Source organism: Heloderma suspectum, chromosome 5 (genome assembly GCF_057233095.1).
Source record: "Heloderma suspectum isolate Gila_16-S chromosome 5, 16-S_ref, whole genome shotgun sequence".
Taxonomy (NCBI): Eukaryota; Metazoa; Chordata; class Lepidosauria; order Squamata; family Helodermatidae; genus Heloderma; species Heloderma suspectum.
The window spans coordinates 226,788,525-227,076,882 of record NC_139462.1 but is presented as its reverse complement, the minus strand read 5'-3'; the positions used below and the strand labels follow the sequence as shown (position 1 = coordinate 227,076,882).

Sequence of the window (288,358 nt, the reverse complement as noted above, 5' to 3'; positions counted from 1 at the left end):
GTGTGGCCATCTGGAAAACCCCAGAGAGCCTTGCATGTTAGGACAGTGCTATAATCATCCCAGTGTTGCTGATGATGGTGTGTGTGTGTGGCGTGGCGTGGTGTGGCGTAGCATGGCGTGGCAGTCACTGAGGCTGGAAGATAAGTAGACTGCTAAATCCACCTAGCATATTCTGATGAGATATTTGAGCCAGGGTCTTCCTGGCTCACAGCTCAATTTCCTGCTCTGGAAGGTAAGTGGCCATGTTAAAACTTGGGAGTGTCTTCCTGCCGCGTCCCTGGGGGTGTTTCCGGATGCAGGGCTCCTAGCACTACCCATCAGAAGGCAGGGTGCAGTTCAGGGCTGGCCCAAGACATTTTTCCCCCCGGCACGAAGAATAAAATGGCATCCCACGTACAGAAATCAACCCGAGTGGTAGTTGAACCTTACTTCAACGGTGGCGACGGGACAGCATCCTCCAGCACACCTGAGGACAGCAAGCTAGCTTAGGGGGTGCAGAACAGGCTGGGTAGAACCCACAGCTCTGTCCTCCAACACCTGACTGCTGCGCCCCGCTGCATCTGCCACCTGAGGCAGCTGCCTCACTCTGCCTAATGGTAGAGCCGGCCCTGGTGCAGCTATTCTCTTTCCCTCCTTAATTCGTGTGTGTGTGTGTGTGTGTGTGTGTGTGTGGTAAGAAAAAAAAATGGAAGAGGGGGGGAAACAGAGGAGGGTTGCAAAAGGAAGATGGCCTCATCTGGACTGCCCATCCCTGGTTAAATTCCATGTTTACACCAGGGCAGCTGCAGGATCAAAGCCTCATCTAGGCGCACATGATATTTTGTTGTGGTCAACTTGTGCCCCCCCCCCAAGATGCTTTAGCCTACCACTCCCATGATCCTTCACCCTTTGGATATGCTGCCTTGGGTTGACGGCCACCAGTTGCCCACCCCTGACTTGGCCACATGCCAACGGCCTGGGATGCAATTGGATTATATTTTCTCAATAAGAGTTAATACTTCAGAGGCATTTTCTTCATGGTTCATTTACCCATATGTTTGGCTCTGACACCAGAATCCTGCCTGTGTGTCTGGGCCAAATTAGATGTTAACACAGCAGATGCTTGTGATCTGGAGAAAACAAACAAACAAATCATGAAAAACAGCCCTGGGAGACTAAGGGTTTGAATGGAGGAAGGAGATAAGAACATACGAAGAACCCTGCTGGATCAGACCCAGGGTCCATCTAGTCCAGCATTCCATTCACACAGTGGCCAACCAGCTGTCAACCAGGAACCCACAAGCAGGACACAAGTGCAACAGCACCCTCCCACCCATGTCCCCCAGCAACTGGTGTACATAGGCATACCGCCTCTGATAATGGAGATAGCACATAGTCCTCAAGCCTAGTGGCCATTGATAACCTTTTCCTCCAGGAATTTGTCCAACCCCCTTTTAAAGCCATCCAACTTGGTGGCCATCACTACATCTTGTGGTAGCAAACTCCATCGTTTAACTATGCGCTGCTGAAGAAGCCCTTCTTTTCATCTGTCCTGAATCTCCCTCCAATCAGCTTCATAGGATGCCCCCATTGCGTTCTAGTATTTTGAGAGAGGAAGAAACATGTCTCCCTGTCCACATTCTCCACACCATGCCTAATTTTGTAGGCCTCTATCCTGTCCCCCCTTATCCTCCTTTTTTTCCAAGCGAAACAAGCCCAGCTGTGGTAACCTTGCCTCACAGGGGAGATGCTCCAGCCCCTTGATCATTTCAGTTGCCCTTTTCTGCGCTTAACCCTTTCTCCTATGGCTGTGCATTTCCTCAGAAACAGCCCCTGCCTTCAACTGCTTTTCCGCCTGCAAGTGTAAAGCAGCCGGAAGACTATTGTGAGCAGACAGTGGCCGGAGGGGAAGGGTTAAGCGTCCTTCTCCTCATGCTATCCCTTGGCTCCGCCTGGCAGGCTTTGCAGCCGTTTTTCATTAAAATGATCAATAATGATGACGAAGAGGAGGAGGAGGAGGAGGCTTGTTCCAAGCATCTTCCATATCACGTCTTGCTTGGTCATGGCAGAGTAGAGCAGACTTGACAGCTTGAATGTTGGCTCACAGGAGCTGTGAGTGTGGACTGGTTTGGGTTGGAAATGGAAGGTAACTGATGTGGCTGCAGCTATGGCTCTTTGGGGACCACGGGGGAGGTTTCGCGGTTGGGCTGCCTGCTTTTAGGAGGCTGGTTGCTTCCACTGCAATTCAGCAGCCGCTTTCTGATTCTCCCCTGCCAGTCCTCTCAGCCCCAATTACCGTTACCTGGCAAAGACAGGCCTGCTGAGGTACTGTAGTTTTGCCCAAGGTGCAAAAAAAAAAATGACCACAACAAACGCTGTGAGTACATATTTTACAAAATGATCTTGACTGTATCCGAGAATGGGCCTTTGAACTGTCAGCACTGAAATGACCAGGGCCTTCCTGAGGGATGACCCATGACGGGAGAAAGAGAGTGGCATGTGGCCCTATGCATTCCTCTGCACCGCTCCGCAGGTTTTGCTACCATCAATCAGCAGAAGCTGGTGTCCCTGATTTTGGTGGGTCTCTGAATCCATTCTGAGTTTCAGTCAGAACCAGCCAGAACCCTAAAGGAGCTATCCAAGGTGTTGATCCCCTTTTCAGGAATTTATTTATTTATTTATTAGATTTATTAGCCGCCCATCTGGCCAGCTACCTGGCCACTCTAGGTGGTGTACAATACTAATAACAACAGGAAATGCAACGAATTTACATAATCAACTGAACAAAACAACATAGCAAAACAACACTGCTCTAAAAAACCCTAACCCACCCCAAATGCCTGCCTGAACAGCCAGGTTTTTAAAGCCCAGTGGAAGCTCATCAAAGATTGGGATAGGATTCATCACCTTAGATAGCTCCTTTAGAGTTCTGGCTGGTTCTGACTGAAACCCAGAATGGATTCAGAGCTCCACTGCAGTCAGAGCCACCAGCCTTCACTGCCATTGACCATAGTATCTGTCTGGTTTGACCCTTTCAGTGGTAGTTGGGGCCATGGTGGTTTTGTGGCCCCACTCATAGCTGGGGGCCCATTTCAGAAAGTAGTACTGCTTCGCCCCATGGCATCTATGTTATGGTGTCCCACAGTTTATGGCTTGGATCCAGAGTTAGGTATGTGCAACTGGGATGGTAGAAGCAGACTTCCCCACCCTCTCCTCCCCACAGCATCCCATACAGACCCCTGAAAATACTACACAGAGGATTGGGAAGTCTTGCTGAATGGGGTGAGCTGTGGTGTGTGGGGGCAGAGGCACCTCTTGTGAGTGGAGCCCTTCTGTCAATGGGCTTTTCTGCAGGAGGCATTTATCATGCACTCGTCATTTGCGGTTGTTCATGGGTTCTTTAGATGACATTATGACCCTCAGGTTTTGCTTCTGTGTCTAATGAGCACTTTCAGAGAGGTTTTTTTTTTTTTTTTTTTTTAACAGTAGGAAAAATGCAGCATTTAATTGTGAAAGCAAAAGAAATGGCTTTTTTCACTTGTGTATTTGTGCTATTCCACTATACCACAGTGTCACCTAAAGGTTATGTAGCAGAAAAGCAGGAAAGGAACTGCTCTTCATGTATTACTCGGATCTCAAATCTGTGACGAAACCAAAATAGATACAGTAGATTAACAGCCAATTAACAGCCTCGTGTAAGAAAAGCTCCTTGGATCCAACCCCATGATTCTGGTCCTTGAATGATTGTCTGAGTGAATGTCCCCATTTTAGAAATAGCTGTTCACCACTTTATTAAGAGCATAGTGCACAACTTTGCCATGTGGACACCACACCCCTGGTTAAAGGTCCCCTTAGACCCATGTTGGTTGTTATGCTTGTCTGTGTGAATGATCTTTCAGACACCACGCAAAGCCGTTTCTCTTCTACCGGGCTTTTTAATACATTGTCTCTTACGATGCTGTAGCTTTGGGGCTTTTGCATTGATAGGTTGCATTTTATTCAGTTGTTTTTGTAAGCTTGTCCTGGAAGCACTGCTGTAGTGTGTTATATAAAATGTATAAACAAACAAACATTAACAGGCCTTGTGGTGACATGTCTCCAGCCCTCCCCAACCCCTCCAACTGAACCCCGAAAACTGGGAAATGATGTCCTTTATTTGATGGAAATGCATCTCTCATGACAGATGTCTGCAGATATTTGGGGGTTAACCTGCCCCCCCCCATCTGCTCCCATGTATCTTCCTCTCATTACATTATTTCCCTCGATAAATTCTTTCTTCTTGTTCAGCCTTTTCCCTTTTATCTCTTTGAAAGATGTAAGAAACGGATTGTTCAAAGCCTCCTCTAAATGCTGAACTAAAGGCAAGGTCTACAAAGCAAAATGTCTCTTTCTTCCCTGCAGAGACCTCTAAGAACTCCTGTTGGGAGGGGGAGGAGGGGGAGAGCTATAGACTAGGGAAGGTTATTCCAGAATAAATTTGTTAGTCTTTAAGGTGCTACAAGACTCTTTGTAGATACAATAGACCAACGCAGCTACCCTCTGGAAACCAAAGAATGCTTATATTTGCTAAAAATTCATGGTCTGTATTACTGAAACCCAAGATTTTAGCAAAAAGCAGAAAACTGGCAAACCAACTGAATTAGTCTTGCACCTTAAACCAAGTATTTTGGCTTCTAAGGCATAAACTACATGCTACATAAAATACGTAGCATATAATCCTAATTTTCTTTATTTTTTTAATATTCAAGTAGGTGTGCAGGACTCCAATCCAGATCACGACCTGCATGTGTGGGTTTGGGAAGTTTAAATCTTCCCACCCAGCTGCTCCCCCATTAAATTTGTCCCCCACCCCCATTACATGGAGGCAAAAAAACAGGGGGGAGGGACATCATTGCGACTTCAATGGCACAAATTGAAATTTTTTGAGGGCCAATTGTGGGGGGAGGAATTAAAGAGAAAAAGTGGCTGGGTGGGAAGGTTTAAATCTCCTCTACCTGTGTACTGTCATCTCAATCTGGATTAGGGCCCCATGGGTTTACTAAAGTTTGAAAAGTGGTGAGGATCCGTTGTACACTACATATTTAACTTTGCATGTTGTTTAGCCCTGTGTGTGACTTCCGTTCAACATCTGGAGATCAGTTTGAGTTCCCTAGGAAAATTGGAAATGGTAATTAAAAATACTGCCTCTAAGGATGTACAGAGTGCCTTCTTCTCCCTAACTATTTTCAAGGGTGGGGGGGTCACTGCATTAGTCTGTTACAGCGACAAAATAGACAAGGAAAAGAAGACAGAGAAAAAGAATCTTGTGGAATTTCATCTTGAGTTGACAGGGTTATATATACATGTATGTGTGTGTGTATGTGGTGGTGGGGAATCAAAGAGGTCAGAGCGAAATGAAATGCAGAAAATACAGACAGTGATAATTATGTTTAAGCATAGATGTCTGTAAAATAATGACAGTGACTATTTACAAAGTAGCGTTGCTCATGATAAACATCCTGGCATTGCTAAATTAGTGAACTATCTGCTGGGGAAACAGCTCCTGTAGATCTGGGGTGATCAACTTCACTGCCAGCTGCTACAGAGTGACGGACTGGGAGCTGGGAGATCCGGGTTCTAGTCCCCACTTGGCCATGGAAGCTCACTGGGTGACTTTGGGCCAGTCACAGCCTTTCAGCCCAACCTACCTCACAGGGTTGTTGTTGTGAGGATAAAACAGAGAGGAGGAGGATAATGTAAGCCGCCTTGGGTTCCTTGCAAGAGGAAAAAAGGCGGGATATAAATGCAATACAATACATACATACATACATACATACACACATCTCACTGCATTCGCTGCATTCACCTTTTAAATTATCCTTTCATTTCCCCTCTCTCTGTTGGCTTCTCCCCATCAAATTTCTAAATGCGTTGGGGCAGAGAACATCTCCTTTTCAGGGACCAATGCTGCACTATAGAGCACCATCTTTGTGACAGTTTTGTATAAATAATAATTATCTTTCTAAACTAGCTAGTTCCTAACATACTGTTTGTCAAAATGACCAAAATCCCACCAATCTCAGACATCACATCAAGAAACAGAACCTGAGGGTGAGGATTTTCAGGCAGGGTCTGACTTCATTCTTAATGTCTCCCCATTGAATGCTATAGGCCCAACAAGCAAATGAACTACATCCTGGAGCACATTTGCAAAGGAGTACTTCACACCAGCCCCTTCATGGATCACTGCCTTGTTGTGGCGAAGGGGCTTGCGTAACTCAGTGAAGCCATAAGCTATGCCGTGCAGGGCCACCCAAGACGGACAGGTCATGGTGGAGAGTTCTGACAAAGTGTGGTCCACTGGAGAAGGAAATGGCAACCCACTCCAGTATTCTTGCCAAGAAAACCCCATGGAACGTATCACAAGGCTAAAAGATATGACGCCGGAAGATGAGCCCCTCAGGTCGGAAGGTGTCCAGTATGCTACTGGGGAAGAGCAGAGGGTATTTCCAAGTAGCGCCAGAAAGAGTGAAGCGGCTGGGCCAAACCCGAAAGGACACTCAGCTGTGGATGTGTCTGGTGGTGAAAAGAAAATCCGATGCTGTAAAGAACAATATTGTTTAGGAACCTGGAATGTCAGATCAATGAATCAAGGTAAGCTGGAGGTGGTCAAACATGAGATGGCAAGATTGAACATCGACATCTTGGGAATCAGCGAACTCAAATGGACAGGCATGGGCGAATTTAATTCAGGTGACCATCATATCTACTATTGTGGGCAAGAATCCCTTAGAAGAAATGGAGTAGCACTCATAGTCAACAAAAGGGTGGGAAAAGCAGTACTGGGGTACAATCTTAAAAATGATAGAATGATCTCAGTACGAATCCAAGGCAAACCATTCAACATCACAGTAATTCAAGTCTATGCCCCAACCACTGAGGCCAAAGAAGCTGAGGTTGATCGGTTCTATGAAGACCTACAACACCTTCTAGAACTAACACCAAAAAAAGATGTCCTCTTCATCATAGGGGATTGGAATGCTAAAGTAGGAAGTCAAGAAATCACTGGGATAACAGGCAGGCATGGCCTTGGTGTACAAAATTAAGCAGGACAAAAGCTAATAGAGTTTTGCCAAGAGAACATGCTGATCATAGCAAACACTCTTTTCCAACAGCACAAGAGGCGACTCTACACATGGACGTCACCAGATGGTCAATATCGAAATCAGATTGATTATGTCCTTTGCAGCCAAAGATGGAGAAGCTCCATACAGTCAGTCAAAACAAGACCTGGAGCTGACTGTGGCTCAGATCATGAGCTGCTTCTTGCAAAATTTCGGCTTAAATTGAAGAACGTCGGGAAAACCACTAAACCGTTCAGGTATGACCTAAATCATATCCCTGATGAATATACAGTGGAGGTGAGGAATAGATTTCAGGGATTAGACCTGATAGACAGAGTGCCTGAGGAACTATGGACGGAGGTCCGTAACATTGTTCAGGAGGCAGCAACGAAATCCATCCCAAAGAAAAAGAAATGCAAGAAAGCAAAGTGGCTGTCTGATGAGGCTTTACAAGTAGCTCACGAAAGAAGGGAAGCGAAAAGCAAGGGAGAAAGGGGAAGATATACCCAACTGAATGCAGAGTTCCAGAGAATAGCAAGGAGAGACAAGAAGGCCTTCTTAAATGAACAATGCAAAGAAATCAAGGAAAACAACAGAATGGGAAAGACTAGAGATCTCTTCAAGAAAATTGGAGATCTCAAGGGAACGTTTTGTGCAAAGACGGGCATGATAAAGGACAAAGAAGGCAGGGACCTAACAGAAGCAGATGAGATTAAGAAGAGGTGGCAAGAATACACAGAAGAACTATACAGGAAAGATCTGAATGTCCCTGATAGCCATGATAGTGCGGTCACTGAACTTGAGCCAGACATCCTAGAGAGTGAAGTCAAGTGGGCCTTAGGAAGCATTAGTAACAACAAAGCTAGCGGAGATGACAGTATTCCAGCCGAGCTATTTAAAATCCTAAAAGATGATGCTGTTAAAGTGCTGCATTCAATATGCCAACAAATCTGGAACACTCAACAGTGGCCACAAGACTGGAAAAGGTCAGTTTACATTCCAATTCCAAAGAAGGGCAACACCAAAGAGTGTTCAAACTACCGCACAATTGCGCTCATTTCACATGCCAGCAAGGTGATGCTCAAAATCCTACAAGCTAGGCTTCAGCAGTATGCGAACCGAGAACTACCGGAAGTACAAGCTGGGTTTCGAAGAGGCAGAGGAACTAGAGATCAAATCGCCAACATTCGCTGCATCATGGAGAAAGCAAGAGAATTCCAGAAAAACGTCTATTTCTGCTTCATTGACTATGCTAAAGCCTTTGATTGTGTGGATCACAACAAACTCTGGCAAATTCTTAAAGTGATGGGAGTACCAGACCACCTTACCTGTCTCCTGAGAAACCTGTACGAGGGTCAAGAAGCAACAGTAAGAACCAGACATGGAACAACCGACTGGTTCAAAATTGGGAAAGGAGTACGACAAGGCTGCATATTGTCACCCTGCTTATTTAACTTATATGCAGAGTACATCATGAGAAATGCCGGGTTGGATGAATCAGAGGTCGGAATTAAGATTGCTGGGAGAATTATCAATAACCTCCGATATGCAGACGATACCACCCTAATGGCAGAAAGCGAAGAGGATCTAAAGAGCCTCTTGTTGAGGGTGAAAGAGGAGAGTTTAAAAGCTGGTTTGAAACTCAACATTAAAAAAACTAAGATCATGGCATCTGGCCCCATCACTTCCTGGCATATAGAAGGGGAAGAAATGGAAGCAGTGACAGATTTTACTTTCTTGGGCTCCAAGATCACCGCAGACGGTGACTGTAGCCATGAAATTAAAAGTCCCCTGGACTGCAAGGAGGTCAAATCAGTCCATCCTAAAGGAAATCAACCCTGAGTGCTCATTGGAAGGACAGATACTGAAGCTGAAGCTCCAATATTTTGGCCACCTAATGCGAAGAGAAAACTCCCTGGAAAAGACCCTGATGCTGGGAAAGACTGAAGGCCAAAGGAGAAGGGGACGGCAGAGGATGAGATGGCTAGATAGCATTACGGATGCAATGAATATGAACTTGAGCACGCTCCGGGAGAGAGCGCAGGACAGGAAGGCCTGGCGTGCTATGGTCCATGGGGTCACGAAGAGTCGGACACGACTGAACGACTGAACAACAACAACAACAATGGTTTTCCCAGTAGTAATGTATGGCTGTGAGAGCTGGACTATAAGGAAGGCTGAGCGCCGAAGAATCGATGCTTTCGAACTGTGGTGCTGGAGAAGACTCTTACGAGTCCCCTGGACTGCAAGGAGGTCAAATCAGTCCATCCTAAAGGAAATCAACCCTGAGTGCTCATTGGAAGGACAGATACTGAAGCTGAAGCTCCAATATTTTGGCCACCTAATGCGAAGAGAAAACTCCCTGGAAAAGACCCTGATGCTGGGAAAGACTGAAGGCCAAAGGAGAAGGGGACGGCAGAGGATGAGATGGCTAGATAGCATCACGGATGCAATGAATATGAACTTGAGCACGCTCCGGGAGAGAGCGCAGGACAGGAAGGCCTGGCGTGCTATGGTCCATGGGGTCACGAAGAGTCGGACACGACTGAACGACTGAACAACAACTTCACACCAGACACTGGGTTCACCACTGGCAGCTCCCTTCCCTTTTCTGTTTCCCTCCTCCCATAGGAATGAATGGACAGCCACTATATGTCAGAAAGTCAAGTAACGCACTCAGAGACAGCCCGGGGGTGGGAATGCACTCCTTGACTTTCTGATATGCTAGTGAACAACTGCCATTCACTCCTATGGGAAAACCTTGTAAGGGGACCCTCAGACAGTCTCCAGGAGGGCGTGGTGGTGGGGAGAACAATGTATATTATACATTGGCACCAATGGGAGCTTTTTAAAAACCTGCTGGGGCTGAGGGAGGGATGCCATGTGTTGAATGGGGAGATCTTGTGGGCCAGAGGTTTCCCAACTCTGATGTATAAGAAGATAAGAGCAGCCCTGCTAGATCAGGCCAAGAGTCCGTCTTGTGCAACTCAGCATCCTGTTTCCAGTGCAGGACAGCCAGATGCTTCCTGGGAACTTACAAGCAGGGTGTGGATGCTACCAAGTTCTCTAATGAGAAATTCCAGAGGGTGTGTGTGTGTGTGTGTGTGAGTGTGGGAACTGTCCCACATGTTACTATTTTTTGCCATCACACCGAGTTTCATGATGACAGAGGTACTTCCCCAATGACTGTCATATGCCCCCCCGAGCCCCCCTCCCCCACCGAGTGATGTGATGCCATTACACTGTGTCACTCAGAGGGGTGTTCTGGTGGCTGGTAGCCAACGGCCAGTCAGAGGAGCGCTGTTGCTGGGTGCAACATGTTTCACCGCCATTTTACCCCCTCCCTAAAACAAAAAAACCCGGGAGCCTTTGAAATGCCCACACCCCGTTTCATGGCCTGAAGTGGGATGGCAGAGTTGAGCGAAGGTAATTTTAGCTCAGCCCCAATCCAACATCATAAGAAGATCAGAGCCATTCTGGACCAGACCAAAGGCCACCTAGTCCAACGTTCTGTTCCCACGGAGGCCAACCGGAGTCCCCAATGGGAAGTCCACAAGTAAGACATGAATGCATAGCTGGCTGGGGCTTGCTGGGAATTGTAGGATCTCTTTCTGTCTAAACATACATAAGATTGCGCCCTCATTGGGATCCCTTTTAGATGGCCATATGGTTTACTTCACACTTCTAGCCTTTCTCTTCCTCCGCCTCCAGCCGCTATTCCATGCTTTCCAACTGCTTCTACATACCTGACATGTTACAACAACAACACTTTGTCTACCCTGATTTAAAAACAAACACTCTGAGGACGTGAAGCTGTGCAATGCAAAATCACTTAAATCATAGAATCATCATGACTGCAGGAATAAAATGGAGCTTGCTTCTGCACATGCCACTTTCTGGGTGGTCCTTCCCCCTACCCCCAGGCTGTGGGGGGCCCTGGACTTTGGCCCCCAAGGTCCAGTCCTAGCTTCACCATGGACCACTGATAGCCTTCTCTGAATTTCTCTAATCCTCTTTCAAAGCCTGCAATCACTACATCTTGTAGTGGCATAATTTGGGCATACACCAAAATTATGCCTGGTGTGGAGAATGTGGATAGGGAGACATTTCTCTCCCTCTCTCAGAATACTAGAACCCAACAGGGTCATCCCATGAAGCTGATTGGTGGGGGATTCAGGACAGATGAAAGGAAGGGCTTCTTCACACAGCGCATAGTCAAACTATGGAATTCGCTTCCACAAGACGTAGCGATGGCCACCAATTTGGATTGCTTTAAAGGGGGACTGGACAAATTCTTGGAGGAGAAGGCTACCAGTGGCTACTAGTCTTGATGGCTATATGTTCCCTCCAGTGCCAGAGGCAGTATGGCTATGTACACCAGTCACTGGAAGCTGGTGGCTCTGATTTCAGTGAGGCTGTGAATTTGCTCTGGGTTTCAGTCAGAACCAGTCAGAACTCTAAAGGAGCTATCCAAGGAGCTGAAGCTCCTTTAGAATTCTGACCGACACCAAGAGTGGATTCACAGGGGTACTGAAATCAGAAGCCACCAGCCTCCACTGACACCTGTTGCTGGGGATCATGGGCGGGAAGGTGCTGCTGCACTCATGTCCTACTTGTGGGTTTCCCATGGACAGCTGGTTGGCCACTGTGTGAACAGAATGCTGGACTAGATGGACCCTTGGACTGATCCAGCAGGGCTCTTCCTATGTTCTTGTTGCAATCTTACCTCTGCTGTCCACCCCCCTCCCCCTCCCAGCAACTGTCTTCAGAGGAATGTTGCAGTTGGATCTTAGGTTGGATTTTGCTATTGTGACTAATGTGTTCCGCTAAAACTACCCTCCATATATCTGGCCACAGAGTACACAGACACTACAACTGCAACTCTTTCTCCCACTGCCCCCCCCCCCTCCACTGTCAAAATGACAGACATCTTGTTAGCAATTAATAATCAGGGTATAGTCTCTTAGATCAGATAATGCATTTGCTTCCAGACAAGCTGAAGTGCTTTTGTCTTTTCAGAAATTAATTGCAGCAATCCAGTCTTTGAATGTAACAATGACAGCTATTGCTAACTTCAGAGTAAATCGCTCACAGCAACGATTGGTTACTGAAGACTGGTAAAGGCGATCTGGCAGAACACCAGATATGCAGCAGTATGAACTTTATGATGCTTTATTATGTATAACAGGGTCAGCACACCGTGCTTTATTCTAATGTCTTCTGCCCCTCTGGCTTGTGGGCCTAATTTGGCCCCTGGGTGGGGCCAGCCCTACCATGAGGTAGATTGAGGGATTTTCTGCTTCATGTGCTCATGAGGGATTTTCTGCTTCATGTGCTAATGGGATTTTCTGCTTCATGTGCCCAAGTGCCGTGACTGGCTTTGCATCCTATGCACCTTGGCTTCGGTGGATGGGGGATGCCATTTGCTGAAAAATGCAATCTGGCCCATGAGCCCCTTTGGTTCATTAGGCGTTTAGATCTGCAACAACAACAACAAATTTAGAAAAAGAAGACCTTGGCATTTATCTAATATCACTTATTTGATATTAGAACCCAATTTTGCCCAAGATATCAAAATTAAGAATTTTTTAAGGTATCAGAAAAGTGGTATATTGATGCATTGTAATTTTAATTTAAGCATCTCATTTCACCAGTCCATACACACATAGGATGGCAGCTATGGAACGGTCCACATTTTACAATAGCGCTGTGCTTGAAAATTTCTCTCACATTTTTTCTTCCATTCTCATTCAAACTGATAGCAAAGAAATGGCCTTCGAAAAGAAATTCAGTGATGAAGAATTTTTTTGAGAAATTCTCATGGGTTGGGTTTAGGTTTCTTTTGCTTATATTACTTAGGAAGTGGACGAAGAGTATTATGGGTATCCTATTTTTCATTATACAATTGTCTTCCTGGCAGCCTGTAGCCTCCTTGGCTTCCCACACTTCAATTAAAGTCCAGGGGAAAACATCACTGGGAAATTCCTCCCTCAGGGCTTTCTTTCAGATCAGGAAGTGCAGGCAGCCTGGGAGGCTGCAGAGCAATGGAGAGACGTGTAACAGGAAGTCAACGAACACACAGCACTCTCGGCAGCCTCACATGGATTTGATAAGCTCAAGAACACCGCAAAAATAAATTATGAAACATCATGAGAATGAAGCAGAACAATGGAAGCCTCTTTCATGGGGGAAGAACATGTTCAGGAAACTGGAGGATAGATTTAGGTACAGCACTAGCTCCACCTCTTCCCTGGAGCTACACACAACACTGCCCCCCTCACACCTACATTGTGGAGGGTGTAAAATGGGGGGGGAGGCTGTCAATCCCTTTGATGGTGTTGCCACTTCCAGTGGCAGCACCCTCCACCCCAAACCCTTACGAAACAAGAAAAAGAAAGAAGCTGTGCCACAAACCCAGCCACTGGTGAGCCCTACCTGTGAGAAATAGTTGAGAGTTTCTCCTCCTCCTGGAGAAATTTGGTGAAATTGTCCCTGCAATTTCTCTGCCAGAAAATAGGGTGGAGAATTCCAAGAGGCCATTGGTGCACAGCTCTATTTCAAAATGTCTTACAGCCTGGTCTTAGGCTACATTACTGCTCTTCCAGGGGCTCTATGGAGATGGTTGGGACACCATCATGAGGGTCCGGTGTCACACTGGTGTCAGAGAAGGTTGTGCTGTCAGAACCACATCCCAGGCAGCACTCCAAATTGCCGCTGCCCTCTTGGCTGTGGAAAGAATCGCGTTTCCCATGCAGCCATATATCGCCGTTTGAGTGCTGGGAGGTGGGGTGGTGGTGATGGAAACGGATGCCTCTGAAACAGAAATGCTTCTGCCCAGGGCCGGCGTCAAGAGTAGGCATGGTTGGGCACCTGCGAGGACCCACACCGCAGCAGGGGCCCACTGACAAGGGCCCCCTGAACTTGCTCCTCCTCTTCACCGCTGCGACCTTCTTGCTCACCTGCCTCTTGCTCGGGCCCAGACAACGGTGGTGCTGAGGAGGAGGAGTTGCCATGGCCTACTTGTTTACCGGCTATCAAGTGGTGGCAATGATGAGCAAGGGGAGGGGGAGCAAGAGCGACCATGGTGGTGAGAAGGCAGCCTCACTGAGGGAGGGCGCCCACTGAGCGCGTCTTGCCCAAGGGCCCCCCAAAACCTGGAGCCCGCACTGCTTCAGCCACTTCTGCCAGTGTTGGTCCCAAGCTGCCAAAGAGAAGTTCTGGCAGGATAGGGATTGACCGTGGCTACAGCAGAAATTCTGGAGCGGAAGTGGACTCAGCTACAAGGCCAAGCAGGGTACAAGCGTTTGGGGGGGGGGAGGGAGGGAGGAAGGGTACACTTTACCTATTGGTCCCAGAGGCCCCTGAGGGAAAAACAGAGGCTAAGTTGTAGATCATGCTGCGGAGGCTTATGCACGCTTATTTCCCTATGCTTGTATGCAGTGTGCAGGTCATGCAAGAACGTCTGAGACAGAGGGTCAAATTAATTACATGTGACGTTGATTGCATAGCATGTAGCTGAGGAGCTGTTTGCCTGTTAACTCTAGAGTGCGTGCACATGGCCCTGGTTTGGATCAGGACCACCATGCACTGGGAGGGAAGGATTAGAGTATCAGTGCAAAGCAGGCAGCCAGAAACAGGCAGAGCTGAAACAAAGGAATTTAAAAGATGCTAAAGGACCCAAACATTGCAGAGACAGAGAAACGGCCATGGAGGGGAAGGAGCCTCATGTCATGTTACAGCTTTGTAGAAGGCCCACTGTAGCAAAGTGCCTGCAGAACTAGGCAAGCAGTTCGAGCAGGCGATGAAAGCTAGGCATAAAAACACATGAAGAGCCCTGCTGGAACAGACCAAGGTCCATCTAGTCCAGCATTCTGTTCACACAGTGGCCAACCAGCTGCCTGTGGGGAACCCACAAGCAGGATATGAGTGCAACAGCACCCTCCCACCCATGTTCCCCAGGAACTGGTGTACATAGGCATACTGTCTCTGGTATAACCACCAGGACTAGTAGCCATTGATAGCTTTCTCCTCCAGGAATTTGTCCAATCCCCCTTTAAAGCTGTCCAAATTGGTGGCCATCACCACATCCTGTGGTAGTGAGTTCCATAGCTCGACTCTGCGCTGTATGAAGAATTCCTTCCTTTGATCTGTCCTGAATCTGCCACCAATCAGTTCCATGGGATGAGCCCCTTGGGTTCTAGTATTTTGAGAGAAGGAGGAAAATGACTCCCTCTCCACTTTCATGACACCATGTATAATTTTGTACGCTTCTATCGTGTCTCCCCTTACTCCCCTTTTCTCTGAGCTAAACAGCCCCAAAAGTTGTAACCTGTCCTCCCAATGGAGTTGCTCCAGCCCCTTGATCATTTGAGTTGCCCTTTTCTGCACCTTTCCCATTCCGTTCTAGGCAGATCAAGAAGCCCAAGGTCAGGAATAACCAAGGCAAGGTGGTGTATGAAGGAGAAGCACAGCCAGGATTTAGGAGCCAGATTGTCTATGTGGGATGCAGAGAAACAGGGAACACAGATCAGGAGCTGGGAAAGATCCAAACCTGACCTAGAAGTACTCACAGCCATGCCACATCAGGAAGATCCAGTGGGAAGCCTTGGGAAGGACAGCACGAGGAGAGCAAAACGGCCCCATCCTGCAGCTGCCAGGGGCTTGCCTCAAAGCAGGGGTTGGGAACTTCAGGCCATGGGCCAAATCCAGACCTTCTCCGGTCCCAATTGGGCCCCCAGTTGGCCATGCTCCCTTCCCTGGCCCCACCCCCTTTCACCCGACCACTAACTGTTTGGTGGTCTCCTGCCTTTTATGCCCCCCGCCTTTCTAAAAAGTTGAAATGCCTTTGCTAAGGCTGAGCACTTGGCGGTTAGAGCTTTAAGCTACAGTATGCTGGTTGTCATGCCGGGAGACTCCTCCTCAGACAAAGAGCTGGGGGACCAGGAACCAGCCATCACCAGCGAGACTCAGGATCTGCCAGGAGCCCAGGAGGAGCCCAGGCCCTCAGGGGTGGCTACCACGAGGGCATCACTTGTGGAGGACAGAGTCTGCCTCAGAGGTGGAGGCTAGGGATGGCGCTGGAGTCCAAAAAGGGAGTGGAGTCTGATGGACTCCCCCCATCCAGCCATCTGGATCCGGCTTGCCGAGCTGTGGGGCGCTGACGGACCCAGCTGCCAAGCGCCCTGGAGCTCGGCGAGCGGCTGGGAGTGCCATGGCACCCCAGTGCTCTTGCCCTGGCCTCCTTGAGAGAAAGTGCTGGGGCTGGCCACACCAGGACCCATCCCGCCTCCACTGGCTGTTAAGGAAGCTCATGGCAGCTGGCGTGGGGAGGAAGGGCCTTGGCGGCACCCCAGCGCTCTCGCCCTGGCATCCTCTAGAGAAGGCCAGGGTGAGAGTGCTGGGGCTGGCCACGCCGGGCCCCATCCTTCCTCCACCGGCTGTGAAGGGCTTCCTTAACAGCTGGTGTGGGGCAGAAGGAGGCCTGCATGAGGGTGCTGGGGGCTGGCTGCGCTGAGGACTTGGCAGTCAAGCCCTTGAGTGCATAAAGCACAAGGGCTTGGCTGCCAGAGTCCTCGGCACAGAGAGGAGCAGCAGCTCCTGTGGCTTGATGGCTGGGGTGAGCAGGGAGGCACGCTGAGCGGGTCTGGGCCATGTGAGCTGGTGGGGGGCAGCTCGTTGAGCCCCCCCCGCCCCAGAGAGAGATGGATCAGTCCATCCCTAGCGGAGGCAGAGAAACCCCAAGCCCTCGGGAGAGATGTGGCCTGTAAAGACAGGAGCTAGACTGAGCCAGAGGCCTCCTTGTGAGTAAAGTTGTACTCACATGTAGGAGGCTTGCTCACAGGGAGCACCTTTTCGACTAACAGCTCATAGCTGAGGCTGAGGTGTGGCTCTGTAGTGGAAATGCAGAAGACTAGAGCTAGTTGTTGTTGTTCAGTCGTTCAGTCGTGTCCGACTCTTCGTGACCCCATGGACCACAGCACGCCAGGCCTTCCTGTCCTGCGCTCTCTCCCGGAGCGTGCTCAAGTTCATATTCATTACATCCGTGATGCTATCTAGCCATCTCATCCTCTGCCGTCCCCTTCTCCTTTTGCCTTCAGTCTTTCCCAGCATCAGGGTCTTTTCCAGGGAGTTTTCTCTTCGCATTAGGTGGCCAAAATATTGGAGCTTCAGCTTCATTATCTGTCCTTCCAATGAGCACTCAGGGTTGATTTCCTTTAGGATGGACTGATTTGACCTCCTTGCAGTCCAGGGCACTCGTAAGAGTCTTCTCCAGCACCACAGTTCGAAAGCATCAATTCTTCGGCGCTCAGCCTTCCTTATAGTCCAGCTCTCACAGCCATACATTACTACTGGGAAAACCATAGCTTTGATTAGACGGACCTTTGTCGGCAAGGTGATGTCTCTGCTTCTTACTATGCTGTCTAGGTTTGCCATAGCTTTCCTCCCAAGGAGCAAGCGTCTTTTAATTTCATGGCTACAGTCACCGTCTGCAGTGATCTTGGAGCCCAAGAAAGTAAAATCTGTCACTGCTTCCATTTCTTCCCCTTCTATATGCCAGGAAGTGATAGGGCCAGACGCCATGATCTTAGTTTTTTTAATGTTGAGTTTCAAACCAGCTTTTGCACTCTCCTCTTTCACCCTCAACAAGAGGCTCTTGAGATCCTCTTCGCTTTCTGCCATTAGGGTGGTATCGTCTGCATATCGGAGGTTGTTGATAATTCTCCCGGCAATCTTAATTCCGACCTCTGATTCATCCAGAACTAGAGCTAGTGGTGGGTCACAATTGTTCTCTTGCCCATGTCTAGAATCCCTCTGGGCCTATTTGTTGAACGGATCAGGATGGGGTGTGTGGGAGCTATGCTGGTTTCCAGGGCTAAGGCTGTTGATGCTGTGCTCAAGGCTGGTTGATCAGGCCTTTGGCAAGATCTCAAGGCCAGCCGAGAGCAGAGATATGGGCTATTGTCTGGCCTGGCAGCCTGCCAGTGTTTTGGGCCCCCCTGCAGAATGTATGAAGTCATGAGACCATGTCCAGAAAGGGAGATAGTATATGATTCCCCGGGACCCTCCCAGTTCAGAGCGTCTCCATTGGCTGTGTCAGCAGGTACCACGGGCCAGGCCTTTGGAGCTGTTCGTCACCGCTCTTATCTGATTTGCTGATCTTAAGATAAGAGCACGGGGTTCCTACTGACTGAAGGAACATTATGCTTTGAATGTATTGTCTTGCTTTTTCTTGCTTTATTGGCCTATTTTTGCTAATTAAACCTCTTCCTTCACCCACTGGTGTGTTTATTGCCTCTGAATATCCAAGACGAACCACTGCCTATTGATAAAGCAGTTGGCAAAGCAGGCTCTGACAGCCTCTGCATAAAAACAGCAGCGTAAGGCTGAGAGAGTGGCTAGAAACAACGTTGACCAGACATTCCTGAATCCAGCTTCCCTTGCCTTGACTCCAGACCGCTTCCTTGACTGATTTCTGGTGTGAGGACTTCTGGACTGAACTCTGACTACCTTTCCTCGTACTCCTTGGTTGCTTTGTTGCCTTGGGACCCTGTTGCCTGTTACCTGGACTGGACTCTGACCCTCCTCCTGCCTGCCCCTTGTCTGTTGTGTTGCCTTGGGACCTTGTTGCCTGATCCCTGTTTGTGCTGCTCATCTTGGAACTCTTGGACCCTTGAACCTGCAACTGCTAGGCTCAGGCTCTGGAAAGGTGACACCGGTATGTTTTTGTGATTTTGGCCCCACTCCTTTTGCTATTGGCCCTGTTCACCACTGGAATGAGGCTCCCAAGACTTGAAATGGCATTTGGCTCTCAGGCTGAAAGAAGTTCCCCACCCCTCCCTCAAGGGTTCTCAGCCCCAGTGCCCATCCCAGAAGGCTCTCGAACTCTAATATTAACGTTCCTCTCAACAATCTGTATCTGAACAGCATACTGAGCTTTTTCAGGACTATCTTGCAAAGGTTATCATTTGGCAGGGACGTGCTTAGAATTGCTCATCTGGAAAAGCTTTGGGGCACTCTGGGACTTGTCTGTGGAACTGGGTCAAGCATTTCTCACGTGCTTAAACCACCAGAGCTTTGAGACTCTGCCTTGTTGGGAGCCCCCCCCCCCGGGAGGGGGAGGGATGGCAGTTCAGATCATTAATAGAGCAGAATGTTGGCGAATGATCTTGGGAGCAGCCATGAATTTAAGCCAATCTACTGGCTTGGCGTCTCTGAACTCTCCTTTTTGATGAAAAACGTTTTTTGATGAAAAACGAAGGGGGATCTTTAAGACAGATGGCGATTGCAGAGAAACATTGCCCAATGCAGGAGAGAAATTAAATGGAAGTTCCAAGGGGCTCTTTAAAGAGCTTAATTAGCCAAGGCATCAGCTGAGCGTGACCCAACTTGTGATCCGCGGAGTCCGCATAGATCATTATAAGAATGGAACTGCACTGTAATGGGCTTAACTGCCTGGTTTCCCTAAGAGGAGGGAGAAATTATTCCCTGAAGGGGCCACAGAGATCTTGCCTGGAAGCAATGGAGGCTGGTGACTCTGATGACAGTGGGGCAGTAAATCCTCTCCAGGTTTCACTCAGAACCAGTCAGAATTCTAAAAGAGCTATGCAAGGTGCTTCCATGCCTTAGATAGCTCCTTGAGAGTTCTGACTGGTTCTGACTGAAACCCGGAGTGGATTCACTGCTCCACAGACATTGGAGCCACCAACCTCCACTGGTTGGAAGGGAGAATGTCAAAATCCCAAGCTGCAAAGCATGGCGTACAGTGGTTTTCTGATTTGACGGCTGTGCTATGAATCCTTCATATAACACAGTCCCACTTCCATGCTCACTGCAAAACATGCATGCAAACTTCAACTGGTGTAGAACATGTGAGAAACATATTCCTCCAATATTAAAAAGATAGCGGTACCACCCCCCATCACATTAATGGATGCAAACTATTGGAAAAGAAATGAGACTCCTCATTTACGGGAATGGTGTATCAAACTTTGGGATCCTGCACAACTGTATAAAATTGCTTTCTGTATATCTTTGAGGCAAGGAAAATTGAATGTTAATATGTTTAAAAAGGAACAGGGATCTTTTAGAGGTTTTCATTTTAAATTCTAAGGAGTATTATAGTTGTTAATCCTTTCCCTGCATTTAGGATTTCTGTTTTTGTTTTGAGTGTGGGTGTGTTCTGTTTGTTCATTTTTTAAAACTTTTAAATAAAAGTCAGTTCATATAAAGTTCCCCTGCTCTCTTTGCCTTCCTTAATATTATAAATATTTTAAATGACAATTTATGATTATCTTATATAATCTATAATAATAAAAGTGTGTGTGTGTGTGTGTGTGTGTATTTGTGTATCTGTTTGTTAGAGCAATAGCTCCAAGACCATGAAACCTAGACAACTGAAACTTGGCATACTTACTAAGGGAGTCTTAGGGGTAGGTACCTCAGGGTGATTTGGTTTTTTAAATGCATCAATTCATTTTAATGGACTAGTAGCATTGATAGCCTTCTCCTCCAGGACTGTATCTAACCCCCTTTTAAAGTCATCCAAATTGGTGGCCATTACTATTTCCTGTGGAAGTGAATTCCATAGCTTGACTATGCGCTGTGTGAAGAAGCCCTTCCTTTCTTCTGTCCTGAATCTCCCACCAATCAGCTCCATGGGATGACCTCACTGGGATCTAGAATTATGAGAGAGGGAGAAAAATGCCCCCCTCTCCACTTCCTCCACACCGTGCATAATTCTGTACAGCTCTATCATGTCTTCCAATTCACGGCTGTGGAATGAGCTCCCTAGAGAGGTTCGCCTGGCACCTACATTGTATTCCTTCTGGCATCAGGTGAAGACCTTTTTATTCTCCCAGGCATTTTCACATTTTAGCTTTCTAGACTCTTAGCTTTGCTGTTTTAAATCTGTATTTTAAATCTCTGCATTGCTGCTAGGCTTTATTCTGGCTTTATTCTGGTTGTATTGTTATATTGTGGTTTTAATGTTTTTATATTTGGTTTTTATATTTTATATTGCTTTACTGTGCGCTTTTTGGTTTTAATTTTTGTGAACCGCCCAGGGAACTTCGGCTATTGGGCGGTATAGAAATGGAATGAATGAATGAATAAATATTCTAAACAATCTAAAGTGCCACCTCCTCACCCTATGAAATGCCCTTCCAACGGAGATCAGGGACACACATACATCACTTTGTTGAAAGCATTTGCTGAAGACATTTCCTTTCAGGCTGGCATTTCATGACTAATGAGTAAATTCCAGCCACTGTTTTACTGATCTATCTGTTTCTACTGTAACATTTGTATTTTATGTTTTAATTTATTATACACCACTCTGAACTTTCTCAGTGTGGAGTGCTGTATAGATCCTGTAACAAATCAGTACATTTAACTACCTTACTCCTGAATCACTATTCGGTACCTGGCCCTGGGTGGTAGACTTTGGGAACCCAGTTAACCCCCCCCCCTTGCCAGCCCCAAATTAGAACTTGCAAGCCTGAAGTCTGCCCTTGCCTGCCATTGAGAGCTAGCTTTTCTGTACGATACTCTAGTTCTGGTATTGCTGCAGAACATGATGGGACTTGGTTGCTCAACAATGTGACCCTCAGTTCCCAATGGTCCAGGATTAACAACATGATGGCAAGGTTCCTGCCCCACTCCTCCTACGACTTCATCCGTCTTCCGATGACATTTTAAACACTAAAGCTTTTCAGGTTTTGAAAAATCTATTAGAAGCCTGTTTTTTGGCCTAGAATGATGCATTCCGCATTCTTCTATCCTATTTTAAAAAGCTTGTTGGACGTCTTTAGAAACAGCTGAGAATTCTAAACTCCACCCAGGCATGACTGAATAGCAGGAGACATATTTCCTGTGTGCATTTTTTCAAGGATTAAAAAAAAATCATCTATAATCATCTCCATAAAAATTCCAAACCTGAGGCCCACACAGCCTGGCATCCACCAACCTCCGCCTCCAACTGCATTAGAAACTAGCAAGAAATGTTGCTGCTAGCTCTTGACAATAAATGAAGGTGGTACATTCTTTAATGTGTGTGGGAGGACGACAATGAACTAGGCGAGCGAAAGTTGGGTTCAGGAGTTCGCACAAGCTGTGCAACACACTTGAGTGACTCAGCCAGGCTGTTTAGAAAGCAAACAAAAATTAAATAAATAAGTGCCAGAGAATAGAAAGCCCAGGACCATTAATCTCATTAATCACAAGGCTGTTGAAGCAACCAAGTATCTTATGTTATCAACTTGGGGTTCTTGGGAAAAATGGGTTTAAAGTTATGCTCCGTTCCTGCAGTTCCTTCAATAAAGCATTGTTTACATGATAAATTAGCCAAATATAAAAACCCCGTAGTTGGCTCCTAGGTCTATATAATATGATGAAAGAATGAATTTGAAAGAATAAAACTGAATAAAACTGCCAATATCACACTGCCCTTATACAAATCTGTGGTGCGACCACACTCAGGCCTGGTCACCACACCTAAAAAAGGATATTGTAGAGCTGGAAAAAGTGCAGAAAAGGGCAACTGCAATGATCAAGGGTCTGTAGCATCTCCCCTATGAGGGAAGGTTACAGCAGCTGGGATTGTTTAGCTTGGAAAAAAGGAGGGTCAGGGGAGGCATGAGAGAGGTCTACAAAATTATGCCTGGTGTAGAGAATGTGGATAGGGAGACATTTCTCTCCCTCTCTCAAAATACTAGAACCCAAAGGGGTCATCCCATGAAGCTGATTGATGGGAGATTCAGGACAGATGAAAGGAAGGGCTTCTTCACGCAGCGCGTAGTTAAATGATGGAATTCGCTACCACAGGATGTAGTGATGGCCACCAAGTTGGATGGCTTTAAAAGGGGATTAGATCAATTCCTGGAGAAGGCTATTAATGGCTACTTATCCTGATGGCTATATGCTAGGGCTGTGCATGGACCCCTGATCTGACTGGAAGGCTGCTCCAGGGTTCCCGAGGTGGGCCTCGGCTTGGGCTGATTCGCGCCCCCCCCAAGTCGCTTCGGCCTATGAAGCCAAAGTAGGATTCGGATATCTGAATCCCACTTCAGCCCCCCCAACATGCTGCCCACCCCCCAGCTCCTTACCTGGCCCCCTGTTCCATGGGGGCCCCCCGCCACCACTGGGGGAACTGCTGCTGGTGCCTCTGGGGGAGCCACTGCTGTCACCAGCACCTAGGCCCTCCGGATGCATGCCAGCAGCTGTCTTCTTGTTCCAGGGGATGGGGGGAGCCATTTTTGAAATGGTGACTCCCTGTATTTCTGGAAATACAGGGAGTTGCCATTTTAAAAATGGCTCCCCCACTCCAGAACAACAGGACGGCTGCCAACACATGTCCAGAGGACCCAGGTAAGGAGCTGGGGGCTGGGCAGCAGCAGTGGCGGCAGTGTGGCAGCTGGGCTTCCGGATTGTGCTAAAGCACACCGAAGCGCTTCGGAGTGACCCGCTTCGCTTCAGGCTGCTTCAACGTGGAGCTCACGCTTCAGGTTGAAGCGGTGCACAGCCCTACTATATGCTACTTCCAGGATCAGAGGCAACATGCCTATGAACCCCAGTTGCTGGGGAACATGGGCGGGAGGGTGCTTGCCCTACTTGTGGGTTTCCCAGAAGCAGCTGGTTGGCCACTGTGTGAGCAGAATGCTGGACTAGATGGACCCTTGGTCTGATCCAGATGGCTCTTCTTAGGTTCTTATGTTGTTATGAAAGATGGCCATGCAGGAGAGGTGAGAGAAGCTGAACCCTCTTCCTCCCCACACTTCTTTTCCTAAACTCCCCCCGCCCCCCTCCCGAGCCTGGCCCATCTACCAGATGTGAACATTGCTGTAGTGGAGGCAGGGCTCACAGGGACACAACAACCCTTTTTTCATTATCAGGGATGCTGACATCATCTGCCCCCCAGCCCCAGACTTCCCTGTTCCCTCTGAGCTTAGGTGCAATCCTCCCAGGCAAATGAATTTCCCTAGCAACAATACATTGTTCCCTGTTGTAATGCAAAATATGTTTGGATGGCTTGGTTTTGAACCTGCAAATTAAGACCCAAAGAGCTGCTCCTAGCAGATGAAAACTCCTAGAACTGGTTTTTATTGGTATGGATTAATACAGTTGCCTGCAATTTCAGACTCTCTTTGGGGGTGTGCCTATGGGTGCTCGCGTGTAAAAATGTACCACTACACCCTTGGACGTGAGCCAAGAAGACTGTGAGTGGCTAATGCTGGAGGAGAGGGAGGGTTCACCACCTCATGCATATGTAACACTTTTCTTCAGGTCTCTAAAGGGACTCACAGCAAAGGCCTTGTACAGGGACAATTTAATATATATAATTTTAATTTCCTAATTAAAAACAATAATAATGCACAGGTAATAATTTTACATGCATAACAATACACGTATTACCAAAACAATAAAAAAGAGCACAGCCCTCCCAAAGTTCTTTCAGCTTGAGTCCACCACAAAAATCTGAATAAAACTTCTCTCTGCTTGATTTTTCTGCAGGTCGAACAGTCTCTGCTCAGTTCACTCCAGCTCCCCAGCAATCTTCTCAAAATGGACCAGGATCCAGCAACACAGGAACAACTTGTTAAACAGCCCTGACTCAAGGGACTTACAGAGAAGAGAGAAAAAGCAAGCTTCTTCCACACTGCATTTTGCTAACTGCCTATAATGGTGGCCACTCCCTATCTCACTCCTTTACTGAGCATGTGCAGGAATATTCCCACTCAGAATTCTTAAAGAAAAATATACCAGTGATTTACACATACACCCCTTTTGATGTTAAGCAAAGGCCCTCTACTCCATCCCACTTAAAAAAATTATCCCAGGCATGTTAAGAACTCTTTTTAGGTCTTTGCACTGTTTTACTTTCCCCTTCATGGATCACTGCCTTGTTGTGGCGAAGGGGCTTGCGTAACTCAGTGAAGCCATAAGCTATGCTGTGCAGGGCCACCCAAGATGGACAGGTCATGGTGGAGAGTTCTGACAAAATGTGGTCCACTGGAGAAGGAAATGGCAACCCACTCCAGTATTCTTGCCAAGAAAACCCCATGGAACATATCACAAGGCTAAAAGATATGACGCTGGAAGATGAGCCCCTCAGGTCAGAAGGTGTCCAATATACTACTGGGGAAGAGCAGAGGGTATTTCCAAGTAGTGCCAGAAAGAGTGAAGTGGCTGGGCCAAAGCTGAAAGGACACTCAGCTGTGGATGTGTCTGGTGGTGAAAAGAAAATCCGATGCTGTAAAGAACAATATTGTTTAGGAACCTGGAATGTAAGATCAATGAATCAAGGTAAGCTGGAGGTAGTCAAACATGAGATGGCAAGATTGAACATCGACATCTTGGGAATCAGCAAACTAAAATGGACAAGCATGGGCAAATTTAATTCAGCTGACCATCATATCTACTATTGTGGGCAAGAATCCCTTAGAAGAAATGGAGTAGCACTCATAGTCAACAAAAGGGTGGGAAAAGCAGTACTGGGGTACAATCTCAAAAACGACAGAATTATCTCAGTACGAATCCAAGGCAAACCATTCAACATCACAGTAATTCAAGTCTATGCCCCAACCACTGAGGCCGAAGAAGCTGAGGTTGATCGGTTCTATGAAGACCTACAACACCTTCTAGAACTAACACCAAAAAAAGATGTCCTCTTCATCATAGGGGATTGGAATGCTAAAGTAGGAAGTCAAGAAATCACCGGGATAACAGGCAAGCATGGCCTTGGTGTACAAAATGAAGCAGGACAAAGGCTAATAGAGTTTTGCCAAGAGAACACGCTGATCATAACAAACACCCTTTTCCAACAGCACAAGAGACGACTCTACACATGGACATCACCAGATGGTCAATATCAAAATCAGATTGATTATGTCCTTTGCAGCCAAAGATGGAGAAGCTCTATACAGTCAGTAAAAACAAGACCTGGAGCTGACTGTGGCTCAGATCATGAGCTGCTTCTTGCAAAATTTCGGCTTAAATTGAAGAACGTAGAGAAAACCACTAAACCGTTCAGGTATAACCTAAATCATATCCCTGATGAATATACAGTGGAGGTGAGGAATAGATTTCAGGGATTAGACCTGATAGACAGAGTGCCTGAGGAACTATGGAAGGAGGTCCGTAACATTGTTCAGGAGGCAGCAACGCAATCCATCCCAAAGAATAAGAAATGCAAGAAAGCCAAGTGGCTGTCTGATGAGGCTTTACAAGTAGCTGAGGAAAGAAGGGAAGCGAAAAGCAAGGGAGAAAGGGGAAGATATATACAACTGAATGCAGAGTTCCAGAGAATAGCAAGGAGAGACAAGAAGGCCTTCTTAAATTAACAATGCAAGGAAATCGAGGAAAACAATAGAATGGGAAAGACTAGAGATCTTTTCAAGAAAATTGGAGATCTCAAGGGAACGTTTTGTGCAAAGATGGGCATGATCAAGGACAAAGAAGGCAGGGACCTAACAGAAGCAGAAGAGATTAAGGAGAGGTGGAAAAAATACACAGAAGGAAAGATCTGAATGTCCCTGATAGCCATGATAATGCGGTCACTGAACTTGAGCCGGACATCCTAGAGAGTGAAGTCAAGTGGGCCTTAGGAAGCATTACTAACAACAAGGCTAGCGGAGATGACAGTATTCCAGCTGAGCTATTTAAAATCCTAAAAGATGATGCTGTTAAAGTGCTGCATTCAATATGCCAACAAATTTGGAACACTCAGCAGTGGCCACAAGACTGGAAGAGGTCAGTTTACATTCCAATTCCAAAGAAGGGCAATGCCAAAGAGTGTTCAAACTACCATACAATTGCGCTCATTTCACATGCCAGCAAGGTGATGCTCAAAATCCTACAAACTAGGCTTCAGCAGTATGTGAACCGAGAACTACCGGAAGTACAAGCTGGGTTTCGAAGAGGCAGAGGAACTAGAGATCAAATCGCCAACATTCGCTGGATCATGGAGAAAGCAAGAGAATTCCAGAAAAATGTCTATTTCTGCTTCATTGACTTCGCTAAAGCCTTTGATTGTGTGGATCACAACAAACTGTGGCAAATTCTTAAAGAGATGGGAGTACCAGACCACCTTACCTGTCTCCTGAGAAACCTGTATGAGGGTCAAGAAGCAACAGTAAGAACCAGAGATGGAACAACCGATTGGTTCAAAACTGGGAAGGTAGAACAACAAGGCTGCATATTGTCGCCCTGCTTATTTAACTTATATGCAGAGTACATCATGAGAAACGCCGGGTTGGATGAATCACAGGTCGGAATTAAGATTGCCGGGAGAATTATCAACAACTTCAGATACACAGACGATACCACCCTAATGGCAGAAAGCGAAGAGGATCTAAAGAGCCTTTTGTTGAGGGTGAAAGTGCAAAAGCTGGTTTGAAACTCAACATTAAAAAAACTCAGATCATGGCATCTGGCCCCATCACTTCCTGGCATATAGAAATGGAAGAAATGGAAGCAGTGACAGACTTTATTTTCTTGGGCTCCAAGATCACCGCAGACGTTGACTGTAGCCATGAAATTAAAAGATGCTTGCTTCTTGGGAGGAAAGCTATGGCATACCTAGACAGCATAGTAAGAAGCAGAGACATCACCTTGCCAACAAAGGTCCGCATAATCAAAGCTATGGTTTTCCCAGTAGTAACATATGGCTGTGAGAGCTGGACTATAAGGAAGGTTGAGTGCCGAAGAATTGATGCTTTCGAACTGTGCTGCTGGGGAAGACTCTTATGAGTCCCCTGGACTGCAAGGAGGTCAAATCAGTCAATCCTACAGGAAATCAACCCTGAGTGCTCATTGGAAGGACAGATACTGAAGCTGAAGGTCAAATATTTTGGCCACCTAATGCGAAGAGAAAACTCCCTGGAAAAGACCCTGATGCTGGGAAAGATTGAAGGCAAAAGGAGAAGGGGACGGCAGAGGATGAGATGGCTAGATAGCATCACTGATGCAATGAATATGGACTTGAGCACACTCCGGGAGGGAGCGGAGGACAGGAAGGCCTGGCGTGCTATGGTCCATGGGGTCACGAAGAGTCGGACACAACTTAACGACTGAACAACAACAACTGTTTTACTTTGCTGCATTGTTTCACATTGGTTTTATGTGCTGCACTGTTTTTACCCTTTGCTGCTGTTTTTGTCTTGGTTTTTATTATGTGCTGTTTTTAATCATTGTTTATTGTGCAGCACCCAGAGAATTCCAGTTATTGTGTGGTCTAAAAAAGCCAATTAATCAATATATGAGTAGGTCAGATACATGATTAAAGAACTGCACGTACGATGATCTCAACTCAGGCTTTCCATCTCTTGCACTGAAATTGTCAGTACCATAATCCCTAACAGCGGTGGGCGGGGGGTGGGATTCACGGCCTGTTGTTCTGTTTGCATGAACCTTGGCTTGCAAAGCTCCCAGCAGACAACAAGAATCTAAAATGATGAAAGTGGCATGCCAAATCACTCCAATCAGCGCTGTGGCTTTTAGGCCTCTTTCTAAGGCAACTGACAAATGAAAAGCAGCAGGGGAGGTTGGCCAGGGAAAACAAAGAAGCGAGCAATTTTGGCAACCTCGTTCAATTTGAAACCGTCTAGAGGGTCATTCAGGAAAGATCCCGGTGCTAGGAGGCAGAGGTTTAGAAGGACAGCAAGTTGAGGGCAGTAGAGATCAGCTGTTCTCTCCTGCCCTAAAGGTGGGAAATATTTCCATCATCAACACAGCTGATGTTTTTTAGAACCTTAGGGGGGCAAAGACAACCCCAGAGACCACTTACTTGTCCTTATTTGAAGTCAGAATAAAATTGCACTCTGTGTGAATCTGGGCTGCAGCCACTGGGAGCAAAAGTAGTGGAGTTTCTAATTAATGCGATGCTAGCTTCCACAGATAAGATCTTTCTTTAGTCAGACTTGCTCACAGGAGGCCGTTTGTCCAAAGGCCGGGAGCTATTCAGTGCAGAAAAGGTTGGCGCCTCTGCCATAGATTATAACCCCTAACAGTCTGTCAAGACCAACAGCCGGTTTCCCACCATGAGGCCTGGGCGTCATGTCCCAGGCATCCACTTGGAATGGTGTGTGATCTGCCACTTCCTTGGCCGTGTTGCTCAAGGCCATGCTCAGTCCCTGTTAACTGGGAAACAGATAACAGCTGGCTCTGGTGGGAAGATCCTACCCCTTCTGGACAAAGGTGGCCCCTTTGTGGGCTGAGCTGGTGATTGGGTAAGGGTTGCTGAGGCTGGGCCTTAAAAGGAGGTCGAAGTGTGGTGTCTCCCTTCATCATGGTGGTTTTGGACCTGCCGTTGGCTGGATGCTGTCCTAGGAGGCCTGTACTTAGGTATGTGAAAGGATAGGCTAGCGAATTTTGCTTGGGGGTGCAGTATAAAGGCTCTCTGTGTATGCTTTGGTTATCTTTGCATATTTTCAGCTTTGTAATCCTCTGTACAACCTACCACCTCTAACTGTCCCCTTCCCTCTATCCCTTTCCCTATAATAGTTATCCAGCTCCACGTTGGTGTGATCCTTTCTGTTCAACCTCAGTGCTAAATTCAGTGCCTCTTGGCAAGAGAAGGCAGTTACTGGGTGTTTTGGAGGGCTTGAGGCCAGGCTTGGCCTGTCCTACCTTGCAGGGATGTTGGAGCTAGCTCCGGCACTCCTTCACACAGTCCAAAGCGGTTTACTCAGAAGGAACTACCACAATGCCCTCTCACTGGTAGTACCTGGAGCCTTCCCTCTGAAAGCAGCCTCAGGATTAGCCCCAACCTGGCGGACCCCCAGCCCTCCTGTGCAGAAAGGGCTATAAAAAGCTTCCTGCTGGGGCTGAGACCTGAGTCACAAGGGCTTCCTAGCTTGGCCCATCAGTTCTGACTCCTTGGCTCAGCTCTGACAGCTGCCTACCGTTCAACCTTGGGAACACACAGTTACAAGAGTTCCCTAGGTCTACGGCAAGGGGGCTGAACCCCATTCTTGGAGAAGCTCTCGGAGGCTGTGTTCCAGTGGTGGGTGGGGCCAAAGGTGAAGGGGGCAGGGCCAAGACAAAAGGGGCAGGGTCAAAATTCCAGAAACATCCACATATTTGAGCTTAAAGCCCTTACTGCCAGCAACTAAGCCTCAGGAGAGGCATTTCAACCTTTAGAATGGGGGAAAAGGGCAATGCAAAAACAGGGAAACCACCAAACAGTGGAGGCTGGTGGCTCTGATGGCAATGGGGCGGTGAATCCGCTCCAGCTTTCAGACAGAACTCTGAAGGAGCTCTCCAAGGTGCTTTTGCACCTTGGATAGCTCCTTTAGAGTTCTGACTGAAACCGGGAGTGAATTCACTGCACAGCCACCAAAATGATCGGTGGCTGGGGAAAGTCTACGGAACACTCTCAGACCTGGCGAAATGGCATTCACAGCACCTCGAACACAAATGCTGTTTGAGGGAGGCGATTCCCTCCTGTAGCTGCTAGTCATCGTGAAGCAACATCCTCACATGTGTGAACCAGCTGGGAGGCATAACTACTTTGCAGAGCGGTGGAATCCAGCATTGGTCCTGAGCCAGGAGGCATGCATTTCCCGCTGCTGGCCGCGCCAGCTCGGATGGATGATGGATCTCTCTGTTTAGACGGCTGCTCCTGCAATCTCTTGTTTTATTTATGCGAAGATTCCTCTCGCTAGCATCCTGGCCTACATTTCTTGGAAGGTTTACATCTGGCTGCTGGGGGGCAGGTGTAGAAGCACAGATAAGGCTTGGCCCGGTTGTATTTTGCCTCCCTGGCCGTGGTCTGGGCTTCGTCACCTTTGGTTATAGAATGGATGGAAGACTTGGAATGAGCGGTGGCCATAACTGAAGGAGGAGAGATGCTCATTGCAGCTTTGCTCCAGCATCTGCCCTCACTGCCACCTTTTAACATGCTGCACTTTTTAGCTCATTAACAAGACAGGGTACCCTAGCGCTTGAAAACAACTCAAAATTCTACCCTAAGGAAAGGTGAAATTCCACAGCTGGGTGCTTCTGAGTTTTGGAAATTCTTCCTACAACATTATAATCAAAGCTATTTATTTTGTATAATTTACAGGGCAATCTCATGAACACTTACTTGGCTGTAAACCAAGGAAATGAGTTAAATGGGGCTTAATCCTGAGTAAGTGTGTATAGGACTGCAGTCTTGAGGCTAAAAAAACAAAGTCTTCACAAAACACTGTGGGGTGATAATACAGATATCACTGCAGTGGTGAGCTGATTAACATATGTAGTGTGATAAAAACAACACACTTTTGTCCTTATTCAGGCCACAGGAAATAGAGTTGAATCTCTTCATGAATTGTCCTGCCTGTGATTTCCTGGTCAACAGTTGGTTGGCCACAGTCTGAACAGAATGCTGGACTAGATGGACCCTTGGTCTGATCCAGCAGGGCTCATCATGTGTTCTTACATCAGCAAAGCATTATGGCTGCAGTCCCATATACACTTACTTGGGAGTCAGCCCCGTTGAACACAGTTAGCAGTACGGCCAAGTAACTGGATAAGATTTCATGACACATCTCTTTTTCTGATAACGGTGAGGGCCAAGGACCTCAGGGCACTGAAGCCCCCAACTCCTGACCACTGGATATGATACTCACAATCTCAGGTAGTATCAGCAACAACTTGCCACTCCTTTCTAAAGGCCCTGGGGACAGCACTCATTCTAGAACGGCAACTTTCGCATCTTACTGTGAACATTTGTGTAAGGTATCCCCAAAAGGCCAAACAAAAGAGGGCAGGGAAAAACAGAAAATAGAAACCGTCTCGGGTCAGTGGGGATGGTTGGCTCACATAAGATTCAGAAAGATCGTGCAGGTCTGGCTTGCTGGATCAGGCCCTGCAAGTTGCTTTTGCCTGCGATGACCCACAAAACTTGAAGGTAGGCCTCTAGCGCCAGTGTAACCCACTGGTATATTTTTCTTTAAGAATTCTGAATGGGAATATTTCTGCCCATGCTCAGTCAAGGAGTGTGATAGGGAGTGGCCACCCTTTCAGGCAGTTTCCAAAATGCAGCATGAGTGTGAAAGAAGTTTGCTTTCTCCTCCCTGTAAGTCCCAGAACCTTTGAGACAGGTTAGCAGGGAGGTTTCCTCTTGAATTTTTTAAAGAGTTGTGATTTCCCCCCCCCCCCAAACCTTATGGGTTCCTTGTTTGTTTATGTTCTTTTATATTGCATAAAGGGCTGTTTACATTATTCCTGTGTTGCTGGATCCTGATCCATATTGAGAAGATTGTTGCGGAGCTGGAGTGAAGGGAGAAGAGGCTGTTTTGCTTCTTTGGCCAGCAGGAAAAAAAAAATCAAGCTTCAGAGATAAATTTTATTTATATTTTTGTTGTGAACTCAAGCCGAAAAAAAAGAGACAGAACTTTGGGAGGGCTGTGCTCTGTTCTATTGTTTTGTTGGGTTATGCATGTGAAACTATTACATGTGCTTTATTATTGTTTAATTAAGATATTAAAATATTGTTCATTGTTCCTGCACAAAGCCTTTGCTGTGAGCCCCTTTAGAGACCTTGACGAAAAAGTGTTACACCAGTGTCAAGGGTAGGCACAGTTGGGCACCTGCCAAGGGCCCACGGCCCAACAGGGGCCCGCTGACAAGAGCTCCCTGGACTTGCTCCTCCTCTTCCCCATGGCAACCTGCTTCTTCACCTGCCTCTCGCTCGGGCCCAGACGACAGTGGAGGTAAGAAGGAGGAGGAGTAGCAGATGCCATGGTCAACTTGCTCCCTGCCTATCAAGCAAGAAAGTGGCAGCAGTGAGGAGGAAGAACAGCAGCTGGTGACAAGGGAAGTGAGAAGGTAAAGTCACTGAGGGAGGGGGCCAGTGAGGGTGTCTTGCCCAAGGGCCCGCAAAAGCCAGGAGCAGCACTGCAGGCCTCTCTCTCTTCGTGTGTGTTCTACAAACACCTAGGCCATGTTTCCACGAAAACGGAAGGAGAAGCTAATGGAGGAGTACTGGATTTTTTTTTAAAGGAATCAGCTTTGCTGTGAGCGGAGCTCCTCAAGCAGATTCTCGGCAGCAGTAAAAAATGCTTCACAGAACATACTTCCTGGTGGGGGTTGAACGTCATCTGACTGCCAGGGGCTGCTTAGCCAATAAGAGAGGCTTCCCCCTCCCCCCTTTCTCCTTTCCCCCCAAAGTCCAGATGCACCTGCATTTCAGGAGCAAGCCTCATAGACCACAATGGGAGTTACTTCTGTGTAGACACACATATGCTTGTGCTGGGAAAGGGCAGGGGGAGAACACAAAGACAGAAACCAGCCCCCAGTTTAACCTGCGGGACGTCATTGACCACAATGGGAGTTACTTCTGAGGAGACAGTAATGGGTTTGTTGTGGGAAAGACAGCAGTAAACACAAAGACAGAAACCAGCCCCCACTGTAACCCGCAGGATCGCTAGAAAGAAGCTGTGAAGTACTTACTTCCTAAGGCAATTCATCAGAGCCTCAAGATCGCGCTTAATCGCGCTTCAGAACTGGGCTTTAAAATGTGCCATTTCAACTGAGGGGGAATCTCTGTAATTTGTGATGTGGGCATTCAAAGGCAAGTCTCATTCAGCACAATGGGAGTTACTGAGGAGGCGCTAATGGGTTTGTTGCGGGGAAGAGACAGAAACCAGCCCCCATTTTAATGCACAGGATCTCTCTAAGGAAGCTGAAGTCTTCACTTCCTTAAGGCAATGAATTGGAGCCTCGAGATCACGCTTAAATGCACTTAAGGAATTGGGCTCTAAAATGTGCCATGTCAGTTGAAGGGCTTCTCTGTAAGTTCTGTGGGCATTCAGAGGGCAAGCCTCATTCAGCACAATGGGAGGAAACTAGGGATGGCAGAGAATTCCACCACGGATCTCGTGAGGCCGAATGCCAGTGCATTTGGCCCCCCGAAATCTGTGGCGGAACGGCCTGCCCCCCCCGCCCCCCCGCGGATCCCCATCGGACGAGACTTACCTGGGGTGGATCTTCCGGGCGGCGGCGGCCGCTCCGTTGGCAGCGGCCGTTCCGTCAGCAGCGGCTGCGGTGGCTGGTCTTCCGACCGGCTGCCACCGCCGCCGCCGCCATTTGCAGTCTTGTCTTTTTTTTTTTTTTACAAGATGTGATAGGCTATGTAAAGACTTACGTAGCCTATCACGTTTGGTTTAAAAACACACACAAACGCGTACACAAATGGCGGCGGCTACGGCCACCGCCATTTGCGTTCCTTACTTTTGGCCGTCTTAGTCTACGTAAATATTTACGTAGACTAAGACGGTGAAAATAAGGGGAACACAAATAGCATAGCGGACACTATTTGCGTTCCCCCTTATTTTCGCTGTCTTAGTCTACGTAAATATTTATGTAGACTAAGACGGCCAAAAATAAGGAACGCAAATGGCGGTGGCTGTAGCTGCCGCCATTTGCGTATGCGCGTTTTTTTTTTTTAAGCCAGACGTGATAGGCTACGTAACTCTTTACGTAGCCTATCACGGCTGACTACAGGGATGCAAACGGCGGCGGCTACGGCCGCCGCCATTTGCGTCCCTGCTAGCCAGCGGCTGGATGTCCAGCTGCTGGCGGAGCCAGCCGGCGGCTCTGCGGAATCCCCGCGCAGCAGAGCTGGCTGGCGAGGATTCCGAAGGGAGGGACGGAGCACCTCCCCCCCCCAGCGGAACCTGGCGGAGCCAAGTAAGGGGGATTTCGTACATCCCTAGAGGAAACACCCCTTGGCTGGGGTCAAGGTGAAAGGCACACCCCTATGCAGGGCTGGCAGACCCGAGCTAAATGTGGGCATTGGGGCACACAGCAACTATACCAGGGAGAACCTGACCTGAGGAAAAGAATCAGACTTCAAGCAGTCTCTGGAAATCTGGGTTTTCCCTGATAAGCTCCAGGGTGGCTGCTGGATGGCCATGACGTCACGTATCCCTAATGACCGCCACACGCAGCCGGCTCGGAGTAAATCGCTGGTGGAAACACCCCCCTAGCCACAATGCAGGTAAATGTTCGCTCTTCAGGCCAAAGCTAAAGAAAGCTGTCCTGACTGACACAAATTACTCCCCTCCCCAATCCATTTGTTTGCACTTTTTTATGGCACTTCTGCTGCCAAAGGCTCTCTTTAAATTCTTGCAAATCCTCAGGTTTTAGGTGGGTCGCTGTTTGCAATGCAACACAGCCAATCTCTTCTTATTTAGGAAACAAAGGACCGTGCTGGAAAAACAAGGCACTGTCCAACTTTGAATTTACAGGAGTTTCTCCCTTTGGTTCTGAAGGCTGGTGGGAAAGTATTGCTTGCAGATTAGAGGTGTTTCATCACACCTTGCTAGGATTGCAGAATTCTGACCGCTGCTCTCGGATAGTGTTGCAAGTTCTGGCACCTCAGGCTGTGTACCTCTGAGCATGTGCAGAGTGTTTCCTTCCCTTTTTCCAAAAGGAAATTGTCCCCCCCCCCCCGCTCCTGTAATAGAACATATGCTTCTGAGCTGGTGCTGTGTGACTTTTCACTCCCTTAAAAAAAAATAAAAAATGGCCGCAGGTTCCCCTGAGATGCCGTCTGAGAAACTCTCCTGGGCACAACCACAAAATGGTTGCCATGAGAGGCATAGCAAAGGACAAGTAACCTGCCCCAATGACTCTGCCTCTGCAACACAACTCTACAAGTCCTTTGAACACACAGTTATCAGGAACAACAAAAACATATTTCACAGCAATCCCAGCTGCCAGTAAGAAAATGTGTTTATTTTAAAAGTGGCTGGTTAGAAAGGGGTCCGTGGAACCCACATTACTTACTTCCATGAGATATATAATGTAAGTGATGTAACTGAACATCACAGCTATTGTTATTGGCTCATGTATGCACATCCATCATAACCAACCCTCTATGCTTTCCCACCTTGGCATTTGATCTTTCTGCTTTACCTGTTCATTTTTGCCTTCACCCACACTTCCAAAATGGTATTCTTGGGCAATTATTATTGCAGATGGAACTGCCCGAGAGCTGAGCTTGCTGCATCAAAGCAAAGCGGAGCAGCTCAGCTCCAAAAAAAAGCATTCACGTGCCTGTCTTGCATTGGGGGGCAGTTGTGGCTGTGAAGCCTTGTCAGGAGTGGCGAGTGTGTCAACCTGGGATGAGAAGAAGAAAGCAAAAGCTGGAGATGTGTATGTGTGTGTGCATGCATGTGTAAGAGAGGTTTGGTTACAGCAGTATCCTAAGTATGTTTACTCAGAATCAAGTCCATTGAGTTCAATGGGGCTTAGCCTTGTGAAACTGGGAATAGGATCATGACCATTGCTTGCCTTGCACTTGGAGTGAAAAGGAGAAGCATTCACAGCTTTCCCCTATTATTCTCCATTTGCTCCACCATTAGGAGCTGGCACCACCTTGCGAAACGCAGCTGGAGCAAATAACAAATGGTGGTGTGTGTCTGTGCACATGCCCAAGGATTGCCAAAGCCTGCTGAACACCAGAGGGAGAAGGGATAGGACAGGGCAGTTGCTTCTCCTTCTCCCTAAGAGTGTAAGGCCAGCAAACATGAAGAGAAAGGCCATGATCCTGTACATGGTTTCATGGGAGTAAGCCCCACTGAACTCAGTGGTACTTACTTCTGAGCAAACATGCAGAAGATCAGGCTGTAAGCCTCTCGCACAGCACAGGAATTTCCCAACCAAAACATTGGATGCCTGTTTTGCCAAGAGGCGAAGGTTCTTTTTAGGATTCAGAAGCAACACACAGGTGGAACGAAGTTTAAGGAGTTTATTAAAGAGCAAGCAAAATGATAACATATGATACCAGTGCAGAGCAAGATAGCTTCCTTCTTTCTGTTGCTGGGAGCTCCAGATAAATGGCAACGGAGAGACCCCGGGTGAATGGCTGACGTGCAGCACCTGCACACAGATTCCGGTCTGCGCCAAAGCTCAGCCTGGGTGTCAACACCTTGGGGACTTACGCACCTAAGATCTCCTTTGGCTACATGCAGTTTGGGACAGCACCCTATCACCTGTTGTGGTGGTCTGATTTTTAGCTCTCATGATTCCTGTACCACCCAAAAGATAAGCTAGAGACAAGTGGACATCAGCCAGCATAATAAATGCAGAGATCCTCCCGTATTCCAAGGTTGTGTCTTTCTAAGCAAGAGGCTAAGCTTGAAAGACAAAAAAGTCAGGCCAAGAGGCTTGACAACCCGTAAGGGGGCCTTGTTCTTAAGGCCGTTCAGGAGATTCAGGCATGGAAGGAACAGTTTGTGCCATGTCACCCTAACTCCTCGAGAGACAATCGTCTTCCGGTGGATTTTCCTCTACAATGCCTGCCTCCACTACTTCTGGACTTTGCTTCCCTTTGTCCGTTTCTTGCTTGCTTCCGTCTTCTTTTTGCGTGTAATAAAATTGAGAGGAGTGTCTGCGATAGATTGCTTTATTATTTTAATGTGGAAATTATGGGTTGAAATGAAGCAGCTCTGCTCCTTTCGAAGATAATTAAAAATACACCGTAGAGACCACGCTTTCAATTAGAGGCACTGAATCTCTTTCAGCCCCAGGGCCAAATTCAGTTTTGGAGAAGCTCTCAGGGGCTGCATTCCGATGGTGGGTGGGGCGGAAGGCCAAGTGGGCAAGGCCCCAAATACCAGAGTATTTTAGCTTAATGCTCTTGCTTTCAGCAACAACGCCTTTGGAGAGGCATTGGGTTCTTTTAGAATGGGGAATAAACTGCACAAAAGCCAGGTGTTTTGCCGAGAAGCAAAGGTTCTTTTTAGGATTCAGAAGCAAAACACACACAGAGATAGAAGTTTAAGGAGCTTATTAAAGAGCAGGCAAAATGATAACGCATGATACCAGCGGAGAGCAAGATAGCTTTCTTCTCCTTTCTGTTGTTGGGAGTTCCAGATAAACGGCAGTGGAGTGATGCTCTGGAGGGACTTATATATCCCAAGTCTCCCGTATCGACGTGCTGTCTTTCACAGCTCCCTAATCAATCACACCTGATGAATCGAACTCCTCATGATGTTTAGGCACACCAAAAATGCAGAACAGGTACAAAAGTTGACCAGTGTGCAAACAGAGCATGTCTGGTCACCCCTCTATTATAAGTAAGCTCCTAGTGGAAGGTCAGCAGTACCTTGGCATAGCATGCTTGTGCCTGAGTAGTGAAATCCTCTCACTCTACAAACAATTCAATGATAAATTAAACCCTGCCCATTTAAGCCCAGAGTTAAGGCTCTCTCACGTTTCTTCAAGCTCCACAAAGCCAGGAAATGGGAAGCTAAGGCTGATGCCTTAATTGATGTGCCCTGTGATCAGTGACGATGTTAGGCGATCTCAGAAATTGTGCTTGCTTACACTATGTGCACCCACACGGGAAAAGGGAAAAAACCCTAGCCACCCACACTTTTCCTTGGTCAGCAAAGATGCTGGCTGGCTGGGGATTGCTGGGAGTTGTAGGACTTTTTTCCTGTTGAAACACACATAGGATTGCGCCCTTACTGCATTGCTAGAGGAATCCTCCTATGAATTGAGCCAGGCCAGTTTGTTGCTTACATCAGTAGCTGGTAGGATGGATTACACTTGAGAGTTGAAGGGTAGATGCTTCGTAAGGCAATACAGGACCAGGGCAACATGGGGCATCTTTGCTGACCAAGATAAAAGTGTGGGTAGCTATGTTTTTTCCCTTTTACTCAAATGTAAGCTCATGGGACCTCATAGGGATCAGGACTCTAAGGTGGCCACTAGGTGGCAATTCCTCTTTGCCCTATGTCTGCAATTTACATTGCATCCCTTTTTGGCAATGTAAATTGGAGGCATGGGTGTGTGTGTGTGATCCAGATTGGGACCACAGCGGGGTAGTGGTGGTGACAAAGGATAAAAGTCTCCCTACCCACCCACCCCCTGCTAGGATGCCAATCTGCGTAGTAACATGTAGTCTCACCTTGTGAGGTCACATAACTAAAGCAAGAGGCCTTGCACACAGAAACCTTCTGTTATTCTGAAAACCCTGGAGTAGTGGCAGCATTCTAGCTTCAGCATGAAACTGAGCATGCCCAGCATAACTTTCCCGCAGTTGCCGCCTTAGGCTTTCCTAGGGCAGAAAAACCTTAAGAACTTTTGAATCGCCATTCAGATCTTTAGCAAACCAATGAAAGGCACACCTCCTCGACGATCCTGAATTCATTTATTTAAAACATTTGTATCCCACCCTATGTCATTACGATCACATGTATGAATGGCATACATCAGTTGTTTTTGCCAACATGTGGAAGAGATATGTGATATGATGAGCTACAGCTTGGGAGTAAAAACAACGAATGTGTCCATTTTCAGCACTTTGTAACTTGCTGTACTGGTGGCCATTTGTATGGGATTGGTTTGAAAAGTTGCACAATTGTAGACCTTATCAGGCAGATCAAGAATGAAGTGATTAGCTCAACAGGTGTCATTTTTATAAGCAGTAAAATTTTTAGGCTTATAATGGCAGAACCTTTTTGTGTGCGATTCAGCCTAACTAAAGGGGCAATCCTGTGCCCCTTTAACAGAATGGACTCTGCAGCTGTGCGGACAGCTTTTATATCTAGTACTATAGCCCCGCCCACCAGGAAATAGCTCTGACTTCCCTGGGTCCTAGCTTCCACCCTTTCTTGACTCTTCCGAATCATGGAGCCGATTAGCTATGGCACAATCATAATTCTGGTTGCCCCATTCTCATTTCATGTGGTGCTTTTTCATGGATAAAGCAAAGCTCCTCCCCTAAGCTCTCTCTCCAAAGTTGCGATGAGAGAGCACCGCAACTTATTTCATATTCAAGAGGGTAAGCAGAGCGAAAGTCTGAATTGCCTTTTGGTCCATTCTCTTGAATAAGCTTGACATTTGCAACTGCCAATAGATTTGCTTTGGAGCGGCCCTGTGGGGAGGTCAGAGTGTTTCCTTCATGCTAAATCGGTCGGCAGAAGCAGTGAAACGGATAACAGATTGCAGACAAAAGCAGATCCATTCTCAATCACGAAGATGCAGTTGAGTGACCAGAATTATATGCCGCAAATTTCAGGGATTGAAAACAGAAAGCAAATGGAAAGGCATGTTCCAAACCCATTAAGAGGAACAACTGTGAGGAATTGAGAACAATGCAATCCGATGTTCAGCTAGCTTTTGGAACATATGGTATTTTAATTCCGAGATGGCTGAAATAGTGGATGCTGGCCAAACTTCAACCAAGTCCTAGGTTGGCATATGCACTTCTATATGTGTGTGATTTTTTCCCACCTCAAGTCTTGGTGATACATCAGAGAGCACTCCCAGCCATCTTCCAAGCAACTTATTAGGGGAGGGCTACTTTTAGAAGCTGGTGGTGAAGCCCCATCATATTTATGGGGTTCGTCGTGTGGCTCTTTTGACCAGGGCCATTTGCTGCCAGAAGGAAAGGTCATAGAGAAGGTAGATCTGCAGGGCTCTCTGGCAAGAACTATGATACAGGAACTGTGACGTTACTGCTGAAAATGGCATCTCCCCCTCCACCCCCATGTCAAGTTCTCCCTCACTTCCCTGGAACAGGATCACCCCGTGTCATGACATCACAAGGTTGTAGTTCCCCCATTTCTGCTCCACATTGTTGGAGCTGGCAGAGAACCGTCACATGGAGATGACCTCAGGACACTGGAAAAATCTGAACTACAGAGAGGGAGGAACTCCACACAGGGTTGCCATTTTGGACCACAACCCCACGTTCTTTGTGACATGTAGTTCTACCCTGTATGCGTGGTGTGTATGTGTGTGTATATAGACACCCAGAATGACACAAAATGGTTGCTCATGGGCAACTAGCGCCGGTCCCAGGCAGTTGGGTCCCCGAAGCTGAAAATTCAGATGCCCCCGGCATGAACTTAAATTGCTATCCAGTGGGAAATGCTCCTGCGTATGTCTTGCTGAAATGAAGGAGAGTGGCTCAAGTGTGCGCATCCTCTTGCAGAAATTCCTGCCTGTTTCCACCTTCCATGAGCTGCTCCTCTCCCCTCATGGAAGGTGGCTTTGCTCAATTTTGGGGGGATTCTCCCTTCCTCCTGCACCACAACATGCCCCATTCAGCAGGGTACCCTGACCCTCTGTGTAGCATTTCTGGGGAGCTGGAAGGGCTGCCATGGGGGTGGGGTGGCGAGAGGGCTGACTGTCCTACACTCAAAGAAGTAGCTTGTGCCACATCCTCCTCTGCTACACACTGGCAGGAATAACAGTCATGGGTCATGACACTAGAAGACCTATGATAGACTCAGCCCTTTGCCCATGGCAAAGCCACCTCTGTTTACTGCACAGACCGGTTCTACCTTAAGAACATAAGGAGAGCCATGCTGGATCAGACATTCTGTTCACACAGGGGCCAACCAGCTGTTGACCAGGCACCCACAAGCAGGGCACAAGCGCAACAGCACCCTCCTGCCCATGTTCCCCAGCAATTGGTGTGCATAGGCTCACTGCCTCTGGTACTGGAGGTAGCACATGGCCATCAGGGCAAGTAGCCATTGATAGCCTTTTCCTCCAGGAATTTGTCCAACCTCCTTTTAAAGCCATCCAAATTGCTTGCTATGTTCTCCCCAGAATTACAGAAGTGTTCTTGCACAGCTCTTGTTCATTTCTGGGGTATGGGTGGGGGCATACAGAAGACCTCCCCAGTGGTTGGAGCCTGATCACTTTTTTTCGGGATTGAGCCAAGGTGCAATGGGATCCAGAGAAGCGTATCTCTTGTCACCGCTGTGCAGCAGACTTTTTCTGTTGCCATCAACAATGTGCCAGTTGATTAGCAACCGCAGCAGATTAACCAACGTGGTTCCTTTGGCTGCCACCTGCATTTCTGTGGATAACACTCTTCACCTTTCCAGGCATTATTGACGCTAATGCCTTGGAAACCAGGCTCTGGATATAAATCTTAGTCAAGCAAAAACATTATAGAGAGGCCTACAGATGCAAGGTAAAAGGTCAGGCTTAGAGGCTGGGAGTTTTTTGTTGGGAGGAGGTATCCCCAAGAGTAGTAGTTTCATTTCCCCGGTTAAGTTTCAGTTTCCCAGTTAAGTGTCATTTCTTCAGGTTTGAAAGATGTACTTTCGGTTTTGAGGGAGGAGGTTAGAAAAAGAGAGAGTCAGAAAGATCAGAGCAGTAAGAGCAGAGTTGGGGAGACCAGCGTCTGAAGAGGGAGCAGGAAGAAGCAGCCTAGAAAAGTCTAAGTACAGCTAGGATAAAGGAACTTGTGTTTTGCAAGTTTTATTTTCTTTTAATGCCTTTTGTATCACTTAGCTCTATTGTGTAAATACCTTTAGTTGTGATTTGCTTTAATTTACCAGTAAACTGTTGTGGTTAAACCTGTGTCTGGAGTGTCAATCACCCCATGCCTACAGCCCAAGCACCACGTTATTGGAAAGGGGAAGGTAAAAGAAGGAAGGTGGGACTCTTATGGAGCAATCCTATGTGGATTGGTGGCCGCCTCCGAACTCAGAGGTGACTGCCTATCCAATGCACAGCAGGAGGAGCGCAGAGATCGTCTCCTCCATGTCCGGCCGCCCTGCATTCGCAGCTAGACGGCTGATTTTGGCTGTCTAGCTGCGGGACATCAGAGCGTGGGGTGGGGATCATAGAATCATAGAATAGTAGGGCTGGAAGGGGCCTACAAGGCCATCGAGTCCAACCCCCTGCCCAATGCAGGAATCCCAGTCAGAGGATCCCTGACAAATGGCTGTCCAGCCTCGTCTTGAAGGCCTCCAGTGTGGGAGAGCCCACCACCTCCCCAGGTAATTGGTTCCATTGTCGTATTGCTCTTACAGTCAGGAAGTTTTTCCTGATGTTCAGCCGGAATCTGGCTTCCTGTAACTTGAGCCCATTATTCCGTGTCCTGCACTCTGGGATGATCAAGAAGAGATCCTGGCCTTCTTCTCTGTGACAACCATTCAAGTACTTGAAGAGTGCTATCATATCTCCCCTCAGTCTTCTCTTCTCAAGGCTAACATGCCCAGTTCTTTCAGTCTCTCTTCATAGGGCTTTGTTTCCAGTCCCCTGATCATCTTTGTTGCCCTCCTCTGAACCCTCTCCAGTTTGTCTGCATCCTTCTTAAAGTGTGGTGCCCAGAACTGGACACAGTACTCCAGATGAGGCCTAACCAGTGCTGAGTAGAGGGGAACTAGTACTTCCCGGGATTTGGAAGCAATGCTTCTATGAATGCAGCCCAAAATAGCATTTGCCTTTTTTGCAGCCACATCACATTGTTGGCTCATATTCAGCTTGTGATCCACAACAATTCCAAGATCCTTCTCGCTTGTAGTGTGGTTGAGCCACGTATCCCCCATCTTGTAACTGTGCATTTGGTTTCTTTTTCCTAGGTGCAGAACTTGGCATTTATCCCTATTAAATGTCATTCTGTTGTTTTCTGCCCAGCGCTCCAGTCTATCCAGATCACTTTGAATTTTGTTTCTGTCTTCCAAAGTATTAGCTATCCCTCCCAATTTTGTGTCATCTGCAAATTTGATCAGCATTCCCTGCACCTCCTCCTCCAAGTCATTAATAAAAATGTTGAAGAGCACTGGGCCCAGGACTGAGCCCTGCGGTACCCCACTCGTTACCTCTCCCCAGTTTGAGAAGGTCCCATTGAGAAGCACTCTTTGAGTCCGATTCTGTAGCCAACTGTGGATCCACCGGATCGTTGTTTCATCTAGCCCACTTCGAGCTAGTTTGCTCATCAGGATATCATGGGGCACTTTGTCGAAAGCTTTGCTGAAGTCGAGGTATATGATGTCTACAGCATTCCCACGGTCTACAAGGGAGGTTACTTGATCAAAAAATGAGATCAGATTTGTCTGGCAGGACTTGTTTTTGACAAATCCATGTTGGCTTCGAGTAATCACGGCATTGTTGTCAAGGTGCTTCCAGATGGATTGCTTTATGATCTGCTCCAGAATTTTCCCAGGGATTGATGTCAGACTGACTGGTCTGTAGTTCCCAGGTTCCTCCTTTTTACCCTTTTTGAAGATAGGGACAACGTTAGCCCTCCTCCAGTCATCTGGCACTTCCCCCGTCCTCCATGATTTCTCAAAGAGAATAGACAGCGGTTCTGAGAGTTCTTCTGCCAGTTCCTTTATGACTCTAGGATGCAGTTCATCTGGCCCTGGAGATTTGAACTCATTCAAAGTAATGAGGTGTTCCTTGACCATATGCCTGTCGATCTCAAGCTGCAATCCTGCCCCTTCAGCCTGTACTTCGCCTTTGCCAGGGGGGTCATAGAGGCCGGATGACGCACAGGAAGTGTTGTACTGGCACTTACATGCTCCCCTCCCCTCCCCTGATGCCAACCCCTTTTGCCCCACTCTGTGCTGCTCTGACGAGCCTGGAGCCTGGGGGCAATCTGTCCTGCCTATGAGGTGGCAGGGGAGGTGGCGGGGAGGCGGTTCCCCGGGAACCGACCTTGGAGTAAGGGCTATGAGTTCGGTTCCCGGAAAATGACCAATCTTATGGCCATCCAGCTGCTGACTAGTGGTCATAGGGTTGTGCCCTTAAGGAGGCAAGAGCTCCTTAAGGAGTTGCCCAGGGGGTCCAGGTCAAGGGTGGAACCCTGACAAAAATACCATTTGATGGTTGCACTTTGGTGACTTTGCCCTCGTCTGTTCACTCTCAATCTGCAACATTTCCCCATTTTTGCACCAAATGAAAACGGTAAGTTCTTTAGGAAGAGACCTTGCAGCTAGGTGGTGGCCAGTGGCCAGCACATACTTTTGGTTGGATCCAGATTTACACTGAATCAACTGCACTGATGGAAGTGGAATCAGGAGAACTTGCTGAATGGGGTGAGCTGTGGTGTGGAGGGACAGGGATCCCCCCAAATTGGACAGAGGGTCCTTCTGCAAGTGGAGGCCTTCCTCTCGAGAAAGGCAGATCTTGAATCCAACCCTTTGTATATAAATGCTTCACAGTATGAGTAGCCCAGTTCAGGGGAGACTCTGGTTCCCATTTTCTGAAAAGTTAAGAGTTTATACACAGCACCTTTCCATACCGGTTTATTATTTGCTTTCAGCAATGGTAACCACAAAAGCAAGATTCCGCCCACCCCCGACTCCACCCCACCATTTTGAAATAATAATAAAAAATCCTTCTGAGATGAACCAATGAAAAGGTAAGGAGATAATATTTACAGTTCTGGCTGAATAAATAATACAGGGTCAAAGGTCATTAGAAACAAGGTAGGTTCCATGTCTACAGTGGCTGAGAGGGCCCACGAAAAGGAGGTTGCAAGAATCTTCACATTGACAAATGGTTATCCGTGGAAAGAGGGCACCTCATGGAATATTCTGTCAGTGCTGCTTTCAAAACAGCAGTCCAAGAAGTTTCTGGAATATTTACAAAGAGGGTAGAGTGGAGAGTGTTGGCAGTTCAAGCGAAGGCAATCAAAGGCAGGACGAACTTCAGAATAAGTTGCAGGGTTTCTTCTCTCTCCATCTGAACCATGTGGAAAACAGGCTCTCAAAAGAACAGTGGTTGTGTCTCATAAAAAATGGACAAGTCTTATTGGTTCAGAATTGTTGTTGTGTCCATGACTGGAGATAGCAACAACGGGGACGTGCGCAAAACAACAACGAACCCACCAGACATGGCTGGTGGCATTTGGGTTTGTGTCAATGAATCCTCGGCACCCGATAATGCATCTAAAACTTTTCCAACTAACTTTTTTCAGACTGGGAGTGGAAGTGGGAACTCCCCAGCCCAAGCTGCTCAGAGCCCAGAGGTCCCCTGGGAATGTAGTCAGCCAGACCCCACGGCTTAAGCAGGAAAGTCCAACCCCCACTCCCCCAGTTAGGAGCATCCTGCTCCTCCAGGATGAGCAACCTGGGAAACCACTTTTTCCCCATGCAACAGATGCCCCCCACGCTGGGAACTGGAAGAAATCTCGTTCCTCAGTGGCCACTGGGTGCCCAATGGAGCTGGTTCCAAAGCAAACTGCTTTTCACTTGTGGGGGCAGCAGCGGGGTGGGAGGCAGCTGCAGTTCAGTGGCAGCACACACACTTTACATGCAGACCAAAACCCATCCCGGAGGTGTCAGGACTGATTCTGAGCGCAGGGAGATAGTTAGCAGCTCAGTTCAGAAGAGGAGCAGCCAGAACTGGGGGAGGCATTTTCACACGCCAGTTCAGGTATGGGTAGGCGTGCTTCTCAGGTTACCAACTCCCAGATGGCCAGGCACGAAGCTTCCCCCTCACCCCGCTCTGTGAGAAGCAGCGAGCCGGAGAGGAGGGGCTTGAGGACTGTGACCTACGAGACGCGAGGTGGCGACGCAGAGCTAAGGGGGAAGCATCAGGGGCGGAGCTCAGAGGGTCGACCCGGTTAGCAATGTGTGAGAGGCTACGCAGGGAAGCATCACGCGAGGGGCGGGACCTCCCTCCCTAAGTTAGCCTAGCCAGAAAGCCTCCCTTTCAAACTGCGGGCAACTTTCGGTGATCCCATTTGAATCCCCTGGAGGCATTCCTTTGTAGCCAGAGTCTTCAAGGATTTGCATCTGTAATGAACCTGTGAATAATGAATTAAAGGCGTGAGACTGAAGCCTCTCTATTTGTGTGTGTGGGAGTGCTGAAGGATAGAGGGGGCCAAGGGATTTGTGACAGGAGGTCTCAGCAGTTAAAAATGCCTCAGGTAGCAGAGCTGAGAGAGCCTCTAGCGGAGTCCCTAGAGAGTCATCAGAGCAGACCACGCTGAGGTTGATACACCAAAGGTTTCTTGTTGTGATGCTTTAGAAGCCAATCTTTGGGGAGTGCCTTTTGGGGGCACTATTAAAGCTTCAGAGGTCAACAGAGAGATCCCACATTGGCTCTGGGGTTGAGATGACTTTCTGGGTTCTGAAGTTCACTCGGAGAGAAAGGTAGCTTATTCAGGGGCGACCGACACAGGGGACATCCCACCCTATCGACGATCCCTTCCGCGCCCTTTCCAACTCTGTCTCTTGGCAGATGGGGTCACAGCAACTCCTCCTTTTTCCACGGGCTCCTTTTGGGTTTATGTAAAGAATGCTGGCTCTGCCGACATCTACAGCCCACCCTGGCAAACACCGGCTCCCTCTTATTCGTCACGTGCAGCAATTGTGTTACATTCACGAGTGTCTCCAGCACCTACAGTTCAAGAGCTGGGAAGAGCAGAAGAAAAAATCCGTCCAGATGTACCCCTCCTCATGCAGAGCATCTCGGTTCCAGTATTCCAGTATTATGCCCTGGCTTGGTTGATAAAGGAGTGGCGCTTTTCTCCCTTAAAAAACAAACACTTTTCATCTCTCATCCGGAGCCGTGGCTGGCCCCGTCTTCCGTGCCTTCCCTCCCACCCGTCTGTCCTTCGGCCGGCTGCTTCTGGGCCTCAAACCAGAGACAAGTCGGCCTGGAAGCTGGAGCATCGGCGGGTCTTTGGGCTGCACTTGGTCAGCAGGGAGATCTGTGTGCTGAAGTTGGTGCCGTTGCTGCCCAACGATGGGTGGTGATACTTCATGTCGGAGCCCAGGAACCTCTCCATGTGCCTCCTGCGCCACTTCCGCTTCAGCTCACCCTGAACCTATGGAGGGGGAAAAAGGGAGCAGCTTCATTCGGGCCGAAGAAGCATCCTGCCTGCCTGCCTGGGTTCCACCATTGACCTGGACCCCCTGAGCAACCCCTTAAGGATCTCTTGCCCCCTTAAGAGTCCCGCCTTCCTCCTTCTAAACCTCCCCTTCCCAACAACGTGGGTTTTAGGCTGTAGGCATGGGGTGACCGACACCCGAGACATGGGGTTTGACCACAACAGTTGACTGGCAAATTAAAGCAAGGACATCACAACTAAAAGTATTTACACAATAGAGCTGAGTGATACAAAAGGCATTAAAAGAAAATAAAAGTTGCAAAATGCAAGTTCCTTTACTCTAGCTGTCCTTAGACTTTTCTAGGCTGCTTCTTTCTGCTCACTCTTCAGACTCTGCTCTCACCTCAGGCTCTGGCTGTCTCTGCTCTTACTGGCTCTCTCGCTCTCTTTATATATCCCCCTCCCTCAAAACCAAAAGTACTGCTTCAAACTTGCAGAAATGAAACTTAACTGTGGAAATGAAACTGAAACTTAATTGGGGAAATGAAACTGCTCTTCTCAGGGATACCTCCTCCAACAAAAAACCTGAGGCCTCTAAGCCTGTCCTTTTGTCCCTTTGCCTCTGTAGGCCTCAAATCTTCACACAATCATTTATTTTTATCCCATGCCTCACCCCAAAAGGTTTTTGGAGCAGCTTGCATGCAATCAGTTAAAAAAGTCAGTCCCTGCCCATGGGCTTCCCATCTAAAAAGACACCACAAACAAGGCTAAAGGGATGGGGAGGGAAGAGGAAAAAAAAGTAAGCCTTTCAGCAGGGCTGGTGGAATAGCTCTGCTCTCCCTCTCATCTCCCTCAGTACAACCTGCTGGTGACTGTTGAGGGAGGAGGAGCCTTCACGGGGGAGGTCTTTCAGGAGGGGTGGTGGAATGGCCCTGCTTCCCCTCTTTGTTTTTATGGCAGCGCTTCATGGAACTGTCCTAGCTATATTCTCCAGCCATATCATTTAACAGATCTCTAAGCACGCATCCCAAATGTGCACTTTTCCCCATTAGCTAAAGTGTGAAAATGTGTTTTTTTTTTTGGGGGGGGGAATGCACATTTGTGCAAGTCCACACTTGCACAAGTGCACATTTTCAAATTTGAACACAAGCTCAGGAAATTGTGAACATTTCTTAAGAATTATATCCCTGCTCACATTCAGGGTTGCAAACAGGACTTGTTTGTATGATTTGCAAACAGGAACAAAATCCCTGTAAATCCCTACATGCAACTCAGAATTGTGTGGAGGGTGAGAATGGGGCTATGTCAACTGGTCCTGCCCTGGTACCCCCCCACACACATTAGGGGGCTGTCTGTACAGGGAAGCCTGCTTTATAGACATAGGCTCCCCCATGATGCGGAAACCCAGATAATCAGGGTTCTACATCACCAAGGGATTCTACACACATACAGCAGACCCCTCTCTACAGAGGTTCCCTCCAAAGCATGGACAGTGGGAGGTCAAACAGGTGCAGCGTGGCTCTCTCCCCACCACATGATCCTTAATCTCATGAGTAACTTTAAGAACTGGTGCCTGAGCTTGCTTGTGTCCTCTTCCCTCCTCCTCATTTGTTCCTTTTGTGTCGTGTCTTTTAGACTGTAACCCTGAAGCCAGGAATGGTCTTTTTTTGAATCTGTGTATACAGTGCTTAGTACATTTTAAGTGCTTTATAAATGAATAATAGTCATTGTCATCTCATTTGGTCTCTGTTCCTTGTTTTGTAGAACACAGAAATGAAAATGTCTTAAAATTAATCACATATCAAAACATAGCAATAATTATAAAAAGGCATTGGCAGTTTGAAGACCAGTTGGAGCTTACATCAATGGCTCACTTGGGGCATCACTTTGACATTATGAGTTGTTGACCTTAGTCTGATTTTGCATGTTCAGTTTCATAAGTCTTTATTTTTTGTTGTTACACCATGGGTGTGGCACATTTTGTGTTACGAATTTAAAAAGCAGTGTTAACTACATCTAATCAACAAATGAGGGCGCAATCCCATGAGGAGAGTCAGCTACCTCCGAATTTGGAGGCGACCGCCTATCCAATGCAGGGATAGTTGTCTAGCTGGAGTGGTACAGGGCTGGGGGCGGGGGGTGGGGCTGGACGGCACTTAGGAAGCTTTGTAAAGAGGCTTCCGCCATCCCGTCCCCTCCCTGCCCCCAGGAACGCCCCCTCCCCCCCACTCCGCGGTGCTTTTATGAGTGAGGAGCCAGGGTCGACCTGCGCCGCCTACGAGGAGGTGGGGGCGAGGGTGGGGAGATGGTTCTCCGGGAACCGAACAATCCTATGGCCATCTAGCCGCTGTCTAGAAGCCATAGCGCAATCCTATGCATGTTTAGACCGACAAAAGTTATGCTGGCTGGGGAATGCTGGGAGTTGTAGGCCTTTTGTTGGACTAAACATGCGTAGGATTGCACCCTTAGTTGATTAGATGATTAATCAATGAAACGTTCTTGAACTGGTTGGCTCCCCAGATAAATGCCCACAAGAAAGGATGCTCTTGGCCTTACCTCTCCATTGAGGAAGCAGTACAAGACGGCCACTACAAAGCCCTAGAAGACAGGGGAGGTGGTGGGAGAGACATGAACAGACAAGGAGATTTTTATTTCACGGCCTTCATTTAAGGGAAACATATTTACATGTGTAGTCCTCCAACCCACCCCCACATCCAAAAGGCTAGAGAAAAGTAAAACTATGGTACAGGTATGTCACATTCCAGTAGGATATTCCACGCAAACAAATTCTTCCCAGAAAAGAAAAAAAGCCGAAATTCCACATCAAGAATGAAGGAAAAGCAGCTGCTTGATATAGGCAGAAAGCAGCCTCCTCCCCTAGCCAGAGCCCCCCCAAATGTTTTGGACTTCATCTCCATCAGCCCCAGCTAGCAGGGCTACAATACACTGGTATATTGGCTCCACCCCTTTTGCTTTTGGCCCCGCCCACCACTGGAACGTGGCCCCTGAGAGCTTCTCCGAAATGGAATTTGACCCTCACTGCTGAACAACTCCCAGTATTAGAGTGCCTTTTGCCAGCTTCAGCTGGTTTGCCAGCTACGGCCTCTCCTGGACAGGGAACGCTTGGCCACGGTGGTACAGGCATTAGTAACCTCAAGCAACACACTCTATGTGGGGCTGCCCCTGAGGCTGGTCCGGAAGCTGGAGCTAGTGCAGAATGCAGCAGCTTAGTTGTTGCCGGGAGCTGCCCCTTTTCAGCATGTGACTCCTTTGCTGAAGGAACTGCACTGGCTGCCTATTCGCTACCAGGCCAGGCTGAAGGTTTTAGTACTCATGTACAAAGCCCTAAACAACTCGGGACCAGGATACCTGAGAGAGCGCCTTCTCCCTTACCAACCTGCCCGGTCACTGAGGACATCAGAGGGCTTGCTGCCGGTGGTTCCACATGGACCTATGGCCCAGCTGGAGTCCACTAGGAAAAGAGCCTTCAGCGTGGTGGCTCCTTTCCTGTGGAACTCCCTGCCTTTGGAGGTCAGGCAGGCGCCAACGTTATGTTCCTTTCGGCGCCTCCTGAAGACAGTGTTATTTTGAGAGTCTTTCCCTGAGTGACCAGCCGTGGTTTATAAAATTCAGAATCTGTTCTTTTAAAATGTTTGAATTGTTTTAATTATGGGGTTTTATCATTTTATCTTACTGCTCCGAAATCTTTGATGAGAGTGGTATATAAATATTGTAAATAAATACATATTGTAAATAAATTATTAGGAAATTTTTCCTAGGGCTTTTCTACATGAGGCTTTTAACCTGCCACATTACTGAGGCTTCTGCTTCTGGATTCATTGTGGGATTAATATCGGCTCCTTTACACGTGTTTTTTCCCCAAGGTTTTTCCTTCTTTGTCTTTCTATATGTTCCATCACATAAGCACTAGTGGGTGCTGTGGTATAGTGGAATTGCACAAATACACCAGAGTTTCATGTCGCCATTCGGGATATACCAGACTTTCCTTGTTAGAAAAAAAAATGCTATAATGGTTGCAAAGCAAAGGAGAGGCCATGGAGGATGAAGGCATCATGTAAAGCCCCCTCATACTACTGTGAGCATGGAACCATGAGCGCACAATAAATACCTTGTGTAGGCATTTATTGCCTTGCTCCTAATGTTAAGCCGAAATCCACTTCCCTGCCATTTCCACCTGTTGGTTCTAGTTGTGCCCTCTGAAGCAACAGAGAACAAGTTTTCTCCACCTTCTTCATGGCACCCTTTCCGATATTGGAAGACCGCTATCATGTCTCTCCTTAATCCTCTCTTCTCTAGGCTAAACATACCCAGCTCTTTCAACTGTTTCTCATAGGGCTTAATTTCCAGACTCCCTCACCATCCTGGTCGCTCTTCTCTGGACAAACTGCCTGGAGTGGATCTATGCCACAAATTGTAGCCTGGCTCAGCGAACCTCTGACTCCCCGGTCCCCGCACCTGCTAGCAGTGTGGCATTCACACCGTCTGTGAGTGGCTTACCTGAAAGGATCCCAAGACCAGTTCAAAGACGAGCTTCACTTCCAGCACCTCCTTCTTTGCTGTGTCAGGGAAGAAGGCAAACATGGCATAATGGATGCCAAAGAGAGGGATCAGGAGCAGGGTAGATTTTGCGAGTCTCCTGAGTGGAACGAGGACAAAAAGGGAGTGGAGAGAGAGCGCAAGAGCAAACACGGAGACAGACCTGCAGTCCTAGAGCTAATCTTCACATGCAGTAAGGGACCATCTGTCTCGCCACAAACCTGCCAGAGTATCAAGATCTGCAGGAGAGGCCCTTTTGAGGCCACCATGACCCGTAGAGCATGCGTCACAGGGCTTTCTCCTGGGTTGCCGCCACACTGCAGACCACGCTCCTTTGAGAACTATGAGAGGCCCCCCTCCGTTGGCCTTTAGAAACGGTGTCAAGGCACATATTGTCCAAATGTCCTTTTAGAATGGTCGCTTTTAATGTTTTACTGTTTCTGCTGTTCTTGCTTTTATTATCGCAGGGTTTTATTGTTTCAAATGGTTGTGTAATGCCTTGGCAGCTTTTGAGCAGATAAGGTGGTCTATGCATGTTAATAAACTGCTATGCAGGCGATCCAATGCACATGAGACAGCACTCCAAAACAACACAACTGACCATCACTAGCACATTCAGTTTATCAATTTGCAGTTTTAAAATTTTAAAATTTAGGAAGCAATCCTGTGGGGATAGGCGGCTGCCTCCGAACCCGGAGGGTGGGGCAGCCGGACAATGCATAGGAAGCGTCGTCCTGGCCCTTCCAAGGTTCCCGCCCCTCCCTGCCCCCGGGAACGCCCCCTTTCCTCCCGCTCCATGCTGCTGTTATGAGCGTGGAGACTGGGACGATCCATGTCGCCTACAAGGCAGCGGGGAGGGGGCGGGGAGGCGGTTTTCTGGGAACCGACCTTGCAGCATGGACTCCAAGGTCGGTTCCCCAAAACCAAATAATCCTATGGCCATCCAGCCGCTGTCTAGTGGCCCTTACAGATTTAAAACTTTCTGAATATATATAATGAATAGATATTAAAATGTGAAATGTTTTGGCATAAAACACCAGCTTCAGTGACAAAAGCTGGTGTTTTATGCCAAAATGTTTCACATTTTAAAATCTCTCTCTCTCTCTCTCTCTCTCTCTCTGTGTGTGTGTGTGTGTGTATGTATAATCTACACATTTAAAATTTGAAAATGTATACATTTATAAACTGGATGCGCTACTGGTGGTAATTTGTTTTGTTTTGGAGTACATGTTAATAACAAATAAAGAAATAGTAGAACATTACAATTTACTATGTTTGTTTTTTATTTATTTATTAATCTATCTATCTATCTATCTATCTATCTATCTATTTATTTTAAGGGTATAATCCTATGCATGTTTAGACAGAAAAAAGTCCTACAACTCCCAGCATTCCCCAGCCAGCCATGCTGTCTAAACATGCACCCTAAATTATTTTGAGGCCAACTTTTAGGATAGAACCATCTCAGGGCAGTGGGCAGGAGAAAAACAATACGACCCAATGCCAAACCAGTGCAATGGAGAAGCAATGAATATTCAGTCCAATACTATTAAACACAGGTAACACCAATAATACATTCAACCCATGGAGTATGGACAGGTCAGCGTAAAGAAGTGGTTCTTCAGAGCTTTCCTGAAGACCTTGAAAGAAGAGACCTGATGAACCCACAGTGGAAGGTGATTGCAGAACACAGAAGCACAGGAAGCTGCCTTATACTTAGTAGAACCAAAGGATCGTGCAGTTTTTCCTGGACTGCACCTTCAACTGCAGGTGAGACAATGGCATATTTCAATGCAAAAAACACCTAACACATAGAAAACAAACATGCCAGGGAGAAGGCAAGCACAATGGCTACTAGTCCTGATGGCTATGTGCTACCTCCAGTACCAGAGGCAGTATGCCTATGTACCCTAGTTGCTGGGGAACATGGGCAGGAGACTGCTATTGCACTCGTGTCCTGCTTGTGGGTTCCTGGCCGACAGCTGGTTGGCCACTGTGCGAACGGGACGCTGGACTAGATAGACCCTTGGTCTGATCCAGCAGGGCTCCCCTTTTGTTCTTAACCCTTCACCCTACTACTATACTACCTAGGGATGCTGGAGAAATTCGAGATGGATTAAAATGAGCTCAGATTTTTAAGGATCTGACTGGCTGAATCCACTGTGGACCAGCCCCCTGAGACTATGTGGAGTCCAAGGACTTTCGGATCTTTCTTTTTTACTTTCCCAAAATTTACACAAATTTATTCATAGGAAAATACACATGTTTCTGCAGAGACTGGTAAATATATATGGGGGAAAGTTGAATGGAATGGGAGACAATACGCTAAATATGATGTACTAACATAAATTACGGAAATTGTTGCAAACCCTCTTATGGAATTATTTGCGTATTTTTCTGCATAACAAAAATAATAATAATTCAAATCTGTCAGTGAGTGGATGCCAGAATGAATGACACCACACAATCCACGAAACACATGTGTGACGGATTTCACAAAATCCAGACATCCCTACTACTAACACACCCTACTACTACACTACTAACACACCAACTAACACACCAGGGAGAAGGCAAGCTCATAACTCTTCACCCTACTACTTTTCTATGTGTATGTCAGGATGGTTCCCCCTTCCCTGGCCACCCCAGTGAAGGATAGGTTGCTTTACTCCAGTGTGAGTGCACACAGCTCCGATTCAGATAGGGACTACAGTGCTCCGGGAGGTTGGGTATTAAACCTCCTCCTCACCAGATTTCATCCAGAAATTCTCCCTCCCCCCCACACCCCCATTTTTTTTTTTTTTAAAGAAAAACGTCTCTATTGAACCCATGGAGGCTTTTTTCTTCTTTTTTTAACCCCACCCCATGAGGAGGTGGTGGAATTTCTGGACAAAAATGGGTGGGGGGAAGGTTTAACCCCCCCCCGAGCACTGTGTTCCCAATCTGAATCAGGGCCATGTGTGCTTACACTGGAGTAAATAAACTTATCTCACATAGATGCGTGATTAGAAGGACATTTTTGTTTCTACTCATGTTTAGTTTAGCAGTCTTCCCCAACCTGGTGTTTTGGACTTTAACTCCCATCAGCCTCAGCCAGCATGGGCAGTGGTCAGGAATGCTGGGAATTGCAGTCCAACACAAGCAGAGGGGAACCCCAACCACTACACCACCCTATCCTTTGCCATTATAAAAGCGCTTCACAGCACTGTCAAAGCGAAACACATTAAAATAGAGAGTCAGTGGCGATTGCTTCCAAATTTAGGTTCTCTCCTAATGCCTAGCACTTGTGAATGAGTCATATTAGGACACCTGGCCTTCTGGCTCTGGAGGAAAATGGAACTGGTAAGGAGCGGGCATTTTGTGTCAAGATAACAGCTAATGATTTCTCCGATAAACAATGCTAGGGGAGAGAAGTTACAAGAAAGAGAAGCTGAGATGGAAAGAGATAAGGGTTCAAAATGATTCCCAAACCTCCGTCACTGAAATAAATCCTAAAGCTAGCAGGGGCAGGAAGAATTAAAAGAAGGAGGAGGAGGAGGAGGCAGAGAGCATAGTAAACAAGCCTGGAAAAAGCCTCCTTGGTTCAAACATTACTGATCTTTGAACATGGAAAGAAGCTTCGGTGATGGAAGCCCGCCATCAACAAAGCGGCCTCAGCCGGCTCCATCTTCTCCAGTACCAGCTTGGTGTTGAGTGGAGCCTTCTCATGGTACTTGGCCAGCTATAGAGAGTATTTGAGAGGGGCGAGCTGTAAGCTACTTGGGGCAGGGGCCTGACATTTTTGTGTGCTTATATTGCATCAGAAAGCAGCGTATCTATTCATGGTGCTGTAAAAATAACTTACGAACGAACTGAAGAGAGGTTATGCTGAAGAGGTGGGAGTCACAAAAGAATGGCAGCCGTGCGTTAAGCTCCCTGTCCGTTGATCTAGTAAAGGTGTCCCCAACCAGTCGTGTCTGACTCTAGGGTGTGGTGCTCATCTCCATTTCTAAGCCGAAGAGCCAGCGCTGTCCGAAGACGCTTCTGTGGTCATGTGGCTGGCATGACTGAACACCGAGGTGCACGGAACGCTGCTACCTTTCCCGCCGAGGCGGTACCTATTTATCTATTTGCAATTTCTTGCTTTCGAACTGCTAGGTTGGCAGAAGCTGGGACTGAAGACGGGAGCTCACTCCGTCACGCAGCACTCAGGACTCGAACTGCTGTCCTGCTGACCTTCCGGTCTGCAATTCAGCGTCTTAACCACTAAGCCACTGCAGCCCCTTTGATCTAGTAAAACTTACACCTAAAATTAATCTTCGGCTTTGCCGATCTGCAGACTGTTATGTTTCTCTGCATTTCTGCGCTCTGCCAATTCAGGAGACAGTGACCGGGATCACACAATCAACTTGAACCATGGTTGCTTAAATAAGTCACTGTGGTTTGTGGGTGCCCATGGGCGCCCATTCTGTAACTCCCCCCCATACGTTATCACGTCATATGAACCCGGAGAGGGTGGGTTGTTGTTAACAAACCCTCCACAACCCTAAAGCAGGTAACCATGCCACCCACCCACCCTTGCTGGGTTCACACGACACGACAACCTACGAGGGGTGGGCGGGTTACGGAATTGGCAAACCACAGTGGTTTACTTATTTAAGCCACGGTCAGCCAGTGTGTTTTGCCCAAGGCAAGATGCAGATCAAAGTTACTTTGCGTGTTTGGAAATTGAGATTGGCTATTGCTACTTCTTTCTCCCAAAATGCATTGCTAGGTGTAATCTGATACCTGCAGCAGCTGCCACTGATGCATTCATGCAGCCTGCAAATCTCTGTTTTGAGAGTGGGTTTATCTAAACTGCAGACCTCGTTGCCACCACATCTGGCCAAATTTTGGGACTTTTCTGTTTCCTTCCCCACCCCCTGCTTTTCGTACCATCTAGTCCAGGGAGGGTGTGCATGTGGGTCAAACGTCTTTCAGACCAAGGGCCAAATTCAATTTCGAAGAAGCTCTGGGGGGGCCCCAAAATTACCAAAAATACCAGCATGTTTTAGCTTAAAGCTTTTATTGCCAGTAACTAAGCCTCACGAGAGGCATTTTAACCTTTTAGAATGGGAATAAACTGCGCAAAAGCTGGGAAGCCACCAAACAATTGATGGTTGGGGAAAAGGGTTGGGACAGAAAAATGGGGTGTGGATTTCTAGGGAACCTCAGGGCTCCTGGATTGGGACCTCAGGCAGGCCAGATTTGGCCCCTGGGCCTGAGCTTCCCCACCCCTGATCTAGCCTGAGGAAGAGTTCTGTGGCGCTCCAAAGCTTGTGCCTTTTTTGTGGAATTTTAGTTGGCTCCATCAGCCAACAGTGGATTTTGGATTATTTTTCTCCTGGACCAGCATGGCCCACTTTGTGTTTGTGTTGCTTTGTGTTGTCACTTCACCATGTTGTGTGTTCTGCCATTCGCAGCCAAGGGGCCTGAGTTCTCCTCTGTAAAAAAACGCCCTGTCCGGTTATCTCGGCAAAATCAGGAATATGCATTTGCAGGGGTCAGGCCTCCTTCTGCCCTGGCTGACTGCCTCTTTTGCTGCCTCATTCATGGTTCCGTGGGTCGTCAGCTGTGGGCTTTGCATCCCTCTCTTTCCACCCGTCCCGCTTCAGTTGTCCACTTTAAACAGAAGTGGCCCAAGGTGTTTTGCTAATGAATATTTAAATACTGGTCTATAATTAGACTCACAGATTCCCTGATGAGGTCCCAGGAGGGGGGCTCTACTTACCATCCCAGAAAGCTGCATTTGTCTCCATTACGACATTGCCCAGGCTGGGGACGTCTTTGCATATGCTGATTTAATCAAAGCTCTGCACAGCGGTGAGATTTTGAACTGGAGACAAGAGGCCATTGCCTTCCTCGACCTGCTGCCCTCCAGATGTGTTGGGCTACAGCTCCCATAATCCCCAGCCAGCACGACCACTGACAGTGCTGGGTGGAAATGTTGCGAGATGTAGTTTAACACAGATCCAGAGGGTGGCAGGTTGGCAAAGGCTGGTGGGGCAGGATGGAAGAGAAACGCAGAGGGGCTGTTGTGTCCGCAAGGAGGTTTGAGTTCAAATCCACCTTCAGCCAAGAAGTAACCTTGGTCCAGCCACCTTCTCTCAAGGTCACCTCCCTCACACAGTGGGTTGTGAGAATAAAATGTGCAAGGAGGGGCACCCCATATATGCAGTCCTGAGCTCCTGGGAGGAAGGTTGGGAAAGGATGAATAATACCTTCACGGCAAGTCACTTGCAGAGGGTGATTTACAAGGGCTTGTTTCCTAAGATAGGGATGTTCAAAGAAGGAAAGTACCTTGTTTCCTCCTGGCTGACTTGCACTGGTTGCCTATATGCTTCCGAGATTGATTCAAGCTGCTGGTTTTCACTTATAAAGCCCTACACGGCTCAGGACTACAATACCTGGCGAAGCGCCTCTCCCGACATGAACCTACCCATACTCTATGCTCAGCATCTAAGGTCCTCCTCTGGATGCCTCTTCTGAGGGAGGTTCGGAAGACAGGAATGAGGAAGAGGGCCTTCTCAGTGGTGGCCTCCAAACTGTGGCATGATCTCCCTGACGAGGCCCGCCTGATGCCAACATTGTGATCTTTTTGGCACCAGGTTAAGTCCTATCTCTTCTCTCCGGCATTTAGCAGCATATGATGAGCTTTTAGGCGGTCCCGGATCTGTCCTTACTGCTGACTGTTCAAAGTTCTTTTTAGATACATGTTGTCTTCGTGTACATTGTCCGTGTGTTTTATGTAAATGGTTTTTAAACTCTAGACTGTATTTTAATGTTTTTAATCTTTTTAACTGCTCAGAGAGCTTTGGCTAAGGGGTGGGATAGAAATGCTAACGCTAATGCTAATGCTAACAATAATAATAATGCCCCACTGCAGGCCCTGAAAAGCTTCTTTGCAGGGCCAGGGGGCTCTTGAACAATGTGGGATGGATTGTAGCAGGCTGCAGCTGTGCCTTGGTGCCTTTTTAAAAAAAGCAAAAAGCAAAGCAGCTTTGAGCGGAGGGCATTTAGAGCAGAGACGTGGTGGGGAGGAAAGGGGTGTTTACAAGTTTAAACATGCATTTAAGATGTTTGGGGGAGGCCCTTTCCATCCGAGGCATGTTTGGTGGGGGCGCGCCCTCTTTGTTGTCATTCTGCCACCAGGCAAAGACATTTTTATTCAGGTGTATGAACTGGTCTCTGGCCGAAGAGGGTTTTTAACTGGTTGGTGTCATTTCTTTCTTTCATCGTTGCATTTTTCAATGTGTTTTTAATTTATTTGTTTCTTATGCTATGTGCTAATTCAAATGTTGTGTTTGGGGAGAAAGATGGGCTAGAAATTAAATACATCATTTGAAAAGTGCGGGGTTGTTTTTTTGGGGGGGATGTGGAGAGGCAAAATGGCACACCGGTAGAGGGTTAAATAAATACATAATTTGAAACGTGTGGGGTTGTTTTGGGGGGAGAAGGGGATGTGGAGGGGCAAAATGGCACACCGGTAGAGGGTTAAATAAATATGTAATTTGAAACGTGTGGGGTTGTTTTGTGGGGGGCGATGTGGAGGGGCAAAATGGCACACCGGTAGAGGGTTAAATAAATACATAATTTGAAACCTGTGGGGTTGTTTTTTTGGGGGGTGGGGGATGTGGAGGGGCAAAATGGCACACTGGTAGAGGGTGAAATAAATACATAATTTGAAACGTGTGGGGTTGTTTTTGGGGGGGAGGGGGATGTGGAGGGGCAAAATGGCACACTGGTAGAGGGTGAAATAAATACATAATTTGAAACATGTGGGGTTGTTTGGGGGGGCGGGAGGGGGATGTGGAGGGGCAAAATGGCACACTGGTATAGGGTTAACCACACCTTCTCTCCCTCTGTGTCTTCTCCTCTTGAAATTCCCTCCTCCAGAAGCGGCTCACAAAAGTGTTTGGAGGATGGCCGCAGTGACATGACATGAGCCTCAGCAGAAATGAAGCACTTGCTGATCCGACAGGAAGCGCCTTTGGGGAGCGCCCACCTGCTCGTCGCTATGCTCAGGGGCAAGACTCTTGAGCGACACAATGGCAGCTTGACAGGCAAACGTTTGATTAGTGTGGTCGTCTCCTGAAGGCCCTCTTTTCAAGAGGGGCTAATGAATTCCAAGAGCTCTTTGCTCTGACATTCGCAGTTGTGATGGATCAAGATCAGCCTGACATTTCTGACAAAGCTGTTCCCCCCGCTCCCCGCTGCAAATTTCTGAACTGGATCACCTTCATTTCGCCTTCTCAGAAATCTGTTAGGGGTGTAAATGACTTCGGCTGTAGGTAGCATCCTTTGCCTGGGCAGTCAACAAAAACCAGGGGATTGTTGGTGACAGCCGATTACCATAAGGACATCAGAACAGCCTTGCTGCATTAGATCAGTGATCCGCCCAGCCCAGCATACAACCTCCAACAGTGGGCAGCCAGATGCTTCTGGGAAGTTATGCTCAGCTAGACAAGGGAAGGCCTGGAAAACCCTCAGAAAAATGAGGAAAAAATTGAAAAATAAACACACACATTTTCCCCCAGGGATTTCAGGGGAAAAAATGTTTCCCCCCTCATTTTTCATTTCCCCCTCAAGCCTTTACATCTCTTACCGCCCTCGTCCACTGTTAGCCCCCCCCCACAACTAATATGTAAAGCAAGGGTGGGCTATTTGTGGCCACCACATGTTTCAGCCTACAACTCCCATCAGCCCTAGCCAGCAGAGCCAATGGTGAGGGCTCATGGGAGTTGTAGGCCAAACCATCTGGAGCAGCAAAAGTTATGCTCCCTTGATGCAGAGATGTACTGCCCTGGTTACACTGAGCTACAATGGCTAAACAGCATTGATAGCCTTATGCTCCCCTAATCTGTCTAAAGCCATCTAAGCTAGTGGGCATCACTGCATCTTGTGAGTTCCATAAATCCAGGATGGAACTGCAAGGCTCTGTTTGCATCTCCCTTTCTAAACAACACCTTTAACGTCTGTGGCCAGAACAAAACAACACGCTGCGTTAAATGTGGAGCGTGTATCTGATCCCAACTTCTTTTTTTACTTTAGTGTAAGTGTGTGGGGCTCCGATCTGGATTGGGACCACCATATGCAGGTGGAACATAGGGGCATAGGAAACTGCCTTATACAGAGTCAGCCCATCGGCCCATCTAGCCCGGTATTGTCAACACTGACTGGCAGCAGCTCTCCAGAGTTTCATGCAGGACTATTTCCTCACCTTACCTGGAGAAGCTGGGGATCGAACCTTGGACCTTCTGCATGCAAAGCAGGGGCTCTGTCACACAGAGCTATGGGTTGCATCTTCCCACCCAGCTGCTTTCCCCCTAAATTCCGCCCCCCCCGGAGGGGCTAAATACCCCCACCCCTCAATTGGTGCCGATGCATTGTTTTTCTTCGGCCCCTGGGGGCGGGGAGGGAGGGGGAAGCAGTTGGGTGGGAAGGTTTAAGCCCCTCTCCATGTGTGGTGGTCCCAATCTGGATCAGGGCCCCACACTAAAGTTTTAAAAAGTTAGGACCAGCTACACACTACACATTTAACATAGTGTGTAGTTTCGTCCTAAGACAGCTACTCCCCTATGTCTGGTCCCACCTGCTTCAAGTGCTTTTTCATAACCAATCTTGGCTCAGCTTCCCATCTATGGATTCAACTCATTCCTCAAATGGAGCCCCCTGGCCTGGCTTTCTTACCTGGGAGGATCTTGCAACAGCGCCTACTTGGTCCTCTGGAGGCCCTGGTCCTGCAGGGTGATGTACTGCTCTTTCAAGGCAGGACAATTTGCTTACATTATTTTATGTCTCCTGTGATGTTCCAGAGGTGATCCCCAAAGCAACCCACGTTTACAGCTAAAGATGAAACCCAGCCTCAAACACAGAAACATCTACTGTGAGCTACAGGTTAAAAATCAGATTTACCAATACTGGCTTGTTTCATTTCGCCCAACGTCTGGAGAGTGAAGTTTCTGTACCAGGATCCGGATTATGCAAATGAAGAGAATGAAATTTATCTGTGGAGGAGAGAAAGCAGGGGGGGAAAGGGTGGTTTAAATTTCCTTTCAGCCAAGGAGAGCCCATAAATGTGACCAAACCACACAGGGATAAATTCTGGTCCTGAGGCAGGCATCTATATCATCCTGCCAAGTGGCGAGGAAGATTTACCACACGTCAGGGGCACATCTGTGAGAAAATGTGTGGTAAAGCAGTCGTGTGTATGAGCTCATAACGTGATCCATTCAGAAGGATTCCATGCCCAGTGCAGCCGTTTTCTGGGTCACCGTAATTAAAAAAAAAGACAACAGAGAAAAGACACACAGCTTGGCGAGTGACAAGGTAAAGCATGACAGGACGGCAGCCATCTTGGACCTGACATCAGCCTGCTTGGGACTTTGCGTTATAACATCCCAAGAATGATGATGTCAAACCCACAGAGCACAGCTATGCACAACGTTGACACCTGGATAGGTAAAGAGTCTTTTTGGTTAGTCAAGAGGGACAGAAGTCGGAGGAGACAGTGAGGTGAGGTTTACCTCGGGACAGCATCATGGCCTAATGTTAGTGCCCCAACCCAATATATCGTGAGGAGACCAGTTTGTGAGTGGCTTTGCAGTCCACAGCCTTGGAGAAGGCCGGAGGGGTGCACATGCCACAGAGTCATCTTGTCTACATTGTTTTCCTAGTCCTTCAAAGAAACTTCATTTTGAAAGCCTCAAAATATTTCTGATTGGCAAAGGCCTTTTTCCACCCTAGACAGAAGATGCAAACGTTCTGACAATTCCACCATCTTGCAGCACTTTGACGAGAATGTGAAGCACAGCGTGTCTTGAGTCAAATCTCACTTCGGGGGGCTTGATGAGCAGGGTGGAAAGGATCCTGAAGGCTGGTGGCTCCGATTTCGGTGGGGCTGTGAATCCATTCTGGGTTTCAGTCAGAACCAGCCAGAACTCTAAAGGAGATATTCAAGGTGAACTCTATCCCCAAAATATGGTCAGCACCTTGGATATCTCCTTTAGAGTTCTGGCTGGTTCTGACTGAAACCCACAATGGATTCACAGCCCCATCGAAATCAGAGCCATCAGTCTCCACTGCTTCCTAATATTATAGCACAAAACCAGCAATTCCGAGCCTAATTCTGCAAGGCAGGAATAGCACACTTCTACCTCTTTGGTGGTACCCAAGGGAAGAGAGTGAAGTGCTCATTGGAAGGACAGATACTGAAGCTGAAGCTCAAATATTTTGGCCACCTAATGCGAAGAGAAAACTCTCTGGAAAAGACCCTGATGCTGGGAAAGACTGAAGGCAAAAGGAGAAGGGGACGGCAGAGGATGAGATGGCTAGATAGCATCACCGATGCAATGAATATGAACTTGAGCACGCTCCGGGAGAGAGCGCAGGACAGGAAGGCCTGGCGTGCTATGGTCCATGGGGTCACGAAGAGTCGGACACGACTGAACGACTGAACAACAAATGGAAGAGAGTCACATATGTCTCACCTTCTCATAACTTTTACCTGCTGTTCTCGGAAGGAGAGAGGGCTCCCATAAATAGGATAAGAAAAATACTGATTTTGCTTCTGCTTAAAAGCAAAGCCGAAAGCAAGTCATACCTTAACTATTCACCTACCTTATCTTTCAGCTGTGTTTTTTAGGTGAGAAGGGAGAAACACTACCAAGAGGAAACAAAGATGATCTTTGGATGAATGCACAGCAATCGTGCATTTTTTAAAATCCCTATTTAAGAATGTAATCTTAGCATGGCCAGGGATAAGCCAAGTGAGTGGGAGGTGAAATGCTGTGATAGTGACAGTGAAATCGTGTGATATAGAAATGGGGAGCTGTGCTTTAGATAGAGAAGAGTTTGGACAGGGCTTGTGAAAGGATAGATAGCAAGGAGAGAGATAGTGGCTCGGATTTGTGTGTATAGGATTAAAGTGGTAATTAAAGTGGTAATTAAGTGTGTGCGTGTGTGTGTGTGTGGGGGGAGAGGATACACACACACACACACACACACACACACAAGCTTTTAAAGTGACTTAGGGTGCAATCCTATGGGGACTGGCGGCCACCTCCGAACTTGGAGGCAACCGCCTATCCAATGCAGGGCAGGAGAAGCACGGAGGGGATCGTCCCCTCTGTGCTTCAGCCCCCCTGCATATGTGGCTAGACAGCCGATTTTGGCTGTCTAGCTACAGGAAGGCGGAGTGGGGGACGCAGCTGCTGGACGACACACAGGATGTGTTGTACTGGCATTTCTGCCTTCGACGCCCCGGAACACCCTGTTTTCGCCACTCCGCAGTCCTCTTGAGCATGGAGCGCAGGGCTGTTCCGAGCTGCTTGTGAGGCATCACGGAAGAGGGGGAAGGTCAGTTCTCAGAGAACCGACGTATCCTATGGCCGTCTAGCCGCTGACTAGCGGCCATAGGATTGCTCCCTTATTTACTGTTGAACACCTTAATGCTGCAAGTAATAAATATTCCTATGTTTCATCCATGTAACCATATTTGCGGGGGAGGATGTCTTCCACCTGGTCATCCATGGGCCAGACGATACTCCACCTGATGCCATCCTGTCCCTGGCCAAAGCGCTCCAGCCAGCATTTTGGTCGGGGCCATTTCACCCGCACTGCATCCTCCCCAATGGGGAGAGGCACGGTGTGGGCAAATCCGCTCTTCTGCCTCAGCTGGGACGCAGCTGCACTGCTACGCCCGTGCTAAATCCTCTCCAGAGGGGGAAGGTGCAGTGTGGGCAAAGCTGCCCTGACTGAGGCGGCGGCTGGGGGAGCACTCCAGCCACCGCCTTGGCCAGGATCCAGCTTTGGCGCGCAAGGGCTTTCCCTGGTTGTCGAAAGCCGACATGCACTGAAGTTATCCTGACTGAGGCAGGGGAGGGAGGAGCGATTCTCCAAGCCACACCTCAGTTGGGGCAACTTCCCCTGCCGCCCCTGATTGGGGGCGGGGGGACACAACAGGCGAAAGCACTTAGCGCTGTGCTTGCTCTCCTGATTGGGAGAGCGAGGGGTGCACTGCGTAAGGGGAATCCCCCATTACCTCCAACCCAGGGGGTGGGGTTTGGGGTTGGGAGAACCCCCACAGAAGGAGCTGTAGCCTTTGTGGGCCAGATGGGGAACCTCCCTGGGCCAGATTGGGCCTGCAGGCTGGAAGTTCCACACCCCTGATTTTTGCTTTAGGAAAGCCACCCCATGCCGACATATTTAAGTCAACCGTACCTTTGACACTGAGGAGACTAACCACTGTGCTTGGCATTGCTCCAGATAATGACACCCACATGGGTCACAACGTAGGAGGTGTGGACCTAATAGCTGAAAATGGGTTCTAGTGCGCTTTACCATAGGTTGCCAGAGAAGTTATCTACTGGGCTGTCAGAACATGCATGGGTGTTTCGATTAGTGCTGTGCTGAAAATTTCTCCCACATTGTTTTCGAGCATTGCCATTCGATTTGATAGAAGAGAAATGGCTTTTGAAAAGCAATTCAACGGTGCAGAAATTTCGGAGAAATTCTCAAGGGTTGGGTTTGGGCTTCTGGGGCTTATTTTGTTTAGGAGGTGGCCGAGGAGTGAGCACATTGTACGATCATCTCTCTGGGAGCCTGCACCCTCCTCAGCTTCCTACACTTCAGTTAAAGCCCAACGGAAGGCAACATGGGGCAATTCCGCCCACAGGGCTTTTTCAGATCAGGACATACAGGCAGCCTGGGAGGCCGGCTGTGATTAAGTGAGCACAAAAACACCACAAAAATAAACTATAAAACATCCTGAATGAGGCAGAACAATGGAAGCCTCTTTCGTGCAGGGAGAAAACTTTCAGGAGACTGGAGGGCAGATTTTGGCAGAGCACGAACTCCACCTCATCCCTGGAGCCGGACACAAAACTGCCCCCACCTGCATTGTGGTGGATGCAAACTGGGGGCCAGCCTGCCAAGACAGAGGATGCTGTTGCAGCACGAAGACCCTCAACACCCTTAGAAAAAAAAGGAAGAAGCTGTGTTACAAGCCCTGCCGATGGGAAGCCCTACCTGGGAGAACGTGTTGAGACTTTCTCCTCCTCCTGGAGAAATTTGGTGAAATTGTCTCCCGAATTTCTCTGCCCACAAGTAAGGTGGAGAATTTCAAGAGGCCATTTGCGGACAGCTCTGATTTCGACAGCTCACAGGGAAGTTGTGAAAACTGAGATGAAGGGACACATCTGGATCATAAGATGTCAGGCATGTATGAGACTTGTGAAGGATGTGAATTAGGATGGATATAGTAATCCCACTTCCGTTCTTGGTAAGCAAGCATCCAGATGCCCAGCACACTCCTTTCTAAATTCCATTAACAAAATAGTGGATGTTATTTCTGGTTTTCGGCACAGGACCCAGAAGCCACAGCAATGCACAGAAAATTAGCAAAGGATGGCTTTTATAGCTGCTGAAAAGCACAGAAGGTTAGCTAAGGAAGGCTTTTATAACTGGCGAAAAATGCAGATACGTTACCAATATAGAAACCAATATGGGAGTCTTGATGATCCACCAGTAGGGAGATTCGATTAAATCCCAGCAACTGTAAAGAAATAATCCTAGATGAAGAGCTTCATCTGACATACAGGAAGGTGGCAATACTGAGGAAGGTTATAATTTACTTTAAATCCAGAACATCTAAAAATGGGACTCCCCCCACATCTTGCAGAGGACTTTCAGGTACGCTGAGTTCACAGGGAGAAACAGTAGTTGTATACCTATATAAAACTGTTGCCTTTTACCTAGTCATACCGCAAGTCCATCTAGCTCAGTACTCTTTATACCATGGGTGGGGAACCTATTCTGGCCTGAGGTCTGAATTCTATTTCAGAGACGCTCCGAGCCTTATTCCAGTGGCAGGTGGGGCCATGGGCAAAAATGGAGGGAGTGAAAAAATCCACCCACCCCCTATGCAAAATTCCATTGTTACCAATTTATTGTAGGAAGCATGTCTACTCAAAAGTAAGCATGAGCAGCATTTCGATTCACAAATAAGCAGGACATGCCTCCTCTGCCCCGCAGGGGAAAATTGGTATCTCTGATGAGCAGCTGATTGGAGAGCAGTGCTTTCCCCTGCTAAGCACTGAGAAAGGCAGCTGATCGGAGAGAAGAGCTTTTCTCTCCATGGCAGAGCAGGTGGGGCCAGGGGAAGAAGCTGCCGGGCTGGATGGAGAAGCCCTTCAGGCCTTATCAGGCCCGTAGCCAGAGGTTCCTCATCCCTGGTTTATACTACCTGGAAGCTGCTCTCCAGGGTTTCAAGACAGTGGTCTTTCCCAGACCTACCTGGAGAACTTAGGAACTGATCCTGTTTTATCACTGACCTATGGACCTTCCTGAGTAGTGGTGGGCAAGCTATCACTCCAGGGTGCTTTTTCACTATTACTGATCTTCTCCTTGAGGAACTCCAGAGAAGCCTCTGAGGACTGAAAACCAGTGATGTAATAGTAGTAGTAATAGGAGTGCCTGAAAAGGGTAAGCACTGTCCAATTTTGCTCACTTACCCCACATCATCGTAGTGGATCCTAGTGAGGGTCCAGGCGGAGATAAACAGTGCCGGTGCACCTACCAACAGAAGATTGGACTTTGATCAGATTTTAAAACTGTATACCCCAAGAAATGTGCTCAAAGCAGATCAGAAGGTACAGAAGGAGAAACCACAACATGCTGAAGTGGATTAGCATCACTCTCACATACAGAAACAAAACACTAAGCAGACCCATCCATAGTGGTTGCTACAACATTTCACAAAATTCTAATTTTGATGTAAACGTGCCAGTGCACCTGCAAATACAAGATTAGATTTCCTCGAGCCAATTTCTGAACTGCGATTCCAGGAGGCCAAGATTCTAAAATATTCCTGTTCCCGTAAAACCATGATGCTCAAGGAGATTGCATACCCCAGCCAATCAGGATGTACCACCAGAAGTACTTCTTCTCCGAAAAGAAGGAGATGACTAGAAGTGTGTGAAGGTACAAGCCTTCAACTAGGAGCCAAAAGAAGTTGGCCATGATGCAGTACTGAAAGAAGACCATGGCCGCCTTGCAGCCCACCTGAAAGACAAAATGGGAACGACGCTTTACTGAGAGGTTGAGACAGAAATGTTTGTTCAGTATTTATTTTATAGTATTTCTGTGCCATTCTAGGCATCATAGATCTATTAAAAATGGTTAAAATACAATGGGTTGCATCCGATGTTAGCCCTACATAGAAATGAATGGAACTTAAGTTCGACTAATAGTCGACACAACCCCCCAAAACAATAACAAGTACATAGTAAAGATAAAAACATATAGCAAGGATCATATCAATTTTCTAGGAAGTTTCTTGAATACCTCTGAAGATCAAATTAAAAGAGAGTTAAAACCTCAGCATCTGCATGACTTGAAAAAAATCTGATCAATAAAATAATGTCACTGAAATAATAACAACAGTGAAGAAACCGGAGGATGATCTGATCCTGGTTTGATATCCTGGTTTGTTGGTAGCCGTTCAGTTCCCCAGCTGGACATTGATTTATTTCATTTCTGTACTGCCCAAGAGCCAAAGCGCTCTGGGCAGTTCACAAAAAGTAAAACCACAAAGTGCAGCATAAAACAATATAAAATATGAAAGCTTAAAAGCACAATATAACAGTACAACCAGAATAAAACCTAGCAGCAATGCAGAGATTTAAAATGCAGATTTAAAACACCAAAGCTAAAAGACTAGAAAGCTAAAATGCTAAAATACTGGGAGAGTAAAAAGGTAAAAAGAAGGAGAACAATGTAGGCGCCAGTCAAACCTCTCTAGGGAGCTCATTCCACAGCCGGGGTGCCACCGCAGAAAAGGCCATGACATGACAGAAAACTGTGGTTTAAGGAACCAGGAAATCTTGACGCAAGGATAAGATGGAAGGGAGGAGTGAGGAGGAAATGCAGAGGCACATGGGTTACTCAATCCAATAAACCAAGTGTGGGGAACCTCTCTCAGCCTGTGGACCGAATTCCATTTCAGAGAAGCTCTCAGGGGCTGCATTACAGTGGTGGGCGGGGCTAAAGGCAAAAGGGGGTGGGACCAAACATACCAAAAATACCAGCATATTGTAGCTTAAAGCTTTTAATGCTAGTAGCTGAGCCTTAGTAGAGGCATTTCAACCATTTAGAATGGAGGGAAAACTGCACAGAAGCTGGGAAACCACCAAACGATCGATGGGCAGAGGAAAGTGGGTGGGGCCAGGAAAAGGGGTGTGGCCCATCCAGGGAACCCCAGAGGGCTTTATTAGGGCCTCTGGAGGGCCTGATAAGGCCCCCTGGCCTGAGGTTCCCCATCCCTGCAACAATCCATGATTGATCAGACTGGGAATGTTATATCTGAACCAGGCTGATGAATGAAATAGGTCAATGCCAAAAACTAGCCTTGGAAAAGACTGGGCATGGAAAGTCAGGATAATTCCAGTGGAGGCTGGTGGCTTTGATGCCAGTACGGTGGTGAATCCACTCCAGGTTTCAGCCAGAACCCTAAAGGTTCAGCACCTTGGATAGCTCCTTTAGAGTTCTGACTGGTTCTGACTGCAACCCAGAGCGGATTCACCACCCCACTGGCATCAATGCCACCAGCCTCCACTGTTGGGAATTCACATGGGGCTTCTTCTCATGGAACTTTTATCCTGCTATTGAGTTTGCTCACTCATGGAAGTTTGCGGGCCCTTTAGATGATGCCACTAGCCTCCAGCGCGTCTCCTGCATTAAATGACCCTTATTCCATCGTTAAAAAGACTGGAGATAATGAGCTATTAAATTACCCTGCTTGTGTTCTGCTTGAGTTCCCTCCGTGGAAAAGGAAAAGCTGCAAGAAGAGGAGCGAGATCAATGAAAGATATGGAAGACTCAGATAAGGGAGAGAAGGAGGGGGAAAGGGGAGCGGGGGGAAGGAAGCCCATGTAAAGGGAGTCTGTTGTGATCCTGCATTTAAAATGGAAGCAGAAAGCCCCCTTTTCAATTCTGGATTTTATGCTGGTGTAGAGAGACTCATGGTCTCATTGTGGAGATCAGCGCTAGGAGTAGTTCTCAGAGCGGTTCCCATTTTAGTTGCAGTAAACAGCCCGTCAAAGAATAACACGTTGATTGTGTCATACGCTTTTATGGGCTGGGACCCAATCGCTCAGATGTGTGCCTGAAGTGTTATTCTCAGTTTGCAGCTTACACACACGCATGCAGAAAAGGAATGGTAAACAGTGGGGCCAAAAGGCCATGCTATGTACGAAGCAGTTGCGGGTCTGCGGAGCCCAAATGTATGCAAGAAAAGAACAGAGAGAAGGAACCATTCCTAATAAAGCCGTAGTCTTAATTCTTTCTGTTGTGGTCGACAGACCAGAGATAAAAGCAGTCAGAGATGTTTGCAAAAGAAAACAGATCAGCATAACCAACATTAACTCAAACACAGAACTACACAAAAGAAGCTACGCTAAAGGAGCACCTACTGGCTGGAGGACCCAGCTTCCAACATCAAATAGGTATTTGCTTCCAAGTTCTCATTGCTAGTGAGAAGAATTTGCTCACAACCAATGTTACTGATGGAATTGGATCGGACAACAGATACTTGACATCAAATTGGGCTGATCTGTCTGGTAAAGTGGCCAATAAAGGGGCAAGCATTTGTTCCCTAGATTCAGTGTGGAAATTGCAAAACAAGATCTTATCCCACGGATTCCACCTCCACGGACAAATCCTCATTGTCAGGGGTTCACCATCATATCTTCCCCAAACCATCAGGGGTCCGCAATTTGGGTGGGCAGGCATGCTTAGCATTTTGAGAGTGTCATGGGCACTCTCACAAAATGGCTGCCTGAGGGCTCGCCCATTCATATAATGGCTGCTATGGTGGGCATGACCAGTCACAGAACTGTCAGTGACAGGCTGAAGGACACCCAGTGTGTGCTTCATGGCTGAGTGGGGACTAGAACCCGGATCGCCAAGTCCCAGTCCAACACTCTAACCACTACACCACACTGACGCTTTGATAATAGCAATACTTGGTGATAAGATTATCTTTCTGTCTAATTTAACACCTGTCACGCAGAAAAAAATGTAGTTAAATTAATGAGGGCGCAGAATTAAATTTGGCTTGGCTTGGAAATAGGTCCCTTTTACTCGGAGCCAATCCAAAATAAGACCGGGGGCGGGGGGAGATCTTGGCCATCACTACTCTTGTCCCATGGTCACCTTTGATGAAAAAGTGTTTTATAACAATGAGAAAGAAAGAGACAGTCACTTATCTCTTGCTAAAGTCAAGGCCTATTTGTGGGACGCACATGGTACAAGCAGAATCTTGCTGCAAGGGACTTGAAAGATTTGGGGCCCAGACGCATAAGACACAAATCTGCATAAAATCTGCATATGTTTATGCAAATTTTAGCAATGGAAAATGCTTTTTTCCCTAAACTTAGTTGCCATGCAGGGAGAATTTTTCTTCTTTTGAGTGGGGGAGGGCGGTGTTGGCAGCATGTGAGGAGGGGAGAGTTAACCCTTCCTTCCCCAGTTGCATTCCCCCTTGAAAATTGCCCCATGCAGGGCAATTAAGCTGAGAGAAAAAACTTCCGTCAGCACCAATGGACACCCAGGGTTTGGGGGAACCAATCTGGGCCCCCGGGAAATATACTTTGGGCCAGGACTCCTTGGGGCCTGGCCTAGCAAGGCCCCTGCTGCAAGGCAGATACATGGCTACTGGCAATGGAGGTAGATTTGGAAGGGAAAGGAGGCCAGGAACTCAGCCGGAGATCCACTCCAGAATCCATCTGCCACTCCATCTTCTGTCTTTTCTCTGTCACAGTACTGAGCAAGCATAGCGCACTCTGCCTATCTGGCCACACAGCAAGGCTCCTTGCACAAATATGCAGAGCAAGCCAGGGTGCAAATGTCTGGTGAGGGTTCAAAGCAACCCTCTTGCTTCCCTTTGGCTTGATTTCTCACATGCCACTTAGCATCTGGCAGGATGCTGCTATCTCCTGCTTAGCATCTCATCCAAAAGCGGGGAGTCAAAAGCAAAAGAGAGAGCTGAATTTTTTCAAGCCATTAGACATCATCAGCTGTGGCTACCATATTCCAGTCAAGAAGGCCTTCCCTAGGAATGCATGAGAAATTCGTTTTGGTTCATTTTTGCCCAGAATACACTCAGTTCACAACTCCCGGAACAGAATGCAGACCCAAACGCAATCTGTGGTCCAACCCCATACATTTCTGAGCTTGCGATGCAATTAGTGGGGTGATGACGATGACAACAACAACCATGACAACAGAAGCCTTTGAGAAAAGCATACACTCAGAAAAGGTGCAGGAAAAATGTGCACATCTGAAAAATGCGCACAAACATGCTGGAACCAATGGAAGAAAAATGCATACATTTCCAAAATGCACACAATTGATTCCTATATTTGGAGAAATACAAAGAGACATCCATGTTTCTGTGTGTGAAAAGATGCCCCCCCCTCCCCAAATCACAATCTGATATGGACAGGAGTCTGAACGAGCTCCAAGGTGGAATTTGGAAAACTTTGACGAGCTCACGTTTTGCTGATTTGCACATCCCTAGCTTTCCCCTGCTTGACCCATTTCTGCCATCTCTATGTTATTCTTGCCCAGCCTTTTTTCATTTCCCATTGCTGCCTCCCCTCTCTGATCGTGGACTTCTTTCTCTCTCTTTTTTGGGCCTGCGTTATAGTGTTCAAAGCTACGTACATGGATGGTGCTATTTATAGTAACAACAATGGTACGAAATACCTTGAAGGCCATAAAGTGCAGTGCCTTTGGTTGGCTGAGTGAATCCGAAAGGCAGAAAATGGTCTAGACAGGCCTTGCCCTTGGACAGAAAAGCCCTTCCCTAACCTTTGCAGTTTTCAGAACTCTGCAGACAATAAGTGAGCAAAAGCAGAGGAAAACCATCCACCCAACAGAAGGCGAAGATGCAGGGCGCCAAAAGAAAGCCAAAATACAGGCTCGGAGCTAGCAGGCAGAAGCTGTTCAACCGAAATCAAACTGAGCCACTCGCAGTCAGCAGTTGGCTCAAAGTGCTGATGTGCCATGTCAACCTGGGGGCTGTCAGATGGCACAGAAACAGCACTGAAGGCAGGGCGATGAGGGCATTTGAGGACAGACATTAGCCAGGAAGAAATGCTTCCGGTTTGGTGCAATGAAGCTCGCAACATTAGCTTTCCTTCAGAACAGAGCAGGCTGATGTAACCTCTTGTCATAAGAACATAAGAAGAGCCCTGCTGGATCCGACCATCTAGTCCAGCATTCTGTTCACAACGTGGCCAACCAGCTGCCTACAGGAAACAAGCAGGGCATGAATGGAACAGCACCCTCCCGCCCATGTTCCCCAGCACACTGCCTCGATACTGGAGGTAGCACATAGCCATCAAGACTAACAGCCATTGATAGTCTTCTCCTCCATGAATTTGTCCAATCCCTTTTGAAAGCCATCCAAAGTGGTGGCTATTGCTCCATCTTGTGGAAGTGAATTCCGTCGCCACCACCAGCTCTTTTTTCTCAGATGATTAATTCCAGTAGAGCGGCTTCAGGCTTACTGAGAGAATTGCTTGTTTGACTCTGGATTTATAATCGTGGAAAGTTACGAGTTGGAAGGGTTCCAACCCCCTGCTCATTGCAGGATCTGCAATGAAGGATGCAACTGCAGCAACCCTGACAGACGCCCGCCCAGCCTTTGCTTAAATACCTCCCATGAAGGAGAGCCCACTACGTCCCCAGGCAGCCTGTTCCACAGCTTGCATCATTAGAATGTTTCTCCTAATGTCAAACTGAAATCTGCTTCCCTGCAGTTTCCATCCACTGATTCTAGTACTACCTTCCAGAGCAACAGAGAACAAGCCTGCTCCATTTTCTGAATGGCAGCCCTTCAGATATGTGAAGATCGCCTCATGTGAAGATATTGCCCCATGTGACGATACCGTGAAGATATCGCCTCATGTGAAGATATTGTCCCATGTGACGATACCGTGAAGCTATTGCCTCATGTGAAGCTATCGACTATGTGAAGATATCGTCTATATGAAGATATCGCCTCATATGTGAAGTTTTGTGAAGATATTGTCCAGGTGAAGATATTGCCTCATATGTGAAGGTTTGTGAAGATATCACCTACATGAAGATATCGCCTATTGAAGATATCGCTTCATGTGAAGATATTGCCCCATGTGACGATACTGTGAAGCTATCGCCTCATGTGAAGCTATCGCCTCATGTGAAGCTATCGACTATGTGAAGATATCGTCTATGTGAAGATATCGCCTCATATGTGAAGTTTTGTGAAGATATCGTCCAGGTGAAGATATTGCCTCATATGTGAAGGTTTGTGAAGATATCGCCTACATGAAGATATCGCCTATTGAAGATATCGCCTCATGTGAAGCTATTGCCTCATGTGAAGCTATCGACTATGTGAAGATATCGTCTATGTGAAGATATCGCCTCATATGTGAAGGTTTGTGAAGATATTGCCTACATGAAGATATCGCCTCATATGTGAAGTTTTGTGAAGATATCGCCTCATGTGAAGATATCGCCTACGTGAAGATATCGCCTGATGTGAAGATATCGCCTGATGTGAAGATATCGCCTATCTCCCATGCAGGGCCCATCTGGTCTGGCATTCTTTCTCTAATAATTGCCAGCCAGATACATCTAGGAGCACAAAAGCAAGATATGAAGACAATGGCCAGTCCCTATTGTTTTTTCTCCAGCCTTTGTTATCAAAGGAACACCATCGCTGAGGTTCCATTCAGCTATGTGTTCAGCTATAAGAACTGGTGCCTGAGTATTGCTTTTTTCCTCCTCCCTCCCAATCCCTTTTCCTTTTGTGTTGTATCTTTGAGGTTGTATGCCTGAGGGCAGGGACTGTTTCATTATTAATCTTTGTAAGCCATTATGGGAGACTTGTTTGGCTGAAGAGGGGGTAAAAATACTTTACATAAGCAAGATAAATAATATCAGACCTAACAATCACCCATAGACATATGATGAATGTATTTCTCTAATCCATTTTTCAAGTTATCTAAGCTATTGGCTGTCTCCACATCTTGTGAAAGTCACTTCCACAATTCCTCCTGTGAGGCCTTGGCAAGGTGCTTTGCAGATAAAATTGATAGGATTAGGAGTGTTATTCCGTGCGCCGTGGATACAGTTAGTGAGCAAGAGGTGGCCAGTGGCAAACCGGTTTTGTGGGATCAGTTCCAGCTTCTTCCTTCTGATGAAGTGGACAAGGTGCTTTCATCTGTAAGGCTGACCACCTGCTTACTTGATCCTTGCCCACCTTGGCTCATTATGGGCTGCAGAGAGAGAGACTGGGTGAGGGGATCAGGGCGGTGGTGAACGCCTCCCTTGAGGAGGGAGTGATGCCATCAGCCCTCAAGGAGGCAGTGATAAGACCGCTCTTAAAGAAGCCCTCCTTGGATCCTCAAGTTCTGAACAACTTTCGCCCAGTCTCAAACCTGCCATTTTGGGGCAAGGTGATTGAGCGGGTGGTGGCGATGCAGTTGAAGGCACACTTGGAAGAAACCAGTTATCTAGACCCATTTCAGTCAGGATTGGGCATGGGACAGAAACAGCCTTGGTCGCCTTGGTGGATATGAGGAGGGCTCTGGATAGGGGTGAATGCTCCTTCCTTGTTCTCCTCGACCTCTCAGCGGCTTTTGATACCGTTGACCACGGTATCCTCCTGGACCGCCTGGAGGGGTTGGGCTTTGGAGACACCATATTGTGGTGGTTCCGGTCCTTCCTCTCTGGCAGGTACCAGAGGGTAGCACTGGGAGAGGAGGTTTTGGACCTGTGGCCACTCACTTGTGGGGTGCCACAGGGTTCCATCCTCTCCCCCACGCTATTTAACATCTATGTGAAGCCGCTGGGGCTATCATCAGGAGGTTTGGGGTGCGGTGTCATCACTATGCGGATGACACGCAGCTCTACCTCTCGTTCAAATCTTCACCAAGGTTGGCTGTAGAATCCCTGTCGAAATGTCTGGAGATGGTCAGTGGCTGGATGGGGAGGAACAAGCTGAAGCTGAACCCTGACAAGACCGAGGTACTTTTGGTGGGAGACAAGAGGAGGCTGGGGGATGCTGACCTGGTGTTGAATGGGGTACGGCTACCCTTGAAAGACCAGGTCCGCAGCCTGGGGGTCATTTTGGACTCCCAGCTGTCCATGGAGGCTCACGTGTCAGCTGTGAGCTGGACAGCAGAGTATCAACTCCATCTGATATGGTGGCTGCGCCCCTTCCTTCCCGACCATCTGCTTCCATTGGTAGTACATGCCCTGGTCTCCTCTTGCTTAGACTACTGTCATGCGCTCTACGTGGGGTTACCCTTGATGATGGTTTGGAAGCTGCAGCTGGTACAGAACGCGGTGGCTCGCTTGATTAAAGGCAGTCGCCGGAGAGATCACATCACTCCAGTGCTGAAGGAGTTGCACTGGTTACCAGTTGTTTTCCGGGCCAAATTCAAGGTGTTGGTTTTGACCTTTAAAACCCTATATGGTTCTGGCCCAGCCTATCTTAAGGAGCGCCTCCAGCAACACCAGACAGGCCGCTTAACAAGATCAGCCTTGGATGGCCTTCTCTCTGTCCCATCAGCCAGGACAGCTAGACTGGTGGGGACGAGGCAGAGGGCCTTTTCTGTGGTGGCCCCCACTCTGTGGAACTCCCTCCCTAGGGAACTCCGCCATGCCCCCTCTTTAATGAGCTTCTGCCGTGCATTAAAAATGTGGTTGTTCAGGCAGGCATTTGGGGTGGGTTAGGGTATTTTAGAAAATGTTTTTATTGTAGAATTTTATTGTTTTAAACTGTTTTATTATATGCTTGTACATAGCCTAGAGTGGCTGGGTGACCAGCCAGATGGGCGATTAATAAATTTAATAAATTTAATAAATAAATTCCATAACTCAGTGCTCTGTGTGAACACGTATGTCCTTTTGCCCATCCGGAACCTATGAAACAATTTCATAGGGGGCCCTGAGTTCTCATAATGTAAGACAGGGAGAAAAAATTATCTTCCCTCTCATAAATTTGCAATTTTCTAGTCTAGCCCACAAGCAACTGCACACATTTTCAGCCACCAAGTACTTTGCATTCTGTCTGGTGCTATGCAAAATGTTGTCTACATTGCAAATGAGGCCATTTCAAAAATCCAGAATTTAGATTTGAATTTTTCAAACATGAGAAATTTCATGTTAAGGTCAGAAAGGCCCTTTGGGGAGGGGTAGGGCGAAGCTGAATGTCAAATAGTATAACTGGTATTGAAGGAATGGCTTCTCCAGTTCCACCCGAAAGTGCAGTGTAACAACCGCACTCTGTCCATCAGACTTTGAAATCTTCATGCAAATGCCACATTTAGTGCCTGCAGACTACAAAAATGCCACAGCAATGGCAAATCAACATTTTCTATAGCAAAGGTGGGGAATCTCAGGCCAGGAGCAAAATGTGGCCATCTAGGGTTCCTCAGATGACCACATCCCCTGGCCCTGGCCACACCCCCTTCCTGCCAATCATTGGGCAATTTCCCGTTTTTTGTGCAGCCTCTGCACCCAGTCCAAATGGTTGAAATTCCTCTCTAAAGGCTTAGTGATTGGCAGTAAGCCCTTTAGGGCGCAAATCTATGCATGTTTAGACAGAAAAAAGTCCTACAACTCCCAGCATATCCGGTCCTCGGGCTGAAAGAGGTCCAGCGACCTTGTTCTACAGTGTATGGTTGAGAAAAATCGAGAGCCGGTCCATGGTAGAGTGCAGAGAGCAGTTATATAATCACAAACTGACTGTTCTAGTAGAGTTCTCTTGACTCTCACTTGCAGCAGCTTGCTGGGATTAAATCTGGGACCTTTTCCAGGCAAAGCAGATGCACTACCACTGAGCAACGCTGTCTCCTATTCCCAGGCAAAGTAAGTGGCACGCATTCATCTGTTTGCCTATTTGGTTTTTTTACGATTATATATACCCCGCCTTTCAGGATAGAAATCCTTCCAAGGCAGCTTACAAGCTACTTAATAAAATCTCTGTAAACCACATCAAAACGTTTACAAATCGTAAGGATCTGTCCCACAGGGCGATTGATGCTAGAAAGGCCTGTAGGAGAAAGGCGGGGCAGCCTGGCTGGAGCAGGTGCGGGCCTGGGGGGTGTGCGTCTTCCTTGCCCACCTGCAGCTGGCCCAGTGGGGGGAGGGCCGAAGCACAGGTGCAGTTTTCAACATTTGGTGACTGACTTTTCATGCAAAAGCTGCTGCAGCTGCAGCTGCCCTCCAGGTGGCTGGAATAAACAGCTGACAAACTTTGAGCATCTAAACCAAAAAGAGTACTTCATGCACCGTTTGTGTGCATGCGTGTTTGTGCATTTATGTGTGCGTGCATTTGGGTGTGCACGTGTGTTTGCGTGCAGTGTGCATGTGTATTAGTGCATGCGTGTTTGTGCATTTGGGTGTGCGTGCATTTGGGTGTGTGCGTGTGTTTGCGTGCAGTGTGCATGTGTATTTGTGCATGCGTGTTTGTGCATTTATGTGTGCGTGCATTTGGGTTTGTGCGCGTGTTTGCGTGCAGTGTGCATGTGTATTAGTGCATGCGTGTTTGTGCATTTGGGTGTGCGTGCATTTGGGTGTGTGCGTGTGTTTGCGTGCAGTGTGCATGTGTATTTGTGCATGCGTGTTTGTGCATTTATGTGTGCGTGCATTTGGGTGTGTGCGTGTGTGTATGTTTGTGTGCAGTGGTGCAGCTTGGTAATTTTAGACTCTGGATGTAATGGTCTTACTGGGTGTGTGCGTGTTTGTGGAGCTTTAGATGACAAATGTCTATTAGATCAGTTGTCAAGTACACAACTAACATTTCTATTCTCCATTCTCTCTCCCCACCACCACATACACCATCATTCCATGCTTTCAAACTGCTTCTACATTCCTGATACACTGGAGCAAGAAACCAAACAACAAACACCCTGTATGCTAACGCTGATTTTAAAAAAGAAGAAATATTCTGAGCATGTACAGTTTTGCATTTTAAACTCCCTTAAATCATGCCTATGGGGATAAAATGGAGTTTGCTTCTGCTGCCCTGATTTATTGGGAATAAAAAGGTAAAGGTGTCCCCAACCAGTCGTGTCCGACTCTAGGGTGCGGTGCTCATCCCCGTTTCTAAGCCGAAGAGCCAGCGCTGTCCGAAGACGCTTCTGTGGTCATGTGGCTGGCATGACTGAACACCAAGGTGCACGGAATGCTGTTACCTTTCCCGCCGAGGCAGTACCTATTTATCTACTTGCAATTTCTTGCTTTTGAACTGCTAGGGTCAGTAGGTTGGCAGAAGCTGGGACTGAAGACGGGAGCTCACTCCGTCACGCAGCACTCGGGTCTCGAACTGCTGTCCTGCCAACCTTCCAGTCTGCAGTTCAGCGTCTTAACCACTACGCCACCGTGGCCCCACCATGGGAATAAACACCTATTATTATTATTATTATTATTATTATAATGCAAAGATAATGTATTTCAAAAGTAAAAGTTATACGATGAGCATCTATAACTATGTACATGCCCGGTTGCCCATCCTCTTTTAAAAATAAGACGAGAGGACCCTGCAGTGACCAGCGTCACCTCTGGTGGGCCCTGTTGATGCTGCCACTCTCTGGGTGGTCTATTGGGCCCTGGACGTTTGCCCTTAGATTCAGCGCTAGCTACACCTCTGTGTCTGTGCATATGTCTTTTGTCTCTCTGTTGTTTTCCTATTTGAATGTTAAACCAAATGCTTTGCTTAGTTTCGTCATTCAGGAGGGGTTGACTAAATGTCATCTGTAGACCTTAGCCAATGGACATTTCTCAATTTGCACTCGGTTAAATTTAGTAACAAATACCCAATGGCCAATACAACGGGGCTGGGTGACGTTGAGGCGGGAGGCTTGTCTGTGGGAGAGGGTTTGATGGCTGACTCCCAGTTCCATTCAGGCAGCTGGAAGGCTTGATGGACAGGATTCACTTTGGGGTCTTAGGAAGGGTCTAAGCGCAAGATTACTGGAGGCACAGCCCACCCCATTCTGTCCCCAAAGGGTTTCCACTCCTGTTTGTGCACCCTCGGCCTTCTCTCTCTCCTGACCTCAATAATTTCCTCCGACGGAATGGAAATGTCAAGACATTTAAAATCCATCTCTATGTATGGGCAGGCTACATGTCACACACATTTCAAACGGGGCTCGGTCCAAACCTGTGGAGAGTGCTGAGTGAACGTCATGCAACCAACGACAGCCTCCCGCAACCAGGCATTTACCTCAAGAGCTTATCCGTTTCCCCCCATTCCTGGTCCCATCATTCTCACAAAGATTTTTCAGTGCTAACATTTCGTTTCACGAGTTACTCCCAGTTTGTACCCCTTTTAAAAATTGGCAGGCCAAAGGGGTGGTTCGCATGTGGAGGGGTGGTGTGTCCAGGTTTGCAGCAATCTGTGATCAGGTCGGTTGGAGGTTGTATATTCAAAGTGACAGCGGCATGTGGCCCATTAATTAACCCAGGATTTGCCACCGTTACATGTGAACCAGGCCCATCTGTAAGAGCAAAAAATGTGTGTGTGTATAACTCAGAAGACTCTTAATCTGGTTCCAAAATTATTTCTGACTAGAGATCCAAATCCAAAGTTCTGGCTGGTTATGAAATGTAGCTAAATTCACCTTTCTGTAGGCCTTCCCATCATGCACAGCTCTTAGTTCTGTCCGTGTCAAGGTGCGATGTGAGGCATTTTTATCCAGTCTCCTTTTGGCCTCCTTGCGGATTTCTTGGCTTTCTAGCCCCCTTGCCTTCCCCACACCCATCACACAGAAAATTTCTATGTCTTGGCTTTGTGGGAGGTTTTCCCCAATCAAACAGAACTTCTTCCCTCACAGCATTCAAAGCAACATTTGGTGACGTATGTATTTATTCATTTCATTTCATTTCATTTCTATACCATCCAATAGCCGAAGCTCTCTGGACTTTCCTCTATAGCAGTAGCAGATGACTGTGAACATTCTGTGACATCACAAAAGGCCAAGCCAATGAGTGTGAGTTTCTCAGGCAGACTATGTCAGGGTTGGAACTGAGCCCATAGAGCCCCATAGCAGCTCTGATTCTGAGGAAGAGCTACAACCCGTGGGAGAAGAGCCCGCTCGTTTCTCAGAGGCGCAGCTGCAGGGAGAGGCCCCCCCTGCTCGCATTCCTGAGAGAGATAGTGACTCTGGAAGCGAAAGAGCGGGAGATCAGTTGTTGCTAGATGCAAGGTGCTGGCACAGAGAGAAGCGCAAGGTGGAGGGCGCCAAGAGGAGGCGCTCAGCCCGCTTGGCGCTATGGCAACGGCTGTGCCCCAATGCCCCACGAGTAAGGGGGGGAGCCTCCCCTCCTAGCCTATAAGTTTCAGAGCTTTCCCGCCCTTCTCCTCCAAACAGGGACCAACTTCGTACATGGAGCTTAGGTTACCCTGCTAAGATACCCTTTGCAGTTCCTTGCTTAGTCGCTGTCAATTAGCATCTGAAAGAGTCATTATGTTGTAAAGGAATAAAGCCTTGGAAAGAATCCCTTTTGTCTGCGTCTTGTTTTGGCTACTGGAGGGGACTTTAAGAGGCAGCTAGGGCGCTCCTGACATACTACAAGCAGCAGCCATTTTATGACTATGGCTGTTTCTGGGAATCCCTTCTCACTTGTAGGGCATGAAATCACTGCATTTCATATAAGCCTCTTTCTCACACACCCTGCACAACTCATCCGTCCATTCATACCCTCACATTCACAACCACTGGGAAAAGCAAGGGCAAGGCTGGCTCTCCCATGAGGCAGGGTGAATCCCTTGCTTAGGCGGCGGACTGGAAGGGGTGGTGGATGGGGATGGGACATAGGAAACCACTAGGCAGGCAGGAACAGTGGGGGAAGCCCCATAGGGAGGCTTGCATGAATGGGCTGGAACTGGCCTATGAGCAAGCAGTTCCCAATGTCTGATATAAGGGGCAGAGCCAGCTATAAGCTCCACCCTGCCCACTGTACACTGTCATCACAGTATGTAAAATGGGCAAAGGTTACTGTCAACTTGTCATTCATGCCATCAATGTAGTCATAGGCATTTTGACATGTCCTGGTGGACATCCATTTTCATTGGACCTTGTAGAGAGCCAGAACAAATGAATAACGAGACAGCATATGGAAGGGGGAGAAATGGAAGCAGTGACAGATTTTATTTTCTTGGGCTCCAAGATCACCGCAGACGGTGACTGTAGCCATGAAATCAAAAGACGCTTGCTCCTTGGGAGGAAAGCTATGGCCAACCTAGACAGCATAGTGAGAAGCAGAGACATCACCTTGCCGACAAAGGTCCGTCTAATCAAAGCTATGGTTTTCCCAGTAGCAACGTATGGCTGTGAGAACTGGACTATAAGAAGGCTGAGCGCCGAAGAATTGATGCTTTCGAACTGTGGTGCTGGAGAAGACTCTTACGAGTCCCCTGGACTGCAAGGAGGTCAAATCAGTCCATCCTAAAGGAAATCAACCCTGAGTGCTCATTGGAAGGACAGATAATGAAGCTGAAGCTCCAATATTTTGGCCACCTAATGCGAAGAGAAAACTCCCTGGAAAAGACCCTGATGCTGGGAAAGACGGAAGGCAAAAGGAGAAGGGGACGGCAGAGGAGGAGATGGCTAGATAGCATCACCGATGCAATGAATATGGACTTGAGCACGCTCCGGGAGAGAGCGCAGGACAGGAAGGCCTGGCGTGCTGTGGTCCACGGGGTCACGAAGAGTCGGACACGACTGAACAACAACAATTTTTATAGTGTTCTATTTCCAGATATATTATCTCAAAACCCTTTAAAACTAATCTGTAAGGTGGGCTAGTATTATTACTCCTGTGTTACAGAGAGGGGGCCTGATTCAAACCAGTGTCTGGACTATCCCCCTTCAGACCACAGGTGGGCTCACATAATTGAAGAACGTCCTTGCACACAGGAAGTTAGCATATTAGGAAGAAAGCTACCCCTGAACCGTTCTCCAGTTTCCTAAGTGCTGGGAATATTTGCGTGCAGAGGAGCGATTCAATAGCGTAAGCGCTTACCGGCAGTCTGAAGTGGAACAGCCCAGCCACAGGTTTGCTTCTTCCATGAGAACCAGGCCCAGGGGTGGATGCTGCGGCTGTGGATTCTCCTGCATCGGCAGGGGGTTGGACGACAGTTGAGGTCCCTTCCAACTCTTACGATTCTATGGATCAACTGAGTTTTGGACTGGGCACTTCTAGCTTATGACTCATACTCTCTAACCACTATCCTATACTGCCCTTTCTGTCTCAACAACTTGCTTGCCTTAGTTGCAGATTCTCCAAAGGATTCAACATTGTGAGTATCTCAAGGCCCGTTTCAGGGCCACCGTTCCCCCCCCCCCCGCCTTTTACACAATAACTTCTGGCTCAGTTTTTTTCCTGAATTCAAGCTCTTGGCTCGACGATATCAGCTGAGATCGACCTCCTTGGATGACATGTAAAATCAAGTTTAGGAAGCCAAATAAAAATAGAGTAATCCCCACCATCAGCTGCCATGAAAAGAAGCTATTGTCCTGCCGTTCTGTTATTCCTGCAAATCAGTAACACTTGTTTTGAGTGCCTTTTTGAGACTGTGTTTTTGCCAAGAGAAACACTGCAAGTCTTCAGCATCAAAGCGGGTGGTGTGTGTGTATCTTTTACAACCTGAATTTTATTTTTACGTATTTAGCTACAAAAGCCAGAAAATTATAAATGTGTGACCAAGATAAGGGCAAGATAGCACTGAAGTGAGAATGGTATGAAGGTAGATAATGCTGTTCCACTGTGGAAGTTAAGTAGGTCTGGACCTATAAACATTTCATCAAAGACTTCCTGGGGGAGCTATATTTATTTATTATTTATATTTATTTATTTAAAGTATTTTCATCCCACTCCTCAGCCAAGATGGCTCCTGCTGTGGTGTACATGCAATCAATAAAACAAGACTGTCCCTGGCAGCAGGCTTCTAATCTAAAAAGACACAACACACAAGGAAAAAGGGGTGGAGGGGGAAGAGGAAAAAAATAGTTTCTCAGCAGCGCTGGTGGAATGGCCCCACTTCCCCTCTCGTCTCTGTACAGCCTGCAGTGGTGGCTGTTCTGAGTTCCTTGGAAGTAGGGAGGGATAAAAGTGAAATAAATAACACAATTCAGTGGAAGGAGCAACAGGGAGTTTCCTGACTGCTCAGATCAGTGTGAAGTTCTTAAGTATCTGACTATGAAACTCACTAAGAAATTCACGGAGAAAAGGTCAGTCAATGGTCATCAGCCATGGGGATGGAACCCCCATGTTCAGTGACAGTGTACCTTTGAATAACAGTTGATTTGGGTGGGTTGGGGGCAGGGGACGGCAACCGTGGAAAAGGGATGTTTGTGCTGTGGACTCCCAAGACGTTTGCATCTGCTGGAAACAGACTGCTGCTTTGGGTGAACTTTTCGACTGATGCAGTAGGGCTCGTCTTATGTTCTGAAGGCCAATTCAGACGTTACGTCACGCCTCTGGCTTGTGTGGATAAGGCAGGGGCGGCAACAAGGGGAGGCATGGTTGCACACCTGTCGAGGACCATGCCCCAGCAGGGGCCCGCTGGCAAGATCCCCCTGGACTTGCTCCTCCTCTCCACCCTTGCGTCCTGCTTGTTCACCTGCCTCTTGCTCTGGCCCAGACAACAGTGGTGGTGAGAAGGTGGAGCAGGAGATGCCACGGCCTCTTTGCTCCCTGGCTCTCTGCCTGCCAAGCTAGCAAGTGGTAGCAAGGAGGAGGAAGAGGAGGAGGCGCAAGGGCAGCAGGTGACAGTGGTGGCGAGAAGGTGGGCTCGCTGAGGGAGGGGGCCCGGGGAGGGTGTCTCGCCAAAGGGCCCCAGAGGCCCGGTGCCAGCACTAGGCTAAGACCTCAGACAAGTCAAGCGTTGTCGGGTTGTGCATAATGTGGGAGAAGAAGGAGGAACTCAAGCTCGGTCATAGGGCATGATTTACATAGCAAGGATGGCGGATGGGAAGGCCCATTCCATGCGCCTCGTCCCCATCACAACTCTGCTCCCTCAGCCTAAGGAGCAACTGAGCAGCAGGCTTGTGTGGGGGACATTTGGGCGCTCGGTCAGCCACAGTGTCTGTTTTTCATCTGTGGGTTGCAGCAATGCATGACTAAAATGCACAGGCCTCAACAAATCCATTCGCCAGGGTAGCTACGGCGGCAGGACCTCCTTGTTTTGGTGAGTGAATGAGATGAGATGAATCATAGAATAGTAGGGCTGGAAGGGGCCTACAAGGCCATCGAGTCCAACCCCCGATCATGAGAACATGACGAGGCTCAGTGCGGCTTTTCGGGTTAGCTCTTGTTTGGGATGAGAGGCTCGAATTCGAACGCAGCCAGCTGGGCCCGTCATGCTGTAGGAGAACGCTTGATCTTATCTTGGCCAGCCAGTCAGAGTAAGCAGGGATCTCAGCTTAAAAGCAAGCCTGGGGGAAGGACCCGCTCGGTCTGCAGACTTGTTGCAGTCACTCAGTTGTAACATTTAGGATGGCCAGCCTGAACGGCAAAGCATCAAATACCGTAAACCGCATCAAAGTGCGGCCCCCCCGCTATCCACCACTGCCCGCCTAAATGTCAGATTAAAAAAGAAAATTTCGCAGCAAACGGGCCACTACGGAGGATTAGTAAGGTCAAATGTCGCTTGCTCTGAAGCTAAATTTGCAGGGCTGTGCACTGCTTCGGCTCTGGAGCAGAATTCCAAGCTGAAGCAGGGTGCTTTGGGCCACACCCAAAGCAGGCTGGGATCGGCCCAAAGCAACCCAAAGTGGGCCAGGTTGCTCCCAAATGCTTTGGCGTGCTGCAGAGCAATCCGGAAGCCCAGCCACGCGCTCCGCTGCCCCTCCGCCCAGCTGCGCGAGCCCCCTGCGCCATACCTGGACCCTTGAGAAGCGCACTGGCAGCTGTCTGCCTCCTCGAGGGAGTTGCCACTGCGACTTCCTCTGTTTCCGGAAACTGAATCCTGCGCAAGTGGCAGCTGTCAGGTCGTCACGTACGCAACATTACAGGCGTTTATGTAACGTAATGTTTACACTTGTAGCGTCGTGTACATGACGGCCTTATGGCCGCCGTTTGCACAGGATTCAATTTCCAGAAAAAGAGGAAGTCGCCAAAATGGCGACCCCCTTGAAGAGGCAGATGGTGTGCACTCCCAGGGTCCAGGTAAGGAGCAGGGGGCTCGTACTATGCATCGGGGGAGGGGGGAGAGCCTACTTTGGCCATCTGAATCCTGTTTCAGCCCTGGAGCCCAAAGCAGGTCCAGTTGGACCCGAATCAGCCCGAAGTGGGGTTGGCCCTCCTTGGAAGCCCTGAAGTGGCCTCTGAGGTGGGTCGGGGGGTCTCTGGCTCTGCACAGCTGTATAAATGTGTCCTTAGTAAGCCTCCACAGCTGCTATGGCAAACTGCCATTTCAATTTTTTTGTCGCTGTTGCACGGGGGTGGGTGGGATGTGTGTGCGGCCCATGAGGGCCCGGGGGGCGGTATTGTCCCCCAGACTGCCCAAAGTTCCCCACCCTTGCCATAAACCAACAAGAAATGAGAGAGAGAGAGAGAGAGCAAAGAAAAGCACTGAGTACAAGCTGAGTGCTTCTTTCCTTTCCTTTGATAGATTTCCTACTTCAGATCAGCACTTTAAATGATAGCACTTTGCACAATTGTTTCCATTTCTAATTTCAGCAGGCATTAAGCAAATGCTCAGAATTTTTTTTTTTAAGTTGAACTTATGCATATTTACTCAGAGGTAAGCACCACTAAGTTCAGTGGCATTTACTCCCAGGTAAGGATGCACAGGGCTGCAGTCTGAGAATCAAAGTTGGTAACAGCTGGACATGTTTTTGAATTGGCACTCAGGTCATTTCTTCCATCCAGCCCATCCTCTCTTTTGAAGAGAACAATTTACTCAGGTTTTTTTTGGAAGTAGTTCTCCTTAAGCTTATGGAAGTATTAACAAATTCATGTAAACAAGTTTTATATCTTGCCCAAAATTGGATTTTCTCATTAAGAGCAAAGTGGTATCTGCTTATGACAGTGGGATTGTACCAGACATTTATCATGCCGGATACTGAAGGATGAAACAAAGAAGCCTGCACTCCTGAAATTTGTTTTTGTCATGAAGTCTAATCCAGAATTAATAAACCCCAGGAGCAGAGTTTCAGTGATCCAGCTTAAAAAAACCTCCCTGCCCCTGGAAAGTAGACTGTAGCCCAGGCCTATTGAACCTCTTTCAGTCCGAAGCCAAATTCCATTTTCGAGACGCTCTTGGGGGCTGCATTCCTGTGGTGGGTGGGCCAAAGTCAAAAGGGGCGGGATCAAACATACCTCCATATTTTAGCTTCAAGCTGTTACTGCCAGTAATGAAGCTTTAGGAGAGGCATTTTAACTTTTCTGAATGGGGAAAAACCTGCACAAAACCAGGCAGTCAGGGGAAAAAGGGGTGGGGCCTGGGGAAGCTTGCGTGGACATCTGGGGAACCCCAGAGGGCCGGACTGGGACCCCAGGTGAGGTTGTGCACCTTTGTTGTAGGGTGTGGTGCTTCTCCTCAGCCATGCCTTGTGGAATGGGGCTCCTGGTTCATCCCCTGGTTGTGTGGTGGCTAACGGAGGTACGTGTGTGTGCGTTTGCGTGATGTTCCTCCTGCACGTCAGCTTTCTCGTGTTCCTCCCCACTGCCACCAAAGCTGTTTTTACAGGGCCCCTTTGAACAGCTGGCCCTGAGGTTCTCTGGAGGAGAAATGCCTCTGCACATCATGCCTCTTGCTGCCCACATATGCCAAGGGACCTCATCTGTTCTGGGCCGAGCATCATGCGTCATTGCCTTTGGCGTCTGGTGAAAAAGGGGGGAAGGATGGTGAGCAGGAAAGGGAGGCAGACCCTTGGAAGGCTTTCGTTTCTGAAGCGCCTGTGCATGCAACAAAGGGGAGAGACACAGACCAGACCAATGATATGGTCCATCTCAATTTAGCCTGTTACGCTTGTTTCTAAAAACAAGGCTGGGTTGCCAAGTCCACGGTTACACAGCCTGCGTTTTGCTAAGGGGATGGGAAAACTTTGTAAGATTACCTTATTCTTCCCTACTCCTTAATAACTGGACCAGGCTACCTAGAGCAGGGGTGGGCGGAAGGGAGATCTCCAAATGTTTGGGACTTCAACTCCCAGAAGCCCGCCCATCACTGGAATGTGGCCCCAGAGAGCTTCCCTGAACCCTCAGGCTGAAAGAGGTTCTGCATCCCTGATCTAAGTTATGGTAGATAGCTACTGGAGTAGATGGCTACTGGAGACACGGACCAGACCAATGATATGGCCTTCTGAGCTCCATGATTGTGGAACGTTCACACCAGAGAGCGCTACCTGGCACCTGCACTGATGTCATTTGGGTGTTTTCTTTTTACAATTTTCTCAGGCCTTTTAATTCAATGTGATGTGTTTTCTCTTGGCTGGGTGTTGTTTTTATACTGCCCGTAATGATTTTGCAGTTTTTTTAAAAAAAGTAGATTCTGTATATTTTTAACGTGCATGTTTTTAATTTGTTTTATTGTGTTGGAAATGTTGCAAGCTGTCCTGGGAATTTTATTGGAGGGTCTGTATAGAAAACCCCAAAGCAAACAAACAAATGAGAGCCGTCTGTTAAACTGGGTCTGTTGCCAAGTCACTATTAAATGGGGGGTGGGAGGGAAACTTCCAAGCATTGCATGGGGATGGAGAGGGGTGCTGAGGGGTGCATTTCACCCACAATGTTTTTCCAATTTTTTCTCCAAGGCTTATTTTGCTGGGAGAAAAACAGCTTTAACACCCCCTGACCCAGCAGTTTCTGTGAAAAAAAGAAGGGTTCAGTATTTCCTGCACCATCACAGTTTATATCGCCACACAATCCTGCTTTATAGCAATTTGGCAACACACCTGATGTTGCCACCATCACATCTTGATTGGCCTGCACTGAACAGGAATTCCAAGGATGCTTTGGGGGAAGCCATGACAGATAAACAGGTAGCATATGGATATAAGCTTGGAGCACTTTACATGGGAGCCCCGGAAATTTCAGCTGGTGGAAAATACGGCTGCTAGCCTGCTAACCAATGCATGGTATCAGGCCCACATTACACCGCTCTTGAAAGGCCTGCACCGTTTGCCTGTTGCTTTCTGGGGTCAATTTCAAGGTGTTGGTTTTAACTTCTAAAGCCCTAAATAGCTTAAAACCTGGCCGTCTCGGGGACCGCCTGTCTCGTGATGAACCTGCATGGTTAACTTGAGGACACCATTCCTCGCAGAGGCCCATTTGTTGAGCATGCATGGAAAGGCTTTCTCTTGTGTTGCCCCAAACTGTGGAATGTGCTCCTGCCATAACTACAATTGGCCCCTTCGCACCCTTTCTCTAAGCCTTTAGAAAGGGTGTGAACACACATCTTTTCCACTTGGCTTTTGAAACTATGTCGCCATTTTAACGTTTTACTGTTTACAATGGCCTTGTTTTCATCGTGTTGAAGATTTCATAGAATCATAGAATAGTAGGGTTGGAAGGGGCCTGTAAGACCATCGAGTCCAACCCCCTCCTCAATGCAGGAATCCAAGTCAGAGCATCCCTGACAGATGGCTGTCCAGCCTCATCTTCAATGCCTCCAGCGTGGGAGAGCCCACCACCTCCCTGGGTAATTGGTTCCATTGTCGTATTGCTCTAACAGTCAGGAAGTTTCTCCTGATGTTCAGCCGGAATTTGGCTTCCTGTAACTTGAGCCCATTCTTCTGTGTCCTGCACTCTGGGATGATTGAGAAGAGATCCTGGCCTTCCTCTCTGGGACAACCTTTCCAGTACTTGAAGAGCGCTATCCTATCTCCCCTCAGTCTTCTCTTCTCAAGGCTAAACATGCCCAATTCTTTCAGTCTCAGTTCATAGGGCTTTGTTTCCAGTCCCCTGATCATCTTTGTCGCCCTCCTCTGAACTAGGGATGTATGAAAGTCACTTACCCTTCGCGGATTATGTTGATGGTGGGGGGGGGAGGCGTTCCATCCCTCCCCTCAGAATCCTCGACGGGGGGGGGAGGTACTCCGTTCCTCCCCCCCGGAATCCTCCGCAGCCAGCTGTGCTCCGCGGCAGCTCCGTGGAGCAGCCGGCCAGGCCCAGCCAGGCCAGAGCCGTCCGCAGCCAGGTTTCCGGCCACGGAGGGCTCTGGGTAAAAAAAAAACAAAAAAAACTGCGTACGCAAATGGCGGCTATGGCCACTGCCATTTGCGTTCCTTATTTTTGCCATCTTAATCTATGTAAATATTTATGTAGACTAAGACGGCGAAAATAAGGGGAACACAAATAGCGTAGCGGACATTTGCGTATGCCTTTTTTTTTTTTACCCAGATGTTTTAGGCTACGTAAAAACTTCCGTAGCCTATCACGTCTGGGTAAAAAACAAACAAACACAAAAACTGCAATGGCGGCGGTGGCAGCTGGTCGGAAGACCAGCCGCCACAGCCGCCGCTGCCCGGAAGATCCGCCCCAGGTAAGTTTCATCCTGGGGGGGATCCGCGGGGGGGTGGCAGGCCGTTCCGCCACAGATTTCGGGGGACCGAATGCACTGGCATTCGGCCTCACTGAGATCCGTGGCGGAATTCCCTACCATCCCTACTCTGAACCCTCTCCAGCTTGTCTGCATCCTTCTTAAAGTGTGGTGCCCAGAACTGGACACAGTACTCAAGATGCTCATGGTGTACAAGCATTTATTGTTTTAAATGGCTGTACACCACCTTGATGGCTTTTTAGCAAATGAGGTGGTATATGTGTGTCCATATATAATACATAAATAAAACAAAATAGTCTAGATATGCATTGAGAAGGGGGAACGAGGGACTAGTGGGAAAGCGGGTGGGGAGAAAGATGCAGCTTTTTAGAGGCCGTGGCTTCCCCTGCTGACTTTGGGAGGCGATCCTCCAATTCCCGTCCCTCTTTGAATGAGTTTTCCCCTGCCCCCAGCTCTCTGCCTTTTTGGAAGCAGGGGTTAAGGAGGAGGAGAAAGACCAGGTATGAATCAGAAAGAACATGATGGCATGGACCTTATTAATATCATATTTCTTTTTTATAGCATTTCTTTGCATTACTTTTGCCAGCACTGCCTTCTGAGAGTCACATTTTCTTAGAAAATATAGAAATGGGAAAACGTCTCAGCCAGCGCTACTCAGGCACCGCACCAAACGTGATGTGTGTACAAAACCATTGTTTAGGGCTGAGCTGAAAGGTCTCAGAGGATAACTTTCAGGTTGAATTTGGGGGTGTGGGCAGTACAATGGGGAGGGGGGCAAAAACTTCTGTCAATTTTGGGGGGCAGGAGTTCAAATGTTGGTGTGGGGGTGAACTGCCATCCACAGGTTCTCCCAGCAATGGTGATTTTATTTCCCCAAAAGTCACTGGGTATTTATGTCAGCCTTCCCAACCTGGCGCCTTCCAGATGTGTTGGACTACAACTCCCAGCATACCCCAGCCAGCACGGCTGCACTATGTGATGTGCCATCATTTCTGGGGCTTTGAGGGAAAGGAAATGGGCAGCTGCCAAAGGCAGGTGCCCGGAGGAGGGCCATACGGTGGTAATAAGCGTCATGCCTCTACCTTGTGAATTCTACCTGCCCCTCGCCCCAATTCAGCTGAAATTCCCTCCCTGCTTTCACGGCTTGGAAATATGACTGAAAACATGATGTGCTTTTCTTCAGCATTCACTCTGTTTTCAGTTGGGATACGAAACCCCTCCGGGAGGAATTCCATCTTTCAATCTGTTTTCCCAGCCCAGCGCAATAGATTTCTGCAAGAAATCCCAACCACCGTTTTAGAATTCAGTCTGATTGCTTCCATTTTCGCTGACATCTTTCCCGTATTACCAATTTCATGCACGGCTTACAGGCTCCAGATGTTTTTCACACATGACACAATTAAAGAGGTTGGACTGTTTCAACTACACAAGGGCAGACTTGGTTCCATGGGAATATTTGGCAAGCTTTGACCAGCGGTCAAAAGTTAGGAGGTCAACTGACCATTCAGTGGACACCACTTGACTAGTTAGTTGACTGGCATCCAACCCCAAAAGGAAAACCCTGAGAAGTCATCCTCAAGCACAAACAGCATGGTGTTGTATCTGCCCTTTTGCGATGCAGTGGCCGAGGACTTGCACTTATGGATTCTACGAACACATGCCAGTGTCAGAAAGCTATGCGGAGGTAGCTGAGCAAGCCAGGAAGTGTGATCATTTCAGAGGTACTCAAGGGGGACAGGACTTGGTGAGCTTGCAAAAGAAGTGCAACGTCATCCGAGGTTCCAGGCTGAGGAAACCATGGGATGTTGAACGTTGGGCTGAGGAAGTCTGAGAAATGAACAGAGGTGAAAAGGTGGAATCAGCCCTGCACAATCTCTCTAGGCTTAGCCCCCGAACCTGGTTGGATACGTAAAGGGCTATTTAGAGCAGGGGTGTTGAACCTCAGGACTGTGAGCCAGATCTGGCCTGCCTGGAGTATCAATCCGGCCCTCTCGAGCTCCCCAGATGGCTCTGCCCTATTTCCCATATCACCAGGCGCTTCCTGCTTTCCCTCACTGACCACCGATGATTTGGTGGTTTCCCAGCATCTGTGCAGGTTTCCTCCCCTAAGGGTTAGTTACTGGCAGTAAGCGTGTGAAGTCGAAACACGCTGGTGTTTTTTGGTCATTTTGGCCCCGCCCCTTTGGCCTTGGGCCCCACGCACTGGAATGTGTCCCCAAGAGCGTCTCTGAAACTGAATTTGGCTCTCGAGCTAAAAGGCGCTTGACACCCTTGACTTAGAAAGTTTCCAGCGAGAACCTGGGGCTTTGAGGAAGGGGGGGTGGGGATTTCCATAAAACAGTGATGAGTTTTTCACATACTGCTACTTGTTCATGTGTTCTTGGCAGGGGAAGTGTATATGCTCCCAACTGCTGCGTGGTGCTGTTTCCTCAGGGCTTCCTTCCCCAAAGACGCAGAGAGTAATGGGCAGGAATGGGCTTCCTACTCCTGCCCTCACTCTGATATGGCTTCATGATGACACTGTACCATTGTCTGGCCATTTTATAGCTTCCTGTTCAGTGAGGTGGCGCACGGGGGGCGGGGGTTAATGATAAACTGGTCCATAGTTAGCTTCTTTTTCCCGGTGGTGGGTGGAGCTTCAGTTAATGGTTTCCCTACATTATTTTCCCTTTTATTTCTTTTAGAGTGGATGGAAGTTTCTGATTAAAGGCACAGTAGCCCTTAAAAACCTTAACAGCACTTTTGCCTGTCTACACTGGAGAGGCTGTTGCTGTAAGAGATGTAAATCATAACTTACAAAAGAGAGGAGGACCGCACAGAAAACACTGGAGTGCAGTTATCTGGCCTTGCCTGGATGCTTTTTAAAAAGTGAGTGAACAAAGTATGGTGATTCCTGAGAAAATGACAAGAGTGGAAGCAACCATAGACAGACAGAGACAGAACATCTGCATTAATCGCTAAGGGGTGGCAGACTAGATACCACATTAAACACTTTCAGCACTGGAGACACCAAACAGAAATAGACTACTCATTAATGCAACACATCAAAATGCAGAACTGTTGCTGAACTGACTCAAAAATTAAATGCTAAAAGAAAATCATTTTTCCCAACTTGGTGCTCGGCAAGGCACCTGATGAAATTGGAAGCTCTGGATAGCATTCCCCTTCCACGCTCGTGACAGCTGACAGACTCAAAAGAGGCCAGCCAAAACTCAACACGCTCTTCCAACAGCCTGATCTTAGGCAGAATGTAGGCATGACTAAAGCCTCTGAAATTCAAGGGGCTGAGGCATCCCTGACTCTGCACGGGACCAGTTCCCTTCCAGCTTGTCTTGGTGCAGAAATATGGATTGCTTGGACTTACAGTCCGAGGCTTACGGCCATGCAGTGCAGAGTGGGAGGAGCAGCGGAGGCAAGTGTCAGGGATGAGTCTAAGCACCTTGAGATGTCTGACAGCACCGATTCTGAATCAGAGCTGGAGCAGCAGCTAGATCAGAGGCCGGTGGAGGGACCCTCCGGAGATTGTATTTTTCCTATTTTTCTTCAAGTTGTCTTTCTAATGTCTCCTCATATCCACTTATATTTCCCTTATATCTTATATTATCGCTTTTATTAATTTCTCTCATTTCTTAAATCCACCTTTACTTGATTTTTGTCAATGAAAACTGCTTACCACTATTAGTCCCCCCCCCCCGCCCCCCGCTTGCTTGTAGTAGACAATCTTGTAGACTTCAGGCACCACAGTGTACTCTTGTTTTCTTTTGCAACGTAACAAATGTGGTGTGAAAAGAAATAGAATGCAAAGTCTGACCCTGAATACAAGCCTGAATTGTAAACATCCTGAGATGTAACCGGTGACCCATGAGATCTGAGTGTTAATTTAGAACACTATGAAATATAAAAAGGTCAACAATCTAAACCAGTCCATGTCATGTGAATAGCTCAGATCAGGAAGGGGAGGTGTGAATGGAGAATGAATGGTTTTATTGCAGGAGGGCCAGATGAGGGTGTTCTGGTATGTGCTAAGGATTGCCAAAGTATCAGTTACAGAAGAGGGACATGGGCCAATAAAAGAAGGGTATCTGCAGATGTTCTGATAACAAGGACGGTACTTTATGACCATAGAGCTGTCGGGGAGTCGGATGGAGGTGCCAGGCTGTCTACAACAAATGTCAGTCTTAGGAATTGGGAACATGACGTATTATCAACAAAGAACATACTGAACCCCTCTTTGATCCCATGAGCTCCAACGGAGGAAAAAGGGTATAAGCTCTCAAGCTCTCCCCCCAAGCTCTCCATTGTTCAGGAGGGGTGTGGTTGCATCTGGATCGTTTGTATGTGCACATACCAACAGTACCCTTGATCCATGGGACACGTATTAAGTTCTCTGGCCAAGTACTTGATAGCGTTGTGGTGAGTATGTGTTGGGTGAAATTCAGGGAAAGGATTTTACTGTCCAGGGCTTAGATAAGGCGCAGTTATCTTTGTTCTGTCATACTTAACTGTTTGGGTTTAGGATATAAGACAGCAGGCGTAGGCTTGGGCCTGGCTGACACTGTATCACTGTTGCCTCAGTGGGCCATTTGCGGCGTGGACCGATCTGGAGCTGAGCAACAAACGGGGACTAACTGTATATTTAGTCATTTAACACACCACATTTGGGTAACTAAGTTTCTACCTAAGAAGTGTGCAACCTCTTACGCGTCAGAGAAGGGCGCAACTTCTTGAGGATTGTTGGTTTTGGGCTGTTATCTAAGAGGTGTGCAACCTCTTGAGCTTCAGAGGGCCTGAAACCCTTTGAGATTTCTTTGTAATTAAGTTTGTGCCTGAGAGGTGTGCAACCTCTTCAGCCTCAGAGAGTGTGCAACTCTCTGGGGAGGTTCTACTTTTGCTTATTTCTTTTATTTCAATAAATCTCCTTTTCTTCCATTGGTTGTGTGCGTGTTCTTCTCCACCTCATAAGATCTCAAACCTCTCAGCCTGATCAACTGAGTGGTCCTGGGTAAATTGAAATCCATATTTCACACTCCCTAGTGAGCCAAGATGCTGGAAGAGAGTCCTCCCAAGACCTTGACCAAAAGATGGTCCAGGCTGAGTCTTTGTCCCCTCCCTCCACTGTAAGAACACAAGTTTCTGAGGAGGAGGAGGAGGAAGAGGGGCGTGACTTGAGAGATGCTAGGGCACGACGCAAAGCATAGTGGGCAAAGTTAGGGGCAGGGATCAGAAGCTCCTCCAGGTTGGCCACTCTTGGAAGCCAACGTAGGAGGGAGCCACCCTAAGGGAGGGGCATCCCTGAGAAGCTCGCTGGGCCAGGAAGTTCATACCCCGAACTTCGTCTCCTCTGCTTAGAGATTGTTGATTAGTTATTTAGAGCCTGGGGGCAGCCTGAGAGTTTTCCTTGAATCTGCATTTGGAGAGAGACTAGGCCCTAGCAAAATGAAGGCATATGAGTCTGAAGTTTTGTCTATCGTGGTGCTGACTGTGAAGGGAAAGGACGATCCAATCCTGACAGCGAGCTTCGCCTCCGCGCTCCTCCCGCTCTGCGTTTCAGCTAGGCGGGGTTTTTCGCCCATCTAGCTGGGGCTCTGTGGAGCAGGAGGGAAGGAGGCTGGGGAGGCCTGGGGATACAGTGAGGAATGCCCCTCTCCGAGGTCACCTTTGTGACCTTGTAGAGGCAGTGGGAGCGGTTCTCTCTGCACCGGCTGGGTCCGAGGTCCGAGCACTGCCTCTGGCCTCACATCCAGGACTCCAAACTATCCTATGCCCCCTTCCCCCAGACACTCTCTGGGGGCCATAGGACTGCTCTCTTAATTCTTCTGAACAGTTACTTATTTATAACTCAAATTTACATACTGCTTTCCACAGAGTTATCGAAAGCGTGAACCCACCATATCACTACTACCAAAACAACCATAAAGAACAGCACAATAACACTCCGCAGTAACGAATAAAAATGGATGAACAATAACACTCCACAGTCCACTCTATGCTACAGGACCATGGCTGGCCGGGTCACACTTCAGGAAAAGCCTGTGTGAAGAGTTGGGACTTGAGCAGACATCCGCATGTCAGAACTAAGGAGAGCTGGTAATGCGTTCGAGAGGGTGGCTACCGCGACACTAAACACTCGATCATAAGTGCTTCTCAGGCGAACCTCAGGAGCATGCAGCTCCTTCAGGAGTGTTCCCTCAAACGATTGCAGAAGTCGGGCAGGAACATGAGGGGTGAGGAGGTCCTGAAGGTACATAAGAACCTAAGAAGAGCCCTGCTGGATCAGACCAAGGGTCCATCTAGTCCAGCATTCCATTCACACAGTGGCCACCCAGCTGTCGACTGGGAACCCACAAGAAGGACACGAGTACAACAGAACCCTCCCACCCATGTTCCCCAGCAACTGGTGTACATAGGCTCACTGCCTCCAGTACTGGAGGTAGCACAAAGCTGTCAGGACCAGTAGCCATTGATAGCCTTTTCCTGAGTAACCTGTTTGTGAGTTGTTCAGGCTTCATCTGTTAAAAACAACAACGTGAACTTCATCTGGTAGCTTATGGGCAGCCAGTGCAGGTTTTTTTTTTTTTTTTAGCAAGGGTGCAACTTGCTGTCGCAAGCTTCTGGATTCCGATAGACTGGAGCGCTGGGCAGAAAACAACAGAATGAAATTTAACAGGGAGAAATGCCAAGTTCTGCACCTAGGAAAAAGAAACCAAATGCACAGTTACAAGATGGGGGAGACTTGGCTCAACAATACTACAAGCGAGAAGGATCTTGGAATTGTTGTCGATCACAAGCTGAGTATGAGCCAACCATGTGAAGTGGCTGCAATAAAGGCAAATGCTATTTTGGGCTGCATTTATAGAAGCATAGCTTCCAAATCTTGGGAAGTACTAGTTCCCCTCTACTCAGCACTGGTTAGGCCTCATCTGGAGTACTGTGTCCAGTTCTGGGCACCACATTTTAAGAAGGATGCAGACCAACTGGAGAGGGTTCAGAGGAGGGCAACAAAGATGATCAGGGGACTTGGAAACAAAGCTCTATGAGGAGAGACTGAAAGAACTGGGTATGTTTAGCCTGGAGAAGAGAAGACTGAGGGGAGATATGATAGCGCTCTTCAGGTCCTTGAAAGGTTGTCCCAGAGAGGAAGGCCAGGAGCTCTTCTCGATCATCCCAGAGTGCAGGACATGCAATAATAGGTTCAAGTGAAGCCAGATTCCGGCTGAACATCAGGAAAAACATCTTGACTGTTAGAGCAATAGGACAATGGAACCCATTACCTAGGGAGGTGGTGGGCTCTCCCACACTGGAGGCCTTCAAGACGAGGCTGGACAGCCATCTGTCAGGGATGCTTTGACTTGGATTCCTGCACTGAGCAGGGGGTTGGACTCGATGGTCTATAAGCTCCTTCCAACCCTACTATTCTATGATTCTACGATTACTGGTCAACAGCTGGGTGGCCACTGTGTGAACAAAAGGCTGGACTAGATGGACCCTTGGTCTCATCCAAGGGTAGCCAGGCGCATTAGAACAATCCAGTCTTCAGGTTACCACTGCCTGAGCTGTGGCTAAATTATGATGGACGGATTGTACTCCAATAACATGGATTATCACACCAGTTCTGTCCTTGCTCCTGAGCCTTAGAGAAGCCTGGCTCCCCATGCAGGGAAGCATTCAAAAACGCTACTCCCACTTCCCATCTTAAGTGGTACAACCCCTTTCATCTCTTCAGCCTCCAGTCCTCGGGACTCTGACACCTTGTCCCTGCCTCATTCTGCTGCATGCATGGACCCAGATTCATCGGTGTGCGTCTTGGTTCATGCAGGGGAGCAGGCAGCAGAGGAGCTAATACGGGCAGCCCCTTGTACTGCAGGGGAGGGGATAAAAGAGCCAGCTTCCAATGGAGCGAATCATTGCATAGCGAGGAGGTTGCCAACCCTTCAATCCGAGCTCAGTCCACAACACAGTCCCGATTAAAATTACTGACCAAACAGAAGAACAGGGACGCCTTCCCTGCCTCCATGCAACGTTGCAAGACCTAAACAGGAGTTGTGAACTCAACAGCAGGAGCACCAAGCGTCAAAGCATCCAGAACTCAACCAGGCCTCCAGGAAGAGGGCACAAGGGTTGGCGCAGAAAGAGTAGCCATGTGCGCGCAAGCCCGTCCAATCTGGTGCCGTGTCGGACTACCACACCCATCATCCCCGGCCAGCATGGCCCAACACATCTGAAGGCTGGGGAAGGCCGGGTGGAGCTATGAGGAAGGGGGACGGAGTGCCCAAGACTAATGGAAGGGGAAAGCCTCAGGATGCCCGTGACGGAGGCCATGACTGACCGAGCTGACGAAGCAGTGGTCAGACTCCCCGCTCTCGAAGAGGATGACGTCCTTGACGAAGACGGCGATGGCTCTCATGATGAAGGACATGAAGAGGTGCATGTGGATGTGATTCCTGGTGCAGTGCAGTTTCCTGGAGGGACGAGAGGAGAAAGAAGCCTTTGGAAAGGGTTCCAAAATGGAGAGAGAGAGAGAGACAGAGACAGAGACCAACTCCCTCGTCCTTGTCTTCTTCTGCCATGGTGGACAATCTAGCCTGGATGGTCACTCTGGTGGGACACAGCTGCACTACAGAAGCAAACGGGCTGAACAAGCATCCTCTCTTCCTGTGGAATGCTGGGGCCGCTAGTTTTGAGAGGAAGGCCTAGGGAGCTTGAACCTCTGGTCACCTGGGCTCTCATCATCAAGGACGATGACCCAGCTGCCTCACTCCAGGGAAGGGAAGGAGACCCTTGGAATGGGCGGGGGACGCAGCAACGGCAGTGCAGAGACACGATGAGATCATTTTATGGTTTATTGTGCATGACAGCCAGTGTGGGTTTGTGTTGGATTGGGACTCGGGAGACCCAGGTTCTAGTCCTCGCTTGGCCAAGAAGCTCGCTGGGTGACTTTGGGCGAGACTCTCAGCCTAACCTACCTCATAGGGTTGCTGTGAAGATAAAATGGAGAGGAGGGGGACCATGTACACTGCCATGGGCTCCTTGGAGGAAAGTCAGGTATAAAATAAATACATAAATAAAATAAAAAATAAAATAAAATAAAATATAATAAATAAATAAAAAATTAAAAAATAAAATAAATAAAATAAATAAAAAAATAAAAAATTAAAAAAATTAAAATAAAATAAAAATAAAATTAAAATTAAAAATTAAAAATAAAATAAAATAAAATACATAAATAAAATAAATACATAAATACACAAATAAGCAAACAGAGAATTCCTGGCATGTCACTAAACTACAGTTCCGAAGATTTTTTGGGAGAAGACAGGCCAGTAAAAGTGGTACCAAACTGATATAATTGCTTGGCCCTTGTTATCCTTGCTGATTTTGATGAGGGTTCCTCAAGCTTTCCAAAAAGGTGTCCGCAGTGTATTTATACTGTTTTGTTGCATAGGTTAATGCCACTTTTGCAGAGACATTAATGTTTTTATGAGATGGATCATACACTGCTCCGGAACTAGCTGAAAAGCAGTATAGATCTTACAGCCTGTAAGTCCCTTGCACCTGCCGTAGGGATGTATAGATTTTGTTAAATCTGTTCCATCTGCACTTCGCAGATTGTCAGGTGTCTTTCATTCTGTCTGCTCAGTGACAGACTTGGATCTCTCTCCATGTCCCATATTTGTGTTTGTGCAAATGTGCACTTTGAAATGCCCCTAAAATGTGCACTTTTACGCTTTAGCTATGGGGGGAAATGCATATTTTAAAAATGTTTTAAAATATTTTTATTATTCTCGTATGATTACATTTGTGTACTGTTCTGGAAAGTGTAAAACTGGCCACATGTCTACCGAATCCACGTGACTTGGAAAAAAGCCAGTCTGCTGTGGAATCCACAGGCTGGATTCATAAAAATCCAAACACAATTGAATCTGTCGCAGATTTCTCTGACAACCCTAAACTGCCCTGGCCATTTATGTACCCCCACCATGTCCCCCTGCTGCATTTGGCAGCTAAAATTGTGGCGATTTTGCAAGGAAGGAATTGTGCTCCTTGAAGCCTCATGGAGGCCTGATCCCACTTGGGGTCAAGGCATGCACTCCCCGTGCACCTTGGTGTCCTGCTAAAATGTTGTGATTTTTGCTGCCTCATGATGTATATTAACCATGCCTCATATTATAGCCATGCCTCATATGGTTATTTTCATGTTCTTTTTTGTTCTCTCAATAACCCTGTGAGCTGGGTTAGTTTGAGAGGCAACGGTTCCACAAAGATCACCTCTCGAGCTTCAAGCTTGGGTGGGCATTTGAACCCTGGTCCAAGTCTACCACTCTGCCCACCACAACACTCCATTGGTTCACCACATCGTACCATTCAGGGGGCGTTCTTGGAGCCAAGGAACAAGCCAATCCTCCCCTCACCCTCAAGTTCCCCCCTCTCTTCACAGATCCCCCATTACCTGAAAAAACACAGAACAATCATGGCCAACGTTAGAGCAATGAGAGACAAACTGTGTCCGATGGTGTATCCAGTCTTCACAGTGCCATAGAAAGCAGTCTGGTGACACAGAAAAGAGAAGCGAATAACAGCTTGCTTACTTATCAGACAGATAGACAGATTTATATCCTGCTCTTTGACGATCAGGCCCTCCAAGTGGTTTACAATATTTTCAAATACAATTTCAACTTCTTCTTTCATCTCTGCCCCCATTGGCAAGACCTCATCCTTCACTATGGGGCAGTGTTCTGCTGATACCCACACTCCCCAGATCTGATCACTTATCCTCCCCCTGCCATTTTTCAGTCGATTAAAGAAATCCTCACCATTGTTCTCTATGCTCCAAAGCATTCTTCTCAAACATACTTGCAGGACCCCCAAAAGGTGGTGACCTTCAGCACTCTCAGGGCTGGCCCAAAACATTTTGCTGCCTGAGGCAAAGAACAAAATGGCACCCCGCCCATCCATGTACAAAAGTCTCCTGGACTGGCTGTTGAACCTTTCTTGGACGATGGGACAGTGTCGTACACTGCACCGGAAGGCAGCAAGCTAACTTCAGGGGCACAGGGCAGGCCATGGGGCATGGAGATCTCTCCTCCAACAATCTGCTGTCACCTCTCAGCATCTGCTGCCTAAAGCAACCATCTCACTCTGCCTCATAGTAGGGCCGGCCCCAGGCATCACCCTCTGGCAACTGCCTGAAGAAGACTGTTGTTCTCTAGGGTGGCAGAGCTCTTTTAGAGTACGTGGAGCCAAAGCAGGGAGGAATCAAGGAATCTTAGACCAGCGGTGGTCCCAGTTTTGTGGAACTCCCTCTGCAAGGAAGCAGCCAGTGCATAGCAGTCCATAGAGGTGCAGAGGGCAACTTAAAATGTTTTGTTCCAGCAGGCACCGAGTGAGTTGCAGTTTTAGGGATCTTATGCATGGACTGGTCTTATGGCTATATTCGTAGCAGAAAGGGCAGGTCCTGAAAGTTGAACCTCCCCTGCACTTTTGCAGCCTTTACCGCCTCTGACCTCTTTCTCAATGGCTGATGAGTTCTGGCCATGTACATCTGCCACAGCCCCTCTGGCTGCCATTGGCTTACCAGCACCAAGGTCATAGAAAGATTCACCAGTCTTGGTTAGGGTTTTTTTCTTGCCAAGATCCTAGCACCTGCGAGTGACCTACATTATTCCCGTTTAAGTGACACTGGTATCAGTGGAGGAATCAAGCACACAGAACAATAGAAAGCTGCCCTACATCTGGTCAGTTCAGTCTGTTTGTCCATTTGGCCAGTACTGTCTACTGCCACTAGCCATCAGCTGGCCCCGGATCCTTTTGTTTTTCTCAACGGGAGACATCTGGGATTGAATCTGGGACTTTTTGCATGCAAGGCACCTACTCTACCACTGAACTGTGGTTTATGGTCCCTGGCTATGTCCTTTATCCCCTTTCCCATTGTAATCAGTGGCAGTGAACAGTGCTTCATTATAGCTGGATTGTGCCAAATGATGTTACAGTACTTTACACACCACAGTGTGCTATGGAAAAATATAGGATAATTGTTTTAAAGTAGTTCTATTAAATGTTAATGGGAAAGTCATACAATGAGCACCCCTGATCTATTGGAGAGAGAGAGAGAGAGAGAGAGAGAGCACATTTTTAGCTGTTTACAGCAGCTGGCTTCTTATTATCTTCCAGTGCTCAAATTCCAGGCAGTGGCAGCTGGTGTCTCTGGTTCCCGAGGTGCTGTGATTCCATTCAGGGTTTTAGATACCACCAGCCAAAACTCTTAACAGTGCTATCCAAGGTGCTGAAAGGTGTAATCCAAGGTGCTGACCCCTATTCTCCAAATGGGCCTTGGATAGCACCGGATAGCACCTTGGATAGCACTGTTAAGAGTTTTGGCTGGTGGTAAGTAAAACCCTAAATGGAATCAAAGCCCCTCTGGAACTGGAGTCATCAGCCACCACTGGTTCCAGGCAAAAACTTAAGTCCCCTACGCTTTTAAACTGGCTGCTTACTGTCAGGAATTGCTGCCTTGTATAAATGCCCGGATGCCAAGAAAACCACATGGGTCTGTCTGTCTGTCTGTCTATCTATCTATCTATCTATCTATCTATCTATCTATCTATCTTAATTAATCTATTATTTATTTATTAAATTTATTAATCGCCCATCTGGCTGGTCACCCAGCCACTCTGGGCGATGTACAGCATATAATAAAACAGTTTAAAATAATAAAATTCTACAATAAAAACATTTTCTAAAATACCCTAACCCACCCCAAATGCCTGCCTGAACAACCACATTTTTAATGCATGGCGGAAGCTCATTAAAGAGGGGGCATGGCGGAGTTCCCTAGGGAGGGAGTTCCACAGAGTGGGGGCCACCACAGAAAAGGCCCTCTCCCTCGACCCCACCAGTCTAGCTGTCCTGGCTTACATTTTAAAATTCACAAACTAAATTGATGCCAGTATGGACAATTGTAGTTTTGGCCACAGCAGTAACATCGATTGCTGAACAAAGGAGACATGGGCACAAGGTTCTGATTTAGCTGGCCACTGTTCTACCTGGCACAGGGAGGAAAGAATTGGTAAGGGGGCAGAGCCCAATGGTAGAGGCTTGGCATGTTGGAGGTCCCGGGTTCAATCGCTGGCATCTCCACTTCAAAGAATCAGACAGTGGGGCGGCGGGGAGTTGCTCTGACTGCTTGGTCATTTGGGATGCCTTTTTCTGCAGCTTCCTAAAAAATGATATTGTAGAGCTGGAAAAAGTGCAGAAAAGGGCAAGTAAAATGATCAAGGGGCTGGAGCAACTCCACTATGATGGAAGGTTACAACCGCTGGGATTGTTTAGCTTGGAGAAAAGGTGAGTGAGGGGGACATGGCAGAGGTGTATAAAATCATGCATGGTGTGGAGAAAGCGGATAGGGAGACATTTTTCTCTCTCTCTCAGAATACTAGAACCCAAAGGGGTTATCCTATGAAGCTGATCGTTGGGAGATTCAGGACAGATCAAAGGAAGGACTTGTTCCCACAGCGCAGAGTTAAACTATGGAATTTGCTACCCCAAGAGGTAGTGATGGCTACCAATTTGGATGGCTATAAAAGGGGATTGGACAAATTCCTGGAGGAGAAGGCTATGAATGGTTACTAATCCTGATGGCTATATGCTTCCTCCAGTCTCAGAGGCAGTAAGCCTATGTACACCTGTTGCTGGGGAAAATGAGTGGGAGGGTGTTGCCCTGCTTGTGGGTTTTCCATGGGCAGCTGGCTGGCCGCTGTGTGAACAGAATGCTGGGCTAGATGGACCCTTGGTGTGGTCCAGCAGGGCGCTTATTATGTTCTAGTGTTCCTGGTTCAGTGTAAAATGGATACAGACCTCTGGTGCAAAGGAGTCTCTGCACACCTGACTGAGCTTGGCTTGAACATTAGCTTCCTGGAGAGGAATGCTGACATATGGGCTACTCCATCTCTGCAACTCAGTCCCCACCTGAGCAAATGTGGAGGCTTAGCAGCTGAACTTCAGAATGACTTTGTGAGCCTGACGAAAAAGGGAAACTGCTAACTGCTGCATTTAGCACATATGCATGGGAAAGGGGGTGGGATCAGGGGAAAGAGGGGATGGCCATTTGAGGAAGCCCGGCGGTCTGGACTGGGACCCCAGGTTGGCCTTTTTTCCCTGCAGGACCCTTTTCTGTCTAAACATGCATTGGATTGTGCCCTTAGGGAGAAAGTGTCACAGTTTGCTATGGCACGGGTCCAGTTTGATCCAGAGCTACTGCAGCTCTGTCCACCCACTGATCTGGATTGGAGCAAGTCCGCTTTTATGGAGCAGTTGCGTGGAGAATTCAGACCACTCAGCTGATGAACTTGTGCCGTCACATCAAAGAGTGATTATTGGAATCACGCCGGCCCCAGGGGCCTGTTCTGAGGGCGCCAGTTCCTATGGAACTGCCTGTGCCGACAGTGGGACCGTGCCACTGGGAGAAGTGTGGCCTCTGCTGACCCCTAAGACAGAGGAATGGTGCTGGCAGCATGGCCTCCATCTCTGTTGTGGGAGTTCAGGATACTTTGATGGCATCCTCTAGAGATTAGCCATTTTAGTCTATTGCAGTCTTCCCAAACTTGGTTCCCTCCAGATGTGCTGGACTGCAACTCCCATCATTCCCAGGGAGTTGCAGTCCAACACATCTGGAGGGAACCAGGTTCAGGAAGGCTGCCATATGGCAGCAAACCCAGCAGAATCTTGTTGCACCTTAAAAATAAACACATTTATCCTGGCATAAACTGCCATGAACTGTAGACTCTCTATAAGACATCACGCCTCTGATGAAATGGCCTATAGTCCCTGAAAGCTTAGGCCAGAGTGGACTGGTTTGCCTTTACGGTGCCACAAGATTATTTGTGTTTTTTGATAGCATCTGTCTATGCCCCTCCATCAAAATCAAAACAAAAAACAAACTCCACCTTTGATGTCAAGAGTTCTGTTTCTCCCACTGTCATTGGACCCACAGTTGTAAGGCCAGTGGGTCAAGAATCATAGAATCATAGAATAGTAGGGTTGGAAGGGGCCTACAAGGCCATCAAGTCTAACCCCCTGCTCAGTGCAGGAATCCAAGTCAGAGCATCCCTGACAGATGGCTGTCCAGCCTCGTCTTGAATGCCTCCAGTGTGGGAGAGCCCACCGCCTCCCTAGGGAATTGGTTCCATTGTCGTACTGCTCTAACAGTCAGGATGTTTCTCCTGATGTTCAGCCGGAATCTGGCTTCCTGGAACTTGAGCCCATTATTCCGTGTCCTGCGCTCTGGGATGATGGAGAAGAGATCCTGGCCTTCCTCTCTGGGACAACCTTTCAAGTACTTGAAGAGTGCTATCATCTCTCCCCTCAGTCTTCTCTTCTCAAGGCTAAACATGCCCAGTTCTTTCAGTCTCTCCTTATAGGGCTTTGTTTCCAGTCCCCTGATCATCTTTGTTGCCCTCCAGAACCGTTTACTCTGTCATCAACCAAACCCTGGTGGGGCCCATTTCTTTATTCTGCGGAGGGTGGTGGAATTTTGGGGAATGATTACATAATGACTGAGCTTACACAACATGCTAACCCACGCTGAATGGTTGAGTGTGGGTTATTGTTAAACTGTGGGTTATCACGTTGTCTGAATGCAGCGCATTTTCCGCAGGGTGGCTTGTTAACCATGCAGTGTGGCTTATTTTTCTGGAACAAGCCAACTTGAGAACCCATGGTTTGTTGTTCGGTTGTTCAGGGTGGTTAACAAGCCACACTGTGGAAAACGCACTGCATTCCGACAACATGGTAACTTATGGTTCAACAGCCACCCATGGTTCAACAACAACCCACACTCAACAACCAATTGACTGTGGGTTAGCGTGTTGCATGAACCCAGCCATTTCTGGATATAAGGATGGATCCAGATTTAGTAATACTTAGAGTAGGCCCATTGTAATCAATAGGACCTAAGTTACTCATGTCTAGTCAAAGTCCCATGGATTTCAATGGGTCTGTTCTAAGTATGGTTACATCTGCATTCAGTCCAAAAAAGAACAGCTTAGGGAGAAAGTCACAGTGAGTCCAATGAAGCAGCACCTGGGAAGGGCAGCGGTGGGGGTGGTGTGGAGTATATGCCTTGCCTAGAATTTACTGATTTATTTGAAACACCGATGCCCTGCCTGCTAACCAAAGTTCTTCAAACAGCTTATAACATACTTGGCATACAATAAACCAGACAATCGTGATGTGAGAGTCCCTCTCGCCCAGGCTGCTGCTTTGTTGGAATGCCAAATGCAACTCAAGGCCCGACCCTTTCTGAAACCAAATGTTCGGTTTCTCAGCAACCCCAGGGAATCCTATCTAATATTTTACTGACCTCCTCCATTGAGGATGTGCTGTTGGCATCGTACCCACAAGCCACTGCGTACGGAGCAGGGTACATCTCGGACCAGCCGTCACTGGTGCAGTTCCTGCTCACGTTACCTAGATGGGAATGAAGCCAGAAGATTCTATAACTGAAGACAAAGCTTTGGGAACAATCCGCATGACTTGTGTAAGGCGCTCGATCTCCAATGCAAGTCAGTTCTTTTACTATCAAAGCCAAAGCCCTTATTGAAAAAACCAAAACCAAATGGACCAAACAGTTGTGTCTTTTTACCATTTTCTTGTATTATCTACTATAAATAAGTAGGTGTATGTGGTGCAGGCTGGTGGCTCTGATTTCAGGGGGGTTCTGAATCCATGCTGGGTTTCAGTGAGAACCAGCTAGAATTCTAAAGGAGCTATCCAAGGTGCTGAACCCTGGCCCCAAACAGGTTCAGAACCTTGGATAGCTCCTTTAGAGTTCCGGCTGGTTCTGACTAAAACCCCACTGAAATTGGAGCCATCAGCCTGCACTGGGTATATGCATATGGACCCCTCTTCCATGCATTCACTGAATATGTGTGTGTGGGGGCTCTGCCTGCTTGCCCTGACCCCAACAGACTTGCTGGCCCTGCTTTTCTGATGTGAAGAAAACACCAGAGTTTTCTGAGAGCGTATCAATCTTTCACCTTTTACTAAGTATTCCCATGCTTCTCTGATGGCCAGGTCTACAGCATTCATGGGAAAAGGCCATCCATGCAGAGGACTCCTCCACACAATAAGGGATCCTGCACCAATCAGGGTTCTTGATTTAAAGGAAGAGTGTTATGAGCATACGCATATAACGCCAATAAAAACCATAACTGGTCAATTAAGACTTCGGTCCACCTGTGTGCTTATTGCCTCTGAAGGTTAAAAACAACCTCTGTCTCTGGCCAGGGCAGAACAGGACTACAGTACTAAAGGACCACCTCTTCCCGTATGTTCCTGCCTGTGCCCTGAGATCTTCATCTGAGGATCTGCTCTTAGTGCCCCCACACACTGAGATTTGGTGGTTGGCTACTCATGAACAGACCTTTTCTGCGGTGGCCCCCAAATTAGGGCATGCTGTCCCTAGAGATGTCCACCTGGCGCCTACAGTGTTGAATTTTCTGCACTAGGCAAAGACTTCTTTTTCTTCTCCCAGGCCTTTAAAAATAATTTTAACTGCTGCTGCTCGTATTTGTGAGGCTGCCTTTTAAAGGTGCAATCCTATCCGGATGCCAGTCAGCCTCTGAAGTCAGAAGGCTGATGGGCATCCTATGCAGAGCTCTGCATTTTTGCTAGATGGGCTTTTTTGCCCATCTAGCTAGGGCTCTGCAGAGGGGGAGGGAAAGAGGCTGGGAGAGGCTGGGGAGAGCTCGTATCCCTGCTTCCCTAGTCCCCTCCCCTCCCTGCCCACAGAACCGCCCCCTTTCCCTCCTCTCTGAGGTTGCTTTTGCAACCTCGGAGAGGCAGCTGGCTCAATTCTCTCTGCACTGGCTGTGAGGGGGTGGGGGCAGGGAGCTTGGACTCCTGGAACTATGGTCGGCACACTGTCCTTGGATTCAGGAATCCAAACTGCTACACCCCCCCCCCCGATGCTGCCTAGGGGCCAGAGGATTGCTCTTCCCAACAATCTTTGGCTATAGGGTGACTCATAAATCAAAATGAACAATAACAGTAATAATAATAATAATATTAATAATAATAATGGATATCCAGTCCCCCCTTCCAAGGCTGACTGATTACTCTAACAAAGTGGTGTAGTGGCTAGAGAGTTGGACTGGGCCTTGGGAGATCCCACTCAGCTATGAAGTTCACTGGATGACTTTGGGCCAGTCACTGACTCTCAGCCTAAACTGCCTCACAGGGTTGTTGTGAGGATAAGAATAGAGAGGAGGAGGACCACATAAGTCACCTTGGGTCCCCTGCAAGAGGAAAAAAGACAGGATATAAATGTAATGAAATAAATAAATAAATAAATAAATATAATCACCAGAGCTATTTCATTTATTTATTTACAACATTTATATTAGTGCTGTGCTGAAATGTTCGATTCTTCCATTTCCAGCATTTTGTGGGGGCGAAACAAAAACTCTGGTGAAAGAGGCTGTGGAGGGGAGAATTTCAAGAAACTTTCTCCTTCAGGAGGAGGACAGGATTTCTGCTGACCTTTTTAAGTGTAGTTTGTGCCTGAGGAGACTTCTTTCTATTTTTCTACTTTAAAAAAAAAAAATTAAAAACACCCCTGGCTCAGAACTTTATAGAGAAGCTTCTCCAGCCCAGCAGCTCTTTCTGAACTCCCATGAGACCACACGTCCTCACCCTCTCCTATAGGCATTCAGGAAGCACTCCTTGGCTTGAGAAGCTTCTTTGCAAAGCAAGAGTAAATGGGGATTTTAGAGCTTTAGAAAAGCTCTGTTCTTCCTTGCAACAACACAGAGCAAGCAAGATAAGAGTTTTTCTAAAGCTCCCGAAGTCCCATTTGTTCTTGTTTGCACCAGATGCTTTGCAAAGAAGTTTCTGCAAGCTGGGAGTTCTTCCTGAATGCTTATTGGAGAGGGTGTGGTCAGCGGTCTCATAGGAGTTCAAGAAGTGCTGCTGGGCTAGAGAAGCCTGTTTTAAAGAGTATTGTGCTGGGGGCATTTTTCAAGTCCCTCCCCCCACAATAGAAGATCCTTCAGCTACCTCCCAAACTTAAAAAGGTATGTAGAAACTCAGTCAGGCTCCCCAAGGCGAAAATTATTCAAAATTCTCCCCCTCCCTGTGAAAGAGGCAGAAAAAAAAAGTCTCTTTCTCAGGGAGAGAAAAGAATTCCAGAAAATTGGGGAAAGGATTTGGCACAGCACTGATGTATATACTGCTTCACATCTTGGCAGATTACAGAGTGGTGAACTATAAAAGATAAAAGGATAAAAAGAGTAAAGCACCATATTAAAAAAACGTTTTTTAAACAGAGTACCAATAAAAACTCTCTGGAAAAGACCCTGATGCTGGGAAAGACTGAAGGCAAAAGGAGAAGGGGATGGCAGAGGATGAGATGGCTAGATAGCATCACCGATGCAATGAATATGGACTTGAGCACGCTCTGGGAGAGAGCGCAGGACAGGAAGGCCTGGCATGCTATGGTCCATGGGGTCACGAAGAGTCGGACATGACTGAACGACTGAACAACAACAAAACCAATAAAAACCGTGGCTGGTCAGTCAAGGAAGGCTTCTTGAAATACAGATGTTGTCAGGAGATGCTGAAAACAACACAACATTGGTGCCTGCCTGACTTCCAGAGGCAGGGAGTTCCAAAGAAAGGGGGTTGCCACAATGAAGGCTCTTTTCTGGGTGGACTCCAATAGGGCAATAGGTCCATGTGGAACCACCAGGAGCAAGCTCTCTGATGACCCCAGTGGCTGAGCAGCTTGATGAGGGAGCTATAGGGGCTCCTCTGCCGTGATTCTCTCCTGTGGTAGGATGTGCTTCTTAGATCTTGCTCGGAAGTAGCATCCCTCAATCCCAGAGGCTGAAAAGAAGGAACAGGCCACTACCTTCATGCCTTATGGCTGTAAGCTTTCCGGGGATATCTAGCTCGCTTGCTATGGCAACCAGAGTGCTGGATTAGATGGGTCTTCCGTCTAATCTGGCAATGCCATTTGTGACTGTTTGTCTTTGAACATTTGCATCACAGCTTTCCACCAAATGATGTTCATGGCAAGCTTGACTGGACCCTCTGGGCACACCTGGCATGTTTTTATTTCCACATGTTTGCAGAATACCTAGAAACCCTGTCTGGGTTTTGAACTGCCCACAGTTTGACAGCACAGCAACAAAGCGGTGTGCTTTGTCTCCCTAAGTGCTCTGGCGTTATCTGCGCTACTGCGTAGGTTCAACTCTCAATAGGAAACTCACTTATATGCAATTTCTGCTTTTTTTCTTTATGTCTCGTCCCCTTCCATTATGCTTTTGTTCTTTTTTCCTTGTGCTTGCCAAATTGATGGATGCGCCCCTCTATTCACGAAAGTCTTGTGGTTCTTCCACCCACATCTGGGTTTTAACATTTCTCTTAAGGCAGATTTGAATTGGATTCTCTCTTTCTTTCTCTGCTCTCTCATTTTCTGTCTTTGTCTGACTTTTTTTTTTTATCCAGAGCTTAATTTGTACCCCAGAACTTTTATGGGTGTCAATTCTGAAACGATGTGAAGGAATAATGATGGAAATGCCTTGAATGGGCACAGAATGTATTTCCTCCACCACTAAATAGCTACAACTAGCCCTCATATATGTGTGCCTTAGTACCATAGAAATCTTAGCAAAAAGAAATGACATAATGATTGATACTTATATTGCAGTGGGGCTGATGTGACAAAAGGAGGGATGTTCTTGCAGATTCCAGATAATTTGTCCTGATCACAGGATATCAACTTGGCTTTGGGAAATTCGGCCCCTTTCCCTTCAGTAATGGAGTTGTGTTTCTAAGGCTGCAATCCTATGCCTGTTTAGGCAGAAAAAAAAAGTCCTACAACTCCCAGAATTCCCCAGCCAGCTATGGGGAACTCTGGGAGGTGTAGGACTTTTTTCTATCTAAACATGCATGGGATTGCAGCCTCATTCATTTATGGGTGGGGTTTCTCCACTTTCTTACTGAATTCAACAACAAGAACAACATTGCAAACCTGTGACACTATGTGTACAATTAAACATGATGACAAAAACAGGATTGCTGCTAGAAACAGCAATTTTGTGTTGAGTTAACCCTCCTCTCCCAATAAAGCAGTGTTCTCTGTCAGACTATAATTCCCATCATCCCTAGCTAGGATGGACAATGGACAATGCTGGTGAAGGCTGCAGTAAAGCAGTGACACTTGCTCTAGGCCCCACAAGGCAGGCCACTGGGTCTGGGAAGCCAGCACTAAAAATTTCCCACAATGCACCAGAGAGATCAATGTAGTGTCGCTCCGAGCCATTGTAAGAAGTTAAAGTGCCTCAGCCCCTGACAGGGTGCTGCCATTTAAATATCCCACAATGCCCCAGAGCAATGGTATGTTGGGCTCTTTGGGGTATTGTGGGATATTTAGAATGGTTGTTTCCTCCCTGCTGCTGCCAGACAAGCCCACAGCCAGGGAAGGCCTTGACACAGGAGAGGACCCACCAGACAGCCCTTTGCTGAGGACCCACTCAACCCTAGAGGGCAGTTACAGACAAGGTAAGAAATGGGATGATGCCACACCAGCATTTCCATAAAGAAACACTGCTGGAAGTGTCACATTTCAGAGTCACATTGATGTCGATTCAAGGGCACCTTGTCTTTATTTCTGAAAATTTGAGCACAGCACATTTGGTTCTCTTAACTAATCTCCTCCTAAGAGAACACTCCAAATAAGAGCCCCTCAACTCTGAGCTGAGATGCTCCTTTATCAGGAGTGCACTAAACGTATCTGTAACAATAAAAGAGGATGTGTGGTCTGTCTGTCATCCCCATAGCACAAAGACCGTGAAACCTAGACAACTGAAACTTGGCATGCATATTAAGGGGGCCCTAGGGGTGTGCACCTCAGAGTTTTTTTTTAATGCATTCATTTTAGTTAATTTAAATTAGTGTTGTGCCAAAAATTTCTCCCACATTTTTTCAACCATTCTCATTCAATCTGATAGAAGAGAATTTGCTTTCAAAAAGTAATTCAATGGTGAAGAAATTTTGAAGAAATTCTCATGGGTTGGGTTTGGGTTTCTTGGGCTTACTAAGGAGTGAGCGTACGTGTCCTGTTCTTTTATTGTACAATCATTTCTATGGCAGTCTGTAGCCTCCTCAGCTTCCCACACTTCAATTAAAGCCCAGTGGAAAGCATCGTGAGGTAATTCCTCCTGTAGGGCTTTTTCAGATCAGGAAGTGCAGTCAGTCTGGGAGGCTAGCAGTGATTAGGGAAGCTGAAAAACACCAAAAAGAATTATAAAACACCCTGAGAATGAGGCAGAACAATGGCAGCCTCTTTCACGGGGGAAGAAAATGTTCAGGAAATCGCAGGACAGATTTTGGCAGAGCATTAACTCCACCTCATCCCCGGAGCTGGACACCACACTGCCCCCACCTGCATTGTGGTGGATGCAAACTGCGGGCCAGCCTGCCAAGACAGAGGATGCTGTTGCCTCACGAAGACCCTCAACACCCTCAGGAAAAAAAGGCAGACGCCGTGCTACAAGCCCTGGCGATGGGGAGCCCTATCTGGGAGAAACTGTTGAGAATTTCTCCTCCCCCTGGAGAAATTCCATGAACTTGTCTCCCGAATTTCTCTGCCCACGAACAAGGTGGAGCATTTCGAGAGGCCATTTGCGCACAGCTGTAATTCAAATGGTTCTGTGTATCTGAAGCCTGCAGCGCCATCTTCAGTCACTAGGTGGAAGATGTCACAAACTAGCAGATCGCTTTGCGGTTGAAAGTGAGGGGGGAGTAATCCCAATGACCGAGTGATATGGCTGCCCCCTTCCTCCCTGCTGTGGGGCAGCCTTCCCTCAGGGGAATGGAGTGGACAGTAAGGACTCAGGGGGCTAAAGGGGTACACCATTGCAGGGGCCATATCTAGGGGTGCCGGCAGCTGAGGCTTCACTTCAGTGGGCTGGGCACAATGTGTCCAAATCTGACATCTGTGTAGCTGTGCTTGAAGGCTTTGCGGTATCCAAGGAAGGGCTACTCCAAGCCACGAGAAGCTGGGTCCATCCGCTAGCAAAGGAATGAACAAGCTTGACACTGCAGCTGAATGGGGCAAACATACTCGTATTTCAGCCGCTCCTTTCTCCGGGGATTTGGTGCTCATCTCACTTGGCCATGCTCCAAGTTCAGTGTTTACCCAGCATTCCCCTGCAAGATGTAAGCAAGAGTCCCAAATCCATCACTTTTACTCCCCGGGAACGGCATGAAGATGAGGGGCCAGAGGCGAAAATGGAAAGAAATGTTTATGTTTGTCTTCATGTTTTTGGGAGCTGGCATGATTGAGTCTGTTGTGGCGAGAAACGTAAAAAGAACGAAATGAGTGAGGGTGGGTGGGGCGGCGGGGGAGAAAGAAATTCTCCTGTACGTAGTCCAATGTGGACGTGGAGCTGCAGAGACAGCAATCTGTTTTGGAATAAACATTCAAGGCCGAGAAATGAGAGCGGATTTGGTAAAAACATCTCTGTTTGGGAGGTCACATTTTTCCACGCAGTGTCGAAGCATAGAGCCCTTCTAGCAACATAAACTGACTGGCGATGGCTCTCTCAGGGAGAGGTTTCCCATCACCCGCTACTTGATGCTTTTTGGCCCATCTGCTTTAAAGGCCTCACCACCCTTTGAGGTGCGGATGTGGGTCAGCGCCAGTGGAGGCTGGCGGCTCCAATGTCAGTGGGGTGGCGAGTCTGCTCCGGGTTTCAATCAGAACCAGTCGGAGCTCTAAAGGAGCGATCAAAGTGCGAAGATGGGCTGGCAAGGGCTGATGGGAGTTGCGGTCCAGCAACATCTGGAGGGCCACAAAGTGCCCACCCTGGCTACAGAGAAAGGAGCAAGGATGCCCACTGCTGCTCTTTGCCCCCAAAGGCGCCGTTTACTGCAGACATCAGCTTTGGGCACAAAGAGCAGTGAGGGAGGGGTGGTTTAGGCTGGAAACTGGAGCAAGGGGGAAAGGGTTAACCCCTCCTCCGCCCACACCACAGTTCTGGTCTGAACTGGGGCCCCACATGGCCAGTAGAGGCTGGGGGCTCCGATGTGAGTGGGGTGGTGAATCTGCTCCAGGTTTCAGTCAGAACCCATCAGAACTCTAAAGGAGCTCTCCAAGGTGCGAGGCCTGCATTGCTGTGGTGCTGCGAAGCACCGTGGAGAGCTCCTTTAGAGCTCTCATGGGCTCTGACTGAAACCCAAGGAGGATTGACTGCCCCACTGACATGGGAGCCGCCAACCTCCACTGGTCAGCAGTTCTCCGTGGGCCCCTTCACACACCACCCTCCACGTGTGGCTCTGCTCCTCCGACCGTGGCACGTTTGATGGTCTGGAGGTGGCGCCGTCGGCACTCAGGCAGGCTTCTCCCCGCGACTGGGAACCTCGGGCATCTCCAGAGATGTACGAGAAATTAATTTCAGTTCCTTCACGACCACAGTTTATCCCATTCGCACCTCCCAAACCTGAGCACATTCTGCAGTCAGAGCTCGTGCACCTCCCCCCCCCAAAAAAAGCTTGGGATGCTGTTCATGGGAGGAAAAATGCACTGGAAAAACACGTACATCAGAAAAGTACGCCTGAAAAAATGCACACTTCCTGAAAAGTGTGCGCCAACACGCTTTAATCAATGGGACAGCGCTGCATATTTCCGAACATGCACTGAAGTACGTACCCAAGTGCGCAGCCCAGTACGTCTCAATTTTCACGAAGAAGGAAAAGAAAAAGCCCACTGCCTGATATGGACATGAGTCAGACCGAGCTTTGAGGCGGAGCTCGGAGGACGTCGACGAGCTCCACTTTTGCGGATTTCCACGTCCCTAGGCACAGGCAGTCAAAAATTAAAACCCCATGTGGCAGGATAGGTTTTAAAGTTGGATTAGGGTCACAGGAAGTAAGTCAAGCCATCTAGACCAGTAGACTGGCAGAGGCTCTCCAGGGTGTCAGACAGGATTTTTTCCAGCCCTACTGGGGATGCTGGGGATTGAACCTGGGACCTGCACGTGAAGTACACGCTCTTGACACTGAGCTACAGCCCCTCTGGAAGAGGTCGGAGGCTCAAACTGTACGCCACTGTGGCAGCTCCCCAGAAGACAGAGCCATTGCTCCGCTTCCCTGTTGTGTTGAAGCATCGCCAGTGCAGCTGGCCAGCTGTCCCCAGCTCTCCAGATGTTTGGAACGACAACTCCCAGCATTCCTGGTCACTGGCCATGTTGGCTGGGGATGATGGAAGTTGAAGTCCCATACGTCTGAAGGGCACCAGGTTGGGGAAGGCCGGTCCAGCCACTTACCACTCTGTGGTTGTCAGGTGACACGAGGGGGCCAATGGGATGCCACCTGGCTTTATAAAGCCCCAGGCTTGGGTCTGGCTTCTCAGATGGAGCCGCATGTTTCTGGAGCGGAGATCAAGGTGCTATCAGCTTACTAGCCTGCTTGCGGATCAAGAGTCTTGAGAGAAGCAGCCTCGTTTGCTCAAGGGAGAGACACTCTGTGTTGGCCATCAGGGCTTGGCTGTTCCCATCTGCCTTGCCTCACCCCCAGCCCTTCATAAGGACGCTGCTGCTACCTTTGGTGTATGTGGGTGTAGGTATTTGTGCTGTCTCCAGGACAGCTTGGGGGCATCTGGGAAAAAGAAACCAAAAGCACAGCTACAAGATGGGGGATGCTTGGCTCAACAATACTGCAAGCGAGAAGGATCTTGGAATTGTTGTCTATCACAAGCTGAATATGAGCCAACCATGTGAGGTGGCTGCAAAAAAGGCAAATGCTGTTTTGGACTGCATTAGTAGAAGTATAGCTTCCAAATCCCGTGAAGTACTAGTTCCCCCCTACTCAGCACTGGCTAGGCCTCATCTGGAATACTGTGTCCAGTTCTGGGCACTGTACTTTAAGAAGGATGCAGACAAACTGGAGAGGGTTCAGAGGAGGGCAACAAAGATGACCAGGGGCCTGGAAACAAAGCCCTATGAAGAGAGACTGAAAGAACTGGGCATGTTGAGCCGCGAGAATAGAAGACTGCGGGGAGATAGGATAGCGCTTTTCAAGTACTTGAAAGGTTGTCACAGAGAGGAAGGCCAGGAGCCAGGGTAGTGTAGTGGCAAGAGTGCTGGACTGGGAGTCGGGAGATCCGGGTTCTAGTCCCCACTCGGCCATGGAAGCTCACTGGGTGACTTTGGGCCAGTCACAGACTCTCAGCTCAACCCACCTCACAGGGTTGTTGTTGTGAGGATAAAATGGAGGAGGAGGACTATGTACGCCGCCTAGGGTTCCTTAAGGAGGAAAAAAGGTGGGATATAACTGCAAGCAAGCAAGCAAGGAATAAATAAATAAATAAATTCTCTATCACCCCAGAGTCCAGGACATGGAATAATGGGCTCAAGTGAATCCAGATTCCGGCTGAACATCAGGAAAAACTTGCTGACTGTTAGGGTGATATGACAGTGGAACTGATTACCTGGGGAGGTGGTGGGCTCTCCCACACTGGAGGCATTCCAGATGAGGCTGGACAGCCACTTGTCAGGGATGCTTTGACTTGGATTCCTGCATTGAGCAGGGGGTTTGTCTCGATGGCCTTATAGACCCCTTCCAACCCTATGGTTCTATGATCTGCCCAGGGAGAGGCTTTCTCCATCTTGCCTCTTGTGCTTCCAAGAGACAGCCAGAAGGGGTGATGCTGTGAGGGTACCTTTTCTTTGCTCAGGAGGTGGGACCCTGTTGAGAGGAGGGTCTCTTTCTGCTGCTTGAAGTGCCTTGTTTGTTTTTTCTTTCCCCCCTTTTTTGCTGTGAGTTTGATGTTAATCTTATTGTTAGGTCTCTTAACATGAACTGCTTAGTGAATTGTTGAAAGCAATGATATGTTGTCATGAGAAATGGATATTGTTAACTGACAACTTGGTATGTCTTGTGTTTATTTAAAGGTTGATATGACTTTGAAAACTGTTCAGAAACTTCAGCTGGTCCAGGATGCTGCAGCCTGATTGCAGGCCAGGGCCAGTTACAGGGAAGACACAACTCCCCGGGGTATAGCAGCTTCACTGGCAACCGGCCTGTTTCTGGGTACAGTTCAAAGTGCCACTTATGACCTATAAATCCTTATATACAGCTTAGGACCAGGCTACCTGAAAGACCGCCTTCTCTCATACGAGCCTGCCAGGGTCTTATGAGCTTTGGAAAAGGCCCTTCTTTCAATACCACCACTTTCTGAGGTGCATTTGACGGTGATGTGAAAGAGGGCCTTCTTCTCGGTGGCCGCTCCCAGGCTGTGGAACTCCCTGCTGAGGGAGGCTAGGTTTCCTCTACCTGCTGCCCTTCCACTGGCAGGCAAATGCTTTTTAAAAATTATTATTCAAGCAGGCTTTTGGCATGTAAGTGGATCTGTTGGGTCGGATGCTGTTTTTATTCCATTATTGTGTTTTTAATTGTGTTTGTTTTATTATTGTTTTAATCAAGTTTTAGTTATGATTGCAAGCTGCCTTCAGTGCCATTTTCTTGGTAGAAAGGCACCGTACAAATCAAATACATAAATAAACAAACTGTAATTGAGTTAATCAGTTTTGTCATATTGGTGTTAATCAATATTGTAATGATGGTGATTGCTTTGAGTACAACGTCTTGTGGAAAATGCATCATAGAAATAAATCAGGCTTCTAAACTAAGCAAGGAGCCTGCAGAAGTCACCCCACTGCAAAAGTTGCCCCTCCAACATGTGGGGGGCTGCAGGGAGAGGCGACGGGGATGTAAAAGAGGGGCTAGGACAAATGGGTGGGGTTATCCCTTGTTGTTGTTGTTGTTGTTCAGTCGTTCAGTCATGTCCGACTCTTCATGACCCCATGGACCATAGCACGCCAGGCCTTCCTGTCCTGCGCTCTCTCCCGGAGCGTGCTCAAGTTCATATTCATTGCATCCGTGATGCTATCTAGCCATCTCATCCTCTGCCGTCCCCTTCTCCTTTTGCCTTCAGTCTTTCCCAGCATCAGGGTCTTTTCCAGAGCGTTTTCTCTTCGCATAAGGTGGCCAAAATATTTGAGCTTCAGCTTCATTATCTGTCCTTCCAATGAGCACTCAGGGTTGATTTCCTTTAGGATGGACTGATTTGACCTCCTTGCAGTCCAGGGGACTCGTAAGAGTCTTCTCCAGCACCACAGTTCGAAAGCATCGATTCTTCGGCGCTCAGCCTTCTTATAGTCCAGCTCTCACAGCCATACATTACTACTGGGAAAACCATAGCTTTGATTAGACGGACCTTTGTCGGCAAGGTGATGTCTCTGCTTCTGACTATGCTGTCTAGGTTGGCCATAGCTTTCCTCCCAAGGAGCAAGCGTCTTTTAATTTCATGGCTACAGTCACCGTCTGCGGTGATCTTGGAGCCCAAGAAAGTAAAATCTGTCACTACTCTCCCCCTAATTGTATATGGGGGGGGGGCGTGAACGTCTGAATAAGGTTCAGGACCTGCACTGATTCTCTTTAGGATCATAAGCACATGCTGTACTGCCCAATGTGCATGCCTATTTTTCCTACGTCAACTTGCAAATGAACGTTTTTTTTAAAACACAGAGACCATAATGGGATAAATCTCCAGTGCTCTATGCCTCCACCAAAAACCCCCGTGCCCTCGCGGGAAACCAAATAAGACCAATTTGATATCTGGAGGGGAGGGTGTGAGTGTAAAATCTAATTGCATCATATTAACCCTGCTTAGGGCACTGCAGGTTTTCCAGGGTGGAAAGGCATTTAACTGCATTTCCAGGTGCAGAGACATAGCCTGGAGTCAATGCAGGGCGGTGGGGGAAATGAACTCAACCCGGTGGATTAACTTGTCTGCAAAAGAGCATCAAGTGAGAGCAAATGATTAACTGAAGCGGCAGCTGACAGCCAGCGAGGAAAAGCTTCTGAGAATCCAGCTGCCCTGAAGAATGGAGAGAGGTCTTTGAAACAGTAGGAAACGGAGCACAGGAGGTGGACATGATTCGGGTGATGATGAGAAGGAAGACAACAGCTCTGCGTTAACATGATTCTGTTAAGGCTGACCTAATTTCTGATCTTGCACGGTTCTGCAGACATAACCGTCTCTATCCTGGCTAACTAGGAAACTTGACGCTCTGCAGTCAGGCAGCCTGAGTGTTACCGATGGGAGAGAAATTCATCTGGTTCCAACTAATATGCGAATCAGAAGACAGTTATCCATCTGTTTTCGCACATCTCCAAATGCTGCAGTGTGGTTCTCCATCTGAAAAACGTGCACAGCAAGGCATTCGTGAGGCCCTAATAATTAGGGAATACTGGGTTAACAAATGTGTACACTGGGGCAAAATTGCTTACAAAATTACACTTGTTACTGAAAATCACTTCCAAACATAGGTATATTGGGGGAAATTGCATATGAAAATGCATATGAATTTTCAAGTGTATATGAGGGGAAATGAACACAAAAATGTATACAAATTTTCATGTAGGTGTTAAAAAACGCATTTGCAAAATGAGGCAGAAATAGGCTGGAACGTACTTACACTTGAAAAATTTGAATGTTGATGGTAAGAATTCCTTCAAAGGCAGCTTCTGGAGAATTTTGATTACAGAGATATGGCAATTTCATGCACATGACACACAGTATGTAATTTGGTGCAAAGTTGGTTTAGTAGCATGCCATTTCTAGTCCTCATGGTGGCAAGCAAAAATTGCCCAAAACTCTTTGTAGAAAAACACCTTGTGGAAAGCCTGCCGAGAAACAGTAGGGCAGCTTTCCTTAACTTGGTGCCCTCCAGATGTTTTGGATTACATGCCCCTGCATTCCTGACCATTGACCATGCTGGCTGGGGCTGATGGGAGATAAAGTCCAAAACATCTAGAGGGCGTGAGGGTGGGGAAGGCTGCAACATGTATCTATGGTTCCAGGATAGAACAACCAATCTTCTTTCTGACTTAACCACATCCTGACGATAGTTTTGGGAAGAGGTTACATTTCAATGGGAATGGGATGGGCTTCAGAGTATCCCCAAACAGGTTTGAGGGTCCCCAGTTGTCTGGCTTTAGCAGAGAGAAGCTCATGCTGGAACTGCATCTCAGAAGCGCCGGGGACAGATCAGACATGTGATGAGCAAACCAGGAAGATGTGGCTAAAATGGATGCTAAGCTCATCCCGTGGTCTAAGGTCTTTGGGCATCAGGGAACGTGCTGCGTTACATCATGCTGTTGTCTCCAACACATTTCTTTTATGACGTACTTTGGACTGGTCTGTTTCAGTAAGCATCTTATTGCTGAATTTACCAAACCGACGCTTATGGCAATTAATTCACAAGTCTGCAGCAATAGAGATGTGGTAAAAAAAAAAAAAAAAAACCTACAGTTTCACTCATACTATAAAGCCAGAATGACATTTCAGGAGGCTGCAGCCAAGAATGATAATGCTCACAATATTAAGGCAGAAAGAAGAGATGATCCAGAGTGTGTGACTAAGACAGCAATTCCGAGGGACCAAAGGATATTGCAGAGTTAATTTACTTCTACATTCTCATCCTGCCCTTCCTACAAGGAGCTTGAAGGAGTATATAGCAGAAGGCTGGGCACCTTGCTGCCCTGCAGATACTTTGGCCTACAACTCCCATGAGCCCTCACCATTGGCTATGCTGGCTGAGACGGGTGGTAATTGCAGGCCAAAACATGCGGAGGCCCACAAGATGCCTACCTCTAGCGTACGGGGTTCTCTCCTCTTTTATCATCACAACAACCCTGTGAGGTAGGTTAGGGGGAGAGTGACTGGCCGAAGGTCGCATGGTTTTGTGGCTCTCCGGGGATTTAGACACAGGTCCTCCAGGTCTTGGTGTGCCAACTGTCTAAGTAGGGCTGTCTAAGTAGGGCTGAGAGTGGAAATAAGCCTCTCGCCTTTCCAGGCAGGCACAGCATGAGGCCCGTAAAAGATGGCCATTGGTTTTAGGCAGGCTGTGTTTATGCTCCCTTCCCCAACTAAGTCCCTGCAAGACTTTTCAGATTAAGACTTGACCTGGAAATCTCACAAGAACACCACAATCCTTCCCACCACAGACGTTCTTGTTGGAGGCACACCAAGGCATGTGTCCTGAATCTCCTGAGCTGTGCCCCGAATCTTCTGAATTGCCCCAGGGAAATCATCTGCCTTAATACAAGCCTGCCTCTTCCCTCTGAACTCGGTAGCCTTGCAGTGACTAGGAGACCTTAGGACTCACTCCCCGTAAAAGAGAAATAGGGGTGTAGCATGAAGGCAGCAGCCTTCTAAACTATAAGAAACACTGCCGCCCTTTCTCCCAGTCTGCTCACTTCTCTCTCCCTACCTTTCTACTCATACCTGCCCACTGCTGGGAGCTTGCTTGCAATGAAAATTAGAAGAGGGAGGGGGGAGAGCTCTCTGTGAAATACTGGTATCTCACACAGTATTTGATTTTAATGCCCTGAACTGGAATGCCTCGCTTCTGCAAAAGCTCAGTGAGTTCAGCATGGCAAAGGATTTAATTTGTCTCCAGAAACTTCTTTTTCTATCTCCACCTTGAACTTCTCCTGCTTAGCTGCAGGCTATGTAGCAAGAGGAGGGTTAGGAGGTCCATGAGACATCATGTATCAGGACATGCTGGAGAGGCTGCATGCAGAGTCCTCATGGCACCACCAGCAGGCACGGGGCTTTTAAATACGGGTCACAGTTATTTAAAAGAGCAAGAAAAAGCCCTCAGCCACCTCACCCCATTAAGGTCTGTACAACCCTCCCACCCCTCTACCCTGCTCCTAAATTTCTCTGAAGTGCTATCCTTCTGAAGGGAGCACTTGGCTTGGGGAATTCTCTCTCTTTCCCTCCCTCCCCACCCCTGGTCCATTTGTAATTGCCATTCTTGTTTACCTTTTCTTCGCTCCCCTACCTCTCTTTCTCTTCTTTACTCCCTCCAGAGCAAGTCTTGGAGACTTTTCAAGAGGAGGGGGTAGTGACTAAGAGAAGTTCTGAACTGTATTTGACTTTATACAAACAGACACGACGATTTGTCTTTCTTCTCCTCCTCCTCACCCAACTCTTCAAGCAGAGTGCGTTCACATGGTTGCAGAGGAAGACATTCAGGCCTATTTTGTTTGTCAGTTGCTGTTATCCAGCAACGGAATGGCAAACATTAATAAAAACAGGAATTAATTTTGGTTTTTTGGTGCGGAGAGATAAATACTGTGCACGTATCCAATCCTCTGTGTGTCTGCTCAGAAGTAAGTCCCATTATGTTCTATCGGGCTTACTCCAAGGAGAGTGTACATACAATTGCAGCCCAAGTTACTTTTTCAGGAAGGTTTGCAGCCTGATTCTCTGCATGGTTACTCAGAAATAAGTCCTGAGTTATGAGCGTGATACTACAGGCTTAATAAACTGTTTACCCCATTCCACTCTGCTGAATTGGATACCTTTTCAGCTCAGTCCTATGCATATTTTGAAAATTGTGTTTTTTTTTTCCTTTTGCATGGATTCTAGCTTCAGTGGTGAGGGAAAGGCACTAGGTACATGCTCAGAGGTACCTTCTCCATTACTTAGTCCTAGAATTGAAAACGGACTTCATTGCTGAATCCTGGTGAAGTCTGGGCACAAATTAAGTTATGGGGGGGGGGAGGGGACAATGAGACCTTGTACATAAAAGGATGAGGTAGAGGAGAGTTGCAACCCCCCCTCCCACAAAATGGGAGGAAAACTCGTGCTGAGTCTGACCGAACACAGGTAAGAGCCCACTATCGAGCCTACTCTGTGGCGGTGAGGGTGGCAAAGAGACAGTTCTTTTCCACCAGCATTGTATCTTCTCAGTGTCGTCCAGCGGAGCTTTTCTGAGTGGTTCGCGGCCTGTTACATTCTGGGCCAGGGAGAGAGACGGTGGAACCCTCGGTAGCACGCTGTGACGAGTTTGCACGGCACTTTGAGGATAAAGTCGCTCAGATTCGTCATGAATTGGACACCACCATTAATGCAGTTCCATTGGTAGAGGCGTTCAGAGCACCGTCTGGTCCAGTTTTATTGGATGAGTTTCAGTTACTGAGGCCTGAGGATGCGGACAAGGTGCTTGGCCACGTCCGATCGACCACTTGTGTGCTTGACCTTTGCCCTTCATGGCTTATTAAATCAAATAAGGAGGGGATGTTTGGCTGGGTCCAGGAGGTTGTAAATTCCTCCTTGAGAGAGGGAGTGGTGCCTGCCGCTTTAAAAGAGGCAGTCATTAGACCACTCCTGAAAAAGCCTAACCTGGACCCAGAGGATGTTAACAATTATAGGCCAGTGGCCAACATCCCCTTCCTGGGCAAGGTGCTTGAGCGGGTGGTTGTAGGACAGCTCCAGGCACTCTTGAATGAAACGGATTATCTAGATCCATTTCAATCGGGCTTCAGGCCTGGTTTTGGAACGGAAACTGCCTTGGTCGCCCTGTGGGATGACCTCTGCCGGGAGAGGGACAGGGGGAGCGCGACCCTGTTGATTCTCCTGGACCTCTCAGCGGCTTTCGATACCATCGACCATGGTATCCTTCTGGATAGGTTGTCTGGGTTAGGAGTTGGAGGCACTGCACTACAGTGGTTCTGCTCCTACTTGGATGGCCGATTCCAGAAGGTGGTGCTGGGGGATTACTGCTCTGTGCCATGGCAATTGTGCCATGGGGTTCCACAGGGCTCTATTTTATCCCCCATGCTGTTTAACATCTACATGAAACTGCTGGGGGAGGTTATCCGGAGGTGTGGGCTGAGGTGCCATCAATATGCAGATGACACCCAGCTCTACCTCTCTTTCTCATCAAAACCAGGTGAGGCAGTGGCTGTTCTGAATCAGTGCCTGGGCACGGTAATGGACTGGATGAGGGCTAATAAACTGAAACTCAATCCAGACAAGATGGAGGTACTGTTAGTGGGTGGTTCGTCTGCCCGGCTAGGTGATATTCAACCTGTTCTGGAGGGGGTTGCACTCCCCCTAAAGGATCAGGTTCATAGTTTGGGGGTGCTCTTGGATCCAGAACTGTCACTTGAGGCACAGGTGAACTCAGTGGCACGGAGCACTTTTTATCAGCTTAGGCTGGTATACCAACTGAGGATAAAATGGAGAGGAGGAGGATAATGTAAGCCACCTTGGGTTCCTTGCAAGAGGAAAAAAGGTGGGGTATAAATGCAATAATCAATCAATCAACTACGCCCTTATCTGGACAGAGATAGCCTAGCTACAGTTCTCCATGCTCTGATAACTTCTCGTCTGGATTACTGCAATGCGTTATACGTGGGGCTGCCTTTGAAAACGGTCCGGAAACTTCAGCTGGTCCAAAATAGGGCAGCAAGATTGTTAACAGGGACTGGCCTGCGAGCTCATATTACGCCAGTACTTTTCCAGCTGCACTGGCTGCCAGTCCATTTCCGGGCCCGATTCAAAGTGCTGGTGTTAACATTCAAAGCCCTTAACGGCTTGGGGCCAGGTTATCTGAAGGATCGCCTCCTCCCATATGTGCCTGCCCGGACCTTAAGATCATCGTCAGCGGCCCTTCTCCATGAGCCCCTGCCAAAGGAAGTGAGGCGGGTGGCTACTAGGAGGAGGGCTTTTTCTGCTGTGGCACCCCGGCTCTGGAATGAGCTCCCTAGTGAGGTTCGCCTGGCGCCTACATTGTATTCCTTTCAGCGCCAGGTGAAGACCTTTTTATTTTTCCAGGCACTTTAGCATTTTAGCTTTCTAAATTTTTATCTTTGCTGTTTTAAATCTGTATTTTAAACTCCTGCACTGCTGCTAGGTTTTATTGTGGTTGTATTGTTATATTGTGGTTTTAATGTTCTATATATTTTAAATTGTTTTATTGTGTGTTGTTTGGTTTTAATTTTTGTGAACCACCCAGAGAGCTTCGGCTATTGGGCGGTATAGAAATGAAATAAATAAATAAATAAATAAATAAAATTTCTGTTTTTATGACGACTTGCTGGAGGATGGATCAAATGTGGAAGGATTCTTGTGTGGAGGGGAACAGAATGTATGTGATGGTTTTCTTGCAATAGGTGTGTTCAGTGCTTAATCTCTAAAATGGGAATGCTAAGGCTTTAATCTGTGTGCAATATATTCTATCACTATTAATTGTTCAGTGAGCAAAACAGATTCTGCATATGCTCAGAGGCACTCTTTATTTCAATGCTATTTTTGCTAACGTTGGTGAAATGTAAATGAATTCTAGTAATTCTAAATTATAATATATATGCAAATTGTCTCATGCTGCCCCAGAGTCCTTTGCTGCTTCTGCCTCTCCCCACAATAGGGTTGATTTGCTGCACAACGACACGCAAGTCCATCCTTCACTTCCTATGTACTGCTAACTTAATCATTAACTGCTGATATGAAAAAAGCTTAGCCCCAGGGCAAAAATCTGCTTTATGTTGCTTCTCATGATCCAGCTCTAACATTATATAGGGTGCGATAATTCTACCTTTCCACAGTGCTTAGTATGTATGATATTCATGGCTTTCTCCTGGATTTCTGCAGGAGGCCATTTGTAATTTCTGCAGACGTACAGACAGGTACCTTACTAGCCTATGATGGAATGGCATTGACATTCTGCTGTTTGCCAATTGAGCTTGACTGCTATTGGTGAATAACACAAAATACTTCCCAATTTGTGAACAGAGCAGAGCTCCGACACCCAGTTCCCATTTGATAATTTAAAGCTCCTTAAATTGCAAGTAATTGTCTGTATCCCGATATGCCACCGTTAGTTCCTGACCAGAAATATTCTTTGCCACTCAGATATTCAATGCACAGACTTCTAACCGACAAGGTCATAGCACCACGCTGGCTAAACTCTTACCCACTTCTGCCTCTTTGCTGTTTGCTTGCATAAAGGATTTCCTGCAAGTAGAAAGATAGTACAGCAGGGAACAGGCTGGGCTAGAACATTTCTTCTTGCTATGCTATTTTGGTGTTGTTCTTGTTTTACTTTTAGGGAGTTTTTTTTAAAATACGGGGAGCATTCAAATGTGGAACCCCTAAGTGCAGCCTGGAGAGATACCGTCCACCTTACCTCTTAGCACCTTATTGTGCTATACTTGTGGGGCAGATCACAGTCCTAGGAAGGCTGTACAAGGTGATATCTGTGAACATGCAGTTTGGCTCTAAGACATGGGTTTTAGCAATCAGTGTAGGAAGGAGGCCTCATGAGCGTCACCAGTTTTTATGCCAATGGGGACACGCACATTTTGGATGATCACGGTTTGCCATTGGACTAGGGGGCTGCTTGTGCAGTTTTTCAAAACTGTTAGCATCCCGTCGAAAGGAAGCTCGGACGAGCCCATCTGCAAAACAACCTTGGCTGCCTATTCGCTACCGGGACACATTAGTACTAGTGTACAAAGCCCTAAACAACTTGGGACCAGGATACCTGAGACAGCGCCTTCTTCTTTACCAACCTCCCCAGTCACTGAGGTCATTGGAGGGCTTGCTGCTGATGGTTCCACACAGACCTACGGCCCAGTTGGAGTCCTCCAGGAGAAGAGCCTTCAGCATGCTGGCCCCCTTCCTGTGGAACTCCCTGCCTTTGGAGGTCAGGCAGGCGCCAATGCTGTGTTCCTTCCGGCGCCTCCTGAAGACACTGTTATTTTGAGAGGCCTTCCCTGAGTGACCAACTGCGGTTCATTAAATTCGATCTTATTGGAATTTGTCATTTTAAAAAACGTTTTCACTGTTTTAACCTGGTGTTTTATTCTTTTACCTTTGTTGTTCACCACATAAATATCGTAAGTCAATCAGTCAGTCAGTAAATACATAAATAAATACAACCCCGTCTACTTTGATTGGGGAGAAGTCGTCCAGCGCCACTTACCCTGAGCCTCTGAAAAGTAGGTGAAATATATAGGACAAGGCAACACTCTGGTTTCACCCAAACTCGCTGCGGGCCAGCAAGTAATGTTATCCCACAGGCTCCTGCAACCTGCAGAGAGGAACATAAAAAACAACAACACACAATTAACACACACACTCACACACACACCATCAGGACAAGTTTTGTACATTTAACGTGTGGGGTGGAACCAGGGCCTGCCCTAGGATAAAAAGCGCCCTGGGCAAGGAGTGCCTTTGGTGTCCCCTGTCCTGGTAGTCCGTTCTGCAGGCCACCCAGAGGATTTATGGGGCCTGGTGCAGGTGTGAAGTCCACCAAGAATGACATTGTGCAAAACCTTGATCTCTTGGCTACTGGTCTGCACAAGCCAAAGTTCAAAAAGCCACATTCTGAACAGTGGGAATGCACCATGCAGCACAGCAAAACCATCACAGGTTTTACTTCCAATATTTTTTTTGTGTTGCAGCAGTTCCTATCTTTTGGGAAGCATTCTTTATTTTAGAATACCCAATACTTTTATCTTTAAAAACAATAAAGAAAAGTTGTAAATAAAAACAGTATTCAGCTGGCCTCATAGAACTTACGGCTTTATTTTATTATTATTTAAACCACCCAGAGAGCTTTGGCTACTGGGCGGTATAGAAATGAAATAAATAAATAAACAAACAATTATTTATATATGGTTATATGGGGTGGCGATAGCCGACAGGAAGCTCTGGCGTGGGCTGGTCCATGAAGTCACCAAGAGTCGGAAGCGACTGAACGAAGAAATAACAACAAATATAACCATTTACAGTATTTGAAATGCTAAGTGTTCGGTAACGTTGCCTCAATTTAGAGCTGGTTAACGCTGATTTTTGCCTAATGCGAATGACATCAAAATGGAAATAGAAAAAGAAGCATGCTTTAAGGGTACTTGAAGGAAGATCTTTTTTGTAGTTAGTACCCAAACAACCCAAAGAAATGGAAGCAGTGACAGATTTTACTTTCTTGGGCTCCAAGATCACCGCAGACGGTGACCATCCTAAAAGAAATCAACCCTGAGTGCTCCTTGGAAGGACAGATCCTGAAGGTGAAGCTCAAATATTTTGGCCACCTAATGCGAAGAGAAAACTCCCTGGAAAAGACCCTGATGCTGGGAAAGACTGAAGGCAAAAGGAGATGGGGACGGCAGAGGATGAGATGGCTAGATAGCATCACTGATGCAATGAATATGGACTTGAGCACGCTGTGGGAGAGAGCGCAGGACAAGAAGGCCTGGCGTGCTGTGGTCCATGGGGTCACGAAGAGTCGGACACGACTGAACAACTGAACAACAACACCCAAACAACCTGTAGAACCTTGAAAGAAAGGTTATAGATACTTGCTTTTTGCCACCCCAGCTCACTGCAGATAGTACATTAAAAAAAAAAGCCACTGAGCTCAGCTCTGCACCCCCCTCAGCGAAGCTTGGCACCCCCTCAGCTCAGCTCGGTGCCCCCCGCTCAGCTCGGCACCTGGGCGAGCACCCAGCTCGCCCACTCCTAAGGCTGGCCCTGGGTGGAACTACATAGCTGGCTGCAAATAGAGCCTTAGGGCAGGGATGTGGGCCTAATTGAGCCCATGAGGGTTCTGCATGTGGCCCATGGAGCCTCCTTGGGTTCCTCCAGGGGGCAGGGCTTGGCCTCCAAGCCACACCCTTTGGAGGAATCATCACTGCTATCCCGGATCTGCATTCTGCACACCTGCTTTAGGGTGTCCAGTTGCCACTTCTCCATAGCAAAATAGTGGGGTGAGGAGATTTGCAGGGGAGAAGCATGGGAGCAGTGACAGGCGAACTCCCCTCTGCTCAATTTGGAACTGGATCACCAATTACGAATATCATTGGGGAACTGTAGAATATATATAATCCCCCCCGCCCCCGAGAAGTACGCCATTGAGTTGCAATGCTGGCTGTACCTTATTCCATTGGCTTAGAATGGGACTGCTTGTCTTCTTTCCCCAGAGACTTAGGAGCATCCCATGCACTTGGCCGTTGGATTCCAGAGCCTTAAAAATCACCCTTTCGGGGTGTTTCCTTTCCTCAGTCAGAGCTGTGTCCAAGCCTTGGACCAAAAACAGATTAAAAGCACATTCTGAGCTTCTGTAAACTCCCAGTTTACCTTTTGTGTCATAGGAGGACTTCTCTGGAAAACGACATTCGATTTATAATACATGTGAGCACTGCGAACTGGACAAGTTTGTATTCCGACAGTGTCAGTGGGGGGTGGGGGGAGGCGATCCATTCCTCCCCCCTGGAATCCTCCAGAGTGGCTCTGCGTCTGGAGGATTTCACGGAGCTGCACTCTGGCTCTGCAGAGCCGGTGATGCGGTAATGGCAGCCGCCATTACCGTATTCCTTGGAGAAATACAGCTGCAAATGGTGTAGTGGATGCCATGTGGCTGTAAAGCGCTGGTTTTTTTTTATCAAAATAGAGCTGTAAACGGATGCAATTAGGGTAAACTCAGGGCTTTACGGCCTCAAGTGGCGTCCAATTTGCGTCTGTGTTTTTCCCTGCAATAGGCTAGCCTCCTTTGAGTCCATGGCGGAATTCTCTGACATCCCTAATTCCGAACTAGGAAATTGTGAATTTTGGAAATGTCACTAGATGGGAGAGGAGTGCTTAAGCCTTCCTCCACCTGCTACTTTCCCCCAGAAACCCTTCCCCCAGAGCTGCGGTTCAAAGAGAAGTATTTGCTGCATCAAGGGTGGAAAAACAGCGGCTGGAGGAAGGGTTAAGCACTTTACTCCCACCAGCCGCTTCTCCCTTAAAGGTCTCCCCACTCCCCTAGCTTTGCAGCGAAGACACATGCAGCTGCCCCTCATCTGTCCATTTACAACCCCCCCGTGCAGTTTTGCCTTGAAAACAGGGCCACATCCCCCCGCCAACTTTACAAACAAAAATATAAGTGGAATCCATTCGCTGCTTGGAGGTTTTCTTTATAGTTCTTCATAATCACAAATCATATTTAGTCTTTTTTTTAACATAATCTGAGGAAAGGCTTTGACAGATATTACCGCGTGTGTCCCTGATTATTTATAGACTAAAGTCATGCCATATTTTATAAAAATCAGATATTCTGACTTTGCCTTTAGCTATTGTCACCATTCCAAGTACTAAGACTTCAATGTTAGCCATTCGGCAGGTTTTCAGCTTTTAGCTGTTGCCCTGCTAGCTGCCATCAGCATGGACACAATTAATTCCTAAGATAACACTCTTGCATTCTGTTTACCAAACGTTCTCCACCATTTTGTGTGTGTGGCAATGCCATTTTTATCCCAGAATGTCCTAGAACAATTCTAGGCCTAAGGCATTGTGGGGGTTGCAAAAGCCCAGCCAGGCTACCAACAGCTGCCACTGCTACCACATTCATTCATTCATTCATTCATTCATTCATTCATTCATTCATTCAAAACATTTGTATCCTGCCCTACATCATTAAGATTTCAGGGCAGCGCACAGATAAAATCAAAGCAAACAGTATATAACAATAAATGATTTTAAAAGCTAAAAGCATATTAAACTATTAAGCAAGCTAACACCAATTAGAAAATCTGAAGCAACAAAATGGTTAAAACAGTGTGCAACTTCAGGGAATTCAATTAGCCCTCAAAGGCTCTGGTGTTTTCACTTGGCACCGAAATGAAACCAACGTCTGCACCCATCGGGCCTCCAAGGGGAGAGCATTCCACAGCCAGCGTGCCACAGCAGAGAATGCCCATTCTGAAGGGCATTCAGCATCAGCAGCAAGTAAACCTAAGGAAGGAAGGTAAACCTAATCTCCAGGGCCAGATGAACTGCACCCTAGAGTAATAAAGGAACTGGCAGAAAACTCTCAGAACCGCTGTCTATTCTCTTTGAGAAATCTTGGAGGACGGGTGAAGTGCCAGATGACTGGAGGAGGCTAATGTTGTCCCTATCTTCAAAAAGGGTAAAAAGGAGGAACCTGGGAACTGCAGACCAGTCAGTCTGACATCAATCCCTGGGAAAATTCTGGAGCAGATGATAAAGCAATCCATCTGGAAGCACCTTGAAAACAATGCAGTGATTACTCCAAGCCAACATGGATTTGTCAAGAACAAATCCTGCCAGACGAAACTGATCTCATTTTTGGATCAGGTCACCTCCCTTGTGGACTGTGGGAATGCTGTGGAGATCATATACCTCAACTGCAGCAAAGCTTTCGACAAAGTGCCCCATGATCCCCTGATGAGCAAACTAGCTCAAGGTGGGCTAGATGAAACAACAATCTGGTGGATCCACAGTTGGCTACAGAATTGGACTCCAAGAGTGCTTATCAATGGCCTTTGAGCAGGGGGTTAGACTCGATGGCCTTGTAGGCCCCTTCCAACCCTACTATTCTATGATTCTATGAAGGAGGAAGGAACCATGCTGCTACTGGTAGTGTTCATGGAAAGCCCCACCCCCAAGAAACTGTTGGGATAATTTCTCCTCTCCCCAGAGAATATTTGGCGAAATGGTGCCACACCCCCATTTCACTGCCCACAGATACTGTGGAGAATTTCAACAGGACTATTTTGACTGAGCTCTACCAAAATAAATAACTAAATAAATAACGTCTGGGTGGAGTGGTACAACTTTACTATGATCCCATTGCAAATGAACTAAAGACATGTTAGCAGCCCTGTGGTGCCTGCGTTTTCTCTCCTCTGCTGGAGGGCTCCAAGATGCCCCAAGCAGAACCTTTTGCTCAATCAGTTTCATCTTGCTATCTAGAGATGACTTTGGAAAGTGTGTAGATACTAGGAAAAAAGAGATGAATCATCAGCTCATTAGGCAAAGTCGCTTTAGGAAGGAAGAGGCTGAATGAACTAGGTATTCTATTAAAAAGCGATAATGTCAGTGAGGATGGCAAGGGGTTGAAAACAAAACATGAAATTGTGATGCAGAGTTTGAAGCTCACTTGTGCAGCATCCTTCATCCACTTGCAACTCTACAGCATGCTGCTAATTTCATCAGTGTGATCACACACAGCACTTGCAAACCTGTAGAGAGGAAGGAAGAGAGGAAGGGAGGCACCAGCTAAGGTGGCACGGACGGGGCAGACCGAGGTGGGCATATCTGCCTTTGTGGTGTTGAGCTGCTGACTGGCTGTTCCTTTGCAAGGCTGATAGCCAGCTAACAGCCCAGGATGTTGCTGTTTTTAGTAATGGAAGCTAACAGTAGGAGAGGGTCTCCTGCTAGGTGGGTATCTCTTGTGTTTGGAATGAGACACCCATCAGAACTTGGAGAAGGTGAAAGAGACATAGGCAGACAGACAAGAAGAAAGCTTTCTGGCTGCCACCTCCCTCCTGCTACCATAGAATTGCACTGGCTTCTGAGATGCGACAAGACACACACTGCTCATGGACAGAGATGTGGGGCAGAAAATTTTCCAGTGCTTTGTTTTTCCGCAGAAAATTTTCCATTTCATATGTTCATTAGTAACTATCAATGGATGCCAAATGCAAATACAAATATTAGGGAAGCTCAGCAGCTTCAAAGTTGTAATTCAGTAATTTTCAGACAATTATCCCTAGTAGGTATGTGAGACACTACATGTAGGTCATTGAAATACATAATACGTCTCAGTATGAAATGGAACTAATGAGTAGTGACAATGACACTGAAGGTACCTGAACAACCTCAGTGGAAGAGAGATGAACCCTGTTGAAAGAGAAGTGTGGTTTTCAGCCGTACCATGCACAGTTCTTTGGGTTGCTAAAATTAATTCACAACCTGATGCCCTCCAGAAGTATCGGACGACAACTCCTAGCATTCCCAGCCAGCCATGCCATCTGAGGTTTGCTGGGAGTTGTAGTCCAATACATCTAAAGGGCACTGGGTTGGGGAAGGCTGAATAATCCTATTGAGATAGACAGTCGCCTCTGACTTCTTTTGAATTCGGAGGCGATCGCCTATCCAATGCAGGGCTGCTGAAGTACAGAGGAAAGGATTTCCTCTCTGGTCTGGCTGCCCTGCAGTTTACCTGAGATGCCCGATTTCGGCATCTAAGCATGGCTTCGGGAAGGGGGTGGGAATGGGGCTGAAGACCACATAGGATGCTGTCTCAAACAGCTTCCATGGTCTCCTCCCTCACTTCCCTGCCTCCAGGAACAACCCCTTTTTGCCTGGTCTGTGCTCTGTGTTATGAGCACGGACAGGCACGGGGGAAGGGGGGGGCAGCCTCTGCAGTTCTCTCTGCCCTGGCTATGAGGGGGAGAGGGCAGGGAGCATGGTTTCCTGGCTACAAGCTTGGAACTGGGAAACCAAAAAATCCTATCTCCCCCAGATGCTGTCTAGGGTTCAAAGGATTGCTCTCTTACTGTGTTAAGTTTTCAGTAGCTTTGCTTTTTTCTTACATGTAAACAAAGTAAGGGAAACACATGCTATTGTCTTTGAATTTCTACATAATGTAACATTTAAATCACACGGAGGGAGCAATCCTATGGCCGCTAGTCAGTGGCTAGACGGCCATAGGATATGTGGTTTTCCGGGAACCGACTTAGGGCTCGTGCCCTAAGTGTGTTTTAATTTCTTTCCTTAGATATTTCAGATCAAATGCTTGAAGTGTATTGGGACATATGCTTAATTTAATCACTCTGGCCATCAGAAATATTTCTGATGCAAACTGAACATTTTTTTTTCTGGGAACTCTTCCAATTCAAAATTTTCTGGAAACCCCACATCACTGCTCACAGATTTTGAAGCTTATCTCTCCAACCAGGAAGCAAAAATGGGGATCAAACTGCAAAAGAATGAACATGCCAGGTGAGCAATTTCTAGCCTGGAAAACCACACTCCACTTGTAAGATTTGCCCAGTATTCAATTGCAAAATAAGAGTTACATCCAGTTGAATTAAGGAACTCATCCTTTTTAGATCTAAAATACATCCCATCCACTTGCTAGAGATACAGCAGCATGAATTCTTGTGTTAACTTTGCTCCTCAGGCGAGAAAAAGTAAATACAGAGTTGGTGAGTCATGTTAAAAACAGAATGGGGGGAACATATTCTACCTTTTTGTGAGGATTGTGGGAGTATTTCAGCTTGGCTCATCCGCTAAGGGCAGAGGCGTATTAATTTATCCATGTGTTTCATCTGCCAACAGGAAAGCTTGAGTAACTTACAATATAACTGCATGTCCACACATCTTTAAGCTTTTTCTTTCAGCCCCCGTGCCAGAAGATAGGAGTGACACAAATTTCAGTGGCTTGGAGAAGCCACCAGATAACAAACGCTATTAAGAGAACTTTGTGAGGACAAAACAAGAAAAAATAACAGATTTACAGTCCGATGGTAAGGCAACTGGGATTTGAACTGTAGACGCTTGGAGTAGGAATCTAGGAATCTTTTGCTCTGTGTTACCATGATTTCTTACCAGAGGAGGAAGCTGCTGAGTGTTCTCTGATGGCCTGCAGCACCACCATTGCAGATGGCCAGAGGGTGGTATTGCATTCGCTAGCTTATTTGGGATCAGGTGGCACAAGTGACCAATAGCGTTCCTCCTAGTCCTATACAGCTGTTGACATTGGCCTTTGCTTCTCAGTCTGAGTGTCCTGCTTAGGCCAGGCCAAGTCCTAGGGCAGTCTATGGGGCAAATCCATATAACAAGTTCAAAAGGCAGGCAGAGGTCAGAAAGATGTTGTTATCAGTCCAGCAAGAGGGCAGCTCAAAGCCAAAGTCAGGATGCAGGCAAAAGTTAAGAGCACAGGATTACCAGTTACGAAGGAGAATCCCAAGAGCAGGATCTGAGGTGTGGTCAAGGTCAAAACACTGGAAAGCAGTCCAAAGAGCACAGTTTAGCAAGAGAACAAAGGTCAGCAGCACAATGGATCAATTAGGGAAGCAAGAGCTCAAGGCACCAGAGTAGAACAATATTGTTCCAGCTGCTGGCAAGCTCCAACTGAAGGCTTATATGCTGGAGCTTCCAGAGCTCCACCCAGGACCCAGGTACAGCATATCAGATACTTGTGGAAAAAGTCCTCCTTGTGGGGAGGACCCTGCTCACAAGGAGTCCTCCTTTGCAACTGAGCATTCCTTTTTGTAGGAGTCCTACTGGCTTGCTTCTTGGGACAATGGTGCTCTCAGGAGCTAGTTGGTCATGCAGCCCCTGTCTCAGAGGCACCGTTCCCCCCCCTCTTGCAGGGATGGACCCATGGCCATCTCCTCTGAGGGCCCAAGGTCCCCCAGATCTCCTGACATGGGCTGCTCCTTGATGTTGTTTATCTCTGGGAGCTCCAGCTCTTCTTCTGAAAAAGACTCCTCCAGTGGGGGCAGGACACTGACCTGCTCTCAGTCTACCTGGCCATGCTTATTGGCTTGAAACCAAGTTTCCTTCCTGGCTGGAACATCTATCTGCCTTGTATCAGCACTGACACTGATCTCAACAGTTTTTGTGTGGAAGCTAGGGATGCTGGAGAACGTCATTCAGTCCATCTTTTTAAGCGAACCAACCACATTTGCACTACCTGGGACTACCTGGAAGCATCCGGTTCAGGTTAAATCATCCCAAACAGATGAAGATGAAAATGTTTTGATTGCCCTAAGGTAGAAGGGGAGGACATAGGCCAGGTGTACATGGTAGAACATAATAGCCAATCAAAGGGGCCAGCATCCCATAGCAAAAGATGCACATGCCAGAGGCATCTGGGGAAGGATACCGTGTACACGTGGGACAGCCAGAGTGCTTGATTTTAAAGGAAAGCCTGGATATAGTGGACATTACGAAAACCTGGTGGAGCGCAATGAACCAGTAGTATACGGTCATCTCTGGATATACACTGTATTGGAAGGACAGGGAAGGGCGTAGTGGGGGACGTGTTGCCCTGCACGTCAAAGGGCATAGTGTCAAGTGGACTAGAACACCTAAAAGGGGTAGGCTCTTCCACAGAAGCTCTGTGGGTGACAATACCAGGCTCCAAAACTAATTTAGCACTAGGAACATGCTATTGTCTCCCAGACCAGAATGCTCAGTGACCTTGAGACGCAAAACAAAATCAAGGAGGCCTCCAAACAAGGAATTGTTGCAATAATGGGCAACTTCAATTACCCCCACACTGATTGGATAAATGCATGTTCCAGACATGACAAAGAGGTTACATTTCTCGATGCCCTAAACAATTGTGCCCTAGAACAGTTGGTCATGGAACCAACCAGAGGGGAGACGAACCTGGCTTTAACCCTAAGTGGTGTCACCCAGCACCTATTATGAGATGTAAATGTTGTTGAATCAGTTGGAAACAGTGATCACAGTGCTATCAGATTTAATATATATTTAAGTGGAAAATTGCCCAGGAAGTCCAACGCAGTCACATTTGACTTCAAAAGAGGAAACTTCTCTAAAATGAGGGAACTGGTGAAAAGGAAGTTAAAAGGGGGAGTCGAGAGGATTAAATCCCTTCAGAATGCTTAGAGATTACTCAAAACCACAATAATAGAAGCCCAGCTAAAATGTATACCACAGGCTAGGAAAGGTAGCACCAAGTCCAAGAGGTCACTGGCATGGTAAACGAGCAGCGTGAAGGGAACTATTAGAGATAAGAGAGCTTCCTTCAGAAAATGGAAGTATTGCCCAAGTGAGGAAAACAAAAGGGAGCACAAGCTTGCACAAAGGCGAAGCAAGCAGAAGATAAGAGATGCAAAAAAGCATTTTGAAGAGCATATCGCTAACAACATCAAGGCCAACAATAAAGAATTCTTTAAATATATCAGAAGCAGAAAACCAGCTAGGGAGGCAGTTGGACCACTGGATGACAATGGAGTTAAAGGAGGACTGAAGGAGGACAAGGAGATTGCAGAGAAGCTGAATGAATTATTGTCATCTGTCTTCACTGAAGAAGATATAGGACAAAGTAACTGTGCCTGAACTGATGTTTTCAGGAAGGGAGCCTGAGGCAAACAGTGGCGACAAAAGATGAGGTTCTCAACCATATTGATAAATTGAAAGCAAATAAATCACCAGGCCCAGATGCTATCCATCCTAGAGTTCTCAAAGAACTCAAATATGAAATTGCTGATCTTCTAACCAAAATATGTAACATGTCCCTAACACAGCATGTCCCTAAGAGCCAGTGTGGTGTAGTGGCTAGGGTGTTGGGCTGAGAGCCGGGAGAGCCGGGTTCTAGTCCTCACTAGGCCATGGAAGCTCCCTGGGTGACTTTGGGTCAGTCACAGATTCTCAGCCCAACCCACCTCACAGGGTTGTTGTTGTGAGGATAAAATGGAGAGGAGGAGGATTACGTACGCAGCCTTGGCGTCCTTGGAGGAAAAAAGGCAGGATATAAATGCAATAAATAAATAAATAAGAGCAGCCTCTATACCAGAGCACTGGAAGTTACCCAGTGTAATACCAATTTTCAAAAAGGGATCCGGGGGGATCCAGGAAATTACAGGCCTGCTAGCTTAATGTCTGTTCTGGGTAAATTGGTTGAAGGCATTATTAAAGATAAAGTTCGTAAGCATACAGAAGGACAAGCCCTGCTGAAAAAGAATCAACACGGCTTCCGCAAAGGTAAGTCCTGTCTCACTAACCTTTTGGAGCTCTTTGAGAGTGTCAATAAACATGTAGACAGGGGTGATATGGTAGGCATTGTTTACTTGGACTTCCAAAAGGCTTTTGACAAAGTCCCTCACCAAAGACTCCCGAGCAAACTTACCCATCATGGAATAAGAGGACATGTCCTCTTATGGATCAGCAACTGGTTAAAGAACAGAAAGCAGAGAGTAGGAATAAATGGTAAATTCTCCCAATGGAGGGAAGTAAATAGTGGGGTCCCACAGGGATCTGTATTAGGACCAATGCTTTTTAACTTGTTTATAAATGATCTGGAATTAGGAGAGAGCAGTGAAGTGGCCAAGTTTGCAGATGATACCAAATTATTTAGGGTGGTTAAAACAAAAAGGGATTGTGAAGAGCTCCAAAAGGATCTCTCCAAACTGGGAGAATGGGCATCTAAATGGCAAACGCGGTTCAATGTAAACAAGGGCAAAGTGATGCACATTGGGGCAAAAAATCCCAACTTCAAGTCTAGCCTGATGGGAACTGAGCTATCAGTGACCGACCAGGAAAGAGAGCTTGTGGTTGTGGTGGACAGCTCAATGAGAATGCCGACCCAGTGTGTAGCTACTGTAAAAAAGGCAAACTCCATGATAGGCATAATCAGAGAAGGAATTGAGATTAAAATTACCAATACCATACTGCCCCTATACAAATCTATGGTGCGGCCACACTTGGAATGCTGTGTACAGTTCTGGTCACACCTAAAAAAAATTGTAGAGCTGGAAAAACTTCAGAAAAGGGCACTTAAATGATCAAGGGGCTGCAGCATCTGAGAGAAGCATCTGAGAGAAGGTTGCAACAGCTGGGATTGTTTAGGTTGGAAAAAAGGAGGGTAAGGGTTGACGATAGAGGTCTACAAAATGATGCATGATATGGAGAATGTGGATAGGGAGACATTTTTCTCCCTCTCTCAAAATACTAGAACCCAATGGGGTCATCCCATGAAGCTGATTGGTGGACAGGACAGATCAAAGGAAGGACTTCTTCACACAGCGCATAGTCAAACTATGGAATTCGTTATCACAGGATGTAGTGATGGCCACCAATTTGGATGGCTTTAATAGGGGGTTGGACAAATTCCTGGAGGAAAAGGCTATCAATGGCTACTAGTCCTGATGGCCATATGCTCCCTCCAGTACCAGAGGCAGTGAGCCTATGTACACCAGTTGCTGGGGGACATGGGTGGGAGGGTGCTGTTGTGCTCATGCCCTGCTTGTGGGTTCCCAGTCGACAGCTGGTTGGCCACTGTGTGAACAGAATGCTGGACTAGATGGACCCTTGGTCTGGTCCAGCATGGTTCTTCTTATGTTCTTAATACATGGCTCGGAATGCAGAGGATTGAGCGCTCCTCTGAATTTTGCAATGCAGTTTTTGGCTCTAAAAAATGTGTACAAAAATGTGTATTGGGGTGTGTGTGTTGTGCATTCAAATACATGTATTTGAGGAGAAAACGTGGCCAAGAATACATATTTTAGGAGAAATATGTACAAGTTAAATAAGAATTTTCCTGTGTTTCAGTTCGCAGAAAATGGGACAGAATGGACTTTGTGATTATACTGTGGAACTGACAGACCAGAAACAGCCCATCCTTAAGTAGAAACATCTCCTTCGCTGAATTCAATCAGGAGAGAGGCCCAAATTGATGTCCTTGAGTACAATTCTAATTTATACAATAGGAAATCTGCCAATCAGTTATGCTATTTTCTATTCCATCCACTCTTACCTAAGAAGGAAGTACTGCAACAACGACTAGGCAAAATTCCTTTAGCTTCTTAAGATTCCTCTCTCCAGAATGGAATAACTGGACCTATAAGCTCTGCTGAGAAGCCCTGATTAGTAATGGCATTTTCAGATGCCTGCTATTAACTGGAGATCTTGAGAAGTCTGCCCACGTATACAATATAGATGACTTCCTGCTGCGATAGCTCAGCCTAGGCATTTAGAATAAATTTTTATCAAACAGAGCAAGGCCATCCTATCTAAATTTCTGGAATGTAAAAAGCAAGAGTGCCACAAACATCCCTTCACAGAAGTAGTCATATTTAATAACCCTTGATGATGTAAACATGCTCCTTGATTATACAGAATGATATATAATCATATATAATCCCTACCTCACTTCAATATTGACTAACTTGGTATTTGTCTAAAGATGACAGGGTCCTTATTGATGGCCTTTGATAACTAGGGATGGGGGAGAAATTAGTTCAGTTTGCATTTTAATGTGAACTTATTAATTTAGCACTTTTGGAACCAATACACAACCCAAAACACAGGTATTCCCTTGAAATTTGTATTTCTCCGAATTCTCTAGGCACAAAATGCATACATAAATGCCTGTCTTGGGGGAAAGTGCAAACAAAATGTATATGTTAGTGAATGTAACTGGTAAACAGTTTATTTTTTACATGTGGGCATTCTAAATTTTGGCTTGGATTCAGATTTAGACCGGATCAACTGCACTGGCAGAAGTGGAGTTCCCCACCCCCTCCTTCCCATGGCAGCTACTCCAGCCCCCTGAAAATGCTACATGGAGAGTTAGAAGACTTTGCTGAATGGGGTAAGCTGAGGGTACGTGTGTGTGGGATCCCCAAAAATCACCTAGAGGGCCCTTACGTGAGCAGAGCACTTGGTTTTGCGGACGATCCTATTCTCTCATGGAAGGCAGATTCTAGATTCAGCCCCCTGAACTTGCCATATTTTGAAGTCTTTCTTTTTATGTCCTTTCCCCTCTTCTAGTTGCCGTCTTGTTGGACTCACTAAGGCCTTGTTGACAGCCTTACATCAGGAGTGGGCAGAAGGTAGGATGGTTTCTACTGATAGATCTGTGGGCAATTTGCGGCAGATCAGCAAAAGTCTCCAGTTCCTAATTGTTTAACAGTAGCAATGTTTAGGTCGAAGTTAGGCAGTTAGAATCCCAGATCTGTATAAAATACGTCCATTTGTAGTGGTATACACAGGTCATCCCAGCACATGGCTCAAGGGGTTGAATAGGTCAGTGGGTCTTCCACTAGAGCCACGATGTTGCATCTGGCCCTAGTTGGTGGATCTTGAGGTTCTAGTGAAAAACGAAGTAGATTCTGCAAGCCTGCAGTCTGCCTGTCAGGTTTCCTGATCCCCCCAGTGCACACGCTCAGGCAATCTGACACCCAAATCAGTGAGATTTCTTTATTGCAGGGAATTCCACAGCAAAAGTGTAATGGTTACACTCCTCAGAAATCATATTGCTGTGGGTCAGTAGCTATAGGCTCTATGTAATTCCAGAACAGTCCAAAGCTAAACACTACTACCGTGACTGAGATCCTCAACATGGTTTCTCCGTCGCCATCTTCACGGTTCTGAACACAAGGGAAGGGGCTCTGGATTCCTGGGTACCTAAGCCAGACAATCCTTTCACGGGGCTCCAACCCCAGACATGGAACGGGAATGATTCCTGGAATGACCCCATCAGGAAATCAGGGGATAACTTCTTGTAAGGCCTAACAACCCACACCCATAGAGAGTCCAACTTTGAACCTTTTGTTGATAACTCTAGGCTACATGGTCAAGGCTCATCAAGATCAAGGGAAGGGCTTACCCACACATGCAAAGAGTTTCAGGCCACCGCTTTTGCATTGGCAACTCCATGCTGGATGGGTTTTGGCAGAGGGAAGTCCAAAAGTCATAGATCAAACCCAGCCTGCTGTACACTGAGCTGACTACAAACACAGACACACAATCCACAGCAACGAGAATTCAAGTGTATGAAAAGCCTCACAGTACTTTTCGTGGCAAGGCCTTAACAACCCAAAGTTCCAGTCCATGTGCAGAGTGCCTCCAAAAGCCCAGACAAGGATGGATCTAAACAGAGAAAGCTTCGAGCAATGAAGACGAGATGTTCCTACCAAAGGCTCTTCACCTTTGCATCAGCTTAAAAGGGGAAAGCATGACTGTAAGACACCTCCTTCGATCCCCTTGACAGACAAGGGCCTTTAGCCTTTCAGCAAGGCCCCTGTCTACACAGGGCAGCACTGCTCAGCCCTCCAGCAGTGACGCTTCAACCTGGGTGACCCTTCTGCAAGCCCCACCCCACCTCTGTCAGGTTCTCACAGGCAGCTTCCAGCCTCCCTGCCCGCCAAGGCCAGACCAGCCGGTGGACAGGGACTTGTGAGATTACCCCTGCTCTGCTCTGAGAACACCGACAGAGAGAAGCTCCCACAGACTCTGACATTCCAGAGGCTGAATAGGCCCAAGCCCTTCCAGGGCACTTCCAATCAAATTCTGGCTATAACTTACAAGACCCACTGCAGTATTGAAGCTGGGCCCTGACACTGCCCTCCTCTGCTTTACGTAACCTGTCGGGGTAAGAGAGACCATTTTAGAACAGCTGCCATCCCTGGCACCAATGCCATTGGTACACATTATGGAGCTCTCATTGCTGAATGGTTGAATTCTGAGAGACCATAAGAACGTAATGGATCAAGGGCTTACCTAGTCGAATATTCTGTTCCAACCCTGGCCAGCTTAGATGCATGCAAGAAGACTATGACCAGGTCATGAAGGCATCATTCTTCTCTCATGAGAGCCAGTGTGTGGTACAGTGGTGTTGGACTGGGACTCGGGAGATCTGTGTTCTAGTCCCCGCTTGACCATGAAACTCACTGGGTGACTTTGGGCCAGTCACTGACTCTCAGCCTAACCTACCTCACAGGGTTGTTGTGAGGACAGAACAGAGAGGAGGAGGGCCATGTCCCCCGCCTTGGGTTCCTTGCAAGAGGAAAAAGGGCAGGATATAAATGTAATAGTACATTTTACAAAAAATTGCTGTCCAGTTACTGGACCACCTGAGCTCAAAAATTTACACTTGGTCTAAGAAAAGCTGAAATCTGCAACCCAGTAGGAAGTTGGCAAATGTAAATATGTTTGCTTATTTCTCATCATTTATTCCTTTTCTGCTGCTCAGCGGAACCAAGTCCTGCCCCCAGACATCTTGCCTAGTTCTCCCAGCTTTTGTCATTTCACGAGTTACTGTCCCCACACATTTATCAGGGGCTAGAAACTTCCTTTCTTTAATGCTGAGATTATTAAGCTGCTGAACTCTGTAACTAATATCAATTTCTGCACTTTTATACAAAGACTTGGTAGTGAACAAGAGGCATGAACAGCCTGTTTTATTCCAGTAATCCCTAATGGCTGAATTTGGATTAAAATTCAGAGCTTTGAAACTTGAATTTCATCTCCCTAACTCCAAGAAAATGCTGTTTTTGTTTTGCATTTCAGATATTATGCAGAAGTGGGGTTTTTCCCCCCATCCAGCACCTTCCTAAACCGAGCTTTAAAATACTACATTGTTCATTTCACCTTTCTTTTGATTTCTGGGATGCCAGTAGCCGGGTCCAAAGCCAATGTAGGTGGCACACACAGATACACCTTTTAACTCCACTTGGCCTGTCACATTTCTTCCTGCTGCTTTAGCCTGTCAGGCTCAAAGCTCATGGCAGTTCATAAAGGTCTGAGGCAAAGCAGCATGAGTTCAAGTGAGAGCACAACTCTGTGAAATTATGGACAGCAGGGTTTGCCCTAGGGGCCTCTCTGACAAGGTGAGTAGGGTTGCTGTTCCCTCCGCCCCCCCCAAAAATTGAGTCTGGAAACAAATGGCTAACCATTGAAGTTGGAATGAAACAGGCATCATTAGGGATGTATAGGAATTTCGCCTTTGCTTGCAAAACATGCAAGCTTGCAAATTTTGCTTTTGCTTGCAAAACAGAGCATGCCCTGTTCGAAGCCCCGAATGTGAGATTGCGAGCATGTGTCTGCTGAAAATGTCCACAAATTGTCGGACACGTGCTCAGGAGGGGCCATAGCTCAGTGTGACAGAGCACCTGCTTTGCATGCGGAAGGTCCCAGGTTCGATCCCCAGCTTCTCCAGGTAGGGCGAGGAAAGAATCCTGCCTGAAACCTTGGAGAGCTGCTGCCAGCCAGTGTCGACAATACTGGGCTAGATGGACCCAGGATCTGACTCAGTATAAAGCAGCTTCCTATGTTCCGATGTTCCAATGTTAGAACTGCACAGCTCCCCAGTTTGATTTTGCACAAATTTCCTAATTCGCACACATTTATCCGGCAGACGGAATCAGCCCGGCTTTCGTCAATGGAGGAAAGTTACGCAAATTAGGAAAGTTGCACAAATTTCACATTCGGTCACTGCTCGATTTGTACAAGCTTCCTGTTCGAGCAAACAGTGATTGCAAAGGTGAATGGGATTTGGGCACGAGACGAGCAGCCAGAGGATGTCCGGAGAATCCTAGTGATCTCAAACATTGCTCGTTTGCCCATCCCTAGACAGTGGAGGCTGGTGGCTCTGATGTCAGTGGGGCTGTGAATCTGCTCCAGGTTTCAGTCAGAACTCTAAAGGAGCTGTCCAAGGTGCAGAGCCAGCTCCTTGAGAGTTCTGACCAGTTCTGACTCAAACCCGGAGCAGATTCACCACCTCACTGACATTGGAGCCAACAGCCTCCACTGTCCCTAGGCATAATATGGTCTGTCCTGGTGACCCCAGACAAATGCCTGTCAGCAACATACTGAACCAATGGAAGTTTCTGGGCTGTGTTCAGGGGCAGCTTGACATAGATTGCATTGCAGTAAGCCAAAGAAGGAGCTGGGGTGGCCTGTCCACACAGGTGAACAAGTTAAGTGGGGCGCCAAATTTGAGGGGGAAAATTACAAATTTTTTAAAATACAAATAACGGAGAAGCCGTTATTTCAATACCCATGCGTGCACAGAGGGAATATGACTGAGGCTGTGGAGGTGAACAAGGGACCGACTGGAGATGGTGGGGCTAAGTCAGACTTCTCGCTTGCCCGCCTTTGGGACCTCGTCCTCTCTCAGGCGACACAGCATATCCTCCTGCCTTGGTGCTACTCCCCGTTGGAGGCAGAGAGTGAGAGCCCCCCCTGGGAGCAGCCGCTTCCTTTGCCCTCGGAGGGCTGAGCCTAGGGCCTGGCAGCGCCTCGTTGGCATTTTATTATAAATGATAACACTTCTGCTTCCAAAGATGCAGGGAGATTGCCTCTTCCTTAAATGGAAAATAGGGGCAAAATGTTTCCCAGTTTATCAAAAACTTCAGCCTAGATCTGTCCTTGGGGTTTGAGAGTGGGGCACCGACTGCATGGCTCGCCTAGGGCGCCGGTTGCTGGCAGCTAATCTAGGGTTGCCCCTGGGAAGGGTAACTTCTAGACTGTGGGCCTAATCCACCCCACTGTGCTTGGGTTCCCTTCATGCCCCTTCCCAACCCACGCCCCACCCCTGGCCTGGATGCTACCAGGGGCTTCGGGAGGACGCAGGAAGAGCAACCCCATTGTCATCTCTGACCTGTGTCCAAACCCAACCTGAAAGTGACCAGGGCATGTAATCTTTCCCTCGCCTCTCTAAAATATGGTTAAAGGTCCACTGGGATGACCTTTTGTCAAATCATGGCACAGCCTTGCAGTGTGGCCTACCACCTGTGATGGAGTTCAGGAAGGATAGATTTGTCAAATTCAGCTTCACTCTGTCATGTTTTTCAGTCCTTAAGTTCATTCCACCCTGTTTTTGCATCAGTTTGTGAATTATCTTTTTTTTTTTTAAGTCTGCATGAAAATCCATACAGATTTTTTGTACATTTCTCCTAATATTTACATTTTTGAGCACACGTTTCCCAAATATATGTCTCTATTGCAAGCCATTTGCCCAAATATAATGCATTTCCGCTAAGATACACATTTTTGTATGCATTTTAGACTGGAAAACTGCATCACGAAATTGAGAAAAGTGAATACTGAAGTATGTTTCAGTTTGTGTGTTGATCCAGAAATTATAATTTATTTGTTTAAAGTACTTTTCTGCCACTCCTCAGCCAGAAAGTCTCTCAGAGCTGCTTACATATAATCAATTAAACAAGACATTCCCTGCCTGCAGGTTTACAATCTAAAAAGGAGAAAACAAGGAGAAAGGAAAATGGAGAAATCCCAGGTGCCTATAGAAAAAAGTTTATTATGGTTCTTTTATGTTGGCCCAACGCGTTTCGGAAATATTGATTTCCTTCTTCGGAGGCTTATCTTGTAGTCAATATACTAAGACAGACAAAACCTCATCCGTTTGTATTCAACGAAGGAAATCAATATTTCTGAAAACATGTCGGGCCAACATAAAAGAACTGTAATAAACTTTTTTCTATAGGCACCTGGGATTTCTCCATTTTCCTTTCTCCTTGTTTTCTCCTGCATACGTGCCTCCCCTCCTCTTTTTATCTTACAATCTAAAAAGACACAACACACAAGGAACAAGGCATGGGAAGGGAAGAAGGGAAAAATTAATTCGTTTACAAAGCCTGGCGGAAAGTTTCCCTCCCACCTCCCTCAACTCAGCCTGCTGGGAATTAAATTAAAAGGCAAACCATTTTCTCCCCCGTCCCTAGACAGAAGGCAGGATTCCTGAAACTTTAATGGCTGGGATAATTGTTTGCAAGTGCAGTTTGCTGTGCCAGCAGAGCATCTGCTAAAATTTCACTTCTCCGAAAGAATTAAAATGGAAGAAGCTCTTTTCCCGATTGTATTTGGTCATCCTTTTCACACTCCAGAGGAGGATGCTCAGGCTCCTGGCTAGCCCTGCCAGTATGAAATATAGGGTGGATGCATATGCATCAACCCCCCGCCCCGAGGAAATGCATCACCCCAAAAGAGGACACGGGCTTTCCTATTTGCATATGCTAGTTTATAAGTGTAGATGCAAATTTATTATTATTTGGAAATAATACTATAGTATTCTTATTACTATACATTTAGAAAGAATTACTATAATTTAAATAGAAATGCAGTGCATCCCATCATGGTGGGAAAGAATGTGACCAGGTGATCTGTGTGCCTGCTATTCAGGCTGCTACCCAGGTGAAGCTGCTGATGGCAGCTTCAAGATCCCTACTCTCCTTTCTTAGGGTTCTTGATCTTTAAGTCAGACAGACTAGACAGTCCTTCAAATAGAGGGCACCTTCAAATACAGGAGTGTCGTCTGGTGGCCCTTCAACTAGAAGAGTGTCCTCTGTATAGTATGGCACATGGCCACCGAGATGATGTATCTCCTCTTCCTGTTAGAAGACCAGCTGGGTTTGTTTTCTGCTATTTTAGCCCAACACACCAGGCATTGTGTGCTTGCTGCATATTTTTGGAAGCACAAGCTGGAGAGCTGTCATTCAGTCCTGAAATCCTATTCTTTCCATGCTGCCACAAATGTTTATTTTTAATGCCTGACTTGTTTGTATTTGCTAGTGGGAGCGGGGCTGCTGCTCTATTCTTAGAATAACTCGGCTTGTGCACATATTGTCTGGGATGTGCCCTGCTGCCGCTGAGCTTGTTTCAAGTTCACCCGAGCGCCTATGCAAACGACAAGCCCAGTCAAAAGCTCCAAAAGAAAAGACTCAGCCTGCCTGATCTTGATGGTTTCTAGGTGAGGGACATACTTCAATAATCCACAACAACTAGGCTCTTTGATAGTGAATGCCTACTCTAGAGCAAAGGCCTACTCTAGAGCAAAGGCCTACTCAAGACCCAGGGTCTCCACAGAAGTAGGGAGCACTGAAACCAAAAGTAACGACTTGTAGCTGTACTGGGGTGTGGTCTGGGGGACTTAGCTATGTAAGCCCTCAATCAGGACCTTCTAGTTGCTGGAACAGTGACTTTATTTCAGCTCCCAGTACCTTGAAATCTTGCTTTTCCCTGGACTGGTTTCTTGTGCTGCTGATTTCTGGACCCCCGGCAAGACCCTGCATTTGGACTGCTCTTTTTCTGGACTGGCAATTGTCAGGTTTCTCGACCCCTCAAGCACACACGCTCAGGCAATCTGACACCAGACACCTAAATCAGTGAGACTTCTTTATTGTAGGAAATTCCAAAGCCAAAGTTTAATGGTTACACTCTTTTGAAATCATATAGCTGATGGTCAGTAGCTGTAGGTTCTAAGTAATTCCAGAACAGTCAAAAGCTAAACACTACTACCGTGACTGAGATCCACATCAATGTGCTTTCTTTGTTGTTATCTCCACAGCTCTGAACGTAAGGGAAGGGACTCGGGATTCCTGGCATATCTAATTCAGGCAATCCATACTCAGGGTCCTAAACCCCAGACAAGACATGGGAATAATTCTTGGAATGATCCTTCCCAGGTGATCAAAGGGGTAGATTCTAGAAAGGCTTAAACCACACCACACCCACAGAAAGTTAGTCCAACTTTGAATCTTTCTCTGGAAACTCCAGGCTCCATGGTTGAAGCCTATCAAATCTAAGGGCACACCCACACAAACAAAGGGTTCTGTGCTGTAGCTTGCGCCTTGGTAACTCTACGCTGCATAGTCCAGACAGAGAAAAGTCTAAGAGTCAAGAACAAACCCAGCCTGACAGCAGTCTGGGCTGACAACAAGGAAGGCAGACAATCTACCATAAGCGAGAGTTCAAAGTCTATGAAAAGCATCACAGTACTTTTTATGGCGAATCCTTAGCAATCCAAAATTCCAATCCGAAAGAGAGAGTCCATGTGCAGGGTACATCCAGAGATGACGGCGAATTCAAACAGAGAGGGTTTCAGGCAATGAAGATGAGATGTTCTTAGCAAAGGCTCCTCACCTTTGCATCAGCTTAAAAGGGGAAAGCATGACTGTAAGACACCTCCTTCGATCCCCTTGACAGACAAGGTCTTTTGGCCTTTCAGCAGGAAGGCCCCTGTTTAAACAGGGCATCACTGCTCAGCCCTGCAGCATTGATGCTTCAACCTGGGTGACCCTTCTTCAAACCCCACCCCACCTCTGTCAGGTTCTCATGGACAGCTTCCAGCCTCCCCGCCTGCCAAAGCCAGACCAGCAGGTAGACAGAGAGTAGGGTGACTCCCTCTGGCTCTGCTCTGAGAACACTGACAGAGATAGGCTCACACAAATTCTGACGTTGCAGAGGCTGAATAGGCTCAAGCCCTTCTAAGCTACTTCTAATCAAATCTTAGCGATAAATTACAAGGCCTACTGCAGTGCTGCGGCTGAGCCCTGACAGGTAATATTGTGCTTTTGAGCTTTACCTGTCCACGGACTTCTTCTGCTTTGAACTGCCCTTTTGCTGGCCTGATGGAACTGTGCTTGGACCTTTTGCCTGTCTGCTGACTTTGCTATATGGATTTGCTCCATAGTGGGCCCCAGGGCTGATCCTGACCCAGCCACAACAGGATGGACAGCAGATGATTTTTTCCAAAATGGATCTCAGTCACACTGGCACCTTGCAGGATGTGGAACCATAGCATGTCTAGGAGAAGGCTAAGCTCCCACTCTTCTCCCTCCCTCCCATCTAGCTTTCTATGTCCAGAGAAAATTTTTTTTTTTATGGAGGAACATGAACTCATGTGAGTGCCCATCTGCAGACTGAACTGCTCCGACTGAAATGGACAGGCTACTGACCTTGGCAAGACATTAGGTGAGCCTTCCCCAACTTCGCACTCTCCAGATGTTTTGGGCGTCAACTCCCATCAGCCCCAGCCAGCATGCTCAATGGTCAGAGGTGCTGGGAATTGTAGTCCCAAACATCTGGAGGGCACCAGGTTGCGGAAGGCTGAGTCAGACCAAAGAGAAAACAGAGACACAAATTGGAAGTGGCTCCATGTTTCTTAGCATGCCTGGTTTCACCCTCCAGAACAGACGAGGCTGGGAACGGATGGGTGAGCCAGCGCTGTTCAAGTTCACCAAGATACTCCAAACATCATCTTGCCATTTGTTTCATGCCTGATTCCTGTTCATGTTTGTAATGGCTGCTTGCTCTGTGTGAAAAAGAAACTTGCGCAAACTGAGCAGCGATTGAACAGGACATTTGCACAAGTTTCCCCATATTTGCACGGGTTTTCTAATTTGCGCAACTCTCCTCCATAGACTAAAGTGGGGGCCGATTTAGTCTACAGAGGAAATGTGTGCAAACTAAGACATTTCCACAAATCGAACTGGGAACAAGATGAACGTGAGCACGTGTTTGGCATTCAACAAATATGTTCGGCGGAACGTGCTCGTGCTTGTGTTCGGAGATTTGAACAGGGCATGCTTGCATGTTTTGTGAGCAAAAATGAAATTCTCATACATCTCTAGTTGCTACCAACTTTAAAGCTTTGGCACAGGAGCAGTATAAATCTGAGCAACAGTTTTGAAAATGGTTGTCAAGAGTTTCGAATCAATATTTGAGCATTAAGTAATCCATCACAGGTAGGCAGTCAAAACCTGAAGCATGCAGGTTTGTTTCTTGTAATACATAATAAATATATCTCTTGCTTGGGACTAGCCTGCCTGGATATCGATCGCTTCCAGGATCAAGGCTAGAGGGCTGGATCTGCTCATGGCCACAGTCTGTTAAAGGCAAAAGTCCTGGATTGTTTGCCACGTTGAGCAATACAGGAATGAGATCCAGATGAAGATTGGACATTCAACCATTTGTGGCTGTCTGAACAGAGGAATGGGGGAAAAAAATCCCCCAGCCAAAAATGCAAGCTTTTCTTTCTCACAAGTCAAATATTTTTTTTGGACTAAGAAGTGACAAATCCATCAGGTTGCATAACAAAAGACAAATCTTCCTGTACATTGCCATTGTAACTATCACTTCCCTTGTTAAGAGGCAAACAGTGGTTCTTCCATTGGATCCAAGAGGGTGTATGCAGCATGATACACTACCAGCTGCACTGCAGAGAGGCTCAACAGATTTGGGAACGGGAAGACCCTCTGTAACGAGCTGTTGTCAAATACCGCTGTTAAAAGAAAACATCAAGTCAGGGGGAAGCATGATAGATGTGGACAAAATTACTAAAGGTCTTGAATGACTGGACAGAGGGAGATGTTTTTCCTTTTCCTTTCTCATCACATTGGATCCCAGGGGTCACTCGAGGAAGGTGATTTGTGGTAAGTGTAGACAGAGAAAATAAACTAGGTCTTCGAAGAATGCATAACTTAAACTTATGGGATCCATGGCCTTAGATGGCTAGGAAAAGGATTAGACTAGGGGTGTAGAACCTCAGGCCCTGGGGCCAAATCTGGACCTTCTGGTGTCCATATCTAGCCCTCTGGGATTCCCCAGAGGACCACACCTGCTTCCCCAGATGGCCATAGGACAGCAACTTCCCTAGGTTAAGGGGTTACAACATTTGGGAGGGGTTTTGGCACAGTGGTAGAGCAACAGCTTTGCATGCAGGAGGTCCCAAGTTCGATCCCCAGTGTCTCCAGGCAGGACAGGAAAAACTACTGCCTGAAACCCTAGAGAAATGCTGCCAGTCAGTGTCAATACTACTGGGCTAGATGGGCCAGTAGTTGGACTCAGTACAAGGCAGCTTCTCATGTTCCCCTGGAGCAACATGCTTCCCACGACCACTGATCTTTTGGCGGTTTCTCAGCTTTTGTGCCCCCCTTAAAAGTTTGAAATGCTCCTCCTGAGGCAAATTTATAGGCAGGAAAAGCTTTAAGCTCAAATATGCTGGTATTCTTGGCCCCGGCTGTTTTGACTTCTGCCCCGCCCACCGCTGGAATTCAGCCCTCGGGTTGAAAGAGGTTCCCCACCTCTGGATTGGACAAATGTTTCCTGGAGGATGGGTCTATCGATGGCTGTTCACCACAACACCTAGGTGGAACCTCCATGTTCAGAGGCAGTGTACCTCTGTATACTGGGCCAAGCAATGGCATGGTGAGTGCGTTGCTTGTGAAAAAACTGTGCCATTTTTTGCCCTTCCGAAAAGGTTGAAATGCCTCTCCTAAGGCTTAGTTACTCTCAGTACAAGCTTTAAGATACAACATGCGCAATTGTCTGTATTTTTTAAAATGTTTAGTCAGTGTACCTCTGAACACTGGATTCTGGGGCCAAGCAATGGTATGGCGAGTGCATTGCTTGTGAGCTTCCCAGAAGTATGTCTGTTAGAAACAGGATGCTGGACTTGGCTGATGCTCTTTCGGTCCAGAATGGTGCTACTTATATCCTCAGAGACGAGCAGTGTGGCCTGTACTGGACTGACAAGTATAATTGCAGCTGATCCATAGTATGCCCTTGGCTAAATGGCCTCACCACTCCGTGACTCGGTTTCCCCACCCTTTTGTGCCTGTCATCCATTCCACTGGGCGGGGTCTCCTGCCTGAATGTGGTCAGTGAAGTTGGCAAGAATAAGGCAATCAAGAGAAAGAGCCCAACAGACGAGGGGGTCTTTTCAGACAATGGGCTCCCACCACCCTATGTAATAATTGTCTGCTTATATGGAATCAGGGCTTTTTACCATAAAGCCATGGGGAGGGGAACTGCATGCTCCTCAGGGCAGATGTCTTTTCCTTCAACTTTCTCATGTTGCTCAGTAGATCAGGGATGTTGAACCTCAGCTCAAATCTGTCCCACCTGGGGTCCCCAGCATGCCCTCTGGGGGTTCCCCAGGGGCCGTCCCTTTCTCTCCCACCAACAATTGTTGGGTGGTTTCCTGGATTTGCATTTCCCCCCCATTCTAAAAGGTTGAAATTCTTCTCCTAAGGCTTCCTTACTGGCAGGAACTGCTTTCAGCTAAACTATGTTTGGTTTCCCCCCCGCCTTTTGGCTCTGGCCCTACCCACCACTGGTATGCGGCACCTGAGCGCCTCTCCAAAATGGAATTTGGCTCTGTGGCTTAAAGAGGTTCAACAGTCCTGGTCTTGGCCAGTACAATCTACTTGGATTGGCCCCAGGGTCCAGCAGTTATAGTACAGGGTGACGGGGATCCATGCCGTCAGTGGGAGTCAAGGCCGTCAAGGCGAGAAGAGATGCAGGCTGCATCCTAAGGCAGAAAGGAAGGAGATTGGTTTCTGAAAGCCAGTAATACCAGGGAAGAGGTGTGAGGTGAGGCAAGGGTTCAGAATACATCAACTTAAGTGCATGTCAGCAGTGGGTTGAGTCTATATCGTAGAATGACAGGCTTGATATTAAGCACAGGGATGTATGTGACAAGCCTTTGGAACTGGTGCCTCTTATCATTCATCATCCGAGGAGCACACCCGGGAGAACAGATTTCCCTCCCTATCCATTTTTCCACCTCGCTGCTTTGTTTGTTTGAGGTTTACAGTCGTCTTCCGGAAGGGGATGACATTTGATTTGCTAGATTGCCACTATTTCAGCGGGGTTTTTTTCCTCTCGAATGTGAAGGCAGCAGCATGCGAGCCGAAGGGATATTGCTCCAGTGTTTGTTTGACTGGGGTGGGTGGGGAGAGGGAGGAACAGCTGTCCTCCAGCCTTTGGGATTAGAAGCCATTTAGCAACAAGTTGTCTTGTGCTCAGAAAGAAGAAACGTGGAAACTTGGAGCATTTGGAATCACTTCCTTTCTCTCTCCCCCCTCCCCCAATCTTCTTTGGAGAATAATACGCAAATACGGTCAGTGTCAGGTCTCCAACAACTGGGACAATAAACATGAGAACAAGAGATTAATAACCATATAGAATCACAGAATCATAGACTCATAGGGCTGGAAGGGGCCTACAAGACCATTGAGTCCAACCCCCTGCTCAGTGCAGGAAGCCTGATTCCCAGGCAGTCTCCCATCCAAGTACTAACCAGGGCTGACCTTCCTTAGCTTCCGAGATCAGACGACATGAGGCACATCCAGCTCTTTTCTATGCCAGAGGCATATCCCTTTCTATCCCTTTGGGAATTCTGTGCATTTGAGGGTGTGTGTGTCATTCTTTCTATTTTTTCAATTTTAAAATGGGTAGAATTATTAGCTGTTACCCTATGCCAGTTTAGGATCACCGTTTGCAGACAGAAGAGGTTTAACGTCCCCCCGCCCGCCTTCCTAAATTCTGGCGCCCTCCACATGTAGAGGCTAAAAAAGAAAGAAACTCCATTGTTGTAGATCACAAGCTGAATATGAGCCAACAATGGCATGTGGCTGCAAAAAAGGCAAATGCTATTTTGGGCTGCATTAATAGAAGCATCGCTTCCAAACCCCGGGAAGTAGTAGTTCCCCTCTACTCAGCACTGGTTAAGCCTCATTTGGAGTACTCTGTCCAGTTCTGGGCACCACAGTTTAAGAAAGATGCAGACAAGCTGGAGAGGGTTCAGAGGAGGGCAACAAAGATGATCAGGGGACTGTAAACAAAGCCCTATGAAGAGAGACTGAAAGAACTGGGCATGTTTAGCCTTGAGAAGACTGAGGGGAGAGATGATAGCGCTCTTCAAGTCCTTGAAAGGTTGTCCCAGACAGGAAGGCCAGGATCTCTTCTCCATTATCCCAGAGTGCCGGGCAAGGAATAATGGGCTCAAGTTACAGGAAGCCAGATTCCAGCTGAACACCAGGAAAAACTTCCTGACTGTTAGAGCAATACAACAACGGAACCGATTACCTGGGGAGGTGGTGGGCTCTCCCACACTGGAGGCATTCAAGACGAGGCTGGACAGCCATCTGCCAGGGATACTCTGACTTGGATTCCTGCATTGAGCAGGGGGTTGGACTCAATGGCCTTGTAGGCCCCTTCCAACCCTACTATTCTATGATTCATTGCTATCAATGAAAGCCTTTTCTCTCCCTTTTTGAAGTCCCTGAATGGAGGGGAGGGGGAATTTTGAGAGAAAAAAAAGCTGGGTGGGTACGTTTAAACCTCCCCCACCTGCATGTGGTGATACTGATCCAGATTGGGCCCCCACGTGCTTACTTGGGAGTTAAAAAAGAAAGTGAGGTTCAGCTGCATGCTGCATATTTAGTGTTCCATGTCGTTGAGCTCCAAGCTAGAGGCGTAATGCTGGGTGACCAGAGTATTCGTAGCCGTTACAGGTGTGCACAAACGGTGGCTCAAAATTCTCCAGCCTCTTTGTGGGCAGAGAAATTGTGGGGACCTCTGGATTAGACAAACGTTTCCTGGAGGATGAGTCTCTCAATGGCTGTTCGCCACAACACCTCGGTGGAACCTGCATGTTCACAGCACTAGTGGAGGTACTGCCATTTGGCCCTTCAACCTACATAGTGACATATGACAAGGGTGTCGAACCTCTTTCCAGCCAAGCTCTGGGGACCGCACCCCAGCAATGGGCGGAGCCGAAGGCAAAATGGGTGTGGCCCAAGGAGAAAGGGGAGGGGCCAAAGTACCAAAAAATACCAGCGTATTCGAGCTTAAAGCTGTTGCTTCCAGTAACTAAGCCTCAGGAGAGGCATTTCAACCATTTAGAATGGGGGAAGCACTGCGCAAAAGGTGGGAAACCACAAAACGATCAGTGGTTGGGGAAAGGGGTCATGGCCATCTGGCAAACACTGGAGGCTGGGTTTTCCCCACGGACCTGAATTCACAGACCCCCAGTGGAAAATGTCACACCAGCATCACTATGGTGGCAATGTTTTTTTCTTAGCCCGCAGTTCAGGAAAAAGGAGCTGGGATTGGCTGAAAGGACACCCAACCCCATCCATCTCCCTGCTACCAAGCCTGCTGCTCCCACTGCCATCTTACTGAAGCTGAAGCTCCAATATTTGGGCCGCCTGATGCGAAGAGAAAACTCCCTGGAAAAGACCCTGATGCTGGGAAAGACTGAAGGCAAAAGGAGAAGGGGACGGCAGAGGATGAGATGGCTAGATAGCATCACCGATGCAATGGATATGAACTTGAGCACGCTCCGGGAGAGAGCGCAGGACAGGGAGGCCTGGCGTGCTATGGTCCATGGGGTCACGAAGAGTCGGACACGACTGAACAACAACAACAAAAGAGAAGGGGGGAATGTTTGTGGGGGGGGGAGGCAATGGAGGCTTGTGGCTCTGATGTCACTGTGGCTGTGAATCTTTGGTGCACCTTGGATAGCTCCTTTATTTTTTATTTATTGTATTTATTTATTATATGTTTATACTGCCCAGTAGCCGTGGCTCTCTGGGCAGTTCACAATTAAAACCATAAAATACTTGAAAAAAGATAATATGAAACGTTTTAAAGTTTGAAAATACCAGATAAAATCAAGAGTTTCAGTCAGAACCAAACAGAACTCTAAAGAAGTTATCCAAGGTGCTTTGCTTTGCACCTTGGAGAGCTCCTTTAGAGTTCTGACTGGTTCTGACTGAAACCTGGAGCGGATTCACCACCCCACTCACATCGGAGCCCCTGGCATCCACAGAAGGGGGAGTTGGTGGGGTGGGTATTTTGGGGACAGGAATGGCTGGTGGGAATTGTTTCCTGAGCCTTGGTTGGACTCGGAAAATTATTCACTTTTTTTCTGGATGGCGGGGGGGAGAAATCTGGTCATTTGCAAGTTTATCTGAGGTGAGCAAGGGAGTGCTTACACATCTCCAAGCTTCAATACCTTTTGTTTTGTTCAAAATGGGCCAACTTTTGTGTATAGTAACAGTGAGATTGTGGCGTGGGCATTCAGAGTTGGCTCTATCACAAAAATAGATTTGGCTATGTTAATAGCCAAAAGGAGATGGTTCCAAATAAACAAAATGGCCCCAAGGCTGCAGCCAATGAAGGTGTCAGAGAAGCTCAGCCTGATTTTGGAGGAGATTCCACCAGATCCTGGTGGAGGGAGCACGAGAGGGAGAGGGGTAATGTGGTGAGAACCAGTGCGGTGTAGTGGTTGGAGTGTTGGCCTGGGACTCGGGAGATCCGAGTTCTAGTCCCTATCCAGTCAAGAAACTCACTGGGTGACTGGGCCAGTCACTGACTCTCAGCCTAACCTACCTCACAGGATTGTAGTGAGGATAAAAGGGTGAAGGGTGGGACCATATAAGCCACCTTGGGTTCCCTGCAAGAGGAACAAAAGGTGGGGTATAAATGTAATAATAATAATAGTTATAGAGTGTTCCTTGCTTGTGGAAATTGTAGATACTTTCATCACCCCCCCCTCTGAAAAATAAAAGCAGCAGAAAGGGGAAGGGGTTATTTTTGCAGGGGAACACAGTTTAAGCAAAATATCTCCCTTTGGCTTATCCCTAATTGCTTGTATCATGCTGGTATGACTGCAGTGATGGCGAATATATAACCTTTAATTTAATAGGTTTCTTTTTTTCATGTTCCAGACATGAAATCTCTCTGGCTACAGACGAACTTCAAAAGTTTCACAGATTCATTTTTCAGTACCCCAGGAAGCAGCTTTGCCTCTGCCTGGACTGAAAGAGTGAGAATTTATGTCTCATCTCAGAAGACTCAAAGATGTATTAATTAATTTCTTATCTTGCCACACTACAAACAAGATGCTGAAGAATAGAACAGATGCCTCATTTAAAAACTCATTAACCTTTCTGCCAGCTTTATTATTTTTTCTCCCCCACCCCACCTTGCTTTGCTAGAACCTCTTTTAAAAGCTACCATGCTTTCAGAACACAAAGGAAGAAAAAAAAAGAAGAAAGAAAGCAACCACAAAGAGATCTCTGCTGGGATCTCTGAGATATGAACCCTTTCAAGATGCCGTTTCTGCAAATTATTGTCCAGAAGTGCATGAGTGCTTTGTTCAGGCTTCATACATACGGTTTGGGTGCTGTTTTCATATAGTTTCAAAACAGACAGCCCACCATGGCACATGCATGTGCAAGCACACACAGGGGCACACACATATGCACACATGTACACATATGACATATCCCAGCAATCCTGATACAGACCGTTCTTGCTGTGCTACTTGCAGAAGCAGGTGACAAGTGATTTGCACAAGGAGTTCTGGAGGAAGGAATGGAAAGTGGAGGCAGTGGAGAAATCAGTAAGGTGGAACCCAGCAGCAGCAGCGCGGGGGAGGGGATCACAGCACCCATTGGGGGTATGGTAAAGGCCTGGGGGATGGGTTTGTACACTCCTGGCAGTGGAGGATGTGTACTTGGAACATGTTTGTAGCCCAGTGGTAGAGCGCATGCTTTGCATGCAGAAAATACCTGGTCCAATTCCTGGCATCTCCAGAAAGGGCTGTGAAAACCCCTTATCTGAAACCCTAGGAGCTGCTTCTGGTCTGTGTAGACAATGGGGCTGTTCACACAACACGCAGACCCACACTCAGTGGTTGAGTGTGGGTTGTTGTTGAACCACGGGTTGTTTGTTGAACTGTGGGTTAGCATGTTGCCTAAACCTAGGAGATTTTCCACAGGGTGGCTTGTTAACCATGCAGTGTGGCTTGTTCACCACCCTGAACAACCCAACAAGAAACCTTTCCAACAAGGTGGCTTGGTCGAGAAAAATACGCCACACTGCATGGTTAACAAGCCACCCTGCGGAAAATATCCTGGGTTCAGACAACACACTAACCCACGTTTCAACTAACAACCCATGGTTCAGCAACAACCCACGCTCAACCACTGAGTGTGGGTTAGTGTGTTTTGTGTGAACCCAGTCAATAGATGAACTAATGGTCTACCTCAGTATAAACCAGCCTCCTATGCTCCTAACATGTACATGGAGGACTATAAATGAAGGTTGTTCTCTAGCTTTGGAGCATCATCTTCTTGAAGTTCATCAAAGCCTTCCTGGAGGTGATGCAAGGCTGATAGTTACATGCCCCCCAGAGAAGGGGTGTGTGTGTTCAAGCCTCAATGCCCAGTGGAGTCCATTCCCAATCTGGGAGTAGGCATATTGGACCCATAATATTATCTGAAAGTGCATGATACAGCAAGCCTGGTGAATCTCAGCAAGTCTGAGCCTAGTTGGCAGTCCACCTTGGAACTCTGGGCATGCCACGTTGAGGTCCATCATAGAAGGATGGTGGGACAACAACAGAATAAACAGACAAAGATTGTGGGTCACTCAGGCACAAGCTGAGACTGAAATCTAAGAGAGATGCTCTGTAAGAAGACAAGGAGCAAGCAAGGGGGGGGGGATGCTGAGGAAAGCAAGTCAAATAGGGCTATTAATGTCATCTCCTTGCTGGCCACACTTGCCAGCTCAATGCCCAGGGCTAGGATTTCACTTGTCCTGGAAGGAATTATATGTGCAGAGCTCCAAGCCAATCAGGAGCTGAGGCCTGGAGCCAGGCCAGGGCTCAAGATGCCCTGTAAAGAGTTACAGAAAAGCAGGCCAATTGCAGCACCTCCTTAAGTCCTTCCTCCTCTGAGGCTGGCCATGACAGGAGCCCAGTGTGCACCAAGAATGTGGGAGAGGCAATGGCACCAGCAGGGCTTGCCAGCCAGCTCTTCTCCACACCTCCCTGCCAGCCTAATATTTATTCCCCCTCAGGAGTTGCCAGAACTTGTGCTGAGAAACGTAGACTTAAAAAGAAAGCGTTCCCCATGGTGTGTGCATGTGTGTGTTTGCGTACAACACGTATGTGCGCTAAGGCACTTTGGTTGGCCGTCTGAATGTCTGTGTGGGTGCCACCGAACCACCCCATCTGGGGCACCCAGCATCTCTAAGGGGCATGCCCAAGGGACTGGCACAGTTTCATATTGTGTAGTCTGGGGGTGCGGTGGTGGGAAGGTTTGCTGCTGAGGCCAGAGTGCAGTGAGGCAGGGACCAGAGGATCAACCTTCCAGGGTCTGTGAGATTGTGAAGGTCTGTGCCCCCACACACATGGGGAATGTCCCTGCTTGACCATTTAATTCAGCACCACTATCTTATCCTTGACAGCTCATCCACTCCCCTGTCTAAAAAAAAAGGGAGAGAGAGAGAGAGAGAGAGAGAGAGAGAGCAGTAGAGATTTCCGCAGCCTCCCTAAGCAACACGTCCCACTGCCCACCCAATACAAAAACAAGGCTAGGAAGCCACAAAAAAGTTATCCAAAGAAAACTTCATCCCCTCTTCTTATTCTCACCCCCCCCCCCGTGCTTTCCCTGGGTCACTAGCACTTTTCTGAGCTTTAATGATCTTCCTGATTGGTCAAATTCATGCCCCCCAGCTCTTCATCCAATTTATCCAAGCAATCACAGGACAGTTAGTGAGGCTCTCAAAGAACTGGCCGGACTGTCTGAGACCCCAACTGCTTTCTGATCACTTGTATTCACTTCATTATGCTTCACCAGGCTGGTTTTTTGGGGGACGGGGAGGGGGGCAGAGCCAGGGAACGGGCTGTCCGTGCAGCCGGCAGCCCGACAAATGAGTTAAGATAGATCTTAAAGCTCGTTGGTCATTCTCCTTAGTGTGTGCATGCGTATTTGTGTTTTTGAAGGAGTGAATGATTAGAGGGGAAATTGATCCACCGTAATGAGATGATGAGATTACATGTGTGGCTGAGGGAATGCCGTCTCACTTGTCTGGCTTTGACAAATCCCCCCGCCTCCCGATGGCTCCTATCTTTCAGGACACTTCTTTTAAATTAAAAGGGATCATTTTGTAGGCAGTGTCTGAGAAGAGAGGCTTCCCTATTTCCACCTCTCCTCCATGTCCCCAGCAATATCCTTTCCTGTTGCGCATTGGGAACAATACATAACAAATGGTGCGGGGTGAGGAACAAGCAAACAGTGACGCAGTTAGAAGATGCGTGCACTGGGGCCTCAATGTACCTGCAGCAAGCAAACCCCCTGGCAAGTTCTGAGCAAGCTTTCTATGCTTAGGAAGCTCAGTTAGAACACAGACATTTCTCCTCTAAATCGGTCATTTTCACATTTTCTACCTTCCTAAGAACATCAGAAGAGCCCTGCTGGATCAGACCAAAGTCCATCTAGTGCAACATTCTGTCAGTGCCTAGCCCAACTGCCTGTGGGAAATCCACAAGAGGAAGATACGAGTGCAATAGCACCCTCCCAGCTTGTGTTCCCCAGGGTACATTGGCATACTGCCTCTGATACTGGGGGTAGCATTGATTGATTGATTGCATTTATTTGTTGTTCAGTCGTGTCCGACTCTTCGTGACCCCATGGACCACAGCACGCCAGGCCTTCCTGTCCTCCGCTCTTCTCCCGGAGTGTGCTTAAGTTCATATTCATTGCTGATGCTATCTAGCCATCTCATCCTCTGCCGTCCCCTTCTCCTTTTGCCTTCAGTCTTTCCCAGCATCAGGGTCTTTTCCAGTGAGTTTTCTCTTCGCATTAGGTGGCCAAAATATTGGAGCTTCAGCTTCAGTATCTGATTGCATTTATATCCCGCCTTTTTTCCTCCAAGGAACCCAAGGCGGCTTACATTATCCTCCTCCTTTCCATTTTATCCTCACAACAACAACCCAGTGAGGTGGGTTGGGCTGAGAGTCTGTGACTGGCCCAAAGTCACCCAGTGAGCTTCCACAGCCAAGCTCGGACTAGAACCTGGGTCTACCAGCTCCCAGTCCAACACTCTAACCTACCAGCATATGACAACATATAGTCATAAAGACTTGTAGTTGTTAATAACCTCACTCTCCATGAATCTGTCGAATCCACTTTTAAAGGCATCCAAACAGGTGGCCATCACTACCTCTGGTGGTAACAGATTTCACAATTCAAGGAACCTTGTCCATACCAATGTGTCTGCTTTGTGCAGTGGCTCCAGTAAAGGATTCCGGGAGAGCATTTTTGGTAGCCCACTCAGTGTGGGCAGGATACCAGCTAGACTTGCTGGACTGAGCCGTTGCCCTGCACGAACAATGGCATAAAGGGGCATTTCAAAGCACAGATGCTCATCACGAGAGTCCTGTAGCCATGCCCCACAAGAGGAGGCCAAAAATGCAGGTGGACGTGTTGATCCGTATCAACAAACCAGTCCTAACAGTTCTCTTCTGCTGCACCAGGAGGAGAACTTCTATAAAGTGAATGGGTCGTAATTGCCTGTTCAAGAGCAAGCCACCACAAAATACTTGGCATCACAGCAGCGATAGCTCACAATAATGTTTTGTTGCTGGGAAAATCCCCCCCCGCACCCCCCCCCTCCAGCTACTGTAAGAGTTCCAACTGAGTTTAGAGGGAACTAGTGGAAGCCGGTGGCTTAGATGCCGGTGGGGTGGTGAATCCGCTCCAGGTTTCAGTCAAAAGCAGTCAGAGCTCTAAAAGAGCCATCTAAGGTGCCCTGCCGCTTCACTCACATCGAGATGGGTCACTTCAATTCATCAGTCTTTTGGCCACAATGGTGAAATCGAGAAGAATGCCTTGCAAAATCTGCCAGATGCTTTATCCGAAAGCAGACCCAGAGGTTTAAAATGGCTCCCATGCTGTATTTTAGGGGGTGGGAATCAGAGATGGTGCAGTCCTACACCTGTCTAACCAGAAACAAGACTCATCGAGTTGAATGTGACAATGGAACGAATTACCTAGGGCGGTGGTGGGCTCTCCCACACTGGAGGCATTCAAAAGTAAGCTGGACAGCCACCTTTCAGGGATGTTTTGGCTTAGGTTCCTGTACTGAGTAGGTGGTTGAACTCCATGGTCTTATAGGCCCCTTCCAGCCCCACTAGTCTATGAGTCTATGGTTCTATGAGCGGGACTTATTCCCAGGTAAATGTCCTCCTGAATCACCTGAATGAATTGGTGGAACAAAGTTTTTTCGGGGTGCGTGTGGAGTTTATAAATCCTTGAATGACTGGGTCAGTCTCACCGTTTTTGTTTGTTTGTTGAATCACTGATTATTGCCAGCTCTATTCATGATTACTCATTGTGTAGCGGAACCCCCAGGGTTCCCTGAACACCACATGGAAACCCTGGCTCCAAAGCCAGTTCTCAGTTCTCAGCTGCCAAGGTTCTCAGAGTGGCTGTGGATGTAATGACATCCATGCATTCTCTGAAGTGTGAACAGAGGGAAGGATGGAGGGACCTGTCTTTTTTACTGCCCCGTTCCCTCTCCAGCCTCCATTCAGATCACTGGCTTTCTCCTCCTCCACCTCCACCTCCTCCTCCTGTTCTGGGCAAATCTCCCTGGGCAAATGATGCTAGACCTAAGTTGGGGCCTTTTGGTCTACAGCAACTTCCCCAACCCGGCTCCCTCCAGATGTGTTGGACTGCTAAAGCAAAATATCATCAATCTTAGAATGCGTCTGATGAGTTGGACTGCAACTCCCATAATTCCCAGCCAGCATTGACTTGTTAAACCACAGTTTGAAGTTGACCTGTGTTTCCTTAAAGCATAACAAAGCCAAACCACAGTTTGTCCAGGTTCAGGCATAAGGCTAAACTACGGTTAGTTAAAAACTGAAGCAAAAACGTAAACTTCTGATTGCCTCCTAATTATCCTGCTGGAGGAGGAGAGGGGAAGCAGAGAGCTGACGAACCCACGGCCCACTCACATCCGAACGCATAGCTTTCTAGGCGCCTTGTCTCCCGGCTTCGCAATTGTGAGCCACAGTAACACATGCCAGCAAGTCAAATGCTGGATCAGCAAATTGCTTCCAGTGCCAAGTGGTGTTATCCTTCAGTGCTGCCTCCACCCCTTGAACACTAAGGGGGCATCCCACCTTTTCTATTTTAAAAAGTGCTGCATGTGTATTTGCTCGTATATATGATAATCTTTAAACCTACCCCTTTCTCCCCATCACAAACAGTTTCAAAACTGGTGCAGAGGTGGTGGTGGTGGTTGTTGTTTAATGAGGCAGAAGTATATTAGTGTTATCACAGGCAATAGGCAGTACACTACCACCACCACCCTTTCTCCCGTGTAAACGGAGTTTCGGTTTGATGCTGACCCCAGGCCCCTGCCTGGGTGCCTCCCTCAAGAACCAGCTTTCTTTAGAGCAGAGGTGCAAAGCCACCTTCAGCCCGAGGGCTGAATCCGATTTCAGAGAAGCTCTCGGGGGCCACATTCTAGCAGCAGGCAGTGCCAAAGGGGCCAAATGCAAATGGGGCTGGGCCAAAGGCAAAAGGGGTGGAGCAAAAAAACCCCCTAGCATAGTTTAGCTGAAAGCTGTTCCTGCCAATAAAGAAGCCTTAGGAGAAGCATTTCAACCTTTTAGAATGGGGGGAAAATGCAAATCCAAGAAACCACCCAACAACTGTTGGTGGGAGAGAAAGGGGCGGCCCCCTGGGGAACCCTCAGAGGGCATGCTGGGGACCCCAGGTGGGACAGATTTGAGCTGAGGTTCAACACTCCTGATCTACCGAGCAACATGAGAAAGTGGAAGGAAAAGACATAACCCCTGAAGGGCATGCAGTTCCCCTCCCCATGCCTTTATGGTAACCCCCCCCCCCAGATTCCATATAAGCGGACAATTATTACATAGGGTAGTGGGAGCCCATTGCCTGAAAAGACCCCCTCACCTGTTGGGCTCTTTCTCTTGATTGCCTTATTCTTGCCAACTTCACTGACCACATTCAGGCAGGAGACCTCGCCCAGTGGAATGGATGACAGGCACAAAAGGGTGGGGAAACCGAGTCATGGAGTGGTGAGGCCATTTAGCCAAGGGCCCGCTATGGATCAGCTGCAATTATACTTGTCAGTCCAGTACTGTAGCCAACAGGCCACACTGCTCATCTCTGAGGATATAAGTAGCACCATTCTGGACCGAAAGAGCATCAGCCAAGTCCAGCATCCTATTTCTAACAGATGTACTTCTGGGAAGGTTACAAGCAACACACTCGCCATGCCATTGCTTGGCCCCAGAATCCAGGGTTCAGAGGTACACTGACTAAACATTTTAAAAAATTAGACAATAGCATGTTGTATCTTAAAGCTTGTATTGAGAGTAACTAAGCCTTAGGAGAGGCATTTCAACCTTTTCGGAAGGGCAAAAAATGGCACAAAAGCTGGAAAACCGGCAAACAATCAATGACTGGGGAAAGGAGGTGGGACCATGAGAAAGGGGCATGGCAATCTTGCGGGCCTTGGAGGACCCCAGGAGGGCCAGATTTGGCTGCTGGGCTTGAGGTTCCCCACCACTGCTTTAGAGCTCAGTGGGGGGCAGGAAAAACATATTTGCTTGGAGGGCTGAGACAGCATGACCAAACTACCCCTTGTAAAGTGTTACATTACCCCAGTAAACAGTTGAGCTGAACTCACGTAACTGCAGCCGCTATCTTAAGCTACCAACTGCAGCCAGCTCTCATTGCTTCATGGACGGAAACAGCTTTTTATAAACAGTGCCCAGTGGTAAAGGAAAGACGGATGAGGTGCTGTGGTGAGCCAGTTTTGATTAATGACTAGTCACTGGCCAAATCAAACATGCCCAAACAGATGAATCACCTTTAATCAATGCAATTGATAAGGGGAATTCTAAATCCAATGTTCTTTTCACTTTGTCCTGATTATGTTTGACTTCTTTAAAAAAACACGCACACGCCTCTCGATACCGTTCATTTAATTAGCGAAGGGTAACAAATTACATCTTTTACTATAACCGAAATTCCCGCCGAACTACAGGATGTAAAGGGTGCAGCGGTTCATACTCATACCTAACTGTAAAGCTGCTTATTAGATTTGGGGTGTCAAGGATTTCCTGCTTTCTCTTTCTGGCTCCGATGGCAGAAATACATTTTTACTGCCAGGGACAAGGCTGGTTGTTGTGTCAGATCAAAGATACCTGGATGGAGGACCACTAAATGTTGGATGATAGGTCAGTGTCAGTCAGCGCACATGCTTCACATGTTAGAAGGTCCAGGGTCGAATCCCAGAGATCTCCAATTAATAGGATCTGGAGAAGCCCTCCGTGTGAGATCTTGAAGGCCCACTGAGAGACAGAGTAGATGCAGGGCCAGCGTCAAGGGAAGGCATGGCTGGGCACCTGTCGAGGGCTCACACCCCAGCAGGGGCCCGCTGACAAGAGCCCCCTGGACCTGCTCCTCCTCTTCACCACTGCAACCTGCTTGCTCACCTGCTTGTCATTCTGGTCCAGCCAACGGTGGTGGTGTGAAGGAGGAGCAGGAGATGTCACAGCCTGCTGGCTCCCTGCCTGTCAAGCAAGCAAGTGGGAGCAATGATGGGAAAGAAGTTGAGGAGCAGTAGCAGTTGGGGACAATGGCAGTGAGAAGGTGGACTCACCGAGGGAGGGGTCCCATGGAGGTTGTCTTGCCCAAGGGCCCCCAGAAACCTGTAGCTGGCCCTGGCTAGATGGACCAATAGCCAGTCTCAGTGTAAGGGAGCTTTGTAGGGAGAAGCAGTATAGAAATATAGCAACCCAGGACATAAAGAAGGCTAACTGAAGGTAACACAGGTTGTTGTTACGAGACAAAGTAAAATTCATAAGACCATAGGGAGCTTCCGTATACGGAGTCAGACAATTAGTCCACCTAGCCCAGTATTGTCGAGATTGACTGGCAGCGACTCTTCAAGGTTTCAGGCGGGAATTTTTCCTTGCCCTAACGGGCGATTGAACCGAAGACCTTCTGCATGCAAAGCGAGGGCTCTACCCCTGAGCCAGTGCCCTTCAGTCAAAAATTGCTTCCTCCCCCTTAAAAAAAGTCCAAACAGTTGCCCAGTTTAGCAGCACCAAAGAATCATAGAATCATACAGTAGTAGGGTTGGAAGGGGCCTACAAGGCCAGCGAGTCCAACCCCCTGCTCAGTGCAGGAATCCAGGTCAGAGCATCCCCGATAGATGGCTGTCCAGCCTTGTCTTGAATGCCTCCAGCGTGGGAGAGCCCACCGCCTCCCCAGGTAATTGGTTCCATTGTCGTATTGCTCTAACAGTCAGGAGGTTTTTCCTGATGTCCAGCTGGAATCTGGCTTCCTATAACTTGAGCCCATGATTCTGTGTCCTGCATTCTCGGATGATGGAGAAGAGATCCTGGCCTTCCTCTCTGTGACAACCTTTCCAATACTTGAAGAGCGCTATCCTATCTCCCCTCAGTCTTCTCTGCTCAAGGCTAAACATGCCCAGTTCTTTCAGTCTCTCTTCAGAGGGCATTGTTTCCAGTCCTCTGATCATCCTTGTTGCCCTCCTCTGAACCCTCTCCAATTTGTCTGCCCCCTTCTTAAAGTGTGGTGCCCAGAACTGGACACAGGTCTCCAGATGAGGCCTAAACAGTGCTGAGTAGAGGGGAACTAGTACTTCCCAGGATTTAGAAGCTATGCTTCTATTCATGCAGCCCAAAAGAGCATTTGCCTTTTTTGAAGCCACATCACATGGTTGGCTCATATTCAGCTTGTGATCGACAACAATTCCAAGATCCTTCTCGCTTGTAGTGTTGTTGAGCTGAGTATCCCCCATCTTGTAACTGTGCATTTGGTTTCTTTTTCCTAGGTGCAGAACTTGGCATTTCTCCCTGTTAAATTTCATTCTGTTGTTTTCTGCCCAGCGCTCCATTCTATCCAGATCACTTTGAATTTTGTTTCTGTCTTCCAAAGTATTAGCTATCCCGCCCAATTTGGTGTCATCTGCAGATCTGATTAGCATTCCTTGCACCTGCTCATCCAAGTCATTAATAAAAATGTTGAAGAGCACTGGGCCCAGGACTGAGCCCTGCGGTACCCCGCTCGTTACCTCTCCCCAGCTTGAGAAGGTCCCATTGATAAGCACTCTTTGAGTCCGATTCTGTAGCCAACTGTGGATCCACCGGATCGTTGTTTCATCTAGCCCACATCGAGCTAGTTTGCTCATCAGGATATCATGGGGCACTGCGTTGAAACCTTTGCTGAAGTCGAGGTATATGATGTCTACAGCATTCCCATGGTCCACAAGAGAGGTCACTTGATCAAAAAATGAGATCAGATTCATCTGGCAGGACTTGTTCTTGACAAATCCATGTTGGCTTCGAGTAATCACTGCGTTGTTTTCAAGGTGCTTCCAGATGGATTGTTTTATCATCTGCTCCAAAATTTTCCCAGGGATTGATGTCAGACTGCCTGGTCTGTAGTTCCCAGGTTCCTCCTTTTTACCCTTTTTGAAGATAGGGACAACGTTAACCCTCCTCCAGTCATCTGGCACTTCCCCCGTCCTCCATGATTTCTCAAAGAGAATAGACAGCGGTTCTGAGAGTTCTTCTGCAAGTTCCTTTATTACTCTAGGATGCAGTTCTCTCCCTCTCCCTAATTCCTTTTGCAAGGCCTGATGGGAGGCTGAGGCCTACTCAAACACCACATCCATATCAATTTCAGGTGTGCCTCCCTCAAAGACACAACCAAAAACTCCTACCAAGAACACTCTCAAGTGCTCTCTTTTGAGCCTCATACACCTACCGTTTTGTGAGGACAGCTATAATCTGAGCTATGGAACACCAGCGTTGTTAACTCCTGTTGTAAGACTTGTGTGGTAGTGTGCACTGAAATTCCTGGCTACTGCTGTCAAGTGCTGGAACACAGGAAACGGCCTTGTTATATACTGACTCAGACCACTGGTCCAGCTAGCTCAGTACTGTCTACACCAGGGATGCTGAACCTCTTTCAGCCTGAGGGCTGCATTCCATTTCATGGAAGCTCTTGGGGGCTGCATTCCAGAGGTGGGTGGGGCCAAAGGCAAAAGGGGGTGGGGCTAGATTATCAAAATTGACAGCATATTGTAGCATAAAGCTTTTAATGCAAGTAACTAAGCCTTAGGAGAGGCATTCCAACAGTTTCGATTAGAGCTGTGAGCAAATAGCCTCTTGAAATTCTCCACCTTACTTGTGGGCAGAGAATTTCGGGAGACAATTCCACTGAATTTCCCCAGGAGGAGGAGAAATTCTCAACAGTTTCTCCCAGGTAGGGCTCCCCATTGGCAGGGCTTGTAGCACAGCTGCTTTCTTTTTTCCGAAGGGGTTTGGGTAGGGATGGCAGAGAATTCCGCCACGGATCTCAGTGAGGCCGAATGCACTAGCATTCAGCCCCCTGAAATCCGTGGCAGAATGGCCTGCCCCTCCCGCGGATCCCCCCCGGGATGAGACTTACCTGGGGCGGATGTTCCGGATGGTGGCGGCTCCAGTGGTGGCTTTGGCGGCGGCAGCGGCGGCTGGTCTTCCGACTGGCTGCTGCTGCCGCCGCCATTTGCAGTCTTGTCTTTTGTTTTTGTTTTACATAGAGGTGATAGGCTATGTAAAGCCTACTATGCTATTTGTGTTCCCCCTTATTTTTCGCCGTCTTAGTCTACGTAAACGCAAATGGCGGCCGCTGTAGCCGCCGCCATTTGCGTACACTTTTTTTTTTTAAACCCAGATGTGATAGGCTACGTAAATATTTACGTAGCCTATCATGGTTGAATACAGGGACGCCAATGGCGGCGGCTACGGCCGCCGCCATTGGCGTCCCTGCTACCCAGCGGCCGGATGTCCTGCCTTCCACTGGGCTTTAACTGAAGTGTGGGAAGCTGAGGAGGCTACAGGCTGCCGGAGAAATAATTGTACAATGAAAAACAGGACATCTGTACTTAGTCCTTGATCGCCTCCTAAGTAAGGTAAGCCCAAGAACCCCAAACCCAACTCATGAGAATTTCTCCTAAATTTCTTCACCACTGAATTTCTTTTCAGAAGAAATTTCTCTTCTATCAAATTGAATGAGAATGGTTGAAAAAAATGTGGGAGAAATTTTCAGCACAGCTCTAGTTCAGACTGGGGGAAAAAACTGCACAAAGCCAGGGAACCACCAGACAATCAGTGATTGGGTAAAGGGGGTGGAGCCAGGGAAGCGGGCGTGGCCATCTGGGGAACCCTGGAAGACCAGATTGGGGCCCCAGGTGGTCCAGATTCAGACCCCGGGCTTGAGGTTCTACACTCCTGGCCCACACTGACTGGCAGCGGCTGGCAGCTTTTGAGACATGGGTCTTCACAATCTGACAGGCCTACCTGGATTTGCCAAGCATTGTGAGGACCAAGCGCATTCACAGCGCAGTGGTGAGAGACAAATAGCGCCATGGCCTCAATCAAATGCCCCAGTTGTTATATCACTTCTGCTTGCCTCCTATGTCAGTTGTAAGTATCTCTAATTACTGGTAGTGTACAAATGGGAATCATGCACGACAGCATGTCAGACAAAATTATTACAACTCTGGAAATGTGACTCCGGTCAAGAAAAAAATGGTGCTATTCCCACTCCACTGATGCTTTCATCTGCACTGTTGCTCACCTGCTCTTGGGGCAAGTAGCAACTACCCTAGGCAATCAACCACATGATGGACTGCACCACTGCCCTCCCCTTCCTGCCAACACCATCATCTTCGGGCGAAGCATGACACATACTCTGCACTGGCCAAAACATCCAAGAGTCTTGAAGCACCTTGTAGCACAACTAACACATTTATTATCACATAAAATTTCATGGATCAGATGCATGAAGTGTTGTACTCAGCTGTGTTATCCTCAGTTTGGGTGCCACGACGTAAAAGGCCCTGCAATGCTAAGCTGTTTCTCAGTGTCTATTTCTCCTTAGTTGTGGGCATTTCCTGGCCGGGCAACCACCGCCTGTTAGGTTTCCGGAAGGATGCATGCACTTTTAAGCTCTTAAGAGGTATTTCACCTGGCAGAGACCAACAAGGTCATTCTCCTTTATGTGGCCACCTTACGGTCTTATTTAATGGGGGGGGACTGGCGCCTCATGCTCTGTACTGGTTGGAAGAGGTAACTGGGAATCACCCTGCTCTCCCTTGGCCAGGGGAAACAAACGAGGAAGTGCAGCTTTTAAAAATGGGATATTGGGGATTTATTTATTTATTTATTTTTTCATTTCATTTCATTTCATTTCATTTCATTTCTATACCGCCCAATAGCCGAAGCTCTCTGGGCAGTTCACAAAAATTAAAACCAAACAGCACACAATAAAACAATTTAAAATATATAGAACATTAAAACCACAATATAACAATACAACCACAATAAAACCTAGCAGCAGTGCAGGAGTTTAAAATACAGATTTTAAACAGCAAAGCTAAAAGTCTAGAAAGCTAAAATGCTAAAACGCCGGGGAAAATAAAAAGGTCTTCACCTGGCGCCAAAAGGAATACAATGTAGGTGCTAGGCGAACCTCACTAGGGAGCTCATTCCAGAGCTGGGGTGCCACAGCAGAAAAGGCCCTCTCCCTGGTAGCCACCCGCCTCACTTCCTTTGGCAGGGGCTCACGGAGAAGGGCCGCTGAGGATGATCTTAAGGTCAGGGCGGGCACATATGGGAGGAGGCGATCCTTCAGATAACCTGGCCCCAAGCCGTTACGGGCTTTAAATGTTAATACCTGCACTTTGAATCGGGCCTGGAAATGGACTGGCAGCCAGTGCAGCTGGAAAAGTACTGGCGTAATATGAGCTTGCTGGCCAGTCCCTGTTAACAATCTCGCTGCCCTATTTTGGACCAGCTGAAGTTTCTGGACCGTTTTCAAAGGCAGCCCTACATATAACGCATTGCAGTAATCCAGACGAGAAGTTATCAGAGCATGGAGAACTGTGGCTAGGCTCTCTCTGTCCAGATAAGGGCGTAGTTGGTATACCAGCTTTAGTATAATTTAGGCTGTCTCTCCGAAGAAAGCCCAGTCACTGTTAAGTTTTGTGATTTGCTTTGTGCTTGCTTTGCTTCTCTTCTTGTATCATTTCTTTGTAATAAATGTTGTTGTTTAATTTGGAGTATGGGAAACAATTTCAGAGCAAACTCAAGGAAGGGAGTAGGTTTTGTTTCTCTCCCCACATGGGTCTAGATTATCAGGGGTTATATGCTAGCAAGGAGATAAGGAAGGAGGGAGACTTGGCCAGGTGTCCATCTCCTCCCAAGAGGCATAATAATGTATGCTTGTATGCATGTATGTATGTACGTATGTATTTAATTTCTATACCACCTGTCGATGTTGAGTAGTAGTGGGAATTAAAGAATTCTTACCACACGGGCCAGTTCACACTTGCAAAGGCCTTGTTTATTATTTAGTTAGGAAAACCGATAGCTGCAGCGGGTCTGTCTTCATACATGCAGGTATGAAGACAAACACCCTTCACATGGTGCTTTGCACTCTTTATACCTGACATTCGTCACAGGCTGTTCCTTTCCATTGCTGCCCCTCCCATTTTCCTGTGACTTTTAGACAATGCAATGCAGCTCTTTGAGAATCAACAATACGGTACTTTCCAGTTGCATAGGAACTAGCTTAACCACAAACCTGCAGTAAGAATTGCATGAAAAAGATAGCATGGGCAAGTCTTTTTAAGCAAAGTTTTCTAGCACAGCCTTTTCCTAAAATACAGAGCTGAGAAATAGGCTCATACAACATGGACGTCCAAACATAAAATGGCATTGGTTTGGTTAATGCCCTCCAACTTCCATCACATGCCCGATAGCCAAAACTCTCTGGGCGGTTCACAAAAATTAAAACCATAAAGTGCAGCATAAAACAATATGAAATATGAAAGCTTAACACTACAATATAAAAGGACAACCAGAACAAAACCTAGTAGCAGAGATTTAAAATACAGATTTAAAACAGCACAGCTAAAAGACTAGAGTGCTAAAATGCTGGGAAAATAAAAAAGGTCTTCACCTGGTGCTGAAAGGAGTACAACGGAGGTGCCAAGCGAACCTCTCTAGAGAGATCATTCCACAGCTGGGGTGCCACAGCAGAAAAGGCCCTCTTCCTGGTAGTCACCCGCCTCACTTCCTTTGGCAGGGGCTCCCGGAGGACTCCTGAGGATGATCTTAGGGTCCAGGCAGGTACATATGGGAGGAGGCAATCCTTCAGATAACCTGGCCCCAAACTGTTTAGGGCTTTGAATGTTCATACCGGCACTTTGAATCTCTAAATAATCCGTAAGATCATCACAGGCCCTCTCTCCAGTAATCCCCCATCTGATCTCCGAAGGTGGGGCACAGGGGGAAGGGCCTTTGAAGGTGATCTCAGCAGGAAGATCCCAAAAGACCCTCTCCCCCATGGACCTTGTAGAGGAGGTCCATTACACACTGCCAGCGGAGGTAGCCTTCAAGGCCATGGAACGCAGTATTATCTACCGAACCTGGGCACCGGTCCTCAAGGTGAAAAGGGGAGGTCTGGCCCAGAGAAATGGAGAGTAGAGGGAGGCCAAGGAGATGTATCCTCTCCCCTACCCAGGGCAGCACAGGGGTCGGGACCAGCCTTTTGCATTTCTATGCTGCATTTACTCTATTGAAAATAAAGCAGAGCAAACAGAAAGTGTCAGGGGTCTGTGCCTTCTTTGAAGATGGAAGAGGGAAAGGCCTTTCAATAAATATTCAGAGAAAGCACAGACACCCAACGCTTTATGGTTGCTCTTCTGCCTCCAATTTGATGCAACACCTCCCCTGCCAGGATAATACCCACCCTGATTCGATGTAAAACACACCACTCCAAACCTTGGCAGCAGCTTGATTATTCGCAGGGTATTTAAAGGTTAGTTGCCTTGAAATACCCTCTTATCTCCAATCAGAGATGATAGCAAAAGAAGCTTGCCACCGGCGGGGGAACCCTTGAAGGCTGCATCTCGCCTGAGGGTTGGGGGTTCCCCATTCCTGAAATAGTTTCTGCCAAGATGCCCTGTGAACACAAGCTCATTACAAACTATGGGTTTAAATTCTGCTTAAGATGGGAGCTGTGGTTAGCATCAGTGCACCTGTGAAACTAAACCAAGGTTCATACCAACAAAAGAAAGATGTGGCGTGGATTGTTCTGAAAAGTGGTGGGCACATATGTTTCTGAGGCTGGCTTCTGAGTTTGGACATTAGTCATGGTCCAATTGCTGTGGGCTGTTTTTGTGATGTTCATTCTAGGCTGCAAGCTGGGGGAGGTTTTGCAGATTTCTAGATGAACACTTTAGGTATTGTTTCTAGCTTGTGTTCTTATGGTATTTATTTTTATTTGTATTATTGTGCTGATTATGGTTTATATTGACCTCTCCCACCACACACACACACATACCCCAGCTAGGGATGCTGGAGAAATTCGAGATGGACTAAGATGAGCTCGGATATCTAAGAACCCAACCTGTGGAATCCACTGCGGAGCGACCCCCTCAGGCCGTGGATTTTCGGATCTTTTTTTTACTTTCCCGGAATTTATGCGTATTTATTTGTAGGAAAATATGCACGTTCCTGCTGAGAAAAGTTGAATGGAATGGGGAATGATACCCTAACTGTTACATACTAAGGTAAATTCTGTAAATCATTGTGAAACCGATTAGGGAATTATTTGTGTTCATTTTCTGCATGACAGCCCCCCCCCACATCTGTCTTTGAGCAGATGATGGAACAAAAGGTGCCTGAAATCCGTGAAACACAGATGGAGTGGATTTTACACAATCCATACACCCCTACCTCTGTCCCCATTATATTAATCATAGATTTCTGTGTTGTGTGTTTAAGTTGCTTCAAGAGTGTTTTTTGCTGTGGGAAGTGATGCATACATATAATAATAATAATAATAATAATAATAATAATAATAATAATAATAATAATAAAGCATGGGTTGCAGGCAAGCAGTCCACACTGGCCCCATCAGGCTACTAAATTCACAAGTTGCCTCATGCACTATGCAACTTAAAAGGAACTCCTCACTAAAACAAGTAAAGCTCCTTGTCAGCGGATGCCAACCCACAGAGTTCTTTGTTTGTTCTGCGTGCAAACATGTCACTGTTCTTAAGCCTCCTTTAATCATAAAAAACTAGTTCGGTGACTCAGAAGAGCACAGGGGGAAGGTAAGTTAAACATACCTGCCTAAACTGCGGTGACTTAAAAGTCCCTCTCCCCGCCACGCACAGGGAGCTCAGAGCTGGTCTCACACTCTCCCAAGCTTCCATCCTGGAATTCAAAATGAACTGTATTTCATGATGCACTCTAGCCGTGGCATCCACCTTTATTCAGAGGTTGATAAATGAACTGGGATGAGGAGTGAGCAGTGAGATGGCCACATTTGCTGATAACACCAGATTATTTAGGGTGGTTAAAACAAGCGGTGATTGCAAAGAGCTCAGAAAGATCTCTCCAGACTGGGAGAATGGGCAGCTAAAATGGCAAATGCGGTTTCATGTAAGCAACTGTAAAGTGATGCACTTTGGGGCAAAAAATCACAACTTCATATATACACTGATGGAATCTGAGCTGGCGGTGGCTGACCAAGAAAAACACCTTGATTTGGGTGGCCCCATCAGCAAGCTCTGACAACAGTGCACAGTGACCCAGAATGGATACAGCGACCTTGTCTCAGAATGATACAACTCTACAGCAGCTTCTCAGAGTCAACCACTCACAGCTCCTCAGCCTGTCTTGCCTTGGAAACCATGATCTGATGCATGGCTTACAACAGGGGTACAGAACCTCAGGCCAGTGGGCCAAATCTGGCCTTCTGGGGTCTTCCAGAAGGCCATGCCCCTGGCCCCACCCCCTTTCTGCCAAATACCAATCATTTGCTGTTTTCCCGGCTTTTGTACTGTTTGTTCCCCATTCTGAAAGGTTGAAATGACTCTCGTAAGGCTTAGTTGCTGGCGGTAAGATCTCTAAACTAAAATATGCTGGTATTGTTTTGTATTTTTGGCCCCACCCTTTTGCCTTTGGCCCCACCCACCACTGGAACGCAGCCCCCAAGAGCTTCTCAAAATGGAGTTTGGCCCTGGGCTGGAAGAGGTTCTGCATCCCTGGTTTACAGAGAAACGATGCTTGCAGTATAACTAGGTCGAGATATAAACCAAGGCACGCAAAACAGGAGACAAATGCTTCTTCTTCTTCTTCGTCTTACCGAAAGTCTGGTTATCCGAGTCAGAGTGCCTCAAGCATTCATCCCGCTCGGATTCAATGGCCAGCATGATGGAGCATTCGGGGGGTGTGCCCCACACCTACAGGAAGGCCAGAGAGAAAGAGAGAAAGAGGGTGATTGTTTTTTCCATCGGCAGGGTTTGTTTCTCTTGGTTTAAAAACTGGTATGGTGTCCATCAGTTTAACAGCTGACCGGACAGCGAACTACCTCATAAACATAAAATACTCAGCGATAAATCTCAGATGTTAAGAACTGCCGGAAACTACCAGGACACACCACCGTGATCCAGCAGAGCCATAAAACCGTAAACTCAGAAAAAGTTCAGCGATGTGCCGGGACAGGCGGTGTCGAAACTCTTTCAGCCTGAGAGCTGAATTCCTTTTTGGAGCAGCTGGGGGGGGGGGCATTCCAGTGGTGGGTGGGGCCAAAGACAACAGAGGTGGGGCTAAAATATAAAAAATGCCAGCATATTTTAGCTGAAAGCTCTTACTGTCAGTAACAGGAGGGGCATTTCAACCTTTTGGAATGGGGGGAAAATGTGCAAAAGGTGGGGAACCCATCAAAAGACTGACAGGGGGAAGGGGCAGGGTGAGGGGAAAGGAGCAGGGCCATCTGGGGAACCTCAGGAGGGATGGATTTGGCTTTGGGGCTGAGGTTTGACACCCTCGGTCAAGGCCAAGGCTGGGGAACTTTGGGAGTGAGGGCCAAATGCAGATCCTCAGGCCTCTCAGTCCAGGCCTTCAGACTCTCCTCAGGCCACACCTGTTCCAGGTTACTGATGTTGTTACTCCATCCCATTCTAGCTGCACCACTCTGCGCATGCACATCTATGCCACGGCACCACTTAAAATGCCTTTTGAAAAGTGTGGCTGGAGCTGGAATAGGACTTGTTTTGTAATTTTTGTGAACCGCCCAGAGAACTTCGGCCATTGGGTGGTATGTAAATAAATATATACCACCGATGGCCTTGTAGGCCCCTTCCAACCCTACTGTTCTATGATTCTATGAAATAAATAAATAAATAAATAAATGAAAAAATAAGGCCCACTATATTGCAGCATTCTTCTACAGCAGCCTTCCTCAACCCCCCCCCCCCCGATGTTCTGGACTTCGACTCTAATCGGCCCCAGCTAGAATGGCTGATGGGCAGGAATGCTGGGAGGCAGAGGTCAGCCTTCCCCCAACCTGGTGCCCTCCAGATGTTTTGGACTGTAGCAGCCATATCAGGGGTCAGACTAAGTAGCCTCATGCAGTCTCATGCTTCATGTTCTTGCTGAGCTCTTTCTCCCTTGAATATATTGTTGTAAGCTGACGAGACACAGGAATTCCTTATCTTGTCAAAGGTCATACAATTGTATATCTTGTTCTCTGCTGTTCTCTTCTGTTCTCTCCTTATCATGGCTACCCTATAACCCAGTTCTTGTATTATAAACAATAGTGCTAAGAGAAGAAATGTTGAGGATTGCAACCCCATGCGGGAGGGGGAGGAGGAGCCGTTTCATATGTGTCACAATGTCTATAAAACCAATGTGCTAATGTAAATCGGGGCTTCTGGCTCTTTGGAAACGATTCCAGCCTTAAGCCCGCGCGTTAAATAAAGAATCTCTTTTTCCTTCACTCCGTGGTCTCTCTGACTCTGGGTTCTGCAACATAAATGGTGCCGTGACTCGGATGTGGCAGGCTCTGAGCCAGACAGGTGGCAGTTGCCTGCTCTTGATCGCCGCACCGGGAAGACGAGCTCGGCGCATGCCTCCCTTTCTTGGCGCCACCGACCTTTTTGTCGAGTGAATGGGAGAAAGCCTGCACCGGGATCGCCCAAACGGCAGCGAGCGGCAAGAGAACCTTGAGAAGCGGAGGAAGGAACTTGAGCCCTGCCTGTATCGCAGCTGCAATTGAGTTGAAACCCACATTGGAAGCCTTCAGGAGAAAGGCAAGTATATGGGAAAAAGAGGGCCCCGCCTTTAGGGAGAAAGGCCACTGGGCAGAAAAAAAGAGGGCCCCGCCTTATGAAGAAGGTCAGTGTTGGTGGTATACGTATACAAAAGAACCTACTCCTTGCGGGTAGAAGGGGGGCCTGATCACACCCCCGAGTGGGCGCCAGTACCTAGCACGCCAGTACTCAGTAGGAAGCTGAGGAAGCTGGGGAAGCCGTTTTCCGCTCTGGTAAAAAGTGGGAAAAGTGGGTGGCAGGGACATATGGATGTAGTGGAGAGATTGATGATTGTGTGAGTGGCTACTGCGGTTTCTGAAGCATACCGTTGACCGTCCGGGTGCCCAGGCCAGTAGCAAAGTGCGTGATGTGAAAAATCCTCTTGTGTCGGCCAGTGAGACCCCTTACTCACTGACCAATTCCCATTCCCTAATTGTGTCTGTCTTCAATTTAAGAGGGAGGCTATGGGTGGTGGGGGAAGCAAACCTTGCACCCCCTTGAGATGTATGTCAAACAAAGAAGGAAAAAGGTTTTTTTTTTTAAAAGATTCAAAATAGAGAGAGAAAACAGCAAAAAGCTCAAGGTCGAGCTGAGAGGAAAAAAAACAAGATCTGAGGCTGTTAATTAGAAAAATGTTGCAGGACAGTCTGGCTTTTAACAAAGCGTGGGAGCGTGAGAGTGTAAGGCCAAAGAAGTAGCTGTTAGCCTAGCGTGCCGAGAGGGGGGGGGGCAGGAAAATTGCCCACAACGTTCTGAGTTGTGCAACATCATCACCTCGCCTAATTGAGATGAAATCCCTAAAAAATGGAAACTGAAAATGAAGACCCAGAAGATGAAGGCAAAATAGAAAATAAAGGTGAAGAATCAGCCCCCAGAGCACAGGCTAGACCCCTCTTCGAGTGGAAAGTGTGCCATAAGACTGTCCCAAAGCAGAATGAAGCGGAAAGACCACGTTGAAGATCTCTGTCAAGGTAACCGTGTTTAGCTTTGAACTGTGTTAAAATTGCATAGAGCCTGTAGCTACTGACCATCAGCTATATGATTTCTGAAGAGCGTAACCATTAAGCTTTTGCCGTGGGATTCCCTGCAATGAAGAAATCTCACTGATTCGAGTGTCCAGTGTTACACTGCCTAAGTGTGTGTGCTAAAGAGACCGAGAAACCAGACAGCATGTTCCTGGCCAAGCCAAAATCGCGCTACTACCATGCTCCTGAAAGCTGCAATAAACTGTGTAAGCTGGGAGACCCAACCTGATTGAGAAGAAAAGAAAATATTGGAGCAACTGTCTTAAAAAACAATGAGATCTGTGTAGCTGGCTGGCTGACGCTGTCAGTGATGTTACAACTTTAAATTAAGACTGTTTTCCTGTTTGAGACCCCAGCGAAGAAAGCTGACCCGAGTTATTTGTTGCCCGTGCCAAAGCAAGAATTTGGTGGCCCTGTACCTCATCGTGTCCTGTTTTGAGCTTGGGATTTACAAATACAAACAAACTGAGAAGCTTGCCTTTGAAGTCCTGCAAATCACCCCACCGCCTCCCCGAAGATTAATGGCTGCCTGAAAAATGCAAGTATAAGGCGATGCCCATCACCCCCCAGCGTCCTGAGTTTCGGCACTCAGTGTTTCAGTGCTTTCGTGTACCAGGTTAGAAGAGAAAAAAAAAAAAAGAGTAAGTTTTTAAAATGTCTGTGAGAACCTGACAGAAGTAAAATAAAATTTACAGAGGAGTTGCCCAGGTTAAAGCGTCACAGCTAGAGAGCTGAGCTGTGCCGCTCTGTTTAGACAGAGGCCTTGCTAAAAAGTTAAAGGCCCTTGTCTGTCAAAAGGGGTGTAGGGCCACACTTTCCCTTTTTAAACTCATGCAAAAGTAGAGAGCCTTTGCTGGAAACATCACATCTTCATTGCCCAGAGCCGTCTCTGTTTGCTTCCATCAATGTCTGGGCTTTTTAGAGACACTCTGCACATGAACTAAAATTTTAAATTGTCAAAGACTTGCCATGAACAGTGCTATAAAGCTTTTGATAAACTTGAACTCTCATCGCTGTGGACCGTGTGTCTGTGTTTGTAGTCAGCTCAGTGTACAGCAGGCTGAGTTTGATCTGTGACTTTTAAATTTCCTTCTGCTAAAACTCATGCAGCATAGAGTTGCCGATGCAAAAATGGTGACCTAGAACTCTGCGTGTGTGGGTATGCCCGTCCCTTGATTTTAATGAGCCCTGAGCTTTCAGCCAGAAGAGCAGTATAATTGCTGGATCTGCTCCATCATGCCTTACCATGCAAGAAGTGTTTTCCATTCATTGTGTTAAATTGCAGAAAAAGTTTGTTGTATATATTTTATGATTTCTTAAATATCATAAAATATATGTGATATTTGCAGATTAGTGTTAGTTGCAACTCCAAATGATACTAAGTGTGGTTCCCAATGGATAACGAAGAGAAAAGACAAAAGCAAGTAGAAAAGAAGGAATAGAGAAAGTAGAAGACAGATAGAGAAAAGAGAAAAAGAAAAGGCAAAAGGCAAAGAAAAAACATTTGTAAAAAAGAAGCGTGGCCATAGTTGCCCCCAGGGTAAATTAAAAGCAGCTGATTGTGCCTGGAGCTTATTACCTGGGGTAAAGTAGCCACAATAATGTAATAGTTCTTTAAGATAAAGAAAATCTAACTAGAAGGAGAAGAAGAGCCTATCCCAAATGTGTGTCATTGGGACTAGTGTAAGGCAGAAAGGTTTAAGTAAGTGAGTTTAACTTGAAAAAGACAAATAAAGAAACAAGGCTGGTGCATAGATCAGAAAGTTTTATATAAAAAGTTTGAAACATGATCTGCAATACAGGCAGATCAGCAAAGAAAAAGAAAGCAAAAGAAAGAGAAAAAATTTGTCTTCCCATACTAATAAATAAAAAGTGTTATCAAGCACTTTGGGAAGCGAAGTTGTTTACAGGAAGCTGTGCCTGAGAACCAAACACTTCTAGCCTATGCTGAAAATGCTTGCTAGTGTTATGGGTAACATGTATAGTATAAAAACCCATTTAGCGCAATAGCTCGTGGTTCAGAGAAGCTGTCTGATCCAAAAATTAAGTACGCCTGTGTGCTGTAAGTTACCCAATAAAGTCTCCTTGTAAGTAACCCCCCTGCTGGAATCCCAAAACACAAGTTGGGCTGGAGCGCCTCACCCAGTATCAAACCCTGCTGTTAAAAGCCATGAAAGCAGGTATGAAGAAGTCAGTTAATATGACCAAAGTGTCTAAAGTGCTGCAAGGTGCCACCGAGGCCCCAGAGCGTACTTAGAGCGTCTTTCAAATGCCTATCGCCAGTATACCCCCCTCCCTCAGCCCAGAGGCCCAAAAAGACGTGGACGAAAGAAAAAAGAAGAAGACCCAGCAGAGGCAGAAGATTCTTAAAAAAGAACCAGTGTGCCCAGTGTGGACAAGATGGACATTAGTGGCATGAATGCTCAAATAAAATAAATCAAATACACAAAAGAGAAAACCAAAGGGGCCAGAATGGGCGAAGAGGGAGACAGCTTGAGAGGGGCTGTGACATTGACTTCATAATTGACACTAGAGCAGCATCAAAAGCAAGCAACAAGAAGTCCAAACACTAAACAAAGTTCTTCAAGCCCAGCGTCACTTTGTCTTAGAAAATAAGCCATTCCCATCACAGAAGTTCATCCTTTCCAACCAAGAGTTAAAGTATGAGTTAAAGAGGGAAAAATAACCCTTTGACTCCCAGATGGAAAGAACTCAGAACTGTCATACTTTCCACCCCCGCAGCTATGAAAGCAGCTAGAATTAAACCCTGGATACATTGGACACGAGTCAAGAGAGCGAGAGGGGGAAAGTAGACTATAAACAGAAATCCTGAAAATCCTTTAAAAATCATTCTGAAAAAGCAGTAAGAAGACTCAGGCTAGACCTTACTGTGGACACACCGGGAAACTGTCCCCCTGCGTACGGTCAGACCTGCAACTGGAGAATTGAAGAAGGGGACTAGACCCTACTGCAGCTTGCCAGGTGAATAGCTGCCCTGCGTACGGTCAGATCCCAAAGAAGATCAAACATGCGTGTTGTAGTGTTAGTAGTGTTGCATTGTGTTTCCTTAATAAGGTGCAAAAAGGGGAGTCTGCCCCTAGAAAAAGAAGTTTGTCCCAGTGATTTGCTGATAATTACTGGCTTCACCTGGCTAACATCACGAGAGTAAAACATTTTTGTTTGCCAAGAGGTATACCTGCAAACAGGCTTATTGGCTCTTGCCTAATACCTGTCTGTAGACATCCTGGGAAAATGCAAAAAGATACCATGTTAAAAGTTTATGGTGTAAGTTTAACTTATTCCCAAAATGCTAATTGGGGCGTGGTTGCAAAGATCCTACCCCCTACAGAGTTCACTCTACGCACCCCCATCATTGCTGAAACAAATGCTACGTGTGCACAAATGCTTAATTGTCAAAAAATTTTCCAGAAAATACAAAGCTATCCCTGGCCCCCTTCCACTGTAATAAAATTCAAAACATATCTTTTAATGATGCCCACATACTTTTGCCTCATGGATGGTTTTAGACATGTAATTCCTGCACTTGGTCATTTATTCCTGCCAACTTGTCTGATAACCACCCATGTTGCCTCAGCCGCCAATTGAACTGGTGCCAATTCTTCCCCTGTAGCCTGAAAAAATCCGTCAATGGCAGCCTCGAGCACTCCAACTAACTAAAAATTGTAATAGTCATGTGCAGTTATATTTTGACTCAAAAAAATTGGCCTTAGCAATGTCACTGGTTAAGGTTCCAGGTTTAGCCTTGGCTAATGGTCTAAAGAACAACTGGTTAGCTTGCAGCTTAGCCAAAAGCATAAATGCCACCTCACAAGCATTGTCATTGTTAAATAAAGAGTTGCGTAATCTAAGAGGTGCAGTTCTAGAAAATAGAGCTAGTATAGATTACCTCTTCCTTCTTCATCATTTAAGTTGTGAGACACACCAAAAGCTCTGTTGTTTTAACTTAACTGATAATGGCAATGCTGTAGATGAACAGATCAACAAGCTGCACAATATAGTAGCTAACAAAACAATAAGACAAAACAATTAGCTCAATTAGTTAACCCCTTGGCTTCCAGATCTTAGCTAGCTTAAAAGCATTGTTCATCCTAATTCTACCAGTATTGTTCATAAAAGTTCTGTTATGTCTCTGCGTTCCTTGTCTTATGCGCTGTTTAACCAATCTGTTTTATGTCTCAGCTAGTAAAACTGCTGCCCTCTGTGCTCTAATAGCCCAACAAGAGGCTAAGTAATATGTATGTCACAAAAAGCTTTGTATAGTTATCAGAAATGCTATAATTGTAATGAAATTATGCATTTAAGGGGGGAATGTAGCAGCCATATCAGGGGTCAGACTAAGTAGCCTCATGCAGTCTCATGCTTCATGTTCTTGCTGAGCTCTTTCTCCCTTGAATATATTGTTGTAAGCTGACGAGACACAGGAATTCCTTATCTTGTCAAAGGTCATACAATTGTATATCTTGTTCTCTGCTGTTCTCTTCTGTTCTCTCCTTATCATGGCTACCCTATAACCCAGTTCTTGTATTATAAACAATAGTGCTAAGAGAAGAAATGTTGAGGATTGCAACCCCATGCGGGAGGGAGAGGAGGAGCCGTTTCATATGTGTCACAATGTCTATAAAACCAATGTGCTAATGTAAATCGGGGCTTCTGGCTCTTTGGAAACGATTCCAGCCTTAAGCCCGCGCGTTAAATAAAGAATCTCTTTTTCCTTCACTCCGTGGTCTCTCTGACTCTGGGTTCTGCAACAGGACTATAACTGAGAACATTCCTGACCATCAGCCATGGTAGCTGGGGCTGAAGGGAGATGAAACCCAAAATATCTGGAGGGCATCAGGTTGGGGGAAGGCTGACCTATGTATATGTTGGGTCTGCCACACCCATCCTGGCCAACTGCTGTAGAGGCTTTCACCAGCCTGCAGCACACTGCTGCAGCTCACCAGCCTAGAACACACCGTTGCTGCTCGGACCTGTTCTGAAACCATGCACACATATCTGCATGTGTAGATTGGTAAGAAAACCTGACAGTCAGAATGAGAGTGCCCTCAGCCCCCATGAGTGGTGGAGGAAGGGGCAGGGGAACTCCTTGGGACAGCAGGAAGGATCCGATCCTCACGGCACCAGTGGCAGGCCGCCCAGCGCTCTCTGGGCCCCTTGTATATGCTGAAGATTTCCTTGCAACCTAGAGATGTTTCCCTTTATACAGCTGCTCTCTGCCTACTCATCCCCCCGCATTCATCGTCAGATGAGCCGAACGCCCGGGCACATCGTCAACCGTTCCTTAGCGTCGGGGGTTTGTGTGCATCTCCTTAGCATATATCACCTGCTAAAGAGCAGCTGGCGGGAGGGAAATGCACAGCAGAGAACAAGCTCATGCTGCCCAATTAAGTGGTAAGATGGAAAGGGTGGAATCGCTCCAGTGCACCAGAGAAGAGAGCACAACAGCCGAAGTGTGGAGACAACGGGGCTGCTCCCAGCTCACATGTAAATGAACCTATAAAGCTAGGGCTCATTTACACTTGGGCTTGCACTGAGGCACTTATGTCAAACACACATGCACACGCAATTCCGCTTGTTGCTGTCTCTTTGTTTTTTTGCTTTATGGAGATCATTTGGAATTTGCACCCTTTCCTCTAAAGTGTTTGCTGTTTGCGCCAGTTTGGTACCATCGCAACTAGGGATGGGTGAACGTGCTTGAATTGCCACGTTTGCGTTCCTGAATGCAAGCAACTGGGTTTTTTCTTGCTGAAAGGGAAAAATGTTTATTTTTAAAAGTGTGCACCCAAATGTGTACTCCTCTCACTCATTACAGCAGAAAAATGTGTCCTTTTTGAAAAATGCGGATTTTCAGCAATGTGCGTTTTTTGAATGGGCTTGCAGCTTTGGATATGGGCTAACATTTTCTCAGAAAATGCATGCACATTCACATCCGGGGTTGCATGTCTGAACATTTTCTGAACAGAAACTAAATTCTCACACATCCCTAAGTGCAACTGATGAAGGTAGGAGGAACCAAGATTTTACCCATCATGACTAGCAAGGTAAGTCTCACGTGTGCTTGACTGCACACTCCAAGGAGAATGCCTGCACAGAGTGATAGAATCATAGAACAGTAGGGTTGGAAGGGGCCTTTAAGGCCATCAAGTCCAACCCCCTGCTCAATGCAGGAGTCTAAGTCAAAGCATCCCTGACAGATGGCTGTCCAGCCTCGTCTTGAATGCCTCCAGCATGGGAGAGCCCACAAGGTCAAGTCTTGTTAAGATCTACCCAGGTACAGGGCTCTTGCATCTGCCTGTGTCAGAAAGGGAATCTCCCTCTCTCCCTCTCTCTCTGCTGTGTCCCATCTGCAAAACATTTTGTAGATGAAATAGCTTGCATTTGTTCTGCCAGGCCCCAGAGTAATACAGATCTAGATGGAGTGTCCAATGCATTTGCTTCTCCAGTTTTGATGGGTAAGTTTCAAATGTTGTTTCCCAGGAGACCGGGCAAGATTCTTGGAGATTTGAGGCTCTCTGCTTTCCCCCTCAGTCCTTGCCTGTCATAGCAAGTGAAATCTGTTCAGGCTACATTTACCTACCTGCTCTCACGCCAGCCCTGGTAAATAAGTATTTAGAGGAAGGGATGCTTCCCGGGTGGCTTAAAGGAGGCTGTAATTCAACCTCTTCTGGCAAAGAAAAGATGTGGCTCATCTGAATAATTACAGGCTTGTTTCCAAGTTTGCTTTTGTTGGGAAAGGAATTGACTGGACAGCAGTGAGTCAGGTCCAGGATTTATTTGGATGAGACAGATTTTCTAAGCCCAGAAAATCTGTCCTGAACCTGCTCTGGTTGCCCTGGTCTTCATCTTAAGAGCTAGACAGAGTTCCCATTGGCCAGGCCGCCTGGGGATGATGGGATGGCAGCTCAACACATGATGCAGCCCAGTGATGCAGCCCAACACATCTGGAAGGTGCCAGGTTGGGGAAACTCCATGGGGCTAACTTCCGAGTAGACATGCACAGGATTGTTAAAACATCCAGATGCGGCTGCTGGGCTGGATTGTCCTGAGACTGAAGTGTCGTCAATATGCCGATGGGACTCAGCTCTATTTTTCTGCTTCTTCAAACCCAGGAGTAGTGGTTCAGCTCCCAAACTGCACACCTAAATGCTGCTACGGGCTTGATAGGGGCTAACAATGGAAGTGTAATCCAGATAAGGCAGAGGTTGTGCTGGTGATCCAGACTAGGCCTGGAAAGATGTCTCATGGCGGGGGGTGGGGGAGTGAGGGCAGCAAAATCAGAAGGGCTTAGCAAGCTCCTTGCAAGCCGCCACCATTCAGTTATGCAATCCTGATGCCATTTTATTTAGGAGTCAAGAAAAGGCAAAACCAAGTTGTTTTCTTCTGACCTGTTCTCTCCTTTCGGTTTTTTACCTTCTGTTTTTTTTTTGGGTGGTTGTTGTTGTTGTTTTCTTTGAGAAAGCCCACTCTTTTGTGTTGTGGGTGGGTGGAAAAGCAAGCAGAATCATCAGATCATCCTTTGCTTCCCACAGCCACCATAAATGTGTCAGATGCTTAAACAGGGCAGCTCTTTTTTTAAAAAATAAACCCATTGTCATTCCATATAATGAACAGTCCAGAAAAAGGATCATCATCATCTAGTCATAAAAATGTGCAGCGGTCAGGGATACAATGCTGTGCAGAATCAAAAAGTATACAGGGTGGCCCAAAAGTAAGTATACAGTTGTTTAGAATGTTGATGGGAGGGGGAGAGAATTTTCAGTCTTCCAGTACTGCTTTAGAATCCACTTTCTTTGTTCTTGACTCAAGTTCGCTGCCATCATTCACAATATCAGAAAAAAAACCCCAAACAACTAAACAACTTGTCAAGGGCCCCTTGAAGGGCTCTCAGTCTAATCCAGTAGCCAAATCCAGACACAGACAAAGGGATTCTTTTCAAAGCTTTATTCTTCTTTTACAACTTAACAGCTCTACAGGTAGCAACTAGATCTGGGCAGCAGCATCCCTATGCCCTAAGTTAGAACAGTTGGTCCCCGTTTGAAAAGGAATTACTGGCAGACCCCTGAATATAAGGACTAGGGAGAATCCCTCCCCTTTTTCCTTGGATCCTCTGGGCGCAACCGTTCTTTGAGCGCCAACCGGGCGCTATGCCTCCTTTCCGCGCTCTCCATTTAGCGCCGCTCTCTGTGTCTCCGCCGCGCATCCAACCAGTCTGCTATCGGTGCTGGGTCACTCCCTGGACTACTTTCTAATCTAGGAATGTGGGTGGGAGGAAACTCTGTCAGCTGCGGGCCCTGGGAAAAAGGGGCGTGCTCCTCTCCCAGGAGCGACTGCTCTTCCTCCGAATCAGAACTACTCTGGGATTCTATGGGCTCAGTGTCCACCCTGACACAACTGTATACCTACTTAAGGGCCTCACTCCCCTCACTCTCTATAACTGATTTAACTGTCACTCCCTGTCACTCACTCTTCCCAACTGTCATTCTGACTCCACCCACACATCTTCTACTCACACATTCCCTCCCCCTCCCATCAACATTCTAAACAACTGTATACCTACTTTTGGGCCACTCTGTACATTATGAACACACATATGTCACATAACTAATGTTGATGGCAGAGTTCAACTTTTCTTTGGGCACAGTTTAGCAGGGACACCTGCCCTGTGTGGCAAACCACTGAACTACAGGTGGCAGGTGGCAACCCCTTCATGGATCACTGCCTTGTTGTGGCAAAGGGGCTTGTGTAACTCAGTGAAGCCATAAGCTATGCCGTGCAGGGCCACCCAAGATGGACAGGTCATGGCGGAGAGTTCTGACAAAATGTGGTCCACTGGAGAAGGAAATGGCAACCCACTCCAGTATTCTTGCCAAGAAAACCCCATGGAATGTATCACAAGGCTAAAAGAGATGACGCCGGAAGATGAGCCTCTCAGGTCGGAAGGTGTCCAATACACTACTGGGGAAGAGCAGAGGGTATTTCCAAGTAGCGCCAGAAAGAGTGAAGCGGCTGGGCCAAAGCCGAAAGGACACTCAGCTGTGGATGTGTCTGGTGGTGAAAAGAAAATCCGATGCTGTAAAGAACAATATTGTTTAGGAACCTGGAATGTCAGATCAATGAATCAAGGTAAGCTGGAGGTGGTCAAACATGAGATAGCAAGATTGAACATCGACATCTTGGGAATCAGTGAACTAAAATGGACAAGCATGGGCGAATTTAATTCAGGTGACCATCATATCTACTACTGTGGGCAAGAATCCCTTAGAAGAAATGGAGTAGCACTCATAGTCAATAAAAGGGTGGGAAAAGCAGTACTGGGGTACAATCTTAAAAACAATAGAATGAACTCAGTACGAATCCAAGGCAAACTATTCAACATCACAGTAATTCAAGTCTATGCCCCAACCACTGATGCCGAAGAAGCTGAGGTTGATCGGTTCTATGAAGACCTACAACACCTTCTAGAACTAACACCAAAAAAAGATGTCCTTTTCATCATAGGGGATTGGAATGCTAAAGTAGGAAGTCAAGAAATCACCGGGATAACAGGCAAGCATGGCCTTGGTGTACAAAATGAAGCAGGACAAAGGCTAATAGAGTTTTGCCAAGAGAACACACTGATCATAGCAAACACTCTTTTCCAACAGCACAAGAGGCGACTCTACACATGGACATCACGAGATGGTCAATATCGAAATCAGATTGATTATGTCCTTTGCAGCCAAAGATGGAGAAGCTCTATACAGTCAGTAAAAACAAGACCTGGTGCTGACTGTTGCTCAGATCATGAGCTGCTTGTTGCAAAATTTCGGCTTAAATTGAAGAACATAGGGAAAACCACTAAACCATTCAGGAATGACCTGAATCATATCCCTTATGAATATACAGTGGAGGTGAGGAATAGATTTAAGGGATTAGACCTGATAGACAGAGTGCCTGAGGAACTATGGACGGACGTCTGTAACATTGTTCAGGAGGAGCAACTCAATCCATCCCAAAGAAAAAGAAATGCAAGAAAGCAAAGTGGCTGTCTGAGGAGGCTTTACAAGTAGCTGAGGAAAGAAGGGAAGCGAAAAGTAGGGATGGCGGAGAATTTCTCCCCGAATCTTCGGGGGGCTGAGCGCCAACGCATTCAGCCACCCGAAATTGGCGGTGAAATTCTCCGCCCCCCCGCCCCCCCCCGGGATGGGACTTACCTTTGGCGAATGTCCCTCCCGGCGGCGGGTCCCGGCGGCAGTTCGTCGGCCTTTCGTCGGGGGCAGGGGCGGCAGCCGGTCTTCCGACCGGCTGCTGCCGCCACCATTACAAAGTGTAAAAAACCTCCAAAACCCCGTGATAGGCTACGTAACGATTAACATAGCCTATCATGGCTAGATTTCCAAAGTCAGCTGTCATAGGCTATGTAAATCATTACGTAGCCTATCACGGGTGACTTTGAAAAAAAAAAAAAAAAAGCGCATCCGCAAATGGCGGCGCTCTATGGCTGCCGCCATTTGTGTTCCTTATTTGGTCCCGGTAGTCTACGTAGTCTACGTAAAGACTATGGCGTAGTCTACGTAAAGACTACGGCGTAGTCTACGTAAAGACTACGGCGTAGTCTACGTAAAGACTACGGTGTAGTCTACGTAAAGACTACGGCGTAGTCTACGTAAATCCAAATAAGGAACGCAAATGGCGGCGCCCATAGAGCGCCGCCATTTGCGTACGCACTTTTTTTTTTCTTTTCAAAGTCACCCGTGATAGGCTACGTAACGATTTACGTAGCCTATCACGGCTGACTTTGGAAATCTAGCCGTGAAAGGCTACGTTAATCGTTACGTAGCCTATCACGGTTTCTTTCTTTTTTTTACATTTTGTTTCACGGCCGGGGAGATGGGGCGCTTCTCCCCGGCCTGAATTTCGGCCCGGCGAGGCGGGAAGCCTCCCCCCTGGCCTGAATTTCGGCCGGGCGAGGCAGGATGGCTCCCCCCCCTCGCCTGAACTTTGGGGGGAGAAGCGAAGCACCCCTGCGAAAAGGTAAGTGACTTTCGTACATCCCTAGCGAAAAGCAAGGGAGAAAGGGGAAGATATACCCAACTGAATGCAGATTTCCAGAGAATAGCAAGGAGAGACAAGAAGGCCTTCTTAAATGAACAATGCAAAGAAATCGAGGAAAACAACAGAATGGGAAAGACTAGAGATCTCTTCAAGAAAATCGGAGATCTCAAGGGAACGTTTTGTGCAAAGACGGGCATGATAAAGGACAAAGAAGGCAGGGACCTAACAGAGGCAGATGAGATTAAGAAGAGGTGGAAAGAATACACAGAAGAACTATACAGGAAAGATCTGAATGTCCCTGATAGCCATGGTAGTGCGGTCACTGAACTTGAGCCAGACATCCTCGAGAGTGAAGTCAAGTGGGCCTTAGGAAGCATTACTAACAAAAAGGCTAGCGGAGATGACAGTATTCCAGCTGAGCTATTTAAAATCCTAAAAGATGATGCTGTTAAAGTGCTGCACTCAATATGCCAACAAATTTGGAACACTCAATAGTGGCCACAAGACCGGAAAAGGTCAGTTTACATTCCAATTCCAAAGAAGGGCAATGCCAAAGAGTGTTCAAACTACCACACAATTGCGCTCATTTCACATGCCAGCAAGGTGATGCTCAAAATTCTACAAACTAGGCTTCAGCAGTATGCGAACCGAGAACTACCGAAAGTACAAGCTGGGTTTCGAAGAGGCAGAGGAACTAGAGATCAAATCTCCAACATTCGCTGGACCATGGAGAAAGCAAGAGAATTCCAGAAAAACGTCTATTTCTGCTTCATTGACTACGCTAAAGCCTTTGATTGTGTGGATCACAACAAACTGTGGCAAATTCTGAAAGAGATGGGAGTACCAGACCACCTTACCTGTCTCCAGAGAAATCTGTACAAGGGTCAAGAAGCAACAGTAAGAACCAGACATGGAACAACCGATTGGTTCAAAATTGGGAAAGGAGTACGACAAGGCTGCATATTGTCGCCCTGCTTATTTAACTTATATGCAGAGTACATCATGAGAAACGCCGGGTTGGATGAATCACAGGTCGGAATTAAGATTGCCGGGAGAATTATCAACAACCTCAGATACGCAGATGATACCACCCTAATGGCAGAAAGCGAAGAGGATCTAAAGAGCCTCTTGTTGAGGGTGAAAGAGGAGAGTGCAAAAGCTGGTTTGAAACTCAACATTAAAAAAATGAAGATCATGGCATCTGGCCCCATGATCACTTCCTGGCATATGGAAGGGGAAGAAATGGAAGCAGTGACAGATTTTATTTTCTTAGGCTCCAAGATCATCGCAGACAGTGACTGTAGCCATGAAATTAAAAGAAGCTTGCTCCTTGGGAGGAAAGCTATGGCAAACCTAGACAGCATAGTAAGAAGCAGAGACATCACCTTGCCGACAAAGGTCCGTTTAATCAAAGCTATGGTTTTCCCAGTAGTAACGTATGGCTGTGAGAGCTGGACTATAAGGAAGGCTGAGCGCCGAAGAATTGATGCTTTCGAACTGTGGTGCTGGAGAAGACTCTTACGAGTCCCCTGGACTGCAAGGAGGTCAAATCAGTCCATCCTAAAGGAAATCAACCCTGACTGCTCATTGGAAGGACAGATACTGAAGCTGAAGCTCAAATATTTTGGCCACCTAATGCGAAGAGAAAAGACCCTGATGCTCTGGAAAAGACCCTGATGCTGGGAAAGACTGAAGGCAAAAGGAGAAGGGGACGGCAGAGGATGAGATGGCTAGATAGCATCACTGATGCAATGAATATGGACTTGAGCACGCTCCGGGAGAGAGCGCAGGACAGGAAGGCCTGGTGTGCTATGGTCCATGGGGTCACGAAGAGTCGGACACGACTGAATGACTGAACAACAACAACAGGTGGCAGCCTTCTCAGTGCAGTACCTTCAGGCCCTGGACTAACTCTGCCCACTCCAGCTAGCCATTGGCTCCTCCTGGACAGGAAGGAGTATAAAAGGGTCTCCTGTGCCAGCTAAGCATTGCTTGAGCAGCAAGGCCTTCCTGAGCTTTGGTGAGCCTCTGAATCCTTGGTTGTGGCTTGATTCTGCTCCCTGTTTCATCCTTTGCTCCTGACTCCTGGCTTCTTGCTCCTGAGTGCTGGATCACATCAGACTACTGACCACGACCCAGTCCTGACAGCTGGTCATTGTGACCTGTCCAGTCAACTTGCTACCTATTATTTGACGTCGGTCAAACATTGCCAAGTATTCCATGAAACCACAATTCTGATGATGCCTGAAGAATTGGCCTGTGGCCTTCTAAAATTGACTTTTGTTTCGATCATTGCTGTTACTTTGCTTAACGTCCTTTTTCAAAAAAACGAGTAACTGTAGCCTGATCATGATGTTCCAGGATAAAAGCCAAAGAGGAGGAGGAGAAGATAAGGGCATAAGAAAAGCCATGCCAGATCTGTCAAAAAAATCCATTTAATCCGACCTACGGAACATGGAATAATGTGTGAATATTGGTTTAGTGCAGCCTTCCCCAACATGGTACCCTCCAGATATTTTTAGACTATAACACCCAGCATTCCTGACCATTTGCCATACTGATGGGAATCTAAATGCAAAACATCTCAAGGGCACCAGGTTGGGGGAAGACTTGCAGAGTGAATTTCTAGCCCTGGAAGCCTTGCCTGGTTCAGAGAGACACTCAAGAATCTCATGTACAAGCCAGTGATTTCCTCCCTTTCTTTATCTTAATTTGTCTAACTATGTTGACACATCCTCCTCTGCCCTCTCATCATGGTTGTTTGTTCAGTTGCTATATACGCAGGGTACATGTTTAGAAACACAAACACGCACATGACCTCCTTAATACCTGATCGGATTTCTGTAAAAAGCTGCCAATCGCACTGCCCCGAGCCCTTGCTATCTCCCTTCTATTCCCCCCCCCCCGCCCCAAGTTTGGAAATAAGAACAATCAGAAGCCCAGCCATTGCTGATTCAAGGTCTGATCTCATAAACTGGAGGAAATGATGTCAGCGATGATGCGTAGAAGAGATTTACTTTAACTGCAGTATCAATACAGAATATTCACCAAACAAAGAAGGATTTGTTGTTATCAGATGATCATGGTGTCAAAAGTGGAACGGAGATGTCCAGATTTTAAAGAGCCAGGAACTACACAGGAATATGGCCACTGCAGTTTCTCACCATGACTTAAACTGCAGTTGTGTAACAAGGCCGAATTTTGGCAGTTATTGGTTTCCTCATTGCTGCATTTGCGTGTGTGTGTGGGGGGACACTACCAGTTGGATTACAGTCTACCTGTCCCACAGCTAATTATGAGCATGGGAGCCTCACCAGAAATAGTAATAATAATAATAATAATTAGTTGACATCATCATGAGAAACAACAACAACATAGAAATATATCTGAGATTGGTCTAAATATTTCCTTCAGTATCATTAGTCAATCCTCACACATCTTTGCTCCTTCATCTTGAGGATGGTTTGCTCAATGCAACATGCAAGTTGGTTGCATGAATGTGTGTTGTGTGAATGTGAATGGGCATGTGTGAACATCTGAAAGGATTCTTATATCTTAGGGACATTGGAAGCTGCCTTATACTGAGCTTTGGTCCATCTAGCCCAGTACTGCTGACCCTGACTGGTAGCAGCTCTCCAGGGTTTCAGGACAGATTCTTTCCTAGCCCTACCTGGAGAAGCCGGGGATCGAACCTGGGGCCTCCTGCATGCAAGGGATGTGCTCTACCACTGAGCCATAATAAGTCACTCAACACTTGATGCCAACTCAGACATTCCGCCTAGAAAGAGGTGAGGCAGTGAGGCCGCCTCCCTGAGCATGCCTGGGCCCATTTGGCTTCTCCCCTCCCAGAACTCTTTCCATCTCCTCCATTTCTCTGTGCTGCAACCAGAGGTGAGACAACAAGGCCTCCTCCGTCAACCCAGGTGGGACCAGCTGCCGTTAGGCTCCTCCCTCTCCCCATGGAAGAGGGAGCCATTCCACCAGGCTGCAGCAGAGGGAGAGGTGAGACAGCGAGGCCCCCTCCATTGTCCTGGCTGGGATCAAATGCCTTTTGGCTCCTCTCCTCCCAGAACCACCTCTGCCAGCAGTCATGGGAACACAGGAAACTGCCTTATACCGAGTCAGATCAATGGTCCATCTAGCCCAGTACTGTCGATGGACAGGCAACCATGGCTCTCCAGGGTTTCAGGCAGAATTCCTTCCTAGCCCTACCTGGAGATGCCAGGGATTGAACCTTAGGCAGATTGGGACCTTAGATTGGGACCTTAGGCAGGCAAAGCAGGGGCTCTGCCAACTGAGCTATGGCCCCTCTCAGCCGTTCCATCTGGTCATTATGTAACTCAATTATGTAACACTACGCAAATGTTGCTATCTGAATTTGCTTCCTTCCCTCCTTCCTCTCTGTTTCTTTGCCCTTTCATAGCACGTCTCTTATTTTAGATGTAAAAGCCATGATTTTAATTCTGGAGTCTCTGATGTAGTGTCCATGGGTACCAGGGTGTCCTAAGACACCTCTCTTAGTGCCTACAAAGCCCCTAATCCCCATGCTTTGGACTACAGCTCCCATAATTCCTGAAGAATGGCCATGCTGGCTACAGCTTATCATAGAAACATAGAATAGTAGGGTTGGAAGGGGCCTACAAGACCATTGAGACTGATCCCCAGTTCAGTGCAGGAGTCCAAGTCAGAGCATCCCTGACAGATGGCTGTCCAGCCTCGTCTTGAACGCCTCCAGTGTGGGAGAGCCCACCACGTCCCTAGGTGTTTGGTTCCATTGTCGTATTGCTCTAACAGTCAGGACGTTTTTCCTAATGTTCAGCTGGAATCTGGCTTCCTGTCACTTGAGCCCATTATTCTGTGTCCAGCACTCTGGGATGATCAAGAAGAGATCCTGGCCTTCTTCTCTGTGACCCTTCAGGTGCTTGAAGAGCACTATCATATCTCCCCTCAGTCTTCTCTCCTCAAGGCTAAACGCGCCCAGTTCTTTCAGTCTCTCCTCATAGGGCTTTGTTTCCAGTCCCCTGATCATCTTCGTTGCCCTCCTCTGAACCTTTTCCACTTTGTCTGCATCATTCTTAAAGTGTGGTGCCCAGAACAGGACACAATTCTCAAGATGAGGCCTAACCAGTGCTGAATAGAGGGGAACTAGTACTTCACATGATCTGGAAGCTATGCTTCTATTAATGCACCCCAAAATAGCATCTGCCTTTTTTGCAGCCACATCACATTGTTGGCTCATATTCAGCTTGTGATCTACAACAATTCCAAGATCCTTCTTGGAGGACTTTTTTTATTAATGACTTGGAGGACATTTTTATTAATGACTTGAGGAGGAGGTGCAGGGAATGCTGATCAGATTTGCAGATGACACCAAATTGGGTGGGATAGCTAATACTTTGGAAGACAGAAACAAAATTCAAAGTGATCTTGATAGACTGGAGCACTGGGCAGAAAACAACAGAATGACATTTAATAGGGATAAATGCCAAGTTCTGCACCTAGGAAAAATAAACCCAATGCACAGTTACAAGATGAGGGATACATGGCTCAACAACACTACGAACGAGAAGGATCTTGGAATTGTTGTCGATCACAAGCTGAATATGAGCCAACCATGTGATGTGGCTTCAAAAAAGGCAAATGCTCTTTTGGGCTGCATGAATAGAAGCATAGCTTCCAAATCCCGGGAAGTACTAGTTCCCCTCTATTCAGCACTGGTTAGGCCTCATCTGGAGTACTGTGTCCTGTTCTGGGCGCCACACTTTAAGAAGGATGCAGACAAACTGGAGAGGGTTCAGAGGAGGGCAACAAAGATGATCAGAGGACTGGAAACAAAGCCCTATGAGGAGAGACTGAAAGAACTGGGCATGTTTAGACTTGAGAAGAGAAGACTGAGGGGAGATATGATGGCGCTCTTCAAGTCCTTGAAAGGTTGTCAGAGAGAGGAAAGCCAGGATCTTTTCTCGATCAGTCCAGAGTGCAGGACACGGAATCATGGGCTCAAGTTACAGGAAGCCAGATTCTGGCTGAACGTCAGGAAAAACTTCCTGACTGTTAGAGCAATACGACAATGGAACCAATGACCCAGGGAGGTGGTGGGCTCTCCCACACTGGAGGCATTCAGGATGAGGCTGGACAGCCACCTGTCAGGGATGCTCTGACTTGGATGCCTGCATTGAGCAGGGGGTTGGACTCGATGGCCTTGTAGGCCCCTTCCAACCCTACTATGCTATGATTCTATGATTCTATGACTTTGGACTTGGAGTCCAAAACATCTGGAGGAGATTAGGATGTGTACCCCTGCAGTAGAGAGTAGCTCATCAAAGGTTGCATGTGTACCCCTGCAGTAGAGAGTAGCTCATCATTCTGTTTGATTCCAACAGAAGTCTTTCCATGAGAAGAGCCCTGCTGGCTCAGACCAAGGGTCCATCTAGTCCAGCATTCTGTTCGCACAGTGGCCAACCAGCTCCCCACGGGAAACCCACAAGCAGGACAAAAGCGCAACACCACCCTCCCACCTTTCCAGCTCATACCGTAAGCCACTCAAGTGACCTCCAGTTTCAGACAGAGTGTGTGTGTGCTGCAGTGAAAACCAAGCAGCATTATAGCACAGCCAGGGCTCGCAAGTTCAAAGCTCCAGGACTTTTTGATTAGTGGGGACAATTACGTCATCTGCCACCCTCCACAGGCATTCCTGTTCCCTCTGAGTGTAGCTTCACTCCTCACAGTTGCTGGATGGGGCTGGGGAGAGAGGGATTTTCCCAGCCACAATTAGGGATGCTGGAGAAATTTGAGACAGACTAAAATGAGCTCCGATTCTCAGAATCCGACCTGCGGAATCTGTTGTGGAGTGACCCCCTCAGGCCACGCGGAGTCTGTGGACTTACGGATTTTTTTTTCACTTTCCCGAAAGTTACACATATTTATTCCTAGGAAAATACGCACATTTCTGCTGAGGAAAAGTGGAATGGGGGACAATAAGCTAAATGTTACGTACTAAGGTAACTTATGTAAATTGTTACGAAACCTGTTACGTAATTATTTGTGCATTTTTCCGCACGATGAAAAAAATTTGCATCCGTTTGTGAGTAGACGATGGAACAAAAGGCGCCCGACCATCTGGGAAACACAGATGGAGGGAATTTTACATAGTTTGTACATCCCTAGCCACAATATATCGTTGTGAGCTATCTCTGTTGTAATATAGAGTATTTGGGGGGTGGCTTGGTCTTGATTGGGCAAGGAAGACCCATCTGCTTTACAAATGACCAGGTGGAGATGAAAACTCTGAGAACTGGTTCGTTGCTGGGGACCAACCCATCTGTCTGCAATTTTGGACTCTCCAGGGGGGGCGCATGGCTATGGGCTCAGTTACAATGAACACCTGCACTTCCAAAACTACCACAACACCACTGATAATAGCTGCTGGGAACAACCACAGGACAGGCTGTTGCATTTATGTCCTGCTCCTGTGGTTTCCGGAGGCATCAGGATAGTTCCTGTGAAATATATTTTGCCAGACAAGATGGACGATTGTCTTATCATTACAGCTCTTATCATAACAGCAGTAGTAAAAGGTATATTTCCCAGCCTCCAAGGCCAATAAAGTTCCCCAAGCTTGAGAACACAGGCTTGCAAACCAGTGGCTGCTGGCCACTTCTTTGGCATTATCAGGATGTCAAACAGATTTAGAGACTTCTCGGTTAGAAGCCAGCTCTTTGTGAAATCTCCAAAACAGAGATATGCTCTAGGGCGAGTTTCTCAGCTAAGGAGCCAAGGTTCATATGCTGTCCGTGAGACTTGAATGTTATCCCTAGTGAAAAGCAATTTCTCCATGCAGGATGAGAAATGGGGAGGAGGAGGGGGCAAGGAATTACATAACGCTGTCTTTGTTTTGTGCTGAGGCAAATGGAGGCTAGAAATACCAGAGGCATTTTGCTGTCCAGGAATTTTAGGATCATAGAATCATAGAATAGTAGGGTTGGAAAGGGCCTACAAGGCCAGCGAGTCCAACCTCTGCTCAGTGCAGGAATCCAGGTCAGATGAACCCTGACAGATGGCTGTCCAGCCTCGTCTTGAACGCCTCCAGTGTGGGAGAGCCCACCACCTCCCTGGGTCATTGGTTCCATTGTCGTATTGCTCTAACAGTCAGGAGGTTTTTCCTGATGTTCAGCCGGAATCTGGCTTCCTGTAACTTGAGCCCATGATTCCGTGTCTGGCATTCTGGGATGATCAAGAAGAGATCTTGCCCTTCCTCTCTCTGACAACCTTTCAAGGACTTGAAAAAGTACTTTTATGTAAATACAAAGGCTGTAAACTGCCCATCCCACCACACTATGACAAGACAGTGGGCTTCCTTCCTGAGGATGACGATGTTTTCATTTCAAAGGAAAATAAATCATTTTTATAACTCTCCTGGGTGCAGAAAATTAAGATTTGTGCTTGCCAGTTGGAATGGCAAACTGGAGCATCTACCTGTGAATCCACCTGCAAATGGGTGACTTGCAAACCCCACCCGCTTATAGGTGAAACAGAGCATGATGGGAAGGGATGTGTCATGCTGTCTGGAATATTAAGGCAAATGGGATTTCCGGGGGTGGGAGGCACTGTAGCTTGTAGTGAGCTTTAAAAAGGAGATGAAGCTAAAAAATGGTGTAGGGCTGGCCCAACTTATTTTGCAGCCTGAAGCAAAGGACAAGATCCCACCCCCTTCCCTTTCCACCTACAGAAAACTGATTGGACTGGTGGTCGAACACTGCCAACTTCAGGTACAAGCTGATGGGATCTGACCCAGTAGTGGCTGACCAAGAAAATGATCTTGGGGTTGTGGTGGACCGTTCGATGACAATGTCGACCCAGTGTGCAGCTGCTGTGAAAAAGGCAAACTTCATGCTAGGCATAATTAGAAAAGGAATTGAAAATAAAACAGCCAATATCAGACTGCCCTTATACCAATCTATGGTGCGGCCACACTTGGAATACTGTGTCCAGTTCTGGTCACTGCACCTAAAAAAGGATATTGTAGAGCTGGAAAAAGTGCAGAAAAGGGCAACTAAAATGATCAAGGGGCTGGAGTAGCTCCCCTATGCGGGAAGGTTACAACAGCTGGGATTCAGCTTGGAGAAAAGGTGAGTGAGGGGAGACATGATAGAGGTCTACAAAATTATGCCTGGTGCGGAGAATGTGGATAGGGAGACAATTTTCTCCCTCTCTCAATATATTAGAACCCTTAGGGGTCACCCCATGAAGTTGATCGTTGGGAGATTCAGGGCAGATCAAAGGAAGGGCTTCTTCACGCAGTGCATAGTCAAACTATGGAATTTGCTACCACAGGGTGTAGTGATGGCTGCCAATTTGGATGGCTTTAAAAGGGGGTTGGACAAATTCCTGGAGGAGAAGGCTACCAATGGCTACTAGTCCTGATAATTATATGCTGCTACCTCCAGTATCAGAGGTGGTATGCCTATGTACACCAATTGCTGGGGAACATGGGCAAGGGGTGCTGTTGCACTCATGTCCTGGTTGTGGGTTTCCCGTGGGCAGCTGGTTGGCCACTGTGTGAACAGAATGCTGGACTACATGGACCCTTGGTCTGGTCCAGCAGGGCTCTTCTTATGTCCTTAAAATAGGGTGCTCTTGTTGTTCAAGTCTGGGAGGGCTTTATATTCCTTTGTTCCTTTACATAAGAACATTAAAAGGGTCCTGCTGGGTCAGACCAAAGGTCCCGCTTGTCCAGCATCCTGTTTCCCACACTAGTCCGCCAAATGCTTCCGAGAAGCCCATAAGGAAAACATGGAGGTAACATTCCTCCCTTAATGTGTCTCCCCACCATCCCTTGCAGCAATTGACATTCAGAGGGGCTTACTGCCTCTGAACCTGGAGGTTTTATTTAGCTCGCATTCCTTCTATTTCCAAAGTTCAGAGGTGAGTGCCAATCATTATGTAGCCAAATGGCAACATCTGCCCATGAGAGAGAGTCTGTGACTGGCCCAAAGTCACCCAGTGAACTTCCATGGCTGAGTGAGGACTAGAACCCAGATCTCCCGATTCCCAGTCCAATGCTCTAACTATGACACCACATTTTCATTTTCCATAAGCAAAAGGAATACCTGCTAAATGGAACAAGCTCACAGAGGAAGTGCCAAAGGAGTGGACTGGCAGAAACCAGAGTTTGGGATCATATGTGCCTGCCCGGACCTTAAGATCATCATCAGCGGCCCTTCTCCGTGAGCCCCTGCCGAAGGAAGTAAGGCGGGTGGCTACTAGGAGGAGGGCTTTTTCTGTTGTGGCACCCCGGCTCTGGAATGAGCTCCCTAGTGAGGTTGGCCTGGCGCCTACATTGTACTCCTTTCGGCGCCAGGTGAAGACCTTTTTATTTTCCCAGGAATTTTAGCTTTCTAAATTTTTATCTTTGCTGTTTTAAATCTGTATTTTAAACTCCTGTACTGCTGCTAGGTTTTATTGTGGTTGTATTGTTATATTGTGGTTTTAATGTTCTATATATTTTAAATTGTTTTATTGTGTGTTGTTTGGTTTTAGTTTTTGTGAACCGCCCAGAGAGCTTCGGCTATTGGGCAGTATAGAAATGAAATAAATAAATAAATAAATAAATAAATAAATTTATAAAGTATCAGGAAGATGAATGATTTGGAGGGGAGAAGTTATGAGTGGAGGTCAGATGCTTAACTGCTCCAGCACCCCCTCAGCAATCCTCCCCGCAACATCACACTTTTCTGGGGGAGGGGCAGATTTTAGCCTGGGTGTAGACACATCACTGCAATGCCCCATCAGGGTAGAAATAGGAGGAGAAAAAACCCAAATCCTTAAGCACCATGTAGCTGCTTTCTCAAAGACAAACAATTAATTTGCTACCCTTATCTTTCTCCCTATCCAGCCATTTTATTTTCACAGCTAGATGGTTTAAAGGTAATTGGCACAAAATGATCAGCCAGCAGAAGTTTCTCTCCCCAGTACTGTTCCACTAAGCAGTGGGAGGATTTAAATCTGATGATGCGCATAAATATTTCGATAGCCATTACATTTTATTAAACTTCTGTATTCCTCTACATAGATCAGGGAAGTTCAGCCGTATGGGCAAGCTAAAAAATTACATGTTTTCAAGTTCATTTTCACACTCCCATCATAAATCCCCGTGTTTATTCTTTTCCAGTAAATCCTTGTCAACACTTCCCTCTATTCCTGGCAAGCGTTTGAAACGTACGGCTCACCTATATCGTGATGACAGCAGATGCAGAATAGTGCCAAAGAGACTGAGCTGCACATCAGCAAGCCCTCCATTCAAAGCTCCTCACTGCCATGAACTCACTAAGGTGGCCTTGGGCAAGCCGCTCACTCTCAGCCTCAGCCCCCCCTGCGATATCGGCAATAATAATACTGACCTACCTTGCAAGATCATTGGAAAGAATACAGCTAGATACTGCATGAAACATACTTCAAACACTTCTTAGCTATTATGTTAACTGGTATTATGTCATGTCATGTCATCCATCTTGCTATATTAGTTCAAGGATTAGTTCATTCATAGGAAATAACAGGGAAATGGCAGGGACAGACAATCTGGTGCCCTCCAGATGTTTGGGGATACAACTAGGGATGTTGGAGAAATCTGCAACAGAATCAAATGAGTTTGGATTTTCATGAATCTGACCTGCGCATTCCATAGAGGACCGGCTTTCCCCCATCGGGCAGATTCCCTGGACTTGTGGACCATTTCTTCTAACTTTCTTGAATTCTGTGCAAATTTTGTTGTAGAAAAATACACAAAATTTTAAAAATGGCCCAAAACGCGCATTTCCCCATAGGCTAAAGTGTGAAAATGCGCACTTGGGGGGAATTTGCACATTTCCGCATTCGGAAACAAAAAAATCTGATTCTGTCGATGGACAGATGACAGAACGAAAGGCTGCAAAAACACACACAGACAGAACGGATTTGACACAAGCTGTACAGCCCTAGCTACAACCCCTGTAATCTCTGACCAATGGCCATGCTGGCTGGGGTTTATGGAAGTTGTAGTCTGAAACATCTGAAGGGTATCAGCTAACCTACCCCTAAATAAATAGGATATTTATTTATTATTAGATTTATATCCTGCCTTTTTTCCTCTTGCAAAGAACTCAAGGTGGTTTACATAGCTCTCCTCCTCTCCATTTTATCCTCACAACAACCCTGTGAGGTAAGTTAGGCTGAGAGTCAGTGACTGGCCCAAAGTCACCCAGTGAGCTTCATGTCCGAGTGGGGACTAGAACCTGGATGTCTCGAGTCCCAGTCCAACACCATAACCATTACACCACCCTGGCTCTCATCTTGAAATGTAACAAAAGACATCCAACTGTGGGGGCTTGAATGGCTATGTAAATCCCCCCCCGCCCCACACAGACACTCCAAATGTCCTACGCTGCAATCCTAAATGCACTTACTAAGCTCCACTGAACATAATCCGCATAGGATTGCACTGAGAAGCTGTTTCTTACCACACCTCAATTTTTTTTTGTTTTTGTGCTAAATTTAGTGACCGAGCCAATGGACAAAGAAACAAAGAAAGAAAACATTTGCCCACCCCTGTACTAGAGAGAGAGAGAGCTGAGTTTGCCAACTGTATGCTTTGGGCATCCAAAAGACAATGTGTTCAATTTGGCTCCTTGCCAAGAGTGGATTTACGTGGTTGTAATTCCACTGGCAAAGGTTGAATGGTATTTCAACTCTCAACAATGAACTCAAACTGAGGCCTGATGGGAATATGGCACTCCCTGAAGTACATTTTTACTTCTTGGTTGAAAGTGTCCTTACCTTGTGGGATTTGTGGGGCATGGTTGGGGAGAAGGAAGGGGGGATTTGTAGATGGATTGTGTAGCAGGAGTCCCCCCCACCCCCAGTGAGGGTGGGCAGTTGGCAACGCACAACCCCCAACTCCTGTTTATTAAACCTCTCGCTCCTTCGCTGATAAAACACTCGACTGGGGCAATGCGGAGACAGTTCTGGATTTTGGCTTTGCAAAGCAATGCCTCAAGAATAGTTCTCCTTCTGCATTTTGAACATGAGTTTGTTCAAGAACCAATTTACTTCGCTTGTACTGCTTTGTTGTTGCGAGCTACGTCGTCCATTTTCACACAGTGACTTCAGTTTAACAGCCTGTTTTAATTCTTGCGGTGTTCTCACCGAGAACAAATCTAAACGTGTTTGAAAAACCAAACAAACCCCAAGACGGTACATTTCTCTTGGGACTGTACCAGTTCGGACTGTGCATAGGGGAATCACGTAGTGATACATTCCCCAAATCGTAAAACTTTTGCATGGAGAAAGCTAGCATGTTAGAGAGAGAACGTTAACGCGTGTCTCTGCTAGTTTTCTTCATGGTAGTCTGAAATGAAACAACCCCCAAAGGGGCCGTACCATGTGATTCTTAGTGGTCCTATTTGCAGAAGGAGAAGGCGTATGGATGTCTGTTTCCTAAGAGGAGCTGTGCTGGATCAGACTAAAGGCCATCATAACCTTCATGGAGGATGAGGATGGATTGGACACATTCATGCAGGAAAATGCTATCAATGGCTACTGGTCCTGACAGCTTTGTGCTACCTCCAGTACCAGAGGCAGTGAACCTATGTACACCAGTTGCTGAGGAACATGGGTGGGAGGGTGCTGTCATGCTCATGCCCTGCTTGTGGGTTCTTGGTTGACAGCTGGTTGGCCACTGTGTGAACAGAATGCTGGACTAAATGGAACCTTGGTCTGATCCAGCAGGGCTCTTCTTATGTTCTTATAACTAGTAGCCATTTGTGGCTTCGGCCTCCATGAATCTGTCTAATTTCACTTTCAAAAGTGAAAGTATAGCATAGCTTCCAAATCCCGGGAAGTACTAGTTCCCCTCTACTCCACACTGGTTAGGCCTCATCTGGAGTACTGTGTCCAGTTCTGGGCATCACACTTTAAGAAGGATGCAGACAAGCTGGAGAGGGTTCAGAGGAGGGCAACGAAGATGATCAGAGGACTGGAAACAAAGCCCTATGAAGAGAGACTGAAAGAACTGGGCATGTTTAGCCTTGAGAAGAGAAGACTGAGGGGAGATAGGATAGCGATCTTCAAGTACTGGAAAGGTTGTCAGAGAGAGGAAGGCCAGGATCTCGTCTCGATCATCCCAGAATGCAGGACACGGAATCATGGGCTCAAGTTACAGGAAGCCAGATTCTGGCTGAACATCAGGAAAAACTTCCCAACTGTTAGAGTAATACGACAATGGAACCGATTACCTGGGGAGGTGATGGGCTCTCCCACACTGGAGGCATTCAAGGCGAGGCCGGATAGCCATCTGCCAGGGATGCTCTGACTTGGACTCCTGCACTGAGCAGGGGGTTGGACTCGATGGTCTTAAAGGCCCCTTCCAATCCTACTATTCTATGAAGCTATGAAAACATCCATGATGGTGTCCAACAGTGCATCATGTGGTAGCAAATCCCATAGTTTAGCTCTGTACCATGTGAAGAAGTTTCAAGAGGATACACTCCTACTATGACGCTTATGGTTCAAATGTCACCATATCAGTGTAGGGGCCACTGTGTCCACTAACCATGCAAAGGACTGTTCTTGTTGGGAGAGAAGCAGCAGACTAGAACTCTGTTCTCATCTTCACTTGGCTTCATGAAACATCATTTCAGAGATTCATCGAACTGGAGGGGAGCCTTTGAGGTCATCTAGTCCAGCCACCTGCTTGATGCAGGAAATTCAGAGCTAGAGCATCCATCAGGTGGTTATCCAGCCTCCGCTGGAAGACCTCCAGTGAGGGAGAGCCCACCACCACTTCAGGTCTTTGGCTCCATTCTCAAACTGCTCTTACCATCAAGACATTTCTCCTAATGTTCAGCCTAAATCTGCCCTCCTGCTACTTAAATCAACCTAAATCTACCCTCTTGTTACTTACGCCCTGACCTATGCATTTGTACATATTGTTTAGTTAAGTCTAGCTTTCATCAATGGGAGCCTAAAGTATCTCAGTCAAAAATTACAACCACCAATGGCACACGTGGCTTAACAGTGGGTTCGTAACAGCCTTCCCCAGTCTGGTGCCCTTCAGATGTGTTGGACTAGAACTCCCATTGTCCACAGGCAGCATGGGACATGCTAGCTGGGGACCATGGGAGCCATAGTCCAACACATCTGGAGGGAGCCAGGTTTGGGAAAGGCTGAGATTATGACATCGGTTTGACGCTACTCAAGTCTGTAAAACTGCTATTTTAAAAGAACTTTTCAATGCTGAGCTCACAAATCACAAGCAAGGCAGGCAGCCCTAAGAAACTCAAGATCCCACCATACTGTCGTTGTCCCATTTGTCTCTCACACCATGTGCTGGAACGGCTTGGCCCTTTGCCTATGGCGTGTTCGTAACACGTTTGCTGCAATTTTAGCTCTGGGGCTGTGATCAGAAACAGCTGTTTAGTGAGGACAGGCATTGCACCTTTCGTTAGCCATTAAAAGAGCAGAGCTGCGGCAAAACGTCTCCGATGAAATCAAAGCAATGCAAAAGCAAATGCTAAAAATAAAGCTTTGCTAAAAGAATGCTGGCAAGAAGGGGAAAAAGTGCACAGCGGGGTGTGGTTTATCATCTGCTTGCAACAGCAATAACTGGAACAACAGAAGGGCAAAATTCTCCCCGTATGAACATCCTTTGGGTTGGGCAATCTGTTTTTTTTTTTAATCTTTCTGCTTAAATAACACAACAGGCAGGAATTCAGCAGGTGAAGCATCACCCTTAGCTACATGGCCATGCTGAGAAGTGCTTCACCTGTTGAGTGACGGTCTGTTTTGTGGCATAGAATTGCTCTCTGGCAAAAGGAGGCCATCGTGGCTAGAGAACATCATTCATTCATTCATTCATTCATTCATTCATTCATTTCTATACTGCCCAATAGCCAAAGCTCTCTGTGTCTGGGGGTGGGGGGTGAAAAGAAATATGGGGATGATTTTCTACAGAGGTCAGAAGCTGGCTGTATATCATCCCATGCTGGGATGTATGGAAGTTGTAGTTTGACACATCTGGAGGCCAAAAGGTTTGGGGAGGCTGCACTAGCAGAAACCTCTGTCGGGGAATGAAGGTCGTGCCACTGAATAGCTGCAAAACAGACAGGAGAAGGGTTGACCTGGAAAAGCTGTGACATGCCCAAATTGGGGGGGGGGGGCAGAAGGCGGGGAGGGCTGCTGAGAAAATGTGGTGGAAGGGAGATGGGTTAATCAGCCTTCTGCTGCCCACTGCTTCAGACAGAGCCTTCTCTATGATGCTCTCCAGATATTCAGCAGAGACTTGAGTTCCCACATCTGGGTCTCTGCCAGACATCTAGCTCCACTGGACAGCAGTGACCATTGCTTATACTGGGTAGTTTGTTGGGGGAGATGGTTGCCAGAATCCATCCCCAAAGGCATACAAAGAACAGAAGACGACACCTTTCCTTTCAAGGGCTCAGCTTCCAGAAGTGAAAATGCAAGCTTCCAGATTTCACCGAGTTCTACGATAGACATCAGAGCATAAGAAGAGCCCTGCAGGATCAGACCAAAGGCCTATCTAGTCCAGCATTCTGTTCACACAGTGGCCAACCAGATCCCTATGGGAAGTGCGCAAGCAGAACATGAGCACAACAGCACCCTCCCGCTCATGTCCCCCAACAACTGGCACAGAGAAGCAACCTGTGTCTGATCCTGGAGGTAGCATATAGCCATCAGGAGTAGTAGCCATTGAGAGCCTTATCCTCCATGATTTAGTCTAATCCACTTTTTGAGCCATCCAAGCTGGTGGCCGTCAGTACGTCCTGTGGTAGCAAATGCCACAGTATGACGGATTCCCAATCTATTAACTAAACCTGGAAAGCAATTAGCGTTAGCCACAAGCAGAATAGGAGGAAAGAAAGGAGCATCAGCCTCCAAGTGAAGAGAGGAAAAACCCGAGTGGCACGTCCTGGAATTAAATAAGTTCTGCTTGGCCCTGAGGGCATCTTGCCTCATTAAGTAATTAGCTCAACAGGACTTTCTGGAGAGAAAGAATGGAACATTAAATTGGCAAGCTGAAGGGGCTCCACGGAGCCAAGGCACTGGAGGGCTGAGCTCCAGGACACAGTGTTCAGTGCCAGCGCTCAGCCGCAAGAACACTGTGAATAAAAATAGCAAGGAAAATCCTCCTGAGTATACACAGAGTGCTTTTGTTTTCCCACTGACTGACCATTTACAACCAACCCTCATGCTTTGAACACCAGTTCTGCGAAATGCAATACACACACACACACAAGGGGTGGGGAAGAGAAACTCTGGGCATGTACAGAGTCCACCACTACCTAAGGATAAAAATAGATTTGACATTAAATGTTTCCATTATTTTATCTATTTATCAAAAGCATTTGTATTCCGCCCTATATCATTAAGTTCTCAGGGTGGCATACAGATAAAATCAATTTAAACAGTATCAAACAATAAATAATTTAAACAGCTAAAAACATTTTAAACATTAAACAAGCTAATGCCAATTAAAATCTAAAACAATAAAACAGTTAAAACGGTGTGCTACTTTAGGGAATGCATTTAGCCCTCAAAGGCTTGGGTAAAAAGCCGTGTTTTTACTTGGTGCCAAAATGAAATCAATGTACATGCAGTCGGGCCTCCAAGGGGAGGGCATTCCACAACCAGGGTGTCACAGCAGAGAAGGCCCTCTCCCACGCCCCACCATAGTGTATGCCTCGTGCTGGTGGGACGCAGGGGAGGACCCATGCCTTTAACATGCAACCTTAAAAATAAAATACAAATGGCATTAGCTGCGGGTGATAAAAATCAGGATCCCAGGGGGCAGGGAGGAATTTAACCCTTTCCCCTTTGCTGCACTCTTGAGAAAGAGCCCTCCTCTGATGCTGCCATTTGCATTGGGAGGGACTCCCCCCTCTGGCACCATTTTCAACACAACTAGTAACATCCTACTAATGCAAAGAGCTGGAATCCTGATAAGATCCCCACTTGGGCTACACACACACACACACACACACACACTAAAGACTGCACAGTAAATGCAAAGATGCATTTAATGTCACATTTACTTTGGCCGTAACATTAGGCAAAAGACTTCTTGGTGATGGAGCAGAACTTGCACGAGCATTTGAAAAATGAAATGGCTGTGCAACGAAAAGGAAGACAAATATTTCTTTCCAGTGGGGCGAACGAGGCGAGACGGTGAGGACAAACATCATTTGTCCTTCATCTTCCCCTGTATCTGCCTCCCCCAACCCGAGGCCCTCCAGATGCATCAGACTACAACTCCCATTGTGTCTAGCCAATCAGCTGCCTGGGGGTGATGGGACTTGTAGTCCAGCACATCTGGAGGGGCCAGGTTGGGGGAGGCTGTCCTACATCAATATCCTCTGCAGTGAAGACAGAGAGTGTCTGGTGAGCGCAGGGTCCTGTATCAGCAAAGGATGCGGGCAGAAATGCCAGAGGGAGAAAGCCTCATGATTCATTGCGTGTGCTTCCCCAGTTAATACATCCTCGCATTTTACCCAGAGTAGATTTACATTCCTGCGGAGAAGCATCATGTTCTCTCGGGAGACTGTTTCTTTACAGCCAGATCTCACACTGCCCTGCAGTTCTCCAGGTCCCCAAATTATCGTAATGTTTTCCTCCCCACCTCACCTCCGCCGCCACCAGAGAGCTCTAGGTGAGATGTCTTTGCTTGCTTGGTTGCTGCATTGCCCTGGGATGGCTTAATTCCGCTGCCATGACAGACCGCATAGATCAGAGAGACGTATCGCAAACTCTCCCCCCACTGCCCTGCAGTGGATTCTCTTTCAGTCAAAGGGGAAGCACCGTAGCAGTGATAGACCACGTGCATTGCGTGAAGGAGGACCGGGTTCAGTCCCTGAGATCTCCAGGTAGGGCTAGGAAAGACTTCCCACCTGAAATCCAGGAGGTCTGTCTGCTAGTCAGGAGATGAACCAGAGGTCTGACCCAATAGGCCATGCCTGCGGCATCCAATGCAAGGGGCAGATATTGCACCCTAAGCAACAGGGTTTCCAAGTTCAAAGCTTTCTTTTTCCCCATTCACTACTATGGGAGGAAGTAGAGCAGTGAACATTCACTGGGTTGAGGCACCCTTGCCCTTGGCGGCTCCCATACCTAGCAGAGGGGACAGACTTTGCACCCTATTCCCTGCATCCAAGGCTGTCGCCTGTCTTCTTTGTTTCATGAAGCTGCATGAGAACCATTGAGAACCGAGCCTTCTTCTATCTGAACAGCCCTGCCTTGAGTAACGTTTCGTGATCACATTAGCGTGTGACAAAGTGACCGGAGAAAACCAGCTTTTTAAAGCTGCATCCACCGGTAGTAGTGGTGTGAATGACCAGGGGCGATGCAGTCCGGGGGCCTGGCCTGTCGGGTTGTATATGGGAACTTTGGATTCAAGTCCTTTCTTGGCCAGGAAACCCGTCGGATGGCCGTGGGCATGTCCCCGTTTCTCAGACCAGTCAACTTCACAGCGTTGCAGTGAAGTCGTGAAATAAATCAGCCATCTGGGGCAGCCAGAGGGATGATGGAATTGTTACAAGTGGAAATGACTGGGAATAGGGCAATCGGCAGAAGTTACGAAATAAAATGGGAGTTGACTCATGAAGCAGAAATATAAGATGGGTGACAGCAGCTGATGTAGGTGAGCACGACCTGATTCACACATGCATGTATACATCACTAGGGATGGCAGAGAATTTCTCCCCGAAACTTCGGGGGGCCAAGCGCCAACGTGTTCGGCCCCCCGAACAAGTTTCGGGGAGAAATTCTCCGCCCCCCCGCCCCCCCCGGGACGGGACTTACCTTTGGCGAATGTCCCTCCCGGAGGCGGGTCCAGCCGGTGGTTCGTCGGGTCTTCGTCCGGGGCGGGAGCGGCAGCCGGTCTTTTGACCGGCTGCCGCCGCCGCCATTCCAATAAAAGAAAAAAAACAAAAACGCCCCCGTGATAGGCTACATGACAATTAACGTAGCCTATCACAGCTAGATTTGCAAAGTCAGCCGTGATAGGCTACGTAAATCGTCACGTAGCCTATCACGGGTGACTTTTTTAAAAAAAACAAAAAACGTGCGTACGGATAATGGCGGCCCCCATAGGGAGCCGCCATTCCCGTTCCTTATTTGGTCGCTGTAGTCTATGTAAAGATTACGTAGACTACGGCGAAAATAAGGGCAATGCTATTTGCGTTGCCCTTATTTTCGCCGTAGTCTACGTAAAGATTTACGTAGACTACAGCGACCAAATAAGGAACGTGAATGGTGGCTCCCTATGGGGGCCGCCATTTGCGTACACGCTTTTTTTTTTTTAAAGTCACCCGTGATAGGCTACGTGACGATTGACGTAGCCTATCACGGCTGACTTTGCAGATCTAGCCGTGATAGGCTACGTTAATAGTCACGTAGCCTATCATGGGGGCGTGTTTTTTTTTTAACTTTTAATTTCGCGGCCGGGCAAGGCGAGGCACCTCCTCCCCGGCCTGAATTCTGGCCGGGCGAGGTGGGAAGCCTCCCCCCCGGCCTGAACTTCGCGGGGGGAGCAGCGAAGCACCTCCCCCCCACCGCGAAAAGCTGCGAGACCAGGTAAGTGACTTTCGTGCACCCCTATAACATCACCTGAAATGTTGATACTTGGTCACTCCAGACTTGATTAGCAACTGAAATGTATGCAACTGGACTCCGCTGAAAAGCACTGGGGTATCAGGACATATGAACCTACTTGTATGCTACGTTCTTCATCTCAAGACCTCCTCCAGGGCCCTGCTTCGAGGGAGGCTCAGGAGGGGGCAATGAGGGAGAGGGCCTTCTCAGTGGTGGCCCCCCAATTGTGGAACAATCTCTGTAATGAGGCCCACTGGTGCTAACTTTGTTATCTTTTCAGCACCAAATGAAGACCTTCCTCTTCTCTCAGGCATTTGGCAGCGTATGATGGGGTTATATGGTCCTGGATTTTTCTTATTGTTGATGGTTTAAAATCCTTAGATATATGTGTGTGAGTGTGTGCTGTCTTTTTAGATGTTTGTATGTCAACGTTTTTTGTACTATGTACAATATCGTATTTTTTGAGGTTTTTGATCTTTGCAAACCATCCAGATTGCTTTGGCTATTGGGCAGGATAGGAAAGTAAGAAATGAAATGAACACTTTTATCTGTTGTGCAAACTTGTTGATGGCTGTCTAGCTTTGATGGCTTTTTAAAAGTAATACTCCATTTCACTGCCTTTTAGCCATGATAGTGAAAACTGAGCCTCTGCGATTAGAGGCAGTCTATCCTTAAATGCTGAGGACAAATGGGGAGGGAGTATTGCCATCCTGCCCCATGATCCTTCAGTCTGACCCAGCTGGGCAATCCTTCTGGCCCATGCATTCAAGAATGGGCCAGATGTTGCAGTCTTCAAGTGATGGAACATGCATGTGTGAATTGTCCTTGTACTGAGTATAAATTATCTTGAGAAATTCCTTCAAGCCTTCTAAGGGTCGAACTACACACTATGTTAATTGTGTTGCATGTAGCTGAGCCTTATCTTTTTTTTTTTTAACTTTAGAGTAACTGGACACGGCCCCAATTAGGATCAGGATCACATACACCAGGAGGGGAGGATTCCCCCCCCCCACTGTTTGCTTCTTGAAATTCTACCCCATCCCTGTGCAGGGATTAAAAAAAGGGGGAAAGGCCTCTATTGACTCCAGTGGAGACTCTCTCTCTCTTTTTAATTGCTGTGTGGGGGCTGGGGGGGATTTTGGGAAGGAAATGGGTTTGGGAGGGGAAGGTTTAATCCCCCCTCCCAATGCATGTTGATCCTGATCTGAATTATGGCCATGTGCAATTACTCTAAAGAAAAAGACACGGCCCAGCTATACACTACGTAATGAACGTACGTTGTTTGACCCTGAGAATTCAGGGTCTGAGGAAGGTATGGTACTAAAACATGCATCTTATAACTGAGGATTGTCATGGAAAAATTGTTTTGAACCATTTTTAACCACAGAATCATAGAACAGTAGGGTTGGAAGGGGCCTATAAGACCATCGGGTCCAACCCCCTGCTCAATGCAGGTATCCGTCCTTCTTTATAGTCGAATTTACAATTAAGGATCTAAGCCAGCGGTAGGCAACCTGGTGCTCTACAGATGTTTTAGACTACAACCCCCATAAGTCCAAGCCAGCATGGCCAATGGTCAGGGATCATGGGAGTTGTAGTCCAAAACATCTGGAAGGCACCAGGTTGCCTAAACAGAGCAAAAGCTACAATTCTAAACATAATTCCTAGGGAGTAAGTCCCACTGAACTCAGTGGGACTTGCTCCAGGGTCAGCATGTTTGGGGACACACTGGATTTGCATTCACATCCATCCTCAGTACATTTCACCACCAGGAGAACCGAAGCTCAGCGATGTGTCCTTCTCAGTGTTCACTCCACAGCAGTCTTCCCCAACCTGGTGCTCTCCAGACATGTTGGGACTACAAGGCCATTGTACTGGCTGGGTAGTGCAACACATCTGGAGGGTGCCAGATTGGGGAAGGCTGTTTTGAAGCCTTTTCTATTCTTGTGCCCATCTGTAACAAAGCCCAATTACCTGTTACTGAAGCAAGCACGTATTCCTTCCTTCCCTGTTTATTCCTGCCTCCCTCTTGTCATCCCTCCGCCCTGGTGTCAAATGCTAGACTGTAAGCTTCTCAAGGCAGGGGCTTGCCTTTTGGTTTTCTGCAAATTGCCACGCACACTGATGGCACTGAATAAATAATAACACAACCCATAACACCCGGGATATTCTTCAGCTGTAAATATATGTATTTTACAGCCCTGCGGAACTGGCCGAGGATATATAACCCTGCAAAAATTGGCTAAGATGTACCCCACTGTTCCTGTCATTTGCCTCTTGAAGATATTGGGTTGGATTCAGATTTAGTCATACTTAAGAGTAGAGCCCCTTAAGTTTGGCATAGCTGATGTAAGTCCCATTGATTTTGATGGGTCTACTCTAAAGAAAGACTAAAGCTGGATCCAACCCATTGCTTGGATATTTTAAGGGGGTCAATAAAAAGGGAGCATGTGGAATTGGTTGGTAGATTATTAAAAAAGGTAAAAGTAAAGGTGTCCCCAACCAGTCGTGTCCGACTCTAGGGTGCGGTGCTCATCCCCGTTTCTAAGCCGAAGAGCCAGCGCTGTCCGAAGATGCTTCCGTGGTCATGTGGCCGGCATGACTGAACACCGAGGTGCACGGAACGCTGTTACCTTTCCTGCCGAGGCGGTACCTATTTATCTACTTGCAATTTCTTGCTTTCGAACTGCTAAGATTACTAAAAGCAGCCCCAAACAGTGACAGCTGCCATATGAAGGCTAGACAGTGCCCCTTCTTTAAAAGGAAAAAGAGATACTTTTTTATAACAAGAAAACAATGGAACTTGGATCTCAACGATTACAGAGCTTTTGCAGTGTTGCTAAAAAAAAATACTTGGTGATTGTAGAATCATTTAGAATATTTAGTTAACCATCTTCCTTTTCCCTTCGTAAACCTTTTCTCAGTATATAATTACGATAAAAAGAGACAAATATAGAAAATTGGTTTAACTTACTCTGAATTAGTTATTAAAGGTAGAATTGTATATGAACTGCACAGCTTAGGATACACTTTACTGTGTTGTGTATGTGATCTATTTATCAGATGCACAACACTATTAATAATAATAACAATAAATCAAAAAAGAACTAGCAAAAGACATAACTGGGCGAAATAGAAGAGAACAGAGATGGGGTACTTTTAAAAAGAACCCTAGAATAATATACCAATGATCTATACTTTCTCTTACTTCCTTCTTTTTTTAAAAGGAAAAGTGGAACTTGTAGGAAAATGAAATGTACAAGGGGCCTTCCAGTTGGATTCCACCACCATCTCTTTTCAAAGATAGATTTCAGAATATCAGAGGTAATCCAGGTTAAACTTCAGCCCTTCCGTTAATTTCAGTGGAGAAAAAAAAGCGGAGCACTTGTTTAGCTTCCTCATGGAGATCAACACAACATATACAACATTGAACCTCTTGGATAGCCAGTTCAGCCGTTGAAGAAAGTCACCTGTATCGTAGCGGTACCCCCCCCCCCCACTGTAGAGTTAATTTCTGTGTGTGGGAATTCAGATCCAGAACATGGTGTTGGGGTAGGGCTTAAACCCCCACCCCACCCTTCCCAGGACTACTTCTCTAATCTCAACCAGAGCCCCCACTGGCTTCTTTGAGGGGGCGGTGGTGTGGAGGGTCAAGAAATCCAACCAAGCCTCTGTCGTTTTCGTGTATGATTTGGCCCTCCACTAAAACATTTGGTCCCCAAAGCCACCTGTCCCCCAAGCAGCATGGAAAGGGAACAATTTGTCCAATGCTGTCCTGAGGGGGGATGGGGGTGGGGGAAAGACATTCTCCCTCTGGGCACAGCTGGCAAGATTTAAAGAAACTTGACAGGGCTGGCCCAGATATTTTGCTGCCCGAGGCAAAGAATGAAATGGTCCCCCCCCCATCCATTCCACAAACAGAAGTCAACCAGAGTGACTGTTGAATCTTATGTCATCAGTTGGTGATAGGATAGCATCCTGTAGCACATATGAGAACAGCAAGCTGGCTTAGGGGGTGCAGACTCCGTAGAACCCACAATTCTGTCCTCCAGCACTGCAATGCTGCCCGCCCCCCTCCCCTCCCCTCCTCTCCCCTCCCCGCAGCTACCACCTGAGGCAGTTGCCTCACTTTGTCTAACGGTGGGACTGGCCCTGCGACAGGAGACCTTGAACAGAAGACTCTTGGGCTTGCGTTCACCAAAACCCATGTGCTGTTGTCTATACCAGAAACAGACCCTCAAAGATACCACGTAAGGATCAGTGAAAAAGCTTATGTGCAGAAAGTGCTTCCCTCACGCCAAGGAAGTCACCACAGGGATGGGCGACCTGTCAAAGATGAGGGTGGCAGGGGAAGCTTGGAGATCAGGCAGGCTTCCCATACCTGGCTGTCTAGAGTAGAAATTGAGGTGAAAGGCAGGCAGGCGGAGACAGGCTCCGGTGCTCGAGAAAACCAAATGTTTTGCGCTCAAGGCGTTTCGGAATGCTTCCTTCCTCGGGAGCTATTAAAAGCTGTTTGATCTCTTGTTCTGAAATACACAAGTGTTCTTTTCTCTGGATACTTGCAAACGCTGTTGTGGAGGTCTATTGCTCCCACAGAGGAAGGAAACACTCCAAAACGCGCTGAGCGCAATACATTTGGTTTTCTCGAGCACCGGAGCCTGTCTCCCCCCCTTTTCACCATTATTCACGGTGTTCTTTCCCTCTTTACTTCTTCTGTCTAGAAATTGATAGAGATCATGGAAGAGCAGTACAGCCACATTTATGGGGCAAGATGGCAGCCCATTGAAAGGCTATCCGTGGAAGATGTTCCAGTAGTCATAACTGGCACTACTGTGCCAGATTTAGACCAGATGCCGCCTCCATTCTAGAAGGTTCCTCTCCGGTGGGCTGAAGGAGAACCCCAATTTCCCCCCACATCCTCAGCTTGCCCTAAGCCAGCCTTCCCAACCCGCTGGCCTCTGGATGCTGGCCGGGGCTGCTGGGAGTTGTAGTCCAACACCTGTGGAGGCCACCTGGTTGAGAGGAAGGGTAAGCTGAGAGACAGTGCGGTGAAGTGGTCAGAGCATTGGCCTGGGCCTCGGGAGAGCTGGGTTCTAGTCCCCACTCGGCCATAAAGCTCGGCAGGTGACTTAGTGCCAGTCCCTGCCTCTCCGCCTAACCTACCTCACAGGGGGGCTGTGAGGATAAAATGAAGAAGAGGAGGGACACCTGTGCTGCCTCTGGTTCCTTGTAAGGAAGAAAAGAAGCGGGATATAAATGCAAGAATAAATAAATAAGTGGTTCACAACCGATGGATCTGTTTCCCATCCCATCCCATCCCATCCCATCCCATCCCATCCCATCCCATCCCATCCCATCCCATCCCCTGCCACCCTGCTCCCTTCCACCTTCTCCTCTTTGCAGGGAAGAAAGTAGCAGAGAGAGGCCGGCATGCCCAAGCCGCGCCAACTCACCTTGGAGAGGAGGGAGCCGGAGAGAGACACCCACAGCCACCACCGCTCCGCGACTTTCGCCTCCATCGCGCCAGCCGGCGGCGCGCGGAGCAGGGCCAGGCGCGGGGAGGAGATCCAGGCGGCAAGGCTCTCCTCTTCTGCGGGAAGTTCTCTCGCAGCGGGGGCCGCACCTTGGAGAGCTCCTTTAGAGTTCTGGCTCGTTCGGGCCGAAAGCCCAGAGTGGAGTCACGCCCCGCGGAAATCGGAGCCGCCAGCCTCCGCTGTCCCCGTGCACGTTTAAAAAAAGGCGCCCCCCTCCCCCCCCGGTCCCGCGCGTTAAATAAATAATAAAAATAAAACCCCCGACTTTCACTTCATGCCGAAGAACGCCGTTGGCACATCCTGCCCCGGGGCGGGCTGCCCTTCTTTGCGCAGCTCCTCGAGGAAGCCGGGCGGGGCAGAGACCGTCCCAATGGTCCGAAGCCCCCAGCCGCGATCTCGCCCCTTCCTTTCGCAGGCTCGCGAGCGGAGCGGAGCAGATCCCGGGACGGCGGCGGAGCCGAGCGAGCGAGCGAGGCGCCTGGTGCCCGGGGAGCGGCGCAGGCGGAGAGAGGCGCCGGCACGGCTCCGCCAAGGTGGCTGGCACGCGCGCCGCCCGGCCGGAGTTCCCTCCCGGGCCGGGGGCTCCGCCCCGAGGGCCGCGCTGGCGGGGGGCGGGCGGCCGGCGCGGCCAATGGGGAGAGAATCTGGGCGGGCCGCCTCTGGGTGGTACCCAAGGATGGAGGGGAGGCGAAGTCGGCAGGCGGAAAGCATGGAGGGGAGGGAGGGAGGAAAACAGAGACAGTACAGCTGCCACCCTTTTTCCAACAGGTAGAAACCTCTGGCTGCGAGAGCTGGACCATCAGGAAGGCTGAGCGAAGGAAGATAGATGCGTTTGACCTGTGGTGCTGGAGGAAAATTCTGAGAGTGCCTTGGACTGCGAGAAGATCAAACCAGTCCATTCCCCAGGAAATAAAGCCAGACTGCTCACTTGAAGGAGTGATATTAAAGGCAAAACCGAAGTACTTTGGCCACATCATGAGCAGACAGGACACCCTGGAGAAGATGCTGATGCTAGGGGAAGTGGAAGGCAAAAGGAAGAGGGGCCGACCAAGGGCAAGATGGATGGATGATATTCTGGAGGTGACGGACTCGAGCTTGGGGGAGCTGGGGGTAGCGACCGCCGACAGGAAGCTCTGGCGTCCATGAAGTCACGGGGAGTCGGAAGCGACTGAACGAATAAACAACAACTATGCCTTTAACATCTCCAGCAACAACAACTTCTTCTTCTTCGTCTTCTTCCTTTGGTATCCTGCGTTTCCCCCCCTCTTTCAGGGAACCCAAGGTGGCATACATGAACCTCCTCATTCTCCGTTTTATCCTCACAGCGACCCTGTGAGGTAGGTTAGGCTGAGAGTTAGTGACCGGCCCAAAGTCACCTAGGGAGCTTCATGGCTGAGTGGGGACCAGGGGCAGCCCATCCATGTAGGCGAACTAGGCGGTCACCTAGGGCGACGAGTGAAGCGTGGCCCCAGATTTGAGGGGAACCCTCCCCAACAAATATAAATGAAAACATCATGTCTCTCTTCTATCTGATCTCAGAAACATTGGACAGACAGACGGAAAAACTGAATAATTATGACTCTGTTTAAATAAATACACTTAAAAGCATTACATGGAAAATAGGAGCAAAATGTTTCCCAGTTTATCAAAACTTCAGCCTAGATCTGCCCTTGGGGTTTGTGGGTGGGGGCGCCAATTGCATGGTTCACCTAGGGCACCAATTGCTGGCAGCTGATCTAGGGCCACCCCTGGTGGGGGCTAGAACCCGGATCTCCCAAAGTCCCAGTCCAACACTCTAACCACTACACCACACTGGCTGATGTTGTAACAACAACATTTAAGTAAATTATTATTATTGCTTTACAGGGTAATGCAGCTTCCTCCAACTTGGTGCCCTCCAGATGTTTTGGACTCCTAGTATTCACAGGCTGTGCTGGCTGGGGCTGATGGGAGTGGAAATCCAAAACATCTGAAGGGCATCAGGTTGTGGAAAGCTGGAGTAACATAAGCCACTTCTCTGCTCCAATCTAAATAGTAAGGGAAATTTTACATGCCAGACACAACTAAGCATTGTGGAGCAATTTTAAAATTTATTGTTATTATTATTAATAATAATTACATAAATGTGTGAGATCCAAAGACAACTTTCTAGATAAAAAGTAGCGATATAGTAATAAACATCCACTTCCAATATTACACCATTCCTATTTTTACATTTGTAAGAGAACCTATTATGAAATACTAGCCTCATCTAACACTTATCTTTCACAGCTGAATTATATGCAAACCTTGCTATTTCATATAACTGAAAGACAAAATGGAATATTTCAATTTATTGAATTCTACAAAATCAAGCGTGACCAATTTTCTGCAAATTTGTCCCATAGCTGCTATTTACTATTGTTTTAATATAGTGTGTTAATTCTGCCATAATTGCTAAGTGCCATAGTTTGGTTAACCAATCAACAATAGAAGGTAGTCTCCAATGTTTTGCATATGTTATTGCAGTAATTCCCATATATATTGCTAACTCTTTATGTGAACCAAGAACAAATCATTGCATGTAATTTAACTGATAGAGCATAGGGTCGATGGAAATTTCCTGGCCCAATATTTTTTTTCTATTATTAGCCCCTCTGAATCATTCTCCAATATTTCTATGCCTCTAGTCAATCTCACCAGATATGATAGAAAAGAAAAGAAAACACAGTCCCTACTTGCAGGCTTACAATTTCAGAAACAACTGTTGAGGGCACAGAAATTTAGGCAGAAAGGCAGCTATTTAAAAGGTGAAGCTTTCCCCATCATCTCATCTCCATGTCAGAGAAAAGCTGCATCGGTTGGATCTCTGCTTGTCAGAGAGCAGTTAAGAGCACTGGACCCACACCTGGAAAATATGTGGCATCCCTAGGGAAGTGTGAAGCCGGGGGATTGGAGAGTGACTATAGGAGACATGGCTTAGTTTGACCTAGTCTTCTATGCCTGAGCATTTTTTCAGTGCTGGAAAAACAGGAAGTTGTCACAAGGAAGAGAGAAGGCCTGAGTATGTGCAGAGTGCTTCATTTTTAAAATGCAAGGGGGTGATGCTCAAACATCACTGGAAGCAGCCACCTCTGGCCTGTAAGCCCTTTCTCCAAATCTCAGATGTATAGCTGTGATCACTCAGTGATGAGGGAAATGCACTCTGCACATGCTTTAAGGCATGGAGATCCACTAATCAGCCATGTAAAACAAACAGTAAAAAAGCTGCTACCATAATTCAGAGGTTGAGGAGAGGAGGGCAAACTAAGAGCCAGTTTAAAGGTCAGAGGCTGGGTCAAAAAGAGATCACCTGTGGCAACGCTCCTGGAGAAGATGTAACATTTTAAAACTCTTGCGACAGCAGCCTCAGCACACCACTGTATTGTGTATTCCAAGTGGTGTCTGTGCTGGTGTGCAGAGACTGTGTGTCTAGGGTAGCCTTCTCCAGATGTATTGGACTTCAGCTCCCATCAACCTCAGCCAGCATGGCCAATGTGCAGGAATGATGGCAGTTGTAGTCCAGCAATATCTGGTGGGCCACAGGTTTCTCTAACCTGCAGTAAAGCCTAATTCAATTAAGGCTGTGATCCAGTCCACGTGTACCTGGGAGTGAATCCCATCGGACTCAGTGAAGTTTAATTCCAAGTAGACATGTACAGAATTTCACTGTAAGTCTGCAAAGTCCTGCGCTCTGTCTTAAGACAGTGACAAATTTAGGCTTTGTGGCTTCAACATCAAACTAGCTTTCCCCTCCACTCCCCTTTTCTCAACATTTAACTTGATGGAGAGATCTGGAGAACTCAAAGTCTTGCTTGCTATTTTGTGACATTTTAGTTGGTCGTGACATAGTGATTGCCCAATCATTGATTCTGAATCTCCCCACCCCACCTGCTAATCTTCACCCTTCTCCAGTAGAGGATGGCGGCTCTGATTTCGGTGGGGCTTTGAATCCATTCTGGGTTTCAGCCAGAACTCTAAAGGAGCTGTCCAAGGTGCTAAAGACTATCCCCCCAAATATTCCCACCCAGGCTTCAGTACCACTTGTGAGATTCTTTATTTATTCTTAATTGATTTAAAACATTTGTATCCCGCCCTATTTCTGGCCCTAGCGCCAGAAAGAGTGAAGTGGCTGGGCCAAACCCGAAAGGACACTCAGCTGTGGATGTGTCTGGTGGTGAAAAGAAAATCCGATGCTGTAAAGAACAATATTGTTTAGGAACCTGGAATGTCAGATCAATGAATCAAGGTAAGCTGGAGGTGGTCAAACATGAGATAGCAAGATTGAACATTGACATCTTGGGAATCAGCAAACTAAAATGGACAGGCATGGGCGAATTTAATCCAGGTGACCATCATATCTACTATTGTGGGCAAGAATCCCTTAGAAGAAATGGAGTAGCACTCATAGTCAACAAAAGGGTAGGAAAAGCAGTATTGGGGTACAATCTTAAAAATGATAGAATGATCTCAGTACGAATCCAAGGCAAACCATTCAACATCACAGTAATTCAAGTCTATGCCCCAACCACTGATGCCAAAGAAGCTGAGGTTGATCGGTTCTATGAAGACCTACAACACCTTCTAGAACTAACACCAAAAAAAAGATGTCCTCTTCATCATAGGGGATTGGAATGCTAAAGTAGGAAGTCAAGAAATCACCGGGATAACAGGCAGGCATGGCCTTGGTGTACAAAACGAAGCAGGACAAAAGCTAATAGAGTTTTGCCAAGAGAACATGCTGATCATAGCAAACACTCTTTTCCAACAGCACAAGAGGCAACTCTACACATGGACATCACGAGATGGTCAATATCGAAATCAGATTGATTATGTCCTTTGCAGCCAAAGATGAAGAAGCTCCATACAGTCAGTCAAAACAAGACCTGGAGCTGACTGTGGCTCAGATCATGAGCTGCTTCTTGCAAAATTTCGGCTTAAATTGAAGAACGTTGGGAAAACCACTAAACCGTTCAGGTATGACCTCAATCATATCCCTGATGAATATACAGTGGAGGTGAGGAATAGATTTCAGGGATTAGACCTGATAGACAGAGTGCCTGAGGAACTATGGACAGAGGTCCGTAACATTGTTCAGGAGGCAGCAACGAAATCCATCCCAAAGAAAAAGAAATGCAAGAAAGCAAAGTGGCTGTCTGATGAGGCTTTACAAGTAGCTCACGAAAGAAGGGAAGCGAAAAGCAAGGGAGAACGGGGAAGATACACCCAACTGAATGCAGAGTTCCAGAGAATAGCAAGGAGAGACAAGAAGGCCTTTTTAAATGAACAATGCAAAGAAATCGAGGAAAACAACAGAATGGGAAAGACTAGAGATCTCTTCAAGAAAATTGGAGATCTCAAGGGAACGTTTTGTGCAAAGATGGGCATGATAAAGGACAAAGAAGGCAGGGACCTAACAGAAGCAGATGAGATTAAGAAGAGGTGGCAAGAATACACAGAAGAACTATACCGGAAAGATCTGAATGTCCCTGATAGCCATGATAGTGCGGTCACTGAACTTGAGCCGGACATCCTAGAGAGTGAAGTCAAGTGGGCCTTAGGAAGCATTAGTAACAACAAAGCTAGCGGAGATGACAGTATTCCAGCTGAGCTATTTAAAATCCTAAAAGATGATGCTGTTAAAGTGCTGCATTCAATATGCCAACAAATCTGGAACACTCAACAGTGGCTGCAAGACTGGAAAAGGTCAGTTTACATTCCAATTCCAAAGAAGGGCAATGCCAAAGACTGTTCAAACTACCGCACAATTGCGCTCATTTCACATGCCAGCAAGGTTATGCTCAAAATCCTACAAGCTAGGCTTTAGCAGTATGCGAACCGAGAACTACCAGAAGTACAAGCTGGGTTTCGAAGAGGCAGAGGAACTAGAGATCAAATCGCCAACATTCGCTGCATCATGGAGAAAGCAAGAGAATTCCAGAAAAACGTCTATTTCTGCTTCATTGACTACACTAAAGCCTTTGATTGTGTGGATCACAACAAACTGTGGCAAATTCTTAAAGTGATGGGAGTACCAGACCACCTTACCTGTCTCCTGAGAAACCTGTACGAGGGTCAAGAAGCAACAGTAAGAACCAGACATGGAACAACTGATTAGTTCAAAATTGGGAAAGGAGTACGACAAGGCTGCATATTGTCACCCTGCTTATTTAACTTATATGCAGAGTACATCATGAGAAATGCTGGGTCGGATGAATCAGAGGTCGGAATTAAGATTGCCGGGAGAATTATCAACAACCTCCGATATGCAGACGATACCACCCTAATGGCAGAAAGCGAAGAGGATCTCAAGAGCCTCTTGTTGAGGGTGAAAGAGGAGAGTGCAAAAGCTGGTTTGAAACTCAACATTAAAAAAACGAAGATCATGGCATCTGGCCCTATCACTTCCTGGCATATAGAAGGGGAAGAAATGGAAGCAGTGACAGATTTTACTTTCTTGGGCTCCAGGATCACCGCAGACGGTGACTGTAGCCATGAAATTAAAAGATGCTTGCTCCTTGGGAGGAAAGCTATGGCAAACCTAGACAGCATAGTAAGAAGCAGAGACATCACCTTGCCAACAAAGGTCCGCATAATCAAAGCTATGGTTTTCCCAGTAGTAATGTATGGCTGTGAGAGCTGGACTATAAGGAAGGCTGAGCGCCGAAGAATTGATGCTTTCGAACTGTGGTTCTGGAGAAGACTCTTACGAGTCCCCTGGACTGCAAGGAGGTCAAATCAGTCCATCCTAAAGGAAATCAACCCTGAGTGCTCATTGGAAGGACAGATACTGAAGCTGAAGCTCCAATATTTTGGCCACCTAATGCGAAGAGAAAACTCCCTGGAAAAGACCCTGATGCTGGGAAAGACTGAAGGCAAAAGGAGAAGGGGACAGCAGAGGATGAGATGGCTAGATAGCATCACTGATGCAATGAATATGAACTTGAGCACACTCCAGGAGAGAGTGCAGGACAGGAAGGCCTGTCGTGCTATGGTCCATGGGGTCACAAAGAGTCGGACACGACTGAACGACTGAACAACAACAACAAATCCCGCCCTATATCATTAGGATCTAAGGGTGGCATACAGATAAAATAAATTTAAAGAGTGTGAAACAATATATAATTAAATAGCTAAAAACATATTAAATCATTAAGCTAGCTAATACCAATTTAAAATCTAAAACAATAAAACAGTTAGTGTGCAAACTCAGGGAATCCAATCAGCCCTCAAAAGCTTTGGTAAAAAGCTATGTTTTAACTTGGTGCTGAAATGAAACCAGTGTTTGTGCCAATCAGGCCTCCAAGGGGAGGGCATTTCACAACCGAGGTGCCACAGCAGAAAAGATTAGCTTTTGAACACAATCTTGCTCCAGCATCTCTCCCAATTTCACCCCTCCCTCATTTTTTCAGCTGCTGGTCTTTTTAAAACCTTCTGTTTCTAGCAGGTGTATAGCTCTCCATCTCCACCTTTCAAGGATTCTCCATCCAATACCCAATTTGTTCTAATCCTCCAACCTTGGAGGGTGTTGACTCTCTTTCAGCCGAAGGGCCAAATTCAGTTTTAGAGAAGCTCTTGGAGGGGGGCGGGGGTGCATTCCAGAGTTGGGCAGGGCCAAAGGCAAAATGGGGTGGGGTCAAAATTCCAAAAGTGCCAGCATATTTTCGCTTAAAGCTTGCGTTGCCAGGAACTAAACCTTAGGACAGACATTGCAACAATGTCTTAGGACATTTTAGGACATTTTAGAATGGGGGGGAAATGTGCAAAACCCGGGAAACCACCACTGGAAGCTGGTGGCTCTATGTCAGTGGGGCGGTGAATCTGCTCCGGGTTTCAGTCAGAGCCAGACAGCTCTAAAGGAGCGACCCAAGGTGCTGATAGTTCCTTTAGTGTTCTGACTGAATTCAGAGCGAATGCACTGCACTACTGACATTGGAGCCACCAGCCTCCACTGGAAGGTGACAAATGATTAGCAGTCGGGGGAAAGGGGGTGGAGCCATCTGGGGAAGCCTGGAAGGGCAGGTTTGGGCCTGCAGGTTTCGGGTTCAGCACCCCTTCTCCAGCCCCAAATTAGGAAGGGTGGAACATGAGCAGAGACACGGTCATTGGGGAACACTCTCAATGGAAGAATGGAGCTAGGGGCTGGGGGGAGACTCCAAAGCAACTTTTGGAAGGAAAAATCCCCCCCCCCCGCCGCCATATAAACACACACAAAGTATTGGAGGCCAGTTGCAATACTTGGATTCCATTTGCGCGAGCATCTCTTCCACAATTTTATTATTATTATTATTATTATTATTATTATTATTTATTTCATTTCTATACCGCCCAATAGCCGAAGCTCTCTGGGCGGTTCACAAAAATTCACAAGAAGCTTGTGGGTTCTTCCACAAAGTGCTGCATAAGCTGTTCCACATGGGCTTTGCACAACTCACTACAGCTTCCTCAGGAGAGGTGTACTTTGCACTCCTTGTTCTGCTGCTAGTGCTTGTGCAACCGCGAGTGGAACAACACCAACTCTTGTTATTTCCCCTGCTACTGGAAGGCTGGAGATAACCCTGTAATATTTACTCGCAAGGTCCTGGAAGCAAGAGATGAAACTGACTGGGGTTTCTCACACTTCTCTGCAGCAAGTCCAGAGAAGTTCCTTCTGGGTCCAGATGAAACTCACAAGGAGTGTGTCCTCCTAAGAACATAGGAAGAGCCCTGCTGGATCAGACCAAGGGTCCATCTAGTCCAGCATTCTAGATGGACCCAAGAACAGAACAACAGAGGAGAGCAGGAGAGGGGGGACAGCTGTCGCAAGAATGACTGAGAAATCGCACATGTGAAACGCCTTGAAGAAATGCCCTAGTTAGGAAGCCCTAGAACCTCCCATCCCCACTTTGAACCCACCATCCCTGTTGCCAGGGAGGTAGCTGTAGGCAGGGACATTGCTAAGCCTGGGCTCAGCCCCGAATTTATGTAAGTATGTATGTATGTATGTATGTATGTATGTATGTATGTATTTCATTTCATTTCTAAACTGCCCAATAGCTGAAGCTCCATTTATTCATTTCCCAGATCTATTCCCCAGAGCCCTGGGGGAGTGGGGGTGGTGTCTACATTTGCATATATCGATATGAATCGACATCTGCAAATTTTATGCAGCTTGTGTATCCCACGAGCAAGGCCCTGAATCTTTCCAGTGCCTAGTAACACCCCTGCCTGCGGGGATTAGGGTGGGATCAGAAACTGCATCCAGAGTGAGGAGGTGCTTTGGAAATGCAGCCGCTGCTCTGCACAGCAAAATCACTTTTAAAGAGGAACGATAGCCCATTCCTTGCAGGGATTTGGCTGCTTATAGAGGCAGAGAAGAGGGAGCAGCTGTTCAAGGTTATTACCAATGCTGCAAGCAGAGGTTGCTGCCCAGCCCCCCTCCCCAGTCATGTTTTTCTCCTTTACTTTTTTTTTTTACAAAATAATAATCATTGCACATTGAAATCAAACAGAATAAAAACAATCAGAAACAAAATTGGGGTTTGAAAGCAGCTCTCTTCCCAATCCCTCCTCAGATGGCAGCAGCACCTCCAATACTTCGTGTGTGTATGTATGGGGTGGGAATCTTTCCTTCCAAAAGTTTCTTTGGAGTCTCCCCCCTGGTCCCTAGCTCCATCCTTCCATTGGGATTGTTCCCCAATGGCCGTGTCTCTGCTCATGTTCCACCCTACCTAATTTGGGACTGGAGAAGAAGTGCTGAACCCCAAACCTTGCAGGTCCAAACCTGCCCTTCCAGGCTTCCCCAGATGGCTCTGCCCCCTTTCCCCAGACTGCCAATTGTTTGGTGATTTCCAGTGAAGGCTGGTGGCTCTGATGTCAGTGGGGCGGTAAATCCGCTCTGGGTTTCAGTCAGAACTCTAAAGGAGCTCCCTAGAGAGGTTTGCCTGGTGCCTACATTGTTCCCCTTCCAGCACCAGGTGAAGACCTTTTCATTCTCCAAGCATTTTAGCATTTTAGCTTCTTAATCTTTTAGCTCTGGTATTTTAAATCTGTATTTTAAATCTTTGTATTGCTGCTAGATTTCATTCTGGTTGTAGCGTTATATTGTGGTTTCATATTTTATATTGCTTTCATATTTTATATTGTTTTATGTTGCACTCTGTGGTTTTAATTTTTGTGAACCACCCAGAGAGCTTCGGCTATTGGGTGGTATAGAAATAAACAAACACATAAATACCTAAATTTATTCTCGTAGTCCTGATGGTGCCATGATTTGAGCAAGTTTAAAATGTGGATGCGTACATGCCCAGAGTATTCCTGTGATCACAGTTGGCATACAGGATTATGCTGCCTTGTTGTGGTGAAGGGGCTTGCGTAACTCAGTGAAGCCATAAGCTATGCCGTGCAGGGCCACCCAAGACGGACAGGTCATGGCGGAGAGTTCTGACAAAATGTGGTCCACTGGAGAAGGAAATGGCAACCCACTCCAGTATTCTTGCCAAGAAAACCCCATGGAACATTACATATCACAAGGCTAAACGCATGAACTTGAGCACACTCCGGGAGAGAGCAGAGGACAGGAAGGCCTGGCGTGCTATGGTCCATGGGGTCATGAAGAGTCGGACACGACTTAACGACCGAACAACAACAACAACATATCAGGATTGTAGAAGCAGTTGTAAAGTACGGGGTGGTGGTGGTGGTGTGTGTGAGAGAAGAGAAATGTTAGTTGTGTGTGTCACAACTGAAATAATACACATGGTGGTCTAAAGCCCCCCCCCCCCCCGGTAAGACTATTACATCCAGAGGCTAAAATTACCTAGCAGCACCATTCAGCACCTCTATGCACAGAAGCACTATACCTCCATTTTTAAACAACAATAAACAAACAGAGAATGAAAAATGGAATTTCAGCGGTGGAGAGAAAACCTGTCCAACTATTTTGGCTCTGGAGTAAATAGAAGTGGGAAAGTGAATGATGCCAAATACGAAATCTGCCTTATTTGAAGAACAACAGTCCATTAGTATGGGAGTGTTTCCAGCTTAATATATCGTACCAGGACCAAGCATCCAACAACCAGTGTTGAAACTGAGGCATCTGCTCCGACTAAAACCACTCTCTCCAAAGCAGTCTAATTAGTGATGGCTGAGAGGCTCCAGCCTTGATCTGGGCGGTGTTTCCACCAGCGATTTACCCTGAGTTGGGTGTGTGTGGAGGTGTCAGGAGTGCCCTTGGCAGTTTCTATCTTTTCCTCAGAATCAGTACTGCTTTGGGGCTCTATGGGCTCTCCCATCCAACCCTGACAGGAGGTTGTTAGGGATACATATGTCTGGCCATCCAGCAGCCACCCTGGAGCTTATCAGAGAAAACCTGGGTTTCCCAAGACTACTTAAAGTCTGATTCTTTTCCTCAAGTCGGGTTCTCCCTGGTGTAGTTGCTGTGTGCCCCAACCCCCGCATTTACCTCGGGTGTGCTAGCCCTGCCCAGGGGTGTGCCTTTCACCATGACCCCAGGCAAGGGGTGTTTCCTCCCATTGTGCTGAATGAGGCTTGCCCTCTGAATGCCCACAGAACTTACCGAGAAGCCCCTCAGTTGACATGGCACAGCTTAAATCCCAATTCCCTAAGTGTGGTAAAGTGCGATCTCAAGGCTCTGATTCTCCTTTGTTTGGTTTGTTGCCTTAGGAAGTAACTACTTCCACCCTTCATTATAGAGATCCTGCAGGTTAAAGTGGAGGCTGGTTTCTGTCTTTGTGTTTACTGCTCTCTTTCCCAGCACACGCATATGTGTGTCTACTCAGAAGTAGCTCCCATTGTGCTCAATGAGGCTTGCTCCTGAAATGCAGGTGCATCTGGACTTTCGGGGGAAAGGAGAAAGGGGGGAGAGAGGGGAGAAAGCTCTCTTATTGGTTGAGCAGCCCCTGCCCGTCAGAGGACGTTCACTCCAATCCCCACCCCCACCAGGAAGTATGTTCCGTGAAGCGATTTTTACTGGTGTGGAGCACTCACTTGTGGAGCCCAGCATGGACCAAAGTGCAGCAAAGCTGATCCTTTTTAAAAAAAAATCCGGTACTTCTCCATTCGCTTCTCCTTCCGTTGTCATGGAAACACGGCCTGGGATTGCCTCAGGATAAGAGGACCAATGAAGAATTCTCACTCAAAGATCAACATCATCCTGACCTGAACAGAACCCCAAATCTGATGTATACCCAGCTAAGTGGACCAAATATAATTAGAGACAGGCTCATGGTTACTGCAGAGGCCATGAAGTCCAGAGTTGTTCCCAGCAAGTCTTGGATGTTGGTGTTCCCCAAGACTGTAATGAATGTATGGAGTATTCAACACCATGACCCAGTCCGCCTCGGTCAGCTCTGGAAAGGAGATTGCCAGGCAGTTGGGTGGGGGAGACTGTAGCAGAATCCTGCCTCATTTGAGGAATCCAGCACTACATATAGATACTCGTATTTAGTGGAGTGTAGGACGGAGCACATGGTCAACAAGTTGGGTTCTCAAGGAATTGTGGCAAAATTAGTTCCCTGTTGATGCTGATACTGCACCTGGAAACCTGATGGGTAAAGCTGGGAGATGCTAATCCCACTCTTCTTCCCAAACCCTGCTTTCTGTAATGCAGGCCAGACTAGCATCCTCATCCAGGATTAGATCTTGGATGGCAGTGGCTCTCCACCGACCTGGGATTTGGAGCAACACCTCCATGCTTGGTAGGTAACTGACAGGCTTATCAGAAACTGTTGGGGTCATGAGGTGAGATGGCGTGTGACTGGCTGGGAATGATAGGTGTTGGAGCTCAACACATCTGGAGGGCACCAGGTTGGGGAAGGCTGGTCAAAACCATCTTTCTCACACCTGACCCAGTATAAATCGCTCAAGACCCATTGGTATTATAGACCATTATAGTATGATCTTCATATTGGCTTAGGCTGATATACCAGCTATGTCCTTGTCCGGACAGAGATAGCCTGGCTACAGTCATCCATGCTCTGACAACCTCTTGTCTGGATTACTGCAATGCATTATATGTGGGGCTGCCTTTGAAAACGGTCCGGAAACTTCAGCTAGTCCAAAATAGGGCAGCAAGATTGTTAATGGGGACTGGCCCATGAGATCACACTATGCCAGTACTTTTCCAGCTGCACTGGCTGCCAGTCCATGACTGGGCCCAATTCAAAGTGCTGGTATTAACATTCAAAGCCCTAAACAGCTTGGGGCCAGGTTATCTGAAGGATCATCTCCTCCCTTATGTACCTGCCTGGACCCTAAGATCATTTTCAGCAGTCCTTCTCTGTGAGCCCCTGCTGAAGGAAGTGAGGTGGGTGGCTACCAGGAAGTGGGGCTTTTCTGCTGTGGCACCCTGGCTGTGAAATGAGCCCCTTAGAGAGGTTCACCAGGCGCCTATGTTGTTCTCCTTCCAGCGCCAGGTGAAGACCTTTTTATTCTCCCAGTATTTTAGCATCATAGCTTCCTAATCTTTTAGCTCTGGTGTTTTATATCTGTATTTTAAATCTCTGCATTACTGGTAGGTTTTATTCTGGTTGTACTGTTATATTGTGGTTTTAAGCTTTCATATTTTATATTGTTTCATGCTGCACTCTGTGGTTTTAATTTTTGTGAACCACCCAGATTGCTTCGGCTATTGGGTGGTATAGAAATGAAATGACATAAATAACTATGAAGCATGTTCTGTGATTGCTCTTAATTCTCCAAGTTATTTATTCAGTTTAACTATTTATATTTAAATGTTGGTGCCAAACCAGGTATTATATTTAAACCACCAAATCAACACAATCAGTAAACAAAAAGTGACAGTAGAAAGCATAACCTCCGGTACAATAATTCAGAGTGTTTTGAAGCTCCATCTGGAACAATTGTTTCTACACAAGATGAAGCCAGTGTATAAAATGTGTACAAGGTGATGATCGTCCTTGAGGAATTAAGAAGAATGGGTGCTGTGTGTGCGACAGGTGATGTTTTGGACTTTTCTGGCCAAGCAAAGATACCTGAAGAAAATTACTCTTGGACACCGAGGAGTTCTGCAATGCAATATCTGAGACGAGCCAAGTGATGGAAAAGCCTCCTGCTGAAGCTGGCAGCAGGTTTGAGGAGGAAGTCGCAGATGAGTGGGAGGTAACTGACTTAGTTAAGGCTATACATACGTACTGAAAATGCAAGAAACGTTGTTCTGCGCATTGAGGAGTCAAAAGCAACTTAAAAGCAACTTAACCAGCACCGTCGGATTCCTTCAAACTGAGAGCACAGATGGAGGTTCTGTTAGCATAACAGAAGTTGACTGGGTGATGCCACACCGCGAGGCAGCAGTGTGACAGGACGGAACAACAAGCATAGAATGTTGAATACGCGTTTTGAAATTAAAGACGCTCTTAATCAGATTTCAACAGCCAGCCAAACAAGCATCCTCAATTGTTCTGAGTGGAATGTTCCAGAGAACGTGGCTGCTGTCTATGTTACCTTAAGTGTGGATGTTTCTGTTGTAACTCATTTATCAAATGATCTGAACATTTCTGACAGTGACCCAGGATCCAGGAAATGTTGCGGAGTTTGGAGCAATGCTCAGTGAGCACATGGGATCTCTCTGTCTATCCATCTATCTGCATCTGCTCTCTCTTCTGAGCGGATGAGAGAACAATGGAGGCAGCTGCAAGGAACTCCTGCCCTTGCTTGCATGACCTCTCCCTATGGGTTGTGTTGGCGACCAGGCTCAGCAAATGCTGAGATCTTCAAATCGGTGTCCTAGCCTTTGCATATTTTTGGGTGCTGTAAATGTCAACAACTTTGCTTGGAATCCTGGTTGCAGAATGACACCTGAGAGCACAATCCTATCGACCGCACCCCTGCTGTTTGGAAGCCTCTGAACACAGGGGCTTCTGAGGTTTCTCTGCTGAAGCCTGAAGCTGGCAGGGTGGGAGCAACAGCAAAGGCAATCTTCACCTCCACATTGTCCGTCTTTTTGCTAGATGGGCTTTTGGAGGGCGAGGGACGGAGGCTGGAGGAGACTCGGGATATCTCGTATCTTGACCTCTCTGGTCTCGTCCCCTCCCTGCCAACCAGAATGCCGCCTTTCCTCCTTCTCCAAGGTCACTTTTCTGACCTCAGAGGGCAGCTGGTGCCGTTCTTTCTGCACCAGCTGCAGGGGGGCAGAGTTGGGGGATTAGATCTCTGACTCCCGCTTTCGAGGTCAGAGTGCTGTCTCTGATGCCTTCCCAGGGACCATAGGATTGCTCTCTAAACATTTTAATCCAGTGCTTTCTCACCCCCTTGGTATTATTTTTTTAATTTTCTAATGCCGTAAAAACTGCAAAAACAACGTTTTCTTCTTTTACTTTCCTAGAAATGATGCCTAAACCTAAAAGCCACCTTTACGCTAACTCTTTTATTCATATCCAAACATACAAAACTGTTGTTGTTGTTGCAGATTAAAACAATTCAGACATTCTTCCTGTTCTTATCATGCTGTGCGCCAAACTGCTACGTTGAGGATCAGGTTGCACAGCTGTGATAGCACTTCCTCGGGAGTAAACATGCAGAGGATCAGGCTCCGTGGCTCCAAGAATAGCCACAAGTCCAAATAAATGCAAACATTGCTGTGATGAATTTTCTCCACTTGCCAGCAAGGCATTGTTAGTGGGCTGCTTGGCAATAGGGAAGGCACTGTAGACTCCTGTGACAGTTGGCAACCATGGAGACGATCGCTTTAAGATGCCAGAGCAAGGCTAAGCAGAGGCAGGAGAAATGACAGAGTGAAGCAGCCCTGCCTAAAAAACGTGTAAGTCACGTATGCAAGGTCAGATCTTGCTAATTACAAGCTAATTACAACTGTACATATTGAAAAAACACCAAGCCTGATTGAATTATGCACGCACGCATCCACCAGCCCTGCAGTGATATTTGCACAGATTAGTTCACGCATTCGATTGGGCATGTCTAAACTTTTGGAAACCGTGTTTGAATAGGTAGCGGCTCAGTGCTTCCTTGATTGCTTGGCCCATGTCAAATCAGTCTATGATAAAATATCAAAGGTAATACCTCTGCGAGCCAGTTTAGCCTCTCGACATTCTTTGAGACCCAAAAACCTCCCTGCTCAGCCTCAAACACAGGATAGCCAGCTCATCACAGAGGTTGATGTTTTTATTATACCCACTCCCCAGCTCAGTCAGTCCACCTGTTAGTCTTGCAGTCTCCTGCAGTCTTTCAAGAAACTCTTGCCTGTTTCCTTGCCTGGAAGGACCTTTTGCCGCTTCTCCAGCTCCCTCCTTCTTCTATCTGTCTCTCCCACTGTAGCTTGGGCTTGCTGGTTGGATGCGACAGCTGGCCTCCACCCCTTTTTGGAATGTCGTAATTGTTTTCAGGTAGAGTAACAAGTCTAGCAGAGCTTCCACCTGTGGACAACCTTTCACATGCCCATTTTGCCCTAGTGACGACCCTGGCTAAGGGTTGTCCCAACCCTACTTTTTCAGCCCGGAACAGCTACTGAGGCCACTTGGGAGTCATTCCCTAGCCTCTTTGTATTTTTGTCATCTCAGGTATGACACCCTTTTGTGCCTTCGAAGCTTTTGTCAGAACAGTATAAGAGCGCTGAGCTCTGGATCCTCCGTGTCCACCTTGCTGTAATCGCCAAGTACTGATTGGCTGAATCATTTTCACTTGTGGGTGTTGGACCTGTAAATTACTGGGACCATGCTACTGAAACCACCCTGATCTCTTGGCCTCCCCCACTCTCAGCAGGCAGGATTCCATCTACTTTTTGGAGCGCGGCAAAATCCAGAATTCTGTTGGCCCTTGGACAAGCCCAGACAGAAATGCCCCAAAGGCACAGGTTGTCACTGTCCTGCCACCCTGCTCCACTGCCCTTTTACCCAGACTCCCCACAGTCTGGCCATCTAGGTTCTTGTCTTGCTCAGGGCAGAGAGATTCACACCAGCCTTTTTCACACAGACTGATTTTCCCACAGAGACCCTCGGCGTTTAAACCCACTCCAGGCTTCAGCTTCAGGAATGGGTCACTTGAACCCAAGGAAATATACCTTTCCCAACTCTACCCTATTTCAGGAGGACCTTCATCAACAAAGTGTAACCTCCTAATTGTGCATCCTCATTGTGTGTGCGCTCGAGAGAGAGTGGGAGTGTGCATACAAATTGGTCTAATTTTGGACAATATTCGTTGGGAGCCCAGTGACTTTAGTGCAGCTTTCCTCTAGGGGGAAGAACTGTGGCCGAGTTCAGCAAACAGCTCACGGTTCAAAACAACCCACACTCAACCACTGAGTGTGAGTTACTGTGTCGTGTGAACAGCCTCAGTGTCAGGAGCACCCTTGCTGCCTTCTGAAATCCTCAAGTAGCCCAGAATCAACACGCAGACAAAAGGGCTCTTTTCCAAGACTTTATTTCCATTCAACCTAATGATGCTTACAGATGCTAATTGCCTTAGCCTAAGAGGAAAACTTAAGAGGGAGCAGCCTACCAGGGGTTTCTAGCCTTGGGGAGTCAGTTGGTCTCCTTTTGGAGGGAAAGGGTGGGAAACCTCTGAACTTAAGGGCTAGGAGGAGAGAGTCCACCCCTTTTCCGTGGGGCATCGGGGTGCAGCTGTTGTCGTCTCACCAAGCAGGCTGAGCACCTCCTCTTGGCGCCCGCAACCTCTTGCTTGTCCCTGCGCCAGCGCCTCATGTCCAGAAGCTCCACTTCTACCACCCTCTCCCTGTCAGGGTCACTGTCACTCTCAGGAATGTGAGCAGGGAGGGACTGTCCCTCCAGCTGTGCCTCTGAAGAGCGAGCGAGTTCCTCTCCCATGGTTTCTATCTCTTCCTCAGAATCAGAACTGCTTTGGGGTAGGGATGTACGAAATTCACTTACCTTTTCGCGGATTGATTCGCAGTGGGGGGGGGAGGTGCTCCATCCCTCCCCCCGGAATCCTCGACGGGGGGGAGGCGATCTGGTCCTCCCCCCTGGAATCCTGCCTGGCTGGCTCGGCTCCACGGCGGCTCTGCGGAGCAGCTGGCCAGGGCCGTCCGCAACCAGATTTCCGGTGCGTTCAGGCTGGTGTGGACGCAAATGGCGGCTGCCATAGCTGTCGCCATTTGCGTACGCTAGCTTTTTTTTCTTTTTTGGAGGGGAGGTTAAACGTGATAGGCTACGTAAATACTTACATAGCCTATCACGGCAAAGACCAGGACGGCAATGGCGGCTGCGGTAGCCGGTTGAAAGACCAGCCGCTGCTGCCAGCGGATCCACCGCTGGAGCCGCCGCCATCCAGAACATCAGCCCCAGGTAAGCCTCACCGTGGGGGGAATCCGCGGGGTGTGTGTGTGTGGCAGGCCATTCCGCCACAGATTTCGGTGCTATTCGAAATCTGCATTTGGCCTCACTGAAATCCGTGGCAGAATTCTCTGCCATCCCTACTTTGGGGTTCTGTGGGCTCCGATCCATCCCTGAAACTCAGTGATTGTAGTCAAGAAGAACAGCTTTGGTGGCCCTGGGAGTGTTTCCCTTTTTCCTTGAGAGGAAACAGGAGGAAGTGGTTTGTGCACAAGGTGCTAGAAACTGATGTGTGTTCTAGCCATATGTAATGCCGTCTTGCCGTCCCCTTTTGTTATAGCAACGGTGCACCAGGATTAGCTTGGTCACACCCCCTACTGTTAGGACAAATCTCTTTGAAATCCTTTCTCTCCCCCGCTCTTTGCAAGCTCACCCAGACCTTTCTTTTCCTCTCGCAATGGTGTTCAGGCTCCCCTTGCCTAGCCCTGACCTTCTCACTGCCTCTGTACTCAGAAGCCCAGCCCCGACCAGCCTGGGCATTACACATATGTCCACAGCCTAACTCATGTACCATAGCTCTCGATTCAGCCACCGCCAGAACTCAGCCAGTTCCCCCACAATGTGAGTCACATGTCTAGTCCTGTGGAGGCTTTGCTTGTGTTGATTTCTGAATGCCCTACCAAGTTAATGTCCCTGATTAATGAATGTACATGTGGCTTTTTTGATTGTGTTGAATACATCCCTTGCTTTGAAGAAACCAGTGAGTGTGTGTGTGTGTGTGTGTGTGTGTGTGTAAGTAAGTCATTGGGTCCCTTCCTGCCAAGATGCACTGTTGCCAAGGTTAACCTAAAAGGTCCCCAACAAATGTGTAACTTGAGAGTGTGCACAAGTTTGTACACATGTCTAGAGAAGCATGTTTGTTAACACCATTCTGATCATATATATATATATATATATAGAGAGAGAGAGAGAGAGAGAGAGAGAGAGAGAGAGAGAGACAGAGAGAGACAGAGAGAGACAGAGACAGAGAGACAGACACACACACACAGAGGTTGGTGTAAAGCAACACAACAGCAAAACAACAATGGATGAGTCTGTGGATCCGCTGTGAATGCAATCAGTTTTAAGGTAAAATATATAAGAAAGACTAACAACAGAGTATTCAAAAATATATATTTAAGCTAAACATTTCGGCTTCCACTTTCATCAGCAGCTGTGCTGTTAAATGGATATCAGGAGTGGCAGTTTGGAATGCCTAGAGATGACAGATCCTTAGGCGGGGGGAACACACACCCAGAGGTATGAGTGGTATAATGCCTACGAATTTTCCTCTAGATTAAGGTCATTGGGACTAAGAGTTCTCAGTCTGTAGATCCAGACATTTTCCCTTTTGTCAAGCAAGTCATTGTCTTTTGTTTGTTCTGTTGGAAGCAACTGTAAATTGCTTCCAACTGTAAATCCAAGATACTATGTGCAGGAGGGTTGAAATGTCTTGCAACAGGCTGCTCCAGTTTTGTGTGTGTGTGTGTAAGAATCACAGATTTGTGGTTACGGAATCTTGTTCTTAGGGCTGTTGTAGTTTCTCCTACATATTGCATACGACAACTGGTTTTTTGTTTTGTTTTTTAACATTCATTTAAATAAAACATACATATACGTGCACACGCACCCCACACTCACCCCCCCATACATAAATCTATGATTAAAGGAGTGCTATAACTGCACACTGATGACTCTGGTGCTGCATCAAATGGTTGTTTCACTCCTTAGGGCTCTAAAAAGAGTTATTGGTTCCATCCCCAATGGCAGAAAGGATGTAACATACCAGCATAGCTTCCTCCCTCCCTCTCTGCATGATCACAGTTCATGGAGAAATGGATGAGACTAGGCCTGAAGTTCACCAGGTTTTTGGTCCTATACAGATGGAAGAACAGGATGAGCCAAACCTCTGGCGCTCCAGGAGTGATCATAGTTGGGCATCCACTGAGGCCCATAAAGGTGGCCCTGATTGCTCCTTGTTGTCTCACTGTTGCCACCTGTTTGCTCCAGGCAAGAGGGGGCCTAGGAGCATAGGAAGCTGCTTTATACTGGGGAAGGCCATCAGTCCATCTAGCCCGGAATTGTGGACAGTGATGGGCAGTGGCTCTCCCAAGTTTCAGGCAAGAGTTTTTCCTGCCCTGCCAAGAGATGCCAGGGATTGAATGTGGGACCTTCCGCATGCCAAGTGTGTGCTCTACCACTGAGCTACCACCTTTCCTCCAACGGGCAACAGAGTGGCACCAACGTTCAAATACACATTCCCACTGCTTGATAAGACAACCCGCTCGGGAATACTAATAGCGGTCATGACATCACATGGCCAAGCCTTCACATTGCATGGGTCCTCCTCAGCATGGTGGATGGTGGTGGCTGTAGCACAGCATGCTGGGTGCATCACAGGCCCCAGGTCGAACCCTTGGCACCTTCACTTAAAAGGGCCTGAAACAGCAGGTTTTGGAAAGACCCTTCTCTGCTTGAGATCTTGGAAGGCTGTTGCCCATTGGGGTAGACCAGCCATTCCCAAGGTGGTGCCCTCCAGGTTTTTTGGAGTTTAACTGCCATCACGCTCTATCACCATGGACAGTCAGGAATGCTGGGAGTTGTCGTCCAAAATGTCTGAAGGGCACCAGGTTGGGGAAGGCTGGGGTGGACATTATGGGGCCAAAAGGATTGATGGCTTGACTTTATAGAAAGGAGTGCCTGGTGTTTATCAACCAGCCCTATGGTGACCTTCATCACCATCGCAACAAGGGCTCCTCCCAATGGTATTGAGTTCCCTACCTAACCATAACCCTCTCCCTTGCATGCAGAGTTTTCTGAAGATACAGGAAAAAGAGGAAGCCACCTCTTGGCTGACAAAAGGGGGAAGAGGTCATTTCTGAATAACAGGTTTGACTAGCAAACACCAGGTATTTGCAACTAGACAAACAGAGGAAACTGAGCTCACAAAGAGGCCTTATCTGAAAGGGGCTGCCCTGGACCAGGGACTTTCTGTTCCATGAGTGGAAGGGAAAACAGGCAAAATAGTGTGTCTCTCTTCTTTTTGCCCCTGCCTTCCTGTGACCTTTTCTGGTGCTATCAGGTGGAAATATTCCCCCCCCCCCACACCTCTGGCTGCCTCCACCAAACATGCCTTAAGATTCTCTGGGTCTCAGGCATCTACTTTAGGTAGTGTGGGGGTTGACTATTAGATGTGGGATGGGTAACCTGAAAGAAAAGAGACCACAACGTTTCAAAGAACAATGTTTAAAAGTTTACTGAAGAAAAATGTTAACAGAGAAAAGTTTTAAAACCTGGATGGATACAAAGACACAACACACACAAAAGCACATGAACAATAGGGTAATAAAATAACCAAGGCTAACCTAACTGGACTGAGTCCCTATTTTATCCAGGTCCCTTATAGTAATATCTTACTGTCATAGTTCCAGCACACTCTCAATCAGTTCTCTGGTTCCAGCAGCTCTATTTCCTTACCTCTAGGACTCTGGGCTTTCCCCCTTCTCTCTGCTTCTCTACTTCTGCCTTAGGCCTTTATATTTTAAAATTGGTTATTTCCATCCCCAACTCCAACCAGTCAGGAAGATAGTTTCTTGTTCCCTTTTGCAACATGAATTTCTATCTCCTAAGTTCTTCCTCTGGCCTTACATTGAACCTCCTGAAAACTCTTGTTTTTCTTTCCCTCCCAAATTTTAAGTTGAACCTCTCGCAAATTATTTCTTCTTCCTCTGAACTTCCCGTGAGCATCCTGCAAACCTTTGACTTCCTGGGCAGACATCCTGGCTTCTAAAATATGATTGAACTTTTGAGTGTTTGGCTGAAACTGATTGGTACATGTGCACGCATGAGAGTGTGCATACACACACAGACAAGATTTAACCCCGTAATAGCCCCAAACCAAACTAAATACAAAAATAGTTCTGTTTCTTCACAGGTGTTTGTTATGAGTTTGGTAAGTCCTACTCCTGCTGTGTTTCCCGTGGCCTTGGTTCACTGTGAAGGAAGGGCGGGGGGGATTTCTTGATCTATGTAACTGATCTGTAAAGTCTAATACTGAAATGGACATTAATTTATTATTTGTGATATTTCTAAACTGATAAATACAATAACATCCCTTAGCAGTTCACATATAAATACTAAAATCACATTTAAAATGCAATATTAAAAACACGATGTTAAAAACAATTCCAGTTCCAATAAAAGCAACAAGATGGAGCGGCACGATGAACTTAATTACAGCCCAGGGAAAGCCCAGGTGAACAAGTGTGTTTACAGGAGTCATTTGAAAGATGCCACATTTTCTGCCTCCCGAACTGCACGAGGGAGGATTTTCCAAAGGGCAGGTGCCACTACCGAGAAGGCCCGCCATTGAGATATTGCATGGTGACATTCCTTTCATTTCGGAATGAACAGCAAGGCCTCCTCTGATGATCCTAAAGGTCTCCTGGGAATGTATAAGGGAAGGTGGTCTGCTAAGTATCCTGGCTAGGACTTTACATAAAAACATAGGAACATAAGAAGAGCCCTGCTGGATCAGACCAAGGTCCATCTAGTCCAGCATTCTGTTCACACAGTGGCCAGCCAGCTGTTGACCGGGAACTAGGGATGCCGGAGAATTCTGCTGCGGGTTCAAATGAGGCCGGATTCCAAACAATCTGACCTCCGGAGTCCGTGTTGGAGTGGCTGCACTTATCTCTGGCCCTGGAGGATTTCCCATGGAGTGTCTCTCTGGTTCCCCAGAAGACTTGACACACCAACAGTGGGCGCCATTAGCCCATCATGGGAAAAAAACACAGCCGCAAATGGCGCATCGCACGCCATCTGTGGCTGTAAAGCACCGACCTCACGCAGAAGCAGAACCTTGTACATGGCTCGGTAGCTAATTGGCAGCCAGTGCAGTTCTTTGAACGCAGACGTTATGTGAGCCTCGCTGAGTGTCCCAGTGAGCACCGTAGCTGCTGCATTCTGCACTGGCTGCAGCTTCTGAACCAGGCACAAGGGCAGCCCCACAAAGAGCACATCACAGTAGTCTAATTGTGAGGTTACCAGTGCATGGATCACTGTGGCTAGGCTATCCCTATCCAGAAGGTGGTAATAGGCGCTCCAGGCCACTGTGGCCACCTGAGCCCCCAGTGATAAAGATGGATCCAGGAGGACCCCCCAAGCTCAATCCAGAGAGGACTAGCATATGTTCTAATAAGCTATCAGTCCGCCCCAAATAAGGACTCCAAGGGTGCATCTTTCTTGCATAGGAACTCCATCAATGTACCTGTCAGGATCCTCCCACCTATGTGTGCGTTACATGATGATCTCCAAGGAGAACTGTCCTCTCAAAGCAGCTGAGTTTCTGTTCCTAGAATTGCAGCTCCAGTCTCACTGGTAATAGACTTGGGAAACCCCTTCTCAGAGCTTCTGGATTGTTACCCCAAGGATGCTCAAAGATCCTGTTTGTTACCCCTAGGGATTGTTACCCCTAGGTAACAATCCTGTTTGTTACCCTAGGTAACCATCCCTAGGTAACCATCCCTAGGTAACCATCCCTAGGTAACAATCCCTGTTACCACTAGGGATTGTTTCCCATAGGGATGCTCAAAGATCCTGTTTCTATTCCAGGTACTTGAGGATAAGACTGGATTCCAGGTACTTGAGGATGAAACTGGACGACAGCCTGCGGAGGAAGAATTACAGGGGAACCTGCATGAGAGTGAGCAAGAGGCTGAAGGTCAGTCAAGCAGAGGCAATGAAACAAAGGCCTACAACAACAAGAAGAGTGGTAGTAGTGGGAGACTGCTTGCTGTGTGGGATTGAGACCCAAGTATGTTGCGAAGACCCGTGGATAGGGATGGCAGAGAATTCCGCCACGGATCTCGGTGAGGCTGAATGCCAGTGCATTCGCCCCCCTGAACTCCGTGGCGGAATGGCCTGTCACCCCCCACCCCCACCGCGGATCCCCCCCGGGACGAGACTTACCTGGGGCGGATCTTCCGGGCGGTGGTGGCTGTGGCTGCGGCGGCTGGTCTTCTGACTGGCTGCTGCCGCCGCCATTTCCACTCTTGTAAAAAAAAAAAAAAGAAAGACGTGATAGGCTAGGTAAAGATTTATGTAGCCTATCATGGCTAGGTTAAAAACGACAACAACAACGTGATAGGCTACGTAAATCTTTACGCAGCCTATCATGGTTGGGTGGGTTTAAAAAACAAACATGTATGCAAATGGCGGCGGCTACGGCCGCCGCCATTTGCGTTCCTTATTTTTTGCTGTCTGAATCTACGTAAATAAATAAATCTTTACATAGGCTAAAACAGTGAATCAAAAAGGGACGCAAATAGTGCCCGCTACGCTATTTGCGTTCCCCTTTATTTTCGCCATCATAATCTACGTAAATAATTACGTAGATTTGCGTACGTGGTGGTTGTTGTTTTTTTCCCAGAGCCCTTCGCGGCCAGAAATCTGGCTGTGGACAGCTCTGGGCTGGGCTGGGCCTGGCCGGCTGCTCCACGGAGCTGCTGCAGAGCACAGCCAGCCATCGAGGATTCCGGGGGGGAGGAACGGAGCACCTCCCCCCCATCAAGGATTCTGAGGGGAGGGACGGAATGCCTCCCCCCCACCATCAACATAATCCGTGAAAGGTAAGTCCCTTTCGTACATCCCTACCCGTGGACTTGCCAGGTATGTTGTCTCCCAGGAGGACAGATGAGGGACGTGACTGAAAGGCTGCCTGCACTCATGAAGCCCACTGACAGGGTATCCCTTTCTTCTCATCCATGTGGGAACAAATGATACCGCCAAGCGGAGCTACAAAGAAATCATGTCAGACTTTGAAGCTTTGGGAAGGAAACTAAAGAACTTTGGGGCCCAGATAGTTTTTTCATCCATCTTTCCAGTAGTTAGAAGAGGGCTAGAAAGGGAAAGAAAAATACTCCGGGTGAATGACTGGCTACGAAGGTGGTGCCGGCGCGAGAGATTTGGATTCTGGGACCACAGGCTATTCTTCCTGGAAGATGGGCTGTTGGCAAGGGATGGGTTGCACTTCACGAAGGCTGGGAAGAATGTGTTTGGCCACAGCATGAAGAACTTCATCAGGAGGGCTTTAAACTGAATCCTTCGGGGAAGGGAGATGTAAAGTTGGGGGTAACAATGGATGAAGGCTCATGCACCACAAAGTAGAGAACAGCTCTAATAGTGCCCAGTAATAGTCTTCAGACACACACATGTAGGAAGAAAGCCAGACTACAAAGCACATGGTCTTCCATGTCTATATACTAATGCCCAGAGTATGGGAAACAAACAGAACAAACTTGAACTCTTAATACAAGAGGGAAATTATGACCTGATAGGTATAACTGAGACTTGGTGGGATGACTCTCATGACTGGAATACAGCAATTGAAGGATATAACTTGTTCACAAAGAACAGGAGGAACAGGAAGGGAGGTGAGGTTGCACTGTATGTGAAAATTAAATATCTCTGCACAGAAATACAGGAGGATGAGCTTGGTAGCCCCATGGAGAGCATCTGGAACAAAATAAATGGAGTAAAGACTAAAAGGAGCCTGGTGGTAGGAGTCTATTACCGGCCACCCAATCAAGGAGAAGACAAGGATGAAACTTTTGAAAAGCAAATAGCCAAGGTTTCAAGGAAGCATGTAGTAGTAATGGGGGACTTCAATTTCCCCGATATTTGTTGGGAGACAAATTCTGCAAAACATGGGCCCTCCAGGAAATTCCTGACTTGTGTGGCGGATAACTTCCTCCTACAGAAAGTAGAGGAAGGAACTAGAGGATTGGCTATCCTTGACTTGATCCTAACCAACAGAGATGACTTAGTGGATAAAGTAGCAGTTACAGGAACTCTGGGGGAAAGCAACCATGTTATACTTGAGTTCTTGGTTCTAAGGGAAGCAAAAGCCGAGTGTAGTCAAATGCATACCCTGGATTTTAGGAAAGCTGATTTTAATAAACTCAGAACAATGATCAGTAAGGTCCCATGGCAAGTGACTCAAATGAGAAAAGGGGTCCAAGATAGGGATGGCGGAGAATTTCTCCATGAATCTTCGGGAGGCCGATTGCCAACGCATTCGGCCCCCCGAAATTGGTGGGGAAATTCTCCGCCGGCCCCCCCCGGGATGGGACTTACTGTGGCCGAATGTCCCTCTCGGCAGTGGGTCCTGGCGGCGTTTCGGTGGTGTTTCGTCGGGGGCGGGGGCGGCGGCCGGTCTCCCGACCGGCTGCTGCCGCCGCCATTGCAAAAAAAAAAAGTAAAGTAAAAAAAAACAAAAAAACACCCGTGATAGGCTACGTAACGATTTACGTAGCCTATCACGGCTAGATTTCCAAAGTCAGCCGTGATAGGCTACGTAAATCGTCACATAGCCTATCACGGGTGACTTTGAAAAAAAAAAAAGCGCGTACGCAAATGGTGGCGGCCTATGGGCGCTGCCATTTGCGTTCCTTATTTTGGCACGTCTATTTGCGTTGCCCTTATTTTTGCCGTAGTCTACGTAAATCTTTACGTAGACTAGACATGTCAAAATAAGGAACGCAAATGGTGGTCCCCTTGGAAGCCGCCATTTGCGTACGCGATTTTTTTTTCAAAGTCACCCATGATAGGCTACGTGACGATTTACATAGCCTATCATGGCTGACTTTGGAAATCTAGCCGTGATAGGCTACGTAAATCGTTACGTAGCCTATCATGGGTGTGTGTGTGTGTGTGTTTTACTTTTTTTTTCGTGGCTGGGTAGACGGGGCACTCCTCCCCGGCCTGAATTTCGGTGGCAAGGGATGGGGCGCCTCCCTCCCAGCCTGAATTTCGGCCGGGCGAGGCAGGGCGCCTCCCCCCCCTCGCCTGAACTTCGGGGGGAGAACCGAAGCGCCTCCCCCTCACCGCGAAGCAAGGTTCGAGAACAGGTAAGGGACTTTCGTCCATTCCTAGTCCAAGATGGGTGGGAGCTTTTAAAACAGGAAATTCTCAAGGAACAATTACAAACAATTCCAACAAGAAGAAAAGGTGGAAGACAACAGAAGAAGCCAGTGTGGCTTCACAAAAAGCTTAGAGATGACTTGAAAACAAAAAGGACACATATAGGAAGTGGAAAGAAGGCCAAGCAACAAAGGATGAGTACAGGCAGGTAGCACAGAATTGCAGGGATGGCGTCAGGAAGGCTAAAGCTGAGAACGAGCTGAGGTTAGTGAGGGATGCTAAAAGCAACAAAAAGGCTTTCTTCAGCTACGTGCATAGTAAAAGACAGAGGAAAGAAATGGTGGTTCAGCTATTAAAGAAGGATGGCAAAATGATAACAGATGACAAAGAAAAGGCAGAAGTGCTCAATTCCTACTTTGGCTCAGTCTTCTCCCAAAAGAGGGTCTATGACCCCCCTGGCAAAGGCGAAGTGCAGGCTGAAGGGGCAGGATTGCAGCTTGAGACTGATAGGCATATGGTCAAGGAATAACTAATTACTTTGAATGAGTTCAAATCTCCAGGGCCAGATGAACTGCATCCTAGAGTCATAAAGGAACTGGCAGAAGAACTCTCAGAACCACTGTCTATTCTCTTTGAGAAATCATGGAGGATGGGGGAAGTGCCAGATGACTGGAGGAGGGCTAATGTTGTCCCTATCTTCAAAAAGAGTAAAAAGGAGGAAGCTGGGAACTGCAGACCAGTCAGTCTGACATCAAGCCCTGGGAAAATTCTGGAGCAGATGATAAAGCAATCCATCTGTAAGCACCTTGAAAACAATGCAGTGATTACTCGAAGCCAACATGGATTTATCAAGAACAAATCCTGCCAGATGAATATCTCATTTTTGATCAAGTAACCTCCCTTGTGGCCTGTGGGAATGCTGTAGACATAATATACCTTGACTTCAGCAAAGCTTTCAACGAAGAGCCCCATGGTATCCTGTTGAGCAAACTAGCTCAAAGTGGGCTAGATGAAACAACGATCCGGTGGATCCACAGTTGGCTACAGAATCGGACTCAAAGAGTGCTTATCAGTGGGACCTTCTCAAACTGGGGAGAAGTAATGAGCAGGGTACTACAGGGCTCAGTCCTGGGCCTAGTGCTCTTCAACATTTTTATTAATGACTTGGAGGAGGAGGTGCAGGGAATGCTGATCAAATTTGCAGATGACACAAAATTGGGCGGGATAGCTAATATTTTGGAAGACAGAAACGAAATTCAAAGTGATTTTGATAGACTGGAGCACTGGGCAGAAAACAACAGGATGAAATTTAACAGGGAGAAATGCCAAGTTCTGCACCTAGGAAAAAGAAACCCAATGCACAGTTACAAGATGGGGGATACATGGCTTAACAAAACTACAAGCAAGAAGGATCTTGGAATTGTTGTGGATCACAAGCTGAATATGAGCCAACAATGAGATGTGGCTGCAAAAAAGGCAAATGCTATTTGGGGCTGCATGAATAGAAGCATAGCTTCCAAATCCCGGGAAGTACTAGTTCCCCTCTACTCAGCACTGGTTAGGCCTCATCTGGAGTACTGTGTCCAGTTCTGGGCACCACACTTTAAGAAGGATGCAGACAAACTGGAGAGGGTTCAGAGGAGGGCAACAAAAATGATCAGGGGACTGGAAACAAAGCCCTCTGAAGAGAGACTGAAAGAACTGGGCATGTTTAGCCTTGAGAAGAGAAGGCTGAGGGGAGATAGGATAGCGCTCTTCAAGTCCTTGAAAGGTTGTCAGAGAGAGGAAGGCCAGGACCTCTTCTCAGTCATCCCAGAGTGCAGGACACAGAATCATGGGCTCAAGTTATAGGAAGCCAGATTCTGGCTGAACAACAGGAAAAACCTCCTGACTGTTAGAGCAATACGACAATGGAACCAATGACCTAGGGAGGTGGTGGGCTCTCCCACACTGGAGGCATTCAGGATGAAGCTGGACAGCCATCTGTCAGGGATGCTCTGGCCTGGATTCCTGCACTGAGCAGGGAGTTGGACTCGATGGCCTTGTAGGCCCCTTCCAACCCTACTCTTCTATCATTCTATGATTCTAATCCTAGAATTGCAGCTCCAGTCTTGCTGGTAATAGACTTGGGAAGCCCCTTCTCAGAGCTTCTGGATTGTTACCCCAGGGATGCTCAAAGATCCTGTTTGTTACCTCTAGGGATTGTTACTCCAGGTAATGATCCCTAGGTACCAATCCCTAGGTACCAATCCCTGTTTGTTACCCCCAGGGATTGTTACCCCTAGGGATTGTTACCCCTTGGAATGCTCAAAGATCCTGTTTCTAATCCTAGAATCACAGCTGCAGGCTTGCTGGTAATAGACCGGGAAAACCCCTTCTCAAAACTTCTGGATTGTTACCCCTCGGGATGCTCGAAGAACCTGTTTGGTCCACATTTCAAAGCAAACCAACCTGATCCGCACTTCCTGGACTAATGCATGGATCAGAATGCAGTGATCTTTTGGATTTTGCACTTCTCTAAATTTTGTGATGCAGTTCTTGGCTCAAGACACATACCAAAATGGGTATATGTATGTATGTTTTAGGATAAAATACACTTAGAAATAACTACTTAGAGACAAGATATGTTACAAATATGTACAAATATGTACAAATAGGAATTTAAATGCAGATTAAAAAATGCAGATTAAAATAATTTAGATATGGATTAAAAATAAAAATAATTATTGCAGACTGATGCTGAAATAGGATTGAATGGGGTTGTGAATAAACACATGCGAAACTGACATAGACCGGAAATAGTCTGTTCTGTCCATCCCTGGCTACCCCCAAGTATCAGATGGAAAAGAGGGGACATTATCAAGATGAATTGGCTGAGCCATGCATAATGAGCAGATGAGAGCCATCCTCTGGTGCTTTCTATGACAAGACGTCTAACTCCCAGATGCTCATAGTTCTTTGAAAATGGTTTTAAGAGCAGAGTTGCAATATCTTGCTTCCTTTGGAGAGGTGGGTGGATTGCTTGTATTCTGGGATGAATCATCTCTGTTGTGGTTAAATGAAAAATGCTGTCAATTCCTCATTTATGAGCACTGGGTGTATTCATGATGGATGCCACATGCAAGGCACTAACCCCAATGCTCTAAAAAGCTATCAGATGGTAAGCTCATCCACACTTACACATCAAGAGGGTTGTGATGCTCCTTGAGGATTTGTTGCTTCTGCATGCTATCTCAGTATGCATGATTGTTTAGGTACCTGGGCTACTGAGGCAAGTGATGGGCACTGTAAAATTCTGGTGTGCTTGATGACATGAACGGATGCAGCACAAGAGTATGGTAGTAGAATGTCCTGAAGGATTGTGCCCATAGGCAGCTGTGCAGAAGACCACTGGTATTTTAGGAGTTAGTGGTGCACGCTGAGCTTCTTTTCATGTCTAGACTTCCAGTTGGGCCTGTTTCTGTGCTTAGTGGTTAACGATGATTCTATTTCCCAGGGCCAATTATCTGTTTGAGATGATACAACTAGAAATGAGTAGATAAGCCTCTATCGGAGATCTCAAGGGAACATTTTGTGCAAAGACGGGCATGATAAAGGACAAAGAAGGCAGGGATTTAACAGAAGCAGATGAGATTAAGAAGAGGTGGAAGGAATACACAGAAGAACTATACAGGAAAGATCTGAATGTTCCTGGTAGCCATGATAGTGCGGTCACTGAACTTGAGCCAGACATCCTAGAGAGTGAAGTCAAGTGGGCCTTAGGAAGCGTTAGTAACAACAAAGCTAGCGGAGATGACAGTATTCCAGCTGAGCTATTTAAGATCCTAAAAGATGATGCTGTTAAAGTGCTGCACTCAATATGCCAACAAATTTGGAACACTCAACAGTGGCCACAAGACTGGAAAAGGTCAGTTTACATTCCAATTCCAAAGAAGGGCAATGCCAAAGAGTGTTCAAACTACCATACAATTGCGCTCATTTCACATGCCAGCAAGGTTATGCTCAAAATCCTACAAGCTAGGCTTCAGCAGTATGCAAACTGAGAACTACTGGAAGTACAAGCTGGGTTTCGAAGAGACAGAGGAACTAGAGATCAAATCGCCAACATTCGCTGGGTCATGGAGAAAGCAAGAGAATTCCAGAAAAACGTCTATTTCTGCTTCATTGACTAGGCTAAAGCCTTTGATTGTGTGGATCACAACAAACTGCGGCAAATTCTGAAAGAGATGGGAGTACCAGACCACCTTACCTGTCTCCTGAGAAACCTGTACGAGGGTCAAGAAGCAACAGTAAGAACCAGACATGGAACAACCGATTGGTTCAAAATTGGGAAAGGAGTACGACAAGGCTGTATATTGTCGCCCTGCTTATTTAACTTATACGCAGAGTACATCATGAGAAACGCTGGGTGGGATGAATCACAGGTCAGAATTAAGATTGCCGGGAGAATTATCAACAACCTCAGATATGCAGATGATACCACCCTAATGGCAGAAAGCAAAGAGGATCTAAAGAGCCTCTTGTTGAGGGTGAAAGACGAGAGTGCAAAAGCTGGTTTGAAACTCAACATTAAAAAAATGAAGATAATTGCATCTGGCCCCATCATTTCCTGGCATATGGAAGGGGAAGAAATGGAAGAAGTGACAGATGTTATTTTCTTGGGCTCCAAGATCATCGCAGACGGTGACTGTAGCCATGAAATTAAAAGACTCTTGCTCCTTGGGAGGAAAGCTATGGCAAACCTAGACAGCATAGTAAGAAGCAGAGACATCACTTTGCTGACAAAGATTCATATAATCAAAGCTATGGTTTTCCCAGTAGCAACGTATGGCTGTGAGAGAGCTGGACTATAAGGAAGGCTGAGCGCTGAAGAATTGATGCCTTTGGACTGTGGTGCTGGAGAAGACTCTTAAGAGTCCCCTGGACTGCAAGGAGGTCAAATCAGTCCATCCTAAAGGAAATCAACCCTGAGTGCTCCTTGGAAGGACAGATACTGAAGCTGAAGCTGAAATATTTTGGCCACCTAATGAGTAGAGAAAACTCCCTGGAAAAGACCCTGATGCTGCTTGTCAGGGTGGACACTGAGCCCATAGAATCCCAGAGTAGTTCTGATTCTGAGGAAGAGCAGTTGCTCCTGGGAGAGGAGCGCGCTCCTCTTTCCCAGGACCAACAGCTGACGGAGATTCCTCCCACCAGCATTCCTAGTTTAGTTAGCAGTCCAGGGAGTGACTGAGCACAGATAGCAGACTTGGTGGATGCGTGACGCAGACGCAGAGAGCGGCGCCAGATGGAGGGCGCGGAAAGGAGGCGAAGTGCCAGGTTGGCGCGCAAACAACGGCTGCGCCCAGAGGCTCCAAGGGAAAAGGGGAGGGACTCTCCCTAGTCCTTAAGTTCAGGGGTCTGCCAGTAATTCCCTTTCAAACGGGGACCAACTGTTCCAACTTAGGGCATAGGTACTGTGCTGCTCAGATCTACTTGCAAATGGTATAGTTGTTAAATTGTAAAAGAAGAATAAAGCTTTGAAAGGAATTCCTTTGTCTGTGTCTGGACTTGCCTACTGGATTAGACTGAGAGAGGCCTCCAAGGAACCCTTGACACTGGGAAAGATTGAAGGCAACAGGAGAATGGGACGGCAGAGGATGAGATGGCTAGATAGCATCACTGATGCAATGAATATGAATTTGAGCACACTCCAGGAGAGAGTGGAGGACAGAAAGGCCTGGTGTGTTATGGTCCATGGGTTCACGAAGAGTCGGACATGACTTAACGACCGAACAACAACAACAACAACAAGATAAGCCTCTGGTGAGACCTCAGCGTTAGGCCACTTGTTGTTGGCAGAGTGGCTGGGATGGAGTTATTTGTACCCTGGAAGACAGAAACAAAATTCAAAGTGATCTTGAAATATTTACGTAGCCTATCATGGCCAAGGGTAAGGATGCAAATGGCGTCCACTATGCCGGACGCCATTTGCATCTGCAGCCTGGCAGTGGATGGCTGTGGACGGCAGCAGATGGACCCAGCTGGCCGGCGCCAGGTAGGTCCGTCCCTACCGGACTTCGCGGGGTGGCAGGGGGGAGCAGTCCATTCCGCCATGGACTCTGGGGGGCCGGATTCTTTAGAGAACCAGGGATAGAGAACCAGGTTCTTTAGAATCCGGCCTCACTGGAGTCCATGGCTGATTTCTCTGCCATCCCTAGCCAGGAGGAGTCGCAAATTGAGAACTGGACTCAGGCAAATTCCCAGTCTGACACAGAAGCCTTTCTAAGTCCTTCTAGGATAGAGGGAGTAAAAGAGCACTCTGTGCAGGCTGAGTCACTCTAGAGAATGGGTAGGCCAGCTGGTGCCCTGCAGATGTTTTGGACTACAACTCCCATAATCCCTGTCCATTGGTCATTCTGGCTATGGCTGATGGGAGTTGTCATCCATAACATGTGCAGGGCACCAGCTGGTCTACCCCTCTTCTAGGGTCCAGGAGCACTTGATTGCTCAGAGGACAACCTGACCTCTTTCAGCAGGACGCAGATCTGTGGTTTCCTGGTTCTCTGTCCCTGGCATCTCTTGACTTGGTCCAAGTGACCAATGGACAAGCTACTGCTGTCTTTCAGGGGCTCGCAAATGTGCAGCTGAAATTGCAAAAGCCACATGGGGTGTTGCTGCTTCACCCCTGCAGTTGTGTTTCAAACACTACCAGTTGCAGATGTGAACGTGATGAAAGGAAAGGTTGGATAGAAAGTAGGAGAAGGCTTTGGGTATAAAGTGTGCTAATGCACAGCATGGGATTTTGTGGGCGCAGTGGTTTTGAAATCGAGCCCTATCAAGGGTTGATGAATGAGACTGGGAATCTTGTTGAAGGGGTTGCTTAGTGAGAGCTCTTGTGCCGTGGATAACCACTTATTTCCGGTGTGTGTGCATGTGCATGCATTCTTCTAAGTTGCCCTCTCCATTCATATTAGGCAAAGGGGAAGCTGAAAAGGCCTGGCCAGTGTTCTGCATGAACTGTGCATGAGTCTTCTTCTCCAGCACAGGTTCTTTGAAGTCAGATGTGGGAACTGAGAGGTTGAGCCAAGGGCAATGTCGTGTTCTCTGGCCTAGATCCCCCCTATGGCTCAGAGGAGGACTCGGGGTGGGGCAGGGGGAGGCTTCATCCAGTAACACATCATCTGCTGTTCCAGGGCCTTCCAGGCTGGAGGATGTGGCTTTACCAGACTCATCAGACTCAGAGGGCATGCCTCCAATGCTGTCCTCACCACCTCCATGCCACAGGAGACAGTGGCTGTAGAATTATGATGGCTCTTCAAGAAGTAGGGTGCTCCTCAGAGGAGGCAGAGTTAACAGCAGGTCCAGACCTGCCAGGCTTCAAAAAGCCTCTGCATGTTGCTGAGACAACAGCTTGTCCTGAGTGAGTTCCAGCCAGCATCGGTCTGTCCAGGGTTTGGAATAGGGATGTACGAATTGTGTACCTTCAGTGCCGCTTGACTTCTGCAGTTTGCGGCCAGTGCTCCGTTCTGCCATTCACAAGCCCCCGGAATTCTCCTCTTTTTTTCCTGCTCTGAAAATTACAAAGATAAATCCGTACTGAAAACCGTAATTCCGGTGCCCAGCCATCTCGGTGAGTCTGCGTTACTTCCATAAGAACAGCTATTTTTCGTAAATATTTACGCTTTTTTTTTTTTAAATTGAAATCCTCTGTCTCCGTTTACTTTCAGCCAAAACACTTCCTCTTCCTAGGGGCTTCCCAAAAGAAGGCTGTCTTAGATGTGCCTGAGTGATAAACTCTTTATTTAAAGCAACGCTGTTTTAAAGAAAGAAAAATACCCTTTAAAATGACCATGCTGGTCCTGGAGCGGCATGGTCATGGGCACACCTAAGATAGCCTTCTTTTGTGAAGCCCCTAGGAAGAGGAGCTGTTTTGGCTGAAAGTAAACAGAGACTGAGGATTTCAATTTAAAAAGAACACCCACAAACAAGCAGTGAGCACAATTCCTTTTTAAAAAAAAATTACATATTTATATCGGAATATACTACACTGCGTTTTTATTTATGAAAATTCTGTGACTCTTTGCGGATGATGAAAAAAAAGCCTCATGACTAGGGGTGCACGAAAGTCACTTACCTGGTCTCGCAGCTTTTCGCGGTGGGGGGGAGGTGCTTCGCTGCTCCCCCTGCAAAGTTCAGGCCGGGGGGGGAGGCTTCCCACCTCGCCCGGCCGAAATTCAGGCCGGGGAGGAGGCGCCTCGCCTCGCCCGGCCGCGAAATTAAAAGTAAAACAAAAAACAAAAAACGCCCCCGTGATAGGCTACGTGACGATTAACGTAGCCTATCACGGCTAGATCTGCAAAGTCAGCCGTGATAGGCTACATAAATCGTCACGTAGCCTATCACGGGTGACTTAAAAAAAAAAAAAAGTGCGTACGCAAATGGCGGCCCCCATAGGGAGCTGCCATTCGCGTTCCTTATTTAGTCGCTGTAGTCTACGTAAATCTTTACGTAGACTACGGCGAAAATAAGGGCAACGCAAATAGCGTTGCCCTTATTTTCGCTGTAGTCTACGTAATCTTTACGTAGACTACAGCGACCAAATAAGGAACGGGAATGGTGGCTCTCTATGGGGGCCGCCATTATCCGTACACGTTTTTTTTTTTTAAGTCACCCGTGATAGGCTACGTGACAATTTACGTAGACTATCATGGCTGACTTTGCAAATCTAGCCATGATAGGCTACGTTAATCGTCACGTAGCCTATCACGGGGGCATTTTTTTTTCTTTTATTGGAATGGTGGCGGCGGCCGCTCCCGCTCCGGACGAAGACCCGACGAACCGCCGGCCGGACCCGCCGCCGGGAGGGACATTCGCCAAAGGTAAGTCCCGTCCCGGGGGGTGGTGCGGGGGGTGGGGTGGTGCGGAGAATTTCTCCCTGAAACTTGTTCGGGGGGCCGAACACGTTGGCGCTCGGCCCCCCCGAAGTTTCGGGGAGAAATTCTCCGCCATCCCTACTCATGACTGCTGGCTCCGCAGGACCTCGTGGTGCCATTCTGCAGAGGATTCCATGGCATGGACTGAAGGGAAATTGATCCCATTTCAGTCTGTGGCGGAATTCTCTGACATCCCTTGTTTGGAAATGCTTCACTGTCCTGCATAGTTGGACTTGACTCTGTCTCACCCTTCTAGTAAGTGCAAGTACTTCAGATTGGCTCCTCTGAGACCCTTGAGTTGGGCTAGACAGGATAGGTTAGGAAATAAAAAGCAGCATCCAGAAGGTACTATTTATTTCTTCAACTTTTAGACCACCCAACAACCAGAGCCCTGGGTGGTGTATAGGTACATTAAAAACACAAAATACAAGAGAATATAATAATGATAAAATGGCACATAATAAAATTAGAATAAAGCCAGCAGGAAGGGGTAATTACTACCAACCATGCAGCACAAAATAAAACTCAAGTAAAACCAGCAGTGAAAATAAAACAGTGCAAAGATTGTAAAGGTTTTCTTTTTTTAAAAAAAATACATGGTTGAATTAAAAGATCTTTATGTGACATCCCAAATATCACAATGTCTGCATCAGGTGAGCCACTCTGGAGAGGGTATTGCACAGATGTGATGCCGCTACTGAAAAGGCCATCTTTCTTGTAGTTACCTGTCCCACCTCATTTGGCAGGGGCACCCAGAGTAAGGCCTTGCACAATGCCCTTAGGGTCTTGAATGGGAGGTATGGGAGGAGACCCTTTCAGATAACCTTGGCCCCAAGTTGTTCAGGGTGGAATGGATAAAACCAGGCAAGGGCAGCAGACCAGAGTCCTAGTTTTCCTTCCAGGCCCGGTCAATCCATTCCTGAGGCTTCCTGCTGTCTGCCAATCATTCAGACCAATGTTGCATCCAATGAATCCCCTCTGGATCTCAAGAGCACCCTGAGGCCTAATAATAGGCACTACCAGGTAGTTCACTAGGCTGGATCACAGCCTCAGAGACACTGGTCATGTGCACACTAGAACAGGGGTGGGAGAAGGTAGACTGTGGCCCACGAGTCAATTTGAGATGGATCACTGAGTGCTTGGTGGTTTCTGTTGTTTTTGTTGTTGTTGTTGTTGCAAAGAATGCTGGACTATGTGGTCTTGGATGGATCTAGCAAGGCACTTCTTCTGTTCTTAAACAAGAGTGTGGATATGAGGTATTCCTGAACTGTTAAGAGATTGTGAGTATGTACTCCTTTCTCTGTAAAGCTGTAGCCATGACCACCAGTTTGGATGGCTTTCAAAGGGTGTTAGATAAATACCTGGAGGAGAGGCTATCAATGGCAACTAGTCCGGATGGCTATGTGCTACCTCCAATACCAGAGGCAGTGAGCCTATGTACACCAGTTGCTGGGGAACATGGGTGGGCAGGTGCTGTTGCCCTCATGCCATGCTTGTGGGTTCCTGGTCGACAGCTGGTTGGCCACTGTGTGAACAGAATGCTGGACTGGATGGACCCTTGGTCTGATCCAGCAGGGCTCTCCTGATGTCCTTGTGTTCTAAATTTAACACACACTTGTGGACCAGTAACATTATAGGGCAGGGGGAGAAGAGACCAAGCGAGACAGAAATTGGCCCACCACTGCCCTAGAATCCTTTGCAGTGTTGTCAGGGTTCATAACAAGAAGCTGTTGGTCTATCTAGCCCAGTAATGTCCATACAAGGAGTGCAGAACCTCCAGCCTGGGTGCCAAATCTGGCCCTCCTGGGGTCCCAGTCTGGCCATCTGGGATTCCCTAGATGATGATACCCTCTTTGCCTGGCCCCACCCCCTTTCCCCCAACCATAGATCATTCCATGGTTTCCCAGGTTTTGTGCAGTTGAAATGCCTCTCCAAAGGGTTAGTTACTGGCAGTACGAGCTTTAAGGTCCAAGATCCTGGAATTTTTGTATTTTGGCCCCACCCCTTTTGCCTTTGGCCCCACCCCTTTGCCTTTGGCCCCACCCACCACTGGAATGCCCCCCCCATAACTTCTCTGAAATGGAATTTGAGCTTTGGGCTGAAAGTGATTCCCCACCCCAGGTCTGCAATGACTAGGAGTTCTACAGGGGTTTCCAGACATGAGTCTTTCCCAGCCCTTCTGGGAGATGCCTCTAGGGCTTTGCATATTTCTGCATACAAAGTGGGCTATGACCCTTCCCCCGTTCTCTTACTAAGAACAGACAAGTAGGACCTGCAACAGAATGCTGGAGTGTGAAGTGCTTCTGTTCAGGATGTCATCCATCCATACACTATTTTAGGATACACTATTTCATTCCCTGCCTCCCCCTCCCCACCAAAAGCCAACCAGCCATTCTGCAGCCACTGACCATGTTCTTCCTTCCTTGTTTTTGCCCCCCCCAACACACATAAGTTTATCCCCTCTATTTTTCGTTTCTGTTTTGGTATTTCTGAAAACTTTGGGCTTCCCCCAAGCCTCCCCATAGCTGTTGTGTGTGGAGGGGGCCATTTTGGCTGCATAAGGATCGGCACAGAGAGACCGAGTTTGCTATTAATAGATACTATGTACAGAAGAAATGTAGCAAATACCACAAGACTTGGAATGAAATGGCCTGATGAAGAACTGCTGTCAGCGCTCTACTGTTGCAATAACAAAAGCCTGCCAGTCACAGATGAATCATTCCAATATTTGTCTCGTTATAGGATCCTAGAGCTTGTCAAACACCATAATATTAGGATTAAGGAAGATGATGGTGATTTCAGTTATCTGGATGATGATGGGAGTGGGATAAATATCGAACAGATGGATCTCGGGATGGCAGGCAAGAGCTGTGTCTGGAAAGCCTCTCCTTGCCTAAACTATAGAAACTTTAGAGCAGGGGTGGGGAACCCCAGATGGCCAGACCTGGTTGCCCAAATGGCTAGATTTGGCCCCTGGGTCTGAAGTTCCCCAACCCCACCTTAAGGCAATGGAGCATGTTAGTCTTAAGGGTCGTAATAGGGGTGTGTTTGGGGGGAAACAGGCAGAAAAATCTGGCCATGGAGTGCTATTCTATATAGGTGAGAACAAGGAGATTGCATTGCCTGGAAAACTAGGATAAAGACTTTGGAGCACATCTTTAGGGCAGTAAACCCAATGAAATGATGAGCCCAACGTGAACGAATGCATCATGAAATGGGGTGGGTTGCACAATACATCCTCTTTAGGGATGGCAGAGAAATCAGCTGCAGACTCAAATCAGGCCGGATTCTCTCTCCCTGGCTTCCTCTTGAGGTGCTGAGCCGAGGCCCACGTTCTCCACACTGGCTGGGTTTCCTTGACAGCTGGGGCAGGGAAGAAAGCTTGTCATGGGTCCAGTGCCCAGTGGTCTTGCCCTGGCCTCCTCTCAAGGAGACCAGGGAGAGTTCTGGGGTGCCACCGAGACCCTTCTTCCCCGCACCAGCTGTCAAGGGCTTCCTTAACAGCTGGCATGGGGAAGAAGGGTAATGGCGCGGCCAGGAGGAGAGCCACCCCATGAAATCTGGCCATAATGGTAAGGCTGTAGGGAAATCTGCAGGGCCCCAAGAGGCCTGGATTTCCCTGCTGTGGACTCCACCCAGACCAGAAGTCACAGGGTTCATGCACCCCTAATCTTCTTCACCAGAATCCTTCCAGCAGCATCCTTCCTCATGGCCACTACTGACATGTGGTCCAGTGGTTCAACAGTGATTAGAGCCCATGCTTCAAAGGTGCACCGTTTTCTACGTAAGCCATGATTAAAATGAACCCACTATGTTTCCATCCCCAAAATGTCCCTTCCTAGAAGGGATGTATGGATTGTGTAAAATCCATTCTGTCCATTTTTTGCAGATTATCAGGCACGTTTTGTTCCATCATCTGCCCATCGATGGAATCAGATTTTTTATAATTCCCAAATTTGCATAAATCTGCATGTGCAAAAATGAGCAAATCCCCACAAAACATGCATTTTCATGCTTTAGCCTGTGGGGGAAATGTGTATTTTTGGTCAGTTTTTTTAATTTTGCGTATTTTCCTATGATGAAATTTGCACAACATTTGGGAAAGTTAGAAAGCTGGCCCACAAGTCTGTGGAATCTGCTGAACAGGGGAAAAGTTGGTCCACGGCAGGATCCGCAGGTTGGATTCATGAAAACCTGAACTCATTTGGTTCCATTGCAGATTTCTCCAACATCCCCTCTTCCTGTTGTTCAGTCGTTCAGTCATGTCCGACTCTTCGTGACCCCATGGACCATAGCACGCCAGGCCTTCCTGTCCTGCACTCTATCCCGGAGCGTGCTCAAGTCCATATTCATTGCATCAGTGATGCTATGTAGCCATCTCATCCTCTGCCATCCCCTTCTCCTTTTGCCTTCAGTCTTTCCCAGCATCAGGGTCTTTTCCAGAGAGTTTTCTCTTCGCGTTAGGTGGCCAAAATATTTGAGCTTCAACTTCAGGATCTGTCCTTCCAATGAGCAGTCAGGGTTGATTTCCTTTAGGACTGATGGATTTATCTTCTCCAGCACCACAGTTCAAAAGCATCAATTCTTTGGTGCTCAGCCTTCCTTATAGTCCAGCTCTCACAGCCATACGATACTACTGGGAAAACCATAGCTGTGATTAGACGGACCTTTGTCGGCAAGGTGATGTCTCTGCTTCTTACTATGTTGTCTAGGTTTGCCATAGCTTTCCTCCCAAGGAGCAAGTGTCTTTTAATTTCATGGCTACAGTCACCGTCTGCAGTGATCTTGGAGCCCAAGAAAATAACATCTGTCACTGCTTCCATTTCTTCCCCTTCCATATGCCAGGAAATGATGGGGCCAGATGCCATGGTCTTAATTTTTTTAATGTTGAGTTTCAAACCAGCTTTTGCACTCTCCACTTTCACCCTCAACAAGAGGCTCTTTAGATCCTCTTCGCTTTCTGCCATTAGGGTGGTATCATCTGCGTATCTGAGGTTGTGGATAATTCTCCCGGCAATCTTAATTCCAACCTGTGATTCATCCCACCCAGCGTTTCTCATGATGTACTCTGCATATAAGTTAAATAAGCAGGGCGACAATATACAGCCTTGTCATACTCCTTTCCCAATTTTGAACCAATCGGTTGTTCCATGTCTGGTTCTTACTGTTGCTTCTTGACCCTTGTACAGGTTTCTCAGGAGACAGGTAAGGTGGTCTGGTACTCCCATCTCTTTCAGAATTTGCCGCAGTTTGTTGTGATCCACACAATCAAAGGCTTTAGAGTAGTCAATGAAGCAGAAATAGACATTTTTCTGGAATTCTCTTGCTTTCTCCATGACCCAGCGAATGTTGGCGATTTGATCTCTAGTTCCTCTGACTCTTCGAAACCCCGCTTGTACTTCCGGTAGTTCTCGGTTCACATACTGCTGAAGCCTAGCTTGTAGGATTTTGAGCATCACCTTGCTGGCATGTGAAATGAGTGCAATTGTGCGGTAGTTTGAACACTCTTTGGCATTGCCCTTCTTTGGAATTGGAATGTAAACTGACCTTTTCCAGTCTTGTGGCCACTGTTGAGTGTTCCAAATTTGTTGGCATATTGAGTGCAGCACTTTAACAGCATCATCTTTTAGGATCTTAAATAGCTCAGCTGGAATACTGTCATCTCCGCTAGCTTTGTTGTTACTAATGCTTCCTAAGGCCCACTTGACTTCACTCTCTAGGATGTTCAGCTGAAGTTCAGTGACCGCACTATCATGGCTATCAGGGACATTCAGATCTTTCCTGTATAGTTCTTCTGTGTATTCTTTCCACCTCTTCTTAATCTCATCTGCTTCTGTTAAGTCCCTGTCTTCTTTGTCCTTTACCATGCCCGTCTTTGCACAAAATGATCCCTTGAGATCTCTGATTTTCATGAAAAGATCTCTAGTCTTTCCCATTCTGTTGTTTTCCTTGATTTCTTTGCATTGTTCACTTAAGAAGGCCTTCTTGTCTCTTGTAATTTCCATCTGGTCCACAGCACCAAGGATGCTGCCACCAGATTTCGTATAATAAGCCCCCAGTTGTTCAAAGCAGTAAACCCCCAGCTCTCTTTGCTGACAGGGATGTTCCTCCAAATGGTCATGAAGCTTGAGTCCCAGTATTGGGAAAAAGGCGGGATATAAATAAATATAATAATATAATAATAATAATAATGAAGCTGATTGCTTTTTCTTCTTCTTCTTTCCCATCTGTTATGGCAGAGTACAGAGTGTGATTTTGTCCTACAGAGAACGGTGTGCTTCCTCTCAGCATGGCTGATTAGATTTTGGACTTGAGTTTGATCATTCCTTTTCCCTCTCTCTCTGCCAAGAAGGCCTTTGCCCTCAATCATCTTTTCCCCAATAAGGAACCACCACAGCTTCAAGCCACCAACTGTTCGTCAGCAACACAAGAAACCCACGCCATGCTAATAAAGCCATAAAACTGAAAACAAGGCAAGGAAGTTGCCAAAGGCCATTCAAATCCTTGTGGGGGGATGAGATGCTCTCTAGTCAAAGATCCCTAAGCCAGAGCAGAGATTCATATTTGCTGACAGGCTCCTGAATGTGGACTGTATACAGTGGTGGCTCAGATGTGATGCAGGATTATGTATGTATGTATGTATGTATGTATGTATTTATTTCAGGAAATTTCTATACAGCTTTGCATTTAAAAAAGAAATCCCAAAGCAGTTCTCATGATAAAAACATGAGAAAATACTATTAAATCAATCAGTGAAATGATGGATCAAACAATGATCAAACAATGGGTTGGATATAGGGATGTCGGAGAAATCCACAATGGAACCAAATGAGTTTGGATTATCATGAATCTGACCTACTGATTCAGCAGTGGACTGGGTTTTCCCCTATTGGGAGGATTCCGCAAACCTGTGGACCATCTTTCTAACTTCCATGAATTTTGCGCCCATTTTGTTGTAGAAAAATTTGCAAAATAAAAACACCCGCCCCCAAAATGTGCTGTTGCCTGATAGGCTAAAGTGTGAAAATGTGCATTTTCAGGGGATTTGTGAATTTTCACATGCGCAAATATGCACAAGTGCGCATTTGCACAAATTTGGAAACGGAAAAAAAATCTGATTCCATCAATGGGCGGATGACGGAACGAAAGGAACATGACAACCCATGAAACACAGACGGAATGGATTTTACACAATAGTTACATCCCTAGTTAGATCCAGGATCTGCCTTCCATGACAGGAAGCGACCTTTCATAAGAGGAGGAGCTCCACTCATGCATGGTCCCTCCACCTGATTTGGTTCCATGCAGTTGATCCAGCATAAATCTAGATCCTACCCAATAAAATCTTGATAAAATAACCAGGGGTAGCTGGCAATGTTAGCTAGCTTCCTTACTTTCATCTACAGATCCTGGATGGTTTCATGCATGCAAACTTGGCTCACAGTAGCATTGCATCATGGGTATTGTAGTCCTAAGTCTGCATAAGCAGTAGTTTGCATACATGTATATCTCACTCAAAATTGCAAATTCACATAGTCCTTACAGTCTTAAGTTTAAGAACATAAGAACATAAGAAGAGCCCTGCTGGATCAGACCAAGGGTCCATCTAGTCCATCATTCTGTTCACACAGTGGCCAACCAGCTGTTGACTGGGAACCCATAAGCAGGACACAAGTGCAACAGCACCCTCCCACCCATGTTCCCCACCAACTGGTGCACATAGGTGTACATAGGCATACTGCCTCTGCTACTGGAGGTAGCACAGAGCCATCAGGACTAGTAGCCACCAACAGCCTTCTCCTCCAGGAATTTGTCCAGCCCCCTTTTAAAGCCATCCCAATTGGTGGCCATCACTACATCCTGTGGCAGCGAATTCCATAGTTTAACTCTGCGCTGTGTGAAGAAGTCCTTCCTTTGATCTGTCCTGAATCTCCCACCTATCAGCTTCATGGGAGGACCTCAGGTTTGCATGAATGATCAGGTTTGCATGAATGATCAGTACACTGGATGAACCATCAGCACATCTGGTAAAAGTGTTGTTGTAAGCTGCTTCTTCCCAGTTTGGGACATGAGTCCACATTACCAGAACCACCATTTTCACCCCCAAATTATGTTTTAGGTAGAATTTGGAGGCACCCACAGTTTTGGACTCAATCTTACTATTTTATATTTATGCTTTCTGGTTGTTGTTGCTGCTGCTGCACTGAAGTTTGGTTTGACACATGTATGGAAATGAAATGGACTACTTAATGAAACTATTCATTTATGTATTTAGTAAGGCTGCAATCCTATACCCACTTATCTGGGAGTAAGCCCTATTGAATTCAGAGGGACTTACTTCTGAGTAGCAATGCATAGGATTGCACTGCAAACGTATATCCCACCTTTCCATCTACGAATGGTGCTCAAGGTGTCACACGATAAAACATAAGATAAAATCCATAAGTGTAATTAAAACATAAAATTGAATCAATTAGAAAAATAAAAAATAAAAATAAAACAAAACTATTTTCTATTATTTAAATATTACTGTGTTTATGATGTGAATTGTTCTTTAAATGTTTTGCTATGGTTTGCTACTTATTATTCTGATGTTGTTTTTTTATGTATTGTGGGCTAATTGAGCACAATCTTTTCAAGAGGAGGAACATACAGATTAAAAGATGAAGACGATGATGATCCATGAGAAGTTTATTCATTCATTCATTCATTCATTCATTCTCATTCATTCATTCATTCTCATTCATTCATCCATCCATTCATCCATCCATTCATTCTCATTCATTCATTCATTCATTCTCATTCATTCATCCATCCATCCATCCATTCATTCTCATTCATTCATTCATTCATTCATTCTCATTCATTCATCCATCCATCCATTCATTCTCATTCATTCATTCATTCATTCTCATTCATTCATCCATCCATCCATCCATCCATTCATTCTCATTCATTCATTCATCCATCCATCCATCCATCCATCCATTCTCATTCATTCATTCATTCTCATACATTCATCCATCCATCCATCCATCCATCCATCCATTCATTCTCATTCATTCATTCATCCTCATTCATCCATCCATCCATCCATCCATACATTCATTCTCATTCATTCATTCATTCATTCTCATTCATTCATTCATCCATCCATCCATTCATTCATTCTCATTCATTCATTCATTCATTCTCATTCATTCATCCATCCATCCATTCATTCTCATTCATTCATTCATTCTCATTCATTCATTCATCCATCCATCCATTCATATTCATTCATTCATTCATTCTCATTCATTCATTCATTCATTCTCATTCATCCATCCATCCATCCATCCATTCATTCTCATTCATTCATTCATTCATTCATTACATTTATACCCCACATTTCTTCCACTGTGGAACTCAAGGTGGCTACATGTGGTTCCCAGGTGGTCTCCCCTCCAAGCACTGACCCAACCCAGACCTGCCTAGCTTCAGCAAGGTGGCTGCCTCGTGTGCCTTCAGACTATGACAAGTTCTTGCGTGAAATGAGGTATCAAAATCTTGACTGTCCCATGAGTGTCATATATGCAACGCGTTTAATTCAGTTTTCCTCCTCTTGCTGTTGCAATATTTGGAGAAACAATGTACCGAAACCAAACAATCACAACTGACAAACATTTGCAAACCCTATTTGAATATTTTTCATACACCCCAAATCAGCAACTGGCCAATTTTAATTAGTCTTTATATTCAAACTTAATTTAGCTTGACTCAGTAAACCAATACTGTGTTCCCTGTATTTTATATTTGCCTACTGGGGTTTGCTTCTGTCCATTGTACATACTGAACCAAAATTAAGCCCTGAGCTAACCTCTTTTTCTTCTTCCCCAAATGTTCTTTTGGGAAGCTGGTACAGGGCCAAGATATACCGCGTAAGCCATCCATTACAAGAGACAACGGCTATAACCTTTACAGAACTTTCGCTCAGCATGTTTGAAGTTTAATCCACCACAGCCTTTTCTTAAGAGCTTCTGAAAATGGTCGTCCAAAGAACAGCAGTGTTTCTAGTCACGTGTGCTTTAAGTCTGCAGTCCTAAGCATGGTTACTGGGAGTCCATGGGACTTAACTCCCTCGTGAATATGCATAGGATCAGGCTGCACATGTATCCTAGGTTGACTAACTTAGCCTTTTCTCTGGAGTGACTCTGCCCATTGGTCCTTGCTGCCCTTTATGGCTGAAACTCCCTTCAAGAACACCTAGTGGTGATGAGCTCTCTCTCTCTCTCTCTCCCCCTCTCCCTCTCCCTCTCTCTCTCCTTCAAATCCTTCCTCACCCCCCCTCTCTGCCACTGTAAAATGTTTGGCTTATTTTATTTTATTTTATTTATTGCATTTATACCCCGCCTTTTTTCCTCTTGCAAGGAACCCAAGGTGGCTAACATTATCCTCCTCCTCTCCATTTTATCCTCACAACAACAACCCTGTAAAGTACATTGGGCCGAGAGTCTGTGACTGGCCCAAAGTCACCCAGTGAGCTTCCATGGCCAAGTGGGGGCTAGAACCCAGATCTCCCAGCTCCCAGACCAACACTCGAACCACTACACCACACTGGCTCTCTTAATCCCTTTCTAGTGCTTAGGCAACCCCCCCCCCCATTTTATTACCCATTTGCAGGTGGCAAAAATGGCAGCGGGGGGGGGGAATTCCAGCATTTTTTTATGGAGACTAATGCAGTTCCCTAAAATGTTGCCTTTGTTACAGCCCTGTCTGTCTTTCTTTTTCTTTATCTCCCTTCTTTTTCCCTTTTCTGTACTTTATTCTTATTTTTGTTCTGCCCCCCCCCAAATCTTCCCCCAGTTTTAGTGCACCCTCTATCACACACCCACTTTTTATCAGTGGAGGTTGGTAGCTCCGATGTCAGTGGGGCAGAATCTGCTCCAGGTTTCAGTCAGAACTAGTCAGAACGCTGAAGGAGCTATCCGAGGTGCAAAGCAACTCGGGCAGCTCCTTTAGAGTTCTGACCGGTTCTGACTAGGGATGCTGGAGGAATTCGAGGCAGACTAAAATGAGCTCGGATTTCTAAGAATCCGACCTGTGGAATTCGCTGCGGAGCGACTGTGCACTTTCTGATGATTTTTTCTACTTTCCCCAAATTTGCGCATATATATTCATAGGCAAATATGTAAGTTTCTGCTGCGGAAACATTGAATGGAATGGGTGGACAATACGCGAAATGTTACATACTGAGGTAAATTATGTAAATACTTAAATACTTACATAATCATTTGTGGAATTTTCTGCATGATGAAAAGAAAATATCTGCATCCGTCTGTGGGCAGATGACAAAACAAAAGGCACCCGGCAATCCGTGAAACTCAGACAGAGCATATTTTACACAGCCTGTACATCCCCAGTTCTGACTGAAACCCCGAGTGGATTAGGACCCCACTGACATGGGATCCACCAGCCTCCACTGTTGCACATACGTACATACATACCCACATAATTCATTATCATATCTATAAGGAAATATAATAAATTCTATAAATAATATACCGTCCATAAATAACAAAACACAAGCATCTACATTATCTACCATTCCCTCAGAATATCATTCCAAACAGGTAGCTAGAATGTTTTTAGACAAAGGAAAAACAAAACAATAATAGAGTAGCCAAATGCACATCTTAATCAGATTACAATAAGAAAAAGCTTGTGCATCTGTCAATATCCAAGCTGTATCTAGCCCCCATCAAATCAATAAAAGTGTGCCAGACGTTAGAAAAACAGGCAGACTTTGGTCTACCATCTCTGAAATAGACATAGGTTAGTAATCTTTGCAGCTTTCTAAAATGTAACACAACCATTCTTTCACAGCGGGGGATAAAGTCACTCCTCCAGTTTCTGGCAACCAAAATCCTAGCAGCGACCAGCAGATTCTGAGCCATCTCTTCACTTATAGCATCTCTCTGTTCATTTACAGAACCTCGCAAAACTGTTAGAGGGTCACATGATATAGAAACATGTGTAAGTATTGATATTGTGCATATAACTATCCCCCAAAGTAATTCCTTACTTACTTAATTGCTTTTTAAGGGTCCACATTTTGAGCTGAAAGACTCAGCCCTGTTTTAGACCTCATCCTTGAAACAAGCCCAGACTCCTTGGGAATGTATTTGCTCATGTTCTTCTCCATTTCTCTCATTCCTCCGCTATATAAGTGGCCTTCCCACATTGTTGACATTTCATTCATTCATTCATTCATTCATTCATTTATTAAATTTCCTAATTGCCCATCTGGCTGGTCACCCAGCCATGATGGGTAATGTACAACAGTACAAACATTTTAAAACAGTAAAATTACACATTAAAAAGATCCTGTTGTTGTTGTTTATTTGGTCAGTCGCTTCCGACTCTTTGTGACTTCATGGACCAGCACACGCCAGAGCTTCCTGTCGGCCGTCGCCACCCCCAGCTCCCCCAAGGTCGAGCCGTCACCTCCAGAATATCATCCAATCATCTTGCCCTTGGTAGGCCGCTCTTCCTTTTGCCTTCCGCTTTCCCTAGCATCAGCATCTTCTCCAGGGTACCCTGTCTTCTCATTATGTGGCCAAAGTACTTCAGTTTTGCCTTTAATATCATTCCCTCAAGTGAGCAGTCTGGCTTTATTTCCTGGAGTATGGACTGGTTTGATCTTCTTGCAGTCCAAGGCACTCTCAGAATAAAAAATACCCTAACCCACCCCAAATGCCTGCCTGAACAACCAAGTTTTCAATGCATGGTGGAAGCTCATTAAAGAGGGGGCATGGTGGAGTTCTCTAGGGAGGGAGTTCCACAGAGTGGGGGCCACCACAGAGAAGGCCCTCTCACTCATCCTCACCAGCCTAGCTGTCCTGGCTGATGGGACAGAGAGAAGGCCATCCGAGGCTGATCTTGTTAAGCGGCCTGTCTGGTGTTGCTGGAGGTGCTCCTTGAGATAGGCTCGGCTGGAACCATGTAAGGTTTGAAGGTCAAAACCAACACCTTGAATTTGGCCCGGAAAACAACTGGTAGCCAGTGCAACTCCTTCAGCACCGGAGTGATGTGATCACGCTGGCGGCTGCCTTTAATCAGGTGAGCCGCCGCATTCTGCACCAGCTGCAGCTTCCGAACCATCTTCAAGGGTAACCCCACTTAGAGTGCATTACAGTAGTCTAGACAAATTGTAAGCTCCTTGGGACAGGGACAGAGTTTCTGCTTATGAGTTATATCCAATGTTATGCTAGTGCAAACATAACAGGGGGCGGTGCTCTGCTAGCATCTGCACACCCACTAGCAGAAAAACTGGTACAACAAGCAGCACCAGTGACACTGAGCCTAATGAAGTGATAATGAGTTGTGGATTGCCTTGTGGAATGATCTGCAGATCAGCTTGTGCAATGGCCTGTGCAATGGCTTGTGTGTGCAACACCTCGCACAATGCGTTGTGTAACAGCCTGCAGAGGCAGAATCAAAGTATAGGATTTGACATTTGCACAGGGATGAAAATAGGGTTTCCACAAGCAGTAGAAGATTGCACTAGCAGGATGACACAGTTGGATACAGCCCTATGTTTTTGCTGCAGCTGGCTAATATGGACACCTCTTTGGATAAAGCCTTCTTTATGTATTTGTTTATTGAATGCATATCCCAACTTTCTGGAAAACACGGCACTCAAAGCAGCTCAGCCTTAAAACACCCGTCTTTCGTCACATTCAACACTTGCCTTGAAGTTGCCATCCCTCTCTCGCCTCTGTTTGATCCCCAGTGTCATGACTCATGAGTGAGATTGCAAGCGCTTTGGGGCAGGGATCTGTGTTTTGCTTCTGCTACAAAACCTACTACATCCAGGGGTGCATGGCTAGGAAAACAACTTAACTCTTAAAAAAACCTACAACATTCTAGCACCAAGGAGAGTTAACAGACACAGTTATACGAGCTCTTTTCTCGCCTTCAATATCACATTCACCGAATATTTAGAAGGAGCAGCAGAATCAGACCTGCTAGCTCTGCCCTCTGCATGTTCAATGGAAAGTCTGACAGGGGGTCTATAAGTGTGTTCAGCTATAGGCACACTGAGTCACTTTCACACCTTCTGCTGAATACATACAGTGGTATGCTGGTGAATTTTGGAATGCAGACATTCATCATGACAGTCTTCAGAACCAGATTCGGCTCGACCTGTCATCGGCTTTTGATACCATTGACCATGGTATCCTCCTGGATTGACTCCATGGGATGGGTACTGGAGGCACTGTGCTCCAGTGGTTCCAGTCCTACCTATGGGGCTGATTTCAGAGAGTAACATTGGATGACTATTCCTCGGCCCCTTGGCAACTGAGCTACCGGGTGCCACAGGGCACCATCTTGTCCCCAATGTTGTTTAACATCTATATGAAGCCAGTCAGAATGGTTGTTAGGGGATTTGGAGCTAAATGTCATCAGTATGCTCTATCACGCAGCTCTGTCTCCCTGTGACATCTGAAACAGGAGAGCCTGTGCAAGTCCTGGACCAGTGCCTGAACTCAGTAATGGGCTGATATTGAGGGACAATAAACTGAAGCTGAATCCTGGCAAGATGGAAGCCCTGTGGGCGAGTGGTTCCTGAGTCTGGCAGATATGTGCATTGCCTATTCTGGATGGGGTTGCACTCCCTCTGAAAGACCAGGTTTGTAGTCAGGGGGTACTCCGAGATCCACCATTGCCACTGGAGGCCCAAGTGGCTACTGCAGCTCAGAGTGCTTTTTACCAGCTTCAGCTGGTTTGCTAGCTATGGCCTCTCCTGGACAGGGAAAACTTGGCCACAGTGAGACAGGCACTAGTAACCTCAAGACTGGATTACTGCGATGTGCTGTATGTGGGGCCGCCCTTGAGGCTGGGCCAGAAGCTGGAGCTAGTGCAGAATGAAGCAGCTTGGCTCTGGTCAGGAGCTGCCCCTTTCCAGTATGTAATTCCTTTGCTGAGGAAACTGTACTGGCTGCCTATTCTCTACCAGGCCAGGTTTAAGGTTTTAGTGCTTGTGTACAAAGCCCTAAACAACTTGGGACCAGGATACCTGAGAGAGTGCCTTCTCCCTTACCAACCTGCCCAGTCATGGAGGTCATTGGAGAGCATGTTCCCGGTGATTCCCCATGGACCCATGGCCTGGTTGGAGTCCACCAGAAAAAGAGCCTTCAGTGTGGTGGCCCCCTTCCTGTGGAACTCCAAACGTCAGGCAGGTGCCAACATTGTGTTGCTTTCAGTGCCTCCTGAGGACACTGTTATTTCGAGAGTCCTTCCCTGAGCGACCAGCTATGGTTTATTAAGTTCAGAATCTGTTATTTGAAAATGGTTTCATTGTTTGAATTATAGGGTTTTATTTTTTATCTTGTTGTTCACCACTCAGAAATCTTGGACGTGGAGCGGTATATGAATATTATAAAAATAAATAAATAAATAAATAAATTCCCAAGGAGAGTCCAAAGTGAAGGCATTTGTGTTAGGGATGTACGGATTTGAATTAGTGCTAATGCTAATTCAAATTAGTACAAATCTTCCCCAAACTGAAGATGGTCTGTTGTGGAATCTGCAGATTGTAGAAATCTGAACTCATTTGATTCTGTTGAGAATTCTCCAGCATCCCTAATCTGTGCTGATATCTATCTATCTATCTATCTATCTATCTATCTATCATCTATCTATCTATCTATCTATCTATCTATCTAATCTATCTATCATCTATCTATCTATCAATCATCCATCCATCCCTATCACCCAATAGCAGCAGTACATAGAATAATACCCAATTTATTAGGATCAGTTGACAGCTATAGAATAGCTATAGAATAACAATTAACATGTTGGACATTGGAAAGTCCTAAGATCACATGAGAAAGGGAAAGAGAGGGATGCAATATGTTCCCAAACAGCATAAGACCATCAGCTCTTTTAGAAGTTTCTTTTTTCAGCACCAGAGAGAAACATTTGATCTCAGAGTCAACAAACCACTTCTAGGAGTTTTCATCTGCCAGGAGCAGGTTTTTGGTAAAGCAAATGGGTCTTCATTGCCCATTCAAGACCAAGCTGCCCCTAAATACTTTGCATTACAGCAGGGATAGCTCACAACAATATATTGCTGCTGGGGAAATCTATTTCTGCCCCAGCTACAATGAGGATTGCAGTGAAGCTCAGAGGAAACAGGAAAGTTGAGGGGGTGGCAGATGATGTAATGATCCCTGCTAATCAAAAAGTCCTGGCACTTTGACCCTGTGATCCCTGGCTCCTCTATACCACTGAATACATGGAAGCCAGGGGGTGGTGCTGTCAGACGTGATCTTGCGTCCTTCCTCACACATTCAGTGATTGCAGTTAGTGAAGGCGAGAACAAGGCTACAGTAAAATAATCACATCTTTATCATCTCAGCAGAAAGCACTCTTTGAAACGTTCATTAGCCCACATGCAGAAATCCTCCAACTTAACCATTCAAAGTGCTGCATTCAAACATATGTTCCATTTTCTTTAAGCAGATCCCCTTTGACCCAGAATGAATTGCCATCAGTTCAACAGATGCTGAAGAAGACCCTGGACTTGAAACATACTTGGCACTCTACATGGATGCGTGCGTGTGTGTGTGTTTTAAAATGAGTATGTATTAATTTGCATCCAATTTACTCCAGCTACTTGGTGGATTTATGCTGAAGTGACTAATGTTGGAGACATCTATGAGGAGTTGCAAACAAAAATACCCAAACCTTTTGAGTAGTTTTTAATGGTACATTTGGAATTTTTTAGCTGTACAATTCTGCTGAAAAGAACCATGATGATGATTTGGGGACCTGTCACAAAATATTGTTTGTGTGGTTTGGGAGTAGGGATGTCAGAGAATTCCGCCACGGATCTCGGTGAGGCCGAATGCCAGCGCATTTGGCCCCCTGAAATCCGTGGTGGAAGGAAGCCCCCCACCCCCCCCAAGAAAGGCACGCGAAACGGAGCATTTACCTGCTGCCTTCCACGCCGACTTCAGAATGGCGGGCGCGCCTGCGGCCGCCATTCACTTCTTCATTATAGCCGTGATAGGCTACGTAAATAATTACGTAGCCTATCATAGCAAAATACAGGGACACAAATGGCGGCTACAGCAGCCGCCATTTGCGTCCCTGCAGGCTGCCAGTGGCCAGATGTCTGGCTGCGGGTGGCCCCGGCCGGCGGCTCTGCGGAACCTCCATGGAGCGGAGCCAGCTGGAGAGAATTTCGGGGGGAGAGACGGAGCGCCTCCCCCCCACTGTGAATGTCACCCTTCGAAAAGTTAAGTGACTTTCGTACATCCCTATTTGGGAGCCTTTAAAGCTCTAGACTGCGGAAGCCTCCCCACATGAGACAGGGGAAATGTGAAGGCATGGATTGGACTCAGTATAGCCCCCCTCTGCTCCCTGTCCCTGAGTTCCAGGGTCCATGCGATTATGGGGCATTTATGGAACACTATTCCCAAGGTCCGTAACATTGCTCAGGAGGCAGCAACTAAATCCATCCCAAAGAAAAAGAAATGCAAGAAAGCCAAGTGGCTGTCTGATGAGGCTTTACAAGTAGCTGAGGAAAGAAGAGAAGTGAAAAGTAAGGGAGGAAGGGGAAGATATATCCAACTGAATGCAGAGTTCCAGAGAATAGCAAGGAGAGACAAGAAGGCCTTCTTAAATGAACAATGCAAAGAAATCGAGGAAAACAATAGAATGGGAAAGACTAGAGATCTTTTCAAGAAAATCAGAGATCTCAAGGGAACATTTTGTGCAAAGATGGGCATGATAAAGGACAAAGAAGGCAGGGACCTAACAGAAGCAGATGAGATTAAGAAGAGGTGGAAAGAATACATAGAAGAACTATACAGGAAAGATCTGAATGTCCCTGATAGCCATGATAGTGCGGTCCCTGCTGTGGCCGCCATTTGCGTCCTGCCAGGCGGCCGTGATAGGCTACGTAAGTATTTACATAGCCTATCACGGTAAAGGCAGCCATGCAAACATAGCACACAAACGTAGCTGCCTTTACCGTGATAGGCTACGTAAATACTTACGTAGCCTATCACGGAAAGAGCAGCGGTGCAAACAGCGTAGCAGCCGCCGTTTGCGCCCCTGCTTTTTGCCGTGATAGGCTACGTAAATACTTACATAGCCTATCATGGCCGCCTGGCAGGACGCAAATGGCGGCCGCAGCAGCCGGCTGTGGCCGGAACTCCGGCTACAGATGGCCCTGGCCGGTGGGTCCACGGAGCTGCAGCAGAGCAGAGCCGGCCCAGGGAGGATTCCGGGGGGAGGGACGGAGCGCCTCCCCCCCACCGCGAATCAAAGGTGTGAAAAGGTAAGTGACTTTCGTACATCCCTAGGATAAACACTTTTCATATGGGATTATTTTTAGACTAGGTTTTATTTTGTGCATTTTTATTTGTATTGTGTTGATCATGGTTTATATTGCTTTTTTCTCTTACAATAATTATGGATTTCCATATTTGTGTTTGTAAGTTGTTTCAAGACTGCTTTTAGCTGGTGGAAATAATACAACCATTTTAATAATAATAATAATAATAATAATAATAATTTATTGGGGAACAACAGTGGGAGCAGGATATTATATTCATGTCTTGCTTGTTGGTTTCCTGAAGGAATCTGTTTGCCCCATCTGCAAAATAGGAGGTTGGACTATATTACAGCACAGCTGAAATTTCTGAGAAGACATTTTTTTCTGAGACTATTTCCTAGCTTTTCCTTTTTTTCTCACCCTCTAGAAAAAGGCCACCTTGCAGCATTTTCTCTGAATATCTCCCCCCCATTTTTTTCTGCCCAAAAATAGGGTATAGAGTTTGAAGAGGTTATTTGCGCACACCTCTAGACTAGACAGATCTTTGGTTTGATCCAGCAGGGTTGCAGTTATGTTCATTTTTTTTTTGAATTTTTTTTTTGAGATTTTTTTTTTTAAACATGAAACAGAAGAATTTTACAAACAAATCTTGACTTAGAAGTTGCTTCATTTATTTTAATAAAACCAAGATCAAATAAAAACTTAATTAAAACAATCATAAAAACAAATGTATTAAAAGCACATTTAAAGACACAACAATAAAAGAAATAAAAATAGCACCCAGCCCAATAGAACTTGCTTCAGTAACAGCTTAGTTACATGTCAAAGGCCTGCTTGGATAAAAAGGTCTTTGCCTACTGGTGGAAGGGCAGCAGAGGGGGAGTGAAGTTCCACAGCTTGGGAGTTCCACAGCTTGGGACTGGCCACCGAGAAGGCCCTCTTTCACATCACCACCAAGACAACACACCTCTGAAAGTGGCGGTATCAAAAGAAGGGCTTCTCCCAAAGATCTTAAGACCCTGGCAGGCTCATATAGGAGAAGGTGGCCTTTCAGGTAGCCTGGTCCCAAGCTGTATAGGGCTTTATAGGCCATAACCAGCACTTTGAATTGTGCCTGGAAACAGGAGCCACTAAAACTATTGTAACATGGGAGTCACATGCTCCCTGTAACCAGCCTCAGATAAAAGTTGGCCCACAGCATTCTGGACCAGCTGAAGTTTCTGAATGCTTTTCAAAGACAGCTCCATGTACGTTCCCTACTTAGAGCCTCCCCTAAAAAAAATTATTTCGATTCTAGTTCAGGCTTAACATCAAATGATGAAATAACATGTTTTTGCATATTTTTGTAATTGTTCTCATCATCATTAAATGTGCAATTTTGACCCTTGCAATCAATCTATTTTAAAGAATTCACCCCAAATCCAAATTGCAGCATTTATTAGCATTATTATTTGGCATGTGATTCATTCTAAGTTATCTGTTCTGCCAGGTTCCCTCTTTTGATATGTAAAGAAAAACAGAAAAGAATGCTAATTAGGGCCCAAGGTTATCATCATCAGCCAATTCTCTAGCTTATTAGCACTCCAGAAGCTTTGTGGAGCGATGGATGAACATTCAGTGTGCTTTTAATTAACATATTTACATCTTAAATGAAATTTTGCATTTTTAAAGATTTTGGAAAAAGAACAGGGGTACATGATTAAGTTAACAACAAACTAACAAGGCAATACCACATACTAGATAAAGTTTAGGTCCCATAATTTTGAATGGGAGAGTTAAGCACTTGCTTAAATCTCCTCTACTGGAATCAGTAAATCATAAAAGTCATTGGATCATGGCATCATTGCTCTAACCAGATATAATTTCTTTCCCTATAATGCATTTATTAACCCTGGGCTGGATCTAGACTGCCATACTTATAGTAGACCCATTGAAATCAATAGGATTTAAGTTAGTCATGACTAACTGTAGTTCCATTGATTTCAGTGGGTCTACTCTAAGAATAGCTAAGTCTGGATCCAACCCTCTATATTTCCTAGTTACTGTACTCAATCAAAACAACAACAACCCCAATTAATTGCATATGGAACTAAGACCTGGCAAGCGAAATTGCTCCAGATCACAAATTCCACTAAGCAGATATTCAGATAATGGTTTTCCTGTTGGATAAACACTGTTGACCAACACTACAAAACTGATAATAATATATTGAGATAGTATGAACCGTGGAAAAGGCGTAGACTGCTACTGTAGGCCAGGGGTGGGCAGAAGGTAGATCTGAATCTAATAGCAGTTCTCTGGGTGAGTTGCCATAGATCAGCAAGGATGTCTGACCCCCAATTCTTTTAACAAAAGCAGCAACAACATAACTTCTTCCACACACTCTTAAATTATCCTGCCAAAATGAAGAAAGCTTGGAGTGGCCAGGAGTGGATTTTTGTTGGGAAGGACTGAAAGCTCCCTTCAGTTCTGGTACTCAGGAGGACATATTCTTTAATTCTAAGTGTATCTCTTTCACAACAGGCTCCAGTTGGGTTGTAGTACAAAACCAAAGTAGATGCTGCAAACCTGAAGTCTGCCCACCTCTGTTGGAGGCATTTATTTCTCTGTTGAACAATCAGCACCATGGACAGCAACATCCATCTTTGTGCAGATGCCTAGTTGCTCTGTCACCCAAAAATCCTAGGTTGGCTTCCAGACATACAAGTGCCCATGGTGATTAGATAATGTTTAGCCCAGGGGTAAGCAACTTCCAAGGGTCAGGGGGCCACATCACACCCCCTGGACCCAACTGGGGGACATACCCCTGCTCCTGAAGCCGACGTGCCACCGAACATCCCACTGGAATCTGGCAGCACAGTGCCATTGTGTGTGGGAATCCTCCTTAAAGCACAAAGCCATGGTTTGCCTCTGAAATTTGTTGGCATGGCAGCAGTGGGGGGGAAAGGGGCTATCTTGCTTTACAATCTGGCTGGCAGATTTTCTAAAAAGTCAGCAAAAGATTGTTTCTGTGTATGTTGATTAGGCCCAATCGAAGATGTAGTGCATTATATTTTATACTGCTCTCTATATAATTCAACTAGGGTTAAGTTCATTCTCCCTTTTCAGACATCTCTAGAAGGCCTATCTGATGATCTTAAGATCAGATGGCTGCTGGCGGATATAGACAAATTCATCAAAGTGGTCTGTTTGCGCTAGCTTTGTTGTTGTTCAGTCGTTAAGTCATGTCCGACTCTTCGTGACCCCATGGAGACAAAGCTAAGAGTGGCCTTTCTGAAGCACATCAGTCACAAAAGCTAAGGGGAGTTTTGTTTTCTAATTTAAACTTATACTTAAAAGCTTTTGTTTGTATTTCCAAGACCCTTGTTGTTCAGTCATAAAGTTGTGTCCGACTCTTCATGACCCCATGGACCATATCATGCCAGGCCTTTCTGTCCTCCGCTCTCTCCCGGAGTGTGCTCAAGTTCATATTTATTGCATCTAGCCATCTCATTCTCTCCTGTCCCATTCTCCTTTTGCCTTCAATCTTTCCCAGCATCAGGGTCTTTTCCAGGGAGTTTTCTCTTCGCATTAGGTGGCCAAAATATTTGAGCTTCAGCTTCAGTATCTGTCCTTCCAAGGAGCACTCAGGGTTGACTGATTTGACCTCCTTGCAGTCCAGGGGACTCGTAAGAGTCTTCTCCAGCACCACAGTTCGAAAGCATCGATTCTTCGGTGCTCAGCCTTCCTTATAGTCCAGCTCTCACAGCCTATATACATACTGGGAAAACCACAGCTTTGATTATACGAACCTTTGTCGGCAAAGTGATGTCTCTGCTTCTTACTATGCTCTTCTAGGTTTGCCATAGCTTTCCTCCCAAGGAACAAGGATCTTTTAATTTCATGGCTACAGTCACCGTCTGCAGTGATCTTGGAGCCCAAGAAAATAAAATCTGTCACTGCTTCCATTTCTTCCCCTTCTATATGCCAGGAAATGATGGGGCCAGATGCCATGATCTTACTTTTTTGAATGTTGAGCTTCAAACCAGCTTTTGCACTCTCCACTTTCACCCTCAACAAGAGGATCTTTAGATCCTCTTCACTTTCTGCCACTAGGGTGGTGTTGTCTGCATATCTGAGGTTGATAATTCTCCCGGCAATCTTAATTCCAACCTGTGATTCATCCAACCTGGCATTTCTCATGATGTACTCTGCATATAAGTTAAATAAGCAGGGCGACAATATACAGCCTTGCTGTACTCCTTTCCCAATTTTGAACCAATCGGTTGTTCCATGTCTGGTTCTTACTGTTGCTTCTTGACCCTCGTACAGGTTTCTCAGGAGACAGGTAAGGTGGTCTGGTACTCCCATCTCTTTCAGAATTTGCCACAGTTTGTTGTGATCCACACAATCAAAGGCTTTAGCGTAGTCAATGAAGCAGAAATAGACATTTTTCTGGAATTCTCTTGCTTTCCCCATGACCCAGCGAATGTTGGCAATTTGATCTCTAGTTCCTCTGCCTCTTCGGAACCCCGCTTGTACCTCCAGTAGTTCTTGGTTTACATACTGCTGAAGCCTAGCTTGTAGGATTTTGAGCTTAAACTTGCTGGCATGTGAAATGAGCGCAATTGTACGGTAGTTTGAACACTCTTTGGCATTGTCCTTCTTTGGAATTGGAATGTAAACTGACCTTTTCCAGTCTTGTGGCCACTGTTGAGTGTTCCAAATTTGTTGGCATGTTGAGTGCAGTACTTTAACAGCATCATCTTTTAGGATTAATAGCTCAGCTGGAATACTGTCATCTCCACTAGCTTTGTTGTTACTAATGCTTCCTAAGGCCCACTTGACTTCACTCTCTGGGATGTCCAGCTCAAGTTCAGTGACTATCATGGCTATCCGGGACATTAATATCTTTCCTGTATAGTTCTTCTGTGTATTCTTTCCACCTCTTCTTAATCTCATCTGCTTCTGTTAGGTCCCTGCCTTCTTTGTCCTTTATCATGCAGGTCTTTGTGCAAAATGTTCCCTTGAGATCTCCGATTTTCTTGAAAAGATCTCTAGTCTTTCCCATTCTATTGTTTTCCTCGATTTCTTTGCATTGTTCATTTAAGAAGGCCTTCTTCTCTCTCCTAGCTATTCTCTGGAACTCTGCATTCAGTTGGATATATCTTCCCCTTTCTCCCTTGCTTTTCGCTTCCCTTCTTTCCTCAGCTACTTGTAAAGCCTCATCAGACAGCCACTTGGCTTTCTTTCATTTCTTTTTCTTTGGGATGGATTGAGTTGCTGCCTCTTGAATAATGTTATGGACCTCCGTCCATAGTTCCTCAGGCACTCTATCAGGTCTAACCTCTTAAATCTATTCATCACCTCCACTGTATATTCATAAGGGATATGATTTAGGTCATACCTGAATGGTTTAGTGGTTTTCTCTACTTTCTTCAATTTAAGCTGACATTTTGCAATAAGAAGCTCATGATCTGAGCCACAGTCAGCTCCAGGTCTTGTTTTTACTGACTGTATAGAGCTCCTCCATCTTTGGCTGCAAAGTACATAATCTGATTTCGATACTGACCATCTGGTGATGTTTATGTGTAGAATCGCCTCTTGTGCAGTTGGAAAAGAGTGTTTGCTATGATCAGCGTGTTCTCTTGGCAAAACTCGATTAGCCTTTGTCCTGCTTCATTTTGTACACCAAGGCCATGCTTGCCTGTTATCCTGGTGATTTCTTGACTTCTAGCTTAGGATTCCAATCCCCTATGATGAAGAGGACATCTTTTTTTGGTGTTAGTCCTAGAAGGTGTTGTAGGTAGGGATGGACGAAAGTCCCTTACCTTACCTTACCGATGCTTGCTTTGAGGTGGGGGGAGGCGCTCCGTCCCTCCCCCCAAAATTCTGGGGGGGGGGAGGCGCCCCGTCCCTCCGGCCACGAACCTCGTCTCCTGCCGGGACGCAAATGGCGGCGGCCGTAGCCGTCGCCGTTTGCGTCCCTGCAGTCAGCCGTGATAGGCTATGTAAATCTTTACATTTACATGGCTGACTTTGAAAAAGAAAAAAAAAGCGTGTATGCAAATGGTGGCGCCCATGGGCGCCGCCATTTGTGTTCCTTATTTTGGCCCGTGTAGTCTACGTAAACATTTATGTAGACTATGGCGAAAATAAGGGCAACGCTATTTGCATTGCCCTTATTTTCACCATAGTCTACGTAAATGCTTACGTAGACTACACGGGCCAAAATAAGGAATGCAAATGCGTACGCGCTTCCCCCCCCCAAAGTCAGCCGTGATAGGCTACGTAAAGATTTACGTAGCCTATCACGGTGTTTTTTAAAAATCTAGCCGTGATAGATTTTTTTTTTTACTTGGAAATGGCGGCGGCTGCAGCTGGTCGGAAGACCGGCCGCCGCCGCCGAACCACCGCCTGAGCCGCTGCTGCCAGGGACATTCGAACAAGGTAAGTCCCATCCCGGGTGGGGGCGGGGGGGCAGACCGTTTCTGCACCAATTTTGGGGGGCCGAATGCACTGGCATTCGGCCTCCCCGAGATTCATGGAGAAATTCTCTGACATCCCTAGTTTTAGGTCTTCATAGAACTGATCAACCTCAGCTTCTTTGGCCTCAGTAGTTGGGGCATAGACTTGAATTACTGTGAGGTTGAATAGTTTGCCTTGGATTCGTACTGAGATCATTCTATCATTTTTGAGATTGTACCCCAGTACTGCTTTTCCCACCCTTTTATTGACTATGAGTGCTACTCCATTTCTTCTAAGGGATTCTTGCCCACAGTAGTAGATATGATGGTCACCTGAATTAAATTCACCCATGCTTGTCCATTTTAGTTCGCTGATTCCTAAGATGTCGATGTTCAATCTTGCCATCTCATGTTTGACCACCTCCAGCTTACCTTGATTCATTGATCTGACATTCCAGGTTCCTAAACAATATTGTTCTTTACAGCATCGGATTTTCTTTTCACCACCAGACACATCCACAGCTGAGTGTCCTTTCGGCTTTGGCCCAGCCGCTTCACTCTTTCTGGCGCTACTTGGAAATACCCTCTGCTCTTCCCCAGTAGTATATTGGACACCTTCCGACTTCAGGGGCTCATCTTCCGGTGTCATCTCTTTTAGCCTTGTGTTACGTTCCATGGGGTTTTCTTGGCAAGAATACTGGAGTGGGTTGCCATTTCCTTCTCCAGTGGACCACATTTTGTCAGAACTCTCTGCCATGACCTGTCCATCTTGGGTGGCCCTGCACGGCATAGCTTATGGCTTCACTGAGTTATGCAAGCCCCTTCGCCACAGCAAGGCAGTGATCCATGAAGGGGTTCCAAGGCCCGACTTGTGTTTTATTGGCTCGGTCATTCAATGTTGTATAAATACGTTTTCTTGTGTTTATATTGTTCTGGCCATTGGCTATAAAGAATAGCATTTGAACGAATAGCCCCCTTCTTGCTGCTGCCCACTTTGTGCTTTCAAAAGGAGGGTTCCCCCTGTCCCTGCTGAATTTTGGCAGTGCAGCGGTGGCAGTGGGGGCTGCAAAAAAGCCAGGGTGCTGCCCCTGATTTAGACAGACACATTAGTAGTATCTTCATCATTTTTTTGAGGAGTCATTAAACTGCATAGTGTAGTGACTAAGATCTATGTCTCACATACAGCAGATAAAGAGATGAACCTGTGTTTGGACTGTACCATTTCACACTGCCAGTGTGGGCTTGGATGATGGAATGCTTGTCTATACCAAAAAAATAAAGAAAAAAAAGCCTCCCCTGCATGTAGAAAGCTAAAAGTCAGGGAGAAAGATTCTCACTGACATGGCACTTTTCTATACAGAGGAATCCTTTTAGTGGAAGATTGTTCCATCATGTGAGATCCTACCTGAAATGGTACTGTCCACCAGTCCAGACACAGATTTCCTCCCTCATCTACTGTTTGTGAGATCCATGTGTCTGCATATGTGCTGGAAGGACGTCTCTGATCAAAATCTGACATAACAAGGTAAGAACATAAGAAGGGCCCTGCTGGACCAGACCAAGGGTCCATCTAGTCCAGCATTCTGTTCACACAGTGGCCAACCAGCTGCCCACTGGAAACCCACAAGCAGGACATGAGTGCAACAGCATCCTCCCACCATGTTCCCCAGCAGTTGGTATTCATAGGCCTACTGCCTCTGATACTGGAGGTAGCACATAGCCATTAGGACTAGTGGTCATTGATAGCCTTCTCCTCCAGGAATTTGTCTAGCCCCTTTTCAAAGCCATCCAAATTGGTGGCTTTTATTTATTTATTTCGTTTCTATACAGTCCAATAGCTGAAGCTCTCTGGATGGTTCACAAAAATTAAAGGCTATCACTACACATTGTGGACGCGAATTCCACCTCAGCCACAAACTCACCAAGCAGCCTTAGAGTGGGATTATTTACTTATTTATTAGACTTATTAGCTGCCCATCTGGGTGGTGGCTACCCAGCCACTCTAGGTGGCGTACAATACTAATTAGACAAAATTAGACAAGATGGCAAACATATAATGAGTAGTTTTACAGTACTGTTAGTCTCTTACCCATACTGTCCCCAGTGCTATAAATTTAGATCAGTGTCCCAGAAGCCCAACAGGGGGGAGTTTGAATCTTGATACAATCACATCGAGATGGCTTTTGGGGGTTTGTTTTGCAGTGTATTATATCAATGCACACGTGTATAGCGTTAATGTGGAAAGGGGGGAAAGGGCAAAATGAGCTGAAGGAACTGAAAACTGCAGCCCTGTGCTCCGATTCTGGAACTTATTTGAAACCTTATTCTAGTTAACCAGGAACCCAGAAAAAGTGGTGTGCAGAGCAGATGCCCCCAAAATAGTACTGCAAGGGTTAATAGCATGGTGTCTGGACTAGGGCAATAGAGGCAGCTGCAGACTGTGGAGGCTGATCAGCCCAGGGGGAATGAGCTGGAACAGAAAGTGAGAAGGGGAGGGCAAAGCTTCATAGGTGGGCCGGGCCAGCGGAGGGGAGAGGGGGCTGCTGAGGAACCCCAGGCCAAAGGGGGTGGGGGGGGGGAGAGAGACCATGGCCAGGTGCAAAAAAATGACAGGGGTCCTGCATCTTTAAACACTGTGTAGACATTGGGTATATTTAACCTGGAGAAGAGATGGCTGAGAGGCAATATGATGCCCATCTTCAAATATTTGAGGGGCTGTCACATAGATGGAGCAAATTAATTTTCTGTTTCTGTAGAGCAGGGGCACACAACCTTTTCAGCCCCAAGGGCCACATTGGATGTCTGCTGGGGTGGTAGGGGCTGCATACATGCAGGCATGCATGCACGCGCGCACACATTCTCAAGCACACACCACCCACCCCATCCACACACTCACACTTACCACTCGTACTCACCCCAGCAGCAACAGATCTTGGTCTTGTAGCAACAGCATCAAGGTGCTGAAGCCCCCTTCCCAGCCACTCCAGTCTGATCCTCCCCCTCAAGGAAAACACCTCCCCCCCCCCCCGGAATAGGTATGGTTCCTGCCATAGAAGTCTAATTCCTAGAGTGCCCCAAAGCATCCTAGGAAGCTGGCAGGAACATTCAAGCACCGTTTCCTAGGACACTCCAGTGACACTCTATGGCTCCTACCATAGAAGCCTCATTTCTAGAGTTTTCCCAGAGCATCCTAGGAAGTGGGCAGGCCAGGAACCTTCAAGCACCATTTCCTAGGATGCTCTGGTGACACTCTAGAATGAGGCTTTTTTATGTCAGGAACCTTAGAGCCTGTTCCTAGAACTGCTTTTTTCTCTCCACCTTTTTTCAGTGGCACCATATATTGGGGGTCTGGAAGTTGCCAGACAAGGCATGGGGGGGCACATGTTGCCCATGGACCACACTTCTTGAAGCCCTGCATGGATAGGACCCAAACCAACAGTTTCCAATTACAAGAAATGTAACACTTTTTCTTCAGGGTCTCTAAAGGGACTCACACAGCAAAGGCTTTGTACAGAGAAAATGAACATACATCATTTTAATTTCTTAATTAAAAACTATAATAATGCACATGTAATAATTTTACATGCATAACAGTCCACTTATCACTAAAACCATAGAACAGAGCACAGCCGTCCCAAAGTTCTGTCTTTGGCTTGAGTCCAAAACAAAAATATAAATAAAACTGCTCTCTGAAGCTTGATTTTTCTGCTGGCTGAAGAAAGAAAATAGTCTCTGCTCCCTTCACTCCAGCTCCATAGCAAACTTCTCAAGGTGGATGAGTCCAGTAACACAGCAACAAACTTTGCCAACAGCCCTTTATATAATATCAAAGAACATAAACAAACAAGGAACTCATAGTGTTTGAAAAAAAACCATGACTCTAAGAAAAAATTCAAAAGGAAACCTCCCTACTAGCCTGTCTCAAGGGTTCAGGGACTTACAAGGAAGAGAAAGCAAGCTTCTTCCACACTCACACTGCATTTTGGCAACTACCTAAAATGGTGTCCACTCCCTCTCTCACTCCTTGACTGAGCATAATGTTACAGAAACATTGGGAAGACTTTCCTGGCAGCATGAGCCCTCTGACAGTGGAACACGCTAGTTAAGAGGTTTTTAAGCGGAAGCTGGATGGCCGCAGGTGTGCTGTAGGAATGGATTTTCTGCATCAGCAAGGGTTTGCACTGAATGACCTTTGAGGTCCCTTCCAACACCATGATTCTAAGGGGGAATTTCAGCAGCTCTAGAATGCCCAACAAGCCACACCTACTGAAATTCCCTCTTCTACCCAAGTGTTAAAGCTGGGGGGGGGGCTCCCCTCTGTTTGCATCTGGCCGCAATGAAGGACAGACACTGCAATCCACAGTCTGGAATGTGAGGGTGTTATTTGTTGTGAACCACCCAGAGATCTTTAGCTATTGGGTGGCATAGAAATGTAATAAATACATTATTACATTTCTATACCACCCAACAGCCGGAGCTCTCTTTATTTACATGTTTAAATGTATTTAAATCAATATTTAAATCAATAAATACTAACCACTTCAGATGCCAGGCTATAGCCCTCCGGTTAGGGAAGGCTAGTCCCTGCTTTTGTGTCTTTATGCTGAAAGACCTGAATCTCAGTAGGAAGAAGGAGGACACAGAGATCAGCATCTGCCTGACTTTCAAGAGTTTGGGGGTGCGGGGCGGGGAAAGGGATGAGGTGCTTTTGTTATGCAATTAGTAGAAACAGTCAAGCTCACCTTTTAGGACACCTGTAATAAAAGCAGTTAAACCAGCAAATACCCCTGCCCCCCACAACCCGGTTGAGTCCTCATGACAACAGCTGATTGAACAATAATGGAAAGGGGTGGGGGTTCTCTTACCCTTAATTCTGACACAATCCTTTTCATCAGCCACTGCAAAAACATATTAATAATACCCACCATGACAGCACATCATTAATCTCTACCTGGGAAGCTTTTCATTTGATTTCCCTTTGAGAAAGTCTTCAACAAACAGGTCACGAACAAAGGACACCTACTCTTCTTAATGGAAATGGCACTCATTTGTGTCTGATTAATGAACCACCACCATGGGCTACTTAGGATAATGCAGATTTTACTGTTCCGCCAACTGATTTAAAATCAGTCCTTAGAAGTAGTGGAAAGTTTTGTGTTTGTCTTGACTTATTCCCCCTGCCCCTGCCTTCTTCTGATGGTTTGAGTGAGAAGGGACAAACTTTGGGAAGGATAGCCAAGTGATTCTTTAAGTAAATTGTAAGGATCTGACACATGTCACTGCTGGCAGAAATGAAACAAAAATCCCCACCATCTCTTCCTAGCACAATGTTGTAGAGCCATAGAGTCAGAGGTGTCCTTGAAGGCCATCTAGTCCAGCCCCCTGGCCGATGCAGGGTATCTAGAGGTAGAACACCTCCAACAGTTGGCTGTCTTGCCTCTGCTTGAAGACCTCCAGTGAGGGGGAGCCCCCCCCCAGGTCATTGGTTCCACTCTTGAACTGCTCTTATCATCAAGATGTTTTTCCTGATGTCCAGCCAAAATCTACATACTTGTAATTTAAGCCCATTAGAGTCTGTCCTGCACCATATCTCGTACTTCATGCCTTTCTGTAGGTCCATTCTCTCTAACCAGGCAGCCCAGTCTCAGGACCCATCTCTCCAATGTTCTCTCCATTGGACAAACATCTATCATCTGGCAGGATCAAGGCCACCAAACACATTGACAACAAACTGCAGCACAGAAAAGTGTCTGATGATCCTTCATATTTTCTTTCAGTGTCTAGATATGATATTAAAATAGGTTATTTTAGTGCCAGCCACTCTACAGAAGTGGATTGCTCTACAGAAAAGATGTCTTCCCTCTTCCTCCTAAGGTAGCAGTGGTGGGAGAAAGACATTCCTTTGTGGATGAAGGGTGGTCTATCCATTTTAAAAATCTACCATAATACTAGAGGATGTCTGACCATGCCCTAGTGTCAAAATGGTGAAACCAAGACACCTGAAACTTGGCATTTGTATTAAGGGAACTTTAAGTGTGTGCACTGCAGGCTTATATTGTTTTTGAAATGCATTAATTAATTTATATTAATTTAAATGTGTCCGTGTGTTTGAAGCCTGCAGTATCATCTTCAGTCACTAGGCGGCATAGTTTCCTAAGAGGCACAGAGCTTTGCAGTGAGTACAGTTTGAAGCCAGGTGGGAATGTTCTGAGGGACAGAGTTATATGGCTGCCCCCACCCTCTGCTGGGAGGAAGCCTCCCTCGAGGAAATGGAGAGGACAAAGTCCTCCCTCAGAGGGCTATAGGGCTGCCAGCAGCTGTGGCTTCACTCATATGGGGTGGGCACAATGTTTCCAGCTCTGACAGCTGCATATGTCTGCTTCAAAGCTTTGTTGTATCAAACAGAGCTGTGCACAAACGGCCTCTCAAAATTCTCCAGCCTATTTGGGGGCAGAGAAATTGGGGGGACAATTTCACCCAGGGGAGAGAATTTCTCCGACAGTTTCTCACAGAGAGGGCTCACTGTGGGAAGGGGTTGTAGCACAGGTTCTTTGTTTTTTTTCCTAAGGGTTTTTGGTTTATTGCACTACTCCTGCAAGTCGCAACAGCATCGACTATGTGGAAGCTTCCACTTTTCTGAGGCAGAATTTTGAATTTCTTTTGGTTTTTGAGCTTCCCGAATCTCTGAGAGGTGGCCGAGGGTGCCGTGTGTTCTCTCTCTCTCTCTCTCTCTCTCTCTCTCTCACACACACACACACACACATCTCTCCATTGCTCTGCAGCCTCCCAGGCCACCTGCCCTTCCTGAACAGAAAAAGCCCCACGGGAGGAATCACCTCATGATGTCTTCCTCATGATCGCTTTAATGGAAGTGTGGGAAGTTGAAGAGGCTACAGGCTGCCATAGAGATTATTGTACAATGAAAGACAGAATGATCATGCACACCCCATGGCCACCTCATAAGTGAAGTAAGGACAAGAACCCCGAACCCAACCCATGGGAATTTCTCTGAAATTTCTCTTCCTTTGAATGTCTTTTCGAAAGCAACTTCTTTTCTATCAAATTGAATGAGAATGGTTGAAAAAAATGTGGGAGAAACTTTTGGCACAGTACTAGTATCAAACTTGTGCAAAACTGAGTCTGTTCACTAGTGAAGATATAGATAGATAGATAGATAGATAGATAGATAGATAGATAGATTCCCAGCTGCTTCTCTGTTTGCAAAGCCATGATCCGCTGTGCTAGTCTGTTGGACCTTGAAGGATCATGAAGCCTTTCCTTGACCAGCATCAAGGTTTCATTCCTTAAAATAACACTCTCAGTTTCTGAGTTTTTGACGTGACAGAGGCCTGGGGAAACTCAAACCCACTGTTACCTTGATTAATTTTTGTGACACCTGTTTAAATGAAGCTGATTTGCATGCATATCAGTGATCCTTCTTAACAGCCAGAGCAAATGCAAATCACCCTTGCTTACCTCTGTATTAAATTGTATTTGCTTATATATCTATGATGCATATTAATAGGAAAAAAGCAAATGCAAAAAGGATGATCCGTGCACCTTGAGCGTGCCCACCATCATGTTGCGGTAGCTGCTTGCTTTAAGCCCTCCTGCACAATATTGTTGCCAACTGATTTAACAGTCCCTGCTCGTGTGCCTTTAAGAGCAGCTTGATCCATACATATTCATATGGGCACTTTGTTTCTCTCTGTGCCCTGAAGAATTTCATCAGCTGATTTTTGCACACAATCAGCTGTCAAAGGCACATATGCATGCCAGGTAACTTTTTTTTCCTGCCTGGTCACCTGGCAACCCTACTCCATGACCTTATCCTTGAGGTCTTCTTCAAGCCTGATACATAGCGAATGCCCTCCAGGATGGCAAACGCTCCATCCTGACGTAACAATGAGCCCATCCTTTCTGTCATTTGTCTATGAACTGCATGCCTCAAGCCTACATTTAAAATCTACACACTGTATAGATTATAGTAAAATTTCCTGGTTGCTGCCGCCGCCAATTGTTTTAATTGCTATAACGGCTAAATTCACTGCCTAAAGTTTTGGTTGACTGAGTGTCAGTGTTCATTGGAGAGGATAATACACACATACACACACACACACGGTCTGGTACCAGACTGTCTGGTACCAGATTCTGGTCTGGTAACCTCTCGTTTGGATTACCACAACGCCTTATCAAGTGGCGCTGCCTTTGAAAAGAGGTCAGAAACTTCAGCTGGTCCAAAAGAGGGCAGCAAAGGGACTGGTCATATTATGTGAGAAATCTGCACTGGCTTCCAGTCCATTTCCAGGCCCAATTCAAAGTGCTGGTATAAACGTTTAAAGCCCTAAATGACCTGGGGCCAGGCTACCTCATAGAATCATAGCATAGTAGGGTTGGAAGGGGCCAATAACCATCAAGTCCAACCCCCTGCTCAATGCAGGAGTCCAAGTCAAAGCATCCCTGACAAGTGGCTGTCCAGCCTCATCTTGAATGCCTCCAGTGTGGGAGAGCCCACCACCTCCCCAGGTAATCGGTTCCACTGTCATATCACCCTAACAGTCAGGAAGTTTTTCCTGATGTTCAGCTGGAATCTGGCTTCCTGTAACTTGAGCCCATTCTTACGTGTCCTGCATGGGTTGATCGAGAAGAGATCCTGGCCTTCCTCTCTGTGACAGCCTTTCCAGTACTTGAAGAGTGCTATCCTATCTCCCCTCAGTCTTTTCTTCTCAAGGCTAAACATGACCAGTTCTTTCAGTTTCTCCTCACAGGGCTTTGTTTCCAGTCCCCTGGTGATCTTCATTGCTCTCCTCTGAACCCTCTCCAGTTTGTTTGCAGTGTGGTGCCCAGAACTGGACACAGTACTCCACATGAACCTAACCAGTGTGGAGTAGAGGGGAACTAGTACTCCATGTGATTTGGAAACTATGCTTCTATTAATGCAGCCCAAATAGCATTTGCCTTTTTTGCAGCCACCACACATTGTTGGCTCATATTCCGCTTGTGATCTACAACAAATCCAACCTGAAGGATTGCTTCCTCCTATCTATATCTGCTGGACCCCAAGATCATTTCCAGAAGCCCTCCTTCTCCATGTGCCTCTGCTAAATGAGGTGAGTGGGTGGCTACTAAGGAGAGGGCCTTTTAAGTGGTGGCATCCCAGTAGGGGAATGCTCTCCCCAGAGAGGCTCGCCTGGCACCTATGTTGTGGTCTTTCTGGTGCCAGGTACAGACCTTTCTGTTTCCCCAGTCTTTTTAGTCCTTGGCCTTTGTTTTTAAATGTCTTGTTATGTTTTCCGGTCTTTACATGGTTGCTGGCTTTTACTCTGGGTTTTCACTTTGGTTTTGTGCAGTTTTAAATTTTTTAAGGTTTTATATTTTCTCATGTTGTATTTTGGGCTTTTAACTTTTGTGAACCGCCCAGAGAGCTTTGCATATTGGATATTGGGCAGTATAGAATAAATTCTTTCTGTCTCTGTCTCTGTCTCTCTCACGTGCGCGTGCGCACACACACACTGCCTTTCCATACAGAAAGGACCCTGAAGATGTTTCAGAGAATTAAAAACACAATGGCTTGGATCCAGAATTAGTCATACTTTTAGTGGACAAGGACTTGGATGTAATGGCATCCTGCCACTAGTAGAACAGAAGCCACTGAGAGAATGGGACTTCCCCATCCTCTCCTCCCTCTTGAGGCCCCTCCAAACCTCAAACCCTCCTAATCCCTCAACCCTCCAAAGCAGATTTGGGGGGCATGCAGGGACTAAAGTGGGCAAGGGAGGATGGAGAAGTCCTCTTCCACCAGCACTTTCTATTCTACTGGCAGAAGGACACTGTTGGATCCAAGCCAAGGGGTGGACAACATGCGGTCCATGCTGCCCCCAAATTTGTATTTTTTTTTTTTTAAATGGCATCTGGGCCAGCAATGTTGAGGTCTCTTTGACTCTTTTGGCACCCGTAGCCACTGTGGACACCATTTTGTATTTTTAAAAATGTTTTTATTTTTATTTCCTGCACTGTGGGGTGTGTGAAAATGGGGGAGGGGGTCTGGGTGTGTGACAATGGCCCCCAGACCTCCTGAATGTGCCCACCCCTGGAATAGGCCCATTGAAATCAATGGGACTTAAATTAGTCATGGCTAACTTAAGTCCTGTTGATTTCAACGGGACTATTTCTAAGTGTGAAGAAATCTGGATGCAGTTGTAGGGCTCTAGTAAATGGCCAGTTATCACTGCAGTGGGCTGCCCTTTCATCCCTTCTGGCCCTGTTTATTTAATCCATTGTGGAAAGCAAACATGTTTTGTGGACACTGGAGAGCCAGGTTGTCCTGCAGAGTTGCTCAGCAGGCCAAACCCGATGTGGCACTGATTACTGTCAACAATGGATGTGCATGGTTTTTAACTTAAGTAGCTGCTGTGTGTGTGTATGAGACAGAGTGCAGTATTTGGACCACAGCACATGGTGGTGGTGATGGGGTTAACCCTGTGTAGTAAGCTGGTTAATAGATGAAAAAAGTGGAGTTCACAGAGTTCTTGTATGCTGACAGTAGGGATGTACGAACCCTCTACTGGCCGGTCCAAGGAGGAGGTCCGTGGAGGGGCCATTTGGGCTGCCCAGAGCCCCATGGAATCCTTCAGAGCCCAGCTGCGTTTGCCAGAGGTGGCAAAGCAGCTTTCCGGCTCCCTAGAAGATGCGATACATTAATGGCAGCAGCCATTAGCTTATCGCGGGAAACATGCAGCCATAAATGGCATATTGTATGCCATTTGCAGCCATAAAGCACTGACTTTGACCTAAATTGCAGCTGTTTATGGCCGTATTTAGGTCAAAGTCAGTGCTTTTCAGCTGCAAACGGCATACAATATGTCTTTTACGGCTGTAACTTTCCTGCTATAAGCTAATGGCAGCTGCCATTCATGTATCGCATCTTATAGGGAGCTGGAGAGCCACCCCACATGAAATCCTCCAGACCTGGAGGTAAGTGCAGCTGCTCATCTGATTCCGCAGCAGAATTCTCTGGCATCCCTAGCTGATAGTAGACCGGCGTAATTTGGCTAAACCCGCAGCTTCATGGTGAAGTAAGCAGGCCTTTTACACCAGGCCTTAATTGGTTCCAAGCAAGTACAGCTCCACATGTCAGCAACTGTATATCGCTAAGCCTTGTCCCATTATCTCATGACATGAAAGAGATAAGGGTGTGCTGCCTTGATCCTCACAGAGGAGCTGAAATGCTGGGGCCTCTCTCTCTTAGGAGAGGCAATTAGTCCCAGTGTGACCTTCGGAACACTGGATGAGCCTTGTGATAGATTAAGCAAACCCAATCCTACTTTCTGGGTTCCCCAGATGACCACAGCCCCTGCCCCCCCAACCATGGATTGTTCACAGGTCTCCCAGCAAGTGTGCAGTTTTTTCCCCGTTCTAAAAGTTTGAAATGCCTCTCCTAAGGCTGACTTACTGGCTGTAAGACCTTTCAGCTAAATTAGGCTGAGTTTTTGTCCACGCCCCTTTGTTGTTGTTGCTTTCAATAATAATAATAATAATAATAATAATAATAATAATAATAATAATATAATTTCATTTCTATACCATCTCATAGATGAAGCTCTCTGGGTGGTTTAGAGCAATTCATTAAAAATACATTTTAGAGCCTCAACCCTGTAGCATGCCCCC

At 47.0% G+C, this 288,358-nt stretch overlaps 1 protein-coding gene across 1 annotated transcript; it reads right to left on the bottom strand.

Moving 5' to 3' along the window:
• Window positions 1–45,060: 45,060 nt before the first annotated feature.
• LOC146345233 (vasoactive intestinal polypeptide receptor-like) lies at window positions 45,061–216,331 on the bottom strand. The gene is made up of 13 exons (XM_084859444.1): window positions 215,674–216,331; window positions 175,556–175,652; window positions 127,606–127,713; window positions 107,115–107,221; window positions 101,208–101,305; window positions 99,087–99,219; window positions 68,094–68,247; window positions 67,698–67,758; window positions 66,673–66,739; window positions 62,101–62,192; window positions 52,129–52,267; window positions 50,167–50,208; window positions 45,061–47,607 (listed from the first exon to the last, which is right to left on the bottom strand). Exons 1-13 carry the CDS (start codon window positions 215,737–215,739, stop codon window positions 47,416–47,418), a joined length of 1,356 nt encoding a protein of 451 aa, XP_084715570.1. The 5' UTR covers window positions 215,740–216,331; the 3' UTR covers window positions 45,061–47,415.
• Window positions 216,332–288,358: the final 72,027 nt, after the last annotated feature.

What these genes read in the sequence shown, in the direction of transcription:
- LOC146345233 (XM_084859444.1), bottom strand. Translation starts at nt 215,739, where the DNA reads ATGGAGGCGAAAGTCGCGGAGCGGTGGTGGCTGTGGGTGTCTCTCTCC. An exon ending in CCGGCTCCCTCCTCTCCAAG is followed by an intron (nt 175,653 to 215,673) that starts GTGAGTTGGCGC and finishes GCCTTCCTGTAG; the next exon opens with GTGTGGGGCACACCCCCCGA. An exon ending in CCATATTGGTTTCTATATTG is followed by an intron (nt 62,193 to 66,672) that starts GTAACGTATCTG and finishes TCTCCTCCACAG; the next exon opens with ATAAATTTCATTCTCTTCAT.